Source organism: Pteronotus mesoamericanus, unplaced genomic scaffold (genome assembly GCF_021234165.1).
Source record: "Pteronotus mesoamericanus isolate MK-2021 breed Mesoamerican mustached bat unplaced genomic scaffold, CSHL_Meso_final contig_179, whole genome shotgun sequence".
NCBI lineage: Eukaryota > Metazoa > Chordata > Mammalia > Chiroptera > Mormoopidae > Pteronotus > Pteronotus mesoamericanus.
Genome location: NW_026555075.1, coordinates 3,846,023 through 4,134,380, shown reverse-complemented (window position 1 = coordinate 4,134,380; position 288,358 = coordinate 3,846,023). Strand labels below are relative to the sequence as shown.

The 288,358-nt window shown below is 36.3% G+C and overlaps 1 protein-coding gene and 1 pseudogene across 1 annotated transcript; one reads left to right on the top strand and one right to left on the bottom strand.

Moving 5' to 3' along the window:
* Positions 1–56,624: 56,624 nt before the first annotated feature.
* TMEFF2 (transmembrane protein with EGF like and two follistatin like domains 2) lies at positions 56,625–280,941 on the bottom strand. Its single transcript, XM_054566708.1, has 10 exons — positions 280,416–280,941; positions 277,872–277,981; positions 269,728–269,857; positions 264,546–264,572; positions 160,182–160,278; positions 106,621–106,769; positions 105,692–105,751; positions 62,212–62,335; positions 60,258–60,416; positions 56,625–56,914 (listed from the first exon to the last, which is right to left on the bottom strand). The coding sequence occupies exons 1-10, from the start codon at positions 280,585–280,587 to the stop codon at positions 56,818–56,820; spliced, it is 1,125 nt and encodes a 374-aa protein (XP_054422683.1). The 5' UTR covers positions 280,588–280,941; the 3' UTR covers positions 56,625–56,817.
* LOC129065433 (nucleophosmin-like) lies at positions 222,581–242,847 on the top strand (annotated as a pseudogene).
* Positions 280,942–288,358: the final 7,417 nt, after the last annotated feature.

Here is a 288,358-nt window from a genome sequence, read left to right as displayed (position 1 = left end):
AACTAAAATGGGCTCCTTTCTTGTTTCTTCCTCCCATACTATTTCTGTTTGGCTCTTTAAGGTGCTTGGGTCTCTATGTTATCTCCCAAAACATCAAACTTAGTCGAGGTGTGTTGGATAGCCCTGCCTTTCTACTGCGGTCCAGTATTAACATTCACTATGCACATTCCACAACCCGGCACTGAGCTGAGCTCTGGGGATATCGAGATGAATGAGTCTCTTGTAGTTCAGTGAGGGTGTTAGACAAATTTCTGTGTTGATTTCATCTGCCCAGCTTGCATTCTTTCCAATAATTTTTGGGGGTCTTATTTTTACTTTGGGGAGACATTCCTCATAGATGCAGTTATGCTAGGATTGCTAATCAAGACCAAGGGATGGGTCCCAGACTAAGCTATGCCATTAAGACTTCCAAGGAGAAAGAATCTTGAGCAGAGGGACTGAAAGCCTGGAAATCTGACTAGGTCATTCAGCCTGATGGTGGTACCCCGAGATATCACTCATTTGTTCCTGTTACCACAACATCTGATGTTGCCCAGATTGGTGCCCTTTGTCAACCTTGGCTCCTCAGCATTTCCTTCCACTCCATAAACTGTCCCATATCCTTCCAATAATTTTCTTTCTAAATTACATAACAGTTGGTTCTTGCTGCTTTGTTACCTGTGAACTACAACCCCGTAGAAACAGGTGAAATGCCATAATTCAGAACAGCAAATTTTCCAGAAAATGTAATGCGAAGTATTGATTTGATTTTTAAGACATGTTTTTAAGTTTGCTGACGGAAGAGCACATGTGATGATTACAGCAGGTTCAGCTTTTCCATCTGATAACACTTACTGTAGTTTTTGAACTAGTGGCTTCAGTACAACATAGACTTGCTTGCTGGCTTTCTTATTTTAGCGTTTATTATGTTACTCTCTAGTGAGTGATACGGTTTTGTAAAAGTCAAGTTTGATTCTTATAGTATTTTGTGGTAGCAGGAAACAAGTAAAAAAGTTTAGGTAGTAAATAACTACACCTCATGAGAAACTAACATTCATTTAAAAATCTCTCTAATTATGATTTTAGCTGTGAACACTTTCAAACTTTGTAAATGGAAATCACCTTTTTCAGAACCTCTAAAAAAACTTTTACAGAATTTGAAAATGAAAAATGTTGTCATGACTAGCCAACAAAAACAAGTCACACAGAAAAATGCACATTTGACTTCAGTGAAGTTAGATGGTTGTCTTTGTAAGTGTTGTCAAACAATTATGATAGCTTGTTTATTTATTTATTTATTTATTTATTTTTAGACAGAGGGGAAGGGAGGGAGAAAAACAGGGAGAGAAATATCAATGTCTGGTTGCCTCTCATGTGCCCCGTGCGTGGGACCTGGCCTGCTACCCAGGCGTGTGCCCATGGTTTGCAGGCCAGTGCTCAATCCATTGACCACACCAGCCAGGGCTTAAACAAATATGTTTTTAAAAAATCTTTTACTCTTGACAATTTTAAATGCACAGATAATAGAAAAAATACTAGAATGAATCTCCATGTACTTATTACTTTGCTTCAGCAAGTATTAACTCATGGCCAACTTTATCTCCGTATTCCTCACTGAGGTAAGGAAGTATCCCTTTCTGATTATTTTGGAGCAAATCTCAGCCTTCCTATCACTTCATCTGCAAATATTCTAGAATGTAGCTATAAAACACGATTTCTCTTTCTTTTTTTCAAACATGCGACAGTATAATGATCACATCTAAAAAGAAGTTAATGATCATTCCTCTTCAGTGTCGATATTTAGTCAGTATCCTTGTTTCCTGTATCTTCTTTTGCGGGAGAGGCCTTAGGGCCCCCAGGTCAAATCCTTTTAACCCCAACTGATTTCAGCTTCAGTTTTACGTGAGTTTAAGTTTAAGTCCCATGTCTCTCTGCACCAGAAGAGACAGCACACTATTGGGTGCACAATGTATGCCCAAAGAGGGAGTCACACAAGCCAGGGGAAACATTTAAGTAATAGGGGGCAAGAGCCTGTGGAGTGAATTTTGACCTCCTTTCCCAGAAGAAGACAATTATTGGCAGCCTGCCAAGTGTGTCTCAGTGGTACAGGCAGAATCAGCCCTGCAGGAAGGCAACCTCCCTAATGCACCTTAATGTTGGCTTTTTGTCCTTCCTAGTAACTCTTTTCCTGGTCCTGCAATTCTATTTCCGGGAGTTACAGCTCACGTTCTTGGGGAATGCAAACTAGGATGCTCTAGTGACATTGCAGGGTAGGGCAAAAGCAGGTTTACAGTTATTCGTATGGAAAGTAATACAATAATTAATAAATAATAATATAAGAATAAACTGTGTTTTGCATACTCACAAGTGTAAACCCACTGTTGCCCCACCTTGTATATTTATTGATGTGTCTCTTAATTCCCTTTTTAAAAACTGTGACAAAATACTCATGACAAAGTTCGCTATCCTAACCCTTTTTAAGTATACGGTTTAGTGATATTAAGTACAGTCATATTGTACAACCATCTCCAACTATCCACCTCCAAAACTCTTCATTTTGCATAACTGAAACTCTGTATTCATTAAACAATAACCTCCCCATTCCTCCTTCTTCCCAGGTCCTGGTAACCACAATTCTACTTTTGGTTTCTGAATTCCACTACTCTAGGAACTTTATATAAGTCGATCATCCAATATTTCTCTTTTTGTAACTGGCTTATTACACTGTGCATAACGTTGTCAAGTTTCATCCATGCTAGTCAGTATGGGCCAGAGCTTCTCTCCTCTTTAAGACTGAACACTATTCCATTGTTCGAATATGCTACATTTCGTTTATTCATTCATCCTTTAATGGACACTTGAACTGTCTTTGCCTTTTGGCTGTTGTGAATAATACTGTATGACTATGGGTGTACAAATAATCTCTTTGAGATCTTGCCTTCAATTCCTTTAGGTATGTGCCCCAAAGCAGAATTGCTGGATCAGGCAGTCATTCCCTTTTATATTGTCATCAACAGTGCACAGCGTTCTGGTTCACTTTTTCCACATCTTTACCACTACTTGTTATTTTCTGTTTATTTTTTAACATAGCCATTCTAACAGGTGTGCTTTATTTCTCTTCTAATGAAGAAAATCCTCATCTATCTTTCTGTCTCTATCTATGTCTTCTTCTCTCCGTTTTTAAAAGAAAGAAGATGTCCAGATTTTCCATAATCAGCGTTCTTCTGATTGCATGCTTATACTGCCAATTTACAATGCAAGACTTATGAAAACTCATTAGTGCCAAATTTGAATGAGAGATGTCAGAATGTATGTTTAAAACATAACTTCTTGAGGAAGAGGCTGATTTCAGGTCTGGGACAGGAAATACACAAGATGAGCATGGAGATCTTCTCATACTTGAAAACAAAGTTACTGTCAAAGACTACTGAAATCATTTCAAAAGGACTCAGGGGTCAACATGAGCAGGTTGACCCTAGTTAAGATGAACCAACTTGTGCACAAATAAAGATAATCGTTCTTATGGATTAAAACATAAATATATTTAAAGACACTAAAATAAATTAGAAAGAAAAATTCATTAGTTACCTTTGGATGATTCTATGGATCTAATTCGTTATTTTGAAAGCTGGTGAGTAAATTGATAGAATCAAACTTCGCTTCTGCTTTTTCCTATACTAACTGTACCGGAGGTAATCAAATTATTGATGGTATGGTTCCTCTTTATAAGTATTCCAGTTAATACATGAAAAAATCTTGCAGTAGCATTTGCAGCTCCTAATTACCTGATGGAGCTGGGCATGGAGCTTGAGTGCTTGCTCCCACCAGGGAGTCACGATGACCAGCCATGGTGTGCTGCCCGAGGGGAGTTCAAAGAAACACTTCTGAAGCAGTCTTGCCAAAAAAGAAAACCTGAATCTCATCAATCCTTTAGATTTACCTTCCAATTTATAAGAAATATGGGTCAAAAAGAACAATTATGCTTTGTACATAATTACCTTCAGAAAAAGTAATAGACATTGAGACGGTGAATAAATTATTGCTTCAAGTAAGCCTAGACTTTTCCAGAAATTTCACACAAAAGCACATAAGTGTTTACCTAGTTCAGATTTTTGTTTTAGGAAGAGGTTAATCTTAGTGGCAAAAGAGACTTTTTAGAAGAGGTTGGCACTTAACATGATGTCTGTTATTTCTCCTAACGTCTTATCTTCTTATCTGGCTTTTGGAATGAGATGAAAGAAAATTGTGAGCACTCTGCAACACTTTGTGCTTGGTTTTAGTAATCTCAATTTGATTCAGATATTTGAAATGTTTTTCTCTCTGGAAAAGGGAGAAGAAAGAGGGTGACTCCAATAAGGGGCCAAAAGGGAGAGGGGCAGTTAAATTGGGTTCTGTAGTGTTCAGTTTCCTGACTACAAAAATAATCCAGTCAATAATCTTGTCTTCTGACCTTTGTAGTCTGAAATCTTTGTTCCCTATCTGTTGAATGCACACATCTCTCACTGAATAGTGAAAATCTGAAAATTTTGAAATGCCAACTTAAAAGTTATTTGCTTTGCTTAAAAACCAAGAAAGAATTCTAAGAGTTCTCCCCAATGTCAAGTCCAGGAATGTTTGGATATTATTCACTTTAATGATTAATACAGAATTCTTTTTGTATGAGACTAAGCTGCAAACTGCAAGATGCCACATAATGAATCCTCACTTGAAGGCAAGTTATTTATTGCTTGTTTCAAATCTGTTCATGACTAATACTTACTGCTACAGATTTATTGTGTGGTGCCAGTTTATCCCTTCAAACATTTAACAATTATTTATGAAATATCTATTGAACACCAGCTATGTGCCAGGTATTGTACTGGGTCATGGAACTATAGCAACGAACAAGATCTACACATTCTCTCCTCTCCAGGGGGTTACAGTTTGGTGGATTTTCCAGGAAAGCACATGCCAAGATGGAATTAAAAGTACAGAGATTTATTGGAGAAAATACCTATGAAGGATCATGCAGAAGGGAGTCGGAGTAGATCATGATGTAAGTCTGACAGTGTTGCAAGAAGAGAGGAAGGAAGGAAGGAGGATTGGGTAGAACAACTTAAGTCTAGAGTGTAGCTCTGAGAAACTCTTAGCTAGGCTGCTGAGAAGCCCTAAGCAAAAATTGCTCATTGCACACTGGCCACAAATGGCACAGATCTAATACCTCTGCTGTTCTTAGTCATAGACTCAGAGCAGCCATGGCAAAATATGACCTTGGTGTGAATGGCGTGGTGAATCCAATAGGTGTGGGAGCTGGAGGCTGTCGGCAAATTACACAGGTTCTTTCTTGAAAGGCGATCTAATAGGTGCAATGTCATGGCGTTGGAAAAGCCAAGCGGGGTAGTGCAAACACTGAACAAATGGATACGAGTGTAGGTAAAGCATGTTACAATGGTTACCTTGTGGGCTATTTGATGGTATTATAGCAGGGGAAGTTTATCTGCATTCATTCTCTTTCCCCTGTTCTGCTCTGTGTCCTAGGGAACAACGTCACCTAGTTTCCCTTTTCCCTTCAGGTAAGTTCAACCAGTGGGAGGCACTGTATAAACCTACTGGTTTGTACAGAGATTGGAAGGTGGAGAGGAGGGCAATTCAGTGTATTTTCCCCATTTTCTGTTTGCCTCCTCTAGTCTCTCCAGCAAAGTTGCGTCGCTCTGGGTTTCCTGCTCCTATCAGAAAGTTCTTCACTTTGCGGCCCTGCCTTCCTCGGAGCAGCCATGGTCTCTGGGGCACTGCTTGTTGCCATTGTCCTTTCACTCTATAGAGATAATAGTAACTTCCTACTGTTATGAATTTCTGGCCTCCTTGTACCCTATTTATTTTCAGAACATTTTCATCACCTTTGTGAATGATTCTTCCATTAAATCCCCTCTGTCAGAAGTACCTAGAGAGCTCTCATTTCCTAGTTACAGATATCCTGACTGGCAGACCTAGTTTGGAAGATGTCACAGGGAAGATTTTCCTAATGGAGTGACATGCAAGCTAACACCCGAGAGACGAGTAGGAGCTACCCAAAACGGGTTGGTTGCAGTACTGTCATTGGTACAGTACCTTTTATTTTAGGTAATTTGTTAGTTTTCAGATAGCATAATGGCTAAAAGTACAGACTCTGGAGCTGAAATGCTTTGGGTGCAAATCATAGCATCTGCTACTTTTTAGAGATGTCGCTTCAGGCAGTTTACTAAGTTTCTTGTCCTTCTGTGTGTGTGTGTGTGTGTGTGTGTGTGTCTGTGTGTGTGTGCCTGTGTGTTTTGTAAGATAATAATAATATCACCCTCAATGGAAGCTATGCAAAGGAAATAAGTTAACATGTATAGACAACTTAGTGTCTGATATTCTTCTTCTACATATGCATGACAAGTCTTTGCAGAAGCTTTCCTATGCTAATGTGCACTCTGAGCCTTCAGAGGGAGAATATTGTATATAGGGGTAGGTGACCTTTATTTTCATCTACAATCTAATGCTTCAGGGAAAAAGTCTGAGGTAGCTTAAATTCTTTTGTTACTTATTCTAGGTCACTTTTTTTTTCCTGCGTGGTTACTTGTGGGTTTCTTTCTCCTCCTAGAAATCCAATAATTTAATTAGGATATGTTAGCGTGTTGGGCACTTTTAATAAGTTTTGATTGACATAGAGGTATGTTCTATCATTTTGCAGGCTTATTCATGTCTTCAGGAGAGGGTGGTTTCTTCTATATTATATAATTAATGCATTTTTCTGTTATATTATATAGTCTGGGGGAAGCCAGTGTTTTCCTTTTAATTTACAAATTGACCTAATGGGTTGACTTGACATTTTACCCTACAAAGCATCAGGCCATTATAAACAAGGTAGCTGGTTATGGTACATACCATCCAAAGAAAGGCCAAGATCATTCTCCCTTTATCTGGGATACTTTATTGCCCTCTCTGAAGGAGACGGGCTCTGTCCAGCTGCTGGCAGGTGTGGGGTCACTTGGAATCTGCTCGTTCAGTAAGGAAGCCGCACTTGCTCTCATGGCCTTTCATCTATCCTCTGCCTCTGCCCACCCATCTCTCTTTTGTTAGCTCTTCTTCATTTGGAGCAGTCTAGGGTTTCATTTACAACCAATACTAGGTTTTGTTCACTGATTGATGTAGTTCTGGGCTGTGGCCAATAAACAGCTACACATATCTGTATGTCATATGGCAAAGACATTTGGGGGTTGATTTGCTCACACTAGAGATCCAATCGTTCCTGTCTGTGGCTGCACCTGGAAGTACAAGCTCTGGAGTGGCCACAAAGGAACATCTTGGGAAGGAGGGTCACAGTCCAGGAGCGCTGAGCTTTATGGCAATGGCATGGCGATGAAGGGCATGGACTCTGGAGAAAGATAAACTAGGAGCACATCTCTGTTCTTCTCTTCCCCTAACTGTGCTCTTTGACTAATTACCTAAACCTTCTTAGCTTTAGATTATTAATCAGTAAAATGGTTTTAAAAATAATATTTTTTTCATACGGTCATGGGTGATTATTAAACTAGATAATGCTTTGCATGTGGAAATGTTAAATATACCTAAGTTATTATTGTCATCATTATTATTACTGGCCAAAATCTAAATCAGTATCATATATTTTAATGCTGTAACCTTCTTATTTCTATGTAATAAATACACTTATTCTCTTTGAAGATGAAGAATTTGGCTCCCGAGGGAAACAACCCACAGTCTGGGTAGGAAGATCATTGGGCTGGACATTTGAGCTAGCATTCTGTTTTTAGCAAAAATAAACTGGAGGAGAATGCTGGAAGCTTCAAGTTTTATTTCTTAAATGGCTTTGGATCGGAGTATTCTATTTTCTCCTCAAGGAAGATCAATTATCCAGATGTCAGATCTGCTGCTTGCTCTTCTGTTCTATCCTTTATCTCTGACTTTTCATTTCTTTTTTATTTACCTTTTATTTCTGAAAGCATGTGCCAAATCTCTCTTCACATTCCAGATTTAATGTTCCACAAGGTCAATTTAGTTCTTTACAGCTTAGAGTGATATTTTAAATGACATTCATGGCATTATTAGTTGCCCTACATGCTTTATTTTTTCCCTAATGCAATCACTCCTTTTCAAAAATATCTTCCTATATCTTATCTTTTATCTTAAATATTACAAAAACAATGTTCTACAATGTTTGAATGTTTGTTTCAGGGAACAAATCTTTGTAAAAATATACTCTTCCAGCTTTATCATGTTATCTTTATTTTCTTGCCAAAACTTTATTTTCTTGCCAAAACTTAACACTGTTTGTGTATACTTATCTTTGATAGAAGGCAGGTCTATTTTGATCTATTTGAACAAAAATTAAGATGGTTTGTTCTCCATGGGTCTGTATATTGCTTAGCTTGACATTTTTCATTCCTCCTTTTATGTCTTATGATGAAAAGAGGAGATAATATAAATTCATATTAATAGTTGGGTTATTAGGGAGGGAGAGACAAATTAGGGCATGGATAGTCCCTCAAGGAGACAGAACTTTAGACCCCTGCTTTCTATATCTGATTTTCCCTGTGACCCACTGTTGTTTTAGGTACATGATATCACTTGCCTGTTGTATGTCTGCCAATCCCAGCAAATGTCCTTTTGTTTTATGAAAATATTTCTGAGTCAGAGTGTGTGCATCAGTTGGTGAGACACTAGCTAAGCCTAACTCTGCTCTCTTCTGTGTGGCCTCATGTTTCCTCTGCTTGGTGTTGGTGCTTCTGCTTTGGAATATTTTTCATGAAGCACCTAAACTAACTCTAAGACAAGGAGTTCCTATTTTTCCCACAATTCTTTTCTTCCTTACTTCTTGTCTTCCTTCTTTCCTCCCTCCTCTTCTCTTTCTCTCTCTTTTTCTCTTTTCAGTATTTTCCCATTCAATTCAGAAAAGTGTTCCGTCACATTGGGTAGAGGGTGGGGATCCATTAGCAGGAAACTGGGGCCAGCTAAAAATCTCTGCCTCTCTTTCTTCCTGATATCGTTTGCTCCCATGGCACTGAGGCAATGGTGCATGGGGTCCAAGTAGAGATGTCCTCTGTCCCTTGTCTCACATTCTTATAACTCTTCATGGTTGGGTGAGGACACTTGGCTGAGTGGAGGCCGAAAGTCGTGTTCTTGCTGACTGAGCTGTGTGCACTGGAGCCTGCCTGCTTCCACCCACAAGAAGAGGCATTACCTAAAAATTATTATAAATACATTGTTTATTTGGCCAGGCTGGAGACCTGAGTCCTGAGAGGCAAAAGTGTATTTATTTCTAATTTGCAAGAAAGTTTAGCATGGGTTGTTTTATCAGTGGCCCTTGTGACATGAGGTGAGTTTGTGAGCTGTTTCTTTGGCAAGGAAATCACCAGATAGCTCTTGATGATCTGCTTCACTCTTGTTCTGTCTGGACTTTCTCTAGGAGAAATTTTTTGACAGACTTTGCTTATTTCTCAGCTGGGATGAAAAAAGGAGTTCTGACCCACTTTTCTGTTCTCATATGTCTGAGAATTCTTTACTTTGTTTTTAAAAAATGTATTAGTTAAAAAACTTACATAAATAAATGAATACACGAATAAGTAATTAAAGTACTAGTGAATTATCTTTCTCCCATCCCTCTCCCCCAGTTTGCTGAGCTCTTATTGCCCTGCCATAGGTAACTGCTGTTAATAGTTATGTTTCCTCCCATAATTTTTTATGCATATCCAAGCAAATACACAAATTCTTTTTTATTTCCTTATTTTTATAATTTAAAAGAATTAATTTATTCATTTTTAGAGAGAGTGGAAGGGAGGGAGAAAGAGAGGGAGAGAAACATCAATGTGAGAGAGAAACATAGATCAGTTGCCTCCCATATGCCCCCAAGTGGGGATCTGGCCTGTAACCCAGGCATGTGCCCTGACCAGGGTTCACACCAGTGAACTTCGGGTTCGCAGAGCGATGCCTAATCCATTGAGCTGCACTAGTCAGGGCTCCCTATATATGTATTTCTTTAAATAAAAAGGATATATCCTGTGGCCTACATTTGAATTTTTGCTTTCATCTAATAATGTCTTCAAGGATTTTTTAAATCTGGACACAATGGTTTCTCATTCTTTTATCTAGTTGCACAATATTTATTGTATGGATAATTTATTTAACCAGTCTCCTATAGATAAACATTGGGGATGTTTCCAATCTTTTGTTCTTATAAATAATGCTATAATGAAGAATCATGTAAGTTATTTATTTTGCATATGGGAAAGTATGTCTATAAGATAAATACCCACAAGCAGAAGAACAGTGTCAAGTGTTTTTTGAACTTGTAATGTTGATAGATATTACCAATTTAGTATCCCAAAAATTTCAACAGTTGATATTCCTACTAATTAAGTTTTAAAATGTTTCTTTCCTGCTACAGTCTTGCTAGACTAGAGTATTATGAAGCTCTGAGATTTTATCCATGCTGAAAGGTAAGAAAGGGCATTACAGTGTCATTTTAATTTGCATTTCTCTTAACTGTAAGGGAGATTGAGTATCTTTTCATAGGGTTATGAACGATTTTTATTTCGCTTTCTGTGAGGTATGTTTATATCTTTTTTCTCTTGGGTTATTACTTTTATTTAGTTAAATCAATTTTTAGGAGCATTTTATATATTAATGTAGTTCTTTCTCTATTATATGAGCTGTAAATACTATTTTTTTTTTTGTTATCAGTTGGGGTTTTCCTTTTTCCTCTTTGGCCTTGTTTTTATTTTATTTTACCAGGTAGAAATCTTCTTTTTGATTTAATAAAAATTATCAATCTTGTTTTATTTATGGCTTTTGGATTTTGAATTATATTTTGAAACAAATCTTTAAAACTAAGTTTATTAAGAAATTCTCCCATAATTTTCTCCTATGAGTTAATTATTTGTATATAAATCCTTGATTGATTGGAATTTGTCTTGTTATAATGTATAAGGTATAAGTGATGAATATAATTTTTTTCTAGATAGCTACCCACTCCAAAGAGGAATACGATAGCAAGTCCCACTGTTACCACCTCTATTCACTCTTATTCTGGAAGTAATAATCCATGCATTTAGAGTAAAAAAATAGACAACAGAGGTATAAAAGTTTTAAAGACAGTTTTTTAAGAAAATCAGTTTTTATAGGTGATATGATTATATATGTGAAGAACCCAAGAGAATAAATTAAAAAAATACAAAAAAAGATATTAAATAAGGTAATGCAGTAAAAATGTAATACATATAAATCAATAGTGTTCATATACAAATAACAAACAATTTAAGACCTAATATAACTTTTTAAATCCCACACATGATAGCAGCATAAAAAAATAAAATACCTAAGAATATACTCAATAAAGGATGTGCATGACTTTATTTAAAAAGTTTAGAGCACTTTTATTAAAAGCACCAGAAAACTGCTGAATGAATTGAAAGATACTGTATTTTGCATACTACAGTATCTGAAAAAAGTATAATGCATACTTTTTTCCCAAATTTTTGAGCAAAATATTTGGGTAGTACCTGAAATACCTTGTGTCTGTTCTTGTGCTTTGTAACTATTTGCTACATAAAATTTCTTGTACCATAATATGTTCAAAAGGAATTGCTAAAATTCCTTTATCATATAAAAAACAAATATCGAAATATAAATGAACAAAAAATTGAATCAAAAAATTAAAATGAGAGTTTCTTCCCCTGAAAGTTTGGGCCAAAAACATGGGTGTGCATCAAACATGACAGGGGCAGTAATGATCGATAAGGATAGTACGCTAATAAAACATTTCCATGCCAATAAAAAGATCGATAGTGTATTTTAAAAAAATACATATTGATGTAAAAGGATACTTGGCAAAACAAATACGAATAGCTAGTAAAATTCTGAAAAAGAACACTGAAGGGAGACCAGCACTACCAGATACTAAACCTAGTATAAAACCATAATGTTTTTAACTTTACTTTTATTGTTGACATTATTACGACTGTCCCCCCTTCCCCCTCCCCGCTTGCCCTCCTCCACTGAGCCCACACCTCCCCTTCCCCCAGGCCATCGCGACACTGTTGTCCACTTCTGTGGAACCTCAGAATTTCAGGCAGTTCGTTATCAGTGCATAAACAGACCAGAGGATTAAATAGGAAGTTCAGAAACAGACTCTAAAATATAATGGACATTTTGTACATGATAAGGGTACAGTCTCAGCCTAGTGGGGAAAAGATAGTGTTGGAGCAATTCGTTTATTTTAAACCGCAACTTATGAATCATCTGATAAACATAGTAAAAATTATAAAATACGTCACAAGAGCCCCAAGTCCTGGAAAAGCTAATGAGGTTGAAGGTGGACTTTGGGTTCTAACTTAACGCACAACATCAGCAAAGAAAGAGCAAAAGATAAAGCCAAAATAAATATGCAAAATTATGCAAGTTGCCAAATTCCTTCTAGAGCCATCAGGACAGAATTTTTATGTACTGTGTTTCCATTCCCCAGTGTATAGATATATGGAAGGGGAGAGGAATTAGACTTTTTACAAAGGCATAGCAGAGTACTTCTAACTTCTAGGCCTCATTGGTAAAAACTGCTTTAAAAAACCCACTGTGCTTATTGGGGGAACAAGGTGGTATTCTTGAATAATTTTTAAAATACCCGTTTCACTTAGTGGCAGGGGTGTCCCACCTTTTTAGTGTCTTTGGGCCACACTGGAAGAAGAAAAGTTGTCTTCGGCTACACATTAAATACACTGAGACATGTAATCTCACTCACCCCCCCCCCCCCCCACACACACACATCTCATAATGTTTTAGGTGGATTTATGATTTTGTGTTGGGCTGCATTCATAGCCATTCTGAACTGCACGCGGCCCGCAGGCCACAGTTTGGACACCCTTGGAAAGAAAACTTTATAGGACAATAAGATAACTGCCCCTTATCGTCTTACAGATAATTTTGCTTTATTCTAATACTAGCATGGAAAAGACACGTAGGCCATTAACAGTCCACCAGCCGGTAGGATATGAGGGAAGGCAAGCTGTGTGCAGTGTTCATTGCTTTCATTAGCGCTCAGGAATTCTTAGGGAAATAGTTTGGCTTAGCGAAGCTGCTCCAGGTTTCTCATCTCCAGGTGTTCTTATTCTAGGCTTCTTGCTTTATTGCCTTGCTTACCTAACTTCACTTTCAACCATTTCCTAGGTTAAATTTGAATAAAATTTCTTCAGGTCTTTCTGAGATATTGGGCAAGATAGCAGTGTTGCGGAGATTAACTAATTCAGGGTCTCAAAGTCATTTGATTCAGGGTGCAGTATAAATGCAAAGCAGGATGCACCGTAAAGCAAAATGCTAATTATTGTAGGCAATGCAGATGCTACTTTTAAAGGTACCAGATGTGTATTGCCTCTCAGTATCATGAGCTGGCTCCTAGAAAAGAACATGAGCCATGTGAATGGTATAAACTGAGTAAAACAAATCACTAGGAAGAATAAAAACCACCAAGGAAGCAGAGCTACAATTATCCCCAGAAAAATTAGAATGCCACTTCCTGGAAGACAGCCAGGTGGAACGGGCAACAAAATATCTGGTAAAACACGGTATCCAAGAAAAAATTGTTAACACTGATGAATTAAGCTTTTGCTTGTTTTCTTTGTATTTTGTTGTGCGGTTTAATAAGGGGTTGGAATACCACTTAGAAGATTTGGACACAATTCAATCTAAGTTATGAGAATTTTTCAAGATAACTTTTTTTTTCTAGTGCAGGCTCGAGATTTCATAGCAAAACTGTATAATTAGTTTATAATGGATTTATTATATGCTGTGAAATCGAGGTAAACACATAAGTTTCATGGAGACACTGAATTGCTCACAACTATCCATAGGACTAAGTTGGTCTTTTAAATTATCTGTATCACATATCCCAAAATGTTTATGTCCAGTAAGAACACATTGATTGAGGCCAACAGATTAGAGGAAATAGAAAAGTAGGTGCATGCTGACTATTCGGGTAAGTACAGTCGTTCCAATTAGACGTGAGAATATCCCTGGAGCTATATCAAAGGAGACCTAGTAAGCTGCATAATTTTTGTTTCTTAGAAAGGAGGAAGCATATCAATTCTTTGAAAGAAGTAGTTTTAACACTTGATTCTGAATGAAATTTAATACATGGGATCTAGCAATATAATGTATGTTTTTGATGACAGTTTTATAAAAATAAAGAAGAAACTTAAAATATAAATTTGACTCAGTTCTGAAAATCATAAAATCCTATTATAGAATATGGGAGATAAAAAAATCTATAACTTCACAAATATTTAGTGCTGGACCCTTTTATCTTGTGAAAGAATTGTCTATACAGCTGTTGCAGAGTTCCCAAAGTCCAATATAAATACAGAAATAGACAAAAACAAAGGCTCTGGAATGTTTAAAAAATCCATCCTCTGTAGAAATATTTATGATTTTCAGCTAAAAAGGAGCTTTAAAGTATGATAACTTTAAAAAATATTACTTCTATAACTTCATTCCATCTAACATAATTCCATCCATGATATTTAATATTTGAACTCTCTCTTCAAAAATAAAACAACCCTGGGTGTGCATCAAGTCCTGTGAGTGAATTGGCATTGTCAGGGACTGAACTGAGCTACCCACACAGATGGTCAGTGAGGGTGGCAATGAAGAGGAATAATCTCTTCAAACCTCTCCTATATCCTCCCTCTCGCTCTCATCAGATAACCTTGCCCCCTGTTTCAGAGGAAATAGAAACTGTTACTTAGAAATAGCCTTCACTCCTTGTTCTGCCCCTATCAAGTGTCTGCCTTTCATACTGGCTCCTTCCCTCTGTTAAAAGATAAGCTGAGGCATAGTAAACATTTTAAGAGTTTATTTGAACAAAAATCAATTTGAATTTGGCAGTACCAAACCGGAAGTGGTTAGAAGCATTCCACAAACAGGAGTTGCGGAGAGACTTTTACAGAGAAAAGGCAGTAGCAAAGCCAGGCAATTATTGATTAGTTATAGTTTAAAGCCTAGTGGGCTGTTTGTAATTGGTTGTCCTTGGGTTTTGTAAGTCTCAAGGGATTTTGTAACCTTGAGACATTTACAAGCTTCGGTTTTGTTTTGCTTGCGTAGGCCACCATGGCTTTACAGTCACTTCAGTCTAATGGCCTCCTTGTTTAGTTAATTTACCACCTTCTGTCATCTGGGCCGAAGGATCCCTCTCTACCTGAAATCTCAATCCTGCTTTCTTTGGGATCTCTCTTTGTTCCTCTGCATGGGTCTTTGTGTTCACATCTTTGAGAAAAGCCATAGTTACAAAAGTGATGATGAAGATAATGACAACTGTACTCTTCTGCCCAATTTCCTTTTTCCCTTCCCCATCATACCTCCTAATGTTTGCATCCTGCATCTCCTTTTGCACCTCCCACCTTCCTTCAGTTTGCTGCTGACTGGCGTCTCCCTCCACTCTGCTTGAAAACAGCATTTGCCAAAGATGTGCATCCTGCGGAGACTCCAGAACCTTCTGGTCTCGCACCAGCATCAGACCTCTCCTCCCTTCTTGACACTTTGTTCTGAGACATGTTGTTCTTTGGAGGTCCCACTGCTCTGATACTTGTTCCTGGCATCCTTTGGGTTTCTGTTCTGCCAATTTCTTACATGTTGATTCTCTTCCCACCTTCTATTAATTTCACTCAGCACACTTGCTGTGGGGGATCTTATCCACTCCTATGGTTTTAATTATTATTTCTCTCTTGAACTTCAGATTTTCACATCCAGCTGCCAACTGGACATCACATGCTGGATTAACATAAGACCCCTTCACTACAGCATGTCCAGGCCTGAACTCCTATCTTATCTCCTAACTTGCTCCTTCTGCATGCCCTGCATTACCATTCACTCAGGAATGTGGGCATCATCCTCAACTTCCCCGTCTCTGCCAACCCTACCTCCAGCCGTCACCAAATTCTGTTGACTCTGCCTCCTAACTAACTCTCAAACTTATGCTGTGGTCTCCAGCTTTCCTGCTACTATTTTGGAACCAAACAACTACTACCTCCCACCTAGATCACTGCTGTTACCTCCTTGTCTCCCTGCCCCAGGCCTTGTTCCTCCCTCACTTGTTCTCCACAGCCAGAGAGCCTCCATACACAGCAAATCAGTTTCTATTATTTCCATGCTTAAAAACCTTCAAAGACTCTTCATTCCTCTCATGAAGAAGTTAAAACTCTTTGATATGGCTCATAAAACTCTTCATAATTTCATTTTAATTTTCCTCTTTGGCCTCTTTTTTTTTAAGTATAAAATTTTTTAAGTCACAGGGAGTTTACTTCACTTCCCCAACATATGTGCACAAAATCCATAAATAGGAGCGCAGACTTTGGGACCAAGACTACAGGGTCCAAATTCTTTTATCACTTAATAATATTATGACCTCAAACAAGTTATTTAACTTCTTTGTCTCAGTTTCTCCATCTTTAAAATGGGATGATAATAGGCTTACTGTGGGGGGTAAATGTGTCAATGGGGGTAAAACACTCAGAATAATGCAGGAGCATAATTAGCATTCAATAAACAATACCTCCTATGTTACCACTGGCCCTAAACACTGAATGGACTGTATTTACCCTACATTTGAGATTCAAAACAAAAACAATTCTAAATTGTAAAGTATATTTAGATAATAAGTGAGCCTAACAAAGGTGTGGGTTTTTTTTTCAATTATTGCTACTTCGATCTTTTTTTGAAATACTATATTGAAAAATAAGTGAAATTTTGTTGCTCTTGCTTTGTTGGAGATTGGCCCTGTGCTTAATCTGGGTTTCTGACCCAATGCATTCTTTTCCCTCTCCCCCCTCCTTTCTTTTTTAAAGCAAATCTTATTCCTCATGTGGATCTCCAGTTACATGTTAGTTCTTCCCCCATCCCCTTTTTTTCCAGAGAGAGATAGAGGACGGGAGAAACAGAGAAACTTTGATGTGTTGTGCCACTCATTTATACATTCATTGGTTGATTCTTGGCGCAATTTTGGCATATCAGGATGATGCTCTAACCAACTTAACTACACAGCAAGGGCTCATGTTAGCTCTTCTTAAAGACTGCCTCTGACCTGGGATCTGAGCTGGTCCTTTTCTTGTGCATTTCATTACATGCTGCAGCCCCCTAACTTGGCGCCTGCCATTCTGTGTGAGAACTTCCTCTTTGTTCGTCCTATCTGTCATAGCTGTGAAGGCAGGTGTAGCATTGCTATCCCCCATGTCTGGCAGAGTGTGTGCTTAGTAAATCAGTGGCCCAAACCTCATTTTTCTTTAGGCATCATCTCACTAGAACAGAGATAACTCTGTGTAAGGGTAAATTCATTTATTTAAAAAATACAATTTGTTTATTTTGACATTAAGGCGGCTCTGCTTTAAATACCACTCATACCCAAAGAATTACTAACTTGATCTTTGCTGTTTACAGATTCAAATAACAAAAATGAGGTAACATTTTCTAAGGGTGAGTGCTTGAAAACATTTTCTAAGGGTGAGTGAATTGTGATAGGGTTTCCTCTGTGCTGGGTGGGAGAACCAGGCATGAAGGCATTGCTCTTGAATCTGTTGTATTAAGCCTATCCCAAGATCCTTAATGATGGGACTCTCAATCCTAGGCTGACAGGTACAGAAAAAATTTCTGGCTAGAGTCTCTGAAATCAGGGTCTAGGGGCAATTATCTGTTTCCTTGCATACAAGCAGCTCCTGTGTTTCAGACTGGAAGGTCGCCAGGTGGCCCCTGATTCCCTGCTTGACAGTTAGGTGCTGAGATTTCATCACTCTATTATAAATTATTCCACAAACATTCATAGATTCTTCCTAGTAGGTTTATATTAGTACCTGCAGAGGCATAATGTGATACACAAAGACAAAGACAAGGTTCTGCCCTGCAGAAATATAATCCAGATGTCACATGTGCTGTTCTTAAGAATCTCTACTTGACACCTTAAAGGAAACACAGTACCTGCTCCTGGAGTCTTGCAAATATCCAGGGAGTTTGGCTTTATCTCCTCCTCTTAGGCTCTGCTTTCTTACTGATGATAGATTCTGGTTGTGTATTTTCTGTGTCATGGCTCTTCCTTTGTCTCTGCCCTGGTGTAGGGGCAGAAAAGTAATTTTCCTCCCACCTTATTAATCCCTGGTTGGGCTAATAACAAGAGAGAGATTAATAAGAGAAAATAGATTATTACATATGTATATAAGGGGATCCCTAAGAATATGAAACTCAAGGACATATTGGGCAGGTTGAGGCTTATATGCCACCTGGAGCTAAGGGGAAGTAAGGTAGAGGATGTGTAGTTTAGGAGTCCAAAGGGCAGAAGGCAATTCACACAGGGAGAAGGAAAAGCAAATGTTTGGTAAAACAAAATTGTTTGCGGGCCATATTTAACAATGGGACACACAGAGAGAACTTTGATCAAATGGGCCTTGTCTGGGTTTTCCTTTGTCTATCACACAGTAATTTATATTAAATTATAGTTATCTCTGATGGTAGCTCACTTCCTAGGCAGGTACCCTATCTGCATTCTTCTTTAAGCAGTTAGAGGGAAGGTTCAAGGTTTTTTCAGAGTCTTTTGTTGTAAATAATAAGCTTACAATAATCAATATCCCTGAAATATTTGTGATAGGCAGTTAGGCATGAGCAGAGTAGGAACAATAGGACAAGTATGGAATGTCAACAGAGCAGAAAGCCTGGGTACCCAGCAATGGGAAAAACTGGAGAAACAAGGACTTCATGCCCAGGGTGGCCTTTTCTCTCCTGGCCTATCACTGGTCATGTGGTAGACCCCCTTAGAGAAGGAACAATGGGGCAGAAGAATTGCCTCATAGAATGATCATGCAAGTCCTTGCATAAGCACTCCCTTAAGCATTAAGTCTTCAGGATAATGAAGCTCTGATCAGCATCAAATTATCTTAGGAACAAAGCCTCAGGTCTGTTGGCCACAGAGACAGAATTTGGTCAAACTAGAGATGATATTTAGGTCTCAGCTGTCTTTCGGCTCCAGAACCAGAAAAGCAGCAAAGCCAGATGGACTTGATCAGGAAATGCAGGAGTTGGAAAATTTTAGTTTTAGGTAACAGTTAATAAGCTTAGTAATGAATGCATGCAAAAAATTATTGTTTCAAGAACTGAAAATATTACCCGCCCTGACTCTAGGAGACCACAAGCAATTCTTGACCTTGGTGCCCCAGGGGCACTTCAAGCAATCAAGATGGTATTCCAGGGAGAGACATCCCACTTCCCCCAGAACACAGGTAAAGAATCATTGTCAACAGGTGAAAGGAAGCTAGGGAAATTGCCAGACTGCAACTCTTATCTGATTAACACTGTTCCTGAGTTCCAAATCCCTTACCTATACTTATGTCCTGAATTCCAAACCCCTTACCTATACTCTTTTTCTCCTTATAAAAAAGGCTGGCTTGAAATGGAATGTAAGATGGTCTTTTAGGGTATATAACCCACTACCTTCTCAGATCACCAGCTATCTGAAAAAAAGTGCCCATAAAGAGTCAATCCCTGTCTCTGCTTATTGATTTTGGTGGTGACCAGCAGCATGAATGTCAACTTTTCCGGTTTCATATTGACACCATGGCTACATCAGGACCAGGTGCTATAACTAATGACCCCTTCCCCTGGCCCTGACCAATCAGTGGAGACCACAGAAAAACACACCTGGAAAGCTGATGAATATTCTATTGAGATCCTCCTCTGAAATCCCCACCTTTAAAAAGCCTCTTGATGCAACATGAAGGACCCAGCTCTCTCTTCATCTCTTCCTCGCCCCCTCTCCCTCCCTCTCTCTCTTTCTTTCTATCTCGCTCTTTGTCTTCGCACCTTTTTCCTTTAGGTGTGTCTCTTTGCCTTTCTTCTTTTTGCCTCTGTAACTTGTTTCCTGAGCCCATGCAGCTCAGCTAGCTCATTTCCTCCATGGCTCACTTATTCCACCTCTGTAGCTTTCTAAATAAACTTCTGTTGTATTTGAGTCTTGGCTCTAAATTCTTTCTTAGCCAAACTCAAGTACTGAGGTTTCAGGGCCATTGCTGCAAAGTCAAATCGCTGGTAACATTCTGGTGCCATTGTACCACTCACATATTCCCTGGTAGCAAACTCTGCCCCTGCTCCCTGGCATCAACCCAGACATAGGACACTCTTCTCCATGATTCTTTCCCTCATATTCCTAAAGTATCATTCTGGGAAGCAGCTGTGTATGGCAGGATTGTACTGAGAAAATAGGTAAGAGGGAGAGAAGTAAAATGGTGTTCCGTAGTCGTCAGATAGTCCAAAATGGAATATTGGCCTCTTAAAAAAAATCCTTTAGTCATTTCTTCCAACCTAAGTTCTAGATGTCTGCTATTTTTGTTGGCTCCCTCTCTCTTTTCTCTCTGTGCTGCCTTTCAGCCACTCCAAAAAGAAAAATAATATTTTCTCATACTTGTTTACGCTGAACGATCCAGCTCTCCATCTCCTACCCAGAACCTGCTTGGGCTTCCTCCACTTGGCTGTCATTCATCACCAAGGCACTGACTACTCCGTGTCCGATCCATTCTCCTTTCTCCCTGATTATGTGCTTTCTATCACTGCCACCACCCGCACCCCTGCTCCTCAGAATGCACAAGTGGATATGCCCATTTTTGGTTAAAATGATATTTCTTCCATTTTCCTTACAGAAGTCTGGAAGGAAGAAAAAACTTGGAAGCAGAAGAGCTTATTTATTGAATGCTTTATTTCAACACTTAAACGACGAGGGCCAAGTCTTATTCATCATTGTATTTCTATCCCCTCTACACAGAGGAGGCATCCAACATGTATTTATTGCACGAATGAATTTACAGAGTCTGGGAGAGCTGCACTGGAGTTAAATGTGTTCATCTTTTCTTTAAATAGCTCAGCATCTCCTAATGTTCCTATTATCTCATATGTGCTGTATTCAAGTATATTCAGGGCACTATTAATTTGAAAACAGGTATCGTCCTCTGGCTTGCATTCTTTTCACAGCATTCTCATGGACGTCTAAGGCAAAACAGTGAGGATCTGGCAAAAGGTTTTGATTTTGCAGACTGTGTTGTTATTCTCTTCAGGGGCCCTGGCTGCCAATATCCCTGAGATAGAATGAACTTTTGACTCTGGGCACGGCACAAAGCCTCCAGCTGTTCCCTGCAGGAATGAAGAGCTTGGATGGGGTTAAGGACGGTGGTGGCTTTGCTAATGCTTTAAGGCAGTTTCACCTATATCCACGTCAGTGCTCATGTCTGCGCCTGAGAAGCACCGCAGACCAGCCAAAGATCAGGCTTGTTTTGAATGTGCCATCCAGGATTCCTGGGCATCCAGCTATTGGGATCAATGTGTGTCAATTGTATTTTTCTTTACTTAAGCTCCAGCAGCTTTGCCACCAGCAGTTGCCTCTTGTGTGTTTTTTAAGCGTTGTGTCCTTGAAAGCCGTTTCATCTCTTACATATCCTGTTTTTTCCCCCCTCAGGAGAAAGGATCTCACAAAACCATTTTAACTTAACAAAATTATTAACCTGGGCTGAATAGCTTTACATTTGAATAGGGCATTTCCTTACTTCCAAAGTAGCTTTTCAATGAGAAAACTGACGGTGATGTAGCTGTTGACCTTAAAGATGAAATACTTGCCCTTCTGTGCTGTGTACTTTCTCAGGAGAAAATTGTGTTGTTTTCCTGGTCCTTTGGTGAAATACTGTGGTTCCTCACCTAGGTAGAGCACTGGATCTTCGATCAACAACATCACAGGTTTTCTTTCTTTCATCACCCACGGCCTGCATTTTGTTTGGAAGCCAGGACAACAGAGCTGCTGGTGCTGTTTGAGCAGATTTCTTTGTTCTCTTCTCATTTTGAAAACCATAAAAATTCCTACTCAATAAAAAAATAACAGTTGAGCTTCAGTTTACTATTGGTATTGTGACTCCAGCAGTGAGCGCTGCAGCAGGCTCTGGAGGAAGCTTTTAGGAGATTCCATAATTTCTTCCTGACCCCAGCTGGTGATCAGTTTATGTCCTGAAGCTTGCCGATGAATAGCCCTTATAATTCCCATCCTAGTGTGGGTGCATTCTGGCTTGCCCTTATCTAAAAGGAAAATCTGACAGTGTTTTGAAATGTTATTCCTTTGTAAGCAGGTAGAGAAACACCTTAGATTAATAGCCTCTTATTTGCTAAAAAGAGAAAGCATTTTGTATGTCACATTAGAATGCTCTTCAATAACTCTAACCCATTAGGGTGTTTATGATCCACTTATGATTTTCTGCTCTCACCTTCCCTTTAATATATTAATAACTTAATCATTCTATGATTCTTTTATTCTTTCCACGTATTCTTTTATTCAACAAACATATATTAAGCATCTTTTATATAAAGACACAACGTAAGATTATTGATCTTGTCCTCCAAAAAAAAAAAGAAAAAGCAAAAGAACACACAAAAAAATAAGTTGCTGACATCAATGGGAAAGCTGATAGGGAAAATAATGAAATGTGTCCAATACAGGGTAGTTAAAAATACCTTTATGTTGCATGTTTTTAATTTTTTTCTTACAATTTCCAAAGTACTTCCACTTAGGTTGTCTGAGGTATATACCACTGTGTGTTCATGTGGAGTTGGGATTAGAATCCAGATCTTGTGTCTCTTTCCTCTTGGTAATTAAGGCTTTGCCATTTTTCTGTCAACTGTATTGTACTTATCATTAAAATTATGCTTAAAAGATATATTTGTTTTTCTGAAGATTTTGTCAAAAATGCATAAAATGGATTTTATTTCACCATAATCATTCCCCCATGTCATTGAAGTTGTTCATTATAGTGTTTCTTTCCATGCCTGTTAATTTCGCTCATCCCAAGACCATTTGGAAAAGAGGGCATTATTGTAATTAGAATGTTCATCGAGAAGTGTGGATGCCAGACTGCATTTCTGGCAGGGATGGCAGCAGGAGACAAACAAAACATTCTAAAAGGTACCAGGAACTACCACTAAAATATGTGCAAAGAGAAAAGAATTCCCTTTGTAAGAAGCTATAGTTAATTTACTTTTAAGAAGGGACACAACAGTCTGGAGCAGATTGTACTGGTCTTTTAATCCACAAAGGGGAAAAATAAAATTATATCTCCCAAATAAACTTTACTCTCAATTATGATCTCTATAATCTCTTCCAGCTCTAAAATTCTATGATTCCAATTATATTCTCTGTGAATGTGTGTCACAACTTCTCTAACGAAAAGGTATCACATGGCTCTAGGTAAAGTGAAGATATGAAAACAACTGGTTAACATGACAGATAGAGAAAGCAAAGCCACATAATTCTTTATTTTTTCTTTTTTTCCCTGGGTTATGTGACTCAGTTCACTTTGCGTTCTGTAAGTACAATCTGAGAGAAGACCCACTTTGATGAGTCTGTGCTGGCAGAGACAAAATGATGTATTATCAACAACAAACTATTCCATACTGGGAGGGAGGATGGACATATTTGGGTCACCTAAATTAACTGTCACATTTAGAGTGTGGTTTTTTTGGTAAAGCATTTTCATATTGTTATCATCTTGGTATAATAACAACCCTGTGATATGGGCAATGTGATAATCAACATGTCCTACACCAGAGGTCCTAAATTAGTTTTCTTCCTCAAAATACCTGAGTGACACAATGTACTCAAATCAGTGATATTGCTCAGGATGGTGGTGGTTCTCCACAGGAGGGCTCTTCCATTCTCTCCAGGATGCATATTGGAAATCTGAAGACGGGCTTCACTCCACAGTGAATTCGATTTTTATCTATCAACCAAAAAACAAAACAAAACAAAACAAAAAAACTCCTCTCAGCCTCTTCCAGGTGTAAATTATTATTTCTAACTGAATGACCATCTTTATTTATCTAGAAGTCCTATAGGTGCGAGTTGAAGAAAATTGAGGAAGTCACCAGGACTTCTTCACCACCACAGTGAAGGGGTTAGGAGAGAGGAACAGTGGGGAAGCCTCTCTGTCCGACTAATTTCTACCTCAGTGGCTTGGGTGGACAGACCATGTGATGGCACCCAGCAGAGAACCTCTTTAAAGAACATTGAGGTTAATCAGCTGTGTAAGTTATGTCTCCCTGTTATTTGAATTTGTTTACTAACTTGTTAGGATATTTATTTTTCATTTATAGGAAAGAATCATAACCACATGCCTTTTTTTTGTGCATGTGGTATGTTTCAGAAAATGATCTTCCACACAAACCTGGCTATCTTACTTTTGAAGAAAGAGAATACTGGCAAACCTTATGAATGTTAACTAACATTTATTTATTGATTAAGGTATTTGAGTTAGTAGTTTGTTTACACAGGGGCAAGATATGAGTAATAACTCACATAGGACATAGGATTTGGACAGTCTAGAGAATGGGCAGAATGTGGCAAGAAGAAATTTATAGTTGGGATAGTAGTGCATTCTAAACAAAAGTGGTTTTTTAAAAAAGTACGTAATTTGTTCAGCATTAGGAAGGGATGTTGAGTGGCTGGAATATCAGAATAAATATGGAAAGAGGGAAAATTGGAGTAACAGGCTCTGGCCACATCACAATGACATGTTAGTGCCAGATTAACCACTCTTGATATAGAAGCATGATAGTTTTTGAGTAGGGGCATGTCACAAAGCTAACCTTGTACCAATATATGTAACACAAAACGGTTAGGAGACTCTTACAATGCTCCAGGTAAAAGTTTAAGGGCAGAGATTGGAATAACAGCAAGAGCCTACCCTGAGGTAGGAAACATGAGATAAATGGAGGTAGAGCCACAAGGTTTGGAACTGAATGGATATAACTTTGGGGTACAGTAAACAGAGTTAGGAATGAATTGAAGTTTGTTTGTTAGGTATATAGACTATATTTTCCCATTGGAATAATATTACAGTGGTTATGTTCCCAGTTTTATTTGTAAAATACAATTCAATTCACAGCGTCACTCCTAATTCAGAAAAGCATAGTAGGATGGCATTTGGGGATGAATTCAAGAGACCTGAGAAAGCTAATCAACAAAGTTTGTATCAAATTGGGTGTTGGAGGCAAGAAGAAGTGAAGATGATTCCAAGGTTTGAACTGGGTGAATCAACAGATAATGATGCTATGCTGTTCTTAGAAATGGGAACATAGAGGAGTTTTGGACAAGTGGAATTTTAGTTGTTGGCTGTGTGTCTAAGTATGTTGTTTGCCAGCTCTGTGTGCATCACTAGTGCCCTCCAAAAGGCCAAAGACAGGTTGGGCCTAGAGTTTATATAAATAACTGGGTTTTAGAGAGAGGTTGATAATCATTTCCATATAGAGGAGATAGTTGAAAATGCAGAAGTAAATGGAGCACCATTGATAAAAAGTAAGTATAAAAAGGAGAGAGAAGGGGTAGGGCAAATCTTTGGAGAAAATGTACACGAGGCATGCCTGATAAACCTCCCATGTAGGTTTTATTATATTCAAGAATCAAAAATCAAAAGCATACCACTGAAATATACAGCTTCTTGGGAATCACAACATTATGTGTGTGTGTGTGTGTGTGTGTGTGTGTGTGTGGTCAAATATATGCTGGTTCTCACTTTTTAAAACAAGCAGAGCCAAGATGACATGATCTGAACACATTCTCAGTTGTCAGCCCTGGTGTGGTGTTTATTTTCAGCTGGGTAATGTTTTCTCTTGTGAAGATCAAAGAAAACTAAAGCTTCTAGGTATCTGTATGTAGAGTAACCCTCCTGGTTTGTAACATGCATGCTTCCCAGTTTGTGTAGCCAGCGACCTCCAATTTGATTCAGAAGAAGTGGTGTTCACTGCAGAATGAGAAATGATTCATTTCTGCTTCAACTTTAGCCTGGAGCCAGTTCCTACCTAAAGAATTTCCTGGTAAGCCTCGTTATATGCAGAGGCTTAGAGGCTTGAACTTCCAGAAAGTGCTTTCTTAATCAATCATTTCACCCAGGTCCCATCCTGACAGAGCCAAGAGCCCTGACGGGGAAGTGCTAAAGGCTTATCTGTTTGCGACCAACCTCTTATGGGACTTGACCACTCTTGGGGCTTCCGTGGCCCTGCTGAGTTCTTTGCCTTGGACCCTTTTCCTTTCTCCCCCTAGTGTGTTGAGTGTAAAGACTAATTGTTGAAAGCCACAGAAGTTATCGTGATTCCTGACAGAGATTCTGAAACACCTCACTTAATTCTTGCTCCCTTACAGGGCTCTGACAATCTCTCTGTCTGGCTTCTATCCTTTTCCAGCTTTATGTCTTTTCCCAGCCCCCTTCCCAGCCCCCGCCCTACCTTTTGACAGCCTATTTAGTACTCTGCTTCCCTGAGCGGAGAGAGTTGCTCAGCAGAGTATCATGCTGTAATGGAAACTGGGTCCCCCGGGTGCCCACTGCCTGTCCCTGAAAGCTTTTTCATCCTGTCCCTTGTTACCCCAGAGAATAATTACTTCAAAGACCAGTCCCAGTGCCTGGCATTTCAGTTTATCTCATTACCTCCGTTTTTTGCCAAGCCCGCGAGTGGTGCCAGAAATCAAATCAGGGTTGCTGGCTGTATTGCCTGCCTAGCATGTTCAGCCTCTCCACTGCCCGACACTCTAATGTTCCCTGATTGCAATCCCTGTCATCATCTTCTTTGAATTAGCTGTGCCTCCTGAAATGGCATAATGGCCATGCAGTGCTGGAGTGCTGATGTGGAGTCCTGTTTTAACTGTCTGTCAAAGCCCAGGCTAATGAATTCTATTAGCATATCAGCTTGCCAGCTTGGGGAGCCCAGGAGGAGCCGGGCAGCCAAACGCAGTTGGCAAAGCACAGCCTCAGTGCTTCAGAGGCTCCTTGGCAATGGTGGCACCAGAGACTCCAGTAATGTAAATGTGCAGACATGGGAATGTATGCACAGTTAGAAAGGTTATTTGTTATCATGTACTCGAGCAGGAGGAAATGGGATGAGAGATGACATTTTTTGACTGTGGGGCCTACCTCAGGCATTTTAAAGAATAAGAGAGCCTTGAGAGTGCCCCAAGGCTCTCATAATCTCATCTTATATTCTTTCTGGAAATTAGAATGTAAGGAAACAAGGTTGTTCTCCACATGGCTTCTAAAAAAAGATGGCTTGAGATACTCATCTGATATTAATTTTATTTTAACCGTGATGACCAGTGATTGACATCATTGCTTTAATGACTGGGCACCATTCTTAAGGCTGCCCATCGAGGGTAGATGATAGCATAATGGCCAAGACACCCCCTTCTTAACCCTTCATGGAAATTCAGCTCCCTGCGATAGCAAAATACGCAATCATTAATAACGAGAAAAGTGCATTTTTCCAGCAAACAAAGACTTGAAGTGGATATATATTCATCGCTGACTTTATATTAGTGTTTAGGATAAACTTACTGTAAGTGCTGGTACAGGGTTGCTAAGCAACCAGTGGTGATTGTTATGCCTGATATTCAACTCTTAAAGGTGCTTAATGGGTGTAATCTTCAATTTTGTTAGAGATTCATTTTAAAATGTGAAACTTGAAAGTTTTTGTTGAAAATTTTAAAATATTGCAACATAGTATTAACACTAAAAGTGTGACAGACACTGAATTCCAGAAAGTTTTCTTAAAACTGCATTAACTTGTGGTTGGAACTAAATTATTCTGCCCACCAAAAAAACTTTTGAATAAATTAACAAATTAATTAGCATTAACCTCAAAGACTTTGTGAAAGCCTTCATAGCTGTGGGTAAAGGTTTGCAGACATAGCAAATGTAATTATAAGGGCAGCAGATTCAAGTTCAGTCTTTGTTTTTGCCAATTGTCCCTTGTTTTAAATATGATCACTTTTCAATCTTTACTGTCAACAGAAGAAATACATGGAGGAACTTTGACTTACTGCATTAAATGCAGCACTGAAATTCTAGTATTTATTTTGGAAAGACAACCCACAATAGTCAAACATACGTTTTTTTTGTTTGTTTGTTTGTTTTTTACTATAAGAGCGTGGTGTTTGCAATTCTTCATGATATTTTTGTTTTCTTTCATTTGCTTACTTTTTTGTTAAAGTATTATTTATCTGTTTCTTCTTTTTTAAAAGTAAATACAGTGTGCCTCTTTTTATGGCAAATACAGTCGACCAGTTGTTTATTTGACCCTTTGGAAATTGAAAGAGTGCGGTGAGATGAAGTTAAATAGGTCATTAGCTATTGTAGACACTATTAGTTATGTACTTAACAGCAAATTCTGTTTGCGTTTCCCCATCCCCTAATTTCTTGCTGAGAATGCTGATTTTGTTGATGTTCTTAGAGGAATCTAAGAGCCTTCCTAGCCCCTCAGCAAGGTGATTTTTGACTAGTTTAAGGCTGAGTCAATCACAATAAATCCAGTCCCCTTGACTGCCATTGGCTTAGGAGCAGGCATGCGATGCAATTATGGCCAAAGAAATACGAAGAAAAATTGAGAAAGTGATTTGTCCTAATTCCCAAACTGGCATGTGGATATTGTGTGATCATGTGATGTTTGAAACAACTGCACCAAATGATAACCACAAAGGAGACAAACAAATGAAAACCTGAAGATGGAAGATAAAAAAGATGTAATTGTTGAGCCACTGAATTAGTCAACCCTGGAACTTTGAGCTTCTCCTTATGTGAGATAATACATTTTCCTTATTGTTTAGGCAATAAGCTTTCCATTTCTTGTAGTTAAATCATCGTAACTAATGTTACCTGGCATTATTTTATTTTTAGGTAGGATGAGGAAAAATGTTTATGATTTCTTAGATGTCTTATTCTCTCAGTTCATTAAAATTGCAGACAATGCACAATATTTTTCTTTGCTTCAGTTGGTTGTCTCTCTATGGTATATGCTTCCACATTTACCTTCAATGTAGCAATCAGATGAACCGATTGATTGTTTTGTTCATCAATCGTTTGTAGGCAAACCTCTCTGCCAGGAACAGTTATAAATACAACACAATCCCTATAATCAAAGGATATTAAAAAAGACGAAATCGTAATGTATTTTTTGGTGTACACTAAGAACACATCTTTGAGTGGAGAAGATGAGGATGATACATAGGAATAAGGGAAGCAAGAAAGAATTTCATTTGTGTTTTCAGCAGTAAAGCCCTGTTAATAATTACATTTCCATAAAAATACATTGGTTCTCTCAGTGTCAGTTTTTCTTGGAAGTGTCTGCAAGGAAGGCAAGCGCAGGTTACAATGGAGAACACCTAGAGTTCGGTCATGTAACATGCTGTTTATGACCAGGAATGACAGCACTAGATGACATGGAGTGATAAACAGAGCTTCAGTTTGGACTAAAACTGCACAACTCAGGAAACCTGAACAGATTCATCTTGGTAAATGGCTCCCAATCAGAGGAGGGATGAATGATATATACACTTAGAAGACAGAGGCTCTTATTATTGTTCACTTTTCATTGCAACCACACCAAATTATTCACAAATATTGTACTAAGCTATTTCACAAATACTAAGCTGTTCTTAAGTACTAAGTTATTCTATGCTCTACAACTCACACACGCCCTCTGTTCCTTGTTTGCTGGCCAAATTTTATTGATTCTTCAAAGATATCTCAACCACTAATACTGAGATCATTACCTCCTGTGAACCTGTAAGCCTATTCTGTTACTTGCATCTTATACAGTATTATGCTATTCAGACTTTTTGGCAATGACTGGTTTCTGTGTTCTTTCTCCTCATCAGCTTGGAGTTTCTTTGAGGAAGGATCCATGGTTTGTCCGTCATTTTAAATAAAAGTTTGTTTTTTTTTCTCTTTGTATCTTCAATACCTAAAACAGTGCCAGGCATGTAGTAGGTAGCCTTTATAGGCTGTTATCATGGTCTTAAGTGGAAGAAATGCTGCGAATGTCTTGTCAAGAATGAAAGAAATTAAGCTTTACAGTTACATAAGTAATGTGCTCACTCCCCTTTAAGGCAGCATCAGACTACATGTACCAATCTAGACTTCATACCAACAAATATGTTGAACCAACTCACTTCAGTACATATTATTGATTTATAATTATCTGTACCATTTATTTCTCTCTTTTACTAAGTGTTAATCGGGACTTTTAGGCATTGAGAGTGCTTTGTAATGAAACAAAGAGGAAAGATGAAACTCAAAAAAGTCATTATTATCCTTAGCAATACGAGGGGAAAAGTGAAGTTAAACTTCAGAGCTAATGTGGGAGGTTTCGATTGCCTTTGAGGTTTCATTTTTTATTTCCCCCCGGCCCTACTAATTGAGATAATACATAAGTGAGATCTGGGTTTATTGGTAGATATAATTGGATGGGCCCCAAGGAACTTCACTTTATTTTGTAATTAGGAGCTCACGGAATAGTTAACTCAACTTGACCACTGCCTTCATTCCCACTCTTCCTGGGATGACCCCAGTGGAATCTATCTTTAGCAGTCTCTTTGGGTCTTTGCTAAACAGCACAGTTAGGCCTGAAAGAGCTGTGAAATGAATAAGAGAATATTGATGCCCCACTATTTAATTGCCTTCTAAATCCATGGTAAATTTTTTAGTGATTTTAAACTCTGAAAGAATAGCAGACTCATTGATTTCTATAATTCATTTATTTAGGGATTTCTATTATCAACTGAATTTGATTGATGGCTTCATGACAAATAGCTGTGTGCTCAGCATATACTAGCACTCTGTAAGCTCGCTCAGCCATAAACAATGTGTGATATAATTCGCAGGTCCTTTTGCTGAGTCTGTATTTTGCTATTTAGGGAAGAACTGATTGAGATTCCTTAAGTGAAAGAGGTTGAGTGAAATTCCACTTAGTTCCCTTGGTGAGGGAAAATCCACCATGATATTTGTATGTGGAACCTGAGAATTCTCAAAGTCCTATTTTGAGATTCTGTGGCATTTACTCCAAAATGTCAAGCCCTCTCTCATGATCCAGAACACAGCAGAGTCACTTGACAAAGCCGGTGGCATGCTGTGTGTGTGCTGTGATAGCTGCCTCCATCTCTAAGTCTGCTTCACTCAGACATAAGCGATGGCAGGTAGTGATGTCTTCATCGAAAATTAAAGCAGAGCCACATAAATCTTTTTAGTCTTTTTCTTATCAAAGACTTTGATTCACATTACGTAAGATTCCAGTCCTGAAAACTTGATTGCCAGGGAGCTATTATTACTGACTATATATTTCTTCCAGATCATAGAAAAAGACATTTGTTAATGCCTATTTTAAAATACTCTAATGCTTTTCCTGATTATAAATCAATTAATTTGTGTTAAAAACACTGGAAAATAAAAAAATATCAAAAAAAGTAATTAAAATTACCAATCGAACCCCTAACCAGGGATCACCATTGTCAATTTTTAGTTAATTAACTCTTCACCAAAGGAACTAAGTGGAATTTCACTCAATTTCCTTTTTAACTAATTCTTCCTTTTTAGCTAATTTAGTTAAATGAATAATTTTCTTCTTAGGACACTAAGCAGACATAGTTTATTATTAGAAAAGGGTTAACGTTGGTCATAATGTTGAAATTTTTCTATTTAGCTAACATCTGCCGGGTAGTGTAGAGCGTGGGGCTGGAAGTTGAGTCAGGTACACTGGCAAGTTGGACAAGTGCCTGACTGCACCGAGTACCAGACATCCCTCACCTTCTGTGAGGTGAGACATGAAACCATTACCATCGTGTGCTGCCAGAGAATTGAAAGTTTCATTTTAATCCCATTTTTGGCTTTATAACTTATAAATTCACGAAGTTTCAGCTATCTAAAAATAAGGTGAAGCTATGAACAGCAATTAAGAAACTATGCTTTCTTTTAGGTAATATAACCTGAAAATAGTTACTCTTGAAATGTGATGATTTGTTGATTTTTAAGTACTGGTTATGATAGGATTAGAAACTATTGCAATGATTTTAGAGCAAGATCAAATAAGTAAATATCTTTATGGACAATATTCCTATTTTCACCTAATCTCTATTTTACAGTAGTTTCCCTGAGTGTCATATAACTTATTTTTGGTTATTAGATAAAATGAGTTAACCATTTCACACAGTTTCTTGGGATTTGAAAGACATGCAATGAGTAACATGTTGAAATAAGCATCCCTTATAAGAATATTATCCTATTATTCTTATAAGATAATAAAGAGCAAAGAGCTTAGCCAACTAATGTTTATGAAATTACTACAGCTTTTAGGAAAAAAAACTAAAGAAAATAATTTACATACTAATTTTCTAATCATTGGTGAATAAACTCTGTATGAAAATAATATAACAATTCATAATATAAATGTTTGGGACTTTTAATGGGCACTTTTTGTCACACAAAATTGTACTATACTATAGTTTTATATTTAGTAAATTTATGATTTATGATATTGAATACTGAAATATTTGTATCATTATAATTAATTTTTAATTATAATAAAGGAAAAAGTGACACCAAATAAATCAAAGATGAAGTTAACTCAATAAAACTGGTATAATTTTCTATGTAGCTTGCTACTGTTCCAATTCTGAGAGAAGCACCAGAAGATACAGCAGTAAATTTTTTTGCCTTTCTTAGTTTCTTCCCCTCCTCCTCCTCCTTTTTGTCCTCTCTCTTCTCCCCTACCCCTCCTCTTCCTCCTTCTTTTATTTTTAAATGTAGATTTGCTTTCTAAATGTCCATTAGTGATGCTCAGTAAATTAGACATAATTTTTACTAAAGTTTCCTTCAATCCCATTGTATTTATACTTTTAACCCTTTCTGCGGGGAGGGTACCATTTTTTTTACGTGTGCTCTCACTGTATAGTATCTTACTAATTGCATTTGTTTAAGAACTAAAGCTTTAATATTCCAAGGAGTGGCCCTTAATTCTACAAACCGGTGAATGAAGCCATAATCAGTCTTTTTATATTCTTTTTTCCCAATAAACAGCGATCCTGTGATATTACTCAAGCTTTGCAATTCTAAGTTAAAAAGTTTTAACTGTTGGAGTCTATTTTGATAGTCTTCTTAACTCCTTTACTGATTCTAGATGTTGTTTGCTAGGCTCCATTTAGACTAGCTGTACTGTCACCGAGATGTGGCGACCAGAGAAGCAAATACCTTGCTGCCTCAGATACATCTAGTCTTGGAAACGTTTTATATCTGAAAGACTTTTCCAGGAGTCTTCAGCACTGTGTTCTCCAGCCATAGAGGCAAAATAAGCTGATTTTAGGAGGAATCGTTAAAAGTTCTTTCCAAACATCTTCTTAGAATTTTAGTAATGAGACCTCATATCTTATACATATATTTCTATATTACTGTTTTCTAAAGTTAATCTTTTAATGTGCATTAAAGACTGTATGTACCACTTTTCTTTCTACTGAGGCAGACCTGGAGGGGATTTGGGGGCATGACATGAGTTTCATATCCTCTACAAACTTGCCCTCTCCATTTAGTCCTTTTTTTTTTTTAAAGATGCTGTATAAAACTGGCTCTATCAGGGATACCACTGTTAGCACTTTATCATCCAGAGAAATTCCATTTTTCTTTCCCTTTTTTCTTTGTCTCTAGGAGGATTCCTTGCTTGGGAGGAACACCCATTTTAACTGAAAAATCCACTGCATGTGTTTGTGTGTGTATAAAATGTTAGTGTAGAAATTTGTCAGTGTTTTTAAAAAAAATCTAAATAAATAGTACTCATTGATTTCCTTTTGGACACATGTTCATATATTTCTATGTTCTCTCCTTGACTAATTTTTACTTTTATTATGGGGATTTTCAAACACACAAAAGTAAAAAGAAAAGAAACCACTGTGCCATTTTATCAATGGTCTGCTTTCTTTCTTGTTATATCTATCCTGTTTCCTAACTTTTTTCTTTTTGACTATTTTCATGAAATCATCAAATATTATAAATTTAATTCACAAATAGATTTATAACAATAAGCACTAAAAACCCCCACTGTTTTGAGAATGTTTTTAGTATCTGTTTTGAGCCTCTCAAAACATTTAAAAAAATGACTCTCATAGATTATTAGCCAAGACTCCTCCCCATATAAACCATACTCTCCTAGGCACTGCATTTTTAATGTTTATGTAGATGCCATTACCTTTCAAATTTAGAAATAAGACTGAGAGACTTTTCTTTCCAGAATCTCCTCTGGAGTTCTTGCGAGTGTGAGTCACGCTGGCAAGCTGCCATTCTTCTCCAGTCGCTGTGGCTAATAACAACAGGTGATACATTTTGTCCAGCAGTTCCATATTTCACCCCTGAGTTCTGTTGGAAGTCTTAGGTGGATACTGTCTGGTCCTGGTGATTTATTTACATTAGTTTGTCATTTTGGTCTAGGAAAACCTTGTGTGGAAGCTGTTCTAATACCTCTGACTTGTCTGCTTTAAAGCAAGATGGTGAGACTCTAAATCTTCTATAGTAAAGACTAAAGCAAATAATTAATTGGTTCTCCCTTCTATTACTTACTCACCCCTGAGTGACCTTTGAATTTTCTAGCTGGCTCCCTGACCTTGTTTTACTTAAGCTGTTTTGCATTTTTGCATTGGAGCCCCTTGTGAGGTGCCCTACCAATTTCTTCATGGACCACTTGTTTTTAGTTTGCCTCTGACTTACTCTAGATTCCTTTTCTTTGAGAGTAACAAGTTTTACATTTAAAAAATCTGTATGGCCCTTTTATGTTACAAGTTTGGCATGAGTGGATTTTGATTAAACGCTGTCTGTTTTGAATGGTGTTCACATTTTTCCTGGCTTCCAACAAGGTGCTTGAACATGGTATTTGTTTATTTTCAGAACTATTCCTATTGAAACATGTACCTTTTTATCCCCTTTCCTTGCAAGAACTGCAAAACCACAGGATGGAATTTGAGGCTTTCCCCATCCCACTTGAATGTCTGAGTCATAAGTGCGATTGCTGTTAAAGGGTGCTTCTTCCACAAGATACTTGGGCTTCATTTCACAATCCACTCCTAAGAATCACGTGTTTCCTTGTCTGATTGGGGAAAGAACTGTCTAACTTTTTTCCTGCAGCCACAGACCTGCCTGGCCACCCTTCTCTTAGGCGGCTGTTAATACTAGCTTTTCCAATCTTTCATTTAAATGACTGTACAGTGGAGGGAGGTATTTAGGTATTTGTTTAGAATTTAGGTGGAGCCAATTTGACATTTATCATTTATGTGTGGTATTTAACAACATGCATAGTATGCTAAGATAATTAGGATTTGACCTTACACACTGTTTCGATGATAGACAGTGACGGTGTCTGGTAGAAATGTACTGTGAGTTACATGTGGAGCTTAAAGTTTTCTGGTAACCATATTTTAAAAATAAAAAATGGTAGATGAAGTTAATTCAAATAATATATTTTATTTAGCCCAAATAACCACATATAATTATTTCAACATATAATCAAAATACACATTATTGAGATATTTAAAATATTTCATACTTAAGTTTTGAACTCCTAGGTGTACTTTACACTCATAACACATTTCAATTTGAACTAACTATGTTTCAAGTATGCAGTAGCCAGATGTATCTACCGTGTTGGATAGTCTAGACTTATATAGGGGCCTCCTTAGAAAACAGTAATTTAATGCTCTATAAGCCATTCAGAATTTACCTACATATATTTAATTTAGTTTTGTTTTTTACTGACATCTGTGGCAGCATATCAGTATAGCAAACTCTAAAGGAGCCATTTTACTTGACAAAAAGAAAGTTGATGAATATAACTAACTGTATTACTCTAATATACTTGGTATCTTTCTTCTAATTAAAGTAAGATTATTTTACAACTTATGAAATGAAGATCTGGCATAATAGACTCAGAATGTGATGAAAATGTTTTCATTAAGTGCTAAGATACCCTGCAAGGCATGGCATTTTATCTCAAGTCTCTAATAACATTAATATACCCTTTTAATCTCTGAAGCATTTTAGACTTAATGGGAACTCCTTAAAGAACAACAGAATGGTAAGACTTGCAAGGTTAGCTTAACATGAAAGTACTCACAGTACTTCCTGAATCTGGGTTAGGGCAAAATTCTTCATGGGTGGAATGCACAAATACAGTTTTGTTTATTCTGGGACAAGACTCAAAAGCCACGCATAGAGGTGGGTGTAAAAGGGAGGAAGTTTGGGGTTAATGGTGTTTTCCAGTAATTGACCTTGGCTACAGTTATAGGAGGGGGAATCCCCTGAAAAAACAGAATTATCTTCTGGAAGGCAGGCTCCTTGTAGTACAGGGTTCCCCGACTACGTGGGTGTTCTAGGAACCCATATGTATCAGTGCACCAGCTGGCATGGTAGTGAGAGGCTGTGTTTGGCTTCAGTGAATGTTTTTTGAAGACTCAGAATGTTTGCCCAGTTCATGATGGGTGATTTATGAGTGTACCCGCCCGCACCGTACTGAGTGGTCAGCAGTTTTTGATAAAAAATGGTGTGACCCTCATGCCCCACCCTCCTTATTCACCCAATCTTGCCCCAAGTGACTTTTTTTGTTTCCCTGGATAAAAAAAGTTCTCAAAGGGAAACATTTTGCTGATGTGGAAGAGGTGAAAAAAAAATGGCAGAAGCACTAAAATGATGAGTTCAAAAACTGTTTCGAGCAGTGGAAAAGATGTCTTGATAGGCGTATGGCCTCAAGGGGAGAATACTTGGAAGGCAACTGAAATTTAAACATGTGAGAATAAATGCATACTTTTTAATAAGTAAATTCCATTTTGGGGGAGGAGTCCCCCTTGTAGCAGGTGACTTGGCTGCCATTCCTCCTAGGGGATGATGGCTGTGTGTGCATAGTTGGGAACTCAGAACAAATGATTTGGGAATTTTACTATTCCCACCTTACAAAACAATTTGTGGGAAAACTGCAGTTAACTAATTCTCCTCTTTCTTTCACGTCATTTATTGCACATGTATGCTTATTTGTTGCTTTCCCCTCACAGATGAGCTATGCAGAGATAGTAAATATTTTAGTATTTGTATTGCTGCAAGGCTCATCTTCCATTCAACTTACAGAAAGCACTATGGGGGAGCGGGTTTTCACTGAGTGTTTTATGTAATTTTTCATGTGATGTTAAATAGACAGAGCAAGAATCTACTGAGGGTCAGGGGAGCTAAATTCTAATTCTCCCTTTACTAATAGTTACTACCTACTTTGGGTGACTCTGTGTTTACTTTCTCATATCTTATTTTTATAACTATTCTAATGGAACAGTTTATAGCTCATTAGAGGAAAGTTGGCAAATGGTATTCTCAGGAAATGTATTTTCTAGACATTATGACACCACTGTACTGTAACGTTTTGACCTGTAACTTTAGATCTATAAGAAACATTTAGTGAACAGCCTGTATTCCCTTGAGAACTTCCATTTTACTAGATTCAATTTTCAAAGGAATTAGGTGAGAGTTCCATGATAATGAAGCTGACATCTAATTGTATGAAATGAGACAGGAGCGTTGGAGGAGAGTAGCATGAAGCCCATTGCTTACGCCACTTGCACTGTGGGTCTATAGCATTAGTGAATGGACATGGAGCCAGCTGTGTGAGCTCACCTGTACCATCGGAGAGCCTTCTTTCGTACACCACGGTAAAGTCAAATGGCTGCATTTTTAACAAGTGCTCTGGATAACATCAGTAACACGAGGCCTCACTTTGGGAAATATTGCCAAGGTCAGCAGAAAGACTATGAGATTTCCTTGTCTTGTCTCCTTGGTTCTAGCAGCTGACTAGCGTGAAGAGTTTTAGTTTTTGTCTTGCTATCTTTCAACTCCTCTGGTTATTGACATTGACCTTCTGACTCTATGACTTCTTGTTCTCTTTGTGTGTGTGTGTGTGTGTCTCTGAGGGAATGAGAATTCACTCTTTTTTCAATGGCCTTTTAACTCACTGTGGAGCGCTTGGCCTCTGGCCCAGCTCCTGACCACATCTCTGTCTTGTGTTTTGCCCCCCACCTGAGTCCCTGAGTTTCACTTTACCCTTGGCTAGCACCCTGGTCAGTTCAATACTCATCTCTCATTCAATTTAACCAGCTCCACGTTAGCATTCTTTGCCCACTCCATCATCCTTGAAACCTACACAGCCGTGGAAAGCCTGTCGCCCTCAGGGTGAGCTTGGGTAAAACAGATAGGTCAGTTGTGCTAACCACAGGCTTTTTAAAGAAGCCTAGTGTTTGAGGCTGTGGAAGAACAAAAAGAGGAAGCAGTGCATGGAGATCACAGTGTCTCATATAAACACTTCTGCTGAGAACATAATGAAGGTTAAATTGGGCCTGACACACAGCAAAGGCAACAGGGCTGCAGGTCGTAAGGGAAGTTGTTTGATAACGTCATTCTAAAAGCAACCAAATCCATAGGGTTGGTGCCAGTAAAAAGATGCTATTTGGGGCTCATTTTCCAAACACTTTAGATAGAAGCCGTTTCTTCGCAAAATGGCCTCCCCCACCCTGCCCCCTCATTTGACTAGCATTTAGAACACTCTTCCTCAGCTACCACTGAGCTTCATAGGACTTACTATCAAAATGCTCAGAAATGCAGACTGAGGGTTGCTCACGCTCATGTCGACTTTCTTTCCTTCCTCGAGGTTTTTTTTTTTTTTTTGCTTTTTTGACCTTGTGGCTGGCTTATCTTTCCACTCATTGCAAGCCTGCAGGTCAAAAGTAATGCCTTCTGGGCTACGGGATGGCTTGGTAATATGACTGGGTTCACAAGAATTAGGAGGTATTTTTGTGTTTATTCAGTCAATAACTGACTGGTTTAAATTCTGGGTTTACTTCAATTTCTACAAAATTTTCAAGGTGTGGACAGGTAGATGCCCTTCATCAGACTCACCTGCAGGTGATTATTAAATATTTAAATTCTCAGGTCCACTGTTGATTAACTGGATCTGAATTTTGGGATTTGGAGATCTGGACTTTTTATCAAAACAACTACTTCAGATGATTCTCGTGCACAAGACACAGTGAGATCCATTGTGCTAGCTGCCGAATTTCCTCATTTTTATCATTTAAAATACCTACGAGACAACATGAAGCAAAGGACAATAACATTTATACACATTCTTTTGGCATAACTTCATGAGACTATTCTACACTTTTAAGCAAATGTACAGTGTTCCCATTTGTGTGCCTAATGATTTACATTAAACAAAAGCCATTCAGTGCCTGCAGAGGTATGTTAAAGGCTTCCTCACTCCTGTAACTGTGCTGCCCTTATTTGCCAAGAGCATGATTAGGGTGTTATAGCTTCCTTCTTCTCAGGCAGTCAGTCATTCACTGGGTAAACAGACATTACTGAAAGTAAAAGGATGGACATGTAATTAAAAAGGTAAGTTATATCTTCCTTTTTTATAATATTAGAAAGCCTCTCCAGGTAGCCTTTCTACTTACAGTGCCCTGACCAAGGTGTGATGACAGCGCACATCACTGAATCAACGTGCGACAACTGCATAATCCATTTTAAAGCTGAACTCAAGCTGAAATTCATAAGTAATCATAATAAAAGGCCAAATTTGAACTTTTATAATTATGTACATGTATAGCTTTATGGGTTTTCAGAGTGGCTTGTGCACATTAGATGTGAATTAGAGACCATATGGGTAGGTTTTCTGAACTTTAAATGGTAGTTTTAGACCATGTTGAGATGAGCCCTTAGTGCTTGGTAGGGAGCTATGACCCCAATGGGTAGGATAAGTCAGAGGAGAATGACTGGAGGCAGGGAGACCTTTTGGGAAGATGTAGTGGTCTGTTGGGCTGTGGGCCTTACTCTTCTCTTCTGAAATCTGTATCTCTCTCTATTTTTTACCATATAATATTACCGACCCCCAGCTTAGTGGTCCAGGGAAGAAGAGCTGACCCGAGCTGAATATATTAGATTATCTCTCAAGAACATGGAATTTGGGGTTGGGAGACTTGAGAAGGGAAGTTGGTGGACAAGAGCTGGATTCTGTTGGAGCTCGAGAAAGAGGCTCAACAAACTTCTGCTGCTGACTCCATGGGTTCCTGACTTGCCTAGTCTTTGTGTTAAACCTTTTCTTGAATTTATGAAATTTAAGGTATTTGACCTCTTGCAATTACAGGATCTGGTTAAGAAGTCTTTAAGGCTGTGAACTAAGCACAGAGACCTTGCCTAGGATCCAGAGAAGCTGCAGGGGAAGACCCAGGGGAAGGTGGAGCACATGCAGACCTGGCCCCTGTCTCATGCAGCTGGGTGAGCTAGCAAATCAGCAATGATGTGTGTGTGTGCTACCAAATGATGCTGTTTCTTTTTCATACCCAACTTTTCTATGAGATTCACAGAATCCAGAACCAATTCTGACAACACATCCTTAAGATTCTTTTTTGTTGGAACCGCTCTCAGAATCAAAGTCTAAGTTGTCTATTGTTGCATAATACAGTACCCTAAAATTTGGTCAACTCATAGTTTCTGTGGTCAAGAATCTAGGAGCTGCTTACCTGGAAAGTTCTGGCTCAGGGTCTCTCAAAAGGCTACAATCTAGTGCTGGCTGGGACTGCAGTCATCTGAAGGATCAATTGGGGCAGCATCCACATCCTACCTCATTCTTGTGGCAACTGGAAGGCCTCAGTTCCTTGTTACATGGGCCTTTCCACAGGATGGTTGTTTATTTCCAGAGACAGTGGTCCAAGAATAGATGAAGGAGATCAAGTATTCGAATAGAAGCCTTCTTTTTGAATAACTTAATCTTGGAAGTGACATCTCATTACTTTTTCCATAGTCTTTTCATTAGAAGTCAATAAATCTAGTGAATATTCAAGGGGAGGGGATTATACAAGGGTATAAATACCAGGAGGTAGGATCACGAGGGCTATTTGAGCCTTCCCATCACAGCTTAAGATTAATTATTTGTTTTTCTTAGTGATAACTTGAACTATTTCATTGTGTAAAACCAAGTAAATTATCCTTAATATGATGGTATTGCAATGGTTTAAACAAGAGTTTGGGGTTTTTCAGTGATAAGGGGAAGAGACAGACTAATACACATAAATAGTATGTGTATTACTATTACTATTACTATATGCAGTAATACAATATTAGAAAGTTAGTATTGATAATCTTGGCAGTATTGAGCACTGGGTAAGAGCTGGAAAAATGAGTTTGTATTTTGGTCATTGCATTTACTAGATATAAGAACTGGGGCAAGATCTAAACCAATTTAAGTCATAGTTTCCTCACCTATCAAAGGGTACCTACCATAATATGTTGTTGAGAGGATGTTATGCACGTGTATCTGTCAGGGTCCCAGTAGGGAATAGGTGACTCACTTAAGTCAGGTGACTGAGAAGAACTTAATAAAGGGAATGGTCACAGAGGTGTGGGCAGGGTTAAAGCAAAGAACGAGATGGTGAAATGGAATAGTCAGCCTCCTTAGGCCTGGAGGGACAGGGAGAGGAACCAGTAGCTGCAGGAGATGGCTGCTGGCTAGAATTTTTTAAACAGAGACACAGCCAAACTTCTGTGACGGGGCTCGGAGGGAATAATACCCTGGCCTCATTTTTCTCCTTCCCACCCATTTGCTCGTATATGTAAATTGAACCCATCCAGGAGTCAAAGTGCAAGGGACCCTGAAGACATAGTCCAGAGTAGTCAGCCTCCCGTGGCACAGGGAACGGCACAGAACAGGGCGAAGATACATGCAGAATGGCTCGGAGGGGCAAATGAAAATTATTCAGCATAGAATGTAAGGTGCTTAACGCCAGTTATGTCAAAGAGTAAGCACGCAGTTAACATTTATTATTATAATTATTATCATCTTCTAAGAGGGTGTATGAGTGGAGGTAACCCCCAGTGAGAATGTGTATGTGGGAAGGGTAGAGAGACTTCAAAGAAACTTCATTTTTCTACCCATGAAGATGAGATCTGGCTATTCCACCAACAGGAAATACAGGCAGAGTGGAACTTATTGAATTGTTTAGCATTACTTACCTAGCTCAAGGTAGGAGAACAATCTCATTCACTTCAATACTCTATCCATGGGCCCATTAAGAGTTCTCCTCTTCATTTTCTTATCATTTTGGAATGACAGAAAGCTGCCTACATGGCGTATTTTAACAAGTCCCCACATATGCCTTCAACTCTACCTTTGAGAATCAGTTTTGCTGGGCACGGCATGTTGCTCCAGCAAAGCTCTTCTCTCCAACTTTCCTCCCACCCAGCTGCCTGCTTCTCTCAGTTCAAATAGCTGTGAAAGGTGCCACTCCCACGTAATTCCGCGCAGAGTATTCTGGGGTTTCCTAAGCAGCAGGTTAGCAACCAGCAACAGATGGAGAAGCTGTGTACTACTGAGGAGAGGCTGCACGGAGAGGTAGGCAAGGAGGCAAGGAGCCAAGTGGGCGGTCTGGGAGATGGAGGGCCAACAAGCAGAGAGGGATCTTGTTGCCAAAATAAAAAGATTGCCACGAAGTCGCAGATTTCACAGTCGCACGTTCCCCCCTCCCCCGTGTCTCCACAGCCCACCTCCGAATTCAGCAAACCTCATTTACCCATTTTTCTTGGGTAGTAATGTACCATCTTTGTCCCCAAGTCTGATATTTGCTCTAAGGCTGAACTTCAACAACTCTGTTGTGCCTTTAAGGAACAAATCAACATGGTGCAGATGGTATTTCAAACATATTTGTTTCTGTGTCATCTGCTCTGAATATAAATATCAATTCAGTAACTTCACTGTTGTAAGTGATAAGTTGAAACATCATCAGTTGTTTTTTTAGTTAAATGACAGTAACAAAATGAAAATCACCATTAAAAAGGCTATATTTGCATATTTTTATGCTGTCAAAGAACATGGCACTAATGTAGCATAAGGAAAATTCTTAAACAGAAACATTACAGTTTTCAAAATCTGAAGAAGATAAAAAAATAAATGCTGAAATTTCATTTGTAAAAAGAAACGGAACAGTTACTCTAGTGGCAGAATAATAATAGTACTTTCCAGTGACATTTTTAATAGCACATTAATTCAAAATTGTAACTTTGAGAAGAAATGATTCCATCTACATAAACACTAAATGCATTTTAAATGCTTGGTATTATCATAACGACTAGAAATTGAATTAATAATGTAAATAGTTAAAATCTGATGTAACTTTCTTGAATCTTCTGTATCTACATGCATTATTTCTCATTTCTATTGCTCTCATCCTGAACTTCATTTGTTGTTCTAATTTTTCAAAGATCAGAATAATTTTTTAAATTTCGAAAGTGTTTCACTTTTGCAAGTTACCTTCAAAAAACATCTGCAGTAATTTTGGACCAACCAAGCACTCGAACAGCTGTCGGGCCTGATTGGTCAAACACACGCGCGGACATGCATACAATCATGCTGCCAGTAATTGTCTTGCTACACTGCGTTATTTTACTATATTTCACCACCAAGATGGCTGAACTAAATATTACTGTTTCAAATCTGAATGAACGAGAGAAAAGGACATCTTTTCAATCTAAGTTATAACATCTGAGCAACATTTCATAAAACTGAAACCTCTGTAACTCAAGGGAAAAGGTTTCTAATCTCTTCCTGATGAAGACTTTAAAAGTACTACAATGGGTCTTGGTAAAAGAGATTTCTTACAGAGAGTTCTCCATTTCTCTTCTTCTCTTTCAAGTATTCATTGGTCAGCAATTCTAGTCCTGCTGATTGTAGCACCTTTAACAATACCTGGGGCAACAGGCAGTCTTGGTTTCAATAAGCATGTAGTATTGAGAACTTCATAGACTCATAGTCAAACTTAGAAGAATTTGAATGTCTGATGTATGTATGCGTGTGTGTGTGTGTGTGTATGTGTTTCTAGGGTAACTCACTGGGGGTGAGCATTTTCCCCTGGAAATGTAAACATGATTCAGAACCTTAAGCAATATGCCTTGTTTCGGCACTTCTATCATTATACAAGTCCTCAGATTTCTTTGTTTCTTAGACTATATCCTACCTTAAAAAGTGAGTAAGACATGCAACTGATTCTGCAAAACAGCATAAAGTAAGGCAGATTGTGCTTCACCCAGGGTTCGCCTTCACTGCCAAAACACCCTGCTGCCAAAATGCCAGTGTGGCGTAGTCCTTGGCCGTGATAACTGTAGCCATCTCAGTGCCCAGATGAGACTTTTTAAAATCTGTGCAAAACAACCACCTTCCCAAAGCTGATATTTGTGCTCTCAGTAGTGGGTCTCATCACCCCTTCCCCCAGTCAGCCTCAAACCCAAATCTCAAGAATGGTACCAAGAATGGAAACAACAGGCATATGCTAAACCATACATTTTCACAACCAATTAGATATTTCTTCTGAGAGTTTCATTGTTATTCATCTGAAAACTATAGTGATATATTTCTTTTTCCAAAAAGAATTGGTGTGTGTAATTCATAGACAGCTTGGCTTCATAGATCTCCTTGCAATTTGGTTTTAGAGCAAGTCTCCTCTCAGAGATTAAAAGTGTATTGCTAACATTTTCCTTTGGTTCCCATGCACTCATTGTGAAGGTCCTTGCAATTGGTAAACCCCTTTATAGTTATCTAAGGCTGTCCTTGCGCTGAATTTGTAGCTCCTAATATAGTTCCGTCCCCATTGCCTCTTCCTGGAATAGTTCATTGGGCCCAGGGCAGATTCGAGCGGACCCAATTCAGATAACAAATACAACACAATTAAAACCTCACTGGACCTCCAGTTTACTTTCTTACACCAAAGAAGGGAAAAGTAATCAAATTTAAATAATAAATGTGCAAACACCTAATAGTAATGTATGCAATTAAGAACAGTTCAATCCCCTGTACCATCTTATAGATTTTTCTCCCTAACACATTTTGAGTCTGACAGACTCGGGGCTGTGCCTCTACCTTCTAATCATTTTTATTAACCGTTAACTACACAGGTCCTTTTTATTTGAAAATTTTAAAGAGTCAGGGACTGCAATATAATAGATCCTTAGAATTAGGTCATTTAAAATGTTTTTGCCTCAACTCTTCCATATGACAAAGCTTGGCAGGTGAAATCCAAACTCTCCTTACCATTGAGGACTCTCTGTTTGCCTTTGCTGGTGACAATTTATTCAGAATACATCTCTATCATTTATGGCTGACCTCATGGAAAGCAAGGTTCATTTTACAGTTTCTACCTCAGTAGCTTTGGAAGTGCTGTTCTTCAGTAGCTAACATTTTTCTTTTTTACTTGCATCCCAGCACATGAATGGCTAATGATAGTGTCAGGGCCTGCGTCTTGAACAAATGAAATCAGACTAGGTGCCCCTTGGTCCTTTACTCTTGCCTAGATTAGTGTTTGAGTTTTATCTTGCATATCAGTTCACCTTTTGGCCATTCTGATCTCTGTCATGCAGAGCCCCTTAAAAAGTTCCCCATTTTTGAGAAAAGGTTAGAAATCAGTAATATTAATAAGAAATAAAAGAAAGGTAGGTTTCCACCCTGACTATTCAAAAGGGGTATGTATGCCGTTTGAAGATTTCAATGATGACTTAGCTTTCACTCATTTTTCTATTTGGCAGTTAAGGTAGTCACAATGTGTCTCTCTTTTGCAGCTTTGTACTAGGTACTAAAAGGACAATATGAGAGACAAGAGAAAGGGAACAGCTTTTACAAGTGAATCTTAGCCTTCCTGTGCCTTTCAGAAGCAACAAATCATTTTTAATCCGACGACTCCTAATTAAAATGATTGAGAGATAAAATGCACCCAATAAGTGTCCAACGCAGATGAGCTAAAAAGCCTGGTGGGTTGCAAAAGGCATTTAATGCTTCTAAACCTTTCTGAAAGTGGATGCCCTTGAAAGCTCTCGGAGCAATGAGTTAAAGATCTCAGCTGGGGGGTGGCTGGCAAGTGGTAATCACTGTAATTTATAGCACACCAGCTCCATACTACCCTTTGGCCCACCAGGGTGCTGCCTGGAAGCTAGCATGGCTTATGGAGAGTTGGAAGAAAGGAAGGGGAAAGGAAAAAAGACTCCAAGACCCTTTTAGCAGCCTCTACACTGTCCACTTACATTTCTGGGGCCTCTTTCAGAGACTAGTAACTTTCAAACCATGTCTTATTCAACTTCTGATTTATGCCATAATGGCACAGTTACGCTTCTGACTTACACAGCTAGTTATTCTAGAAAGGTTGGCAGAAGCTCAGAGATGACTTTAATTTCATTCATTCATTCATTCATTCAGCAAGTATTAGTGAAGCACCTGAAATGCTCTAAGAACTGTTCTAAACACGGGGTCACATAAGCAAGACAGGTTTCTTAATCTCATGAAACTTAACATTCTTTAGGATAGAAGGGCCAGAGACAAAAAAGAGACAGGAAAACAATTAAACATAAACATGATCAAGATAAAATCTGATATGATATCACTTATATTGAATAAAAATATTAAGTTGTCTTGTTTAACACTTTCTCCTGACACCTGTACTTTAGGTAAAAAGAGCTATATGGATAGCTGAGTTCATTAACGTTGGGAGGATGCGGAGGAGGGGAGAGAGGAAAAAAGGTAACAACTCAAAGGAGCATTTTTATAATATGTTGGAACAGGTATTCTGATGTGGGTCATCAGTTGTCTCTGAGGATAAGTTCCACAGCAAAATCTCAAAATAATTGGAGCAATGGCGGCATCATTACAACGAGTACTCAGCTGGCCAGCAGGCAAGCTTGCAAAATGTGTGGTTTCTGACATACTAGTATAAAACAAAAAGTAAGGGAAACAGCATGATACCGGGGAGCAGAATGGATTTTGGTTTGATCTGGGTTCAATCTTTGTGGCTTATCGTAGCTCTGTGACCCTCACCAAGTTGTTTGCAGCTTTACAAGTTACTTTCCAGTCAGATGATCCAGAAACAAACAAACAAACAAACCCAACAACTTATAATAATATGTCTCATAGGCTCATTGTAAGAAATAAGTAAAATAGTATTAATAAAATGTCCAGAACAATATCTCTCTTATAAAAGAGGAATTGGAAATCAATGTGTCGATTGTGTTTTTATCCTTAGCCATAAATTGTAATTCATGTATTGTACACCATACAGCATCACAATAAATCAACAAGCCATAATATCAATTGTTAAAATCCTCAGACATAGCTAGAAAGAAAAGGTCAGTCCTTTAAGGCCAGTTTTATTCTATTACCTTCAGGTAAAATAAATGTTTTGTTTTAATATAAAATTTTTTGATTTTGTATATTCAGGATCAAATCTGACATAGTGTTCCTTTGAGTATGGTCACTACACTACTTATAGCTTTTGAGGCTTTTGAAACTGTCAGGCAACTTAATGAAGGACCAAAGGAGGGAAAATTCAAGGTTGATTCATAGCATCGGGTACAATATGAAGCAACTGGTGCCAGGGAGATGGTACCTTGAGAACAGAGATACCATGATATCAAAGAAGGAAAAAGAAATCTACAACTTAATCCCTCTAATGCCTCAGATCCTGACAGGAAAATTTCTAGTGAGGAAGAGAAAGAAGCAAAATGTAGAGGGCTGGACAAACCTTGTCCCAAACTGTCAGCTGACTGCTTACTACCTCCGGCCTTTCCAGAGATGCCTCAGAAAATCTTGCCCGCAGAGGACCACAGGGACTTAAAGAAGGTTTTTTCAGTCTGTGTTTTGCTGATGAATAAACAGACCGGGATTCTGATGGAAAATTATTCTGCAGAGTATACCTTGTGCTTCTAAATAGTAAATGCGATTTGTGGGTAATGACTTTTCATGGAAGTTCGTGGTGTGATATAGGTGCCTAATACATTAGGCATCGCGTTTAAGGGCATTGCTAAAGAAATTAACTAAGGACCTGGGTTAGAAATGTATTCCTCTATTTTTATATTTTCTGAAAATAAGATCCAATTTGCTTAATTTCCTTTTCTTCCAGATTCAGCCTGCTCTGCATATAAGGTCTTGCCCTTCCATGACTTTCCCTAGGCACTCGCAGGTCATCTTGTGTATCTTTCCCCCTCTCAAGCATTTTCTTATGGCCTCTGGCTCTTCCATAAACTAGTGAAAAGGGGGTTCACTGTTTGGCAAAAGGAAATTTCCATCTTTTGTGGTTTGCCAGTGAGGTGAGCATTTGGTTCCCTTGAGGTAATTTTGTGCAGCTTTTCAGAGAAACATTTTCATGGCCCCACTGAACTGGTAATGATGAAACTTCAATCCCTGTTGCCTTCAATCATTTACTTATTATGCCAGTTCAATGACTTTTCTTCAACTCCAGTTTTCTGGCACCAGGTCTGGCAGAAGCTGGGGGGAAAAATACAAAACAAAACAAAACAAAACAAAACGCTCTTGGTGCAGGTTGCAGGGAACTTGACTTTTAATTCCCTGTTAATGTGCAATCTGAAGTCTTATTCAGAGAAAAAATTGTGTTTATGTTTGTGGTAAAAAGGACTGCAGGAAAGTGACAGATGTAGGATGAGAGAGGAGGCAGCCTTTAATCATTTTGTTGTCCAAGGAGCTTTGGATCGCCCTTTGAGCAAAGCATTTTCCTTGCTGCTTCTGGAAAACAAGGGACTCATTCTCTCGCCCTTTGCTGATTCCTTACCCAGATGGTTGAACTCCATACTGTATGCAATGCTTCTGAACCCAAGATCCTTGCTACAAAGCACTCAACTTTATACATTCACACTGCAGAGCAACTGGATGGATCCCTTTGCTCTAAGGAGAGAAAGGCTCTGGTGACTCGGTTTGCAGGCAATCCTGACAGAAGGGAAGAAAAATGTGCGATTGGGCCAGATCTATTTCATAGAGAGGCTAAGTGTTAAAGCACATACTGTTTACAAAGTAAAAGCCCTTTCTTCTTAATTCCTGCATGACTGAAATTAAGCAGGAGAGTTAATTTTATGTAAATCATGCATTACTCTAATTGGGTGCAAGTGAACATTCATGTACATCTTATTTGAAAGAGAAATATAATGTTATTATGTGGATGCTGGTGCAGTGAAGTCTCAGCCCTCTGGGGATACGTCGGCAACGTCACTGGCTGTTCACAGGCTTTGGGTCTATGAGCTTGATTACAAGTCCCTCTCGGCGTCCGCAGCCTGTGAGGAAGTGAGCCGCAGGCCTTCGGAAAGGCTGAGAGGCGGAACACTGAGACTTCCATTCGCATGTCTTTCTTAACCTCCACTTACAGAGCAGTCATTTTTCTCTTTTTACTCATCTTTTCAAACCTAAACAATACTTTCCAATGGCTGGCTCTGCGTGGCAGTTCTGACCCGTATTTCCCCAGGCAGACCACAGATGGATTTGTCTTCTGTAAGCAGGGCCTCGTGTGCTTCCTTTTTTGGTATGTCTTTTCTGATGCTGCTCAGGGCTGCTTTCAGACCTCAGGGTTTTGTTTTCCAAGCGCAGCCAGATCAGGTGCCATCCAGCAGCCTGCATTGATGATTGCCACAAGGCCGGCGCCACAGCCGGGGAGGGAGGTTAGCCTCTAGGTGGAGAGGGTGAGCTGTTCCGTTACTGTCCATCTAGAGAGCAGATCTAGTGCATTGGAACAAGGCTGTCCTGCAGAATATAAAGAATCTAATCTGCATATCTTAAGGTCAAGAATTGGAGGAAGAAAATACGCACATGACAAAACTTTTACTTTAAACACATTCCCCTTCTCACCCGGAGGCCTGAAACATCATTTCTGGAGTTGTGCCTTGGCCTCATTCTGCCCAGCTTGCCACACCAGCTCCTTGCTTACCAACCCCGCGCACCCCGCACGTTGGCCTTCTGAGGCTTCAGGGCAAGGGGCCCTCCCAGGCTGCCACCTTCCTGCTCTCTGTTTCTCGCTGCCATTCTGTATTCCAGCAGTTCTGCTTATGTGTTTCTTCTTCAAGGACTCTTTGAATGAACCATCTCTTACATTTCTCTTTCCGTAATCGCTCCTCTCCTCCCAATCCAAGTGTTTGCTGCCTTTATCCGTCCCACCTTCCCAGCGCCTTTGATCTCTCACTCTTTCTGGCTCCCTTTCTTCTCTCCCCATCCTTCATATTGTCATTTCTCACCTGGAGGGTCTTACTTGAGATGCCATTGTCCAGAGATTATGAGTGTGAATTGATGAAGTAGCTTCTAGCTAAGAATTATGCTTTTCAAGTAAGTAGTGAGGAGGTAAGTGTGTTTCCCTAGTGGCCATAGTGTTTTCTCTTCATCTTTGGTCTTTAAGAGACTCCTGGAAGTGCCACACTTGAAAGCCTGCTCGAAGAATGGATGGACTTCACTAGAAGACTTCGTCCAACAAAATTCAATGCCCTTTTGTAGTAGTTAGAGTTAAAGACAAAACCGCAGGCCCCAAAACGGTATCATTTTGTTAAAGCCCATGATACCAAACCTAGATTTAATACCTGACCTAACTGTTGCTTCAACTTACCCAGAAACATAGTTTTAAACAGTATGGAATTTTCTGGTCATGCACCAGCAAGGTATTTTGTCACATGGGTCCTCTCCAGCCCCCATAAAAAGAGGAGGCAATTTGCATGATAAAACCCCTGCGGCCTGTCATGCCACCCCCAACCCCGCACCCCCGCAAAAAATGTCCTGGTCTAAAAATAATCTTTTCTTTACACAACTCCTGGAACGCCCTTGTAGTTGGTAGATGGGGCGCTGCTTGATTCATGAATTGCTTAATAAAGCCAATTAGATCTTCAAATTTACTCCATTAAATTTTGTTCTTTAACATTAGCTTCCGCTCAGGTGATGGGTAGTAGCTATTCCTGTATGTTATTTTTAAGTAATACAATATCAAATTATTTTTTAATTATATAATTTTATATTGTGTTCAAGTTTGAAAGTTGGTTCAGATATTTTTGAATATAATCAAATGATACATTTTTGATAAATAAAAGTAAAAATAAGTACATTTCTTAACATTGTTGTTATTGTTATTCAATGTGATACTAGTTATACTAACCGGGTCCAAATTGAACGACTCCACTAATATCGATGAATGGCTTTAACTTACACCATGCAAAGCAGGGAAGGAGAGTGGTTTAAAAGCTCTGAGACTAGAAGGGCCCCCTACAAGTAGTATGGGAAATGATAGAAAATTATTGATATGGAAGAATGCAAGATAAAGATGCAAACATAATTTAGAGAACTTCAGTTCAACTCTAAGAAGCTTCACTGATTCCTAAGAGGGATTGAAATTTATGCAAGAACCATATAGGTACATATGTGTAGTTTAATAAATTATGCTTAAATGACTGTGAAATTTTGTAGCTCATTCTTTAGTGAAGATTCAGTTTATTAAAAATTATTTTATTGCCATATAAAAACAGGAAAATATATTCATAGAAATTATTTCAAAGGATATACACAAACTCCATGGTGTTTATCTCTTAGTAGTGAGATTATTTTATATTTCTGGCTTCTTTATACTTTCTAATTTTACTAGTTTAACAAGTGTTGTTTATGCAATATGTTTATGAATAATTTGCTGTACAATGTTGACAGTTTGGGACATTACTCTGTTTTGCTTTCATAGCTGGACTCATAAAAAGGCCTTTGTTTTCAAGGTCTACCAAGGTCCATGGAGGAGAATTAAATTGCAGTGTGGCAGAGGAAGGCCATAACGGAAGATGGACGCTTCACGCGGTGAAGGAAAAAAGTGGTAAGGATCTTGAGAAGTGGGGGAAGTCTAGTAAGGGGAGAAATCCCCATAGAGGAAGGGCATAGAGTCCCTCAAAACACACCCTTCAGAATGGGTTGACCTTGTGAGTCCTAGGAACTGCTGACTTAGGAGATCACTGTGGCCCAGCCTTGTGTGCAGGCAGTGCCTCTGATGCCTCAGGAAGACTGGTAGGTTTAGCTATGGCAATGAAATCAGTAGAGGAAGAAAACCAGGACTTGGTCCTATCCCCTCTCTCTCCTCCCCCGTGGAAACTGATTTTGGACTTCTCACTAACTTTAAATTAGGTTCGTGTGCAGAATTAAATTTGGTTTAGAAAACATAAAGGAACACATTATTTTTTCACTTCTTACCTGATGCAAGAGAAATAATGCAAATTAATTAAAAAGTTAAAAGTAAGCAAAAAAAACTAAGCTAAAACAATTTATTTAATGTTACTGGAGATAGATATCAATTAGCGCAACATTCCCAGAGTAGGTGTATCAGTAAAGTACATTTTTATCCAGAGTGAGGCTGGAAGGAGACCTAAATATGACTGGGTAGGCTGTACCTTCCTGATGCTGAGTTCAAAAGGCCATACTTGTTTGTATATTTATGCGTTGGTTATAAAAACTAATAGCATTATTTTATATGATCCTTCATTTGTTACATGATATGATGGTTCATATAAAGATATCAGTTAATTCAATGAAAAGGTTTCTTTCTGTTATTGATTTCCAGGTGATGAATTACATAAGTGAAATGTCTACTATAATTGAGTAACAGTAATAGCTGTTACTAACAGTAACAGGTGCTGCAAGACTTTGCAGATGGGAAGTACCATTTGAAGATAAGCATTAGTAGAGGGTCTAAAATGACTTTGAGATAAACTCTGTCATATTCTGATAGTCTGCACTGACTTCTCAAAGATTCATGAAAGTAAAGAATTTCGTCCTGCAAAGCTGCTGCAATGTTGACTCACTCATCCTGTGCCTAGAAATACACGAAAGATTTAAGCGTGTGTGCTTTAGTAAGGCAGGCCTCTTTGAAATGAAAGAAGTCTTTCTCTTGTTCAAATATGATACCAGCAGACTCACTTGAAAAAAAAAATGAGAGAAGCTGTATTGTTTCTTAACTCTGTATTGCCTTACTTTCCCAGAACCAGCTCTCTTGTCTCTAAAGGTATGAGACACCCCTTTGAATAAATGTGATTAATGGGTCCTTCTAACTATGACCACATGATTCCATTATGCTTTATTTAACTGCTGAAATGTAGCTTATTTTTATTTACTTTTACAAAAAATTACATATGTTATGTCCCTAAAATATAATTTTCATACATTAAAAGTTTATTATGTGCATACTATTGTGCTAAGCCCAACATGGATTGTCTTGTTTATTTCTCATAACAGCCATAGTGGGCATGGAAGCCATGTTTCTCTCCACTTTAAATACAAGGTGTAAAGAAATTAGGCATCCTGTCCAAAGTTGAATAGTTGGTAAAGTGAAGCCTAGACTGGAGCCCGTTTCTGTTCTGCTTCAGAGGCCAAGGTCTAAATACTACAGTCTCCCTGGAGGGACCCCACCCCCGGTAACCCTCCCGTCGCCCTGGGTCACCTCATTCCATTTTTAATTCTTTGAATAGAACTTAACAACTTTCTAGTTTTTTTGTTGTTACTGTTTATTTTTTATTTCATCCTCACTTCCACCTCCTCTGCTAGAATATGAACGTAAGAGCAGAGACCTGTAATTCACTTCAGTGCTCCATGCAGCACCCAGAAGTGTCTGGAACAGTGTAGGCACCCAGTAAAGGTTTGCTGAATGCATGGAAACAACTGGCAAGGCAAGGGTTTTCTGCCTTCTTCTTGCTCCCAGGCTAAGGGAAAGACAGACTTGCACGGGAAATTAAGAAATAACACAGAAAGTACCATAGCAGAATTCAGAAGACTGCCAAGGGTCAGGGAGGATTCACGGATGAGCTGGTTCCTGTTCCAGGTATTGTGGAGAGAAGAATGGCACGAAGAGAACATGAGGAGTGGGTAAAATCTCCGAAGCAAGTAGTGAGGGTTTGTGTGGAGAACGAAGCCACCCTGTGGATCTCACTGTGAGGAAGCACTCCTACCCAGCCTGGAGGTTCCGTCTGGAGGGTCCCTGTTCTCATAGCCTTTGTACATTCTTTACAGTTTTTTATTTCTCTCTCAGTGTTCCCCCATAGGCTATGAGTTCTTTGATACAAGGGACCAAAATGATCTGATGGTGAGTTCATTTCAGACAGGGACTCTGGCTTACTTTTCTTTGTCCTCTCATAGATTAGCACAGTGCTGGTCATTGGTTGTCCTCAGTAATGTGTGATGTACAATGAATCAATGGATGAATTATTGAATGGGTGAGTAAATAACATGGCTTACTGGCAATTTATTTAGAAAGAGTTTTGAATTTAAATTGTGGACAGCAAATATGGTGAATGTGGTCTTAGGCAATTATAATAACTGTATAGTGCCTGGGTTTGAATAGTTCAAATTAAAGAGATAGAAGTCATAAGAAAATTGAGCCCTGAGATGTGAAATGACATGCTCATAGTTCCACGGCAAATCTGGGGTCAAAGCAGGACTTGGATTTAGAGACTACAGCTCTTAGTTAAATTTGTTTTCTATAAACTTGATTATATGCGGTCCTGGTCCGATCACAGCTGTGGTAATCTGTGCAATTCGGAATTCAATGCTTAAAGAAAGAAATTGACAGGTAGAGTTTGCCCAAGGAAGGATGATGCAGATGCTATGGGGATGTGGAAACCATATAACATGAAGATCAGACGAGGACAGTACAGATGTTTCATCTGCAGAAGGAAATATACTTGCAAAGGGACTGTGGAGTGAGGGGAAAAGCATGGTATCTTCCCCAGTATTTTTAGATACATAATTCACTATTTCTTTGCTCCAGAGAGATAAACTAGGATCAATGGGTAGATGTCATAGAGAAATAAATTTTAACTAAATATGAAAAAAATTGGTCTCAAAATTAGAATTGTCCAAGAATGGAATTTCCAAATTCGTATGTGAGGGCTATCTGGCTGTGACATCTGTCACCTCATGGATCACCGGGGTTGATCTGGCTGATCTAGTTGGCTAGGCAGATGTCCCCACCCTCCCTCACTGATACATGTGCATCCCTCCTGGAGCTGTGTGCTCAGTCAAAGAGGACAACCTTCCCAACTAGAGGAGAGGACTGGTCTTTGGTCAAGGGTAAATGAGTAGCTGTGCTCTCCACTAGAACCTCCAAACAAGCTCTCAAATAGAGGTGAGATGATTATCCGTCTGGACTAGATTGTGTGTTCCTTTATAGTAGAGATTATGTTTCGTTTCTGTTTCCGTAGGACCTCCCGGTATATAGTACATGCTCACTTAAGATTTGTTATTATATCTTTTAAAAGGGATTTGTTCATGAAGTGGGTAATCATGGAGATGAACAGAAATGTATTATATTATTAACTCCAAGGACTTTTTCAACACTCAGGTTTATAATGTTTTGATAAAAATTCATACAAAGTAATGTATCAATATTTAACAAAGCAAGTCAATTTCATACATACAAGTAAAAGTCAGTCAAATTGTTGTTTCTTTTAAGCTCTTTAAGCCCTGTGAGGTTGCATTTTTGTTTTTCCTTTAGGAGGATGATTTGTTTGCCACAATTCCTATCTTACAAAAGAGATCAGAGCTAGTTACATTTCTGCACCTGTTACCCAAACCAAAAAACCATGCAGAAGTTTAAATGGAGTTTGTTTTGTACAAGAAGCACAGAACCGATTTATGGAAATGCCTGAATGATGGTTATGCCAATAGATTTACACTTTTCAAATTGATGATAACCTAGAAAAACAGATTTTTCACAGCATCCTAAATCCTATTTAGATTGTCACCTTTCAATGTTTTGCCAAATATGTTAAATATCACTTAAGGAACCTTGTTTTTCATTGAATATTTTGTATTCAGAATGTGATTTGATACTTTTTTTTTTTTGACAGAAGAGTATCTCCTCTTTTAGTTCGTGCACAGGTAACTTGAAGGAGACAAGAAAGCTTTATTTAGATTTACTACATTAGCAACAGAAAGCTATGAAGAACTAAATAATACAAAGGCAATTATTTGCTTTGTTATTTTAATCTTTTTCTTTGAGAATTTTGTTAATTTTTTCCCAAAATAGTCCTTCCTATTTGTATGTTCAAAAACCCATCAACTTCCTACTAAGCTCTTTCCGATGCTATGGGATTCACTTTCTTTCTTATTTCATCATATAAATATGCTTAAAGCATATTTCTCTGTTTTATAAAATATTATCATCATCTTAGTTCCATTTCAAATAATGATGCTGCATTAATCATAAGGCTATTCATGAGATATTTAGTTGTGATTAAAACTTCTTTTTAAAGAACTATACGCTATAAATATAGTAAAGTGCTTCAAAGAATTCATGATTTTGGTGTTTTATATTTAATGATGTTATTAACATTTTCCTGTAGTTGTTAATTCCACTCACCTAAATAGAACAGATTTTGTGCTCTGTATATTCCTAATATTTAACTTATTCAGGACCCTTTGGATATATGCCTTTAAGTGGGAGATTATAAGATGCTTTGCAAATAAAAACCAGTATCTTCTTTCTTTCTCTGTTATGAGTTATAAAACATGCTTCCTTCCCTTCTTCTTTGATTTAATTTATATGACAGAGATTTTTCTGCTCTGGGGATGAAAATAGAGGACCAAGGAAGAAAGTTGATGAAATAGAGGTAATTCAAAGATCTGAAATATTTTATCCTTATTTGATATAAAGTAAATTATTATTTTTTCTTTTCCAATAACCATCATTTCCCTTGATCTTGGAATCACTCAAAACCTTGCCACTGAGCCCTGTATAAACTAATGCTCTGTTTCAAGATGTGGTGACAGATGAAAACCTGGTACCTGTAGAGATTGTACTAGCTTGATTATATTTACAGTTATGAGATACCGCAAATTTAAGAATGCAATTTTTTCTCATTACTGAGTATTTATTATATATAACAAATACATGGGAAAGAAAAAACTATATTGTGTGATATAAATAGTTTATTTACATTACAGAAAAACATCAAGACAATGTATACTATTTCAAATATATCCATACATAATCAAATATAGCTGTAGTACATGTTTTCATTGGTGTAGATTACCACAAATGCAAGGCAACATGTGTAGATCTCTTGTCTTATTCTTTTGTCTATAATACTGTATTGTGTAGTCCAAGCTTTCGGTAGTTCGGCCACTGTGCAACATGCTCCCTCAGATTAACCTCGTGGATGCTCTTGTTGTGTTGTCTGAACTGTAGTGTCCTGTATTTTGCTTCTGTCTGTGAATTCTGTTGCTTCTGGGGCATTTCCTAGAAGGTTGGAAAGTTTACAAATCTTAGTCCAGTGCTATCACCTAAAGTTTGGTCCTAGAATCACAGAGTGAAGTTATGGATTAAGCACGTTATTAAGATAGTTCAGATAAAAGAATTTATTAGTAGTATAGCCAAGTTGCAGTCATCTTCAAGCTTCTGTTGAGGAGAATTGAATAGAGGCGAAAGTTGAAGAGGATACATTTATCTAGTTCTCAACATTTACTTATTACAGCACAAAGAATGACTAAGCATAATGCAATCAAGCAAATTGTGATCCCATCTAATCTCACTTTCAAGGTCTTCAACAATTTTATATCTTAAATTTCCTAAGGGTGAATGTTATATTGACATTTCAATGCTACAAGTTTAAATCCCATAAAACCAGAGAATGAGCCAACTGTTAATATCTGATATATAATGGAAAGACATATTTTTGTTCAGCCTAATATCATTTTTTGCATTAATATTATAAGCTAAGGACATAAATTGGTGCCAATTAATTAGCTTCCATAAAAAGCTAATATTCAGTCAAATTACCTGAAAAGCTGTGATCTAGTATCTCTTGTTTTATAATAAAAGAATGCTTTGATGATGCAAATAAGAACAACATAAAATTCATAAAAATCCTATCATAATAAGCTGTGGGGTATCAGAGAGTATATAAATAAAATATGTAGTATACATATACATGTGTTTTCTTGGAGGGGAGAGAGGGTAGATTTATTAAAATGAACATGAAACTGGAAGTGACATTTTTAGCAACTGGGAGCTACAGAAAAAGAGGTTGAAAAGCCATCTTTTCAACAGGGCAACTCTTTTTATGTCTCCAGGTTTTTTGTTGTTTTTTCTTTTTAAAATAATACATGTTGTATTTAGGAAGAAGACAGATGCTTGACTAAAATAGTAAAAACAAGGGGAAGAAGTTAGAAAAAAATGTGGGATAAGGAGAAAAGGAAGCAAAAAGTAGAAGAGAGAAGAGATTAAAAATATTGAAAAAAGTGAGAGGATCTCTACTTGGTGCAATTTTTAAAGTCTTTTAGCAACTAGATATTTTGGAATAGACCTTGGTAGACACATGTGTCCTGGTCACCAAGAAGGAAGGGTTTTGGTAGTGGAGAATGGCCAAGTTGGAAAGTCTGGCTTTCGAGGTGAATGTTTTCAAGTGATCGAAATGAAGCCGCCGTGGGAACAGTATAGTTTATTGACTAGTTGGACCCTTGGAAAGACTTTGGAAGGCTTAGATGTCCTAAGATAGATTTATATAATGCATTGCGGTACTGCTAATTCAGTTCACAAGCTATTACTCTTCCTCAAAAGTAAATAGAAGATAGGTTTTGTTTGTTTTAACATGGGTAATGATAATGACCATATGCTTTGTAAAAATGGCTTGCTCTAGTTTGGAACTTGATTGAGCCTGCCTAGATCATTGCAATATACAACATCATGACCAGCCAGGGGTCAGTATGAGCAGTGGTTAGGTGCACAGGCTCTCTCAGTAGGCAGCCCTCTTTTTCTATCCTTATTGTTCATCTGGGTACACTTAGCCATTTGTTAACTTCTCATACCTCAGAGTCCCTACCTTGAAAATGGGTTCAATTGTACCTTCCTCAAAATGCTATTAAACATATGTGTCTGTACGTGTGTATACATAGATAGGATATATACATATAATATATACAGACAGAATTCCTGGTGGGGTTAGCACCGTATATATTCCAGTTGTTTTTATGGTGTATGGGAATAGCACTGCTATTAATAACAGACTTGAAAACATCTGCTATTTAAAGTTTTGCATTTTTGTCAATACGTGAAGTAGCAAATTCAATTGTTATGAGATTAGAGCTACTAAATATAAATTTTGTTTTTCATATTCTGATATTGCTTATATATTAGAAAGCTCAAAACTTTCAGTGTAATATGGCACCGTTTCCTATGTTTTAGATTCTTTTCCATCTTTTCTTTTATACTCAGTGTTTTTGGTTTCTTGAGTCATCTTTATGTTTCCCAGAATCTATTTTAATATAATCCACTGACTCACTTGGCATCTAAATGTGTGAGTCTAGTTGATGAACTCCACGTGGGGTAGAGCAGCACAAAACTCCAGTCAATGATCTTCCCTTAAGCCTTTAGGCTGGGCAAGGATTTATGAACCATATTTTGTCTTTTTCAAGAGCAAACGCCACATGTGTCCTCAAAGAAGATAGTGCAGTACAGAGACTGAGATGCATTATGGCCTTTGTTTTCTAAAGATATGATACTTTCTTTTACTTTCTTCCCTTCTGAAAATAATTTTTTGGGAACCATTCTGATTTACCGTAGAGCTGGGCAAATGAATGAAAGTCTAAATGCCTTGTGAATTTGGCGAAAACCTTGAAAACTTACTTAGAACTTTTTCCTCAAGGAGAGTAAACACAGAGCAGAAAGACTACCTTCAATAATGTTTCAGGTTAGAAGAGACATAAACAATATACATATGGGTTAGAATCTAATTCTTGGTTACCATGAATTTACACACTAATAAAGTTAAGCAGGTACCTGGCCTCACACCTTTACTCCAAGCCCCGTGTTAGACATCACTAATTTATCATGTTTTTTTCCCTACTGAAGCCGGATGAAATCTCTTTATCTTTCTCAAACTATCTGGGAAACAACTGCCATTTAATTGTTCTGGAGGTTTGAGATTAAAACCTTGTTTGGATATTTGCTGCACGTTTCCGTGTATCAGAAGTTTACACGTACTATGACATAATTTTTCTCAGTGTAACTATTTGAATTTTATGGTTAAGCTCTTTTGTTAACTTAAGATAAAAATGTATTTTTTGTTTATATCAAATATGTTAAAAATGATTACATCTAAGAGTTATACTAGGAAATGTAAGTGCCATAAATCAGAGATATAATTGAACACTCTTCTAGGCCTTGTTTAAAATCTATTTTAACCTCATTCAACATACTGACCTGGATAAGTAAGGAAACACTGGCCATTTAAATAGTCTGTTAAAAGTTTAAAGCAAGACTGACTTTTTATAGTTGAAAGAGAAGAGTATACTTAAACAAAGACTGGTATTACACATTAGAGGGGGGAAAAAGACCTTTGCTAAGAAAGTAAATAATCCTCATCATAATGCAAAAGTTAAAAAAACTGATTTGTAGTACTCCATCATGAAAATCAATATCTTTCCATTGGGCTATTCAGATGCTGTTATGATGAAGAAACAGGACTCAAGGGAATGGCTGGCTGCAGAGCCCGTTAAAAGACTTGTAAGTAGAGTGATCTGATTAAGACAAGGAGGAACAACATATCCCTTTATTTGGGTGGCCGCTGAGCACAATTACTGACCTTGTGATGCAGAGGACCACCACACAGATGACAGCAATCTGAATCGTTCCAATCACGGCTGCAATTAAGACGTATTGAAATCGTACAGGGCCGGGCACAACATACAGTACACTGTAGTCCTTTTTTTCACAGTGTTGTCCAGTATAACCAGCATCACACCTGGAAGAAATTATAATGTCTAGTTACCTGAAGTTATTGGACTCATTTTTACTATTGGCCTTTAAGCATTTATCTTCATCATGAAAGTAGGGCTTTTTGTTTCCTTCTCCAAAAAAAAAAAAGAAAGAAAGAAAAAAATGCTACTTCATAGATATTAGATCTCCACTACTTATTTAAAAAAAAAATCTCTTTGTATTTTTAGTTTCAAAAATATGCAGCTCCTTTTTGTACGTACCATAAGAGAATTTGATAATTGTTCATTCTATATCTACTTTTCAAATGAGCTTTATGTTTTACTTAACGTGTTCTTTCATTAGCCTAAGTCAATATGATTAACTGAAAAAAAGAAAGGGTTTCTTTCTGATGACATGGGTATAAAAAATAAACCTATTTTATTTATTGATTTATTCACTTACTTATTTTTGGATATAGCATTCTCTACGCTATTGTTAGAATACATGTTGAAGAATGTTAAGGCCAGAGGTACAATAAGAATAATTTCTTTAATTTGTTGGTCATAACGTTGTCTGCTTATGTTAGAGAGTTACATTTCAGCAGGAAAAAAATAATATGATGCAGGCGATGTAGTTTTGCAAAGCAAGCCTATGTGCTATTCATCTAAGAATGAATGCTGCGTCTCACTCAATACTCATCAGAAAGCTCAGGTAGACAATCTGCGTATTAAAATTAGCATCTCACAATGAAACAAGAAAACAGCTCACATAAAAACAATGCCAATGGGGATCAATTTGCCATTGACTTTGCACCACTATTTTAGTATTTTGCTTTGAATTTCTCCTAACTGCGTCCTGGGATCTTCCCTGTCTGCATCAGACGGGTTTAATAATGGCAAATCTGCTGAGGATGACAGGTCAGCAGGAGCAACCTCTCAGTATGTTCACTTTGCCTGGCTTCACTGGAAGGCAGGTGCTAGTGCATTCAGTGAAGGGAAACATGAAAGGAAGACAGTTCTTGAGAAGCGGGGGTTGGGGAGGAGAAGAGGGTAAGAGAGGGAAAAGGAGAGAGAAAGAGGGAGAGAAACTCCGTTCACTGTATAGCAAAATACAACCTATTTCATCATATGTCACTTGTATATTCCTTTAATAAAAATACATCTATTTTTTCACTTTGGCTTTACCACATTTGAAATAATTATGTTCTCTTCATAAATATTTAGCAGATATGTACATTTATTAACTAAATCCAGACAAGCAATTTCTTTGTGTCTCAAGTGAGTTTGAATCTGTGGAGGTATAGCTTATTACCTCATTATACATACAAGGTTTGTGAATAGCAGACCCACAGAAAAAGAATGTGTGCCTAGCAAAACCAAGATTGATGATGTTTATTCTAAGACCCAAAGGACTATGGAAAAGTTGGCCTCCTAAAAGTAATTGTGTCATCTGTTGTACAGCAAGCGTTCACCCATTCACTTGTCTGAGGAATATTTATAATTAAGCACCTGATATGTGCCAAGTGCTGGTCTGTATCTATGGTAAGGAGGGCGAACAAAACAGAGGAGCCTGTGTCTTTAAGTAGCTTTTAATGCCCAAAGTACAATTTAAAATGATACCAAATAGATACGTATACTGATGTGATAGTGCTTGGGTGTGCCAGCACATACATTCACGCTTTCCTAGTGGGTGCGTGCCGGTGCACGTGTGTAGGAGAGGCCAAGAAAAGTTCGCTACTGATCACCCATTCAAGCAGAATGGCATCCAATTCTCAGTAAACATCCAGCATTTAGTTCCTACATATTTTGTACATTTCAAAAGTTAAAGAGTGGAAACATTACCTGCAAGATGGCTCCTGCATATTGATAGAATGCTCGCACTTGCCGTGCATGCAGAAGCCGTTGTAATGTTCTGGACAAGGTATGTGGTGTTCTCTGGCACTTTCTTCCAATTTGTTAGCATTCTCTGTGAAGACAGATAAAAGCAAGCACCTCTGTAAATACTTCCTTAACCCAGTAAGATCAACTAGTACATTAAGAAGCAAAGTTACAGTAGGTGAAAATATTTAAAAGGGCAGGAACTAAAAGGCTATACTTCAGAAGAGAGAGGGAGAATTGAAAGACAGACATCTTCACAATTGTGTTTAGAGATGGAACTATAAAATTACCCAGTATTTTCATGCTTTTATGCAATTTCTTACATTTTTAACAGCCAGTAATGTGTCTATGAGTTGTCAGATAGCCTTAATTTTTCTTGTGTAGAGACTGTACATTGATCATGAAATAATTCAAGAAGAAATATTCTGTTTTTTGAACATCAAAGTCTAGCTTAATGTCCTCATGAAAATTGCTGTAATACCTTGATACTTTCTCAATGTGGACACTTAAAAGTTAAAATATGACTGCATTCAATTGTTAAACAGATGTTTTCCAAAACACAATGCAAATTTCAACAAAAGTATTCTTTTAGGCTTTTTTATCTACTGTGAATGTGAATTTTATTAGTACCCATACATTTTTAATTACCAAAATAAAGCTATTGAAACAGCAAATGTTACTTCAGAATCATTTATGTAGATACTAACACAGTGCATGCTGAATGCTGTAAGTGTATTTTAATGCATAATATTTGGCCTATGTTATGAATGTTATGTAAAACTTAAACTTATGATAAAGAAAAAAATTTGTGTTTTAAAATGAACCTTTACCTTTGTCATTGACAAGTTTTATTTGTTTTCTCATATTTATGTAGGTATATCAAAATATTGTTTCTGACTTTTGTTAGTCCAAACACTTTTGCTTCATATTTGTAATGTCATCTCTGAGCAGTCTTTTGATTCTTTATATGTTCATTTTATAATGTAAAGTTTTGTCTATTTGAATCTTTTCTATAGACTGAGATCTGATATACTTCAAAATTCTTGTCCAAACACATGAGCAATATAATGTTCTTGACATCAATCTAAAGCTATCCTTCAACACCACAGTAATTGGTCAGCAGTGATGGATTATTAAGAATGAATTACTATTCTTATGAAACAAATTATTTCTTTTTATTTTCACATAGAGGCATACTTTTTTATTATAGTATTTCCCTTATCATTTTACTGACAGTCATGGATGATGAGTGTAATCATCAGGAGAAAAAAAAACATACCTTTATTATTAGTGAATCAGAAAAATGTATTATTTACATTTAAGCAGTGCTATAAAATACCTATATATTTTAATATCTAGGTGTCATCTGCAAAATATTAGTTTGGAATAAATTGTTAAATACATTAAGTGCTTTCTTATGTTGGAATTTTTACATATATTGGTATGATGGGTAATATTTCAAATTAAATATGCAAGTTAATAAAGGATGTCCAATAAGTCTGCTGGAGAGACTGGAGATGGCATTTAAATTATTCATTTGTTCTCTGTCTGTGACTCTTTACCTATGTAGATGATCTTTTGCTTGCATTATAATATTTCTACTATAATAATTGCCATTAAACAGGTTCACTCAAGCTCTTCCATGAAAAGTACTAAACATATGCAGAATTTTCTGGTTTGGTTTCTTCAATTCTTCCAAACTATTTTAGAATTTTGCATCATGGTGTTTTGGATAACAAATTGCACCTACAGTAAGCAAACACCAAAACTGAAACGGGTTAGTGTTGAGCGAAATGTCCAAAATGGGGGTACGTGACCAAAATTGAAGTAGGGCACCCATGGCATTTAAATGCACCTTGAGATGGCTTGTGGTCATTCACGAAACCATGGAGAAGGCCAGGCTCATTCTGCGCCACAGCCGGGGGCAATAAACTGGGGTGGTCAAACCATGCACCTGCTGTTTTAAAAGCAGCCTTCGCAGTGGGGGTTGCTGGCTCTACTGCTCATGTAATGAACCAGCACTGATTTTCACTCTTATTTCTGGATCTTTTCCCCATAACAAACTATTAGATACTGCTATTTAGTGTTTGTTAGTAACCCCTCAGTGCTTCTGCACACCTGCATGCAGAACTTTCTGTGATTTTCCTACGTTTCAGTTATACAATGTGATTTTAGTCACAGTATTTTTTTTATTAGGGCTATTTTTCTTTCTGTCAGTTGCAAAAGAAGATCAAGAATTTTCTTGAACTCAGAATCATTTTTTAGGCTATTTTATTTTTAACTTTGTCCCTCATCCCATACTGTTTGTTTCTGGTTTTGTACCATATTCATGGTTATAAATTGAAGATCAAGAGCAAAAATAAGAGCTTGAGTGAACCTGTTGCCTAAGTGTGGTAAAAGCTGGATGTTTTCTATAAAGTTCATTACTCAGACAGTATGATCACCTGGGAGAGGCAAGCATTTCCACATAAAATCTGTTAATTAGTTTACACCATTCCTTATGAGCTTGGAGTGCTCTATTTGTGGGATACTGTCAACTAGGAAAGGAGAGAGATTGAAAATAAATGAGTAGAAGAAATGATTCCTAGACAGGAAAATGAGGAATCATCAATATATGTCAACAAATTTATAGTCAATCCAACCAAGAATACCAGTTGATTGAAAACCTGAATATATAACCACTTCTAGTAATGCAATAGACATATTTTAGAAATGAAATTTAAGTATATTAAGAAAAGTACAGGCACAGAAATCCAATATTGCAACCAAATATGTGTATGGACCATAGTATTTGTAATCCTGATGTTTACACAAGGTATTCAAGCAATATAAGAACATTTAAAGATTAAAAATTATATAAGTGATAACTTTGGAAGTCTATGGTATCTGTCCTCCATTTAAAAAGAGATTTAATGTAAGGGTCATGCTCTTCTAAGAGAGAGAGAGAGAGAACGGTAGAAACTCTTCCAGTCTTTGTTGAAAATCTTTGACTAGTTTTCTGTTTAAATGTTCACAAATGGTTTGTTCTAAAAGAAATCCAGATGTTTTTAAGAAACAATTTCTAGTTTAATTTGAGTTACTTCAGCAGAGCTGATAGGGCTGCATGCTTATTGCTAGTCAACACTCCAGATAATAATTAGAGAGTCTGGGTGCTCCAAAGCATAGCTATACGCATGGTTTCTGTCCTTGTGCTTTCAGGGGAAAGAGACAGGGGAGCCAGCAACACAGAGAATGGCCTTACTTTACCACAAGTCAGGGAAGGTGAGGGCAGAAAGGCGGAGAGCCAGGCACAGAATTTTAGAGACTACGTCAATACAGCCAAGGGCAGGTTGTATAGGTAGGTGTGTATGTTTACTGTTACCCTGGCTTTTTTCTCCCCAAAAAGCAAAAAATAAGATGTCATTCAGAGAGTCTATCAAAGCAACTCCTTATAGATCAAAGTACAGCTACGACAGTGTGAAGCTGGACTAACCCTATCCATAGATATGAAGAAAGAACGTTTCCCTTTGGACAAGGGTTCCAGCTAGGCGAAAGAAGCTTCTGAAGGTCTAGTCAAATTATATATTCAAGCATTCTCAGGGGGCCCTGAGAAGCCAGCTTGAACTGGTAACCCCAGCTGCAGAGATGGATGCCCTAGACCATCGGTATCTGATGCTATTAAACCATTTCTTTTGTTCTCATCCTCTGCCCTCTAGACAATCTTAAAATAAAATGACTTCTATGTGGCCTACATATTGGGACTGGCTTTCGCAGGACCATCGGAATATCTTATCGGTTTGACAGTCATTTATTTATTTATTTTTTGTGAATTAATTAGTCCTTAATTTCTGTGCAATTTTTGGATGCAAGTCAGCTTCTTAGCCCACTCAGTTCTGAGGTTTTGTAAAATGAAATTTCCGCACCTATAGGCCAGCGGACTGGACCCTACCCGTGGTGTACTGCCATGTGGGGAGCCTTTTGAAGGCTGTTTAGATGCTATTTTCCTGGATATATCTCCAGTTAGCTTTATTCCAGCCTCTTTTTGGAATATATACAAATCTCTTGGGCCACTGATTCTGCAGTAGGGGTCTGATTTCTGTGTGAGAATTACAGAGTAAGTTGGAAGGACCTTAAACTGGAAGTGACATTAGAATTTAGCAGAGGTTTTAGGGAAACAGATTTCTACTGCACATGTTTAAGCAACTAGAGATGTTCAATAGGGGAATGAATTGATAGTGAAGAAGTAGGTTTCTGGTGGAGTTGAAAAGGAACTGTGTTGTTATTTCTCAGGGATGTTATATAGAGTGTTACTGTGTGATTAGATTATTTCAGACCTCCAGATTCTTTGAACTCTAAGAGTAATATTTATTTCTATTACTAATACCTATGTTAAGTTACTAATAAATATTTACTAATATTTATTATAAATTAGTATTTTGTATATTCTTGGAAAAAAGTGGAGAAATGGTATGTTATTTAGGCATAGTAAACAAAGGAAGTCACTTTGCCTTAATTAGGAAAGCATTTTATTTTTTCAAAGGGTATAAAATATCTTAAATATTGATTATGTCTGAAATTCAGACATTCTTGCATAAAGTGATCTTCATTATGTATTGCCTTCCTAGTGGGGAACAATATGTGGATCTAAATTTGATTTTTAACATGATGCTTTATTTAACATTGCAAATTATCTTGAAAAGCCCATGCAAATGAGTAGTACAGTTTGGTTTATTATCTTTTCAACTATCTTTCCTGTGGGCACACAAAATGTGCCACAATTTTCCAGAAAACCAAATTTTAAAATTTGAATGTATTTATATAATGCTATTATTTTCATGTTTAACAACAGTACAATAAAACTAAAATATTTGTATGAGGGGGAACCTAAAAAGCCCTAGAATTTATTTATTAAAAAAATTGTGTATTTGTTCTTACATGTTTAAACTTCAGTCACCTTCAAAGCACTCTCCATTTGATGCAATACACCTATCGAGACATTTTTTCACTGCTCAGAACAGATTTTGAACTTGTCGATTTTGGTGCCTTTTAGGGCTTCTGCTGTTTTTTGTTTCACCTCTTCCACATTGGCAAAATGTCTCCCTTTAAGGACATTTTTTTTATCCGGGGAAACAAAAAAAAAAAACACTCAGGGTGAGACTGGGTGAACAGGGAGGGTGGGGCACGAGGATCATGTGTTTTTGGTTAAAAACAGCTGAACACTCAGTGAGGTGTGGGCAGGTGCACTTGTAAATCACCCATGATGAAATGGGCTAAGTGTTGATAGTATCTTAAAAAAGAATTCACTGAAGCCCAATGCAGCCTCTCACAACGCCAGCTGGTACACAGATACGGGAGGCTTCCTAGAACACTCACCTAGTGGGGGAAGCCTGCACTACAAGGGGCCTGCTATTTGTTTTTTTTGGGAGGGGCAGGGTCCTCCCTTGTATACCTGCGCACCTGTTGTGATTACTTGATTTTACCCTATTCCTATTTACTGCCATATCCCCAAAGCAATTTGAAAATAATTTTATTTAACCAACTAGAAACAGAAAAACTATCTTTCTTTCTATTATATTTATATTGTGCCTGGGACAGAAACTAATTTTGAATTTAGAAGTAAAGCCATGATTGTCCGTGGTGTTGATTAGAATTGGTTTCCGAAAAGACATATAATTCTTGTTATTTCTTCCTCTTATCTTATCAGGTATAAACATATGAGGTGGCAGTAAAACCTCATATCGAGTTTGAATTTCAATCGAAGTTTTTTAAAGACCAGAAAAGCGTTCCTATTGAACGGGTTCCGAATGGAATGCTACATGAGTTCTTGCAAGTTAACAAATTCCACAGTAGCCTCACCTGCTGTCATAGTTTCTTCAAGGCACAGAGGAGTGGATGACAAGAGTTTCTCCTGTGTTAAGCCTCTAGGACAGACACTCAAATGAGAGTGCTAGAAAAAAGTGACAACCTAGTGTCACTTGGAGACATGAAGGCATTTAAGGACATGCTTGAAAGTTTTGTAAAAAGCAGGGACCCAATCACAACGTTCTTAGTTATTCAATCTCTGTTAAAGATTTAGAAGAATAACTTCAAACAGAGACCAAGTCCTTTAAATTCAACATATCTTCTGCTAATGGAACATTATCTTTTTCTTAGTAGAAGTCATTTAATTAAAACTCTGTGACTCAAAACTTTGCTAATTAGGCATTGGTATGGGTTGGGAGCAGGATGGAAGGGGGGAGAGAGGGATTTTTTCTTACCCCATTATTGATCAGGCAGTAATATAAAATGTGAAATGTGATTATCCATATCACTACTTGCACATATAAATATTATTATTGAATACAAAATGAAAATAAAGTGGAAGAAAACTAATTTTCATATAACTACATTCTCAAGCAAGGACTTAATGACATTATTCAAGAACTGCTGGAATTTAAATTAAAAAAAGTGCCAGTATCTGAAATAGACATAGTAATTTGGGGACTGGAGTGATTGAAATGCAACAATACTGGATGATTATTTGCTTGGGCTTTTATTACCTCAGTTTCTACTGGTAATATATTTACATAGATAAAAACTGAGAAATCTGTGAAATCTTGTGAGAGAAGCTTATATATAACATTTTAACTCATGATATCAAAATAAAATTATTATAATTCAAGAATTTGGCATAACAAGGCTCATACAGATTTAGTTAGCATTCTAGACCCCTGAGGAAAAAAACGTTCTCTTTGTGTTTATTATTAAGTGCAAAATAGGAAGATCTTTAGTTGTTTGCTCTATCCTCTGCCTTAGAAATGCCCTGCCTGGCTTCAGATGGCAGAGCCCTCAAAAGAGCTATGAGAGCAGGCTACTGGGAGAAACTGTACTTTGCCTCTAATGGTCCTTTTCAAACTTCGCCATTCAGTCAAGAGCCTATTAACTCTCAGCAAGTGGGTAACTCCTATAGGTTTAGAGAATTTAGCTTGAAGACCTTTTAAAACTATAGTATTTTATGGAACTTTAGATGTCTTTGACAAAACTTTGTAAATATCAGGCCTTGGAAAGAGGAAGGGATCTACGGTTCATTAGCCTCTCGGGAGTCCAGAGCTGGAGTTGCCTTAAGCTTATCTGGGGCAATTTGCTTCACTCTTCCCACTGAGCTTTTGCTGCAGCACCACTTCTCACTGGCAGGCTGCTCTTAGGAGACAAAGTTTACTATAAACCTTACTGAAAGAAAAACATTATGAGAAGGCATTTCATGCCAAGAATATTTCCCTCTCCTTCTTTCTTTTGTATGGAACCAAATTTATGCATTTCCGACCAAATGTATTTGATTAGTAGCTAATCTGGGCGTTCTTTCTTAGTGAGCTTCCTTGGTGGCAATGCTGAAAATAACAACCCAAGTGACAGAGGGTTCAGTTTTGCTGAGTCAAACTATTGTTCTCTTGATAGACTGCATAGGCAAAAATGAATAAATAGTTAAGATACACCTTTTCAAGGACAATTTGTCTTTCTCTGTGACCCTGGAGTTTACTAGCAGGCAGAGGTTGAGGGGGATTTAGGTTGGAGCGCTCACTGAAACACAGCAGAAATAAAGGTTTTAATAACACAGATAAGACAAAATAACTGGCTTTCAGTAATTTGTTATATGTATATTTCTTGAGTACCTACTACGTGTCTGGCACTGTGCTACATATTGCATATAACATGCTCTATCTATTGGTTGTCTCCCCATGATTTTGCTTGTTGCTTTCTAAACACAGTCAGGAAAACATTCTCAAGACAGGATGATAAAGATATCTACAACTTGAGAATCTACAACATGCCCTGTATTGTTTTAACACTTAACACAACAAAAATGTATTCTTTATGACAACCCTTCAAGGGAGATTCATAAAAATCCCACTTTGTATAAATGAGGAAACTGAAGCTGAAATAGGTTTCATTACTTATCTTAGACATCTGCACATTTGATAAGCAGAACTGGGGTCAAAGCCAAGGTTTGCTCAGGGTAACATGCAGACCATGTGGTTAGGAAGTTATTAAAACGTAAGAAAACATCTGGCCTCTATATCTTATTTATTGTTAGCCCTTTATGACTCTTGACTTTTTATTCCACCTGGATCCTATTATGTTCTGAAAACCAATTCTTTTCTTTTTTCTTCCTTCTACCCCTGGAGAGATAGCTTGTCTAAGGCCAAGGCATCATGAATCCCAACTCCTCCATCTGGCTCAAGGGCTCTCTCCACCAATTGTACCCTCTTTCTCCTGTATCTTCAACTCTCCTCACTCTTTGCACCTTGCCATCAGCATTTAACATTTTTGAGCGTGTTCCTTCCATTCACTCTTTACCACATCACCTTCTGGTCAACCTTCAGAGAAACTGCAAAGACTAAGGTCAAGCAACAACATCTTTGTTGCTAAAATGAGTAGTTTTTCTTAGACCTTAACTTTCCCAGTCTCTCAGTAATTTGATACATTTAACCACTTCCTCCTTGTGAAGCTTTCCCTTCCTGGGCTTTCATATCTCCTGCCTCTTGTTTTTCAAGTTGTTCCTTCATAGTCTATTTTGTAGGCTCCTCTTTTGCAACTGATTCTCTAAGTGTTGGTGCTTCTCTAAAAGTTCTTCTCTTTTTATACTTTAAACATTCTCCTTGAGAGAGGTTATATTCACTCAAGGCTTCCATTGTCACCTAAATGCCTCTGATTATAAATTCTGATTAGCCAACCTAGATTACCTTTTTATAGGTGATCACACTTTCATAGCGTTCATATCTATTAAAGTGCCTAGTGTCTCATAGGGACCTCAAACTCATCAAATCTTCTCTGAGATCCTTTTCCTTCTTATCTCAGGGATACTCACCCACTCTTGACCCGACCAGAAATATTGGTTTCACTTTCAAATTCCAATTAAGTAAGTCAAGTCCTATGATTTCTGGTTGGGTTCTGATATTTCTTAAGTATCTACCAATTTTTTTTCCATTTATAGTGCTACTCTCTTAGATTGGACCATCACTATTTCTTAACTAGTCTCCAATCTCTCCCCCTCCAAATCAATTTTCCACATTAGAACCACAGAGATGTTTCTAGAAGAAAAATACGAGAACATCATGATCCACTTACAAAGCCCCCCAAAACAATTTTTGCTATTCCTATTACTCCTCCAATGAATTACATTTTAACATTACTTGGAAGGCCATCCAGAATCTGGTCCCAGCGGCTTTATTCTCACCCCTTATAATTCTTTTGCATCGGCCTACACTCATGGGAAATTTGTCCATCCTCTGAGATTTGCCATATATGATTCCCTTTGTCTGGAATGCCCATCTCCCCAACTCTTAGTCATCATCAGGTCTCATTGTTGACACCACCTCCCCTATGACGTGTCTGTAATGCTCTCCTATGCCTACTCAGTGTGGGCTCACTGTACCTCTTACCTAAAACCACTTCTATCTCCTAGCACTTTTTAGCACCAATTTTCTTGTCATCGTTTACTTGTCTGTGCGAGATATTAGTTTAGAAACTCCTCTTCAACGGCAAGTGTTGTAGCTGCATTAGGTGTTATTTTTTTTACTGTTGCAGCCTCTGTATCTAACACAGACCATAGCACAGAAAAGGCAATGAACACAGAGTATTTTAAGTAAATGAATGTTTCCCTGAGTTTCCCTACAGACACGGTTGCCCAGCATGGAGAAGCTGCCAAAACAATATTCAGAAGTTATATCGGTAGAAAAAAAGATCTTCATACTGTGTTGTGGGAATGACTTTTTGTAGCGTGAGGGTGGCATCAGAGAGTGACTGAGGGGACAGTGAGAAGTGCCTAATGAGACAAAGTGTCCTACATGAGTATGAGATGTGTACTTACAGACCCTTGAGGAATGGCCCCAAGAGAAAGGGATGTGGTTCCTTCCCACATTTATGGCTAATCATGGAGCAAATAGAAAAATGAATAGATGATTGAGTTTTAAAAATAATATTCTCTCTGTTACCCAAGGAGGTGTGTTTATAAAAGAAATAATTTATAGTCACTTTCATTTTAAGATTGAAGAACATGGAAATTTAGTTCATCTAGGGGGAAAAACAAGTATCTGCATGCATGTCATGCCAAAAAAAAAATCACACTGGAACCAATTCTGAATTCATGGATTCTAACTTGACCATTCATACTGTGTCTACAGTATTATACAGAAGTAAGAAGCATTGGTTTAACATTTTTTAGGACAACAAGGAAAGTAGCTCTTAATAAAAACAAAGGCAACAAATAAAACACACCACACGCAAGTGAACTTCAATGCAGAAACTGAGATTATGAATAAATAAAACATTTTCCTTGTTGTCTGCTTCTGAATACAACCATGCATTTATTCTTATACTGAAAAATTATAAGTGATAAGCACCAAAACTATAAATACAGATACACTTGATGATATTGCAATGGCTGAAGCTAGTGATCACCTTGGTTTTTTACAAGAGCACTCTAAAAAGAATTGGAGAGCTTTTACAGTTTTTTAAAACTAAGGAACAAAGAGATAGCTTTTACTTTTCAACAGACTTTCAGGAGCAGAGTCTCAAAAGTGCTTGAGAAAAGACACCAGCAGTAATGTAAAATTCTCTATGGAAACGGCTTAAAACCGGACTTCTCTTCTGGAGAAAATAAAGGGAAGTAGTACATAAGCTCCATAAAATTTTTGGTAAAAGCACGTCCAAGAGCTAGAAATTTTATATAATATTTATGTGGAATATTTAAATTTAATGTTTAATTCTAAACATTAATAGCCTGCCTAGCCTTGAAATTGTTGAGGGCCACAATGGGGGATATTATGCAATGCTAGATGCCTGAACAAATTTATAGACACAGAAATTTAGGATTTGTATATTACAGAGTATTAGAAGACATGCTTGATGTTCTGATGCATTCACAGAAGTGTGTGTGTATATACCTATGTGAGTTTTGTATAAACATCATTCTATGATGATCTCTTAGAAATGGCAAAATTTACTGAGATACAGAAATGGGTTAGCATCCTAAAATTTTTCTTTTAAAGGCAATGCTTCTTGTTCTAGTGCAGACTCACCTTAGGTGCTTGTCAAAAATAGATTTCCAGGATTTGGTCCTGATCAATTAAATCAGAATCACCAGCTGAGGAAGGGCCTGAAGTGTGCCTTTATAAAAAGTACCTCAGGCGACTCCGATACTAAGATAATTTGGATCGTGTTACCCCTGACTCCACCACGTCAAGTCTCCTCATCTCTGTCTCTGGCTGTCTAATGCTGGGTTTTCCTGCTCCCTGGATCCTGCTTCCTTCCCCTGGTAACTACCCGAGCGCTGCTCCACCTTTCTGATCCCAGTTCTATCTCAGCTCCTTCTCTGTGAAGGCTGATCTCAGCCAGTTTGTCCAGAAGTGTGTGAGCAATGGTTTGCCCAGCGCTACCTTTTCCAGACCCACCCTGAGTATGAGGAGAAGTCAGCAGGGGTCTTCAGCTATCAAGCCTTCCTTGATCTTGCTTGTCAGCCTGAACGATTCACTTCATTTTAAAATGTCTTTGCCTCTTTTGAGAGCACAACACTAAAAAAAATAAGCTGCGCGTCTGTAACAAACACTAACATCTGTGAGAGACCTCTAAATGTCGAATCACAGGTATATTAAGACTAACTTTTGCAAATCTCCAGGCTTCACTAATGGCTTTGTTAGATATCTAGAAGAATAGCAACAAGAGCTCACTTTGTGAAAGCAAATGAAGCATTCCCTTGGATAGAGGAACAAACAGCACAGCTGAGAAAAGATGTAGATTATGCCAATAATTATCCCTGGTTCCATTTCCAAGTGAGAGTAAAAAAGCGTTGATCTATTGGTGATATCCTTACAAGTCCAACTTGTTTGTGGAACAGATAAAGTCATGAGAGAAGCAATGGAGGCAGGGAAGATAGAGGGAAATAAATGGAAGCAAAATCACCATTTGTGGTGGTGTGACAACTGGGAGAAAGGATGCTGCAACAGATAAAAGGTGTTGACAGCACAACAGAAGGGACAGCAGGAGAGGGACATACCTTCCCTCCCTGTCATGGGGCAGTACAAACAGCCACCTGTGCTTCTTTATTGCAGGTTTTAAGAACGATGGCCGTTTCCCAAGGGTTTCCCAAGCGGAAGCTTTGCTTCTTTGGAGCAAGCATGGACAAAGGCATTCTACAGTCAAGTAAGTTTGGCAAAGACTCGATCAAACCGAGTTATGTGGGTTTCTTTACTGCTTGTTTTCTGAGTCCTTAAAAGGCTAACCTGTATTGTACAATGCCAAGAAAGAACACACATTATGGACCCTTCCTAAACTCACTTGTTTAGGGAATCTCCCTGTCCTTTTTAGGAAGATTTTGTGAAGCTATCCAAATAGACTCTCTTCTGGGAAACACTGAAATATACCCTGACATCTCCAAATTTTTTACACCGCCACACACATAGAAAATGATATTTTATTTTAGATAAAAGGCAGAGACAACCACTATCTAACCAAACCATCTGAAGACTAAGGTGGATCAATGAGTTAACACACTTGTTATTTATTTAGATTATACAAGAAAGCTTTGCACTAGACCCTCCTTTCTCTTAGGGAAGAGACTGTATATTTACTATAACACCTACAGGGTATAGGAGGGGAACTAATGCAAAATAAGTGTTTAATAAATAGCATTAATGAATAGTATAGGCATAGGCAATATTTTTAATACAAGGTACAAGTTCTCTGTACCTTGGTATGTTGTCTTTCCAAAAACTAATGCCTGTCAGTTGTTTGCATCAAAGAGCCAGCTGCACTTCAGTGATACATCCTTAAAGCACATATGATCCCTACCTTAAGCGGTAAGGTAAGGTACAATGGCAGAGAACTCCCCTGTCCTCAATAGAATGTGTATAATCAGCATGACAGAACTAGATGTGCAAATATAAATCATATTTGCTATGTACTTCGGTCTTCAGTGAAAAGGAAAGGGTGGAAGGCAAAAATGCGTGGCTAATGGTAGAAGGCAAGGCAGATATCTATAAATGACATGGAAGTGCAAGTACAGGCAACTGATCGGTTGATGGGTTTGCACGTTTCTCCTATATGATGTCATGGCCCACCAAGGCAGTTAGAGAATTTATAGTGTAGATCAAGATTAATTTACAAATTTGGAGTACTGCCATAAGTTGGTACCTGACTGAGTTAATATATGTGACTCTTCTCAAAAGGGTTATGAGCTGTACCATCTCTTCTAATATACAGTAATAAGCTACAATAGTTTTAAGGAACAAGTGTAGTTTATTGTGTTGTGAGTGCTTCAGAAGACTGAGGTGACATTTTAAATTATCATTCTAGATAAAATCACAATAAAAAAGCCATAGAGCCAGCCTTAAGACAGAACTTTGTAGTTTTTACTAGGAAGTAATTTCTAAATGCAGCATAGCCTCTGAACAGTTCAACAGTGTGAAAAAGTTATTCTGCTTTGATGACATTTCTCAAATATATCTTGGTACATGTTTGTGAATCAAGTATCTTTGTGTTTAAGCAGAATAAGACTCTTATTGACGCTGGTATTAATTCTTAAAATAAAACTTATAACGATGCGATTTTTATTATAGAATCTATATGGTTTCTCCATCTGACCTGCTATTACAGAGACATGATAATACCAATAAACAAGTCTTTTGCATGCCCAGTATTATATGTTTTTTAAAAACTCTCTCTGAACCTTCTGTCTAAGTGATTATTTGGTAAAATAATAACTAAATATTTTATTGGTTATGGTGCTGGGTATGAAGTGTTCCCCCAAATCTCATGCTTACGTGGAACCTCAGAATGTAGCTTTATTTAAAAGTAAGTAATTAGTTCAGATGATGTTACCAGATTACAGTGGGCCCTAAACCCAATGACTAGTGTTCTTATATGAAGGCCATATGAAGACACCCAGGAGAAGCTCACGTGATGATGAAACAGAGATTACAGGGCCACAGGGGCTACCAGACGCTGGAAGACACAAGGGAGAGTTTTCTGTTTAAGTTTTTGTAGGGAGTGTGGTCCTGCCAACAGCTTAACTTCAGAATTTTTTAACATCTGAAACTGTAAAATAATAAATACCCATTGTTTTAAGTCACTCATTTTGTGGTAATTTGTTATGGCAACCTTAGCAAACTAATACAGTTATCAGTTAGCAACCAAACTCTTACTTTGATGACATATACTTTTTAGTAGTCAATATGAAATCAATGAAAATGATCTGATATATTGGTTTTAGCTAGTATGGACCTGGCCAGTCTTGGTTTATGTTTATTTTCCCAGCATAATTATGAATAGTGCTTCCTTTCACTTTTAAAAGTTGGGTGAAAAATTTTGTGATCACTAGTTAAAGCTTAAGTTGAAATATTTGTAGTTCATTGCATTTGCAAAACAAAATTATGTTTTGCAGGTGCCAAAGTGTCAGTGAATGCTAATAAGCACAGTAAAGAAGAATTTTTAAGAAGACAGAAAAACTGTATAAAAGGGTCTACATTTGCTTCTGATATATTAATTCATCTTATAAAAAGAGCAGTCATATTACCTTGCTCATTTTGTCATACAACAAATAATGCTGCATTTTATCTTTATGAGAAGGAAGCAAATGACCAAGAAGCAAAACGACATCAATGACCTTTGCAACAAAAAGTTTCCAGGTGGCATCAGGGAGATGAGCTCCCACATTATCTGCATTTTCCGAATCCTAAAACTGATGTTCTTATGGGACCCTGGCTCATTCAAAAAATGCTAGAGTGTATTTAGCATCTTTGGCGTAAGAACGATGGAGGTTTAGAGTTCTCCATTAGGAAAATTTGAACATTAAATGTCATACTTGAAGTATTACCCTTCAGTTAAGAGCTAATTTTTTAAATTTAGGACAACTCATCCCCTCCAGGTATTCTATATAGCTCTGGAGTCACTCTTTTTTTCCCCCCTCTCAGTTTTGAACCATTGATTTGCTTCTGGCACTTCCTTAATTTTTAGTCAGTGATAACTCGGAGTGTAAAAAAACTGCTCTAAAAAGAGTTATGGATGAGGTGTGGGGTCTTAACACTTTCCACTTGGATGGCTGAAATTACTTATTAACTAAATGGTACTTTGTGGTGTTAGTTTACCTTTTAACAGATCAAACATACTCCTAGTATATAATTTACACTTTTCAAGTACATGGTTAACCACTCAAGAAATCAATAAGGGTTATAAAACATGTACAAATTTGAATTTGGAGAGAGTCAAACATCTATTTTATCCATTAGAAAAAAAAACAGCTGACATTTAGAATTGGGACTTACAGGAGACCATTTACTTTGAATAGAAAAAGCACAAAATGGCTCAGTCCAGAGATGGGAATGGAGTATGAAACAGATAATTCACACAAAGGCCCTCACTTTCGTTGTAATGAATACTGTTATTAGCAACTTACAACTTTTAACTTTTGACCTTTGGATCTAGAGACAAGAAGAAACATATTTCCCCTTGTGAGTTTTTAAAATTTACTAGAACTCAGTCTTACCTATACCGAATTAATTTATCAAGTTTTTCATTCACTTAAACTAATGACTATATTCAAAATAACCTATGCACCCCTATGTTCATAGTAAGGTTATTTATGATAGCCAAAGGCTAGAAACAGCCTAAGTGCCCATACGTAAATGAGTGAATCAAAAAGCTGGGGTACTTTTACACAATGGAATACTACACAGCAGAAAGAAAGAAGAAATTCCTACCTTTCATGGCAGCATGGATGGAACAGGAGTATTATGCTAAGTGAAATAACCCAGGCAGTGAAAGACAAATACCATATGGTCTTACCTATAAGTGTGACCTAATCAACAAAACAAACAAAGGAGCAAAAAAGAACCAAAGACATGGAAATAAAGAACTGACAAGGACAAGAGGGGAGGAGTGGGGAGAGAGAGGGATAATGGGGGAAAAGGAGGGGAACATGTACAAAAGGCTCATGGACAAGGACAATGGGGAGGGAATTGTCTTTGGGAGAGGGGGTTGGAAGGGGCAGAGGAGAGCAATGGCGGGGGGAAATGGGGACAATTGTAACTGAACAACAACAACAAAATAATTAATGACTATAATGACTAATTTCCTCCTATGTGGCAAATATTATAGGTAAGGGTATACAGTGGTGAATCAAAGTTTCTCTCCTCAGGTCCTACATATTAGAAAGTGAGATGGGCAATATATAAAACCAAAAACAAACAAAAAACTTAACCTCCAAATTGAAGCAAAGAATTTTTTCTCTCCTTTTGAAGAAAAATTATCACAAGAAAATATGAGTTATTTAAAGATAAGAAGTTTGTACGTTTGCTCTTCTCAATTTCCATTAAATAACATAGGTTCTATTTTGGTCAAAAGATTATTAAATTATATTATTATTTTACTTAATGTTTTACATTTTCAAAGTTTTTTTGGTAGATATTATTTTATTTGAGGCTACAAAACTCCTAAACATTAGGTCTAAGTTTAAGTATGTATGTGTGTAGTTTTTCTTGATATATTAAGAGGTAAAGACCAGAAATATTCAATTATTACTTATTGTCAAACAGTGGATTAAAGGCAGGAAGCTAGCTTCAGAAACCATATATCCTCATTTAAAAAAATAAACTTTTTATTTTAAAAAAGTGGAGGTTTTTACAAAAGTTACAAAGATAGTACAGAAAATTCTCATAGACCCACACCAGCTTTTTCTGTGTGTTCTTTTTAACCTGATGTTTTCTTCACTATTTTTCAATGGTAAAGAATTGTCTTAGAGTTGTACGTATAGAGAGAGGGGGAAAATGAAAGAAGCAGTCATCTGGATAATTCCAGGCCAGAAAACAATTTTGTCTGAAAGATGTAGATAATTGAGACAGAAATGCTTTTTTTTTTTTTTTTTTTTTTGCCTGGAGAGATCCCTATGATTGCTTTCTTCCTCCACCTGTGTTTGTTGGTACGGTTATAACCATAGGTGTTTCACTTAAAAATAGGAAATGGTGTATCGTTCAATGTGAAGAATGTGAGTTTTTTGAGAGGACTAAATTGCTTAGTTTTCTAGATTTTCTTTCTTAAAAATAAAACATATTGGGTATTTTTCATCATAAGAGCAATTCACATTGATTTAAGAATAGTACACAATAAAGAGAGTAAGAGAAGGACAGAAAGTCTTTATTGCTACAACCAAAGGAAACTGCTATCAACGTTTAATTTATTGACTTCCAGTATTTTTACTACGTGCATTGTTTGGGCTTGTTTACCTATATTGGGCCATGCACAACGCATTTCTTTTTAAGCTTCATATCAGTGTGCCTAAGAGGTGATCTCAAATAGCAGGACAGTTAAATTGTTTAGCAATGTACAATTAAAGTAAGACACTTAATATTCTGGAGACAAAGTATAGCCATTGAAAGTCCACATCTTATTTATTTGGGCCTGTGGTTGGTGGTGCAGGGACAAGAATTTAATATATATTTCATAGAAGAGACATTGGTACAAACTTTCAAAAATTAATACAGTACTATATATAAAGAACCTGAAAAGCAGATAAAGACTTATAAATAAGTCAATTGCAACATACTTTAGAAAAATAAGAAATGAGAAATTACTCAGATTTTTAGCAATAGTACAGTACAGTTAGGTGAATTATAGTATAACCAAGTGATGAAATATTTAACTAAAATTATGAAGAACTTTGAGGATGTAGAAAAATGGGTAGGCTACTAAAATATATAATGTGTGCAAAATAGAAAAACCTGGAAGGAAATTCACCAAAATTTTGACAGTTATAATGACAATGATTATCTCTAGGTAGTAGAAATGATTTTCTATAATAAATGTGTATTATTTTTATCAGAAAAAACATATACACTAATTGAAAGGTAAAGGTTAGCATGTGGTTCTTCTCTTTTTAGGGGGTCATTTGGGATCCTAAAAAAGAATGGCCAGGTCTTTGAATTTAAAATTTTACTATTATTTGATCATTTTACATTGGGTACATTTAAAACTTTTTATCACTTATTAACACTCTTTTCTAGTAAAATGTAAAATTTCACTTCCCTGAGCTTATTAAAACCCTAATAGTCATCATCATCTTCATGTCCTCACACTGTTTTTAGGAAAGAGATTCTCCAGTTCTCAGGCCTGACTGAGTGTATCTCTTTGCTGCAGGAGCTGCCCAATCTTTCCTGTCATAGTCAGCAGTACCAGGGATTGCCTGATTGCTTTTGCGAGTCAAAACTCCTTTCATATTTCTATTTTTTGATGGTCTTGGGTCACTGGAGGCAACTTCTAACATGTCCTGAGTGTGGCTAGACGTGACAACACTGTCCTTTCAGAGCTCTGCAGTCTTATACGCACATAACGCAGGGATCTTTGTGTGAGACTTGGGGCAATGAATCTTCCACACAAATTAAAGAAGTTCAGTTTATACAGAGAAGATGGAGTATGCCTAGCAGAGGAACAGCTTTGCGGAGTCTTTAGATCCCATTTGTCTTTCTGCTAAACAAAGTTGGACCCGTAGCCCTTTATCATCTTTTCGAAGAAATTAGGAGCAAAATGTGAGCATGAAGTGCTTTAGGCACAATCATTTCTCTCTTCTCTGAGTATCTCTCTGTGTTCTCCAAAGGGTATTGAACATAAGGCATGTTATTCTCATAATTAATGTTATAGGAGTCAAATAGTTTTCGTAATCAACAGTGAATGTTTGCTGACATTGAAAATAATTCCATTTCTCCTACCAGGGAAGAGTTGTGTTTCACTGGGTTCAAAATTCTCCATCTACCAGTTGTGGGACTTAAAACTAGTCATATAACCCTCTGTGGATCAGTTTCCTCATATGTAAAATGGGAGTAATAACAGTATTGGCATCACAGGATTAGAGTGAGAAATCAATGAAAATATCCATATAAAACATTTTGAATAACAGCTAGCAAATAATTAGTTCTTAGTGACTGTTTTAGTTATTGTCATCACATGCCCTTATAGTCATGTTTTTAAAGAAATCTAAAGGAACTGAACAAAAATGAAGCGATACACCAAGAAATAAATGTTCTCTGTGTCTTTCCCATTATCTTTGCTTTCATTTTCATGGGAATGCATATCTGTGGAGAAATGCTCTGGCTCACATGTACAAGCCATTGTTCCGCATAGGGAAAACACAGACTTCGGAACAGAGAGAGCCAAGCTCCAATCTTAGTGTGGCCTTTTAATATTGTTACTGGTCTTTTGGCAAGTTACTTCACTCCACAAGGCTCCTGTTTCCTCATTGAAAAAGAAGGAACTAGAAGAGCAAACAGACAAATACAATGCTACATAGTGGCTGGGTAAAGACAGGGGCAAAGAACACACGGAATTTATGCTGAACCCCAGGGTGAGGGTAGGGAGCAAATGCCTTCCATTTCCTCATCTTCGAAATGGTTGAAATAATGGAGCTACCTGTTATCACTTGTGAGGCAATAAGATCACAGGTTCGGAAGCTTGACTGTCTGGGTTCAGTTCTGTTTCCTCCCAACTCTGTAACTACAGCCAAGTTATTTAACCTTTATACATGCCTGTAAAACATTGATAACAATGTCTGGCACACAGCAAGTACTCAATAAATTAAGCCTATTTTAAACTTACATGTCTAACAAGTAAATTTGATTTTAAATGCAAAAAAGCATTTATTTAACACAGTGCTTGGCACACAGTAATTGCTCAAAGAGTAAAGAAAATTATAATCTTCATCATTCCCAATGTGAAAGATATGTAAGCTGAAACCTGAAGAGTGAATAAGAATTAGACAAGTGAAAGGTGAATAAGAGTATTCCGTGTTGGAACAAGATGTACAACAGCTGAGATGGGCGATAGAGCGTGGCCTGGAAAGGAACAGTCAGCTCCTGGAACAGAGCGAGTAAAGGGAATGAGGGCAGAGGGCACAGAGGAAAGAGTGCGGTGCATACAAAGCAGCTACTGTGCCATCCTGCAGTAGAGTGGGCTCTCACTAATGGGCACATGCCAATACGTGTAGTGCTCGCGCTCATGGAGAGGCTGTCGCTCCAGCAGGATCACCGCCGCGCTTGCCTTACCCAGCCTTTGAGGTGGGGTCCTTGCTGGCCCTTTGTAGAGGGCATTCAGACACATTCAAGAGGAGATTCTTGCAGGAGCCCTGGGTAGCTAAGGAGCCCTCAGTTGAGACTAAGCAGAAAGATTATGGGGTCAGCAAGGGCACACTTCATGTTGACGATTTACAAAGGTGACAAAAGCCATGATGTCTCTATCTCTAACAACAAAAAAACCCTCTCTTTTATGAAGTCTTATAAAAGAAATGGAGTCCTCTCTTGGCACCAAAATATATACCAGGTTTAGGTCATTTCTCAAACTCAACACAATACTGAAAGTATAATTTGAATCACTTATTAATAACAACAAATCTCATAACTTGAAATGTATTCTTATCATTTAGATGCAAGAGTTGCTGACCCAATAGGGTCTATTCTGATGGAAACAAGTTTGTTACACTAAGATAACATCCATATTTCTTTTTTAAAAATAGCTTCATATTTGATGGAATGATGAGATTCTGTAATACACTGGGGAAAAAAACCCCATGCATGGTATTTATTCATTGTGGCAGTATTTCATAATTGCTCTACTTCTCTTTGTTATTAATAATAGAAGATTGTGAATAAAAACATTCTAATATCCACCAGATGTTCAGAAAAACATAAATATCTCCACATGTCAGCACATTTTAGCAAAAAGTCAACAAAATTTTCTCTACTTCTTTTCCCTGTTTTAATTTTCTGAACATTTTTTTGGATATATTTTTAATCCTCACTAGGGGTTTGCTTTGGTTCCTTTAATATCTAATATAAGAGACTCACTGTATAGTTTCAAATGTAGCCAACATGCATCTTGGTACCTTTTCCTCTATTACTTTCTATATCAGGAGGCAGGCTGGTGTAATCGAAAGAGATCAGCTCTGTGGTCAAAAAGACATCAGTTTACAAATATTCTTAGCTACTTAATAGCTAGGTAACCTTAGAGAAATTGCTTCAACTTTCTGAGCCTAATTTTTTTTATCCTTACAATGGTAATAATAATTCTTTCATTGAAGGATCATATTGAAGAGAATCACTAATAAACTGCCAAGTGTTCAGGCATATTTAATAAAAAGTAGCAATTACATTACCTGTCTAAAGACCATTCTGATTTCTTGGTTTCCTTTGACTTTTGGATTTTTCATTTTTCTTCCCCACTGATACACCTTAAGCTTATTAAAATTTCTCCTTTTGTAAAATTCTAGTGTTTCCTTTCAGTTATCATTCTGGAGGCTTACTCTTTAGCCCCAGCTCCCTTGTAAGTATGCTGTGCAAGGATGAGGGAGGCTTTGTCCTGTGTCTTAATACCTGAGACAAAGTTGTGGTGTAGGCCCTACCTGACAGGGTGCAGACAGCTCCTCCTGTCACGGAAACACAACATCCACAGGGACTCCATGAAATGACCAGTAAAAATTGCATAAAAAATTATTTAATTTTTTCCCCTGTGTAAATTCCAAAGTCTCAACTTGGAAAGGAGCAAATGGCCTGTTGTAAAAATAACACCTGGGCACCTAGTCCCCAGGCATAGGCTGCGTACTCAGGTGAGGCTAATGAACTCCTCCAGAAGCGAGGAACACCATAACGATGTGGAAAAAAATTGCATGTAGAATGGTGCTTTGGTCTCCAGAAAGGACAATACATTTAATAGAGAGGACTTATTTATCCCCATCTGGTAGTTTACATTCTATGCTTTAGCAGAAGAATTCTCCCAAAGTGACCATTTGTACCAAAGCAATGGAACAAATATGAAGTAAAAGGTAAAAATTAAAACTTTTTTGCTGTGATTACAAAGGCCTTGCAGCACAGTTTGATATGAGGTATTGTGATCCCTCCAACTTTGTTCTTTTTTCTCAGGATTTCTGAGGCTGTTTGGGGTCCTTACTTTCATTATTCTCAGATGATATGATATTGTATGTAGAAAACCCTAAAGACTCCACCAAAAAAGCTACTAGAGCTAATAAATGGATTCGGTAAAGTCGCAGGATACAAAATTAACATTCAGAAATCAGTGGCATTTCTATACACCGATAATGAACTATCAGAAAGAGAAACTAAGAAAGTAATTCCATTTACTGTATCAACAGAGAAAGATACTTAGGAATAAATTTAACCAAGGAGATAAAAGACCTGTACTTGGAAAACTATAGGACATTGAAGAAATAAACTGAGGAAGACACAAATAAATGGAAGCATATTCTGTGCTCACGCATTGGAAGAATTATTATCATTAAATGTCTATACTACCCAAACCAATCTATAGATTCAATGTAATTCTTTTAAAAATACCAATGGCATATTTCACAGACCTTGAACAATTTTTCTTCCAGTCCTTAAAACCTCATCTAAAAAATAATTCTGACATAGAGGTTAAACGTAGAAGACATCGTGAGGGCCTTGGTTTCCATGTCAATAGAGGGAAACAAATATGTGATAGAAAGTTTTTTTCTTTTTTCTTTTTTTTAAAAATCTGTGAATCCCTTTTCTTCTAGATGGTGCATTTCTATTACCATTAAATTATGGTGTGGTTTGATTTCATTTTGGTTTGCATTTCAACCAGGTGGTCTTTGACCTGGAGTGCCACAACTGTGTTAAGAAGTAGTGAAAATGTGTTCTTCCATGTCTGACTCACTGCTACTTTATCAGTTTATTTTGATATAGAAATTAGCTAATGCTACACAGTCTCCCTTCCCTGAAATTCAGAAAGCAGCTTATTTATATATAGAGGTAGCTATATGACATTTCCAAATGCCACACATTTGCATATGAAGGTTTCTTTTTTCCCCTTTCAGTAAACAGTTTCTGCTATTACTTCCAAAGCAATGTTTAGAATTATATTTTCTATATAGATCTGCCCTTACAATGTTTTTAAAATGCCCAGTAGAGATAAAATATGAAACCCTCAAACTGAAATCTATTTTTTAGGGATACACACACACACACACACACACACAGTGGGGCAAAAGTAGGTTCACAGTTCATATAGAAATAATACAATAATTAATAAATAATGAAGCAAGGATAAACTCTTTTACTTACTCACAGCTATAAACCTATTTATCCCCTATCTGTATGTATGCATATGTGTATATAATCTTAGCACCTTCTGTTTCTGTGGCTTTGCACTAAAACTTCTTTAAAATAATAAAAATATTATTATGGCCAAATTTTCTCAGGGAGAAAACAAAAGTAACATTAATGTGTTATGGAGTTTCCTTTAGAAAATTCATATAGTTTGGTTTCTACATACATACCAGAATTGTTCATTCAACAAATAATTACTGAGTGTGTACTATATGCCAAGGCATTTTTTTTCCAGGCACTGTATTTATAGTGGGGACCAAGACAAATCCCCTGTCCTCATGAAGGTTGTATTATAACAAAAGAAGGCTAAATAAAAGGTAAAAGTATAAATACATAGAGAGAATTCTGTGCTCATTTAATACTGAAGAAAACCAAACATAGTATTGGCAGAGAGAATGCATGGACTGCGATGGACATTAAGTAAAATGATCAAGCAGACTTTTTCTGGCACGGTGTGAAGGGTCCCACCAGGGGAAGGAAGAATGATGTACATCTTTAAGAGCACAGAAGAGGCCAGGGCAAACAGTGAGCACCAGACAGAACTGTATATAAAACTTACTTTATGCAAAAATAAGTTTTGCAACAGGAAGGGCATTTTAAAATTTCACTCTGAAAATGAAATGACCATGTATTTGATATTAGAGCTTTAAGAAAAATGAAGTAAGAAGGAAAGAAACAAAAGAGAGAAGCTACTGACTGTTTCCACAATTTCCAATTGCTTCCAGGGCCTCATGTAATCATGTCCCCCAGGGAATTATTTTTGGTGGATTTTGCTTTTCCCTCTACCTGTGCTCCCTGACAACCCTAACTCAGTCACTCTTTGAGGGTTACAGCAATGTTTCCATCCTGACTTCTCTCCAGACCTCTAGCTACCACATGTTCATTTCTGTGTTGATGTCCTCCAACAAAAGAGGTAAAAAAGCTGACTCAGTCTTTTGCTCCCAAATTTGCTCTTCCTCATACTGCTTTCTTTGTCTTAGAGAATGGAACTGTCATTCACCCAGGCAGCCAAGCAAGAGACCTGCACATTTTCCTTGACGCTCCCCTTCTCTTGGCATTTATATTTGTTCAATTAGCAAATACAGTAACCTTTAGCTCCTAAATCCACCCCAAATTTCTTTCTTCCTCTCTGCTGCCACAACCACCAACAACATTCATGATTTATTGTTTTCTGTTTGGTTAATACCATGTTCTCTTAACTCATTCTGCCATGTGTTCCTTCCCTCTTTAGCTTATTCTTGACATTGATGCCAGGGTTCATTTGTTTAAAATAAAAAATAATCTCAATTATGATAACTCCATGACCCCCTATTGAGCAGAGGGTAGATTTCAACTTCCCCTGCACATGGGGAAAGCAGCTGGTTGAGGCTCCACATCACCCTGCCTGTTTTAGCCCATTTTTCCCCTTTCCCATGCCGTGCTTCCGTCGTCCCGAACTATTTGCCATTCCCTAAAAATGTCTGCCCATCACAGCCTCTTTGCTTTTTCAAATGCTGTTCCCTGTGTTTATGATGCTATTTTCTCTACCAGGTACACTCAGTGCAAGCACCAACTTCCCTAACACCAGACTTTCCTTGTTGCCAGTCATCGTTACTGCGTCAGCTTGAATTTCTGCTCTGTTACATAACCATCCCTTGAGGCAGGATAGAAAGAAGTTATGGACAATCCCAACAAGTGGCAGAAGTTGAAGTGGGCACCACTTCATAAGCCACTAGGTCCTCTCACCAGAGCCACCACCTCCATGCATGATCCGAAGGAAACAGTTTACGGCAGGAAACTCCTACGGTAGTCACAGAAGTCAACAGCAACAAAGACTGGCTAAAGCCAGATCAAATTAAGGTGGAGGAAAAATTGACCAGAGACAGACCCCAAAGCTCATTATACCATCATTACAATGAAAACTAACACCACAAGTAGAAGGGGGCCAGAAGGGGGCAAACACTATGAGGCTTTTGGAACTGACCTTATTGGAGAAAAGACCCCTTCCCAACCAGAAGGTGGAAACAGAATTTGGCACCACAAAGTTCAACAACTGAAAACACATAAAGTCCCCCGGAACTGACTAACTGCAGCACACAATTCACTTCGCCCGCATCCACTCGGAGGTGCACTTACGCTTCTTTCACAGCGGCGCTCTGGGAGACTTGCGGCCAGTGAGGCCGCGGACCGGCAACCAGTCCTGTGCTAAACCGCTGATCCTGTCTCCAGGAACCCGTGTCTTGGCCTCTTTCTACCTAAATAAAACTTGCTTTTTCTTTCACTTAAACTCATTCTTGGATTTTTTCCTGTATCAATCAAGGGCCTGGAGGTCCTGGCCCATGCAGGGCCATGGCTAGGCCTCCAACACAGAACCAGTCTGCGACACACAGAGCTATATTTTCCTCATTTCCAGAGAGGACTTGTTATGCCTCCTCTCGGGGAGATTATCAGATAGGACAGCAGGTTTGTTTTTAATGAATGACACAAAATGAAAATAAATCTGTTTGTTTTACTATTTTCTATTATTTTATTTTTACTTCAGTACTTTTACTGACTTATTTTCTATTTACTGTAAAAAAGTATTTGAATAAGTATTAATTTATTTTTTAAAGTATGTTTTATTGATTATGCTGTTACAGTTGTCCCAATTTTTTCCCCTTTGGTCCCCTCCAACTCGTACCGTCTTCCCTTCAGCACTCCCCTCTTCCCCCTCCCCCCAGTTCATGTCCATGAGTCGTGCATATAAGTTCTTTGGCTTCTCCATTTCCTATACTACTCTTAACATCCGTCTGTCTATTTTGTACCTGCCAATTATACTTCTTATTCCCTGAACCTTTTCCCCCTCTCTCCCCCTTTTTATTTTCCTGCTGCTAACCCTCCATGTGACCTCCATATCTATGAATCTGTTCCTGTTTTAGTTGTTTAGTTTGTTTTTATAGATTCAGTTGTTGATAGTTGTGAGTTTGTTGTCATTTTACTGTTCATACTTTTGATCTTCTTCTTTTTCTTAAATAAGTTCCTTTAACATTTCTTATAATAAGGGCGTGGTAATGATGAACTTCTGTAGCTTTACCTTGTCAGGGGAGCACTTTATTTGCCCTTCAATTCTAAATGATGGCTTTGCTGGACAGAGTAATCTAGGTTGTAGGTGCTGGCTTTTCATCACTTTGAATACTTCTTGCCAGTCCCTTCTTGCTTGCAAGGTTTCCTTTGAGAAATCAGTGGACAGTTTTATGGGGACTCCTTTATAGGTAACGATCTGCTTTTAAAATTTTCTCTTTATCTTTAACCTTTGACCTTTTAATTATGGTGTGTCTTGGTGTGGTCCCCTTTGTGTCCAACTTGTTTGGGACTCTCTGTGCTTCCTGGACTTGTTTGTCTATTCCCTTTGCTAAATTAGGGAAGTTTTCTTTCATTATTTTTTTTCAAATAAGTTTTCAATTTCTTGCTCTTCCTGTTCTCCTTATTGCATCCTTATGAGTTAGATGTTGGCATATTTGGAGATGTCCCAGAATCTTCTTATTCTTTCATTTTTTTGAATTCTTGTTGTTTCATTCTGTACTGATTGACCGTATATTTCTTCCTTATGTTCCAAATTATTGATTTGAATCTCAGCTTCCTTCCTTTCACTGTTGGTTCCCTGTGGATTTTTCTTTATTTCACTGAGTGTCGCCTTCATTTCTTCCCTTATACATTTGCTGTACTCAATGAGATTTCTGAGCATCCTTATCACCAGTGTTTTGAACTCTGCATCTGATTAGTTGGCTGTCTCTGTTTTGTTTAGTTTCTGGAGTTTTGATCTGTTCTTTCATTTGGGCCATATTTGTCTGTTTTCTCAATTTGGCAGCCTACCTGTGTTTGCTTCTGTATTGGGTAGAGCTGCTTTGACTCCCTGTTTTGGTGTACCTTTCACCTCGTAAGGGGTGGAGGCTTAGGTATTAGCCAGGGTGGGCCAAGCTGCTTCGTTGCCTTGTGGCACTGTATGTAGGGGAGAAGTGGGAGAGGGAACAATGCTGGTTGCTCAGTTCTTACCCTATTTCCAGTCACTTCCCCCACTTCCCATATATGATTGGTGCCTACCCTGCTGCTGAATCCCAGAGTGGGTCAGTCTGTGTACATTCGAGGGACATGTGTGTCTTTTAAACAGGCTCTCCTGAGAGACTGGCAGTTTCTTTTGATGCCCCAACCCCCACCAGTTTTTATAGCCAGAAGTTAAGAGGCTTTATTTTCCTGGTGTTGGAACCCTGGGCTGCATGGTCTGGCCTAGAGCTGGGATGGCTTGCTCCCCAGGTGTCCTTCCTGGTGTTTATCCACCACATGAGAATGTTGGACCTTCTGTTACACTGGCCGCCGCCTTGCTGCCACCACCTCAAGACTATCACACTGCATCCTCTCTGCTCCAGCTCCCTGTCTCTGTTGCTCCTATGCATCCGGATGAATATTTCTTCTTTAAATTCTTGGTTGTCGGACTTTCATACAGTTCAATTTTCTGGCAGTTCTGATTGTATTTTGTTTTGAGATTAGTTGTGATGTGATACTTCTTATGGTTGTGCGAGGAGGTGAAGTGTGTCTACCTATACCTCCATCTTAGCTGGAAGTCCTTAATAAGTATCACTTAAGATTAAGAGTTCTTGTTTGAGTAACATGACTCTCTGAATTTAATTTGAGAGGCTTTGGTGTCGTTTGTCTCTGAACTTGCTTATTTCTAAAAAGTCAAAACCAATATTACCAGCATCAGTGAAAAATTGATCCACCCTCATTAGTTTATTCATTAAAATTCTGAACCCCAATAACTAAGTAATCACAGTCTCCCTAAGGCTCTGCATTTTCCTCATGAGTAAATTTTGTGGGTCTCAGGTTGCTTTGCTCCTTTGAGGTCCTTGGATATGACCAGCCTAAGAACCAGAGCCGTTTACTTCAAGGGTGTCACAGTTAAACTCATATTACTCAATAGTGTCTGAAAATGACTAGCACTTTTCTAGGCTTAGAATTTATCATTTAGATGAGCTTAGGCAACAATGTTGACTACAGCAAAAAGGATTTTATTTTTTTGCAAAAAGGATTTTGAAGAGATACTTTCTTAATTTGTTAATAATTTTCAGGGTTTTAACGTACTTATACAAATTCTGGGGAATGCCATTGGACTCAGAATGAGTACTTTAGCCTGTGACTTTACAATCCAACACTGTATAGAGTAATGGATGAGGTTATTATCTGGAGCAGGCATTGAGATCATCTATCCAAGATCAATGATTTACAGGCAAGAAAATAAAGGCTCAAATGCAAGGCCTAACGCAAGTCTCCCTGTGGACTAGTGCACGGCAATGACTAGATTCAAGGGTGCATTAAATCCCAATTCTGAGATTTTCCTGTGTGGAAATGCCTTCTATAAGGGAGGCATTTCCCAGGGAAATGCCACAGCAAAGATAGTATAGCCCATTTCAGAGGTGTTACCAGATGATAAGGGAAACAGGGGAAAAAAAGAAAAGGTGGCAAAGAGTTTCACTAGTTTTAAAAATTACATTAGATGTAAAATAAAAATGTTGAAATGATTTGAGATGAGTGAAAAATCTGAATGGCTGCCAGCTAGTTTTAGGAATTATGACTTTTATACTAAGAATAATGAATGAGATGTACCATCATATTACTTAAAATTATGATGTTAAATCATATTTTCCAACAAAATTTCTATTTAATTTTTAATTTTCATACAACGCACTATTCCTAAGCATTTGAGTTTTAAAAGTTTTATGGGAATACCTTTTCTTTAACCTCTAATTTTTAAGAGTTTGTTTTATGTCTAAGGTGTGTTTTTAATCGCTTTTGACCATTTCCCAAGAGAGAAATATTGGATTTTACAATGAAAATCACCAGAAACCAGGATTCATTTACCAGAAATTAGATTGAAGTGGACCTTGCAGTAGACACAGGAAACCCAAACAGCTGCATTTTCCATTAAACATGAGGGTACATCAAGCATAATAATTTCTTGGTAAGAACTCTGGCGTATAGTCGGATTCTGCTGCCTCTTCCATGTTTGACAATTTCAAAAACATCCTATACCCTAAAGATCTAAAAACACAATGCAAAAGGAGAATGACCAAGAAAAGACATTGGTAGATCAGGGTACTATGACAAATTGTATGAACTGACAGGCAGGTGATGAATAATTTTAACATGACCCTAAAAATAGTGAAAGGATGTTTGCACATTGCCACTGCTCTAAAGGCAGATGGATATGCATGACCTGAGTTTTTAGACAGGTGTCAGGAATATTGATAGTTGGTATGGGAATGATCATTTTCTTGGCACTGTTGCAGTAGACAGTTTGCATGATTAATGATGCTTCTTAGTCTTTTTTTTTTTCTCCTAAGGGCAGAAAGGGATATGAACCTTTGTCACCCCGAGGAATGTAAGCATTCTGCTTGAAGGGTAAGACAGAAAAGTTTTATTCACCTGAAAGCACCATTTTCTTTTGGTGGGGGAAGTAGTAAAATATACGAGCGATCTCGACACTTGAGATGGTAGTGCTTGGTATGATGATAACAACATGATTCTTATTAACAGAGTTCTACCCCAGGGCACAGGAGTCTTGCACAGATCTGAAGTGTGGAGCGCAGTCAGCCTGGGTTGTGGCAAAGGTGAATATCAACTGTGGCTTTGGGATGGACCTCATCATGTACAGTGTTCGAGTAAATATTAAGAACTGCTCATAAGAAACAGTACAAGACCAAGGCAGGAAGTAAGAGGTGAGATCATTTTCCTAATGTTTATATCCATGCCAGGTATTCAGAGACAACTTTCTGATTCAAATCAATTCAATATTGTTTCTAAATGCTGAATCTAGTGAGAAAGGGCTTTTCTTTTCCAGGAATAATATTCTTTGCTCAGGTTTTTAAAATGTCACATAGAGCAGTGAATCAACTATGCTATTTCAAGGTTCAAAATTAAATACAAAATCTAATAATAGTTGGTAGATGTATTCTACCAAACGCTGAGTAGTCCATCTACTAACAATATTAGGGTAAATAAAAGTAAATATAAACTATGAAGGTAAACAACAGAAGTCTCTTTTCTTTCTTTTTAAAGAAATAAAAGACAACCATGAAAATCACATCACATCTCACAAAGGGCTTTCATTTTCAAAACATGTAAAAAAGACAGAAAAGATATAATTTTCATTTTAAAGATTCTCAGAGAAGTTAGGAAGCTTTCAAGATTATATAGCATTTTTAAGTTGAGCAGCTAGTTTTAGAATTTAGGTCTTTTGATAAACCATCTAGTGTGTTTTCCACAAAAATCAAAACATTTCAGTAGGGAATTAATGAACCATACACAGAATGCCAGTCAATAAATGGATTATAGATACTTGTATGTTATTTCATTTGTCTATACCAGAAAGATTTACTTCATTTTTTTCTTTTAATGACTAACTTTTGGCATAAAACTAGTATAGATTAAAAAAAAAATGTCTCGCCTTTCAGAGATAATCTATTTCCAAAAAGATCACAAGTCTTTCAAAAGTTAATCCCAACCTCAGTTTATTTACCAACTCCTCCTTCTTTGATATTTCTTTCATTCTAGAAAAAAGGCAAATGATACATATACTGTATGAATAGGTAGTAGAATCCAAGACAAAAAAACAGTGTTGCTGTGAAAGTTATTTATTTGTTTCAATACTAAAGTAATTACTGTAGCAAAGACTTGCTCATTTATCATTTCCTGCTGCCTTTGCTATTTTTTCGAGTTGTCTTTTTAAACAAATATCCTTATTGTCCTTGTTACAAAACCAATAACTTTATTTAACTAGGTACTGACAGCAAACCGATGCAGGAAGGTTTATTCTGTCCCTAAGAGGACCTGTGCCTGGGTGCCACTAAACAGTGTCGCATGTAGGTGTCCTTCCCTCATGAACGTGGCAAGGTAGAGCTGAGCACTAACTTGACAGTTAAGAGACATCTTCAGGCTCCCCCTCTGTTTGAACTAGGAAAGTGTTCTTAACTTCTAGAGTTCTAATGCCATATCAAGCATTTTTTTTTTCATGAGAAATAGAATTTCAGTCTTAAGAATTGTTGTTGAATACTTTAATAGGATTTGGCCTGTTGGTTTTAAATATATTCCTATGAACCGAGGTTTACAAAGATTTAGACTGTGGAAGTGCTAGATAATAAAAAGAACCTTTGAAATGGTTGCTGTTGTCTCCTCAAAGAACATTATTAAAGACCTTTCAAACAGGCAGTGTTTGGTTCAGCAATTTAGTCAAAATGTGTAAGGATGAGCTAATATGAACAAAAAGATGACACAGCTTTGAACAGAAGCAACGCAGGGTCCCATGTTGTGAGGATGCTAGTTAGGAATGCTGAATAAGAGGCCCAGTTATGAATATGAGACTTTCCTCAATAGCTTATGATAAGGAAGTATAATAAACTCCTTTTTAGCTGGATTGATTTTTATCACTCTGAGATGCTTCTTCAGAAACAGATATTCCTTCTTATTTGTGCAACCTTAACGCATATTTCTCTGTATGGAACAACTGTCATTTTTTAAAAAGTGTGTGTGTTTTAAGCAGTATGATGGAAAAAAAGAAAAATTTGGACTAAGATAATGATCTTCTGTCTGGGACTGTATCTCCTTTGAGGGCACCGGAGAACTTAGAAATGATTAAGGAGCCTTCCTCTGGACTTTGTTGTCCCTCCTAATTTCTGGATCCCATGTGATATGCACTTTCCCATAATTTCTAACACCTTAAAGCAAGATTTCCAAACCTTGAAATTATTGGCATTTTGGCTGAATAATTCTTTGTTGTGAGGCCCTGCCCTGTGCAGTGTAGGGTGTTTAGCGGAATCGCTGGCCTTCACCTAAGAGCGGCATCCCTTCTCCCGTAGAAAATAAAAAGTGTCTTCAGTTATGGTCAAATGTTGCCCCAGTTGAGAATCTCTATCATAGATGATGCTCAACCACTTTCCCTTAAGTTCGTGATTTCTGAAATAAAGCTATATTCTTGGTCATAGAATTCTAAATCCAGAAAAGCATCTTTATACTCAAATCTTATTTTCAAATTTTGCTGATGAGAAAACTTAGGTTCTGAGAGACTAAACATCTATCTATTTAAGTTCTGATGAACTAGTTTAGAATGAAATGGGTCTAAGTCAAAAGTTTCTATGTTCTTATACCAAGCTCTTCTTCTACAAAATGCTATTTATAAGACATTTGCTCTGAAATTCAAATGAAATTAAGAAATAATTATGACCAGTCATATCATATGAGAAAAGCCTTGTAAAGAATTCAAAAACAATAGATAACACATATAATTTCTAGTTGATTTTGGAATGAACTAAGTGATCCTATTCCAGTGGTATTATTTTTCTGATATTATAATGATGATGTTGATAATCATGATTATAATAAATATAACAATGGCTTTCTTAGAATAACATTATGATTAGCTGTGTTTCTAAGTACATACAAATTCATGGCTAAAGTGAACAGCTAAGAAGCATGCTAAATTGCAGAAAGCAGCTAGCTTGAATGTTAGAATACTATAGTCCTGATAGTCTACCTAGATAAAAGTGTGAGTCAGTGGTCCTGTGTTGTTGTTTACATGGTATTATGCTTACTATTAATTGTTCCCCATATAGAAGATAATGTGGAAACTTTATTAAAACTACCTTACAGCTAAGTTCCTCTGGACTACCTGTTGGTTCTTCCTCATGCTCCCATACCTACATTTCACTGAAAATCAGAAATAGGCCTGGCTGGTGTGATTGAGTGGGCTGGAGTGTCATCCCACACACCAAAAGAATGGGAGTTTGATTTCTCTTCAGGGCACATACTTAGGTTGCAGGTTCGATCCCTCATCAGGGTGCGTATGGGAGACAACCGATTGATGTTTCTCTCTCTCTCTTCCCCTTCCTCTCTCCCTCAAATCAATAAACATTTAAAAAAATCAGAAACAAAGTCACATGTGCCAATTTTGGGAAGGGTGAGTGGCTACAGGTGTGGGGACAGGAGGAGGATTTGTTCAGAGATTATTTCAAGCAACTGGAAATCTTCAACTTCCCTTGGGCTCTTTAAGTAACAGAAAAATAAAGAGGAAAAAACCCAGTGGTGCAAGGTTTGTAGAATAATTGTGACAGTACATGAACAGTCAATCTGCAGAAGGGAATTTGGACGTGTACTGCCTGACAAAACACTAATTGCTTGTTGGTTTAAACTCTGTAGACTAATAACATGATCTTTCTGGAATACCTAATTTCTGGAGGAAAAATGGAGCTTGTTTTGGGATTCATTTTCTAGATGATTTTAAAAATTTTCTTTAATCTTCTTTTTAGTTAAAAAGACATTTATTTTTATTACCTCATTAATTTTTTTTTTTTTTTTACTGAAATACTCTTGCAAGGGAGTTTTCTGATATATGATATAAACAGATTTGAATCTTAAAAAATGTGAAAGGAGATTAAAAGCAGTGGATTTTTTTATTGGCCTGGTCTATATTTTACAGAAATATTGTGTAATACTATCCAACATTGTTAATGCATTTACAATTCTCTGCAGAACTCTCTATCTCATACTATGTCATATAATTAATAAACTCATTCTGTTTATGTTTTATGAAATGAAACATCAACAATATCACCATAAAGGACAGTTATCAGCATAAATGCTAAGAATTAACTGAGGGCATCCCAAAATATTAAACTTGCTTTCTAATCTTTATTCATTTTTCTTCATTATTGTTCAAACCCTTTTTGGATTATATATTAAAGACCGGCTTTCAAAGTTAACGTAGTGTAAAAACTTCTGCAGTTTCCATGATGTTAAAAAGACCCACCCACCCCAGTATTACTGATACTGGTGTTCTTACTTACACTGTCATTTCTTGAAGGCTGTTGAATGAGGTCCCAGAGGAATGCAGAAGCAAGGAGGGTCGAGATGCCCTGTGCTTTTCCAGACTACTAGAATGCCTTAAAGTCATCAAATAGCTCTGGGAGTGCAGATATAGCCTGCAGAGTGCCTGAACTCTACGCGAACTAGATTTAATACTATATCTAGTAAAATGAGTAAATTGGACAAGAACTACCCCTAAATGGAATCTCAACAAAGGAGAGTCAGTCACACAGGCCAGTGGGGTTAGTGTAACCTCTGACCATGGAAAAGGAGGTCCTGGCCAAAGGCACTTAGTTATCTAGACTAGTTTGGGGGCAGGAGTACCCCTAATGTGTGGACATTTGCATCAGGCTCTCTGAGCTTGATGCTTTAAATATATAAAGAATATATGCTCTATTCTGCCTCACTAAGTGAAGTGACCTCAGTATAAGTGGGCTTCTCAGAGAATTCAACTGTAAGAAGAGGATGAACTGGTCGAAGGACCCCAAGTCATCTAGGTAACTCTTTTTCATTGCGAATCAATACACAGACATTGAATGTGGATAACTGAGTTCATCACAGATCGACGGTTCACTGTTGGTGTGTTAAAAATTTAGACTGAGTCTACAAGTCCAATAACTTATAAATTGAGTCAATATCTACTTTTCACCTTGTCCTGTCCCAGTTGTCCATTGCCACTGAATCATCATATTCATATTGTGCTGTCCTTGTTGATTCTCTGCCCTTGACTAAACCTCTCTGCTCCCAAATTTCAGCTACTTCCCAAAGCTCACCTGGAACTATGCTCCATTATCAGCAAATTCCCCTATGTTTTTAGATGTTTCACTGAAATTGTCATCTCTCTTCTTGCATTCCGAAGCACGCGCTTTCCCTGGGAATACCAAATCCCTTCAACCTTCTGACAGGGTGGCCATGTTTTTTCCAACCCTTCTCCCCTGTATCTCAGGGCTCAGGTGTGGGAATGGGTGCTGTTCCTCCCTGGTCCTCATTGCTATTCTGATGTTCCTGGATCACCATGTCCCTCAGGCCTTAGCACTGATTTCCATACATTGCTATACTTGGAGTTTGGTTCATAAATTAGGTTTCTGTTGATTACATTTGAGTTCACACTAAAGATATGATCATTTTCCTTGTGTTCATGAACAAATGGAAACTAGAGGAAACAAGCTATGACCCATGAAACAAGTAACAGTGCCTAGAAATGCAATTTCTCTGATAGATTTTAGTTTCACAAATATTTTTAAATATTTTTAGTTGATTGTTTGTACACAGTCTCAAATCATCAAGAAGTGAGAAATGAATGTTTAATGTGCTCGATAATGTGGGTTCATATGTTTGGGGCATGTCAGATTCACTAAGAAAAGCAGCAAATTAAACTGGTCTGAATATTTTGGTTTTTGGAAACTGCTTGAATTTTATTTATTAGTTTTATGGAAAACAATGTGCTGAGAAATTATACAGAGCATATGGACATACACTTATTTTTCTTTCAATTTTACACATTCTACTCGGGGTAAAAAAAGTAAATTAAGGTAAAGAATTATGTCACTTTCATATGCGATTGGATATTTGAGCTCAAACAAGTTTTCCTCTTTGCTTCCTATGCTTAGTACACTTGTGCTTTTCCTTGATGATCAGTTTTTGTTGAAAACATTTGCTCTGACCTTGATGCTTTGCCTCTTTAAAGTTTGCGTTGATTGATGATGTGTAAACATGAACCTTTCTGAGTGAAAAAAATATTTTTCATAAACAGAAATAAATTCTTATATACCACATTCCTGTTACCTTTGCCTGACCCATCCCCATAAACACATGGTCACCCATTATATAGGTTTCTATTAAGTGATGAATATATAGGTCCTTTAAACATGTTCCTTGGAGTATAAATGACTAACTTAGAGTTCAAATAGAAAATAAATATAACTAATATCATGCTCTTGCAGTTCTTCAAATGTCCTATCTTCTCATTAAACTTCTATTTGAATCTCATGTTGTAATACTATGGTGATCATATTATTTTAAAGTGATCAAAAGATACCATACATAAAATTATGTTGACTGGAAGAAAACTAAAAATTAACCATGTGAGCATTTAGACATTTCAATGTGCTGAAGACTTGTAAATGGCAGGCACTCAATGAATATTTCTTTATAATGAATTAAAAAGTCAAAGTCTCTTGCAACAAATTGTTATGTGACTTGAATAGGAAAAAAATAAACTCCTTATAATTGAATGAGTTCATAAAGTTTTATACACACACATGCACACACACTCTGAACATATAAACAGATCATATACAATATAATCTATTATATTTCCCATAAAAATAAATTTTAAATTGTCAGACCAAAAGGAAAATAATAACAATAGCTAGCTTACTAGTAGCTTGCTAATGCCTTCCATAATGTCTTTTAATTCAGACTTCAAACCTATGGAAGCAGGCTTAACTCTGTTGAACAGATGAAGAAAGTGAGGCTCAGAAAGTTCAAAAATTGACTCAAGGTTAAATAATCAATAAAAGCATGGCCAGTGTTTAAACTCAACCTTATCTGATTTTTAGTGGGTTTAACAATGGACTGCCACACCTTTATGGAAGAGAAAGGCAACACCTCAAGGAGAACAATTTCTTTCAGAGATCAATTCAAATGGGAGAAAGTGCACATAAATGATGCAGGATACATTTATGAACTGCAGCACGTAACACAAAGTTTTCCAGAGTGTCTACCAGGGCCCAAGGCAACTCCTCAGTAGAAAACCTTCATCTGTATTGCAAATACTATTTCTGTGTTTATCTATAACCATGAACATAACATAATATTACAGATGAGTGGCCACATGATTTTATAGGGAAAACAATGAAAGCACAGAAGTTCAAGAGACCAGGAAAAATTGTGAGTTAGAGTTCATAGAAAGCTTTATGAATTTTGCAGCACTCTAATGTAATCCCAGAGGGGAAAATACTTGAATTGAGACACTTTCCTTCAGAAATCTTGACATCTTAATTCATTTCCTGAGCTTAAATATTCTAGGCTAGTCTGGTGGCACTGTAATAGCCTGGGCAAACATTTTTATTTATTTCACTGTTGATACCAATATTTGTGCTACAAGCTGCTGCCTGCATTTGCTGCTATTTATTTATTTCCTACAGATCAAATTATTGGCCTCTATATAACATGTTTTCCGGGGAGGTGTTCCTTGTGCTCATGAGCAAATGGAAAAAGCCTCCATTTAAAATACATATTTTTGCCACATGACTGAATTAACTCATGTTATAAATATGATATGTAACCACTTGATATTCATGCCTGCGTATGTATAGTGAAAGAGCAATAAACGCATATAATAGATAAATCAAGCAAGTTCCTTATTTGCATGGGTGGGTGGTCAATATATCAAAATATTGCACACAGTTCTAGGTCTACCACTTAGCTTCTTTTAGCCTCTTTTTTATTTTCTCTAGTATTTCCAATTCTGTTTTATTAGGTTGATATTAGAGTGAATAAGGTTATGTGAAAGGATTTTTATAAAACTGCTAAGTATCACACACATTTTCTATTAATGTGGGATTTACTTGTTAGTACATACTGTTCTCTTTGGCTTCTCTTGTGTATGTAGGAAAATAGAAACCAGAACAGGATAATTTTTAAACCAAACAACATAGCACTTTTAGGATGCTCATAAGATACAGACATAAATTCAAAGAGAAGAGTACCTCTTTGAGGCATCTCATAGCAATGTAAACATCACGGTGAAATTTTTGAGTCTGAACTCCCAAGGTACAGAGTGAGTCCCGAAACCCTTATGCGTGTTAGGTAGAGACACTTCTTCCCTGATCTCTCACTGTTCACACTTTGTTGGAATATGGAATTAGCAATGACGGTTTGAACCTTAGTTCTATCACATATGCTTTTTATTTAATCTCCCTGAACCTCAATTTCTCGCCTGTCAAATGCATATAATATCTCCCTCATATTTCTGTTGTCAAGACTGAAGGAGACAATATATGTAAAAAGCCTTTGTGAATTGCAGTGGTTTCTCAGAGAACAAGTTATTGTGACAATTCACTTAGACTATCTAGATACCCTTTCAAGGTGTCAGTTTCCTCCTAATGTGGAAAATTGGGTTGATGGAATAATAATCAGATAGATAGAATTTGGTTTAAATGTGTATTTCTGATTGCGTTCTTCCATATTTCAGACCTTAATTTAATATTTAAATTATTGCTTAAAGATAAGGAAGAGGTTTCTAAAGAGAACATTTCCTAAAAATTAATCCTCCTAAATGTTACAAGAAACGATGAACGGCCACAGTGTAATGAGCAACGAGCAGACATACGGACTCCCTGCACGCCTGTACCTAGACCCGGAGCTAGGAAGACCTGGTTCCTTCCCGAGGCTGGGGATGACTCAGAGCTTGCTTTTCTCATTGGCAGCTAGTAAAAACAGGAATTCTTTTTCCCAAATATGTACTATAATCTAAAATAATTTTTATCTTTGCTTAGGCTTTCTGATTGTCCTGTCATCCAGTTCTTGTTGAACCTGGTACATCTTCCTCATGTATGAGGAAGATAAGGTCTCCCTCACAGCCATTTGCCTCAGTGTTCTTTCTTATTTATTTATTATTTCCAATTGGGAAATATATATATACATGTAACTCATTACTTTAGTCTGCCATAGAAATACTATCACAGAGTTATATATATTGTAAAGCTATGTTCTAAAATATTATCAAAAATTGATTTGAACACCTCCAGCCATACAAAAAGCTTCTTGACATATTTTATAAAAATCACTGTTGGAAATATTATCCATTCCGACTTTGTTTTCCAGCGATGCCTCATAAAAAGATCTATGCTAAATATTTCCCTTAGAATTTAGAACTAAACAAGCTTTGTTTTTGGTCTCTGAACTGATTATTTATTTTTATCAGACAATGAAAACCTGTTTCATTTTAGTGGAGACCTAGGTTGATGTGTTCACCTTTGTGAGGCCCAGGTCAGTGCAGTGCATGTAACAGGAATTCTGTATTTTCTGAATAAATTGATTCAACCATAATTTCCCTTTTTACACTGGTTGCAAGAAAGCTTAGGGTTAAATGCAGTTACTGTAATAGTCTATGTTGAGATATATTTATTTCCCTCAACAGTTCTGTTTTTATGTTTTTAGCTCCCTTTTAAACTAATTGAATATGTTTTAATTATAATCCACTGAAAATCCTTTTGAAAACAGGTATAGAATGTTATAAAAGAAAATACATTTTATTTTCTAGATGATAAAAAATAAAATAACTTAACTTTATTTTTATCTGACAATTTATGAGATTAAGTGCATTTGCACTGAAAAAATATGTTGCCACATTTCTAAAGCATGACCAGACTTTTAGACGGAAAAACAACACAATCAGAAAATACATCTACTAGATGATGAAAAACAAAATAGTTGAACTTTGCTTTTTTTTGTTATAAGACATGAGGAGGCATATTCAAGATACATAAAATATTTGCTATTTTGAAACTTCCAGAAATAAAATTTAATATTAAAAACGAAAATCCCTGAAGGCCCTAGCCTTGTGGTTTTATAAAATTGTGTCCTTTAAACCTTTCTGCAAGTGAAGAGAAAGACCTAAATCTAAGCCCAAATTTTAGACAGATAAGGAGAGAATAACATTTAGTAGCCTGTTTAGCTTATCATGCAGGGATCCTGTCACTGTGCCATGAGACAACAAGATCCAAAGCTCTTGATTCAGGACTTGCTCATACCTTGAATTTCATTAAAGGAGAGAGGGCAGAAAAGAGACCAAGTCAAACTGAACCAGGAAGTCACTCTGAAAAGGATGACCTGGCACATTCCTGTTTTCCTGGTGTCGACTGCAGTTACAGGGCTGAGAGGATCATGAAGTCACAGCCTCCCTTATTTAGTTTTCGTTGTTGTTTGTTTGTTTGTTTGTGTAAATCAGCCCCTGCTAGTCCCTAATGCAGTCTCTTTTCAAATGGTGTTAAAAATGAGAGGCTATTTAAGAGCTAGGTTTTCTTTAAAGTATATTTCCATTTTTGTAATCAGAAATGCGCTTTCTTGTACTAATAGCTTTAAGGTAGGCTCAAAGGAAAAGAATTGTGTGCGGGGTGTAGCTCCAAGTTTTAAACGTCTGGTATTAATGACATATAAGGAAAAAATGAGAGTGTGTTAAGATCAGTACTTCCCTCTGGTGGGAGAGTTCATGAATGTTTTGTCTAACAAGGGAAGTGACTGACATTAAATTAGCTGTGAGCACACAGCAAACTTCTAGGAAAGTGAGTCACAGAGTTCCTGTTTTCTCTCCTTTGGGAGTTCTGAGCATGTGAAACAGAAATTAAGAGGACTTGTTGTTCTGTCAGTGCTTTCTCAGTTAACCTCCAGAGTAGTCTTTTTTATTTATTTTTTTTAACTGATGGGTTGTAAAATCATGGTCACTTATTTGGTTCTTATGTAGCTTATTCTAGGTTCTAGTAAAAATTATTAAGAAAAAGTGAGCACTCACATATTAAATAGAAGCATAAAGGAAAAAAAGAAATTGAGAGCACATGACATACTGAGTCTCTAGTTGGCTCCTTTCAACTTTTCCAAAGTTTATGTTTCAAAATTCAGGAAAATGCAAATAGTGTTGGAAACTTGGAAATGCTGAGGAACATGACTATTATTTTAATCATGTCTGAAAAGGGTCATGCATTGTATTTTAATAAGATCATCAAGAAAGATAAAGACACCTAAATTAAATTCAAGGAAAATTGTTAAGTATGCAATCAATGTTTAATTAGGAATTGTAAGCTTCGATTGACATTATCTTCATTCCTATCTTAAATTTAGATTTCCACTATTATGTGTCTTTAACTTTACTTTTATCTTAAAAGGTTTTCTTTTGGATTTACTACATAAATCTGATGTCAAACTAGAAGACTTTGAAAATAGTTTTCATTTGCATGTATTTAAACACAAATTCTCTTTCATTTTCATGTTTAATAAAGTGATAAGATAGAAAATAATGCCAATTAAAAGCACTGACACTGATGATCTGAGATTGTTTGAAAACAAATTCAAGTACGAATTTTTTTGGAACAAAAATCTAACTCCCCAAAACGCACATATTTGCATAGTGATTGCGATCAGCGTGAAGAGTTTATTGTTTCAGGGACAATATTCTCAGGAAGAGGTTTGAGTTTCCTATGAGTCCAATGATTGATAGTTCAATGGAGAAATATTCATAGAATGTTAAATTTTTGAAGGTTTTTTTTTCCCCTCAAATGAATTATTTTGCAAAATGGGTATTAAAGTACTTTAAGCACAGTTAGTAAGGTACTCCTTGAATGGAAATAAAATCCTTATGAAATCTAGAAATATTTTAGGCCACAGTAAAGTTAAGTGTGCCAGGTAGTGGCTTGTCACACTGTCAAGATACAGTTATTGGCCCTGACTGGTGCAGCTCAATGGGTTGCATGTCATTCTGCACACGGAAGAGTTGCTGGTTCGATTCCCTGTTAGGGAACAAGCCTAGGGGTGCGAGAGGCAAGCAATTGATGTTTCTCTCACACATCCACATTATTCTCCCTCTCTTGCTCTCTCCCTTTCCCTCTCTCTAAAAATAAATAAAATATTTTAAAAAGATACAGTTATTGCATGTAATAAAACTGTAGAAATTAAATTTGATTTCACATAAAATATAAATATGTATTATTAGTTTTAGAACTTAATTTTCTATTATCTTTTATCACTTTTAATATTTTCTTGTAGATCAGCATATTCTAAAGTGCATTCTTGGGAACATTAGTACTGTAAAGCTTGCCACACACAAAAAAATGTGTTACTCATCAAATAAGATTGATAAAAGCTATGTATTATGAAGATATATTCATAATTATTTCAGGTTTGATAATGACATTGTAAGATTGTTTAAAAAAGGGCTGATCTTTTAAAGATGCAGTTTAAAATATTTGTGAATGAAATGATGTAATTTCTGGCATTCATTTCCACATATTTTGAAAGCAGGGAAAAAAAGGCTAAGGGTAAGAAAAAGGATAAGTTAGCCACGGGTTGATGTTACTGAGTTTGAGTGATGAGTACATGTAGGTTCATTATACTATGTAGCCTACATTTGGGTGTTTTGGTGATGGTTAGAAATTCTCCACAATAATAAATTTATTTGTTTATCTGTGTTCTTCCCAAAAGTATTGAACATAAACTATTCTTTTCAAGGAACACTTAGTAATATCGCTCCTGGACATTTTGGGAATAACTATATGATAGTAGAACTAATGTTTTTCCATGTATCATTGCCCATGATATTCTAGGCTTCTATCACATGAAAAGTCTTACTTACATGTAGAAAAACATTAAGATAACAATGAAAATATTTTAAAAAATCCCTTTATTATTTCCTTTATAAATTCCTTTATACATTCCTTTATAAATTCTAAGGGGGCTGAAGTACCCATAAGTAAAACATCTGAATGACTAATATTTTTCAGTTTCATCAAGATTTACTTTGTATATAAATAGAACATGAGAAATATTGTTAAAAGAAATGCAATTTTAAAAAGAATGATTGGTAGCCCATATTTTGAAAGATAAGAAGCAATTATTTTCAATTGAGTATTAGCCATAAATGTAGTTACAAATGCTTAATAGCTCAATGGTAAACTCTGTTAAAAAACACCAAACAGCATATTGTAGTCAACCTCAATGATTGTATTTTTATATTTTTTATCCTAAATTTTGCATACAATTCAAACATCTGTTAAAATCCCATTTGTATACCTATAAATTATTTCACATTCTAGGAAAATTATATTATGTAGAAATATTCCTCAAAATAATATCCTATAATTTCTAAATAAAATTTACAGTTTTGTATAAAATTCTTTGAAATTTTGCATGTGTAAGAAAATGCATTTTACTTTCTAAGTAAATTAAAGAAATTTCTTATTTTTTAAAATAAATTATACATACCTTTTTAACTTTCCATCTAAGTAAAGACAGCCTGTATTACTATTTATAGCTGTCTTTTCATTCCAGCTTTTTTAGAGACTAGAAAACATTTTTATTGTTGACTGTTATAAAAATTCAAGCAAGAACCTTTGCATTTATTACGATATACTGACAAAAAATGCATTAATTTCCATTGATGCCCATTAATTTGATAAATGTTTTGTCATTTGTACCATTTGCACTGTCAAAACAAGTTAATTATATCTTACTGACATTTTTGACAATTGCTTTAACTCCAGCAAAAAAAGTGTGTCTTACTTGCTTTAAAAGATTCACTCTTGCCTATGGAAAGACTGAACGAAGCAAGAGACTTTGAACATGTCAGAAGTCTTGCACGGCTCAACTCATGATCAACGGTAAACAATGAATCCTCAGAACTATTTTATAGAAGGGCTCATATTTTGTAGTAGAAAAATACTATGTACCTGCATAATCTGTTCTTGCATAATGTCCATCTTCAGATTTAGTAGTTGTAGTTGTGTTATCTGTGTTAAAAATTAACAATAAAGATTGATTGTTTCTTAATATATAATATCAAAATTATATTCTCCCCAACATTATTTTCATTGCCATTAAGGAATTTTAACAACTATACTTCTAAGCAATCTTTATAGAAAGGCAGATTTACAATGTCAATTTTAGCTTGACAGTGAATAATAGAATGATACTAGTTTTCTAAAGTTTAAGAGAAGGAGAAGTAAATTAAAGAAATTTCTAAGGGGGCTGAAGTACCCATAAGTAAAACATCTGAATGACTAATATTTTTCAGTTTCATCAAGATTTACTTTGTATATAAATAGAACATGAATTTATAATAGAACTTAGAATTTCATTGTAAAATATTTTATCGTAATTATAACTACGATAAGCTGGATAAAAATTAACAAGTCAAAAATCAACAAAATCTTTCTGAACAAGAAACAGAGTAGAACATTCTCATATATCCTGCTTTAAAAAATGTATTTGAAATATTTTTATTGAATCGATACATAAAAATGGAGTGATTGAATTCCAAGACTGTCTACTAAATCTGTAGGTTTTTTCTAAGATGAATTTGATTTTCTTTTTTTCCCCTCTGCAACGAAAGAGCCTGTTGTCTTCCGAATATTAGCTTCTGTGTTCATGGCATTGTGCAGATACAGTCCCATTATATAGAAAATGATATGGACCATTGCTGATAAGCCCTCCAGCTCCTATAATCAAAACGAATGCTACAGTAGACTCTACTATCCATTATAAATCAGAACTGCCTTTCAGAAATGAAACAGCTGCCTAATAAGAAGTTATCTTCGCTTTTCATTTCTACACAAAGACTAAAAACATTCTTTGAAATGCATTTTAGTAGGAACATTACCTTGACATCGACCCAACGACATGACTTCAATTTTCTCCTGTTTCTGACACGACGCTTCTTTGATTTGACACGCATTATCATAAGATTTCCCATCAGAAGCACAGAGGGGATTGAAGTTGGTTTGAGAACAATCAATGTTGCACACACACCTAAAGAAAGAGAAATAAAAATATGATATCAATAGTGTTGTTACCACATTACAAATAAAACACAAAGTGGAAGAATTGCTAGGTTGGCAAAATGCAAGTTGGCAAAACTGAATTGTTTCCTTCAATTTCTACCTGATGTAAAAAGATACACAGAACTGATGATTCAATGACTGAAAAATGGGTAAAAGATAAAAACGGAAAACTCAGAAAATAATCATCAGTTAGTTTCTGCCACTGGAACTTTTAAAGCACGTACATGCAAAGCATGTACATGAACTCCCATGCTGACAGCTGCAGAATCAGAATAGGCTGAAGTAGCCATGAAGCTCTGCTTTACACTCTTCTGAAATGAAATCTTACTTTGTTTGTTTTTTCTCAGGATATTTGAATGGAGAAAGCCTGAGGAAAATGATGTAGATGATATTTAACAGAAAGCAAACAAGGAGACTTTGGAACGTAATCAGAAGTTAAAGTTCCTCAGCATAAACAAGGATGCACATAAAATGTGCTGAACCAGAATCTCCAATGGCCCTTAACATTTTGGGGGACCACCAAACCCTTTGACAATCAAATGAAAGTTATGAATCTCTCCTCATAAATATACATATTCATATAAACAACTGCATACTATTTTAGGGGTTTCGGGAGTCCCTTGAAACCTAGTCCATGGCCTCTTTCCCAGATACATTGCTCTTTTTCTACTTCAATTTTAAATAATAAATTAATTATCATTCACGATTTTAGTATGTTTTTTAGTATAAATGAAAAGTTGGTGAGTTAATGAGAATTAGGTCACATGAATTAGAAATATTAGATATTTTAAGCAAACTTTTAATGATCTTTTCTATGTTCTTATAATTCTGTGTTTTACAATATATTTTGTTACTCAGAATATTGTGTTGTCTACAAATATTTACTGCCATAGACTATAAACTCATATTTTATATTTTTATTAGTAATTATATTGTATTTCTAAATAGATTATATATTTCTTAAAGTGGTGAAGCACACATTTTACTTCTGTATATCTTCCTTAGAGCCAAGCATGTACTATAGTAATAACAATAACCAGCAGGATACTACTCGCTGGGTTCTGAACAAGCATGACTTTTTTTAATCATCACCAATGACAAACCAATGATATTATATAAGGTCAGAGAGCTAGTAAGTTGTGGAATGAGGACCCCCTGGAGATGTGCCAAAATAAAATACAATCTCTTTCTTCTTATAATGAAATGCGTGTTAGAATGTTCTGGAAAACTTAAAATATACTGATTCATATGCAGGTTTTGGGGCTCTGGTAAATCTGGAGGAAAAGCCTAGAATTCTGTGTTCTCAAGTAGTCAGCTGGCATCAGCCTCACTTCTTGGGACTCACTAATCTGTTTGCTGATTGAATGAGAAAGGGTTTGTCTGCACACCAGGTCTTAGAGCACAGTCCCCTAGGCCATTTGTCTCAGAATTAGCGAAATCTCTGTTAAAAAGTCTGGCAGAAAATAGGCTCATGTACCTTTTTTTTTTGTTGGTAAGAGAACTGCTTTAGGAGCCCTTGGTATTTTTACTTTCACCTATTTAGGAACAGCTAGCTAGAACAGATGGTAACCTAGAAGATTTAAATGCTTAAGTGATCGAGGAGTGGTGTTCCTACTTTGGCCGTGATGTTGCCATGTGAGGACAGCTATTGCGATCATGACACTGCTACCTGGGCTGATTCTTGGCATCCGAAAAATCTGAGATCAGGAGCTGCCTACATTTCACAGAGCTTTTGGTCTTACTCACAGTGGATCTAAGGAAGTGACTTTGTAGATCAGGCTCGTTTTCCTTAACCACTTGTAGTAAATAAAGAGGGGAAGGGACTGACGTTTTTAAAAAAGTGTTTCCATTTACCTTCAAGACAGTTTAGGTTTTGGCTGTTATGTTGGCCCCGAGGGGCCATCTCCATGAAAGACACTGAAACAACGACCAGTGAGTAGCAGCAGAACAGAGAGAAAGGTGTGTTCTCGCTTCTATCATTAGCTTGTGTAAGATATCAAGGGCTTGCAGGTAGCTGAACATTAAACCCCCAAAATTTCAGAGACATACACTATACATATTCTTGACAAAAAAATGACTGGTAGTTCAAAAATCCATTTGGTATCATTACAAAATGATAAAATAAGAATAGAGATGGAAAGAGAAAATTTGGTTCAAATGTTTCAGTGAAACATTCACTTGATTAAGCCATAGCACCAAAGGAACACAATTGTTCAGGCCACCTTACTCCTGGCAACATACTCCTTTTCCAATTTTATATATATAAATATATATAAAATAAATATATATGAAAATATATAAAATAAATATATATATATTTTTAGTTTGATCTGATTTTAGTTTCACATATTTTCTACTGCTGGCATCTTCTTCCCTTTCATTTTCTAGCACTGCTCACTCAGGGCCTCCTTACATGTTTGTTTTGCCTTTGGAATTTCCTGACTCTTGTTGCCTCAAATAAACTCTTTAGGGAGTGGCTAAGAAAAAAGTATAGATACATTTGGCATTTTTCTTCTCATCTCAAAAGGAGGACCTCAATTCCTTGAGGCAAGAGTAAGGTAGAGTCATGCCTCATAAAAGCATGGATAATTTATCTTTTTCTCTGCTGTATACTATCATTGCATCTCCCTCTTTCCTCCTTCTTCGATGGTCCTGCATATATTAAATAAATGCAAGAGTACAGTAAAAATTATTTGCTTATGAATTTTATCAACTATAGGAAATTGGAAGTCTATGGAGAATAATTTTCTTTTTTTGAATAAGGGGAAGGAGTTTCAACAATTTGCAGAAAGGGCTTGAAAGCTATATATCTTGGGAAAAGGCATATGCTGTGACTGGTTTACCAAGGACCTACCATTTCCATGTTTATGTTAGACCAATGGACTCTGATTGTATGATCACTATTTACTGTAATTTTTGTATCTAAGTTTAAGCTTAATTAGTTATAAAACCAAGCAGGATTCTAGACACATTTTCTGAAACTCTTAGCTCATCCTGATCTCTCTTGGTAGTGGCTAAATAATTTTTGGTGTTCCCTGACCCACATACTACCTTGCATACACTAAACTTTCAGTAACTGCATGGTCAATAGAAGAATAGATAAAATAAATGAATATAGTAATATTATTCTATATTCTTAAAGAAAGGATAAAATTAATATGAACTATTATTACTATACTGCCATAAAAGTAGCCATAGGATGGCTAAATAATTTTCTTGATAAATGTTAAGTGTCCTCATTGAGATCAAATAAATATTCAATTGAATATGAAGATATTGATAATATTAGCTTACTTAAGGATAGTGCCTCCCCCCGCCCCTGCTAAATGCTTTATATGTTATTACTCCTTTCACCCTTCTGTCTGTATGAGGCAGCTACAATTACTATCTCCATCTAACAGATAAGAAAATTGAGTCTTGGAGAAGTCACACAAATTGTATGGGAAGAACCCAGTTTCAAATACAAGTAGTGTGATGCTAGAGCTTGCACTCTTCTATGTATTGCTCAGTATAAGAAAAAGTAAGACAGACCAAAATTCTTACTATTAACTAATTAGAGGAATATCTGAATGAATAAGATGTGAAAAAAAGATTATGTCTACTCTTGGAAAATTTATTATAATGTTATAAATTTAAATCACATTGACTTTTAGTCTCTATCTTCCCAAACAAATGATCTAGGCTTTTTTGTGTGTGTTACAGTAATAGATCAGTGAATATTCATTGAAAGATATTCTGAGCTAATGCCTGGTGTTAGAATGAATAACTAATCTGACAACTTAAGGCATCAATTGTTTAGAATATTTTATCCTTCACAAAACTCTATATAAAGTTGGCTTTACATAAAAACACACATTTAGACAGATCACACTTGCACAAAAACACACACCAAAATTGACTCTACTGAAATGACAAAATTGGAAAGTCTTAGCATTAAATCTTTCCAAGACTTGGCTTAGGAACTTTTAAAGAGTCTGGAATTTTTAGAAATCCATATTCATGGGCAGAGGGTTTGTGTGTTTATATGAATGAATGAATTTGTGTACGTGTGTGGAAAGTAGACTCTGTGGTGGCACTTACTGCATTGTTAATGTGCCTACTTACTAGTTTATATCTTTACTGTTCTTCATCCTTCTCACCATTGAATTCCTGGTACCTAGTACTGGGCCTCATAGCAAGTTTTCAATAAAGGCTTGTTGAATTAATTACTGAAAGAATGACAGGATGGGTTGGTGGGAGTTAAACTTGGTCATTGTTCTAGGCATTAACACCCAAGAGAGAGGACCAGTCATATGTTCATATAAACTCTCACCTAACTTTGTGTTACTTGGCACATGGACTCTCTAAGGAAGAAGGAGGCCCTTAAAGAACTAAGGTTCACCTTCCTCCTTTTATTTGTGTCTACACAAAGGAAAGAGCACTAGCCCTTAGTGTCTTCAATGGCATTGAAATCCAATTGTGAAAAGAAGTTTGCCAGGCTATTACTTAAACTTTAAGGTATTTGGGTGCAGTGTTGGGGAACCAACATGATTTAAACATGTCAATGGCTTAATTTATTGCTACTTCAAACTACTGAAAAATAATAATGCTTGATAAAAAGGTGACAGAATTATCATATAGTGTGATGGTGAGATTACAGGTCACCCTGGGTTAATTATGTAAATGAAGCCAGGGTTTTGTTGTTTCTTTTTTTCTCTACAGAAATGAAAGGCAGACATTTTTTACAACAGAAACTATCCCTTCTTCGCTGCCTTTGGCAAATAATTGCATTATTATTCATTCTGAGAGGAGTAACTAGTTAATTACAGCATGTCACAAGTATTTTACGTGAGCCAGGGATTTGTTAGGCTGAGGACTGCATGGATGGCTTTAGGGGTTTTGGGGGTTTTATTTTTGCATTTTCTTTTCTTTTTTTCCCCCAGCCTATCTCAGTCTTTTGACATTTTGGCACTGCGATTACATAGATTTCTTTTCTTCTAAACTATGAAGAAAAAGAATAGCCTTACTTGAAAATATTAATTTTAGGGGTCTCTATGTGGAAATACAACTCTCTAAAAATCCTTCAAAGAAAATTAACACTGACTGAAAACAGCTTTCTAAATGGTAAGAAAGAAAAGAAGCATTTAATAATTTTAAAAGAACACTTGGTGGAGTGAAAAACCTAAATTATAGGAAGTAAAAGGCGGTGTCTAAGACAATTCACATACATTTATAATTATCTCATGAATATTTTTGAGGGGGTGGGGCTCGGTGTAATTTAGCTCCCTGCTTCTCTTAAAATGGCTCTTTCTAGGATGTTCTGCAATGAGTGGAGCAAGCCTTTCCTGTGTATTTAGGAAGGCCTCACCCCCTGCCAGAGTGTGAGGATGCTGGCGCTGCCAGGCAGCAAATTACTTAGTCATGTGTCTGGTTTGTGGCTGCCCTCTAATTCCAGTAGATTTTGTTCTGTCTATCAAACATGCCTGTCACATATTCCTCTCCCAAGGTCCTTGACTGGGTGTCCATTCTTAATTTTGACCATACAACATTTCTAATCAGTTTCAAAGCACTCAGTTGCACTGCAGGGAGGTTGGCTTTCTGGCTTGTTTGGGGCCTTGAGTGGTTTGTTCTCCTTGAGCTTGTCTCCGTGGTATTAGGAAGACCGCTTCTGGCCTGGCCAGTATGTGAGACCAGAGCTGCTGTCTGTGTTCTCCATCAGAGCTGTAAAGGATGAGCTGCATTGTATTAATGACAGTAAAAACAGTGTGTACCTTTCATTCAAGACTCTTGTGAAAATTTAAGCCCATTTATTTATTAACTCTCATATCTCTTTTTGATGGAACTTGATTATAAGTATTTTAACTGTAAAGTAACTACAATCCAAGAAAAACTGTGAGTTGTGAGGGAAAAAATGAGATGTGAAAATCCACTGAAATCTTAAAACATCTTTACAAAGCATGTAAGAGCATTGACTGAGAGGTAAGACTAATAAGTTTACCATATTGTTTCTCAGGTAACATATGTGAATTTGGGTCTCTCTATATATTTGATAAGGGCAATTCCTTTAGTTTTGGAACCTAGGAGAAACAACACTCTCCTCCAGACATATTACCCGGGACTGCAGGCAGATTTTCCAAGAGGGATCGGCTTTATCTTTTATCTGGACAAAATTTAGTTGTCATTAATATCTATTTCTTTATAAGCAGGTAAAGCAAGAAGTTGGCCTATTAAACAGAAAGTTCTTGGGAATAGTGGAGAAAAGCCTAAGACAACAAATAGACACACAATGGTGTCTATATGAAGGGGAACTGAGTTGAGAAACCCTTCCTCTGAGTGGTACCTGAATTTTCAAAATCAGAATCACATGCTGAACAGTGAAAACAATTCCTGGGCAAGATACTGATGGTCATATATTGAAATAATGTCTAATATAATAATAAAGGTAAATGGAATATGACTAGAGCTTGGATTTTGGTATCAGACCTCTGTGTACCAAAGGCTTGATCACATTCTAGCTGTATGGCCTGGGACTCGTTACTTAACTTCCCCAAGCCTGTGAAAAAGGAGAATACTAACGCAGGATTGCAGGGATTATATGAAATAATGCACATAAATTGCTTAGCAAATTTTCTGAGAAGTTGTAATTACCTGATAAACATTGATCGTTAGTAACTTTTGGCTTAATGGTTTCCAGCCCGGGATGCAGATCCAGGCTTCTGTGGAATAGTTCCACCTTGGGCCCCACCCAGCAGCTCTCACTCAGGAGCCCCGTTGTGAGGCCGAGGTGACTGCAGTTGTCAAAGGTGCTTCAAGGGATTCTGGTGTGCAGGGCTGGTGAGTTGTAATTGTAGTCAATACTTTCTCATCCTCTAAGACTAAGAGATTTTCCAAATTTATTGTGTGTAAGATATACCATATACATGGGAGATTCCGATGCAATAGGTCTGGAGTAGGACTCAGAAATCGGCATTTTAAGCAAGCTCCATGGCTCTTTCTGAGGCAGATAGCTTGCATAGCCTATAGAGAAATCTCAGCTGTTTTGGCTCCAGCCACACCCTTTCCTCTCTCCTTCACTCCATTATAAGGAGTTTAATGTTCTTGTTTAACGTACATGCTTGAGTGACATGCACTAAAATGCTTTCCTCCACATGCTACAGGTGATATCTGTGTGGTAACATGGACGGGTGATTAAATGCACTGATTCAAAAACATTAGTGGTAGGGCAGGGGGCCGAACTGACTCACCACGTAACACTGAAATAGAGGGGTGAGAAGGGAGAGGAAACTGTGGAGGGACTCCCCTGCGCCAGGCACTTAGCTCCTCTGCAAGACTCTCAGGGCTATGCATACAAAGTGGGGAGAAAAAGGTGAGGAGGCTTTAACAGAATCCTGGAGAAGAGATGACGTGGGGGAACGTGTGGAGGCAGACGGCGGACCGGGTGCCGGCCGACCGCGACTAGACCCGTCTGATTGGAATCAGCTCCTCTCATTATACGTGGCAGAATACAACATTCTAGACAAATTATAAAGGGCCTCGACTCCAGTCCAAGGACGGCCTTTATCTTCGAGGCAATGGGGAGTCCTGAAAGCTTTTTGAGCACTGGGTGATGAGACGGTCAACACGATGAAAGGGGCGCTTTAGGAAGATGAAGCTCGCAGTGGAGGGCGGGCAGAGGGACTAGTCACCTGGCTCTTGCCATCACCTAGGGGACTAGCAAGTAAAGCCCAGGAGAGAGGCATTCATGCTAAGAAAGAGAAGGCGGAATCAATAAGGCTTAGTGACTTGATACTTAGGGCATATTAAAGCCAACTACTAAGGCAAAAATGTCGCTATCATGCGCTTCCTGCTCTACCCTTTCCTGCTTTTTTCCTGATTTGTGTTGTGTTCCAAATCTGAAAATGATGAGAAGAGCAGGCAGGCTCAGGGAGGCAGCTGTATCTGGGACTCAGGAAGGCATGCTTTCCTCTCCTGCTCAAAATAATTTTCTTTCTTTGCTACCGAGACGGAGGCAAACAGGGTTCTATCCTGATGTCATGGAAGCACACTTTAACTGCAGTTTAGAGAGAACTATCCCTTGTATTGATGCATACCCTGCCTGCTTCCCAGATTGATCTGAGATGACTGGCAGCAGATACTTTTAATGCCCACCGCCTTAGAGAACAAACAAGGCTCCCTCCAAGGCAGCCCCTCCTCAGTATACGCGATACAGTTGAAGCAGGATTTTTGACTAGTAATCCATTTTCATGTATCATGGTTGCATTTTTTTTCAGGATTTTTTCTTCCTTTTTGAAGCAGCTGCATTTACATCTTAAAATAATCAAAGTAAACAATTCTTCATCCTCATATACATTTTTAAAAGTATCTTGAAGCAAAAAACCCTCATTAGCATCATGTGTACGCTCTTGCTCATTAAGCTGGAAAGCATTTTCAATAACCAAGGGTGACTATGTGATTACTAAGAAGTATGGTCGCTCTGACTAGATGGGTCTTAATACACAACAAAGTCAGAGAGCATGAAAAACAATACAAGGAAATTTTAGGGGGAAATCACATTTGAATAATGTGAGCCACTAAATTCTCACTCTTTCCTTCTGTCACAGTCATAGGCAGGGTTTCTGTACATTCCTTTGGGCCCAGCTGCAGGGTTGCCCCACCCACCTCAGCCAGCCAGGCACCTTCGAGTTCATATTTTACAAACTGGCCCTCTGGTATGCGTTCACTTGACAAAGGACTTTTAGGAGTAAACATGTATAAACATCATTGCGGTCTAGATTTTCCACAAAGCTGCAATTTACCATCACACCCTTGGATTTTATCCATAAGATATAAGGGACAGTAGATGAAAAATTGCTCCACATTGTGGAAAAATTGCTAGTTTGAAAATATTGTCCATTACATTATTCAGGTGGTTTTGATTTGCTTGTTTAATTTTATTTATTTTTCTATATAGACATTCATGATAATTCTCTTCAGAGAAAAAAGGTAGTCTCACTTCAAGATCTGGCATATCTCCTTTATTTGGATATTGTCAGCTTAAGGCAATTTAATATGTTTTTCTTTATTCCTTGGCTCTCAGAGAGCTTGGAGATAAGCAGTAAGTGAATGTGTGTGTGTGTGTGTGTGTGTGTGTGTGTGTGTCTGTGGCGAGTGAATGATGGGTGTGGTCCATGGGAACAACAAAATATCTGCTCAAGTTTTAATCAGTTTTATTGCTCTTATATAAAGGTAGGAAAATAAGATAACATTTGTATACTTGTAACATTTCCTTATGAAATTAATGTTCAGTGTTTTTGTGACATGCTTTTTCCAGACTGATGTCAACAAAAATTTATACTGTTGGATCTGGGCATAAAAATAAAGCACTGAAGTTGTACCAAATATTGTCCTTTTATGATTACATAAAACTTTATGTTTTACTTATTAATTTTAGGGTTAACTTAATTTAAATTTGCATTTAAAATAATATCTTACATATTAAAACATGCTATTATAAATTTTATTATTGGAATAACATTTCCTAAGAAACATAACAAAAAAGAATATGATGAAATGTTTGTATTTGTTAAAACTAGGTGGTAGATGCACAAGTGTTATATCATCTTTGATAGTTTCAAAATAAAATTAAAAATAAAAAATATTAGATTTGACAATTTGCTTCAAATGATTATATTACCAAGCTAGATAAATATATTTTGCATCAATTTTGATCTGGATAATTAATTTCTAAATTAATTAAACCAAATTTGAAAAAAATATGTACACAGAGAAATTCCAGTGGAATAAAATGTTTCTTCATAAATAACTATTTAAGATTGAGTTTATGTCTGTATGAAAATGACTTTCAAGCAAAGTTTATTATATGAACGGAATCTTCTCTTTCTCTCTCTTCCTCTTACTTGTTCATCCACTGAAATGTTAAACTTGCAAACACATGGTGGCATTTCATTTACTGGCCCAAAGCAACGCTGACTTCCTGCAGGGTTGCTGGTGTGTTCTGATTGCTCTGAAACATGGCTATATGGCAGTATCGTCAGCCAGAAGTAGTCGTGAGCTATTCGAAAACCCTTGGGACAGAGGTCTTTACATAGAAATGTTGGAACATTTTGCCTTGACATAAGCGTGTTTCAGAGCATTCTCAAAAATATTAAGCTTTAAAAGGTAAGAAGGGAAAGGGTGCCTGCCTGCCTGCCTGCCTGTTGTGAGCTCCTGGGAGGTCCCTGGAGGGCTGCAGCGATGACTGGCAGGGGCCCTTTTTCCTCCAGCCCTAAGCACATGCATTTTCATTTATCGTGGATTTCATTTAATTTAGTTTAATTCCATAAGCACCAAATACCTATTTGGGTTAAACATTAGAGACACCAAGATAGCCCATGTGATCTCAGCTGGCCACAGAGATCACAATGAAATGAGGAAAACAAGCATCCATAAAACAGCATCATCAGAGATGGGCTCTGTTGGCACGGACAGTGTGCTTTGAGAGCAGTGAGGGGGGATAAAGGCTTCTACCTGCAAAGTCTAGAAAGGATTCACAAAGGATGTGATGCATGGACTAGCACTTTAAGGAGGAACAGAATTCTTACAGGTGGTTTCCGTGGTGACTTGTACCAAGAGATTTCTGAATCCTTTACTCCACTGAAGAGACCTCCCCAAACAATATCATTTCTTATTCTCTTTCCCCTGTTGACTTCTCTCCTGTGTGTTCGTTCATAAAATACTAATAACTCAAAACTCTTGTCTCGTGTTTCATGTTAGAAATGATATCATACATGTCCTGTTTGGGACTCAGAGCCACAGAGGCCCCTGGAAGTCAGGCAAGCCATTGACAGAACCCTGGGCCAGGAGTCAGGACTCGGGGCTGGTTTGGGAACTCTCCTTCTCCGGCCGCTAAACCTCTGGAAGGATAAGCTGCCCCAATAAGATGTCTAAGGCAGTCAGCTCTAAATTCCTGACATTTTGTTTCCTTTGACTCATGTTACTAATTATTTCTATTTATCCAGCACATCCTTGTCTTCCTACCAACCTTACAGTTTTTGTTGCACCTTCTCTGCTAAAGCCCCTACCCTAAATGAGTTTGGCAAGCTCCTCAGCCCTCTGTGACCCTTAGGCACAGTGCTTTGCACACAGTAGATATTTTACATTTAACAGTTGAATGAATGAATGGATGAATGAGAGTTGTGCTTGATTTTTCAACATTCCCTTAATGTCCTTCTAATCACTGAACTACTCATTGATTCCCAACTATCCAGGGCTCCAATTATGCTCTTTGTAATCTGAGAATGCTTCCTTCCTGGGGCTGATGCTCCCTCTACTTCTACTAGGTTGCCTGTTGTTTCATCCTCTGTAGCCCTTCTCACTGGTTTTTCATTCTGTCCTGTGCCACCTCTCTCTAGAATTTAGTGGGAAGAACACGGACCTATAGAGCTTGTAATTAGGGCCTCAGCCCATTATCTGTACCTAACACATGCTCATTGAATGAATGACAGACCTTAGTTAAAACCCACATTTTGAATGTTAGCTTGACGCATCTATAAAATGTAGAAAATAACTCCTACCTCAAAAGGTCATCTGAGGGTGTAAATAAAGAATAAATGGAAACAACTTCAAGTAATATTTGATGTGCAAGTTCTCGTTTCCCTTGCTCATTGAGTTTATTCTTCGTCTTATGGTAAATTGGTCTTGTCCATTCCAGGTTGGGCATAACTATATTACATTTCTACCCTCACCTAATTGACCAACTACAAATAAGCTCTGACTTAATGTAGATAAAAGAACTATTTGTCATGTACAATTATCTAAAATCTATAAACAGTTTTTTTCCCATGTTTGAGAGTACAAGAAGACTAATGACTTCTTCAATTTTTTTTGGATAAGAAAGAAAGAAATTGTTAACAGATAATGTCTTCAGTGTATTCTACTTTAAAGATGAGATATTTGGCATTGCCATATAAATTTTACTTTATTTTATTTTGTATAACTTTCAAACTATAAAAAATTATTATTTATCTGATTTTGCAGAAATATTACAAATTCTTGTAAAATCTGAGAATATCATTGTACTGAAAAATATAAAAAAATAGGTTTGTTTCACTCCTACATTTTTCCTAGTTCTTGTTATCTTTGTCCTTCACCTCTTCATGTTTCTTTCTTCTTTTACTACCTTTTATCTGTCCAAATATTTAAGTCAATATAAAATCAAAGTACATAGAAAAAAATTTCTCTGCTGTATATGGAGCTTTACCACCTTGCATGGAAGCTTACTATTTAGAAAATAGAAAGAATGAAGGTTTTGATGTAGAAAAAATTAATATAGAATATAAAAATGATATAAATGTATTTATATGCAGAGACAATATAAATTAAATGAGAGAGAAACCTATTTGCACTTTCAAACACAGTAAAAACAAACTGAATTTATAGATTTTAGATAAGTGTCCACAGCAACATGCATAAAGTCACTCTGGATTCTTTTTGTTCTCATTTAATTTTTCATGCTAGAGTTATTTGTTAATGGTGCTATTCTTTTTATTTTAATTAAAATGTCTACATTTCTATCCTTAAGCATGGCTGTGCAAAATGGTCCTGCTCTTGGCCTCATCTCAGAAGGCTTTTTCAGCTGCATAATCAAACGTGAACTTTTAGCCATAGTAAGTGACCATTACAGGAACACAATATGTTTTTTAAAAGAGTGTTCTGAATTACTTGTAAAAGAAAAAATTATTTTAATGAAACCATTAAGCTATTGTCTATAACAAATACTAGATTTTACCATAAATTATTACCTGAACCTTGGCAATATTTTTATTATTTAACTTTCTTGTGACTATATATTATATATAGTGCATATGAGGAATTTGATTTATTCTCACCAATACTAATCATCTATTTCATTAATTATCAGTCTTCTATCTTAAGCAAGCTAAATTATAATTTCTTTGAATTCAAAACAATATTTCTTAGCATATCTTTTTTTAAAGTAAATACCTTTAAGTGCCACACTATAAATGAGCACATAAAAAATAAGTAAATTCTGTTTAAATAAATCAGCCTATAGTTGATTACAATCTAAAAGTCATTGGGTAAAAACTTTTGTTTGTGCCTCTGAATAGCATGTATTCCATACCTTTCTGATGCATAAATGCTCTACCAAGAAGTTGTCAGGCAGGCAGACTTGTGGCTTGCTGAGGTCACTTCCATACACATATCAAGGCACCAATGGGACCAATGCCAAAAAACCATACAGGATGCTCTCATTACTCATCCAGATATTGTATCAGGCAGAGCTCCTTCAGCGTGAGCTTGGAATTTAAGCTCATATTTTTCCCTGAGAAAATTCTAGACCTAAATGCATGGCTGGTCTGTTCTGTAATTTGAGATTTTTCTAATATTAAAAATTACTTTTTAAACATGAAGTTCTAATCAAAAGTAACAATATAATTACAGTTACAGGGTGGGGCAAAAGCAGATTTACAGTTGCTTGTATGGAAACTAATACAACAATTAATAAATAATAACATAAGAATAAACATTGTGTTTTGCATACGCACATCTATAAACCTACTTTTACCACAAACATGTATATTTTTACCTAGGAAGAATTGGGGTGGCTTTATCTTTCTATTCATACTCACAGAGCGGAGAGTATTCTGGATCATGAGAGGCTGAAAATATTGTACTGAGGAAAAATTTGGAATGACAAGATATAGAAAAATTCATAAAAGTATATACAATTTAAAAATTCTTACAGATGAGAGAAAAGTTAGAGGCTAATTGAGAATTAGGACACTAAAATGCTAGGAATCAAAAATCACCTAAAGGTAAATACACACACACACACACACACACACACACACACGTATGTATCTATAAATCACCAGGGAAATGAAAGAGCCCCTGAATTATTATCCCTGTCCCGATTCTTCCTCTAGAGTCAGCTAGGGTGATGCTTTTAAAATGCAAACAAGACCAAATCATTCCCTTCCTCAAAACCCAGCAAAGGCTTCCTATGGATCTCAGAATAAAATCTGTGGTTCTTAGGAGAGTACTGAGCTTTTTTAACTGCTTTCCGGACACACCATATATGCCTCCGCCACCAGGGCTTTTCACTTGCTATTTCCTCTGCTTGGAGTGTTCTTACATCAAATATTTTCATGGCTCAAAGATGACCTTTCCAGAGAAGCCTTCCCTGAAGACCCTATCAAAATCAACACATGTCCATCTCTGCATACTGACATTATATTACATACTTAATTTTTAACTTTAAAAATTTTTTAAATTGATTTTAAGAGGGAAGAGGAGGAGGAGAGGGGAGAGAGAGAGAGAGACTGATTTGTTGTTCCACTTATTTATGCATTTACTGGTTGATTCTTATATGTTCCCTGACCGAGGATCAAATCTGCAATGTTGGTGTATGGAGATGACACTCTAGCCAACTTAGCTACCTGGCCAGGGACATGCTTGATTTTTAAATCGTCTGTTTTCTCCACTTCAGTATATGCTGAATGTAGAAAGTGATCTTGTTTGTTTTGTTCACTGTTGTAATCTTCATGCCTAAAGCAGTATCTGGCACATAACAGGCACTCAATAAATATTTGCTGAATGAGTAAATAAATGAATAGATTCCTGACCTAAAATATGCTTATTTCAGTGACCTACACAAGGTTTTGAATTACATGGCTAATTAAATAAATTCATATTATTTTGCATCAATTATCAATCAAAGTTTTCGTTCTTACATACAATAAATATTCATTTTTTGTTCAATGCTTAGCTTATAGTAGATGTGTAGTAAATATTGACTAAATAGAGTGCTCACCACGTGTAAGTTATTAAGACATTTTGATATTTAACTACAAAAGCATGGGCAAAATTCTCTGTTAGATGGACTAGGTTATTTTATTATTTATTTATTTAAGTAACAACAAGATTCTGTTTATTTATTTACTTAGAGAAAGAGGAAGAGAGGGCAAAGAGAGGCAGAGAAACATCAATAGTTATCCCTTGCATGTGCCCCTACTAGGGATTGAACCCACAATCCAGGCATGTGCCCTGAGCTGGAATCCAACTGGCAACCTTTGGCTTTGTGGGATGATGCCCAACAAACTGAGCAACACAGGTCAGGTCTGGACTAGGTTATTTTAAACATGATGATGGATTTCATGTTTCAAGGATCAGCCCTCGATAAGCAGTGTGAATCATAAAAGTTCACAGAGCTTGATGCCCCTAGGTTACATGCAGCGCATATAATTAACCTTTTCATTAACAATATACATTTTTCTCATTAAAAACCATATTACATTATTCTCAAGATCCAGTATTCTGCCAAGCAAAATAAGTCAGACATAAAACATCAAAAACCGTATGATTTCACTCATATGTGAGATATAAAACTGAAAGCAAAAAATGAACAACGAAGAAAAACAAACAAAAAACATCATAGACACAGACAACAGTAAGTGGTTACCAGAGGGAAGGGGGTGGTAAGGTAGTAAAGGGTAAAGGGCGTCAAATATATGGTGACAGAAGAAGATTTGACTTTGGGTGTGGGCACACAATGTGATATACAGATGATGTAAAAGGGGGATCCCCCCAAAACTGGAATTATCTTTTGGAGGGTGGGCCCCTTGTAATAGGGACTTCTGCTAGGTATGTTCTAGGAAGCCATCTGTATCAGTGTACCAGCTGGCGTTGTTGTGAGAGGCTGCATTCGGCTTCAGTGAATTTTTTTCTGAAGACACTTTCAATGCCTTTGCCCGTTTCATCATGGGTGATCACAAGTGTACCTGCTCTCACTGCACTGTGTGTTCAACAGTTTCTGACCAAAAGTGCCATAACCTTTGCTCCCCACCCTCCCTATTCACCTGATCTCACCTGAGCAACTTTTTTATCCAGATGAAAAAAGTCCTCAAGGGGAAACATTTTGCTGACGTGGAAGAGGTGAAACAAAAAAAACAACAGAAGCCTTAAAAGGCATCAAAGTCCAGAAGTTCAAAAACTGTTTTGAGAGTGAAAAAAAAAAAAATCTCAGTAGGTGTATTGCGTCAGGTAGAGAGTGCTTTGAAGGTGACTGAAGTTTAAACATGTAAGAATAAACACACACTTTTTTATAAGTAAATTTTGGTTGTTTTTGGGTACCCCTTTTGTATTATCAAAGTGTACACTAGAAACCTATATAATTTTATTAACCAATGTTACCCCAAAATGTAATTTAAAATAAGTAAACAAATAAACATATAATTTCACTTTTTTTTTCATTGTGATGTTCAAAATGGTTTAGACTCCCCATCAGTCAGAATCTTCTTATTCTGAGCTAAAACTCAATCAGCCTTGTTTCTTTTAATGATTATCAAATTTGTGCCAACCTTTGTCATTGCTATCCTTAACATCACTTATCCTTCAAAGTATGAGTCAGTGTTTACTGCAGAGGTAGAAAATGATTGAAGGTTACTGTCTGTTGTAAGCCTTTGCCAATCAAGCAGTTTCTTCATCTTTAGGCAATTTAGTATGTGTCTAATTTAAGAAATTTGATCATTTAATCATTCTGATCTGACTTCCAATTATACTTGTATCAACAGATCTATTTCATTTTAAAGATGGAGCAGCAGCTACTGACAACTAAATAAACTTGGGCCTGTACTGGCTGAAAGTGCTTTCTGCGGGTTCAAAAATTTAAACACAAGGGGAAAATGTATATTGACTTGTTGCTTACATTATATGAAGTTATTACTAAATCATGAATTGAAATTAGAAGTCATGTTAAATATTACATAAATATTTTGGAGTGAAAGATTTTGCATTTTTGGATTGGAGACTACTAGGCACAGGATATGTTATGCAGTGAACATGGCTAATAAGGCAAGCAAATTCAGAGACGATAATATCTCCTTCTGCTTAACAAGATTTATCAGGCAAAGATGCTCTTTTTTTATTTCTGATGCATATGCTATGCCTGGGCTGATAGCATGCTGGCATGGTGGTGGTTAGTTTGTGTCACGGATTGCATTATATGTTGCTATATAAAATTTTATTTACAAAAATGATTTATAGAAATAAAATCTAAAAACCATAGCTGTGAGACTTCCAATCAAGATGGTGGCATAGGCAGACATGGCTCGCCTCTTCACACAGCCACATCAAAATTACAACTAAAATACAGAACCATCACTCAGAGCCACCAGAAATTGAGTTGAATGGAAGTCTGACAACTATGGAATTAAAGAAACTGGTAGGAGGGGTGCAGATGCAGAACGGGCTGGTTTGTCACCCACATGTCATGGATAAAAGTTCTGGAGGGATATCTCAGGAGTGAGGAGTTCCAACCCCACACCAGGCCCCCCAGCTCAGGGTTCCAGTGCCAGGAAAGAAAGCCCCCATAAATGTTGGCTACAAAAACCAGCAGGGATTGAGTCAGTGGAGGAAACTTCTGGAGCCCCAAGCAGTTCCTTTTAAAGAACGCACACGTGGACTCACCTGCTCAGATTCATTCCCTCTGAGCCCCAGCACGAGTGTAACAGCTTGCACGCACCAGTGGTATGCAGGGAGAAACTGAAGTGTCTGGCATCAAGGCGTCCCTTTTCTAAACCCTGCCCTCACAGAGCCAGCAAGCTGGTGCCATATCTGAAACTCCATCAAACTGGCTAACACTGTTTGACTCACATTGGAGATCCCCAGAGACTCCACCCCACCCAATTTATGGGCCCACCCAAGATGCTTTTTCATATAATGGCTGGTCTTGGCTCATGTTTTACAACTTCCTAAATCCTGTCAAATAAGCAACAGCTGGCTCCAGTGAGTCCCAGGGACAACTTCAGGAGGTCCAGCATTTGCATCATCAGGGTGTCAGGAGGAGAAGAGAAAGAGCAAGAAATTGGAAATCCTTTTGAAAACATAATGAAAGAAAACTTCCTTAATTTGTTGAAGAAAATGGACATGCAAGTCCAGGAAGCACAGGTAGTTCCAAACAGGATGGGTACAAAGAGGCCCATCCCAAAACACATCATGATTAAAATGCCAAAGGTTAAATATAAAGAGAGAATCTTAAAAGCAGCAAAAGAAAAGAAGTTAGTTACCTACAAGGGAGTTCCCATAAAATTATCAGCTGGTTTCTCAAAAAGAAATTTAGCAGGCTAGAAGGGATTAACAGGAAATATTCAAAGTCATGAAAAGCAAGGACCTACAGCCAAGATTGCTCTGCCCAGCAAAGCTATCATTTAGAATTGAAGGGCAGATAAAGAGCTTCCCAGGAAAGATATAAACTAAAGGAGTTCATCATTGTCAAACCATTATAATATGAAATGTTTGAGGGACTTATTTAAGAAAAAGAAGATCAAAACTAACAAAATGGCAATAAATGCAGATCTATCAACAATTGAATCTGAAAAACAAACAAGCAAACAAGAATAGAGACAAAATCATGGATACAGAGAGCGTTTTGATGGTTTCCAGATGGGACAGTGGAGTAGGGGAAAGGGTTAAAAGGCGAGGGGATTGAGAAGTATAAATAGGTAGTTACAGAATAGCCGTGGGGATGTACAGTACAGTATCAGAAATGGAGCAGCCAAAGACCTTACATGCATGACCCATGGACATGAACAATGGTGGGGGGATTGCCTGAGGGAGTGGAGGGTGCTGGGTGGAGGGGGGGACAAAGGGGAAAAATCAGGACAACTGTAATAGCATAATCAATAAAATTAAAAAAGAAATGTAGTATAAGCTGAGAGTTTCCATCAGTAATGAAAATAAAAAATGAGAATCGAGGCGTGTCCCAAACAATGCACCTTACGGTTGACCCTGGGTGGTTTAGCATGCTTACTGCCCACACCCTCACAAATATAATTTATCAACTATTAGTAAAAGCCCCAAACTGTGCTTTTGTATAAAAATAGCTGATTAAAGCCAAATAAATAAAATAAACAAAATAAAGTTATAGCTGTGATTTGTCATTGGAATATTTTCGTTGAGAGAGGGAACCTTCCCATGGCTGAATGGCCCTGTGGAGGCTGTCACAAAAGCCTCGTCTGCCAGGATGGCCGGGCCTGGAGTGGTTACAGGGTTTTAGATCCTAATTCTGAATTTGTTTCTATTTGGCTATATATTCTGTATTACGTGTGTCCCTTCAAAAAACTTATGATTAAAAACTGAAGTTGTGGCTATCTTGCACAATTTATAGTCTATTATTTCCAAAGGCTGAAGGATAATTATCTTTTAGATAATGTTTTAAATAGCAGAAAGCACAAACCTACTTAATATGCTTTGGAAGACTGTTATTTGAACAATCTACACTAAATAAAGGAGGTATTATATTTTCAAAGAACAATATATATGCAGGAGACAATGGTGAGCACTTAATAAGTAACTTATTAATTATATGGGATGATTTTCATTTCCATTCAACGGAGTCTAATTAACTAGTGAATACATATCTACCTTTGCTTGTTAACAATTCATAATTAGATTAGATTGGTCAAGGGTCGTTTGCTCTTAGAATCTTTTTGAACACTGCAGTTTGATAATGGTAACCCAAAACTCTTTGGTAACTATTTGCATAAGGCACTCAATTAAGTAACCAATATCATATTAATTCCATGCCTCGTCAAGTGAAACATGAACTAAGAAACACTAATAATCCCACCTGGCTTCAGACCCTGCTGCCCACTGGTGAACTGTAGCTAGGGGGCCCCTGAGGCCATCCCCCGGCCTCTCACACTTTCATACGTGTTCCTTTACTAGCTGGTTATTAGATGTTCAATGAAATTGGATATATCTCCATTTCAGCCAATGAGTAAGATTCAGAATCTAAAAGGTGCTTCCCTCAACTGGAAGGAGAAAAAAGAAACTAAATTCTATTTCTTTTAACTTTCCATCTTCTGACTAATAATAAAACAGCATGGAGAACTTTATGCGAAGGAAATAAGCCAGTCAGAGAAAGGCAATTACCATACGACTTCACTCATATGTAGAATATAATGAACAAACTGAACTAACAAACAAAACAGAGACATATTTGTAGACAGACAGCCGTCTGATAGTTCCTGGGGTGGGGGTCAAGGGCTGAAGGGATTGAACAAGAAAAAAAAAAAGAGAGAGAGAGCGCAAACCATGGACACAGACAACAGGGCGATGGTTGTATGGAAGGCTGGAGGTGGAAGAAGGTATGGGGGGATAAGTAGTAATGGAAAAATGCAATATAAAATGTGCAAAACCAGCATGACAGAAAGTGGTAAATGAAAAATTACAAATGGCAGAATTTCAGTGTCCTCATGTATTTAGACATTTACTCAATAGATCTGTGCTGAACATCTAACATGTGGCAGCACTATTTTTGGATACAGAGGTGAATATGGCAATACCTAAAGTTAAAAGAAAGGACACAGAATCAATCTTAGTGTTGTTTTGGAGGCGTAGGCAAGGGTGAGAGCATACCTGAGGTTGGGTGTGGTGGGGTGTCAAGGCTCCTAAGAGGAGTAATGCAAGCTGAAAAGGACTTGGTAAGGCACAGAAATGGGAGACAAATCTTCAAACCACAGGGAAGAGCTTGTGCCTGAGCACAGAGGCATGAAGCCTTTTTCCAAGGAGCTGCCAATGACTTACTTGGTAGACGGGGTGGTCCCTGTGTGGCAGGAAAGAAGTAGAGTAAGGCTGAGGAGGTGGGTAAGGCCGGATCACAAGGTAAGATGTGTGACCTGCTAAGGACTTTGAACTTTCCGGGGAAGGCTGGGGGAGCTTTGAAGAATGGAAGCAAAGAATAATGGGGATGGATTGGAGAGACTGGGCCTGGAAGCAGAGAGACCAGTTCAAAGGCCATGAATCAATATAGAAATGATGAGGCCTGAGTGATCTGATTACACCAGTGAGTAGTGTGCACTTTAGATGACCATTCTCTTCATTTTCTGTGTTAGAACTTTTTCCTGTTTTATCTTTTATGTCTCTGGCTATCCTCCTCACCCTGTTTAGTATCTCTCTTTTTTTTCCCTCATACTCTACAGGTTGGTGTTCTTCGAGCTCAGTCCTAGTTTCTCCTTTTTTCTCCCTTTACAGTATTTGTCTAGGCAATCTCTTCTATTCACAGCCTTCCAGGTTAAAATTTATTTTTTTTCAGCACAGAATCCACTATAACCCAACCACTGGAATCTAACTGCCTACCTGACATACCTACTTGGGTGTCTCATAAACACTGTAACTTTAAAAGTTAAACTCGTTCTTTTCCCAGAAATTTACTTCTACTTCATTTTTCCCACCTCGGTATTTGGCACCTTCATCAACCAAATGGGCAAGCCAGAAACCTAAGAGGTTTCTGGGTTTCTGAGGTGTCTGAGGTCTGATACTTTCTCTGTCTTACCTCCAATTTTTCATCAAATCTGCTCCTCATTTTTCTCACTGATGCCTGAGGCAACAAGTTTATTTGAGATAAAAAAACTTCTGGCTTGTTGACAGAGTGAGAGCAAGGAACTAAGGGGCACTTGGGGCAGGGGGATTTCTACCATTTGATTCTATGAGGATGATGAGCTCTGTAAAAACGCAAGACCTGTGAGAAGCAGTTTTAGTTTCTCTGAACCTCAAATTTCTATTGTCTGTCAATAAACAGATATTCTTTCTAATTGGTAAAGTCATTTGAGATAGCCAGAAAAAAAATCCTGTATAATTGTATGAGACGTTTTATTTAGCAAAAAGTTAGAAGTGGTTATCCTTATGATACCTAGTTTCTTTTTACCCTTACACATTAAGATAGCATAAATATCCACTTCTTGATTCTCCTTCCTCCTTAGTTTTGTAAACATTTTTCTCTTATTCATACTGGTCTTTGAGTATTTAATCTGCTGCACTTGTCTTTCTTCCTCTCATTTTATTTTGTCCAGTCATTATTTTAAAGAGGATTTGATTCACTTTGTCCTATTGAATTGACATCTTGCAGTCTGGCAATGCCAGATGGGATAGGCTGGGAATGGTGTTAGATCTTTTATTCCTTTCTCCCTCTCACCCTTCTCCAGGCAAATCCTCTGATAATTTCTCTGTGAAACTTTGATTTAATATATTTTTATGTGGTAAAAGTGTAATTGTTTGAACACTTCAAAGTGATAAATTTGGAAAAAAATCATAACTCGCAAAATTACAGTTTTTCCATAAATTTAGACAAATTGATACTTTGTGGTATTTTTCAGGGTAGCAAAATTAACTTTCCTACACATATGACATGGCTGGAATACACTCAGATCTTATTCTTAATTCACTGCATGTATGTGATTAAACCAATTTATTCTAACCACAAAGACAGCAATATGTTTGCACAATATTTTTAGTTTCTATTACACACATTCGCACAACATCTACTGTAATGTTTAGTATTTATTTAGAAGCAAAACATTCTTGGAAATAATTTTCTTGAAGAAAAAAACTGGTGAAATTTTATGCTAATATTTCTTTATTATTAGAAGTCTTAAAGCATAAAAGGTATTAATAAATTACTGAGCACATCTTCATGAGAATCATTCTTGATAAGCTTTAGGAGTATTTTTTTCTCCTAGATACTTTATACAGAATTTGTCTTTTCAGCTCACAGTGCCCTCAAATGTATAAATAAATTGGCACTCTAATCTAACTTTGGCTAAAAAATTTAAATAATAAATAAAAGCACATTGCACACCAGGAAATTAACTTTGACTATTCTGAGATTAAGGAAGGAAAAAGAGAACTCTACCATAATGGGTACACATTAAAAAAATAATGTTAGTGTAAAAATAGCTTTGAAAGTTTGTTTTCAGATTGCTTCCTTCCTTTGAAATGATGATTATAACATGCACAAGATATTGCATTTATATTGTCTTTTTTCTCTTCAGGATCCTTGTATTTTGCATTGGTTTTTCACAATGATATATATACCATTGCATTTTCTTAAACTAAGAATAAAAGGCATTGAGAAGTTTCTGGATGGTGATTCAATAAGACAGACGAGGTTAGTCAAACAATTAAAATAATACATAAACTATGCTCAAAATGATCAGAACATTACATGCAAAACTGGTTTTGCACAATAAGGGTGATTTCAAATGTCTTCAGGTTTCATAATATGAAGAAATTTAGTGTAATTATACTATTTTTATTTGCTCAAACAGAGAAAGTATTTCTCTTTCGCAAATATGTCTGAGTGATACACCCTAAAATAGTAGGTTTCATACTATGCTTCTAGGAAACAAGTCTGTTGAGAGCTCAACCAAGATGTTCTGCTACAAAAATAAAATAATAACAGCTTTTTGTTCCAATTCCCTGAGAAAAATAGATAAGAAATTTTCCTGATGTGTTAGTTTTTCTCCCCCATCCCCTTTTTTAGTTTCATTCGTTTTTCAATTTGACTGCTAGCATGTGCTGCTGTAAGATGACAAAATGAATTAACTAAGAGCACATAAGAGACGAACGTTGTACATGTTAATTCTTAAATATAGTTATGAATAATTTTTATGTGTAGATACTCGCATACATACAAAAGCAGTCATATTTTGGCATATGAGTGTCTTCCTAGTTCTTTCAATTCAATTAAAATGTAGTTATTTCAGAGAAATCTGCAAACAATTTTATAATGTTCACGTGCTTGTGCGCTTAAGAATGACTGAGAACCATTGAATTAAAATGCTAAATTTATTTGCCAGCTCTTATTTTTTAAGTAGAAACTGTAAACCAGAGATTTTCAGCTATATATTAAGTATGATGATTATACTTTACATTGTTTGAGTTCAAGACTTCTTTAGAAAATAGCAAAGAAAATACGAACAAGTTAGTATACACATTAGCCCTTGTCTGTGCTGGGAAAGTTATTTTCAAAGAGCTTTATGTTCAGTGATACATACTATTAATGGCTGCACATCTAATCTAACTTGAGACCTTGGATGATCTCTAGTTTGTATTCCATAAAAAATTTTTAATAAGATTTCAACAACAACAAAAAAATAAAAGCGTCCCATTTCACCTTTGCTTCTCCTTAAAGAGTCAGAGTATCGGTTATAACGTAACCTTCATTTGACTTGTCTGTGCTTTCAACAGAATATTGAACTGTATGCTAACACTTTAAGGGCAAAGTAAATGTTTTGTTTTCCTTTTTGACTTTTGTTTTATTTTAAAGTGACCTCTCAAATGTGTAATACCCAATGATACTTTATCTATTAAATAGTGTTTTTCAGCATTTGTTTTTATTATTTTCTAATTATTTTGAATACTGGAAAAAGTCCTTTAAAAAACTTGAAAATACATATTCCTCATTTCCACACTTCTCCACACTCCTTTAAGAAAGGCTGCATCTTTCCAAATACAAGTGTTTTATTTCTTTTTAAATTATCACACTAATGCTACTCTGGGGTTGGAACAGTTGCTTACTCAACTCCCTTTTATTTTAGCAGTCACTTTTCCTAGGACTAATCACAGGAAAAATAGGCTGAGGCAGGATGTCAAAGGAAGAAAAAGGAATTCTGATTATTGAAGTTTCCAGGATTCTCCACTCTTTAAAGAAGTGTAGACATTAAGAAAGGAAACAATATTATTTTAAGAGAAAGAGAAATGAGAGTATATAAGAGAAGCTGAAAAATAAAAAAGGTGAAAAATTTTGGGGAATCAGAGAACTACCATTTTCAAAGCGGACTCAGCAGTTCTTATCCTCCATTAGTCAGTCAGCAAACATACCACAAATCCTTTTTCGCTACAGTGTTTCTCAAAGTCTGGCCTACAAAGAGGATTGGAGGAGGACCTCCTGAAAGTCTGCCCCAAATAAGCAGAGTTATGGAGAGTCAGTTCCTTTCCTGGTGACTTTCTGGACCCAGTGGAAGTGAAAGAATAAGGTACGGGAACACCAAAGAGCTCAGGTAGTTTGTCTGGAGGATATAAATATTTTAGGAAATTAAAAAAATATCGCTTATCATGCAGAAGATGAAGCTGAATTTGTCGCTTGTTTATTACCAGTAGACATTCTGAATTGTTAGAATCTTGGTGCGAAGAGCTTCTCAACAGATCTCAGATGACATCCAGAGGAAGAGCGGAGCACTAGTATCGTACAAATAAACGTTTATATTGCAAACAAAGATCATACAAATTGATTTATACTGTATATTCCTTTTTTTGTTGTTTTTTTAGAAAAGGAAGATTTAATTAGTGGTATCTTTATCTTGCCTGTATATGCCATTGATTTTAATTAACAGAGGATGAAGCTGCTTGTTTTTTCCCCTTACAATTTAGTATTTAACTTACACATTAAGTTAATTGATTTAGGGAGGATAGAAACAAAAGCAAAACAAATGTATATTTCAGAGTATTTATAATGTCTGCGGTAAATTTCCTGACTGAAACTGGAAACAAATCACATGGAGAAAAGCATGGCAGGAGCTGGGGTCAAAGAGGCAGTTACCCCAGAGGGCCGGGAGTTCTGTTAAGAAACAAGGCTCAGGTAACCTAAAGCCGGTCATTTAGGTATCAATTTTGTGGTGAGCCGGAGCCCCCGACTGAGAGAACTATAGTATACCAGAGGCCAATTTAAAGGATGACTGTGGCTGGGCTTGAAATAAAGAGAAGGGACAGAAACATAAAGTTTAATAGGTGAAGATTCAATACCATAACTAAGAGTGACAAAATGTAAGCAGAAGTGTGGAGTATGTAAAACTGCCCTGGAAACATCTTAATACAGGGTCCAGAAGAAGTAACATCTGGTGAGTTAGAAGTGTGGCTGGTAGGGTAATAATATAGGTGTAATAATTTATAGCTTTAATTTGAACATTTCACCTAAAATGTCATATGGTATGCTTCAGTGTGATACTGTTATATTATAGAATTACATGCTTAGGTTTTTGTAATAAAAAATTTTGTAATAAAAAAGGGGTATTTGTGCTGGACCCTGTATATGGTAAGATTAAGTCATGGAGAAGCATTTCAACAGAAAAAGAGCAGTGGCAGATGAGGGTGTGGAAAGCGTAAAAACATTTTAAAAATATGAGTGAGCCAGAGAGGACAGATGTCTTCAAATATAAAAACGGAACTAATAAAGGTACTAAATCCTTAGCTCATACCTTAGTTTTCTCATCATTCAGTTGCTATTGTTTCACTGTTTTCCGGAATTAAGATTTGCAGAGGGGAAATCTGAAGCCATTCTTATTTTAGTTCTTTGTAGGTATAGAAACCGGAACTACATTTCCCACCAACCCCATTCCTGCATGGTTTTGGGCCACAAGAGAATTAGCTGGAAGTAAAGCAGCAGGGCCACGCTAACTCTGAACGTCCATCCAGGGCAACAAGCACAGCTGCAGGCCACACTGATTGTTGCTGATCAGTTGGTACCTTATTTCATAGTTGTGAGGCAGCAGGTTGGCATGCAGCATCCCAAGCTGCCACCAGGTTTCCTCTATCAGCCTCTGTGAATACTGAACTGGGGAGGGACGTGTGTGCAGCTCAACATTGTAGGGGTCAATTTCAGCAGGTCAGTGCATCACTGAGTTTGGAGGCTGTGAGAATCAGATGTATGTTCCACTTGGTCCCTGAGAGTTCCGGTCGGTCCTAGCTATCTTCTTTGTGTCATAGCCAGCTCTCCTTCCTGACTGCTGGCCCTGTTGACTGGTAGTGACATCAGACGCAGAGGCAGGGGTCTTTCACATGTTTCTTCAGCGGCTCCCACAAATGTGGGATGGCCCTATCCCTGAACAAAACCCTCGCTCGTTCTGCCACGTTCACAGTGGTGTTCAGTCCTTGACTGAACTTTTTTTGAGAGAATAGGTAACTTGTCTTTTTTCTACCCCAGTGTTTGCCAGCTTTTTTCCCCCTCTATCTTTATGAGTAAAAAATATTTTCTAGGATGTCTTAAGATGGGCATCTATTCACTAATTCATTGATTTTTCCTGGGAATTTTTTAAATTTTATTCTGTCCTTAGGGTTTTTTTCTTTTTTTATTGTTTACAGCCAAGAAAGTAGTTTTTGATGATCTCTTTAGTATCGGTTGTTTATCAATAGTAATGATCTTTATTGGATGTATACTACTTGCTAGGAGCTAAATGTTTTAGATACATTATATTCCTTATCTCATTAAGATAACCTTATGGGGTAGGTATCTCCCGATGAGCATATTAAGTATTATGTTGGATTTCCCTATATTAAAAAGTAAGAGAGAATGTTGGGGAGTTTTTTGGGTTGGTTTGTTGGCTTGCTTATTCACCTTTGAATAAGTCTTGACTTACCTAAACCTAGTCTGCCAATATGTAAGGTGTATGAATTATTTTATTCCCTTTTTTTGGTCTTCCTATTTCTTTTTTCACATCTATATCTGAGTGATGGGTTGACAGCCACATTTTCCAGCTCAGTGTCCAGTGGCTAGACTTTCATTTAAAATGGGTTCTCTCATCTTTCTTCTAAAAGACTTTGGAAAGATTGAGTACACAAAAATTGACAGTCATAGATATGCTCAGCATCCACAGCACTCTCTATATCCCCCACCTCTTCTGCCTGTAGCATTTTTTTCTTACCTAACTATACCAATACCAGGTACTTTACTTCTTGCTTAGTTATATCCTAGGAACTCTAGCTTCTACCTGCACTTTGAGGAAGAGAGGTAGTAATGGGAAAAAAGCGGGAGAGGGGAGGGCAATGAGAGTATTCTGGCTTTCTCCAAAAGCAGCTTCGACAGGAAAGACTGCCCAGTTTTCTCACTGGTTGGCCCAAATATTTTTCAAAACAGGCTCACGGTAGGTTGAGCAGCTACATTCTTTGTTATTGCAGGCAAAAAATTGGTGGGTGTAGACTGCATTTTTAAATAGTTTTATTGGCCCTGTAGTTAGCAAATATCTGCAGGTTTAGGTAATTTTTAAATATTTGTTTATCTATCAATCATTATCTATCTATATTTCCAGTTGTTACTTTAATAGGGAAAAGTTTCATTAAGTTAGCTAGCCAGACAGAATATTAAACTGGGAGATCTTTCTCTCCACCACATCTGTAATCGTCTTTTTAATGACGTTTCTGTTATCCCTAAATTACCTGAATTTGGGACAGACTGTATTTACCAGAGGGAGGTTTAGCCTCACTGATTCAAAGTGATTAAAAAGCATGTTAAAGAAAGATTAACAGTCAGTAGAGTCTTTCCTGTGATATCCTGTGAAAGAACACTGCAGGGGGGAAAGCTCTGTGACCACAGCATGGCCACCGCACAGGACACTTCATGACAGCCAAACCGCTCTCGCGCGTGTGTTTATTCCTGCTGCAGCACAATAGTCCCACATTTTTTATTCACGGGATAATTTTGAATGTACTTCCCATACCTGAGGGTTTTCTATAGTTGATTTATCATAAACACTAAAATGGAATTACATTTTATGAATACCTCCTGCTCTTTAATTTGCTACAAGTTGCATTAAGTTGATACACAATGTATTCAAGTCAACATATTTCAATTTAAATATAGCATAAGATTATAGTTTGCAAAAAAATTCATGAGTGCCCTTTAATATTTTTAAAAATTAAAAAAATTATAATGGGCTCTTGTCTTTTCATGAGTGAAATCAAAGAAAACCTGAGACATTTATCAAATTACAGGGTGTGTTTTTCTATGTTAGTGCTGTATACCACAGGACTGTCAGGCATGTAGAGAACATTGGTAGTTCTTAAATGGAATTTAAAACAGTTATTCTTACAATAAAATTTCAAAATTTGAGTTAGAATTTACCCATTGTAAATAGTGCAGAGCAGGCCTATGTTCTCCTATTGAAGATGTGCATTTTGAAGTCTACACTCGCAGAGTATAGAGCCAGTGTGTCATACGAGTTTTTCCACATTTAGGTGAGGAAGACAGATGCCAGAGTTTTACTTTGTGTAAGCACTCAATTTAGAGCCTATGCTCAGCTTTATTTTCCAGTTGTCCAATGGCTCTTGCAGAAACATTTCAATTCAGTATCTACTTCTATGTTGGTGTCCACTGAGAGGCTGTAGCATAAAAGTAAACATGGGGGGGACTCTGAGAAGAATAATGTTGCCATCTTTTTATGCAGCAGAGTTTTCTAAATTAAATTCATTGCATGGATAATTTCCTATAACCACAGGTGGCCAGAGCTGGCTGGCTGACCAGGAGAAAATTAGTGAGAAGCAGAGAGGGCCTGAACATAGAGAGAAGAAATGAGGGGTACTGTTGCCTAATGCGAGATAAACAGGCTAATGTTCAGATGAAGGAGGTGATCAGAAGTTTACTCAGGACTAAATTACTTATCTGGAGAAAATGTATTGGCAGTTAATGAAAAACATAGATGTCAATCTCTATCCGACACCGCATCACTGACTGAGAGACTACCTGTGATTGTTTTGCTTAAATGAAGCCCTCTTTTCTAGGATTGTTAATGGTGGTTCAATTTCAATTTAAAGCATTCTATTGAGTTTTTGAATTACTGAGCAGGGGATGATGAGGAATGGGACTACAATTAAGTGTGAGGTTACTGGTTTAGTTGGTGCTCAGTAAGGTCTTAACTGAGGAAGAAATCCAACATACAAGGATGTCTTTCATTGTCATATAGGTTTTTTTGTTGGAAAAAAAAAAACAATCACAACAGTCTGAATGAGGAAGACCTGGAAAACAGCACAGTTCAAATCCAAGAAGTCAGTGAAACTCTCACTTAGGCACAGTTAAAAGGGTAGAAGTGTTTTTCTGTGTAAGGAAAAGCAGTATTTCCGCTTTATATTATCATGGGGTGTAAAATTCAGTTCTTGAGTTTTCCATGGGAAGAGATCTGAAGATGTGCCATAGTAATAGAAAACTCTGGGAGCAATGTACTGATCTTTGGCATATGTCTTTTTAAAATGGGAGATTCAGAAATGCATAAACAGACTCCTAGTGCCTCCCTCCTCTCTGTGTGTGGGGTAGTCTCCAGGGAAGCAGGATCTGTGGTGAGTGCTGGCTCGAGGGGTGCCATCCACAGTCAGGAGGTAGAATGTCTGAATGCAGCGCACCGGTGCAACGCAACTCCTTTTGTAGCTTTGTACAAAGAGAAAAATACATACTTGACTGAACTATTTAACCAACACATTTATTTCTAAACTGCAGGGTTGAATTGTTGCTGGGTTATTCATATATTCTTGCATGAAACATGAAAAAGACACTGCATTTATCCCTAACATGCTGGTAAGAAATTGGTGAAGAAATAAAAAATATATTGCTTGTGAACTTCTGCTCCTCCCCCACCTCGGGACTCTGCGGCTCTGGCTTTTGCTCCGTGCAAAGTATCATAAATCTCAGACAATAAATTCCATTCCTTTCTTGGTCTCACATTAGCCAATAGGGACTCTGTTGTAAGTAAATAGGCCACCAGGAGGACATCGGCTGCTTCGCTGCCAGAACTTCCCTGGAGTTGCTGGTTAGGGTACAGAGTGCTTTGTTTAGTTTAGGCATGGTGGGAGGAGGGAGAGCTGAAGTGTGAAGACAAAGGTGAAGGAAGGCATTACCCCACTGCGGCTGAGTATGGGCACTTCGCTGCTGTAATAGATGACTATGTGTCAATGCACATTAATATTTGATGTGCATCATCATATTATCCTTTATGTGCACTTTCTCAATATTCTGAAGCAGCAAGGCTGCTCTAGACAAGTATTTATATGGCCAAGTACAGTGGCTTTTAGTTGGTGAAATTAGCACACATCCTGTCCTTACAACGTCAAAAGGGATGGTTCTGTTTATACTGAATAAACAGGCAGAGCCTGGGTTCAGTCTTATTTTTAAAACACTGTATTATCTTGAATGCATAAACAAGACAGACAAAACACTTTTTCTTAAATGGCACACAGGTGCATTTTGTATTCTGCTCCTTGGAAACAAAGCCCTAGCCGCTGTCATTATTTGAAAAAAAAACCAACAAAAAACCCTTGAAACAGATCTGGAAGTGAAAGCTTATGCATTGTGGGATAGACCGGTGAAGAAAACTGAAGAAAATGCTTAGATCTACAAGGCCTCTGCTCATTTTTATTTTCTTCTTTTCTAAAAATCCAGTACAAGCTCTGAGAAGCATTATTTGCTCACACAATGCCTGACCACATGTGCAAACTATTATAAGGGCGTAGTTCCCCTGCCATTTTGATTTGGTCCAAAATAAAAATGTAAATGCCAACAGAAGCGTTGCTACAGATATGCGCCAGCTGCCCCTGGTATCATTAATTCTCTTTCCAAGTAAGGAGGTTACTTCTACAATTGAGTAAATGGAGCACTAACAGCCTGAGAAGAAACCCGTTCCATCTAAATGAGCACTTGCTTAGAGCACAGGAAGAAGGCAGCGGCCTCCTAGGAAGCCCGAATGACCGAGGAACTCTATTACATTAATTGTTTTTCTACTGTTACTTCCCTGGATTAGCCAACCATTTGTACTAAAAATTATGCCTTAGTAGGAAAGAGAAAGAACAACCTGTAGTTCTTTTTCCTTCCAGTCCTTCCTTACCAGTATACCGAAGGTAGAGGGGGTTGGCAGACTGTATGAATATTGAGAAATGAAAGAAAAATGTTGAAATAGTTTTGGGCAGCAGTTTCCACTATTCTAATAAAAATGAAATATATATGCACTATGAATTACAAAATACAATTGTGTAATTTTAGCATTTCTGTAGACAAATTAAATGTTCTTTTATTTGCATTTAAACCTAGCTTTACAGAATATAAAAATTAGCAGTAAAATTCCTACTAATAATTAAAAAGGTTCATCTTTTCCTATTCAGAATGACATTGCAAATAAAAATCACCATGACAACTCAAGAAAGAGAAACTAACAGAAGAAAGGAAAAAAAGCCTTTAATAGAACTTTTTTCATGTTTTTTTAAACTAGAGACTTCACGTTTGCCTTTTACATTGGCTCCCACAAACAGCAGACCATGATGATGAAATGTCACTTTTAGATTAGGTTAAAAAACATTCTATCTTCAATAAATCTCTCTCTCCCTGCCTCCCTCACTCCCTCAACCTGAACTCTTTTTCTGACAGTAGAGGTAGAGAGCAAGCCACCGTCCCGAGACTTTGGCTAAGAGCCAAAAAGGACCTGTGTCTTGTCAACAGCCACCTCAACGAGCCTGGAGGTGATTTCCCCAGTTGAGCCTTGGAATGAGGGCAGCTGTAGATGAGACCCAGACTGCAGGCTGGGGATGGGCCCTGACTCAGAAGCACATGGTTAAGCTACATCCAGATTCCTGGGCCACACAAGCCGTGAGGTAATAAATATCATGTTAAGCTGACACATTTTGGGATAATTTGCTCTGTGGCAATAGAATACTAATGCATTGGGATTCAGGAGAATAACAGTTTACGACTGAGGTCTCCAGGAGATCCTCTGACATTGTTTTTGATGGCACTTAGTGATGAAGCGTATGGCATTGCAGGAAAAGGAGGCTGTGTGATCCAACTAGGGCGCCCCGTCTCAAAACTTGAATCTCGTGACTCCATTCCTAATCTCATAAATATATTGAGGACCTCAAAGAGCTTCTATTTATGTGCATTATATCTATTGATATTGATCTATTGACAGAGAACATTAAACTGAGGCATTTAATAATGTCAACGTATTAACTCATTTCAAACCAATAATATATGTATTACACATTGACATTAACATATTTTCATAAAAATTAATATATTTTCTAAAAATAAATTTAGTGAGAAGAATGGCAATGTGTACATTTTTGAAAATTCTTTTAATGCTTGCCTTAATAGAAGAAAACTAGATTTTAATACCTGCTTCTGAATTGAAGCTGTTGAATAACACATATCAAGTAGCCTCTGGACAACTCTACTATGCATTTGTGTAAGAATGAGGATGAAAAAGGCAAATAATATTTTAGTCCCTGGACCAAACATTGAGAACAACTCATCAAAGGCAGGGGATAGGGAAGTTCAGAGCACATGTTGGCTAAAGCATGATGCACAAGGAAAAATCCCAGGAAGGCAGATCTCAGAAGGCTTTAATACCATACTCAATAGTAGTTTTAGAAGGTTTGGCAGAAATTATTTGTTGTCAGTCGAAAAGCCATTCCTTCTCTACTCACTTGCTAAAGAATTCATGATTCTGTTCAGATATTGAAAGCTTGTGTGTTGAGCGGGTGCATGTTGGTCTTCTTTTCCATGATTTTTACAAGTACAAATATGTGACATAACCACGGTCATAAAAAGAAGTCTGCTGTTGCAAGTGGTGTTGGCAAGGTCTAAGTTTTCAGTGAGACATAGGCTTGCTCCTTTCTGCCCTTGGGTGCTGTGCTGTAAGAATATGATGTATTGCTGTACACCCTATACATGCTTGTTATAACCACCCTGATCCAATAATGAGAAGGCCAAGGGAATCTGAATGAGCTGACCAAGAGTCTAGATACTTTTGAGCCACTGGACTGTTGAAGAGTTTTGAAATACGAATTAACGAACTGGTTAGTGTCTATGAAGAGTGAACTGACTGTCGTGGATCGGCCTTTGTGGTACCAGCAAGGGGGTTATTAAAGTAGTCCAAGTAAAGGTAATTTGAGTCTGAAATACACTGGTATCAACAAACACACAGAAAAGAATAGAATAGATATGAAAGAATTGTGGAAGTAAAATTGGTAGGACTTGGCAGCTCAGTAGATGAGTATTAGTGTTAATAGACAGGGGGATGGAAGGGAAGCATCAGCAATGACATAATCAGTTGCCTGCTTGGGGGATTCAAAGAACAGTGGTGCCTCAGACACTGTAGATGTAATAGGTTTGGGAGGGAAGATGATGGATTAAATTTGGACATATGCAGTGAATGACACACCTAAAATACATGGTACATGGTTAGTGCTCAAAAAATGTATGTGGTCTTACATTTGTAACCCATAGGATTTGCTTCTTCATATCCTTCACCCTTTTACTAAAATGTTGCTTTCTCAGGAAAGCTGGTTTCAATCGCCCTTACTCACCTTTGCTCAATTCATCTTAAGTCCTATGCTATTTTTATGCTATTTTTAAACCTAAGTGTTTATCTACTATATGCTACATAAGTGTTTATTTGTTATGTTTTCCTAATAAAAAGTAAAATAAAAAATAAGACTTCATCTGTTTTGTTCATTTCTGCAACTGTAGCACCTGGACCAATGCCTCACACTTAGTAAATACTCAATATATATGTATAAATAAATCCTCAGAGCATGAAAGTCAGAGCTGCAAAATTATTTGTCAATCATATGTCTAAAGGTAGTAATTGAAGCTTCAGAACTAGATGAATGTATTATAACTGGATACTGAACTCAAAGAGATAGCATCAGATATTTATTAACAAGGGTTTCCCTAAGCATGCTATATACATCTTAGCTTTTAACACTTATAAAAATGCTGTGGGTAGATAGTTATCTCTCCTCCTTTTCAGGTAGAGAAGCTGTGGTTCAGAGAGTTAGGTAACTCAACTAAAGTTGCAAAGTTAGTGAGAGAGGTGGGCTTTAATAAAAAAGACCAAAATAAGTTCTTGGGCAGATCGTTAATAGACATTTTATCTAACAGACAAAATTTTAAATTCTGTTCTATAATGGTATGTAGTTTTCCAGGGAAATGATCCCGAGTTTTCCTTGCATTTTGAACTTGTAAAATGTAGAAGTAATCCCTTCTTAAAATTTTAAGAAAAGTAATTCCTGACTTTGAAATCAGAAGGACATTCAGATAACAATGCATACATATAAATGTCTCTTAAACTGTCTTAATAAAGTGATAGCAAAGATTGATCAAACAAATAAACAGTTAACAATAAAATCAGTTGGCCTGTTGAAAAAACAAAGCCTTTTTAGCCCTGTTGATTTTTTCCCTGGAACTGGAGTGACATGAACTGGAAGACCTTATAAAATATAACACTAGCAGTGTAGGAAAGATTATACTTTCTTAAAGTCAGGTGTTGGTCGTGAGTTAAAGTTGCATGACTTAGAAGGTCAGTCATGACATCTTTTCCCTTTAATGCTGAGAGATGTTCTCCACAAAGAAAATGACCGCACATATTTCACTTAAAACAGGCTTGGCCTAAGGATGATTTTCCTCATTCTATGAAAAAGCAAGTTATCAGCGAAGATAAGGGTTCCTTTGGTTTTGAGACACATTTTTACATTTCATTCATGGACATGAGATAGAAAAACAAGATGAAAATGAATTTTTTATTGGGCATTCAAATTAACAAGTGTCATGACTTCCCCATTAGTTTGTATAAATCCTAGAAATGACTTTTAAACGAGAATGTGTTATTATGTTGAGGAAAAGAGGGAAGTGTATAACCTTGTGCAGACCATTTAACTTCTCTCTGCTTTACATTTACAAGCAGTAATGCAAAGAGACAGGATTATACGATCTCCAAGGTCCCATCCAGATGGATTTAACACACTATGATTATTTGAGAGGCAATTTAATGCAGCAGTAAGGAGCCTGGGCTCTGGAACCAGACTGCCTCCATTTAGATCCTGCTTCACTTCACTTATTATTAGCCACATGATATGACATAAGGTACCCTGTAACCCTTTAAGCCTCAGTTTACAGTTTGGCAAAACGAGAATTATAAGACTCTTAGGGACCTTTTGAGTATTAAACATAATCATTGTTGGAAACTAACTGGCATTAGATTTAGTAAAAACCCAATAAACGATATTGTGAACAAGTGCTACTTACTTTATTTTTAAGTTATACTCTTTTTTTCCCTTTAACAACAACAACAACAACAAATGTCCTAAGAATTCAGGATGGCATGGCTTTTTTTGTTTGTTTGTTTTTGCTCTCTTTAATCTATTTACTCTATTCTCTCTCTTTATCTATTTATAGATACTCTTTATCTATTTATAGACACTCTTTAATCTATTATCTGCCTACACTATTATTCAAAGTATAAAAAAATAAGTGAAAGCATTAATTTCATTTATAAAATTCCAAACAATTGATTTGATTGTCTTCACTCCCTTCCGCACCCCCACCTCAGTAGAATTAGTGTTAAGATTCAAGGCCTATTAAATTGGATGCTTTGGAGGCTTATGAAGAATTTCTGAGATAAGCTAGGGCACCATTCCGGAGGTTACCGATAATGAGAGAATGAGTGATATTCTTCCAAATCATAATCTGAACAATAAATTATCACGACATACACAAAGAGAAACACTTTTGAGATATTTTTAAGGAACTCAACTAAGTTAAATAAGCTACTCAACTCAATTAATAAGACAACTAAGGTTAATGATAATAGTTATTATGTATCTTCCTAACACTATCATTTCCTAGATGTCCAAATTCTCTTTACATGGGTGAGAACACGGAGACTCAGGAAGTTAAGAACCTGGCCTGAGGCTGCACAAGAGTAAGTGACAGCACCAAAATTTAAGCTCAGGCAGTTTGACTTCAGCATTTGAGCTCTTAATTAGACTGCTCTTTAGCACAGGAGCGCTTTGTTTATCTCTATGCTCTCTGAAAAGACCAAGCTGCCTCATTATATAAATCCTAATCCATATGTTCATCTGTCTATTCATCTATCCATCCATCCACCCACCCACCCACCCATCCTTTCACTCATCAAAGCATCCTTTGTCTATTAAAATATAATAGTTGGGATTTGAACTCTTGGTTTGTAGCCAAGAGTCAGTGAGAAAGATTTGTTAAACTTACTTTGATATAAAGTGATTGTCGTGTATCTGTGATATAGGTGCAGCTCAATGGCAAATTGAGTATTTTCCTGGGAGGGGTCTTTTTTTAGGCAGTGAGAATTCTCATCTTGTGAAAGAAATTTCCTAACAGGGTGAGTTTTACTAGTTTCTCTTTTCTCCTTTAGAAAGGCAAGTTTTCCTTTTTTAAAGCATGATTTTGAGTTTCAAAAATAATAAGAATAGATTGTTTCCCATTTAAAGTTCATGAAGATTCTTAGAATTCCATTTAAAATATTAAAAGTACTATCTCAAATATAGTTTTAAGTATAATTCCTTAAATTTGAAATTAGGTCACTACAAATAGCGAAAAATTGAGCTAAAAAAGATATTCATTTCTTTTCCCTTTCACCCTCCTCTTCACCTTTTATGGGAAAACAATTCACTGATACTTTGCACATTGTAGGAACAAAAATGGATTTACCTCAGTTTTGTTCTGTTCTTTTTAGTAGCCTCTATATTGGTAGGCCTTATATGAAAAATCAATTTCTGCTTTATTCTTGTAAGCTTGGATTTATCTTCCTAAATATATCCTTCTTGTCAGAAGCCAATCAAGCACTTTGTTCTCCCCATTTATAAATCGTTGCCCTACTTTATGCTTTTGGTTCTGATTAACGGGTGCTTTTCTTTCTTTTGTCATAGCAGTGCAGTGGTGGAGATCTGGAAGCACCACTAACTTCCTGATCCTCAGGCAAGTTGGCCTAATTCATGTGAGCTGGGGGAGGGGGCAGGGAGCACAACCGCCAGCCAGCCACGGAGTCCACAGTCTCCCAAAGGGAGACGGCTTATCCTGCGTTCCCCTGGGTGGAGCACGGGTGGAGGAGGGAACACACTTGTGGTTAAGTGACCAGGGTCACCCCACAGCAAGGGTTTTGTGAAGAATCTTAGTCCACTTAGGCTTCTACAACAAAAATACTATAAGTTGGGTGGCTTATAAACAAAAATTTATTTCTCATTGTTCTGGAGGCTGGGGAGTCCAAGATGATGGACCAGCAGATTTGATATCTAGTCAGGGCCTGCTTCCACATAGATGGCTATCTTTTTGCTACAATGTCACGCGGTGGAAGGGGCATGCTAGCTCTCAGGGGTCTCTTTTGTAAGGACCCTAATCGCATTCATGAAGACTCCATCCTTGTGATATAATCACAAGATGACTTCCTAATACTATTTCCTTAGGGGTTATGTTTCAACATATGAATTTGGGAGGGTACACAAACATTCAGACCATAGCAGTCAGTATCATTTACCAAATTTGTGTCTCTGCTTTCTTTAATGACCCTCTATTTCCTCACTGTCTCCTATCTCAGGAGTCAATCTCACTCCACATTTACCTTTTCTGATTGACATTGAGTGCATTAGTCAGGGTAAGATGTTATGCTGCAATAATAAACAACCTTAACATCTCAGTAACTTAAAACAACAAAGGTCTATTTTTTTGTTTATGTCATCCGTCCCTCAAGAACCCAGGATGATGAAGCAGTCACCTAACTTGCTGGCTGCTGGTTGCTATGCCAGAGAGAGGAAAGAACTCTGCAGGCTCTCACTGGCAATAAAAACTCAGTCAAAGTCTTGAACCAGACACATGAGCTTCCCCAACCTCAAGGGAACCAGGAAGTACAATCCTGTAACAGTCCTATTTCCCTTACTCCAGAGGTGGGAAATCAGAAATATTCAGTGAGCAGCAGGATGGTGATTTTATCTTTTAATTAAACAAGTGGAGGATAGCAAGTCCTTATGTTTTTCTCTTCTTGGGTTGATTTCTCATCTCTTGCCTCTTAATTAATATATCCTGATATCTTTCTATTTCCCATTACTTAGTGTGTCTTTTCTTTGCAATGTCACATTATTTTGAGTAAATATTTTGTGTCCTTTTCCCCAGCAGTCTAACTTTTGGGTATCTAGTGTCTATTTTTATTCCTCAGCCCCACATCCATTTCCTTTATTAGATATCTCTGAACTCCTGCAGCTCTTTCTGTCTGTACCACTCAAGTTAACCTTTAATTACTTGCCTACTGGGCATTCCACTTGGTTCTGCCTTTTATCAGCTGAAGCAGAACATAACTTTTCCTCACCACCTCCCTCCCTTACTGCAAATTAACTCTATCTCGTGATCCCTATTTCCAAAGTTGTTCCATTATTCTTCCCAGCACTCAGCATCAAAATCTTCCCTTCTCTTTGCCTCTTTTTCTAATCTCTTCCTTCTCATAATTGAGCAGCTACCAAACTCTTTCCCATGCACCCATGCTGCTCATGGGGATCAACAGACATAGCGCAAGTCAAAAGCTCATTACAGACTCCAAATACAAAGAGATAGTGCTCTCTATTTTTTAATTCATTTTTATTCCTTCCTTCATTTATTTATTCATCATTCATTTATTCATGTACTTAATCAAGACCTACGTGCTTTCTTGAAACTGTGCTTGTCCTGAGGGAGCCACAAATTAAATATAACTTTTTGCTCTCCAGGAGGTTCCATCCCAGTTGAGAAAAATCACACATGCACACTTCCAGGAAACTAAGTACTAATATGATTGAAACAAGGGAAAATGCTGTGGGACGTGGGAGAAGGAGGCAGCGATGATGATCTGAAGTGGTCTGGTAGGGCTTCTAGAGGGAGTGAGGGTGGGGATGACTAAATCATGGTACTTCCATAGGAGGGTATCTCAGCATACTTAGAATAAAATCAACACTCTTCATTAAGGCCTACTAGAACCTTCATGACCAGGCCCCTTTGCAATTTCATGTAAGACTTCTTCCTTATTCTCCGGCCTCCAGCTATGCTAACCTTCTGTCAGTTCCTTCAGCTCACCCAGCTCATCCGCCTTCCGTGCCTTTGAACCACAGGTTCTCTTTGCTCAGAATTCTGTTCCAACAGATCTTTGTGATGCTGGCTTTTTCTTCCTATTTCACTCAAATGACAATCTGCAGAGATACATTCCCTAAATACCCAATCTTAGATAGCACCTCCCTCTCCTAGGACCCTGAGAATTTGGTACTTCTCTGTTATAACATAGTGTTACTTACCACAACTAATATATTTGACAGCTTGGCTACAGGTACTTTTTCAATTCTTCAGGTACCATTCACATTCTTGCTCATAAGCTATTCTTTTATCTGAAAGAGAATCTCTTTAACTACCTTAATTCTACTTTAACATCTACCCTCTAGCATTATGCAATGAAAAGAGCAGGGACCTTAGAATTATCTTAGAAAAATCTGAGGTTGAATTCAAGAACTGCCCCTACCTATCAACATACATTTTGTATGTTATTTATCTCCTTGAAACTTAGTTTCTTCCTTCGTATAAATGGAGGAAAATAATACCTAACCCACCGAACATTGCACAGGATTAAATGAGCTGGTGCGCTGGATTTCCATAGATGATGCATTTGACTTACATGCTAATTAAACATATGTTTCTTTCTTTGTTTCCCCAAGGAAACTTCTTTCCTTTCTCTACACCTGCAACTCTTCTGAGTCTTGCAAGTTCTCCACTGGGCCCCAAATTTTCTGGAGCACAGTGCTTACAAAATTGCTGAGAGTGTGACCTCTGAATCCAAATTGATTTTGACCCTTAACAGCTAAGTAAACTTAGAGAAGTTACCTAACACTTTTGTGCCTCAATTTCATCAGACTTAAAACTAAAATAGTAGTAGTACCTAACTTGTGTGTTTTTATGAGATTAAATTAATAAATGCAAAGCTCTTAGGGGAGTGCAGGACACAAAGTTAATTCTCACTATTGCTGAGTTGTTATTCTAAAATTATTCTCTCCAACCTGTCAAACCTAATCATCCTGCTCATGATGACACTGCCCTTCTCTGTACTCAAGATACTTGTTGTGCCTATTGTCATTGCCTTCCTTCCTGTTAAAAAGAAAGACTTCCTAATTAGTAACTTTGCAGGCCACAGTTTTTAATATCCACCAACCCTTCTAGCCATTGTTATAAGCAGGAGAATTAAACTAAATTACATTTTTAAAAAATGCAGGGTTACTGCCCTTGTGCACTCTATTTTATTACCATGTGTTGTTTGGTCCCTACTACTAACATTTCTTCCCTTTCTAATTCAAACAAAATGGAAACAAACTCATAGATAGAGAGAGCAAATTGGTGGTCACCAAGTGGGAGGAAGGTTGGAGGGATGGGTAAAGGGGTGAAAGGGATTAAGAAGTGCTAATTATCAGTTATTAAAATAGTCATAGGGATGTAAAATAGAGTATAAGAAATATGGTTAATATTGTTTTAATATCTATGTTTGGTATTTATGGGTTAAGCAAAGCCTTCTTAGATATGGCAACAAAAACACAAGTAACAAATGAAGAGACTGGCAAATTGGAATCCATCAAAATTAAAACTTTTATGTCTTAAAAAGTACCCTCCTACAAATGAAAAGGCATCTCTACAGGATGGAGAAACTATTTAAATAGCATATATATTTGGTAAGAGGCCTATATCTATAATACATTATTAAAAAACTCTTACAACTCAAACACGGGTAAATAACTCAATTAAAAATGGGCAAAAGATCTAAGTTGATATTTCTCCTGAGAGGATATGTGAATGAACAATAGGTATATGAAAAGAGACTCAACATCATTAGCCATCTGGAAAGTGCAAATCAAAACCACAATTAGATGCTACTTTATACATACTTGGAATACAATACTCAAAAAACGTAGGAATGAATAACAAGTATGGGCAAGGATGTGGGGAAATTTGCATCCTCACACACTGCTGGTGGAAATATAAAATGAGGCAGCCACTTTGGAAAGCAGTTTGCAGATCCTCAAAGTTAATTAGATCATAAGGTTACCATTTGACTCAGCAATTCGACATTTAGAAACATACCCTAGTTAAACAAAAACATACGCCCAGATTAAAACCTGTACACACATACACAAATTTGTATACAGATGTTCACTACATTATTCATCATTGCCAAAATTGGAAACAACCCAAATGTTCATCAACTGATAAATGAATAAACAAAATGTAGTATATGTATACAATGGAATATTTTCCATCAAACAAAAAAACAAAATACTGATGGATGCTACAATATAGATGAACTTTGAAAACACCACGCTAAGTGAAAGAAGGCAGGCACAAAGGACCAAATACTGAACAATTCCATTTGTATGAAATGTGAGAATAGAAAAATCTATGGAGATGTCAAGTAGACTAGCTGCTACTTAGGGATGGGGAAGGGAAACCTGGGGGCTGCTAATGCTACAAGTTTCTTCTTGGAGTGATGAAAATATCATAAAATTGATTGTGTTTATGGTTGCAAAACTTGATAAATATATTTAAAAAAATTGAATACTTTAAATCAGTGAGTTTGATGTGAATTATAATATGACTGTAGATCTATCTATCCATGTAATCTATTTAAAAGAACAGGGGCCAAGGGAAATGATGTGATTTCCTACAAGATAAGAGCCAGATCTTCTCTCTCTCTCTCTCTTTCTCTTTCTCTTTCTATCTCTTTCTTTCTTTCACTCTCTTTCTCTGTATCTCTTTCTCTCTCTCTCAAATCTCAATCTCTTTTTGGTAGCTTTGATGAGACAGTGGCACCTGTTACTTGACCCTTCTTTGTTGCATGAAGATCACACTTCAGTTTTCAGGGCCTTCCTATATTTACCTGTAAAATGAGGATAACATTAGCTCCCTTTACCTGCCTTACCTACATTATAGACATATTAGAGAACTACAGACAGGAGAAGGAGTCTGAGAGGTATAAGGTTTTTAATATAGTAGAAGGTTTCCTGTTCCTCTGGCAGTCCCATCATGCCATGCACAAAGGAGGCATACTTTAACATAAATGCAAAAAGACAACCGTTAAACAACTTATGAATTCATGTATAAAACATTCCATAATATATCTCCTAAGCACATAAAACGTTACCCCAAAATGTCAGACATAGATATATTGTTTTATTTTATACAAAGCTTCTTCCCCTTCCTGCCCCTGCAATCTGACTGTCCAATGTTGCTGTAATGCAAACAGCTTTGTTGCATTTTCTTCTCGAATCAACAAATTTGCTAGAGAAGAAAACAGATACTCAATTCAATTAAATATACATCTGTTAAATATATTAATTTTATTTCATTGTCATAATTGTTAATTTGATGATATATATGAATGTCTTAAAGTACCACATTAATGATATCTATGTATATTACAGAAATAGTACAACATTATATTTTGCTAATGTGGACCTAATATTTTATCTCATTTCTTACTTTTGTTTTTTCCCCAATTGTTATGCACGTCTCCCTGATATATATCTTTTAATATTTGCTGATTTTAGGCACTTATGGCAAGTTGGGATCTAGCATTACTTTTATTACCCTGGATAATGCTATTTCGATTGTAGAAAGCTCATTTTAGGGTGAGCTCAGAGAACAGGGGAAACTGCTATGTCAAAGCCACAGACAAGACTGCAATGAATAAAAAGAAGCTCTTGTAAACAACCTTTAGAAGATCAGCTATCCCCAGGGCATCTTACTGATCTCTTAAGTTTCATTCATAGCTTAATGATAAAAGAACGAATGGACCCAATTTAATTTTGCATTGGGGAGACTAGAAAAAGCAGATATTTGTTTTATTTTATTTTTTCTTTTTACTAAAAAAGCATATTTTTCCAGTAGTATTGAGATTTCAAGAGGATGTTGTGTATAATACTATAATTTGTTTAATCACTTATTAGATGTTACACATCCTGGTTGTTAGGGAGATGTTTATGGAATAGACTGATGTGGGCTGCCGAGGGTGGCTTACTGATTTGTTGTTTAGATGTACCAACACATACAATATATTGCTATTTGGAAGTAAACCACTGACCAGAAACAGTTTCTACCCAATTTAAAACACCTTGGGGAGGACAGTTCTGGGTAAATAATGCTTATATCTCAGAAAGCTATTTATTATGAATGCTCTGGATACAGACAATGGAAGTGTTTTCCATATACATGCTGCTAGTCTCTTGGAGTTAACCAAGACAAATGTCTAGTGTGAAGTTAGAGAGGACTTAGATTTTGGTAAATTTTTTAGATCACAAATGTGAGGACATATTAGACTCACTAGAAATATGTACATACATACTCACATATGCACACACATATGTATACATATATGGAAGGAAAATATACAGTGGTCATCTTGGAATAATGGGATGACATTTTAATAGAGTTTTTATATTTCTAATGATTCCAAATTCCTATGTTAAACATGTACAACTTTTATAATCAGAGAAGCCATAACAAATTCCATTCTAGTATAACCATAAAAAAACATGGACTGGGAAATAGGAAGCTTGACATCCTATTTTAAAGTGCTAAATAAAAAGATACAACATTGGCCTTAAGATAGGGATTAAAACCCACTGGCATATGGGTGATATTTATTTGCCATTTAATTTGGTGATTCTGCCTTCTTTCTATATATCTCATAATTTCTAATTTTTGCATTTTTTATACAGCACCCTTTGCTACTTAGAAAGGGGAATGTAGCCCATTAACTAGTCCCAAAGGTAGTAAAGAATGAATCTCACCTTGTTTAGCAAATGGCCTACTGAGAGCAGTGCTCTTGCACTTCTGGGCTCCTCAGTGCTCTGCCTCTTGCACACCCCTTACAAATGTTGTGATAATGACACACTAGTATTACAGGTAGGAGGTGTGGTATAACTGCCAGTCTTTAAAAGCTGTGTCATATGTGTCTTTTAAGGACAAAAATCTGAAAGCTCTCACTGGTTATAATATATAAATAATGTTCACCCTTGTCCATTGTCAGGGTTGCTATTGCCATTTCAAAACAAGGAAATTGAAGTTGAGGCAGCTCAAAATAACCAGATTTTGGTGAAGATATATCTGTTCTCTGCAACCTCATGGCTAATAACCTTTTCAATCTAATTGGCCTACATGTAGCTGTAACAGGATATTTCCATAGATGATAATTCAGTATCTCTTAAAGAAACCAAAAACCAAATAATCTTCAAAGAAATAAGGTCTATTTACATAATGGGAAAGACTATACATTAAGGGTATCATAGACAGTACAAATGAAAGTGGTTAATTTCATCATAAAGTGGCACTTTAAGTGTTTGTTTTTATATCCTGCTTCAACAAATAAAGTGAGTTCCTAAATGAATATATCTAACATGTTAAATATTCAGCTTATTATACATGTATACAAAACCTTAGCTCTTCCACTTAACTGTTTGGCTTTGTCAGCTGCTTACTCTCCCTGTGCCTCAGTTACATTTTTTTCTAAAATGGGAATTATTAGAACTTCACAGGATTTTTGGGAGGATTCAATGGCCTCATGAATATAAACATTAAAATGGGTCCTACCACATGAGAAACATATGCTTTTGTAAGTTTTCTCATATTTTATTAACTACAATAAGATTTATATTTTTTATCTCTGAGACTGAAAACTTACATTGGGATGCTGGAACAGGGAGCATGTGTCCCCTAATTCTAAGGGACAGGGATGTCTTACTCAGAACATACTAGAAACTGAGACTCAGAAAACCCCAGAGGAAATCGAGAGGAGTTTGGCGAGTGAGCACCAGAAAAGTCAGTCTACAGTAAGATTCTAAAAAGCAAGTAAACCAAAACGGCTATCATTAATAAATCAACAAACACGTGCTGGTGAAGATGTGGAGAACAGGGAACCCTAGTGCACTGTTGGTGGGAATACTGATTGGTGCAGCCGCTGTGGAAAACAGTATGAAGTGTCCTCAAAACATTTAAAATGGAACTGCTTTTGGGATCAGGGTGATGCTGGCCTCATAGAAGGAGTCTGGGAGTCTTCCCTCCTCTTGGATTTTTTGGAATAGTCTGAGAAGGACAGGGGTTAGCTCTTCCTTAAATGTTTTGTAAAATTCTCCTGGGAAACCGTCTGGCCCTGGGCTTTTGTGTGCTGGGAGTTTCTTGATTACTGCTTCAATTTCCCCAGCTGTTATCGGTCTGTTCAAGCTTTCTGTTTCTTCCTCCTTCAGCGATTCCCCTGCTGGGACTATACCCTGAGAACACCAAAATGCCAATACAAAAGAACCTATGCACCCCAATGTTCATAGCAGCACAATTGACAATAGCCAAGTGTTGGAAGCAACCTAAATGCCCATCAGTAGATGACTGGATCAAAAAATTATGGTACATATACACAATGGAATGCTACGCAGCAGAAAGAAAAAAAGAAGTACTAAACTTTGCGACAGCATGGATGGAACTGGAGAGCATCATGCTAAGCGAAATAAGCCAGGGGGCGAAAGACAAATACCATATGATCTCACCTATAAGCGGAACCTAACCAACAATGCAAAGAAGCAAGGAAAATATGACCAGCAACACTGAAAGGAAAAGAAATCAACAGAGACAAGAGGGAAGGGGGGGGGGCAGGGAAAGGGAAGGGAAGGGGAAAGTCAAGGAACATATAGCAAGGACTCATGGACAAAACCAAAGGGGAAGAGCTGAGGGAGGGAAGGTGGGAGGGGGCAAGGGAAAGAGGTGGGGGGAAGGCAGAGACAAATGTATTTAAAAAGTAAATAAATTAATTAAAAAAATAAAATAAAATAATAAAATGGAACTGCCTTTTGATCCAGTGATTCCACTCCTGGGGATATGCTGTAAGAATCACAAAACACCATTTCAAAAGAACTTAACACCCCTATGTTCATAGCAGTGTTACTTATAATAGTCAAGATTTGGAAACAGCTTAAATATCCATGAGTAGATGAGTAGATAAAAAAGTTGTGATACATTTATACAATGGAGTACTATGCAGCAGAAAAAAAGAAGGAATTTCTGCCTTCTGTGACAGCATGGATGGGACTAAAGACTATTATTCTAAGTGAGAGAAGTCAGTTGGTGAAAGGCAGATGTTATGTGATCTCACAGATAAGAGGAATCTAGTAAACAAAATAAACTAATGAGCAAAATAGAGCCAGAGGCATGGAAACATGGATCAGACTGACAGCAGTAAGAGGGGAAGAGGGAGGTAGGAACTGACTAAAAGAAGGTGAAGGGATAAGTCAGAGAACATACCAGAAGGACCCATGGACATGGACAATGGTGTGGGGATTGACCATGGAAGTGGGCGGCAGGCTTGTTGGAGAGGGGTGAAGGGGAAAAATGGGACATCCGTAACAGCGTAAATAATAAAACATCAAAAATGAAAAAAAAGCAAGTAAAAAGAGAAGTAACAAAAACAGATAAGTGGTAGAAATACAATCTGTACTTTGGAGTTTTGTTTTTTCTCTTCTGCCAGTATATTGTATTTCATTTTTATATAAAATGGAAATTACATGATTCATGCTCCATGAGCTGAATAAAAATTACAGAAACAGATAAAACATGTTAATGATTACAATACTTTATTCCTGTATTTCTTGGTACTCTACGGCAGATCTATGTTTGTATTTAATCACATTTTAATTAAGTTTCATTAATTACTGTGTGATAACACTGTTGAGGCATAGTCTTTGAGAAAAATTCAAAAACTCTTCAGAACGTAGATGAAAATACAATTCATTCTGAAGGAGCCCAGTATCACAGTAGACCAGAAGTAAGCTTTGGTTTTAAGGACCATGGTTCATTTTCAAATTTCAGGTTCATTTTTTAAGTTTTATGTTTCACAAAGCATAAGCCTGCTTTTTTTGGAACACAGGTTAGTCTTTTTGTTTGTTTGTTTGTTTGTTTGTTTGAATTGCCTACTATACAATTCAAGAGGCACTGCTATTCTTTTACCTTTCTAAGTAGCAATTAAAGTGTTTAAATTCAGTTTATAGATTTTACTCTTTACTGGTAGCCATTGTCAGAGGGAAGTTTTGGTCACAGACATGGCATTTTTCAGTGCAGATCATTGTATAGACCCTGTTACAGAAGATACTGGTCTTATTTAACTATAGTTGTGCTTCTAAATTTTATTTCATTGTGTAAAAATTTTAAAAAAGTACAAATTATTTTAAGGTAGGTGAATGAATGCATAAGAGAAGGAAATAACAAAATCAAAATCAAACTTTTACATTTGGACATAGATTTACTAAAAATGTCAATATTTTCCCCTTGAAATCATGGGAATGGAAAGATGTGTATTTCCCCAATTCACGAGCTGTATATTTTCCTCTGTCTCCACAAAAGTTTTCTGGAAAATAGAAACATTGAAGGAAAGAGAAATGGGTGGGGTTCTCTTCAGACCCCACCCATTTACAGGAACAGGGACTAATGTATGTAGCGATTTTCAGCAGTGAGAGCATCGTCTTTATGGCGTGGGAGAAAAGGCAATTCCTGGGAGGCAGTACCTCAACTATAGGAATCTTGGCACTGAAAAAGTGTTCTCCTGAAGCCTTACATCCAACAAAAACCCTTGGATTTTCTAGATGAGACCTATTTTCTGCTTTGTTTGTTTGTTTTGTGTTCTGTTTTTCATTCTCTCCATGAGTAAACTCATGGTAGAAACTAGTCCTCATTGTGGTAACCCCATTTACAGTTCTAAAGCAAGAGAGCAAAGAAAATCAACAAGAGGGAACCACCCTGTGGGAAGACCAAATAAACTCTTAGTTCACAAAAGTTTGTGACTCATCAGCATCCTCTTCTTTAGATATCCCATACAACTCCGAGTGATCTTTTTACTTAATAGAATCCAGTTGGAACCTTTCCAACTGCAACACAATCTTTTTGTTCAATCATCAGCCAATAGTAGTTTTAAAAGAAATCACTTTCTATGTTTTCCTCAGAGGTGCCTTCATTTTCCCTATCAAACTCATAATCCAAATGTACTCAAGTCAGCAGGACCTAATGCCTAATGTTCTAATATGTATGGTGAAATCTAGTGCAAGGATCATCCACAGCCATTGCCTGGCTTCAAATATTCATGATTCTCCACAGTCCACAATGCATTAAAGGTGGGAATGATGCCAGCAACACACAGTCTTCCTAGCGACAAGGAGCCTTCTCAGATCATGGGAGCATGATGTTAAAGACTTCAGACTAAACTGTCTTTGTAAGAGATACTCCCAAAAGGAATGCCAAATCCCACACCCTGTTTCAGATATGGAACGTCAATGAAATAAAGAAAAAAATAGATTCTCATTCATTTACTCTTCTCAGCTCACTTTACTGATACTACTTTGTCTCTCTCCTTTCTCGCCATTGCAGTCTGAAAAGGATGCTATGCGTTAAAACTAGAAAACATTATTAATGCTTCAAAAATAAAATGACTACTGAGGAATTAATAGCATTTAAGCCAATATGATTTTGCTAATGGAGCCTGAATGGCATATAGAGAATAATACAAGGGCACAGTTAGAATGGAAGTAAGAGCTATAAGATCTATATGTAAGAAGCAAATACATACAATAATTGAAGTTGTCCCTTTATGTCATTTGTCACCCAGGCACATCTGCTCTTACACCTGTGCTCCTTTTCTTGATCTATCCTGACACCTTGGAAATGTTAGGCATGCAGCCAATTTCACACCCAGCCATTCTGATGATCAGACCAAGCTACTGACTTCCTTATTCTCACATTAAATCAAGCATCAACCCCAGGGCTCTGAACTACTTCTGACTGACAGGACTAACAGAAAGTTCTAGGCTAATTACTTTTTAGGATTAGTTCCCAGCACAAAGTGGTACTACTGACCTACTTCAGACTTACTGAAATAATTTATCTGGTAACATAATTAAGAGAACATAAAGCTGTTTCTAAAACCAACCAAGTATTGGAAATATTTGTTGAAATCATAAGTTGGTATTCCCAGTGCCATCAGATGGGGCTTTATTACTTTGCAATGAGTCAAGTTTATTATGTTTGACTTATCAGCCGTTCTTTTACTTTATAAATTATATTTGACAGGATGTATTTGAGAGTCTCTTTGATGCATGGCTGTATTCGTTTTGACTTTTTTCAGTCTAGATATAAAGAGAAACAATCTTTTAAGCCCTTCTTTTCATTTTGTCTTAACCCTGCCCCTAAACAGGACACGCATCCCTTTGCACAGCTATTCCAATTATTTTTGAAGTCTATCCTAAATAAAGGGATGCTCGGATTAGAGCGTGGCTGCATATGTGGTATGGACCGCTTACCATATGGACTTTTAATTCTCTATTTTGAAAGCTTAATTCTTTCTGACATTTAGGTAAGTATCCATAACTGAATAATTTTTTATGGTCTTTCTTTACTACTGAGAATACTTGACCATTTTCTGATTTCCACTCCCTTAATGTTCTCCATAAGAAGAAAAAGACAAGAAAAAAAACCTTGGAATAAAATTATGGAACATAAGTGAGAGGGTTATATGAGTTTATAAGTCACATGTTTTTCTCAAAAGAAAGGCATTAAAATGTTAGGAAAACATTAGTACATGGTTTATCAATGCCATTGTCTAATTAGTATTTTTTCTCCTTTTCCTCCACCTTCCTTACTCCTCTCCCTTTTATTTACTTTGTCTTTCCCATGTCCAGTGAGACTTGCTTCTTAACACAAAAAATCATCTAGATAACCATGAAAACAAGGTCAGTTTATTGTGTATTGGCTTCTTGATTCTAACAAAGATTTATCATCACCTAGAAAGTACCTGAGCACCTTTGAAAAACTAGACTAAATCCTTGCAGTGAAATGGAAGATATTAATTTCTTAGGCCAGGGTTAAAGAAAGATCAGGAGTTAATTTTTCAGCTTTGTGTGAAAATTGCAGATACAATAACAACATTATTTCTAAGTAGTATTTCTTCACATCTTGTTATTCATATTGCAAGGTTGAGGAAATGTATATGCATAAAATTGTAGTTTGGTGTCAGAGAAGAAAAATAATACAAAACACTGAGTTGTATTCTTTGCTGCCACACAACATATGCAATGTTTTATGTTTGCAAGAGGACCTGGCTTTGGTTTCACCCAAAATCAATGGCACATCAAAGCTCTCTTGAATCAGCTGATGGTATGAGTCAGATCACTACCCTATTGCTTCCTGTCTTACTTTATAGTGTCTTTAATTCCATGCCTATTTAATTTCATTTATTGCTTTTTTTCTGTGTCCTTTAAGTCTTTCCAATTTGCCCTTCATGGCTATAACTAAATATAGTATGTTAACATCCAAAGGTATTTATGTAAATGAAAATCAATATGCTTATCATTTCAGCACCATTCCTCATTGCTTACATTGGACATTTTAAGTATATTTTATTTAAATGCTAAGAACTTTTCATTCCTGCCTGGAAAGTATAACGATCTTCCTGGCTCCTTGCCCCCTGCAGCCCTCTAATCTTCACAGCTATAGCCACTTAGCCCCATCTGGAGGTTCAGCCTTATTCTGCATTTTGGAACTAATCTTGTCTCTAAACTGGAGGTGTACAAGATATCCTTAGCCAGAAGCTAACTGATTCAACATCTAGTCAGTCTTGCTGCATTCTGACCTTGTAATTTATTTCTGAGATCCAGGTGCTTGTCCCAGCCCCTGGTAACCAAGGCTTGGCTTTCTGAGCCAGTTCTGGCAAGTATTTCTCCATCTCTCCTGCATCAGTCCCTGACTACTTCTAATTGGTATCTCATTCCTCACTGACTGGGGTTCTACCTTGGCTTTCTCTCTGTTTCCTTTATGATTCAGTTTCTTTTTCAAACTCCAGTTGCCATGGCTGTTGAATCTGCCTGGCTCCACTGGCCTAGCGCCTATCTCCTTGTACTGTCTGCCTGCACACCATAGACCTGACCTTTTGCTAGGAGACCAGGAGTGACACAGACTGTCTGGACATTTTCCTTGTCTGCTGAAGGCATCGCCCTTGTCCACAGCTCTGTTCTAACCCTGCAGGTCTTGAGTCACTGAATCTAAGCTGCCTGCAATCTGGCCATCTCATTCCAGATGTGACAGGAAAAAAATGTTATTTGAACTACATCTTTGGTTGAACTGTTATGCTAACCTCTTCTAGGTCCTTTTGCCTCGTTTCTCCATCTTGGCTCTGCCGCTTAAATGCTTTAAAACTCAGTGCCCTCTTTGTAAAGTGAGATCACAACGAAATATACTCCTAGGCTTATTTCGAAGATAAATGGGAAAAGCTGCATACAAATGGACTAACCCTAAAGTAAGCAATTAGTAACATTTACCGGATATTATTATCTCACTTCTTAAATATTTGCACCTGTAAAGTGGAACTATGTTACTTAAAGATGACCAGTAATGACATGAGAAACTAAAGGAAAAATGTGAATTTTTTATAAGTGAAATAATTGACAGCAAGATATTTAACAGCTTTAAAAATAATGTTGAACTATAGAAGTTTTAAAAGTACATTTTCTGTAAAGGTGTCCTAATATACAGAACCCTAAAGCATTTAGGGAGGAGAAAGCTTCTTTAAGTCAGTCATTTATTTTAGAGCAGTATTTTGTGATCATTTGGGGAATTTGATATAAGCAAAATTCTAAGTCTCACTTTTCTGAAATCACTCATTAATTTACCCCAAGAACCCCAGTTTGCTCAGCTGGAATGCTCGACTTAGTTTGTACTTGAAAATATTTTAAGGGCAGATTGTTTCACTCTTGCCAAAATTACGTTGCCTTAATTTTTTTTCTTCTTGTCTCTTAGATGAATTGTCCCTTCCCCCCACACAAGTTTGATCAAAAGGATTACCTTGTTTAAATTAACATGTAATTCACATATAAGACTGTATAAATTTAGGATGCAGAACATGTTGATTTGATGCATTTATATATTGCAATATGATTACCATCACGATGTTAGCTAATGCCTCCATCAGGTCATATACCACTCCTTCTGGTGGTGAGAACATTGAAGATTTACTCAGCCAGTTTGATCAAAATAAGTGTTAAGAGCTCTAGGCAAGCACAGTCTGCATTTTAAAGGAAACAAAGGACACCATACCTGAAAGATATGGATAAAAGCCAGTGAGTGAGAGAGGAAGAAGGAAGAGGGGAGAGGGGAGAGAAAGGGAGTGGGAGGGAGATGAAGAGGGGGGAGAGAGAAAGAGAGGGGAGGAGGAGGGGGAGCAGAGGGGGAGGAAGAGGGAGGGGGAGGGGGAGGAAGAGGGGAGAGGGCAGGAAGAAGAGAGGAAGAAAGAGGGAGTGAGGGAGAGAAAGAGGGAGACAGAGAGAGAGCCTCATCCTACTATCATGCCACAAAGACCTCTGAATTCTGGGTCATTCACTTTGGGTATGATCAAGGCTGGACCGAACAAATGTCCATGCCCTAGAAGACTAATATTTTGGGACTTATTCAAATTGATAAATATTATTCATAATTTGTTCAGCTTATCTATACAGGAGAAGCTGAGTATCGCTTGGGTGAAGGGAAAAGCTGAGCCTAGAGGGTGGCTCAGAGATCACTCTTTGCTTTCCCATATTCCCAGCTCAGCTACAGGCATGCATAGGCATACCCTTAAATAAAATCTCTGGTTGCCCAGATCCACCATCTTCGAAAGCTGATCAGCAAGTGTCCATTGTTTCTTGACCATGATTTTTGAGAGACGTTCTGGTAAATATTCTCTCTATCTCTTAACATTGACAGTATTCGGGAGCCTCAGTGATATCTTTTTATATCTTGCCAAATGAAGCGGGGCAGCCAGGCAGCTGCTTGGCTGGCCCAACTCTTAATTCAGTTTCAGAAATTCCTTGCTGTTATTATAGTCTCATTTCTCCCCCTTAGGAACTAGGTAAGAAAAATAAATGCTGAGAATGTCTTCTTTAGAAAATGATTAAAGAAGTAAAAAGAAATTAATTATCATTATTTTGTTTAAAAGAATAAATACAAGCACATTACCAGACGTCTTCGGCATCTTCGTCACATTCTGCACCGAACTGGCAAATATCACAGGTGGATGTCTCCTTCTGACTGGTTTCTCCTGAGCCTTCATGGACTGTAGGACAGAAAAGGAAACAAACATAATTCAGGTAAGTGTGCGTGATATCAACAACTCTAGGACTATATTAAAGCTGCTACTTTTCCAATGGACCTATTCGCTATTAAGGCTTCATAAGAATGTCATCCTCAACTCCTCTCTTCTCTAAATTTAAGGACAACTCTAACAATAATATGCCAACCATTGGTATGTAGTGGACATTTCAGCTTTTACAAGCAAAATAAAACTAATGAGAGTTTACTGGATTTATCAAAATTGTTCAGCTAATAAATAAACCAAGTGAAAGTTATTTATGAAAAGAGATTTAGATTAATGTCTAATTTATTTTAAAAATACCTAGCATTTTCTCATTTCTAAATTATAGATTTTTTTCATTCACAAGATTTTATACATAATTTAAAAAACTTATATGGTTGGCCTTAACTTATTAGATATATCTTTTCTCCCCCTTAAGATGTTAAGTACTTATAAGAAAGAAAATGTTGATTATCTTTTTAGAAAACAGATTTCAGTTAGTTTGTACAGTAAGTTCTTGAATCTTACATAAATATGTCATAGAGCCCATTACAGCGATTTCTGAGAATTATGAACATATATCAATTAAAAAATATATGGTCATTGATGATGATTATTGATATTAGTCTTCTTTTCTCCTCAAAAATTACAATTATAACAATATACAATGTGTAACCTAATTATAAAATTAACTTCTCAAAATCAGGACATGATAGTGAAAATCAAGAAAAACTTTCTAGCATTTTGAGTCCAAATAATAAAAATCTCAGCAACACTTTTGCGGTGATGAATTATTGTTTATCCAATTAAAAAAAACTATTGAAAGCAAAAATCGTTTTCTTCGTAAATGAAAAATTGCAACAACCTAACTACTGCATAGATAATTTTATTCCATGAACAGATCATACATTTAGAAACAAATGTTTAAATCAAGATCTTTAAAAAGTGCACTTCTGCTAAAGGTCATGTATTTTTAATAGAAACAGAGTGTAAGCAATCAAGTATGGCATTAACTCCTATCTCTATGAACCTTAATAAAATAAAATTTTAACAAAGACATAATTTATTAACATGCACCCTGAACCTAACAAATCCAACCTTACTTATTTTCTTTTAATAAGCTATCTTCTCATTGTTTTTTCTTTGTTTACAAATAAGAGTTTTAAAAATTTACAAAAGCGAAGGTCTTTATTCCTTGATTTTATTTTATTTACTGCTGTGCAGATAAATGGTTTAATTTTTTTAAAAAAGGACAAGAAGACATCTCTGTAAGTACTCTATTTTATAGTTTTTCCAGGAAAGGTCCATTTATTTTTTTCAAAGCATTTTTTCCCCCTGTACTTGACTATTTGCACTTATATTTAAAAAGTTATGAATTAAACAGATTAACTTGAATTGCAAAAGTATTCGTGATAGGGTTTTATATGTGCAAGTCTTAAAAAAGAAAGAGTTCTCCCCAGAAAGAAAGGATTTTGAACTCTGATAAGATAGACAGCACTTATTATCCTATTACTTTAATACAGGCAAGACCATTAGAGTGGACCATGGGGATAAGAAGGAAGCTGGGGTCTCACCTCAGGGGAGACTGAACAGCTGAGGTTTGTTTCTTTATTACTTTCTTATTATTAATGCAACACAGAAGCTGCTAATGGGAGAGAGCCTTTTAGTGTTAGCAAGATTAGCGGCTTCCAGACTAAAACTTCCCATCACTCAGGAAACGCACTAACGCGCAATGGGAAGGTCCTTAATGAACAGTTACAGTCACTTAGGGGCAGCCCCGTTTTCTTTAGCAGTTGAGATCCTTGGTTAGGGATCTACTGGAAGTAACCCAGGGGATAAATTGTGCTAACTCACAATTATATACAATAGTATATACACAATATTAACTACATTATATATGATAATACATTAATCAAAATAATATATAATAGTGGTATTTATTATAAGAATTTACATATAGCATATATAATAGTTAAATATAGTACATATTACATGTACACACTATGATATATACACTATACTATAATATATTACCTAAGTATTATCATAATGAATTTAGGAAGTGCTCCCACTTTATGAGAGTTTGGTTATGACAGTATTATTATTTTGTTTCTTCATAAAAGCTATTTAAATTTTCAATTTTATTGATTTCTGCCATTATTTATTATTTCCTTTGTGTTATACACACAGGTTTTAATTTGTTATTTTTATAGTTTCTGAAAGTGGAAGAAGTACTTGATTTTATGCCTTTCTTATTTTCTAATATTTATAGTTAAATCCATACATTTCCTTATAAAGGCTTTTTTAGCTGTATCCCACAAATATATTGTGCTGTTATGTATTTTTGTTTTATATATATATAAAACACACATACACACACACTAGTAATATCTTTCAAGATTTTTTTCTCTAACCCATGGATTATTTCGTGAGTGTGTTTTTTAACTTCCAAATATTTGAGGGTCTTTCAAAGTATATTATTTTATTCATTTTAATTTAACTATCATGATTAGAGAATATATTGTTTAAATCTTTTGAAATTTACTGGAACTTGTTTTATGACTGAGAATATGGTCTACTTCCTTGAATAATTCATGTGCATGTGAGAAGTTGTAACTTCGTGTGGGGAGTAATTCCCTATAAATGTTACTTAGTTTAAGTAGATGGTTAGTATTGTTCACATGATCCATAACTGTACTGATTTTTAAATTGTCCTATTACCGAGAAAGAAGTGTTAAAATCTCTGTTAGTTACAGTAAAATTGTTTCCTGTTCTCTTTTGTTTTTTCTTGTATTTGGGAGCTTTGATAATGGGTGTAGAAACATTTAGTAGTCTTACACCTTCTTAAATAAATGACCCTTTCCTCATTATAAGATGAACCCTTTTAATCTCTAGTAATACTGTCATCTTGAGTCTACTTTGTTCTGATATTCATAGAGCCACATCAGCCTTCTTTTCCTTATTATTTCTATTCTTTTACACCCAACCTGTTTGTTAACATATTTAAAGTGTGTTTCTTGACAGACTCAAAGATACAGGGTCCAGAGTAATGGTGGCCAGAAGGGAGGGGCGTGAGGGGCTGGGTGAAAAAGGCGAAAGGATGACGAAATACAAATTAGTAGTCACAGAATAATCATGAGGATACGCACACGCAGATGTATATAAAACAGCATAGGAAATACAGTCAAAAATATTGCCATAACTATGTATGGTGCCAGGTGGGTACAGGAAATTTTAAGGGAACACTTTGTAAAGTATATAATTATAACTGAAAAATAAAAAAAGATAAAGTGTGCTTCTTGGAAACATGTAGTTGGAGCTTGCTTTTTAGATTCAGTCTGAATATGTCTGCGTTTGTTAAGGCATTTAGTCCATTTACTTTAAGGTGATTAATTTTGGGGTTTTTCTTCTGTTGCTATTTTGGTGATTGTTTTAGAATTACAATATGCATCTTTAAATTATCTTAATCTATTACTTAATGAACAATTTAAGAACTTTGTGAAAATATATTTACAGTCCACTCTTTGCATTCTTACTGTCATGTATCATACTTCTATGTTTGCTGCAGAATTCATGTTCTTTTATAAAATTAGTTTTATTTAAACAGCTATCTCATTCTGTGTTCATTTCAAAGGCAAAAGCCAGAGAGTTCAGTGTTAATGAAGACTCCAGCCTGCTACTGTTAAGTGAGCATTTGACTTCTGACATGCATTCGTTTTAACTTTTTAAGACTTACCTATAGTCTCACATTGCCCATGGAAGACACTATTGATATATGACATTTATAGTAGATTGCATTATTTTTTCCAATTATTTTTCCACCCTCTCCAATAAAAGAATTATATGTTCCTTTCTATAGTCACATAACTTGAGTTCCATGATATCACTTGGTCTTATGACTTGCTTTTGCCATTGAAATGGGAGTAGAAGTTGAGAAGCTATATAAAAAAGGGAAGGGAAGGGGAAAGTCAAGGAACATATAGCAAGGACTCATGGACAAAACCAAAGGGAAAGAGCTGAGGGAGGGAAGGTGGGAGGGGGCAAGGGTAAGAGGTGGGGGGGAGGCAGAGACAAATGTATTTAAAAAGTAAATAAAAAAAAAACCATCATGTGGATTTCTTGCTCTGCCCCTCTGCATTAAAAACAAATAAACAAACAAAAACACACACACATGCACACAAACAAAGCAGATTCTAGAGTAGGAGCTGTTTTTTCAGCCAGATCCAGAATGAGAAGATACATGGTACAGAGCCACCGTTGACCCTAGCTGTAGGAGCAAGAATTTTTTTGCCACTGATCCTGTAAGCCTCTGAGGTTCTGAAGTCATTTGTAACTATGGCTTACCTACTTAAAGGTGCCTAATAAGACACAGATTAATGTTATCAATAAATTCTAAGAAAACATACTTTCAAGTCATTTTCACATCTCAGCTTTTGGTTGCACCATTTTTCTACACAACCCTAGATGTTCTTTTAATTTTCTCCAAATCTTCCTTAAAATTTTTACCATTTCTTTTCTATACCAGCATATATTCTGCAATGTTTAAGGCATGTTTCTTCTATTATATTTTCATTTTTTCCTCAACAGAACACTGCCTTTTCCTGCCTATACATGGTTTTCATTTTTTCCTCCATGTGGCTCTCATACATCTCTTTGACAGATATAAAAGGTTGCCATTCAAATTAAGGAAGCATAAACATCAAACCCACTGAAAAACATAAATGAATAAAAATCTCCACACGTACCAAGACTGAAATAAAGTAGGCAGTCCTTGAAATTATCTGATTTTATCAACAAAGACAATGAGATTTCTAAGCTTAAATATGACCCATAAACACTGTTCTATACTCATTTTAAGTTGAGAAAAAACATTTACACAAATTTTATGTAGGCCTTCATCTGGATTTTTTTCAATATTTAGGAAACAATTTTCTCTTTCTATTTTAGAGTCAATGCCAATCGAGAACTCAGTGTTTTTTTCTTACATCAGTAGAATGACAAATTAATTCTTGGTAGACTTCTAATTTTTCCATTTTACTTATATAGATACGAGGACTTATCAGGGATAACATTCAATTATCTGTTGTTATTAAAATTATTTTGATAACAAAATTATAATAAACAGCAATTTTTCTTTTTAAATAGCTTGCACAAATTACTGTTTCATTATCACCAAAAGCTGAATTTTGAGTTCATCTTTCAATAAAGAAAAAATTCCACCTAAAGAATAGAAAGAAAATTTCAGATCAAAACTTTTCATTCCATTCTTTATGGATTTTGCCTTTTGTTTACCAGTTTTACCTTTTATGTGCTCCTCTGGCACATAAGTTGAACCTAAATGATGAGACCTGCTGACAGTTCCTAGAGGTTCATATAACTCTAGGCTGTTGTTTTTGAGCTTTGGTCATGTTTTCTTTTACATTTGCCAACATTTCCCTAGAAATACTAATATGACTTTAAAGAGAAATAAGAATAAAAATATTTTATTCATATTATAATGTGACAATATTTGAATAATAATTACACTGTTGTGTCATATTATTGAAATGCTGAAACAAGATACTTAGCATTTTAGTCTGTTACTTACAAAACAGATTTATTCTATATATGTATCAGGACCACAATGCAGTAACATGTGTTCAGATTTTAGGGAGGAAATCCATTATCTTTGTTTTTTTAATTAAAAAAACTACAAATCCACTGTTAATTTTCAGTTTTTAAGTGACTTAAAAGCTAAAAACTAAAGATAGGCTAAAATTATGTGTACACATAATGACTTAAAAGTCAAAAAACCACCTGAAAAGTCTTAAGAACCAAATTTCAAGACTGAGAAAATGTAATTTTATATTAAACATTCAAAAGAAAAAATCATCACAGAAAATTTAATTTTTCATAATTAAGCTAGTTTGCTAAAGCTCAAGAGTTTCTTTATAAATCACATGTAATTTATCTTCTATGCAACTAAAAATAATGTAAGAGATTGATACAATGCTACTATTTTGAGGCACAATTCTATTGTCATTTAAGTCTGACTGATTCACTCAGTTCTACCTCAGTTAGAACTGAAGATCCTCAGTTGATGAGAAAAAAGAGAAAGAAGGAAGGAAGGAGGAAAGGAAGGAAACAAGAAAGAAAAGGCTTATTCAGTTTGGTATCATGCATTGCAGAATTCCTCAGAGCAAGTTCCTGTGCCAGATTCACAAAACTCTGTCATATCAATCATGTGGTAATTATAAAAAATACTTTTATTATTCTCAGGATAGTTAATTTGAATTATTTTATGTAAATTTATAGAAATAATTTACTTTTCCTTATAAATGCCTGAAGGATAAAACATGTAATTTTTATTGGTAAGTTATAAACACTGGCTTGGGCTACATGGGATACTATAAAGCATGGTGAAGACCAAATTTCTGTGAGAGGAGACTGAGGAAAGACTGTGCGTTAGTAGGTGGAGAGAATAAATGTAGGTAGCACTTTTGCATAAATGTTCTGATGAGAACAGAGAATCAGGCATTAACTGGATGGGGATACAGATATTTTTATGAAAGGATAGAGTTGAGGCTTCATTTTCTGCTGAGAGAAATGAGGGAGCACAGAGGAACAAATTTATGCCAGAGAACAAGGGGATAATGACAGAAGCAATGGGCGTACCTACAGGTGTAGTAATTGTTCTTAGTGGTAGGAACACATCTTCTACTCTCCGTGAGATTGCAGAGTATGTGGGTACAGATGGAGGAGGAAGGTGACACCGGAAAGAGAGGATGAAATAGATCTCTGGTTATATTTTTTGCCTTTATTGTATTGGTACTTAATTAAGAAGGGCATGATCATTTGAGAGAAATGTGATAAAAAGAGAGATGTGAAATGCTGCAGGAGAGTGAACGTGAGTGAAGAAAGATCAAAGCTTTCTCAGCCTTGTTAGGCTAATTTATTGCTTTCCAATTTTGTGCTTAATTCTTCTAATTAGTGCATCTTTGATACATAAAGATATGTCTTCATTAACTTTCACTTTTGTATGTTTTTCGTAGACGACTTCTGGTATTGAGAACGTAAAGGAATTTTGTGACGTAGAAAGCTTTGTTTGAGTCATGACATAAAGACTAAATTGCCAGCAGAGTTAACTCCAACCTGCTGAATGTCAGTTAAACAAGAATCACTGTGCAATCTGGTAATGTCAGATATGTCATTTTTTATTTCCTAAATATTTTTCCATCCCATCACTACGGTACACATTTAGCCTAAACTTGTACTACCTGATCTGTGCACTTGCAAACTTGCCTATTTTAAATATATCTCTCATATGTCTTATTGAAATGCAAATCTGATTATAAATTTAAAATGGAAAATGACATAAATTCTAAAGGCAGTAACATGGTAGACACAGTTCAGGCCTACTGCTAGGAGAGCTGAATTTGGGTTGCCCAGACTCTTTCTTCATCTGCAGATCTCTTACTTGTAAAATGAGATGCCTGTCCTGCTTAGCTCCCAGGCTGTGCTGAAGATTAAGCAGGAGGATGTGTGAAAGTGCTTTGCACCTTCTAAATTGCTCTGCCACCCTAAGTAAGGTGTTGACATGAAGAAAGTGTTAAAGTTGAAATAAAGTCATTGTCTTATTCCAAGTAAGAAGGTTTTTTGAAGGAAGTCCAAGGCTGAGCATCACAAATGTGAATTGTTGGCTCTTGTGAGTAGCTTATAATGATACTGAAGCTTTGGTGGGAGCAGAGAAATGGGAATCACAAAACAACATAACAAAACAGACACATAAAAATATTGAGGAAATTATAGAAGAAATCTTGCATACACACACATACCCCCCCCCAAAGAAAACTCACTTGTTTTTTTTAATATTAATTTGTAAAGGACTGAGGAAAGAGCAGGTAAGACATGGACCAGAAGTCTCTGAGAGGTATCCTCAGAAACTGACCAGAGCTTTCAGCTCTTTAATCTAGTTAGTCCTTGGAATAAAAATGCTAAAGTAGTACTTTCTTATTAATGAAGATAAAAATGAAGTAAGGACTTTATCTTTTTTTTTTCCTACTTGCCTGCTAGGAGCATTGGTTTTCACTGTAAGCCTGAAGATATTCCATCTAACTTCCAAGTCCAACAGAGACTTAAAAATGAAATTTATAAAGGTCAAAGATTGTATAAATATATAACTTATTGACATAAATAGGCCAATGAAATGAAAGAACAGCAGCAATAATGAAGCCAATTTTAAGGTGTCACAACACTTTGTAAAATTGATAGTTGTAGAAATAATTTTTCTGAATTACCTGTAATATTTTCCAGTCTAATTTTGCTATTGAAGGTCCAGTCTCTAAATTTTGGAATCACAATAACTAAAATAAAAGGAAGAATGCCAGGGCTGGAATCTCCTATTTGCGGTAAGTTTCAGGGTGGTGCTAGATCTAGCCACATTCTTTCCTCCAAAACTCTGTATCTCATATTGAGAGACCTTACTTCATCTCACAATTCCCTTTCTGCCTATTGGCTCCAGTTGGTTTGGTGGCTCTTGTGATTCTTTTTTCCAGTTTACTGCTGTCTTTCAAACTGGGGCTTCAAACCTGTTAAGCTGTTGTGCAGAGCCTAGCGTTCCTGAAGAAAGCTCTTGTGATGCTGCATCTTGGAATCTGCCCCCACTAGCAGCTGAGTGAGGCGGGCCCCACTGTCCTCGGTTTCACTCCCTCCCAGAAAAAGTGCTCTCACATGCGTTATTTCAAATCAAAATAAACAAAAGAAAACAAGGCCTGAAAATGTACCCTCAATAGTGTACATATAGAAAGGTCAGAATTATCCATTTTGAAGTGTGAAAGAAGACATGAACATCTGCAAAGTAGGATAAAACCCCACAAAACAAAATCCACAAAATGACCTAAGAAAGCTGAAGTGCTGGAATAGGTTAGAAATTGGATCCAAGCTAATCAATATGTCTACTTACAGAACCATTAGTTCAGTCTAAAACTGTAAAGTGGAAAGAATGAATAATTATGGAAAAGATAGCTAGATTTTTAAAAACTGCATGGATTTTAAAGAAAATTTTATCACCATTGGATTGCCAGGCTATCCAGAGATAAATGGAAAGAGATAATTTTTAAAAAATTAATAATGCTCTATTTGGAATTTTGTAATGAGACCAATTTTCTAAACTTTAGATTTTTAAATGCAAACCACTTTCATTTATAGTCTCATCAGGATTCATGCATCTTTTATTTTTAAACACCTTACACCTGAGTTGTAAGATAACTGAAACTGAATCAATTCCCTGTTTTTGCAGATTTGGGAAAAAAATCTTCAAGTTTTAGGGAGACTTGATATTAGCCTAAACCATGAAGATTTAGGTTTAACATGAGCTATAGCTTATTACTCTGTTTAATGTTTGTTTTAAAAATTATAATATTGAAGGACATATATGCTAAACTTATCAGGCATAAAATATGATTTAACTTTGTGCATAAACAAAAACATATTGTTAAATACAATAAACCCAAGAAATATTTTAAAAGATCAAAATATTTGTATTATTCTAACATCGTGAGTTACACTGATAAAAATTAATAACAAAATTCAGAAAACATTTTTGTAGAGTTTTGTTGTTCATTTAATTGTCACTGAAGCATTTCTGATGACTATAAAATATTGGTTAATAAGGAAATTTGAATGATATTTTAAAAATACAAATAATGATTATGACAGAACCCTGTTTAGTTCAAAGGTTTCCTATAACCTTCAGGATAAGAATCCACAGTCCCTTATCACTGTGTTCACTTTTATGGCTGGTCCCCAACCTATCTCTCCACCTTCATCTCTTGCATCCCCGCATGCTCCGTATGCTCATGCTGTACTTGTGACTTAGCTGGGGATTTATACATGCTGTTTCCACTGGCTAGAGCAGAATGTCTCCTCCCCACCTCTATGGATGATTCTGACTCTAACTTGAAGACTCAGCTGAAGCATCATACTATTCAGGAAGGATGTCCTTATCTTCCTTTTACCTTAATCCTCAGGCTGTGTTGGGCTCTTGGTTTGTGTCCCCACACATTTTTAGAATGCATCTCATTGCGAAGGCTGGGTTACTTTCTTGATTCTCCCATTATTCTGGGAAATGTTTAAGGTCAACTTATATGTCTCATTTGCTTTTATATCCATCTTTAGCTTGGGAGGTGACAGAAAATAGTGGTCAGAAAGGGGAGTTTTGTATTGTAGCAGTTCTAGGTAATAGTAAGGTTTCCGGATAGCTAAACTGAAGTTGAAAAGACTGAGAAACTATGGGGCAAGTGTTGAGAAGAAATATCAGGTATATCCTGTGGTTGTCAGTAATGTTGTACATTAAAATGTCCAGGCACAGAGCAAGATTGCCTTTGCTGTACTCCCTGTGATTGAACAGGCTATGTAACTTAGTTCTGGCTAATGAGTTGTTGTTGAGTGGAAGTGACATGGATCTTTTCAGGCTAGAGGATTTAGTTGCTGGTTGGAGACCTCCCCTGCTATTGAAGGGTGATTTAGAGGGAGAGTACCCTTAGGATGCTATGGCAGGGAGATAGAAAAACATTGATCAGATGTGGCATGTAATTTGGAGAGAGAACTGACGAGTTTTACTGATGGATTTGGTCCAGATATAAAGTCAATGTTCAAGATAGCTACTCCATCTGTCTGGGTCACTGAGTGACTGCCTCCACCTACCGTCTTGCCCAGCCAACCTGCAGTGAATATATAGTGAGAATGAACATTGGCTATTTTAAGCCACTAAGTTTAGGGGCACATTTGTTACTATTGCATTACCTTGCATAACCTAGCATAACCTGAATATGTCAGAGATGACCTTAAGAGGCATGGATTCAATTTGTTCTACTGTGTTGATTTCCCTAGCAAATCCCAAGTACGTGACTACTGATGGTTACCCTAGAATAGGATATACGAAAGTAAGTCGAATGCTGAGTCATTGAGAAAAATGGCAGTAGGCAGTACTGGAGGTTTGGCAGCTTAAACCTAAAGTATGAGGAAAGGGTGGTATAAGCAAATAGCATGAATTTTGAAAAGAATCAATTTAGTGAGTGATAATGATAGACTGCATTAATGGTAGTTTAAAAATGACAGTGTGAAGAAAGAAGTGAATGACCTTACATGAGAAAGTGAAGTAGAAGTAGATTAGGTCTGAAGAGGTATTGTTGTCACTGGGGAGAAGACAGAAGGAAATCGTTGAAACATTTAAGACAATTTAACTTTACCTACTCTTTCACTAGAGCTAATATGGACAGTAACTATCATAAAAGTGCAAGAATATACAAGGTCTTGTATCCTTACATAGGCCCAATTTTATTTTCTTAGAGCACACAAGAAACATTTCCTAATACTTACTGGTATTTTAAAAATTATGTTCACATGCATGCTTTTAATGCCTGAAAGCACTTTGACACAAAGGTCCGACTGTGGCTGATTTGGGATATCCCAAATGGAAAATAGGAATGTGTTTTGAGATTCCTATCTCAAAACACATTCTGCTTCCTCCCCAAATTCATTCACACAGCATTCTGTACCATTGTCTTCATTTTTCTCCTATGTTGCTGAGGTTTCTTCATGCATATTTGTATTTTTAGATCAGATAAAATGAATAGAAGTTCTTTCTCTAAAAAATATGTAATGTGATTCAAATAAAATGTTAATGAAATAAAATATTGAAAGCTTTGCAAAATATTGATATGCAGCAACTAATTTTGTCTCTATATGCAATTGCTTTTTCTTTGTGTTTCTGAAGCACTGTTCTTATGGAATTATGTAGCTGTACAAGCACTGGTACTGGCAGAATTTTTAAGTGGAAGAGAATGGAGGTGGGGATATTTAATTGGACTAAACACAAACTCTTTCAAAATATGCCTAAATATGAGGTAGTACATAGGGACCAATAATATCTTTGCTGCATTTTTAAGAAAAAAAAAACACCTCCATATAAAAATACTTTTCACCAACATCAATACAGGTATCAAAATGAAGAGGCCTCTTCCTAGGGTGTTAAACTCCATGTTAAACCCCCAAAACATGGGTTGTCTTTCATGAGAGTTTCATTCCTCCTCTGCTCCCATACTACCTCATAACAGGTCAAAGGGGAAGGTTGTTATACACATTCCTTTGTTTAAAAAGGGATTTAAAAACAATGACAACAACAAAACATGTACCTTAGGTTTACTCCTAAGAGGGTCAGAGAGCTGAGGCAGTGATTTTTTTGGGTCCTGAGGGGCTAGTACAAAGACACAGAAAATATTCAGGTGAAGAATTTCTAAATGGGAAAGATGTGTTTTAGAGACAGCTTTTATTATGTATGAGCCACACCTGGCAGAGTTGCAGGGCAAGGTGAGTACATATGCTATAAACAAAATGAATCTCCTTAGCAAAAGCTGCTGTCTACTGAGAGAGGTGTGTGGGTGAGATATAACAGCCAAGAGCGTCGCTTTCATGGTGTATGTTTTTAAAAGCAGGTTTCCAATCAATTTTAGTGCAGCTGGGAAGATTTCAACTTATTTTTTTCAAGACAAATTACTTGGATTTAAGTCCTATTTAAAAAGCCCAAGAACTTCAGTAAAATTGAGAAGCCAGTTGTAGTTCCGTTGCACAGAAATGTACATAAAAAAAACCCTGGAAGATTGTTTACTGCATCTGTTAAATAATACAATATCGATATCTATGATTACTCCCGAGATCAAATTAAGAACATTCCTCATTTGTTGGTTTGTCTCCAAGGAAAATATAGGAAAACAAATGCTAATGAAAAGATTAATGGACTTCTCAATGCATAATACATTAACCACTCCCTTCAGCCTTTGAGAAACAAAATAAAAATTAGGTGTTGTTTAGCATAGTCTTGGTAAATACTGTGTGGTTTTGAGGTCCTTGTCAGTATAAATTTGATTTAAGTCTATGAATCTTTTCTGAATATTCCTATAGCTATCTAGATAGAAATATCATATGTAAAAATGTTTTTATTCCAGAACACATAAAACTTCTAGTGGTAAAGGAAGATTTAGATAACTCTGAAAGTTTCTTATCATCTGGCAACATGTCTCTTTGGTGGGTTCAGTGCTTGAAAGGGTCTTCTGAGATCACTGATCAGGTAAATCAAACTGTGGGCTGGTGAAAAGAGTGGGAACCTATAGCAATCTCATGTCTTTGCTTTCAGACTTCAAATTTTTCTTCTTATAAGCCAACAGAGAAGTTAGTGAGGTTGCTCCAAACCCATCAGCCCACCTTAAGTTTCTGCTACTGGTCCTGAGAAGGTCTGACTCACCTAAGCACAGACTGTGTTTAGTATTAACATTTGAAACCACATGTTACAAAAACCTGATATGTTGAGGAAAAGGTGGTGGGGAGAAGGCTGGAAATGTGCTGAGTTTTGTCTCTAAATTTTTTTGAGGAATTTTTTTACAACATGAAACAATCCACTTTAGTGACATTATCTTTATTCTATAAATCTTTATTGAATTATGATGAAATTAAATTTATTTTATATATCTTTTTTGCTTAATATCTGACTAAAAGCAATATTTTAAATTTCTACTATAAAAATAAAGTCTTTCAAAGATTATAAATCAAATGTTCTAAGAAGTGTGTTGTCCAATAGGGTAGCCACTTGTAGCTGTTTGAAATTGCATTAATTAAAACTAAATAGAATTAAAAATCCAGTCTCTTAGTTACACTAGCTACACTTCAAGAAATTAATAGCAACATGTGGCTAGTGATTACTGTATTACACAGGGTAAATAAAAAAACATTTTCATCAACATAGAAATTTCTCTTGGATAGCACTGCCCTGGAAAGATTTAGCTCAAATACAGCATATAATAATATTCAGAATTCAATCTTCCCAATTCAGTACTTTTGTTTAAGAGTCTCTACACCTATAGAAAATAAGAGATGGTATGACTGCCATTTTTATCTTTCTACGAGGTGGAGGAAACATCATGATACAAACATATATGGTATGACTATGTGTATCCTTTGGTATATTCTGTCTCTTGATTTATAATGAAACACAACAGAAATTCTTAAAAAGCCTTGCATTCTTACTCTATCTCAAGTGGTCAAAATATGGCTATCTTCTAACTTAGTCTCTAAACATTCTGATAAGAAATATCACATAAGAATTACTGTGACTGAAGCTCAACAGAGTACATGTACAGAACTAGGCACAGAAGAGTGAATATGTTTTTTAGTGAACACTTTTTGTTCTCTGTCCAAGGCTTTGGCTACTACACTTGCAATTCTGTTTATAGTTTGGGTTAGTGTGCCAGTCCCATACATTGAGATAATTATTGTGCTTAGAGCACAGCACAGATATATACATACTGCTTAGTGTATACACTTGTAAAAATGTGTTCTTTTCATGGGGGCCTATTTCTCCCATGTATATACTTAGCCATGCGAGTTTAAACCGAATCAACATAGGAGGCTTGAAGAGTATATAATTTGTAACAGAACAGACCTGATTTTTGGTGGCTAAAAATTTTCTAGAAAGGAATTATCTTCCTTACTGATACCAACAGGCCTCTCATTACCAGAAGTTTAAGGAGGGAGATTAATGCCAAACAAAGGCATATAGAGACTTAATTCTGTGTCTCATCTAGAGGCAGTGATAAGCTGTGGATCTGCTACTACCTTGATATTTTGGAGATAAATGGATGTCTGAATAAACAGAAGCCTTGAGTCTCTGCAGCTGTCACTAACATATTTCATCCTAATTGCAAAGTGTTTATTTTAAACACTAGAATACACGCTGAAAAAGCTATCCTCAGCTGGTGAAAAGGAGATTTTCTATTGCTGACTTTTCCAGATTAATTCAAATACTGTGGGAGATACTAAGGATGCCATTTTATTCTTTATACTTTTGATTTTGTATTCTGGACATAAGTTAAGGAAGGAAAGAAGGAAGGGAAGATGAAAGAAATGGCCTCTCTGGTTTCTCTGTGGGTTAGAACTGCCCTATTTTGCTTTGTGTCCTAGTATCCACATATTAATTGGCTCACAAAGAGGCACTTAGGGAATGTTTGTTGAATAAATGAAGGAAGAGATTTTGGCTGAGAAAAGACAAAGGGTTATTTTTAAATGTAATCTTTATAGTTACAATGTTTCTTTACTCTTTTTTATTCTATTTTTATTCTTTTTTATTCTATTTTTCTTTGTATTCTATTTTTATTCTTTTTTTTATTCTATTGCTTTGTTATATTTGAGGAACTAATAGGTATAGCTGTCCCTCCCACCCTCCTTCCTTTCTATCTCTCCCTAATTCTTTTTCTTCCTTTCATATTATCAAGGAGTTTTAGATTAATCAGTCATATTCCTGATATTTGGGAGTTTGCACTATACAAACATTTTCTTTAAATCTTTATTTATCTAAAAGCATAATGACAGTAAGGAATCAAGATGAAACTAGATATTAGTTTTTTTATTCAATGATATAAACCAATTTCTCTAGCATATTAATTCATTTTACTGACATTTACTGAACATCAACTATCTGGTACTAATTGAGATAAAGTTGTGAGCTAAATAAAGTCCCTGTCATCATGAAGATCAGAATATTATGAGGAAACACTTTTAAACATTTTTAATAACTTAAGGTTGCATGCTCTCTCTTTTACAAATTAGCAAGTTCATTTACTTATTTAGTCCAATTCATTCCCCCTACCCCACTTACCATCACCTTATTAAGAATTATTAAAGAGGAGTGAACTTGAAGGAACTGATTTTGCGTAACTGGACATTGATATTGTGGAACCTGGGCTCTGGGGTCCCACCGCAGAAGGTGAAGTGGCATGTGGGCAAGCGTGGAGCAGGCAGTGAGATAAAAGGTCTACACAGCAAGTGCCTAGGTGTATAATTAGGGTGAGAGTGAAGAACAAACTCCAGGCTTAGTCTTCTGACCACACACTACCTCTTACAATTCCCCAAATAGGGCAATCTGAGCTTCAGGTTGACCCTTTTCCTACTCTTTGCATTTCATTTTCTTTCTCAGAGAAATCTGGCTTCAGAAAGTGATATCCAAATGATAATGTGTCATTGTGCTGATGAGTAGGGTTACAATGCTTGAGACAGATAGATATAAGCAAGAAAGGCAGCTAGATGGCAGATCAAAGGCATTTGCTGACCAGAAGGTGGAAAATAGCAGTTGGGAGTTTTAGCAAATGCACTTAAGACTCTAGAGGAGCTTCTCAGGCATTTATTAGAAGCTATTTCAAACCCTTAGGGTTATGGAAGATTTTGTGAAAAGCGCCTCTTAACTGACCAACTGTCAATTAGCAAAGGAGAAAATGCCTCAAGTACTCCATTATCATGATGATCAAATAAACGGGCTTTGATTACTATAATAATGGTAGTATAATTTATAAAAAACCTCTGGTTTTAGATATGAAAGAATTTATAACTGGTGATCATCTGTAAAATCTACTGTGAAAAACTACAAGTATAATGGCCCAATGATGTCAATTATTTTTCTTCCTCCAACTCTTCAGGTGATCAAATATAATGAGAAATAATAATCATTAAGGTTTGATCATGCTAATCTAATTTTCTAGATGGCTTATTAACCTTCCAAGGATGTTTTTCTTCTACTTCTCGATCATGAGATCAGGCAATAATTAGGGCAAGAGTGAGGAATGTCAATTATATAATGATATGTGAGCGTACACAGGCAGGTATGAATATTTAGGCTTATGTTTTCAAGTTTGATTACATTCATGTACACACATGTAAGCACAACCTTCTGATTTCTTATAAAAAAAAGAGATTTAATAAAACATCTGTTTCAAATTGTGATTTAAAAATTTTTCCTAAGCTAATCCGGTCCCAAGTGCATCAACTTCAGAAATATACAGCAGCAAAAAGTAGAGTCTCCATTAAACAGTTACACAAAAACTTCTCTCACCTCAACATGTACTGGACTGAAGTCCATTAGGAGAAGCAATGATCTCCAAATATGACTAAATGTAAACACTCTTAAGAAGAGAAATGAATGATTATTCCAAAGGTTTGTTTATTTTAGAAAGACAGTGGCATTATTGGAAATCTTACCCTTTGTGACTGTGTGGATGGACCTGGAGAACATTATGCTGAGTGAAATAAGCCAGTCTTAGAAAGACAAATACCATATGATTTCACTCATATGTGGAATGTAATGAACAATTTGACAAAGAAAATAGAAACAGACTCAGACAGGGGACAGCCTGAGAGCTGCCAGAGGAGGGGGGGTTAAAAGGGTATAAAAGGTGATGAGATTAAACAAAACCCCAAAAAACTCACAGACACAGACAACAGCGTGATAATTACCAAAGCAGAGAGGAATGAGGTTGGGGAGATAGAAGAAGGTATAGGGGGGCATAAATAGATATGGAAGGAAATTTGACTTGGGGTGGTAAACACAATAAACTATACAGGTGATATACTACTTATATGCCTGAAACCCAAATAATTTTATTAACCAATGTCACCTTAATAAATTCAAGTAAAAAATAAAACTAAAAAAATATGAGTGCCGGGATCATTAGGATGTGTTTAACACCAGGTGAAGTCTAGACAAGTCAATGCCTTTGTACAATCTCTCGGAGACTTTGTTTCATCATCTGCAAAGGGAGATGACAACACTCATTATTGTGATGTTCCAAGACTGGGTGCAACATATGGAAAAATAGTGACATTTACTAGGACCCTAAATAACTGGTAGAAATTATTATTCTTTAGTTTTCTGTATTGTGAGCTATTTCTTCACTGAATTCATTTATTGAATCTAGACAAAAATATTTATATGTGAACCTAATCTCTTGTGTTCCCTTTCCTCTGAATTGATTTCAGTTGTTGGACTTGAACAGCAATGGAGAGAGAAAATTTTTACCTTGGGCCTTAGAAATACACTGCAGAGGTGTTTTTGGTGTGAATCGGGAACATTCCCAATTTAACCCTGCTGCTTCTCTGTAACTATAGTACAGATTATGCGTGGTGACTTTTCTGGGGCCTTCATTGACTCTTTCTCAATTTTTCACTGAATCTCACTTCATACTCTATGTATTGTCAAGTTATAAATAAAAAAGTGAATCACAAATTTGACAACAAAGTGGAATCTATAACTAACTATATTCTGGTCTGGAAAAAAGGAAAAAAATATAAATATTGGTCAAAATCAGAGTAGGTATGACACTACCTGCTTTGACACTGTCTTCTTGACAGGTTTGGCAGGATCCATCCGGTCGTTGGCCGAATACTCCTTGTATTCTCTTTCTACTAATGGGATATGTACTAATGTTCCCTAAATCCACTCTCCCTTTATTACTTAATATGGCACCTGCGGAGGTACCCATCTCAGGACCTCATTTCAAGAATCAACTTGCCATTTAACTGCAGTGAGCTGGGAGTCTCCCACTGTTAGCAACTTGAAGGTTGACCTCAGCTTTCAAGCCCAGGCTATGTTCTCTTTGTGCAACCGCAACCAAAGAATGAGCGTGGTGGGACATTGAGGGTCTGGCAGTTCTGGCCCCATGTGGAAGAATCCCCTAATGAGCAACATTGGCCCTGGAGATGTGTGCAGATTTGACCTAATTTGCCAGATTTATATCTTTGCTTGAGGTTTGTTCTGCCCAATATTGCTTCCCATCCTCTTTCCTTTCACAGGCATCAGATCTGCTTCACAGTTTGAAGACTTTCCCAGCCCAGTTTGGCTTCCTCTGTATTTTCTCTTTCACTCTCCCAATAAACAAACTGTTTGCACTCTAAATTTGTCTCAGTGACTTCTTCCCACAGCACCAAACTGACATATACAGTAACAGAGTTTTAGAAGGCTATGTGATCAATCCCTCCACCTGAGCCAAAAGGAAAAAGGAGTCCTGGACATAGACAACAGTGATTGTGGGGATGAGGGGGATATAAGGGGAGTAAATGGTAATGGAAAAAAATAAACTTTCATAAACAAACAAGAAGAAGGAGGAGGAGGAAGAGAAGAAGGAGAAGAAGAGGAGGAAGAGGAGGAAGAAGAGGAAGAAAGAGAGGGTGGCGATGTAGAAATTTCCTTAGAGACTTAATTTGCCAGCTCATCTTGTGCCTAGATGTGGCTGTATGGCTAAGTGCTTGACAGTGGAATATGACTCAAAGTGATGTGTACAATTACTGCTTTGCTTCCTTGAGAGGAAATTGCTCGCTTTCTACTTCCATTGTTTTCTTGTTCCTGAAAGTTGGTACATTGATGTGGCCTTGACAAAGCTTCTAATGTGCAGGAAATTCTCTTAAAGAAGGGCTTAGTAAACTATAGCCCACAGGTAAAAGCCAGCCTTTGGTCTATGTTGTATGATTTGTAAGCTAAGAATGAATTTTACATTTGTAAAACATTGTTAAAAGATAAAAATGGGCAGAATATGTGACAGAAACCATATGTGGCCCACCATATATCTAAAAGCTAACTTGCTTGCCAAATTCTCTTCTGTTTCTCATTACACATACTGCTTTGCAAAATATTTAATCAAATAGTTGTGATCTTATAAGCAAATCTTAATAAATGACTACCTTTTGTATATTTATTTGTGCTGCTGAATAACCTATTTTTTAAAATTAGTATTCACTCATTGAGATATTTAGAAAGAGGGCATTGGAATGCTGTAACAACAGAAAATTTTTGTTGTGACAGTGAAAAAAAAAATCTTGTGATGGGTATTTTCAGATGCAATACTATGGCCTATCCAAAACATATTTAAATAACTGAAAAGTAAAGTGATACTCTTTGTTTTTCTAGCAACATCTTAGCGCATAGCTTATTAGTTTACCACAAATCTTAAGAAAATGTAGTATGCTTTATAATTTAGTCTTGAAGCTTTCTCTAAAAAAAAATGTAATTGCAAAGAACCTTGTCTACTTTAATACAAAGGCTGGAAATGCAAGGCATGAAAATATATTTCACTCTTAGTCTGAGGTTTCATCTAATTAATAAATTTCAAGACATGAGATGGAAATAATTTCTTTCTAGACATATTAATTCTAATTTAAGAAAGATAAAACAACCAGTCTGATGATGTGCCAATTTATAAAACTTATATACCTGAAATTTAATTTCTCCTAAATTAACTGTGATAAATATTGGGTTTTCCTTTCCAAAGAATTAGAGAATCACAACTATTACAAAAAAAAATGCCAATGGTGAGGAGACAACACAAAATTTATGTCAGTGACAAAAAAATTCCAGTGCTTTTAAATTAATTCAGTTGTTTTGTTTGCCTACTATGGAAATGTTATAAGAGAAAATATAATGGAATAAATATTAAAGTCTTCCATGTGATCTTTAAATCTATACTTTTTAGTGGGTAAGAATCAATGATGAGGTGTCATAAGTTGTTAACCTATTTTACTTGTTTTGAAGTTTCCTTTGGGAGGGCATTTCATGATGAACACATTAATAAATGCATCTTTTTTTCCTTGCATTAAAATGTACTCAGGAATGAAGTTTTCTTAATCAAAAAATTTGAAAATCTTTTGTCTTTACTTTTTACTGCTCTGCCCTTACCTATAGCAAACACTTCTACTCAAGTCGAGTGTGCTTTCCTGCTGAAACTCCATGTGGTTTAGGGTTCTCAGAGCACAGCGGTCCAAACAGCACTATAGTTAAACAGGCAGTTAACATTCTAGGACCTATTGGTTATCTTCCTCCCATAATTTTCTAAAGCAATTGCCCAGCTTTCAATGCTACTAAAAACAAAGGAACTTAGTAACATCACTGAAACTCTGGTAATATTTTATCACTCTTTATCATTTTTTAAACTTTATATCATTTTTCTCATAAAGTTATTGCAACTGTGTTCCTTGTACCACATGTGAGGACAAACTTTTTCCTATATATTCAGTTTGGTAATTACCTATACTCTGGAATAAATTTTTATTAAAAATTTTGCCTACTGACTAGGATTCTATAGACAAAGGACTTTCCTTGGTAAATTGAGATCACTTTTACTCTGTCAGGTCTTCATTTTGGAGTACTTCCCCAAATTGTTTCTCCCTAAAAACCAATTTTTATTACATGGTTTATTTTTATCTGTAAAATGTTTTCAAATAAAGAACATAGAAGACAGTAAAAGATGTCAAAGTGCTAAACAGAACATTGTTACTTTATCAGTTATGTTTCCTACATTTTGGAACATGTCTGCGCTAGCAAGATGCTTAGGCATTTTTAGGGGAAAAGCTGTTTTAAATTCGAAAGTGGTAGGAAAAAACTCTGTACACATTGGTTGCCGCATGTATTTAGACAGCTCCCAAATGCGTATCACAGTACTTCTCTAGACACCACCAGAACCCCGTGCCAAAATGAAATAAAATAAAATAAAATTCAGTGCATTTATCTTTTCTTGAATGCTCTAATTATACTTTTACCTTCAAGACTTGGTTCACTTTTTATTCACTTCTCTGAAATGTCCATTTCCATTTCTAAACTTCTAAGATCTATTTTGACTCAGGTTTCAACTTAAGCAATTAGGTAACCAGATGGTGTTGCAGGCAAAGGGAGGGCTTAGGAAAGGGAACTAAATTTCATTCAGGACTTTTTTATATCAGGCCCTGGTGCCAGGAGTTTCAGAAATGCTCTTAATACTACCATCGCTAGAACCATTGTACCACTGAGTTGTGTCTACCTAGAGATAAACCCTGGAGTAGGTAGTTATATGTACTGCCTAACTTAGTACTCAAAATAACTCCACAGAGAAGGTATTATAATGTCCACATATACATGTGGGATCAGACAAGTCTGCTTAAAGGCACACAGCTAACAGTGGTAAAAATGGGATTTGCAAGCAAGTCCATCGGAATCCTAAAGTTAGCCTCTCCTTAGTGTCCCTCATTGTCTCTTGTGCCTCTGCTCTGATCTGGAAGGTTCATTTTTTGTTCTCCCATTATTTATATCTCATCTGAACACCTACATCATTACTGGGTGATGGCACTTTCCCTTCCTTACATCATAGATGTATGCTTGTATCATTAAATGTATGCTTTGTTTCACAACCAGATGACAACTTTCTGGAGAGAGGAGATGACATTTATTACCCAAATAATGGCAATTCTGATACTTTGCACATAGTGGATGCTTAATAAATAATTTTGCTGCGGATAACTGTTAACCTTGGCATATGTATGAAGGAAAAGTGAATGTTCTTTATATTAAGAAGAAGGAGGAGGATGAAGGGGAGTGGGGGAGGAAGAAGAGTGCAGAGAGGATCCTTTTATTGAAAGAGAAGGGAAAAAAACACAGTCACATTTTCTAATTTCTCTCCTCTTTATTTCACCTTTCTACGTCTTGACTGCCATCTTGAACATACTTAGATGTTGAATTTTTATTTCTTATGATATTATTTTTATACTGGGACCTATATATATGGTTACTCTGTATTTTAATTTTCCATCTAAACAGAAAATGAGATCCTACCAAAAAAGGAAGTTGATGCTATGTAGATATGATGATAGAAAGAAATGTGTGAAAGAGTGGGTGTCAAGCATAGGTTGATCTTTTTTAAAAAATTAGTTTTACATTAACTTCTAATCCAGAGGGGATTTATTAGATTGCTGCGACTGAATTACAGGCACTTTTTAGTTTTTTTGCTTTACCTACTGCTAAAAAACGCAATTGTAGCTATTCTTAACCTAAATGCCACTTGGTTTTCTTTTAAATATTTTAAACCAAAAACTGGAATCAAAGTCCTTTTAAGATGAACCAGCCTCCAATACAACTAAAGGTTTAACTTCTTTTCTTGTCTCCTTCTCAGAAATGAAATCTGTATTCAGGATGTAACACTTCTTCTGAAGTGCTTGGAGAATCAGAGAAAATGGCCCATTTTCATTTTAATGAATCATGCTGGAGAATAAATTTACATGATGTTAATACTGAGACCTGGAAGATGGTACGGTATAATGCTCATAATAACGGATTTAGGAACCATGACAGTTCTGGGGTATGAATTCTGGTAAGCCACTCACGTGTGACTTTGGATGAGTTAGTTGAGCTCACAGTTCCTCAATAAAGTGAGATGGAGTGCTTAGGGAAGGCAGCACATTGCTGAAAACCAACTCTGTGAGGCCAAAGTGAGATAAACAAGGCACTGGAGCTATACTTCCCTTACGCACCCCAGAATTTTCTGCGCATAAAACAGCACCACCTAGTCAGGCATCACTCACTGTAGGTTCGTTAATTGAAACTGACTGCTGCTGAAAGGCTTTCCTCAGAAAAAAGAAAGGACGTAACCCTATCTCAGGCAGCCATATGAGGAGGTAAACTGGGAAGACACAGACCTAAAATCGGTGTGTCTGGCTCTATCTGTCCCTCGGCTGCACAATGTTCAGCAGTTTATATCTAATAACCATATTAAAGAGAGCTATGAAGGGGAAATCCATATCTATGGAGATAGAGGGTGAACACATAGAAGAATATAGAAAGAAAAAAAAGGCAAGGAGGTAATTTCAAAATTCAACAAAGCTGGATCACAAAAGTCTAGCATGCAAGTGTACAAATTTGACCACAAAACTCTTAAGAGATGACATTTACTGTTCTCTCACAGCATTTGCTCATCATGCAATGAGCACTCCAGAGAGCTCTGCATTTCAAAAGATTTATTCATATGGACAGGATCAGTTTCCCAAATGTGACCCAGGGACACTTAAAATGGTTATTGTGATCTTCAGTAGACTGTTTCATCTTTTAGTTTATCAGTTCCCTTATTGGGAAATGGAGGCTATCAAATTCCACAGGCTATGGTATGGTTAAGATCAAAGTTGTTAATATATGACAAATGAAATTTGTTATTTTGGTTAAACCTGCATCTTTGGCCAATTTGAATCATCAATGATATCAGAAAATAAAAGGAATTATTTAACAAGTAACTGGATTTAGAATTCATTGACGGCTCTCTACAACTAAGACTATTTAAGCTTTTGGTATATTCAATTATTTGTTGGCTTTTTTGTTTGTTTGTTTTTTTGTTTTGACCTTCATAATTGTTATGCAATGTCAGTGAACCACCACAAAAGCTATTTAGAAGTTTTTAAAGAGTATATTTAAATAGTGCATTTAAAGTTTGTTTTCCTTTCAAAAGCATACATGAATAAAAGTAATGGCAATTTTCCTGTAATTTATCCTGGTTTCTTTCAGAGAAAAATAGCCTTCTAATAAGGTTTAATCTCAAATCAAAGTTTATACAGACTTACTTCAAATCAATGATTATGAAAATTTCTTACGGTCTGGTTGCCCATAAAATATTCTTATTGCAATTGCTATCTTTTTAATAATACATGCTCTATAGTATGTTTCACATTTGTAACACTGTGAAAAAAGAAAATGTCTGTTAGCTGAGAGATGAGGTGGTGTTCATGGCTTATAAATTTGGGTTATAAAAAATGTTCACAGCAATGATCAAACTTTATAATCTGTCTATCTATATATTATGGTAGGTACCAAGCTAATAGAGTATTAGACAAATCTCCTACTAAGGGACAAGCAATCTTAAGTTCACACGTCTTTTATTCCTTGTAGAATATAATTCCTATTGTATTTGGTCCACATGAAAGCTCTAGAGACACTTGCCTTGAAATGTTTTTATTTTGTTAGCATATAGTGCATTAATTTATTACCTAGCTGTATTCATGGCAGGAAAATATATAGAAATCAATTTTCTCTTTTAATGTGACATGTGTATAATAAAAATTAGGCATCATTTGCTAGATTGGACTTGGGAAGAAAATAATCCATATATACATTTTCTTGATATTAAACAAAATTTCACACAATACATAAAGGTAAATTATCAATGTGGAAGCTAATAGATAAATATTTATACCCTACTCTGTGTAAGAACTGTAGGAAAAATAAGATCCAACCAATTCATAAATGAACAGGGCTTTGCTTGTTTGTTCATTGGGAAAAACTATACTGTAATTCATTTATCTATTTCCTAACTTTGGAAAATATTTAATCCTGCTATAGAGGCCCTAAGAAAGTATATACGATATCTTGAGAGAAAAGAGCCTGTAATTCCATGCAATGTGACAGGGTTATGGAAGTTGTTAGGTAGAGAAAAGAGAATATCCAGGTTCAAAAAAGGAGAGAAATCTAAGGAATAAACACTGGGCCCAAAGTGTGTGGATTCTCCTTCCATAGTGTCCTGAGTCCTGGCACCAACAGAATGAAAAGCCACCTTAGGGGCAATACTGTAGCTCCAGAATTTACCTGAGGGGCGAGAGTTTAGTGACAGCTCATCAAATCTTTGTTTGTTTAATAAACCTAAGGCAGAGTGCCAAATTGGTTAAATGTACCATGTCTGTGCTCACTCAAGCATGTTGCCACAGTGAAATTAAAGAAGAAATGGAAAGGGAGCTGATCTGTTATAACTAGATTCAATGCAAGAGATTAAAGTTTCTATTAGAAACTTTTCTGTATTTAACATACGGTATGTGTGATACCAGAATATGACATTTCTGAGGAAGTACTTCCTGACAGACTCAGATCCCTGTTTTATGTTTGTTGATGTTCTCTGTTAGTATCTTTATTAATAAAACCATATTTTAATCTTTCATTTTCTCTATTGCATATTTCAACTGTATGTTTGATTGCAAAAGAAAAAGTAACTTATTTACTAAACTAAAAACAAATTTATTTAAAAAGAAGTAAGTGCTGGGAGGAAATACTTTAGTCCAATCAGTTCTTTACCTTGAGCCAAACACTGATTTAGAAAAGACACACTTTTTCCTGTGTGGCTCATATCCCTGTAGATTCCTGATTCACCAAAGAACTACAGTGTCTCAATATTGGATTTTTCAGCCTGCAGCTCAACAATGAGAAAATGGTTTCCTTGTAGAGGCTCTGGGAGGTGAAATAGGTGTCAGACTTCAGGATTTCCATCACTTCCAGAAACTATTAGCTCAAAGCAAATAAGATCCGCGCCGCCCCCCCGCTCGCCCCCGCCAAACACATCTGCAGAGGCTAGATTGTACTCATAGGTTAAGGAGGGACTGAATCTGTGAAGGGAGACTGAAAGGGCAGTGGGGAAAGGGAGGCTCCCACTTTTTTTGTAACACTACTTACAGGGCCTGTCTGTCTGCCAGCCTCAGAAACATGTGGTCAATAAATGTTTTAAATTTACATTTTGGGGATGACATGGGTTAATAGGATCACACAGGTGGCAAGTGTACATTTCTATGATACATGATCTGTATACTGCACTGTGTGCCCACCGCCCAAGGTCAAGTCATCTTCCTTCACTATGTACTTGACCCCCTTTACCCTTTACTACCTCCCACCCCCTTTCCCTCTGGTAACCACGATATCGTTGTCTGTGTCTATGAATTTCAGTATTACATCACACAGGTGAGTGAAATAATGTGGTTCTTAGCTTTTTCTGACATATTTTGCTTAGCATAATATTCTCAAGGTCCATCCATGTTGTCACAAATGGCAGTATTTCATCTTTTCTTATGGCCGAGTAGTATTCCATAGATATATGTACCACATCTTCTTTATCCAATCCTCTATCAAAGGACACTTTTACTGGTGGAGTTCCTGCATTTTTTCCAGATCACCACTGGATGCAGAATTAATAAAGAGGGTCTCATCCCAGGTGCAGTGAGTGACAATTGTGTCAGAGCAAGTTTACCCTGATGACATTACTGGTGGTGGCAGCATTAGCTGCTTTGAATAAAACAACAGATATGTAGGATATCGCACACAATTGAATCAATTATGCTGATATTTTCTGAAATATTCATGTGTCCTTTGCTTCTAGGTAAACCCAAGGTCTCAATTTATTTCTTACTCATACTTCATGCTTTCCCACATTTCAGTCTTTTAACTCATGTGATTGCTTTTGCATAAAACTAACTTTCTTCTGCCATCTCTGAATGCCCAAGACCCATCACACACATTTCAAATACCACCTTCAAAATATCTTTTGTGCTTAGCTATGTCTTTTTTTCTTGAAGTAAGTTTTTCTCTTCAGAACTCTGGAGCCCTCTTCCCTGAATTTGGGCTCTCAATCATGTTCACCTTGGCTGTAGAGTTTTGTGGCTGTGTCATCTCATAATTCTCAACTAACACTTTGAGGGCAGGATCTGTGTCTAATTTATATTTGTATCCCTTAAGGCTAGGAGGTACTCAGCAGATATTTAACACACACACACACACACACACATGCGCACACACACACTGAAATAGTGACAGTTGGGGATTGAATTAGCTAATTGCTCCAATTCTTCACTGAATTTAGGGTATCAAGACAAAACTCTTGTTCCCTGGACTCTAGCGCAGTCTTTCCTAACCTCCTTTATTTTTTTCTCCCTTTCTATCCTTCTAGACTCAGGTGAAGCCTTTCTGCCCACCCCCATTCATCCATTCTTCCTCCTGCTTGACCTAGTTACTTTGATAGACAAACTAGGTCAATAGTCTGGGGGCTAACAGCCCCAGGCTTTTTTCTCCCAAAGGTAAAGCTGACTGAATATTGGTCTGTAGGGGTAAAGGAATCTTGCTCTTGAGTTTCCTTTACAACTCTGAAGAGTATCAGATCTTAAAGAAATGACCTTCTCTTCCCAGTGAGTCTTAAAGTCAGAACTTCCAGGTTAAAATCCTTAGAGTCTTCTTAGACAACCCCTTTGCCTTTCTCCATATCCAGGTAACCCTAAATATTTTTCCCAAGAACAGCATCTGTGATCTGGCTCCACCTCGGTGTTCCTGAAGCTACCACCCTACACTGAGCCTGCATGTACCCACTGGGCCTGTATTCCTCTCAGGCCACATGCTATATGGCACAGCATAGGCTGGCTTTAAGTCCAACTTATTCTGCTTCTAAGCTTTGTGACTTTATGGAACTTATCTTAAGTTTTTGTTTCCTTATCTGCAAAATGGGGATGATAATGTCTACTTCACTAAAAGTATTAAACAAAGAAAGGCATGTAAATCAGGTGGCACAATGCTTAGAACATAGTAACCTTTATGCTTAAGAAATGGTCTCACCTGTTTCCTACATAATCACATTGTTTTCTTCTTCTATGCATTGTTTTCCCCATCTAAGTTGCTTTTCTTTCTTTTTTTCTTAATTAAATTTTCATCCACCAGTTGAGTGTCAAATTGTCTCATACAATTTTATCTCTACTAATCTGCTTTTCTTTTCTATAAACATCACTTATTTTCTATAGCACACAAATTCAAAATAGTATGTATTATCTTGTATTCTTTCATGTTTTCTTAAATAAACTTGACTATCAGGTCTTTAAGGGCAGGCTCATGTTTATGGTCAAGTGTTTGACATGGGTTTAGGCTAGTGATGGCGCATAAAAAGTAAACAGTAAACATCTATTAGCTCAACAAGTAAAAGAAATGCCAAAAGAAATGCCAAAAGAAAAAAAATAATTGTGCATTTTTTAGGGAACAACTCCGCGTTTTCTCAGAATTGCTTATTACTCTTCTGGCTTGCTAACTTTAAGTGTGACAAAAATGCACTAGCCCATTCATAAAGTTCTCTGGCATCATGACATGTCTTTAATCTTCTGTAGTTAAATATCATCACAGCCAAATGCAGTGATATAATAAAAAACAATGTATTATCATAATAAGTTGCCAGGAGTACAATCAGTCAAAATGGCAGTTCTCTGACACCTTGCCATTCCCAGGCTCTCTCTCTACAATGTGTGATATAAGCTAATTTACATGCTTTCTATATAAAGAGGAATCAAAGAAGTCTGATAATTGATGTAGAAACACCAGGAATAGCTTTAAAAATGAGAGCATCACATTTGCACATTACCTCCAGGATGCAACTCAAACATCGGCATTTGTGTATTAATTTATTATAGTATTAATCAATTCTGAAAATGACCTACCTCCAGAGTCCAAGTACCATACGTAGTTGAACATCCAAACCAGTGTAAGAAATTGAATAGAGAAGTATGATAGTCCAGGAGTCTCATTAGTTATACACGAATTTTTTATAGATTTCATCGCTCTGACAAGAAGGTATTCATTTACATTTTAAAACTGGCAAGACACTACCAATTTCATGGTTCTATTCCTGTCACTAAGCTTGCCACAAACTCTAATGCTCCGTTACTGGGTTGTAAGTATTACACGTGGGAGATGGTGAGCACAGCATCTGTCTCACACTCAAGCTGCATGCTCTTTTGCCTCCAGTCCTTTGGACGTTGTTGTCAACTCCGGCTCCCAGGGCTCCCAGTCTAAGTGGTATCACACCTGCTGCAAGGCTGAGGGATTCTCTGCAGCCAGCTCATGGCGATACTTGGGGTAGGTTCCCGTGTGTCTAGCTGTTTAATGCTTTGATGGTTGTTTAATGGCTCCTCTCAAATACCTATTCCTGAATGACAGTTATAAATCCCAGCCTAAACAAAAGTAACATGGAAGCAGACTGTCAGAGAAACCATGGAGACTGTCAGGACAGTGAAGTAATTACTGAACAGCTAACGGCTAAGCTCGACGCCCTCCTCCCCTGCCCTATCCCTGCACCTCCACACCCTCAGGTCGCCTACTAAATTAGTAGCTGCATGAAAAAAAGGACAGAGTATTAGCTTTCTCAAGGAGACAAAAAATATTTACTTCTATGATGGTCTGCATTTGAGTAAGAAGTTTAGTCATGTATTTAAAATTAAAATCTTATTTTAACAGCTAAACACAAAGAGCAAACGCTTGGAAAGTGGACTATCTCTGTAACATTTGCTGGGATTGTTTTTCATGCTGTAGTTGGCACTCTGGTTTTATTATGTCACTTTATGGGCAATAATATTAGATTTTTTCTAATATAATTTATCTGAAGGAAAATATTAATTTGAAGGTTATTACCACAGTACTGAATTTCGATGGCTTCTCCAATTCATTAAATCCATAAACTGTCATGCACACTTCATGCCAAAGTGTCCAAAAACTGGGGAAATAAAAAATGAAGATAAAATTTATAAAGTCCTGTGTCAACTATGTCCCAAAACTGCTCTGGATATTACTGCCTCTTCAGAATAATTTATTTTTTATGACAGTGTGACTACTTCCTTTTAAAAGTTAATTTCTTCTTTCATCAGAAACTTAAACATTGGAAGTCCAGGTACTTGTTCAGGATTTGAACCTTCAATTTTCAGCTCTTTCTCTCATTAAAGCTCCATTAAAGGAAATCATATTCCCAGACGCTTGATTAGCTATTTTTGGTAATGACAACTCCTGTTGAATTCTATGATGCTTTCTCCTATTTCTGATTGAATCAGTGTGAACAGAAGAGAATCATGATGAATTTGACTTTGTTACTTATAAATTCCCTCCATATTCTCCTTCATTTATTTTCAAATATGTAGGATTCTGTATATTTATTTTCTAACATATGACTATTTTATATTACCATGCTGTAATTTATATTCACCAAATGTGTAGTATTCAAAGGATAATTGATATATTATCTGGAATTTTGTGTGTGTATGTGTATGTGTTTATGGTGTTGGCATGCCCGTCGCAGTTTTTATCTTGTTTTGAAGCTATTTGTTGGTGAAGAGAATGCTACTCTGATAGAACAATTTTTATACTTGAAAAGCGGAGCCTTTTCTTAAATCAATGTATATTTTATTAGAGATCAATCCTAAAATGTTCTGATTTTATATGTACCTAAACCCTTTAAATATATCCTATGATTTTAACGCATGATTAAGAAAGTATTTGGAAACATTTTTCTTCCCTTCCTTTAACTGTTAGGTTCATCCTTGAGAATTATTATACATTCTATTTTTGTCTTAATTTGCAAAGGGCATGGTAATCAATAATAACTTTAAAATAATGTGGAATAATTAGTTTTTCTTGCATGCTCATAATTTGTGCTGACATCATTTGGTATTAGTTCATGTATATATTGGAAGGGAAAAATTAAGCTACCAATAATAAAGTTTCATACTTACTGTTACCAACAGGATTTTTTTTTGCTTTAAATAAAGATTTTTTGAAAATTTATAGTTGAATATCCCACTAGCAACAGAAATGGATGTACCTTCTCCAGGAACCAAGTGACTTTCCAAACATAATGACTCTCTTTAAAAAATAGAGTGAGTCCACATATTGCTTTGAGTTCTACCAGATTAAATAATACTTACGCCTATTTCAAAAGTGAGACTAGGTTGCTTGTCATATTATAGCAGCTCGTGGTAAATTCACTTGTGTAAGGAAGAGTTTTCACATTTATACCTGTACAATACTTAATCACAAAAGCTGAATTTAAACGTCAGGGTTGAACTCTCCTCAAATGCAAATGGTTCCCTACAACCATTGATGATCTCCCATGATAATTATCTTCCTCGCCACTCTTTTCTTGTTTTCATTATGTCCTGAGTAGATTTGCTATTATTTTCTTACTCTCCCTTTACCTAAATTTTTTCCATGTGATTCTGAGACATCTTTTATTTTCTAGCTGATTGGAAAGTCCCCTTAAACTTCTCCCTTCAGATTCTACATAGGTGGGAGATTGGAAGGTAACTTGGGTGGAGGGACCTAGATGAAGTCATCGAAGGTAAAAGCTTTGAGGCTGAGTGTCTGGCCTAACAATATTTTACAATTAAAATCCTAAAGAACAGTAGAATTGATTATCTACAGTTTATTAACTCGTTGCTTATTTTGCCACTGACCCAAAACCCTCAATGATCAACTATAACTTTTAATTAATAGCATAAAGAGGAATATAATTCTATTTCTTTCAGTGCCATATTTATTGGAGACCATGAAAAAATTTTTTAAATATAAATGAAGTGAAAATTGACCCCAATTAAGGACAGAAATGGGTGGAAATATACCTTTCCAGCTAGATAGTTGCTTTTCCTCTATGTTCCTGGGTATCACCGTAGGTATAAAGCATGGTAGTGAGTCCTAAAGGAAGTTTGGAAATAGCAACATCATAGACTTCAGTGAAGGAAAAATACAGTTATCCTTTTTACTTTAAAAGGAAATTCTATACTTTTTTTAAAAAATGCCAAAATAGGTCTCATACTGCTATAATTTCATTTTCAAGGCAATATTAAAATGATAAAGTTATGGGGAAACTCAATAAACTGGGCATTTTTCCTGTAGCAAAAGAAATACTATAGAAAAAAATTGTTTAAAACAAAAACTACATCAAAGACAAACAACAACAATAACAACACAATAGAGATATGGAGAATCTTGTCCCTAATTCACTAAAAGGGCAAAGACCAAGAGACTTTTCATGATACTGAGGATAAGCTAAAGGCAAAGCTAGATATTATCAGAGCATTCAATCCAGGGCTTCTAACTCAAGCCTGGTGCTTCCAGCACTCTGGGAATAAAAGTCTTCTGTAAATGACTTTAAACATAGTGTAAGTAAATAATAAACCATCAAAATCTTTAGAAACCACAACAAATAAGTGAAATCTATAGAAGATAAATATGCTTCATAGTTTCTGACATAATCCATAATTTGAGGTTAAGTCATAGTCGTAGGTCATATGACTAACTTTAACGCTGCTCTGACATTCAACATGGTTTAGTCTTCTGTTCTCCCCCTATAAACTGTAAAGAGGCTTTCATTAGGAGTGGTGGTGTGGTATTTGGAGATACTTCTCCACAAAACACAGAAAATGGAATTTGGGTGGGTGTTCCACTGCTCTGAGAGAGGAGGCAGTTGATACCACTTAACTTTCCCTTTTACTTAGGCTGTGAGTTGGTTGTCTATTAACAATGAAATCAATGAAGTAGTAATTGGGCTTGATTCATTCCAAAGCACAGTTGGAACTTTACAGAAAGAGGTTCTTAACTACAACCACTTACTGAAATGAAAAATTTTATATATATATATGTAGATAAATCATTAATATAAAACTAAGAAATGTGACTGTATTTATTAAACAAGTTAATTTTTAATGGTTTAAGGAGTACTAGTCTAATAGCTTTTTTTTAATGTCACTTAGAAATTAGATACTCATTGTGCATATGAGAAATTGTTCCTTGCATGACTGGTTTCTTTCAAATTAATCCTCTATATAAACTTAACTCAGTTTGCAAATGTACTCATTATTTTGAAAATTATAAAAAATATTTTAAAATTTAAATATATCTTTTAAAGTATTCTAGAAGACACAAATATATTCTTGCATCCATTTTTAGTATAATTTCTTATTTGCATATGTAAATATTGCATTTAATAAGGAATTCTTGGATTTGTATGTGCTCTAAATTTTGCAGACATAATAATTATAGGTACACCCACTTAAACAATTTAAGAAAATCATGTCAACTTTACCTTATGGGTTTATTTTAAAAATATTGCCTATGAATTTCTCCATGCAAGAAGCTCCCTTAACTGTTCATTTCAAGACCACTTGCTATACTGGGCACAACACACTTTACAAAGAATTGCAAGTAAAGGCACCTCACAATAGAATTAGGTGGATTTAATTGTAACTCTACCTTGTTTCTTAATTCTTGTATCATATCATTTTATCTACTCAGCCAAAGCTTGTAAACAGCATATATTCTCTAACATTGTCCCTTTTGAGCTATCCTAACAGAATATAATGTTAGCTTGGATAGCAATCACCTGTCAATTTAGACAATAATTCACTCAAACATTTCAAATAGATTTTAAGATACAGCAGCCACCTTCAATTGACCTACCATATACTGTTCTCTCTGAGAAATAAGTATTGACTGCTCATTTTTAATCTAACCAAAATAGAATAAATCTTCATTGCAATATTAAGAGCTGTCTTTTGTTCTGTAGTGGAGAAGGAATAAGACAACGATAGGTCATCATGTCTCGATTGTACTTGATTGGGTGTTTTTGACCTCCATTATTAATATTAATTATTTTTAATGAATTATGCAAATCGCTAAGTGAAAAGTATATATTCACATTTAGAGCTTACATTAGCCTAAAAATCTTTTAAAAGACATGAAGAAGATGCAAGGCTGGATTGCTTGGTACATTAGATATGCTACCACGTTTACCATAGTGGTAAGAATAGTCTCTGTTTAAACAGAAGCTTAGAGAAAAGTGAAGATGAAGAAAAGTCACAAGCATTTGACTAATGACAATTACATGTGTCTCAGTTAACCACAAATAGGGTGAAATGCATATAATTCTGTGCTTTCTATTTAGTAGCATACATCGTCATTGGGTAGTGTTTTAGGATAGAAAGTGGTCCCCCAAATAATAATCTCCTACTTGAATTTAAACACAACATCACAGTACAAGAAAACACTGACATTCTTTAAAAAACATGGACAAAACCAAAGGGGAAGAGCTGAGGGAGGGAAAGAGGGAGGGGGCAAGGGAAAGTGGTGGGGGGGGAGGCAGAGACAAATGTATTTAAAAAGTAAATAAGTTAAAAAAAAACAGTAAAAAAATAAAAATAAAAAAATAAAAAACAAAGTGACTTTTTATCCAGTGAGAATTACCAAAGGTCATATTCTACTGAGCAAACTCTCAATCCAAATCTTATTTGAATGGAACCCTGAACTCCCTGTGTGATACAACTTTTTCCTATTTTATTTATGTGTAATTTTTAAACATTTTTGTCAATATAAACTCAATGTTTTCAAATGGAATCATTTGCTTGCCACTCAGAATTAAAGTAATGTGGTGCAAAAATTCTTCTCACCTGACAAGGCAAATTCTACTGTGACACTAGGCAAAGTGATAACACAGTCAGGTCTTCAAGGAAAGACTTCGAGTTTCTCTGTAGCTGATTCCTGGTTTGACAGGAGAGTTTTGGGAACAAGGGAGAACAGAAGTTCTCCTGCATTTTCCAATTTTGTGTAGAGTAGGATAACTGACCCAAAGGTAGGAGCAGTCTGCTGCTCTTCTCTCAATTAAATGATAAAAGTAAAGTCAGAAAAATAAACATAAATAAGCTAAATTGCCAGTTCAATAAAACTGCAATTCCTGAAGATTTTTTCTTCTGGGTAAATGGCAATGCTAAGAAGGACAAGCAGAATAAACTCTAAAAAAATGTTTTCTGACAACTGATCATCATAATTCATTACCTGTACCTGAGTGAATATTGTAAACAAAACTTTAGAGTAAGTATTGAGGAAGACATGGTAAAAAATTGTTTACTTTTCTTATTCAAAATGAATTGATTTAAATTTTTTGGAGTATTTCCATTATAAAAACCAGGCATAAAATTGTGTTTAATAAAGAGTTGGTGTTTTTAAAAATAGATGTTTTATATTTTTGAAATTCCCAGCTAGTCAGCTTTTCAAAACAACATTAACACTTGGTTAATATTCTCAAATATTAATAAGTGCATTCACAGGGCATATATACTGAGAACTCAGGGAAAAATCAGTATATATCTTTCTTATTTTTCTTTTCCTTCTTCCATATTTTTCAGTTGTAAGTTCTTTAATCTTTATAGCAAATGTGTTATTTTTCCTTCTCCTATAAATGAGACCTGATATCCTTGAGTAATGTTCATAGTTAAATTGCATTTTTTAGTAGTCAGAAGCCTGCTTTATGTGTGTGTGTGTGTGTGTGTGTGTGTGTGTGTGTGTGTGTGTAACATCTAGTTACGATTTACCCCTTGAAGATAAAGTCCATGAACTAATTCCTTGGGAAGCTTGGAACATGAGGGACTCTGACACTTTCACATCCATATTTTTATTCAAACTAGGTATTTTTACGTGCATATTTCCTGTTACTATTGTGTTTCAAACATTCTTGAATTGGTAATGCTTTGTTTTCCTAAAGCCTTGAACTCACACCAAAATGAGTTTCCTTATTCACAATTATGTAAGCATGATTTAAATTGTCCCAATTATCTGATGGTTCCAGATGGCACACATACAGGGCCCTGCAACCAGGAGAGATTGGCTTCAGTTTTTTAACAACTATATCAAATTAATTACTGGCAGTTTCAAAGGCTGTTTAAGCAAAAAAGGGGTTTCCTACTCAATTTGGCATGTAGAATCGAATCATATGCCTCAAACTATGCTCTTAAGGAACAGATTTAGGCACTAAAAGCACAAAGACATGTATGTTCATTTTGAGGTTTATTTTTCCCAACTTATATAAGTATATCTAATCCCATCTATTCCCTCTACATCTAAGGAGTACGTGTCACAAAAATATTTAATGAGTTGTTAAAGACCACATTGGCAAGTACAAATCAAGCTAGGATAAAGTCTATTACCTTGCCTGTTCATTCCCACTATACATGATACCAACTAAATCGCTTGTATTCTACCTTAGGAGTAACAGTATATTTTGGTTCAATAGTGCTTCTGAATAAACATGATTTAACTAATGAAAAATATGAGGACCACTTTGAGTTTTTCAAACCACTTTTATTATCATTACTCAAGTGTATTACAGATATATACACCAGTCTATGTCATAGTCAGAAGTCATTGGTAAATGCTCATAGAGAGGAAATTGTTAGCCTAATAATGGATTATGGTCCAGGTCACATATTTATTGTGAGAGTCAGTAATTGTCTTAAAGTAGCCAAAAAGAAAATTTAAATTAAATCAACCTCTTCATATCTTATACCAAGGGACCAGCCTTCCTGAATTTAATTCAATTAAACAAATATATATAGAGAGAGAGAGAGAAAGAGAGAGTGCCTAAAGACTGTTTTTACATAAAATGCATGCCATGCACATTTCAAGGTAATTACTTGATTGGCTTGGAGGTTGAAAAATCTGTTCTTGTGCATGTTTGTTGGAATAGTGGCCTATTGAAAACCTTAGCCTAGAAATGCCTGACTCACCCCTAGACTTCCAGGAGAGTCTGATTCCAGCTATTTTCCAACAATCCTTAGTTATGTTACTCTGACTATTAAGCATAAAACAAGAACACTACTAATTTTTTTCTTGAGTTACGATGTTTGTGGCATTTGTTAGCTATTTTCAATGTGTATTTTGCTATGGCCTCTTTTCTCCATCTAAATAAAGATTCACTTTTGTACCTAATTTTATATGCTAACTTTTAAAATGAGACCTCAGAATCTTATGGGCTTGGTTCCTACTTTAGATGTTATTATTTTACAGAGAAACCAAAACAAAACACTGAGAAGTTTTGCAGAGCTGGGAAGTGGGAGAGCCAGGTTAGAAACCCCTGTGTTGTTTCAAATGTGCATGTGCTGAATCACTCCATGATGCTGCTTCCTAGGTCAGTACTCAGGCTACAACAAATGTCTGGGGATGCTGCCCGCTGTCTTCTCGCTTAGAAATCTATTCCAACATGAGAATGCACTCTTTCCTAACTAAATATTAGTCAACCTAAAGAAATCTGGAAAGGATTAAATGGTAATGAAAAAAATACAATAAAATTTAAAAAAAAAATCTGAAGACAAAACTCAGGTCTATGAAAACTAGTGTTATGTCAACCTTAGGCAAGGCACATGTTCTGGAATTCCAAAGTTCTCTACATGAGTTTCCCTATTAGTAAAATGGAAATGATGATTCTAAGTTGTTGGAGAAATAAATGAGATTCTACATATAAAGCATACAGTATAGTACCACCACAAAGAAAGGCTCAATAAATGTAATTTTCTTTAACATTAGGGCAACTGACCTAAAATATTATTAGAAGGAACTGGAGTGTTAAATAATAGCATGTCAGGGAGATATGTATAAAACACAGAACACACAAATTGTTGAGGCTCATGTAGTAAGAAACCATTATCCCATAAAAAATAAAAACAAAATTAAAGCCTCCATTTCCTCATCTTCTGGCTTTTAGTTAGCCATTTTGCAAGAGTTAGTCCAGGAATTATGGTCACGCTTACGAGCTTATCACCAGTATACAGATCATGTATTCTTCTGTTAAAACCAGTTAGTGGCATTCTATGTTACAATTAATAGCAAAGTCCTCCCCAGGGTGTTATAGAATCTACAGACTGTGTCCTGACCCCAACCCCATCTTCCATGTTTCCCTTGCTCTTCGTTCCACTGCAGCTATACCAGCCTTTTAATCCTTCTGATAAGGCCTAGAATGCTCTGCTCCCATATACCTCCATGACTCTCTCTCCCTCAGCTCTTTAATGTTTTTATTTTAACGTTACCTTTCCATAAGGCTTTTCTTAACTATCCTATTGGAAATTGCAACCTCTAGCTTATTCCTAAAATTAAGCTCATTTTTCTCTATGAGCATTCTGTGGTGTGAGAGATTGCAACTGGGCCTACCTTAGATTTCCCCTAAACCCTAGCCTCCTTTCTGTACCTAACCAATGAGAACAGAGATATCTTACTAATTCAGAAGCATGACTGGTTTCCAGAAACTAAAAAATTGAATTTTATTCTTCTATTAGTCATATTTATTTCCCTATAACAATTTCTCATTGAACATGGTCTTTCGGGAGAGCATCTTTTCCTGAAACTCTGTTTTCTGATTGTGACTCCTGATCCCAAGGGATTCCTTTTCTGTACATCAGTATCCACAAATACATAAAATTGTTGCCCGCAGTTCCATTCTCTATGCCCATTTTCCAGTTCCAACTGACCGCTCATAAGTACATTCACCAATGACAAGATTATTAGATTTTCTCCCATATCCTGTTCCACTTAGGCTTGGATCTTGGCCAGCGTATTGACCTTTTTGTTTTGGATTCACCTACAGACATGTGTCCTAATTATTCCTCAGAATAATTGCTGTTTGTCTTGCTTCGATTATAGAACTGCAGCAATCTTCTAGTTCTTTTAGGATTCAGATCTATCCTTTGAACTTTGTCTGGTTCTTTTTACCAATTATATATTAACAAAACACTAGTTTTGATTCAGTATCTAATCTTAATGATATAGAAGCTTTTAAGGAGGTAGGTAGGTCTGCTTTCAACTCTTCAAGTAAAACATCTAGTAGAGTGTTATATACATCATAAATCATTTTGCATGTTGAATAAGGCAGTCAGTCTGCTAACATTTAGAGTTGGATTCCAGGGTTCTTTTGGTGAAAGTCAAATCAATGGTTAAGTCATAACAGAGCGAAGAAATAAGATAAATTCAAACCTTTATATTATAAACAGAGCTGCCGTAGCTTTGAGGTGAGAACATGCATGTTATTTGAGGAAAGAGCTGAGGGGGAAACAAAAAGACAGTGGTAGGCGATAAAATCAGAGATGTAGCAGAGGTTAGATAATCATATTGCTGTGAAGTTCATTATAAAACCTTTGACTTTTACTCTGAATGAAATGGAAAGCTATTGGGAGTTTCAAGTACAGTAACACATCCTGACGTTTATTTATAAATGATCGTTCTGGTTGCTCTGTTGGAAAAAGACTATAGGAAAGCAACTGCTAAAACAAGGGAAACATTAAGAGACTACCTTAATCAGAGAGAGAGAGAGAAAAAAAAGAGAGAGAGGGAGGGAAGGAGGTAGAGAGGGAGAGAAAAAGGGAAGAGAAGAGAGAGAAGAAAGAGGAAGAGAGAGTGAGAATGACAGTGATTTGGGTAAGGGTGGTAGCAGTAGGCGTTTGTGAGTACACTGGGTGTATTTCACAGGTAGCTTTTCACAACATTTACTTATGAATAAGATGTGTAGTTTGAGAGGAAAGAAGTTGTTCAGAGTTTTTGGCAAGACCCCAAAGATTTTGGCATGGACATCTGAAGAATGCTGTTAGACACATCAATTGGGAGAATAATGTGGGTACTTTTGGGGGTAGAGTATCAAAATAATTTCCAGTTAGGTTAGTTTTCTTTGAGTGAACACATAAGCTACCTATATCAGAGATTTTATCTTAATGTCTTGTAGGTCAAATACTTATAACCTTGCAAACTCATTATGCTGTGTACTTTAGCCGAGTCTTTTAACTCATACTGCAATAAAACACCATTAAAATGGTAATAAAAAACAGAAAGCGGTTATTGGCAAACACTTTATTGCAAAAACTTGACAATTTTAAATCTCTTCTGTTCATATTATATTCATTGTGGATAATTTAACTGAATAAGTTAATATAAATTATTCAACTGCAAATGATTTAAAAACAAACAGCATATTTCATTTCATCATTTTTTTTCTTAGGGCCTTTCATTAAAATTCAGCCATTCTGCAATTAATTGTGACAATTTTCTGGCCAATACACTCATTTCCTATCATATTCAAAGAAAATTATTTGCATTTTAAAAATCTTACTCTACATGTAGTTTATTGAACATTTCAAGTCTTGACAGTTTAATTCTATATTTGTGTTTCAAAGGCAGTTCTTTTCATCTTACCTGTCTTATTTCTTTAAGTTAGTTATAGGTTAAATTATAACCTTGACTGTTATCTCATGGTAAGTCAAGACAAGAAAAATATATGAATATTGTGAAGAGATTTGACCGGGAAACTTTTCATTTATTGAAAAGGCTGCTTTTGGATTTTCGCACATGAATTATTACCAGAATCCTTTAAATATTCATATGAAGTCTAATTAATGTTTTAATGTCGAGCAACACACTCTTTTCATTTGACTTATTCCAAAATGACACCATTTTTTTTTTTTACCAAATTGTTTCCATGTTAATAAGATAGAGAGGTTGACTACATACGTATTTCATTAAGTACTCAAGTGAACATAAAGTTTACTGTTTCTGTGTGTCCTCCCCTTAAATAGTATAACCCATTCTACAATAAATAAAACCACTTACTGAACATATATATCAAATAATAAACCTGTATTTCATGCAGTTTTCCAAATATTTTAGGTAAAAATAATTACAGCTATATTTTGTGGAGATCTCTAATTGGTAGGCAATGGGCAATGCACTTTACATGCCCTCTCTCACCCAGCCCTCACCACCACCCTTCAGGAGAGATACCCTCTTTGTGTGGCCCAACATCACACAATGGTAAGTGGCAGGTAACAGTTTAGGCATTGTAACTCCAGAGCTGGAATACTAAAAGGCAATGGCACGCTTCTTTACGTCAGCTGGCATTTCTGAACTTGCAATATTGAGTCACCACATACTACAGGCCCTTAGTGTGTCATGATACTGGTAACTCCAAAACATGTATTTTCAGATATGTATAAAATATAAGATAGAAAAGAATCTAAGTTATTCATCCTTAATCCAACTGTTTTCTCTTTAGTTAGGACCCCATCTAATATCTTTTTAAATCCTCATCTGAGGATATGTTTATTGTTTTTTGTTTGTTTGTTTGTTTTTAGAGAGGAAGGGAGAAAGATAGAGAGAGGGAGAGAAACATCTATGTGAGAAAGAAACATTGATCAGTTGTCTCCTGAATATGTCCTGACCGGGAATCAAACCCGCAACCTAGGTATGTTCCCCTACTGGGGATTAAACCTGCAACCATTCTGGGTGTATGGGATGATGCTCCAACTAACAGAGCCACCTGGCCAGGGCTCATCTAATGTCTTCAAGCAGAAAAGAATTGTGATATATCCGAATTCTGAGGAATACTTAAGAAAATGCATTTTGAGTCAGAAACAGGGTGGTTAAGGAAGTCTCTATTAGGCACTCTAAAACACTACTGCTGCCAGTAGAGATTGGCAAAATAAAAAATATCTGAGGGACAAGCTATGAAATGTATATAAATAGCTTTGACATTATATATGTCTTGAGTAGGACAATTCTATTTCTAGGAATTTATCCCAAGAAACAAAAATGAGCATACAGATTAAATCATGTGGATGAAGTTAAAGTGGTTTAGATATGGTGAAAACTTAGTATTTTTTTATATAACCCCAAGAATAGGGGTTATATAAAAAAAAGAGTGCCAGGCATTTAAAAAAATAATGTTTGAGAATTGTATTTATTGATGTAGAAATAAAGTCATGACAAACTTATTAGGAAAACATAAACTACAGAAAAATATATGAACTCTGCTCCCTTTGGGAGGTTAAAAATGTACCTTGGTATATTGGGGATTTATCTTTGGTAACACAGGTAAAATTAGTTTTATTGTTGTGGGTTTGTTTATTTCATACAATAAATATGACTTGTCAATAAAACCAAAAGATCATCTTAAGAAAGTCACCATTTCATGTTTCTCTGTGTCCTGAAACCCTAACATTACTTAGCTTGTATCATTTTCAAAAGAGTTCCATGCTTTACTAATTTTTTTACTTAATAAAGAATAAATTATACTCTCTAAAAATGATCTTTTATAATCTACACTTGAGGTTGAGCATTCTATTTAATTCAAAATAACAATGTTTTAGGTACTCTTCACCTGGTTGGCACTTTTTTTGGAGGGGTGTTTTGGGAAACTTCAAGATAAAGGATATATAGCCCCAACCCATAGGGAGCTCAGAAACAGAAGAAGAAATAAGACACATAATACTCAACTATAATTCCAGACAAAATGTAAGAAGTATGTCAAAAGTTGTAAAACGTCTAATAGTCACAGGGAGGTGAAAATTACATCCATTCAGTGTCCAATAGATATTTAATGGAGATGAAGGCCTTTGGCTTTAAAACTGGATTTGAAGAATGGGTTGGGCTTTCACAGATGAAATCAAGGGCTTAGGCATTTCCAATGGGTGGGAATCACACACACACACACACACACACACACACACACATACACTCTTCGGAAAGAATAGAGCAAATAATATGGCTTGTTTCATGCATTGAGTTATTTGATAAACAACAGTAAACAGGAAAGGGAGTTGTAACAAGATCCCACTTTCCAAAAAAAACCCCCCAAAAACTAAGGTGTTTGCAATTTATAACTTATTTATTGGTAAGATATCAAAAGCTTTTGATTAGAGAAATGACATTATCTATGTTAAAGTATAAATTATATTAATGTTAAACATGTAAGATCAATGGTAAATACACAGGATTAAAGGATTGTTAATTTAAATATAGATTCACATACACATCAGTTGGAGGATATACTTATTGATTTGAGAGAGAGATGAGAGAGAGAAACATCAATTGGTTGGTTGCCTCCCATACATGACTTAACCCAGGATCAAACCCTTAACCTAGGTATGTTCCCTCGCTGGGGATGGAACCCGCAAATTTTTGGCCTATGGGATGAAACTCCAACCAACTGAGCCACCTGACCAGGACCTAAATGTTTTTTTATTTCAACTAGAACACACAGGAAATTCTCTTTTCTCTTTTACTAGTGACTTTTTAAAAAAAGATTCTTAAATTTATTTAAATCAATGTTTTAAATCTTAACATAAATATTAGTGTAAATACTTATCCTAGATGCAACAAACTGTGGAAAATTAAAACTGTAATTAAGAAAAGGCAGCTTTTTAAAGGCAGAAGTGCTTAATTTGTGTATGTGTGTGTATGTGTGTGTGTATATATATACACACACACACACACACATATATATATATACACACTGATAAAACTGTATATCAAAACAAGGATCAAAATTTTTTGTGGACTTGGAAATGTGCATTTCTGACAAAATATTAGTTCTATGTTTATAAACTGAAGTCTGTTATTTTCCCAAATACAATAATTCAAGTGACTTTTATGCCAGTATAAAAGTATATGTTGCAGTAAGACTGTTAAGACTTAACATTTCCCTATCACAATAAAATTTTGTCAATATATCAGTCGTGTTGCACAGTCAAGGACCCACAAGGCAAGAAGGGAAATGAAGAGATCATCCTGTTCATCTTCCATTTATTATATTGTTCACCTTCCATTTGACTTATATCTCTCTCTAATTCTTCACAAAGGTAGAAACCAAGTGACTTTTTTTTTAAAAAAATTAAAACATAATTTCTGTTGAATAATGTTATTATGAATATCTGTTATAAACTAAGTTCATCATTTTTGTTTTTCTGAAATTGAGAAAAAAAGAAGCAAATAGTTAGCCAGTCATCCAATGTATTGATAAATTATCTTAGCTAGTTCAAACAGGTCAACCTTCTAAATTCCTTTTCCTAGCTGGCAGTTAACTACTCATTTCCAACAATAGGTTACTACTAATCTAGCCAGCAAGCTCAAAAAGAGCATTTTTGGTCATATGGAGCTTAAATACAACAGCAAACAAAGCGGTTAAATCAGAGCAATGTTTTGATTACAAGAACAATTTGAACTACATGCCATACTCATATGGGTTATTAGTATAATCCACCTCTATGAAGGACAGGACTTTATTTAAACATACAAGTAAAAATTTTTTTGTAATAAAAATGAATGCTAGCATTCTCTAGACTAAAAGATTTTTTTAGAACATTGTATTATGGCTTATAACTTTTATTTTTAAATTCTTTAGTAATCTTTGTTAATCCTTTGCAACAAATCCTCTATGTTAATACTAAATTATTAAGTATTAAACTAATATCATCCATGAACGGATAGTAATGAAAAGAATTCTTGGACATTATAAGTGGGAATGTAAAACGGTATAGCTGCTGTGAAATATAGTTGGGTAATTCCTCAAAAAGTTAACCAGAAGTATTATATGACCCAATGATTCTACTCTGGTGTAGACTGGAAAGAGCTGAAAGCAGACACTCTAACACATACTTGAATGCCAATGTTCATTGCATCATGGTTCTCAGAAGTCAAATGGTAGAAACAATCCAAATGTTCATCAACTGATAAATGAATAAATGTGTTGTGATATATACATACAGATAGAATATTATTCAGCTATACAAAAGCAATAAAGTTCTGATACATGCTACAACACGATGAACCTTGGAAAACATTATGTCATGTGATATAAGCCAGACATAAAAAGTTAGATGCTATATGATTTCAGTTACATGAAATATAGGCAAGTTTACACAGACAGAAAGTATACTAGAGTTTACCAATGGGAAATTGTTATTAGAGAGCAGAGTTTCTATTTAGTGTGATGAAAAAGTTTTGGAAATAGGAAGTGGTGTTGTACTATATTGTGAATGTAATGAATGCCACTGAATAGCACACTTGATATGAGAGTCTATGTACTATATTCTTCTCTGTGGGTCCTAGATTGTGCTTTTAAAAAATCAGTGAGTCATATTAGTTAATTTACATACAATCTACTATACAGGTTAAATTCTTATAATCCTTTTCTGCTATATTGATACATTGCTGATTGCCACTTATTATCCATTTCCCAAAGGTATTTTATTTTCTTCAGTACACTCATCCTCATGGCATTTATTTCTAACCACTTCCAGGGCATGTCAAATTGCTAACCAGTAATAAATGGTTGAGTTTTGAGGATGGCTCTTAACTTAATGGACACTTTCTTAATGATATCTCTATTACAGATGATGAAGAAGAGAAGAGGTGGGTGGCTTCAAAGCAGACCGTGAGTGCCAGTGCCAGGTCAATGCTACCTGAGCTAGACTGCGTATGGTGGGGGGTCTGAGGGAGGGGCAGACACCATCATGGCTTCTAGGTTTCTGGCTTGCAAAATAGAACTGAAATAGGAAACTCTGGAAAACCACATTGTAATGTGTGCAATATGTATATGACACTATGGGAAGATAATTAATTTGGCTTTGGACATATTAAATTGTTGGTGCTTTTAAAGCATTTTTGTGTTTTACCCAATGGCCATGTTGCGGTGTAGGCAGTTACATTTCCAAGTTCAAACCTCAGGGAATTCTGTACTAGAGACATAAATTAAAAATCCATTAGCATATGAGTCATGTTAAACTCATAGGTATGGGTGATACGACTTAAGCGGAAACTTTACAATAAGAGACAGAGATGAAAAGGAAAAAAAGGAGGAGAGAGAGAAGAGAATCGGTGACTACCCATTGAGGATGCTAATACTTCAGGCTTAAATGAGGAACAAGAGCCAGCAAGAGAGACAGAGCAGTTGCTGTCAGAGCCATAACAAGAAATTAGGCCAAGCTAGTTATGGATACTTAAGAAACAGAGGATTTTCAAAGACTAAGAGATCAATGAACTCACCTTTTTTAAAGCAAACTGAGGATTAAATAAATGTCCATTTGATTTCATTACTCAGAAATCCTTGGTAAATCTATAGAGGGCTGTTTATGTGACAAGATGCAGTAGGAAACCAAACTGAGGTGGGTTGAGTGGTGACTAAGAAGTGAAGTAGAAGAGTTAGAGAGTGTAGGCTATTCTAAATAAGGGGAAAAATTAATTGGTATCTAAATGTGGAGAGAGACTTTTGTTGTTGTTTTGAGCTGGTATTCTTCATCTTTAGAATAAATATCTGACTATACTTTTATTCTTCTTACTGTCTAAACAACCTTTGCTTGCTTCTTCCTACCTCCTCCAGGATATATAGTATTTATTAAGTATTTACTATATGTTAAGTTGTTATAAACATAGAATTTTAAAATTTGTTGCAACTTGTGGATATCCCTTTGAATTAATTTCTCATTCATTGCATGTTTTTCTAACATAGCTAAATCAATTCTTTTTAAGATGCTTCGTCTATTACTCTGCACAAATATATAGCTTTTTTGGGATAACAAATGAAAATATATTTTCCACATATTTCTTGTGTTTTAACTTGCTTTCATTCATACTGAAGCTTGTATAAAATCACTTAAAATTGATATTATCATTTATTAAAGGTATTTGTTCATTTCAAAATGTTTAGGCTTATGCACTAATGAAAAAATACTGACATTTTAGCAAATGTTAGAGATATTATTTCAATTTTTATTATTCTTAATAAAAGAATCACTATTTCTATCAGTGATTGCTAGTAATAAAAAGATTAATAACTGGGCAGTTTGAATAGGCAAAGAACCATGATATTGTTCAGGTAAATTACAATATTCTATAGACAAGATGAATTTTTAAAAATATATTTTTGAATGTCTTAGATATTATATAACACATCCAAAATGAAAGAACAAACAAAATTCCAGAAAAAGAACTCAACAAAATGGAGGTAAGCAATCTATTAGATGCAGAGTTCAAAACACTCATTATAAGGATGCTCAATGAACTTACTGAGAACCTCAACAGCATAAAAAAGGACCAGTTAGAAATGAAGAAAGTACTGGTTGCAATGAAGAATACAATACAGGGAATCAACAGCAGAGTCAATGAAGTGGGTGATCGAATTAAAAATTTGGAAGTTAAGGAAGCAGAAAACAGGCAATCAGAATAGCAAAAAGAAGAAAGAATCCAAAAAATGGGGATAGTATAAACAGCCTCTGGGACAACTTCAAACATACCAATATTTGCCTCTTGGGGGTACCAGGAGAAGAGAAAGAGCAAGAAATTGGAATTTTTTTTTAAATGAATGAAAACTTCCCTAATTTGGTGAAGGAAAGAGAGTCCCAAACAAGACTAACTCAAGAGAAACTCTGCAGGACAGAAAGGATTAGCAAGACATATTTGAAGTCATAAAAAGCATGGCCCTACAACAAAAACTATCATTTAGATTTGAAAGACAGAAAGAGAGCTGCCCAGAAAAGGCTATAAAAGTTCATCACCACCAAACCAGTATTATATGAAATGTTAAATGGTCTTTAAGAAGAAGAAGATAAAATAGCAAAATATGAATAATAAAATGTCAATAAATACATATCTATCAATAGTTTAATCTAAAAATAAAATAAATGAACAAGCAGAACAGAAACAGACTCTTGGATAAAGAAAACATTTTGGTGGTGGGGGGAAGGCAGAGACAAATGTATTTGAAAAAATAAAGAAAATAAATTAAAATAAAAAGAAAAGAAACCAACAGAATGAATAGGAAAGGAAGGAGGGGGTTGGGGTGGAAGGAAAGAGAAGGGTACAGTTAAGGAACATGTATAAAGAACTGATGGACAAAGCCAAAGTGGGAAAGGACTGAGGGAGAGAGGGGGGAGGAGGGCAGGGGAAGGTGATGGTGGGAAAATGGAAACAAATGTATTTGAACAACAAAAACAAATTGAAAAACAAAATAAATTAACTAATTAAAAAAATAAAAATATAAAAAAACTAAAAAAAAAAAGAAAAAGAAAACATTTTGATAGTTGCCAAATGGGAGAGGGGTTGGGGGATAGGTGAAAAAAGTGAAAGAATTGAGAAATATAAATTGGTTGTTACAGAATAGTCACGGGGGTGTAAAATGCAGCATAGGGAATATAGTCAATGTTCTAATAACTATGAATGGTGTCAGATAGGAACAAGATTTATCTGCATGACCACTTAGCAAGCTATATAATATCTAATACTTGGATGTACACCTGAAAATACTACAATAATGCATGTCAACTATAATTAAATAAAAGTGATTTAAAAATAAAAACTAAATATTTAATCTCTGAAAAAAACAAACTTATAAACATGATACCCGCTCTAAAATTGTGATTTTAGTATAAGCATTTGCTCAAATGTAGATGACATTAATAGTAGCTAAGAATTGCTGAGTACTCAGTATATACCCCAAGCACTTCACTTTATTGTGTTACAACCTTCTAATGAGGTATGTACAATTATTATTTACAGTTCATCTCCATTACACTACAGCAGTTGAAATTTGGAGAAGGGCACATCACTGACAAGCAGTAGAGCAAGGATTTGAACTTTGATCTGTCCAAGCAACTTAAAGGTTGGATCTTAATCTCTCTACAACCATAAGTGATCTAGAGCTTCTGTTTAGAATTACTCTTCTTCCTGAACACAATATTGAATCAAGCCTAAAAAGTGTGTGTGTGTGTTTTTGTCTCTGTGTGTGTGATAGCCCTTAACCATTACTAAATTTGTTGTATTCATTAAAAAACAAAAACTCCAAAACAAATATCAAACGAACAGCCCAGAATGTGGAGAACACGAATATAATCCTAATTCAGAGAGTTATATTGCCTATTCATGTAATATTATGTATTTTTGTAGAAGATAATTGTACTTCCTTTATCATATTTAATCTTGATCTTAAAAATATATTTGGAGTGAATAAAAGTTAAAAATATAATGATATATGTAAGCTAATTTAATAAACACATTTAATATAGTAAATTACAAAACATGCCTGATGGACTTCTGAATGCTATTCAGTAGGCAAAACGAAGGTAAATGAATCAATCAATTCAATGAATATACAGGGTGGGACAAAAGTAGGTTTACAGTTGTAAGTACGCAAAACAGAGGTTATAATTGTATTATTATTTACTAATTATTGTATTATTTTCCATATGAACGACTGTAAACCTTCTTTTGTCACATCTTGTACAGCTCAGTTACTACATTTTACTAATAGAATATTATATGTTGATATTAGTCATTGGCTATAACCATGAAGAAAATAATTTTGTACTTTTGGTTGTTGATATTAACAATTTTGATAAAACAGTTACATAGTTTTATTAAAAATGTGACTAATTATATCCAAAAAGGTATTCCTTGGGAGCTCGCCTGAATCTGTGAGACTGATCTTTCATAAATCGTTTAATATAAATTAAGCCTATTGCCAGTTTCATGATGTAAGAAATCTCACTTGATCAAGTTTCTTAAAAATGCTAAATCTCAGTGTAGCATGTTACTTATGATTGCTGATAAAAACCTGTAAACCTTTTAAGCAAGAGATCAAATATCTATGCTTCAATAGTCATTCAGAACAATGATATTTTATTTCTATAGTTATTTAAAATTTATTTTCGAGATATATAATCATCTCAATGGTAAGTAAACTCAAAATTATTTAATATTAAATTGATATATACTTACATAAGCATGTCGAAAAGAAATTTAAATTACCGGTGATAGGTTAACCACTAAGCAGAAGTGAAAATTCTTGAAAAGGAGGGATATGGCAATTTATTTAAAGAAAGCCAAAGATAGAAACAGAATATTAAAAAGGGAAAAATAATAAGTTAAAAGTGTTTAAGTAAATGGAAGTTTCTTTATTTCTATTGACAAAATATAGAATTGAAATAAAACTAATCTACTTGAAAATAGTTTTTATTATTTTATGATTGACAATTTAAAAATAATGAACATTTTCAACTTGTAAACTCAGAGATGTTCTCATCGAAATGGAAGTGTTTGTACCAAGAATTTTAGAATAGAGATCATATCACAATGGATGTATATGGCAACAGATGCCTCCTGTCCTCTTCAAATGACTACCTCTAGTCACTACCAGTTTTTGGACAAGTTCTTTGATGACTGTGTTTCTAGCAGGCAGCCACTTTGTGGTGACAGCTTTGGGGAAAGGCATTAACTACTCCACTATAATAGCTCTAAGAGAATTGAAGTTTCAACACAGAAAATTGCTTTGTCTTTAAGCGATATATGCAAGTCAAAGTAAAACAAAACACCTTTCCTCTTCCTCCAATTCTGAAGAGCCCTCCACACGCGTTCAGAAATGCCTCTATATGAGGAGAGGCACATGGTGAACAGTGAAGAGATACTTGCTAAGTTTAATTATGTAACTTGTTTCAGGAACTGAGAGCTTATTCAGCACACCTGAATGTGAAGGCTGTCTTCAGCTTTTAAAAACTTTATAACAATTTACTACTTAAAAGAGATAAATTCCCTGCAAAGTAGGTTTCTTTATAGAGTAGATTTAAAATGTTTATAAAGTACATCTGATCTAGACCTGAGTTGTTCAGATATGAAAATTCTTTATTTATTTCCACTTTTTTTTTGCTTCACATACAGTTTTTATAACCCTTAACCTTCATGATAATTCTCAGAAAATAATTCAAATACATTTTTAAGAATATACAAATATATACTTTATATATTTTGCCAGGATTATTTAGGAAATATGTAAACATGCTATGTGACAATATAACTTCTAAATTGGTGAAAATGTCTACACTTTATGCCCAGATTTATAAAATATGCTACCTGTTTTCTGAATATTTAATCTCCGTGTCTGGTTCTACAGCAGAGGTTAGCAAACTTTTTCTGTATAGTGCCAGACTAAATATTTTAGGATCTTGGGCCAGGAGGCAAAATCAAAGAAAATGTATAGGTACTTATATGACAACAGAGTATTTAAATTTCTACAATTATTTCATTGATGAAATTGAAAACATAATAAAACTTGAATACAGTTTTGTGTAATACAGCTCTACTAGTGAAAAAATGTAATTCTTTTTTGGGAGGGGATAGTATTTGCTTAGTCGAGGCCCTAAGCTAATGTTTTCTATGATCAAAATTAATTGCAAATGTTCTGCTGCAATATGATTTCATATATTACTTCTTTGAATGTGTCTTTTCATCAAGGTAGGTAATGCCAAATACTGATATAAATGCATGAGCACATGGTTTTAATTGAGCATATTCATTGCTTAAAAGTAATTTATAATTCTACTTTATCATTTTGATATTTGCGTTTAGCTTGTCTTTAAATTTTAGATTAATGACTTCCAATTGAAGGTTAGGTGGAAGCTCCTCAATTGCACATTAAACGAATTTTGAAATATGCAAATTTCCTTTATACTTGCATCAAGGCCTGAAAAGTGCTGTGGGACTGTAGTTTGAGCTCAGAAAATATATCTTTTGCAGATTTGTGTGAGAATGCAGATCTTATTTCTTGTTTTGTCTTTACCTGGCGTGTCTAAAGCAGCTTGACATTACTTGAGATTCAAACATCTGTTGTTCTCAAATTTACGGTAGTGTAAGTTTCATATATGGACACTGTTTGCCTTGTTTTCAGTTGACTTTATTAAGCAATATTATTAACTTTGTAGCAAAAACTAATTTCTAAGGCCACCTTGGCTTAAATCACAGTGCTGAGGGATCAAGTTGGCCCTGGTGTTGTAAGTTACAAGGGATACCAAAGGCAATTATTTAAATTGCTCCACAGTAATATTTAGTGTTTTTTATCTGCCTTGAGAAGTTATAGAGGGTCCTTATAGTGTCTGTTCATTCACTCATGGCTTTCTTGAGGAACAATTTCTCAAGATCCTATGTTATTTGAATTCTACCAGGTATCAGGGAACTAAAACCAGTGAAGGAAAAAACTAGTCAACAGGTAATTCCATTATACTATAGTAAGTGCTAAAAATAAATATGTAAATATGCTATAGGAACAAAGAGGATAAAAACAACTAACTGTTATTTATCAAATGTGGTAATTTGAAAAGAAACACCAGATGAGAAGATACTTGGTCTTGATCATAAAGCACTTACAGTAGTTCGTTAGGACAAGAACTCAGGTAAGAAAATTCTGGACAAAGAGACCACTTTATAGAGGGCTGGAGGCATGGAAAGCTCACCCTGCGTCCAGAGAATGACAGCCAGCCAAAGCAAAGCTGGAGGGAGGAGGGGAAGGAGGTGGCTAAAGGAGGTGACTGGAGGTAAAGAGAAGGGCTACAATGAGGTGGTCTTTGGAACCAGGGCTTCACAAGCTTTAAGGTGCAGACAAATCACCGGGACAATCTGGTGAACAAAATGCAACTTCCTTTCGACTGAGTTGGCGGGGCCTCCATTCTGCATTTCTAATAAGGTCCCAGGTGGCGGTGGTGCTGCTGGGTGGAAGACCACACATAAATAGCCAGATTCTACCCAGCTCTAAAAGTTAGCCCTCTTCCCTCTTCTGGCAGTCAATTCAATGTTATTGACATTTTAAGCAGAGAAGTAACACAACCCAGTTTTGGGGTCTCAAAGATAAAGCCATAGCAATAAGGAGTATAGGATCCATATAAGAAAGAATGAGGAGAGGGGAGAGCCGCTGAGAGGAACTTGTTCAGGAGAGAAATGCTCAGAGCCTACGATAAGCAATGATAATGATGATAACATTTTAAAAAACATTCAACAGGTAAATATGCAAATTGTGTGGAAATACTGCATAAGGAGAGTGAAGTGGCAACAGCTCTCTTCTCTAAAAAATATGCACCAGCCAGCCATAATAAAATCTGGCCCTTTTCCATGCACACCCCTGTACTCTCCAGTGAAAAAGCAAAAACAGAATTTGATTTCCTTAGTGCTAAAAAAAGTACTTAGTAACAGGACTCATTCCAACAGGAAATATATAAGAGAAATATTTTGGCATATAATAGCTAACCTCCACTCTGCAAAAACTGATGTCAGAGGAATTTAGACTCTGCCAATGTAAAAGCTTTATTTTAAGGTTCCAGAAAAAAAGTCAGATGGTAAGTTTTGTGGATTTTCTTAAGAATGGGGTAGGCATTTCTTCTTTTGGAGTGGCGTAGGCCTGCCAAAGACTATGAATTTTATGGTCTTTTTAAATCCAGTTCATGGTAATGAAATGTATGGCTTCTGTAGTGCTCAATAGGAAATGAAATCAACTGTATTTATGAAATTAACTATATGCAGCTGCTTGGTCCAAAAACTAATTTAGATAAACTTTACAGAATGAATATGCATATAAATACTGCACAGAAATGAAACTATACTTTATATGCCTTTCAAAAGAATAATATCAGGTAACAATAGATTGATAAAACTTTGTGCTTGCCATAGTCAAGGTGATTTAATCATATATAAATACAGGAAAAACATAGCAGAATGGCAAAATGTAAAATGAGGATATAAGAATCAGCCTGGAATCCAGAGGTGAAATTAAGCAATGTGACGTATATTATTTTAAGATGTATATGAAATAACAAGGCACAAATATTGGGCTCTGAGCTTTATAGCAGCCATGTATCAGATAAAGCTATTTATCCATTATTCCATGTGAATGTTGAAACAACTCTTTTATACCAAATGGAAGAAAAATGAGTAATTCACCACATAGTTGCACTGTAAAATTATATTACACTTCAACCTTGGGCAAGTTACTTGTAGCTCATTCTTGATGTGCTATGACTGGTGTCTTATAGTTCCTCTTAAGATTTGTTCTTTAATGTATTCACTGAGGCAAATTTGTGACATCTGGAAGCATCTATATTTTACATTTATTTATCTTGTGCTGAACTTTTGATGTGATGTGTCAATTTGATTTTTTTCTTATTTGTTTTGATAAACTTACAGTTTTTTTCTAGAGTCAAATACTGAGGTAATTTCTCAGGATTTTAAAAAATTAAAATTGAGTGAATCATGGGATATCAACAACACAGTAAATCTCTGCAGTTTAAAAATACAATTTATAATGTGTGCACAGAATTGGCTTTCCTAGTGTAGTCTGTAATGACAGGCAAAGATTACATAGAGAATCCACATGATCAGTCTATGGAGAACAACTGGGAGATGTATTAAAACTACTATTAGAAAATAACAGTTTAAAATTGACCTTGCTACGTTGGTACTGATTTTCTACTACCCCACTACAAGGGAATCCTTAATGTAAGGTTTCGGAGTCTATATCAATTGCTATTCTCAACTAAAACTTATTCTCTTAAAATCAATATTCCCGTTTATAAACTAGTTCTCTGAGTTATTACAAAACATGATGATGTTTTGAACAAGCTAATGGTCAAAAGAATGTTAATCGATTTTCCTACTTGGAAACAAATTGTGCAGATAGCTGCCTTTTATTCAATACTGAGTTGGTTCATTTGTAGACTGATTTAATTTTGATTCAGAAGGATTATGAGAAATAAGAAAATGTTTGAATTTTCAAGTCATTCCTTTCTGTTGTGACATTTTGTTCTTTTATTCCATCATCTCCATTAGTTTGCCAACTGGCACTGACAGGAGTGTAAAACTACTGCAAATTGTTATTTCAGCGGTACTCTGCCTGCCAAAAACAGATCAGCTGCTCCTCTAAATGTACCTTTCACTCTTTCCTAGCTGCAGCACTCTGAGCCTACACTGCTGCGGGGTTATAAATCTCCGCCAGCAGCATTTGAATTTAATCACCTGACTTCCACCACTTTAAGATAAACATGCATGAATGCAATCATTATGAAAATGAATGTCTCCTCTGCAAATTGGTGGGGTGCGGGGTACAGGACCACAGGCGCGAGCACTCACACTCTTTTCTTTTTATGGCTTCATTTGAACTGATTTATCCATCTCTTTCTCATCTCCCCTGTCTCAGCAGTATAAACTGCATCACCTTTCCTTAACCCAAGAATGCAGTCAAGCTTTTCCCTGTTGAAGACCTTCTAATGGGGCTCTGTGGGTCACCTGACAGGGCTGGCTGAAGTGATGAATGCCGCACTTTCTTCTGTGGATCTTGATGCTTTGCACCGTCTCTGGGTCAAATTAAGACTTTGGAGAATAATATCCGGATCCCCTACACAGTTGTGAAACTGTCAGGATCTTTTGGATGGATAAGATCAGCAAGTATTTCAGATTTATTCAACCAACCACAGAGAAGCAGGCTGAACACATAAAAATTTTCAGATGACACAAATAATCAGTTAGAAAATGGGTTTCTTGGCTGATACTTGGCAAATGGAATTTAAACATGTAAGGACAGAAGAGTCGTTCATGTTGATCATAAACTAAGAAGGAACACAGATGCATCTCACACTTTGTTACGAGTCCTGGGGGCCTCCTTATTTATCATCTGTCCTCACTGTCCAATGAGCCCATCCCTTTTGAAAACTAGATATTAATCACTCTAGAACTGTTTTGCTTCTTGCAAATAGTGTGTTTTTATTTTTATTAATATTTCTTACTTATATGTCAAGAATGAACTCTTTCTCACTGGCTAACATATTGGCCTTATATCCTCTGAAAAGCTGTTATGACCGAACTTCTCCTAAGAGAGATACTAATTAACTGGAAAAGCATACCATGAAGGACCAATTACCATTCCTTATCACAAATGACATCACTTGAATGAAATTGTATAGCACACAACTATCCTTTTTTAAGTGTTTTCATTAGGAAGGATAAAGATTTGTCAATCAGTAGGTCTCAAAGGTTTGAAAAATTTCCCTCCTTGTTTCCAGTCTGAATATTATTTTAAACTAGAAGTCAGATCTTAAAATTTATGTTGTAAAGAGGAGACTGGCAAGTAAGTAAAATAGATAAAAATAGTCTCAAGCTAATATATAACAAGGAAAATCCATCCATGAATTAAAAAATATATTCTCCACAGCTCTAATAGAAAAATATACTTCAAAAATTTTAAAACAATTACTATAGAAACAAGTGTATTGTAATCTATTTTATATTGTATCAAATTTCTATTAGACACCTTTTTAAAGGATTAATTTTTAAAGTCACCAAGAACACCCTTCAATTTAAAGTATGCTAACAATTTCATTTAAATTCAGAGAAAAAGTAAAATATTTTAGATAAAATTAGTTTAATACAATTTTGTTTTAAAAGGATACCAATAAACATGGACATATCTACCAAAATCCAGAGAGAAATGGAAAAATTCAGTCAAATATTCAGATATTTGAAAAAGAGGCAATACTCTCCCTCCAAACAAACAAAAGAAGGCAAGGTTATTTGTAAACATTTTCTGAAACATTTTTTATGCTCATTCATTACATCTAGTTGAATATTACTTCATACATAAAATAAGTCTCTAATGTGTTGTGCTAATTAATTAGGTGAAGGGGGAAAAAGCAGGATCTAAATAACTTGCCATTCTTTTTCTATGGAAATGTTCCCAATTGTGAAATACATTGGCCAAGTCTATATGAGAGGTTGGGTCACAAAGTCCTAAAATTATTCAGGTATCTCAAACACATTCAATTATTGGGGAAAAAACACTGTCTGACATATTTCAGAAAAAAAAGCATCAGGATTTGTACGAGAACAATGAAAGGTGGTGACTAAAACTGCGAGGCCCAAACTGAAGATATGACTGCATGGCACAGCTCGGTGCACTCTAGATAATGCCATGCTAATTACATTTGAGATCAAGGAAAAGACAGAGTTGCAAGTAATATGGAGAGAAAATAACTAATACCCACTAAATGACGTGGTATTTTATACTCAGGACCTTGGTGTCTTCTCCTCACAGTCCTGGTAGGGAAACTGAGGCTCAGAGAGGCTGGGTAGCTTCTCTGGAGCAGTGAACCCAGTTTGGTTAGACTCCAAAACCTGCCCTCTTTCATTATGTGGAACTACCTCCTGACTACAAAGAAACATTTGCTTTGGCAGCTTTGAAAGATTATCCTCTCTTCCCACGTTAGGCAGTTCATTCATTCATTTTCCTACTGTACTTATTTATTTATTTGTATTACATTTAGGGATAATTCTTGTTTGGGGTTTTTGAATTTTGTTGTTTCACTAAATAACTTAGCACCACTGTATTTAGTTATGTGCTGTGTAGTGAAGCGTTCTTACTCTGACAGTTAGAACACTAAGTCCATGAATGAGATTATTAGCACCAAGCGGCTTCCCTGCACCAGGCTTCTGATAGCTCCTCCCTCAGTCTAGGGGGACTCCGGCACACTGAGGGCACCTGGATGGCCCTGGACCATTTGGAAATGATTCTTTCAGCAATGAGAAAACAAAATTTCCCAGACCTTGTTATTCATCAAGGTGCAATTTTGTAAATGCTTTCAGAAAGTCGCATACTGACTAACAATATAGCACATTATAGAGGCTTCATTAAATATCACAAGCCACCTCATTCACAGCTATTATCTATGTGAAATATTGTTGAATATTTTCTCTACTGTGTATAAGTGCTGCCCCTGTGCCTTCTCTCCTACCCCTTTCTTTCCTAAGTCCAAAATGTCAAAATTATTCATTGGGAGAACAGTTGTGAAATCAACAATGCAGGGTTTTTTTTTTGTTGTTGTTGTTTAAACTAGATTAGAAGTCCCTCTATGTATTTTGGAGAATCAATGACTTGCTGGCATGGAACAAATATTTGGGGCAAATGTTGAAACATTGTGCTAAGGCAGCGCAAGAACAGAGTTGACTGTGTCTAAAGTCAGATATGGAGCAACACTAAAATTTTGTAATTTTAATTAGCTTTACATTAATTAAAAAGCCAAAGCTGTTCAATTTAAGCCCTAAATATACAATTCAAAAAAATTTGGGGTATTTTAAGTAATGGTCTCTTTATATTTTTATGTTATTCTTCCTTCTAATAGAGAGTTTGAGCTTATCAGAAATCCTTAAAACTACAACAACAACAAAAAAAGACCCAACAGAACTTAAACTTTTGCATCCTTCAACTCTTAATTTTAGGAATGATGTCATGTGTACATACTCTTTGGCAACCCACTGATTTACAGTTTTGAAATACATAGGTCTGGGCTATTTTGTAGTATTAGCGCAAAGTTACACAATTCCACGGTGTGGAATAGTGATGTGATTTGTATTTCTAACCTTGATTTGGCACTGTAACCTTAAATTTCAGATCATTGCAATTTTCAGTCTTTTATTTAGGTTTAGCCTTTCACATTAATTAAACTGAAGTCCAAATAAACTGTATCTATCACAAATGATTTTTTTAATTTGCCAATTTATATAAGCCCATTTTCCAAAAGTAAAAAAACACTGTTTTTATTCAATGTCTATATATATATATTTCATTTCTCTAAACCACTTAATTAAAAAAAAATTTAAGAACTGACATACGAAGTGGCAACTCAGCATTAGCATAATATAATATTCTTAGTTTTAACTTAGATTACTAACAAATATTCTAATAAATCACTTTAACTTTCAAATTTATTTTTAATATCACCTATTGTAAACATGCTCAAATTGTTTTTTCTTTATAAAGTCTTGTCCAATCAGATAATATTCTGATAAGAGAAAGAATATGCTAAAAATGAATACTTGAATTTGCAGATAGAAAATGAACTTCCAAACACGTTAACTGTTGCAGCCTTATCTCAGTGAAAGAGTAGACAAAAAGCATATATTTTAATTCTTTGCAACTCACTTTTAATAAGAAAGAAAGCGCTGGGATAGTCAGCATTGGTAAGGCTGCAAGAATTTGAGTACGCCAGAAGCTTATCAGGTACAACACGCTAATTTTTTTCTAATAGTGTAATGAAGTCTGAAGCTTTCAGAGAGATGTGACTCTGATAATAAGCCTATTTAAAACATTAAGAAAACCTTGATTATGGTGGCTCAGCAGCTTCCAGATGCTAAAGGAGAAAGCAATTTCGTCATAGGAGGTTGTTGCTCACAGAAGATGCATTTCCATTCCAAGGCCGCAGCAGCACATTTCGGCAGCTCCCAGGAGGTAGTGGAACTCTCTAGTGTGTGGACCAGACGACGCATTCTGGGTGAATTGTGAATCTGAATTTGGTATGTATTGCCATAATATGTGTTTCAATAGCCACAGATTTCCTCTGGGACATTCCTGGGTGCCCCAAGTGGGTGTTTTGAGCACAGAGTATTCTTAACATGTTCTGGCCTGGGGCTCCTAAATTAGTATTTTAGCTCTGGTGCTAGTTTTTATTTCTATGTACCGAGGTGGGCCATGGCTGAATAAACCATGAGGAATCCTGGGATCCTCATTCAGGCTTTAGAATTGGCGCCTTGATAGTTCCCTAACAGTATATTCTGGACCAATTTTTTTTTTTGAATACCAATTCTTTCATTAGGATACCTCTGGTCATCTTGAAAATATAATCCAGTGGAGAATTTGTAAAAGAAGAAAATGAAATATCCTGACCTTTTTTCCCAGCATATTAAAAAAATATATGGAAAGAAATAGTATTATTCTCAGATAAGACTAGTATCCTTCTGGTCACTCAATAGGTGGTTCTTGGGTTATCCAAAGAAAAAGGATACTTTTAGAAGAAAGTATTTTAATACTTTAGTTTTTGTCACTTTAAAATATCCCCCATGCAAGACTTAGAAGGCCTTACATTTGTTCTTACATTTCAGTTTTAAGATGCATCCTGATTTCAAAATTGTTAGAAAATGTTGTAACATAGAATTAAGGAAATATGATATTTATAATTAATACTTTGTCTATATCTTTGACTGTTGTGGTTCAGTGGGTTGGTCATCGTCCTGCAGACTGAAAGATCTCTGGTTCAATTCCCAGTCAGGGCACATGTCTGAATTGTGGGCCAGGCCCCCATTTGGGGGGTTCAAGAGGCAACAGATCCATGTTTCTCTCACACATCATGTTTCTCTCCCTCTTTTTCTTCCTCTCTTTCTCCTCTCTAAAAATAAATAAATAAATCTCAAAAAAAAAAGATTTTGCCTATACTGCTCCAGAATTGCACAGTCTGAGGACTTAACCTTAATGTGCTCATTTGTGTGAATGTAGATCTTTTTAATATGATTCTAGGAATAGCTGGAAAGACTATATAATCTATATTGTTGCACAAAATAAAGCAGACCTTTAATTTTAGTTGTATAATTACCATACTCATACTGATTCATTTTTTAAGAGTAAGAGCTCCTTTATTTACATTTTCATAGCTCTTTAAAAAAACTACATTAACATTAAAATATTACATATGATGTTAACATAGGTCACTTGGAAACTGCATGGATTTCTCTAAATATGCAACAGATACAAAATATTTATAGGTGACTTAGATTTTGTTGCATTGATGTGAAATCTTAAAAAGTAAAATCATCCATTAATACTATTATTACTACTTTTCATTATTTCAGTGTAAATATTAACAACTTTAATTTGTCAAGGAAAAAAGAAAAATTAAAAATAATACTGCATTTTTTCAAGATTGAGGGTATAAAACAATTTAAATTCAATAAATATAAAACTTTGAATTAAAACTTTTCCTCAAATTTCATGCTATGCCACTCTTTGTTGGGTTTCTTCTTTTTGTGTGTTTTGCTTATATTTTAATTTTAAAATAATGCAACCTCCACAATTTTAGGTTTACACTAAATTTTTAAAGAGTTTTCACATAATATTTTAAGAAGAGCATTTTTTCATTTTTTTTCAAAATAAATAGGAATCTACGAGTTAAACTCAGTGTTTCATGACCTGTTAAATCAGTAGTTATTATAATCCATCCTTAATTGGGTTAGCTATAATTACAATTAAATGCCTCCTTGGATCATAAAAGGTTAAATACAAGTAACTTCCCATTTAAAGACTTAAATATGAGTTGATCCTGACAAGAAAGAAAAAATACTTCATTCTAAAGTTAACTGCTAAGGCTTTTCCCCTATTTTCATGAAGCTGGCTTTCTTATCTTTTGCTTTTTTGATTCATAAAACCTCTCAACTCTACAATATACTGTCCAAATACATGTTATCTTTTTCAAGTAAGTTTTATAATATATAAGTTTTATGACTACCACCTGTATGTAAGTATGGAATAAAATAATTTTCTTATATTCAACAGGCTACATTTCCACTTAAGTTGAGTTTGTGATAGTGGTATAACTGACTAGAGGAAAAAGAAAGACTGAAGGCCTTCCTGGCCAACTCATTCTTCACGAACTTCCTTTCTTTTCTTGTTTCCCTCCCTTCACATCCTCCTCACATCTCTCCCTCCCTTTCTCTCTTCTCCACCTTCGCTCTGCACCACATTGTTTTTCTCTCACACGCATACATACATACACATATTTCTGTCATTTTTTAACACCAAGTTTTTTTTAAATTAATATTTTCCACCTGTTTCCATTTGGAGACAAATCATCCAAAGGTAATAATTAACTTCAAACTTAAAAAAAACCCCATTATTTTGAAGCATCTTTTCATCAAAAAGGTAATGCATTATTGTGTTGAATCACTAAGTTTGAATAATTTGGTAGCAAAAGTCTGCATTTCCTGTTTAGGCACTATGTAGTTAGCTACTGAATTTGAGAAAAATTTTTAAAGGGGAATAAAGGAAAGAAAAAAATGCATAAAAGAAATAATGAATTGTTGTAGTGTGTTGTTTACTTCAATTCCACAAATATTGTTAAAGATGAAACATGCATCTGAAATCCTTTCTTAGTAGGGGTATATGGTAAGTCCCCAATCCTATACTTAGAAAGCAATATGTAATTAGGAACATAAAGTACAACATTTTATGCTGTATTCGTGTTCACCAGAGAGAGAATAAGATATGACACATAAACAGATTACATGTAAAGGAATTCATAATGGTGGGGTAACGCAGAGATGTGAAGTAAGGATTATAAGAAGAAATGAAGGTAAATGGCATGCCAAGAGGGAGGCAGAGCATGAACAAAGGTCTGGGGCCGAGACTGTCTCAGGAAAAACACGTAGCCCCATTGAAATAAAGTGTGGGGTATAAAGAAGGGGGCCATAAAATGAAAACTCTGAAGAGGGTGGCTTAAGTGATGTCATTGAGTATCTCAAATGTCAGTCTGAGGAGTTCAAAATCAACAAAGGTTTTCCAACGAGGAATTGCCATAATTAGAGTTGTGTTTTAGGTTAATTCATAGATGAAGAGATCAGAGTGAAGAGACTCAGGGAGTAGGGAGAGCAGGTATAAAAGGTCATTGTTATGGTCCAAGCAAGAGCAATAGTTCTCAGGAGGAAACAATCCTGAATGACTCAGACTACACTGAGCCTGATGGGTAACATATTTTTGAAAACATCAGAAATTTAACATTAGAAATGTAATTATCTTACAGGTATCGGGATATTTATTAGAATACAACGGTCTGTGGTATAGAAGACTCCTTGTTCAAAAGAAACAAATCAGTTTTCCCTGATGTGATTCCATCCTGCATGTCTGTTCTGGGGAATAGTAGCCACGTAAGTATCTCGGTCTGCTTTCTCTCCCACCTAAGTGCACGCCACCACCCCGTGGAAGATTCGGTGGCCATGGACATGAGCCCCTTGAGGCTCCAGAACTATGTTTTTGATAATGAACTAAAGGGCAACAAAGTTATTACTTTAAGATGGATAATGATGAAAATGAGCACCAACTGTCTTTAAGAACAGTCAGTTTCAGGTTGGCACAAAGAATAAATTGCATTTTTTTGAAGCACAGGCAATGAATTATGAAGGAAGTCCAATTAAAGTAACACTGGCAACTTTGAAAATGCCTGTACAGCTAATGGTTTCCTTTGGGGCTTTATAATAACACCATCTGTGGTCCTAGATCTAAATGTGGCTCAGGACCCATGCATATTAGTGGACAACACTTAATAGCTGTGGAGGAAGATGCAGAGTCAAAAGATGAAGATGAGGAGGATGTGAAACTCTTTAAGTATATCCGGAAAGCATTCTGACCTTGGTAGCAAATTTCCACAGAAAAAAGAAGTAAAAAATTTGCTGCTGAGGAAGAAGATGATGATGATCTTGATAATGATGATAATGATTTTGATGATGAGGAAACTGAAGAAAAAGCTCCAGTAAAGAAATCTGTAAGAGATATTTCAGACAAAAAGTTCACAGAAAACAACCTCAAATGGAAAAAGACTTAAAACCATTTATACCAAGATCTAAAGGTTAAGAGTCTTTCAAAAAAAAAAGGAAAACATTCCTAAAACACCAAAAAGATCTGGTTCTGTACAATATATTAAAGCAAAAAAAAAAAAAAGAAAGAAAAGAAAAAGAAAAAAAAGAAAAAAGAAAAAAGAAAAAGAAAGAAAAAGAAAGAAAAAGAAAACAAGTATAGAAAAAGCACAATGCAAACTCTGGGAGCTACTGGTAAATTAAGCCCAAAGGTAGGAGAAGAGGAAAAGAAGAGACAAAGTCTGTGCATAGTATTATTAACAATCCAGACTGAGTCTTCTATTTTAATCTCTGTCCCGTTTCCTGATTTGCTACCTACCCATGCTCCTTTCTGGATGGAAGAAATCTTACTCTTTGTCTCCTAAAGCACTTTTCTTTTGACTTCTGTAATTCAGCGAACCTTGTATTTTGCTTTCTATATGTGCATTTGCCTCACCTCTCTGACCACGTTTTAAAACACCTTTGTATCTTCCTAGCTGCTCATAAAATTTGAGTGAATGAAAAAAAAATGAAAGGAAGGAAGGAAGGGGAAGGAAGGAAGGTAGGAATGAAAAGAAAGAAAAAAGAAAAGGAAGGAAGGGAGGGAGGGAGGAAGAGAGGGAATGAGAAAGAGAAAGGGAGAAAGAAAAAAAAGTAAAGGCAGGAACATTTTACTACTATCTAGTAAGAGGATGTAGGTTTTGCTTACATATTTCTGGTGTTAATAGACAATATCTGAGCCAACATAAGGGGCTAAGGGATAATACTCTGCATTGCTTTCCAGCCAGAAGATATGGGGGACGTTTTACAGTAGTTGTTTTCAAAATTTAGTGCCAGGACAGTCACCGCAAGGGCTTACTGCAACACAGGCTGCCGAGACCCACCTCCAGAGCTTCTGATAACTGTAGGTCTGGCTGAGGTTCAGAATTCACATTTTTAATAAATAATTATGACATGGATGTTGTATTACACAAATCACACTGGTGTTAAAAGAGGCAACTTATAGGAAATTCAACCACCTAGACAATTACTAGAAAGCTGTTTTTTCCAATAAAGAACATCTGAAAATTGTGCTGTCTTGCTGAAACAGCATTTCTTGGGTCAAAAATAAAACAATGAAGGGAGTTTCTGTTCCTGATTTTACTTTTACTAGCAAAGAGGAACTTATCCCTGAATCAGAAATAATGGAAACTTTCAGAGAAAGCATCCATGACATTTTAGCAGTAAAGGCTACTAAAGCATACCCAAGTTTTTAAGAAATTATATCAAAAAAACAATTTGATATGCCCTCTGGGGGTTCCATGGCCAGAAAATATAAAGAAGGTGGAGGGTAAAAATTGAAAATCTGATAATACAATCACAAATGATACTGATGAGAAAAGTAAAAAATCGGTATCCAAGGAAACCAGTGTGGTTGCTTAGGGCTGTCTTCTGATGAGTTCCTATTTAAATGAAATGTACAAAAAATGAAGAGAAGAACACATAATCAAATATAAATACAAAAGGGAATCAACAATCTTTAAGAATAGGACCAAGAGGCTGAAATGTCTGATATTTCTTACCTACTTGTATATATGGTCACTACAAAGTTCTCTTTTAAATGTGCATAAAATATGTTTAATATAATATAAATACTATATAAGAGTAAAAAGAGTTTTTTATATGATGCATACAATCACTGCTTGGGGAAAATGATATACTGTTAAATGTGATAAAATGGTGGTTTGCTTCCATTTCTCTCCACTGGGAGAATTATCTTCACATTAGGAAAGATGGCATCATAAAGAGGGAATTGAAGCACAAAATAAAAGCAAAGATTATGAAAGCATTTAGCCTCTTTAAATGAATGCTCAAGTTCAGACACATATAAATTATATTTGAAAGGTTATGAAACAAATCATTCTGGGTAACCACTAAGGAATGATAGTGAATAGAGGAAATCTTATAAGATTAAACATGAGCAAATAACCCAATTTTCAAAAATGGATAAATGCAAAAGTACAGAATCCATAGAGTTGTCAGACAATTACTAACTTTGCAAAATTTCATAAAGCATTGTCAAAGTATTAGTTTGGAACCTCTAGTAAGAGGAAAATAAATAAACCCAATAAATTAGTAAGCAAACAACACCAAGTGTGCACTCAGACTTAAGACACACCAAGCCAGTGTCATATTTTGTAAGATTTCTGTAATACAAGACAATGAAATTTCATGATGCTCTTGTAGCTATGACAAAGAATGTACAACAAATGATAGAACATTTAGGTGAATTTGAAGCTACAGAAGAGCTCTGCCTTAGGGATTTTTAATTATGAATCAGGAGAATGAACTCCAGATAGGTACCTTCTCTCCTTGGCTCTGTTCCATTCAGTTTAACAGTTTCTCTATCAGTGCCTAAGCTGAAAATTAAATGGTGTCCTTATCAAATATATGATTGGCTTAAAGCTGGGAAAACTACTATCTTTGACACCAGAAACAAGATATAAATTGATCGTGACAGGATGAATGGATGAGGCAGACCCAACATAGTGAAATTTAACTGAGATAATGGATGAAACAATGCCAACATAATGAAATTTAACTGGGATAAATGAAAAAATCTTAGATATTTGTAGGAATAGTAATTATACATGTTGAAGAGAAATTTTTTCTTGGCATCAATTCATGTGACAGTGATTTGAGAACTTGAGTCAACTACACATTTACTGAGATAAAATATGTGAAAGGGTTTGTGGGGCCTGGCAGATAGTGGTCACTCACTCAATAGTTGTGTTTTGCTGAAGTTCGCTATAAGCCAAACACAGGATTTGGCTGCTAAAGTTGTAGACTGCATTGCAGGAGTATCAATCTCCCACTGAGGAAGATATTTCCATTGCACCTGGACTGGTCAGATCAGATCATTAGCAGAGCATTTTGCCAGGTCAGTTCTGGTTTCTTCCTTAAAAGAAGCAAATCGGTAAAATGAGCAACATTTAAAAAGAGGCTGACCAAAATGGTGTTATATTAGGAGAACAGGGTGAGGGGGTGATGGATGGGTAATGTTTAATAGGAGAAGAGAATGACTAGGCTAAGCACTATATTAACATTTAACAGGTTGCCATGGAGAAGAGGGAAATTTTTAATATTTAACATGAAAGGCTGAGAGCAAGATGGAAAATATTTTAGCTCAAAATCAGAAAGAACTTTATAATAATTTCAATTTTCCAACAACAAAAAAGTACTATGTCATGAAGTAATGAGATTTCACATGTAGAGTCTGGGCAGTAGGGGAGGTGTAGACAGGATTACTGAATCATGTAAGAGCTGATCTTAATGGTTCTTGTAGTTTCTACCAAGCCAATTTAATTAATATTTGTTGAGCATTTATTATGTGGAAGCACACATTTTTGTGTGTGTGTGGGGGGGGTGGCATACAAAAGTAAATGGGATAAAGACATTATCCTAAACACACCTGTGATTTTGTGATAGAGCTGAGGCATTTATTTCATTAATTTTAAGGCTATAATATTTACGGATGTGATTTAAGCTCACACAGTGCTCTGGAAGAGAAAAGGGGAAGTGATGTAGAAATACTTCACTGAACTGGGCCCCAAGGATGTATACACTTGTTTATAAGATATAATTGATGAAGGAAAGAGGTAGTACAATGATTCCATGATGGGAAATTGAAGCAAAGATACTAGCCTGGGAAAGAAGCTTCACAGAAAGTTGTTTGTTTGAATAAAGCGTGATGATAGAGAGGGAACAATGAAAAACAGGCTAAGGGAGGGCCTTGAAAGCTGCTCCCTGTCTTCCAGAGGTGGGATGAATCTATTGCACATGTTGAAGTATGGAATTACCATGATCGTAATTTTGTTTTCATAATTGGCGTGAGCAGATAAGTTGGGTATAATAGGTGCATTTGCGGAAAAAGTGGCAAAATTGAGGCAACTAAGGATATTTTTATTTGCTATCATCTAATCTCCAGAACACTAATGAGCCCCTTTACATAAAATATCTCTTTCAGTTATCACAGATTTATATGAGCAAAAGTAAGTGAAATAAATGCTATAAAGTCAAGTGTATGTTTTTATACTGTGATAAATATACACCAGAAAAAGCTGTAACTTTCAGGTGATAGAGTTATCCCAGGAAACATAAGGAAGGTATCCATTAAAATACTTTTGAAAGGCTCTCATTGGTGGCTCAGAGGAGGAAAGGAAGAATTTCATGTGTGTTTGCATAGTATCTAGGATAAAAATATTTTATCTAGGATACCATATAAGAATGTATTACTGTTTGTAATTTTTTAAAAAGATTTTATTTATTTATTTTTATAGAGAGGGGAAGGAAGGGAGAAAGAGTGGGAAAGAAACATCAATGTGTGGTTGTCTCTTGAGCACCACCCACTGGGGACCTGGCCCACAACCCAGGCATATGCCCAGACTGGGAATCGAACCAGCGACCCTTTGGTTTGCAGGCCAACACTCAATCGACTGAGCCACACCAGCCAGGGCTATAGTTTGTATATTTTAACCATTATATAAATGTTAGTTATCATGTGTTTATGACATGCAGATTGAAAATGTGAACCATAGAAATGATGAACTTAATCTGGCATACGGAAACAAGTTTGGTGAATGTATTACTTCTCAGTGGAGTAAATGCGGTACCTTTTGGTTTGAAGATCATATATATTTTCCTTACTCCAAAGGCATGAAGGAGTGGGTGTACCTTAATTTGTATCTCAAAGACAGGGGTTCCTTGCTGTTTTTTTACGCAAAAATTCTGTCTGAAGATTGACAAATGATGAGAAAGCAATTAATAAATTGTCTGGAGCCTATTTAAATTTCTGTTGTGAACCAAAACAATTGTTAAGTCTAAAAATAATCCATGGTCTGGAATACAAGAACTGGTAGGATTTATTAGACATGCACTTGGGATGTAGTGGACTTCTGAAGGACAGACATATCTATAGACTGAAGGAGTTGCTATTTATTAGAAGGCACAACTGATAAACACAGTGGACAACTTCATATTCATAAACCTGTGCCTAAGAAAATGCACAGGTTTATGAATATGAATTCCAACCAACAAATTCCCTAATTGATCGTATTTTAACCTACTCATTAAGGACAAGTCTACATGAAGACCTTTAAGGAAGTCAAAAACTACTTACTGACAGTAGTTCTTCTGTGGCCCACTAGATGATTTCAATGTCTAAATTACTTGCCTACATTTAAAAATTAAGAGGTTTTGTATAAAAACCTGTATCTTCACCCTCTTGTGAAAAATCAGATCTAGTGTGTGTGGATACGAATTCACACAGGACAGCAATCAGAGGACTTAACTTATCCATTTAGACAAGGCATGAATTCTTTATTTTACCATAGACCTGACCAACATCTGTTACTCCTTTATTTTTTTTAAACACCTATATCATTCACATATTCTATATCATTCACTTATTTGCCTGATTTGTTTCTCTAATCTTTTTTTTAAAGATTTTATTTATTTCTTGAGAGAGAGGAAGGTAAGGAGAAAGAGAGGGAAAAATGAATGTGTTGTTGCCTCTCATGCGCCCCCTATTTGGGACCTGGCCCGCAATCCAGGTCCCAATTAAAGTCAAGGCATGTGCCTTGACTGGGAATCAAACATGAGACCCTTTGGTTCACAGGCAGGCACTTAATCACCTGAGCCAAACCAACAAGGGCTGTTTCTCTAATCTAATCCAAATCTGTTTTTTCTTTAACTTAAAGTTAGCATCAAAGCTGGGCATTTGAAAGCTGCTCAAATTCCACCCTGAAAGTGTGGTCTACTGCTCAGCATTATAGCCATTTTTTATACATGAGATAATATTTAGTGTATGTGGCTATTACACTTTCTATGATTTTTTGTTCCTATTAAAGAGTTCAAAAAGTAACAAAAACCAGCCTTCTATTTTTATAAACATACTTATTTGTGTATTTATTTATGCAAAACCATATGAGAAAATTAAAGTCATCAGTGAGTAACTCAACTTTATTGCATTTGCTGAGGACTTCAATTGATGAGATTTGCCTAATTTACATATATTGCAAATTTGGTATTCATTTTTTAAAATATCACGGATGGCTAGACATTCGTATAATAAATAGGCTTTAACCTTGCATCAGTTGAACTTCAAGAAAAATTAATTTTATTCATTATATCCTGATTTATTTCTTTCTGTAACTTAAGTATCTCCAGGACAACCACAATATTTTGCAAATTTCTGAGTAGTAGAAGCACCTTCTGGTACTTTTCTCTGAATTTATCAAGTGGCTTCTTAGAAGAATATAAGACCTATCATCTCTTCTTAGTGATATTCTTTAATAGTCACCTTTACTTTAGAAAGAAAGATCATATGTGCATTACAGATGTTTATTTTGCTTGACTTTGTACTTCATAATGTCCTGTTCTTAGGTCAGTCTGTATTCCATTAAAATACTCATTACTTATGTGTTTACACAAGCACTTACCTTAAAAATAAACCTACATGTATTTCTGGATTATTTTGAAAACTCAGTGATTATCAGAATACTTATAAAATTATAAATCTTGATTTATCCATTAGGAAAAACATATAATTTGAGGAGGGGTTTCTTCTCAAGTACTCTAAGGAGAACAAGGAAAACTCTCATTCATACGAGCTTATATTCTTTCCCAAATTGTCACCAACATCATCACCTCATTTTCTGATGTCATTGTTAAATATAACATGGGGAAATTTTCCCTCCTTTTGATGCATTTTAAGAAAGATTAGTATAAAATTCGTTTTTCCTAATTGTCAACGGCATGGTGCTGAAGAATTGGTAAGTGGATTTATTGGATGTTTTAAAATTTTGAGTCTACACTTTTCCATCCTTTCACTCTCATTTCAATCCTTCTGTTTTCTCTGACTATCCCATTCTTTGTCCAGTAATGGTGTAAGAGAGATAGGAACCACTTTCAGCTCTTTTAGTTTACCTGTCTCTCCTCCAACAGCATTTTTACTGAATTGTTTTCCATACTTCTTTTAACTTGATTGCATCTTTTATTTTATAAAAAATTATAAAACTGGCTAAATTAATGTATTTGTGTTGTGTGTGTGCATGTATTTCAAGGCTGAACTGATAATACTTTGTTTCCGTCTTGTTCCAGAGTGAAAGTAAATGACAAAAGGATAAATAACATTTAAATGTAGTAAGGATAAATGAAGAATTGTTTCGCTTTCATTTAGTTTTTTTTCAGTTACCTTACTGAGAGAGAAAATAATGCTCCAAACATGCTAATAAGTAGGTGGTTTAACATCTGTAGTTTCACTGTTCATGTTTCATATTCATTTGTGGGATTATTTCTAATTTGACTTCATGGATGTCAGCTCTTCTGATGTAATGATTACAGTAATTAAAGGCCAAATGATGACTAATTTACAATTTGGGAGTTCTCAGGAATTTTCCAAAAATACAAATTTGAGAGATTTGTAATGAATATTATTATGAGTTAACATACTTGAAAGAAATGGATATAATTTTCTGAAATGTTTTCTCTTTCTGAAGGGAAAAATCACATAAGCATTTTTAATAGAATAAAACTCATTTTTTAAAGATGTGAAGTATATGCTATATAGTGCTAGGCACAGTACATAGAACATTAAATTATTTAATATTTAATTATTTAATGTTAATAATGAGAAATTTGATTTTGTCTCTTTTTTGAAAGTGGATTACATTGTTGAATTTTAAGCCAACATTTTTCATTATAAAATACATATTTATTTATGTATGCTTCTGGTCATGTATTTTATAAAATACTGACTGGTATCTATGATCATTGTATATAAAAACCTTTAAATATATATGCATTTCATTTTACCATGAAATGTTAAGCTGAAAAGAGAAAGCAAAGAGGATAATATGGTAATACACAGTGCCAGTATTAGGATTATTTTTAAAAAATAAGATATTTGTTTTTATGTGATCTTGATAATAGCACTTCTAAAAATGTGTATTATTCTCAGAATCAGAGTGATTCAATTAATAAAGCCTAAGCATTTTTAAAGTAGTATGTCTACCATATGGTAAAAAGGACAAAACACTCATCTTAACCTTTTGGGAATGTCTTCTGTATAATTAAAAACAAAAATAAGTGAGTTTCTGCATAAGAGAGAAGAGCGTAGTGACTAAGGTCATAGATTCTAGACACGGTTTGCACAAGTTCAAATCTTGACTTGGCCACTTACTGGATGTGCTATTTTGGAAAAGTTACTTCATTTCTCTGTACCTCAGTTCTCATCTATACACTTTAGGGTTGTCACAATTATTACATGTTTTATTTTACCTATAGAATTTAAATAGAATTTAGAATAGACAGCAGGATATAGCAAGTATCATATAAATTGTTCGTATTATGTCAGTGTGACACTTCTAGAAGCCGCAGTCCTTTATAAGAGAGAAGAAGAAATCTCAAAGCAGCTTCTCAGTTGCTTGAGTAAATTGGTTTACTAAAAAGTCCGCACATTCCAATGGTAGCAGGTGAATGAAACCAAGCATGCTTACTTCTGCTGTTAGCATCAGGAGGCATCTACAAGAATGAGTTCATGCAGGCAAAGATATAAAAATAGGCCGTAAAGAATTTTAACAAAAGTGTAAGCATCACACGACAAAATAACCAAAATCTTGCCATCATGCAAGGTGCCGTCCTCATATAGCAACTGTAAGAAATTTTAAAATCTTTATAGTCAGAAAAAATAGATTATTCTCAGAAGAAAGTAGGCTACTGGCAAGTAAAAATATTGTGGAAAAATGACTAACAGAAACTCCAGGTTTAGTTTTTAAAGAGTTCCTCTGGCATGTTTTTGACATTGATCTAGATTATGACACAACAAGGGATGGGTGTGGAAGGAGAAAGGGATCTGAGAACTAGAGAGATTAATGGCCTAAAAAAGTATTTTAATTAATTTCCTACATTGACTTTCTTTAATTGATAATTATATTAGATTTGTAGAGTGTGATGGCAGCATTTTCCCTACAGCCCGATTTGCAAGCTTTTCCCCTGAGTGTCTGCTTAGTCATCTGCTTAGTTATGTGGACTGCTACAGTCCTGATTCATTGAGAAAATATGAATATCCTATCTTCTGAATTTGTAAGCTTTATAAAGCCCCATAGCAACAGCCTGTAATTTGTGTGTGTCTGTATGTGTAAATTATTTTCCAATTTCACATTTTCTGGCAACTCCTTCAAATCTAAAAAAGAAATCTTCCTTATTCTGTGTTGAGTTTACTGGTAAGAATATTATTATCTTGATACTACTTCTCAAGAGTATTGTTAGAACATGTCACTTACGGTTAATGAGCTAGACACAAAGAGTTATATTTGACAGAGGCATGAAACACTGGCATCTATCTGTCCAACAGTGGGGGCTTTCACTCCCTGTTATTTAATACTCTGTAGATATATTATTTGTGTGTAATTTCATGTGTTCAAATTTTTCTCATCTTGCATTGTGTAAAGTGTACAAAATCTGAACAGTATAAAAACACTGCTGATACTGCTTGTAATTATAATGTGTAAATATTTTCTAATCAGGTGTATTGATTTATGGGGCAAGAGGGCTATACAGGTTTTTTTAAGTGACCCCTTTTGTATTGCAGTTTCAACAGCCATCAAATTTAAAACCACTTTGATACATTTTTATTTAGCAGTTCTAATTAAAAAAAGTCTCTATTTTTAATTGTCTTTCTCCATTAGAGAAAAATACTTCATGTCTCTTTAAAAGTTTGGGTTCTTACAGTTATGACTCTGGTAGATGTCATCAGTTCAGGTCATATTCCAGCCCATATTTCCATTCAGGTTCTCATAACAATTTTGTCATTCTCTTTTAGCACAAGAAGTCTATGTTTTTTCTCCCAAATCAAGAATTACGCTATCTCTTGAGTCCCCTTGCTTTGTCTCCATCCTGCGGCTGCTGCCCACCCAGTGAATGGGATGGTAGCCGGGGAGAAAATGTGCATTGCACAGAGAATGTTAGACCACTTTTGAGATTTGGCAAACAAAGCTTCCACTGAGTGGTAGTGTGTTTGGCAACATTACTGTGCAAAAAATCACCTTGTCTAATTTTCTGGATATGGATTACACTATTGCAAGCTGAAATTTAAGGTACTTGAGTTAGTGCTTTTGTGTGTAACTGCCTTTTCTAAACCATTTTTCTCTTTATCAGAAAATACAATTCTATTAGTTATGTTAAATGAAGAGGCTCTCCATGCACAAAATGCATGTATGTAGCAGTACAGTAACAAACAACATTTATACATTTTCTGTCTATATCCCGGTGGCAGTGGTGCTTTTGTCACCTTTTGGAAGGTTGGTATTTTGTTTTTGTTTTGAGGTACAAGTAACAGCTGTCTTTTGAATTCACAAAGATCTCCCCAGATGTAAAAAAAAAAAAAAAAAAAAAAAGCATGCTGTTTTCCAGGCTGAGTTGGAATATTTGCATTTTTATTTGTCAAGGCAAATAATAGTTGGTGGGGACTGGCCAGTAATATAATGTGTGGAGTCTGTAAACCAAGAATAATTTTTAGATTTTAAAAAGTAAAAATTTAAAAGGTGACCCTTTAACAAGTGACGGAGTTTGAGAATCAGGGGAAGACTGTCCTGATTTGCCTCTAAGGAGGCACGACCGGGGTATAGGTGGCTGGGCATGCAAAGTACAACCTGTGGCTCCTGCTGGCTCATTAGCAGGTTGGGTGCACCTCGTTATCTGTGCGTTTGTTCCCCCTGGGCAGTCCTGCCAGCCGGTTAATCCACCCGCTCCTAAGCGGTTTACAAGTACATGAAGGTTTTCTTTTTCTTTCCTTTTTTTAAAAGATTTTATACTATATCTTGTTTAAAGTCCTATGAATATATGTGTATGTGTGTTATTAAAATGGCATTTTCTCAGTTAAAAATCTCTTCCAAGAAAAAAGTACTAGCTAGAGAAACTTGCATAAAAGTACCCAATGGCAAATTAATGACTTGGTCATTACCCCGGAACTATTTCCTTATTTACAGGCTAGTGAAAGCTAAGCAATGTTGGTGTAATTACAATAAAGAAAACATAAGCATTTTAGTTTTAATTTTCAAGGCCTCATATGCAGTTTTTATTTTTAACCAGAGTAACATTTTAGGAGGCATCATTAAGGAACTACGGGTATATAAAAAGATCACAATTGGACTCCACTTTAGGTTGCTGCTTTTTGGCAGACGCCCTTCACTTTTAATATGGCTTCAAGACTTTCCATTCCAGTATTATTGGTATCAGTAGCCACAGAAAGAAGCAGGAACTCTTGTAAATATATTAAAAATATAAATGGGTATCTAATAGTTACTGCAATGTCTAATTTGCAGTGGGTCTACACATATTAAGATATACACTGTGGGCTAGAAGGAGCATAAAGTAGTTTAAAAGGCTTATAATGACAAATATTGCACTTCAATTATCTTCCCTCACGTTTTATTTTCAACAAACAATAAAGAAAATTAATATCCAATTGTGCAAGATCTTGATTCAATTTCATCTATCTCTTCCCATCTCATTATAACCAACCCCAACCACTTGATTGGGGTCCAGTGGAAGCATATTCTTTACTTCCTACACCACAGCCATTAGTTACTGGATGGTATGACTTTTCAAGCAGTAAGCAGTTTGCTTTTTTTTTGCCTTACATCCCCAAGGTACAAATAAATAGATACAGTACTGTATTAATGCCTGTTTTACAAAACTGCTTCAGTTGTGATATACATTTTTAATATTATAAACTGACTGCATTATGAAAAAAAATTCCAGAACGAATAAGCTCATAAAAATTCATTGGTAATGCCTGTTCCTCAATTAAGAAAAGTCTGTCTATCGAGCTTGGGAGAATTACTTGTCACGAGTAGAAAGCTCCGTCCTGTTTCTCACAATCACTGCAACTAAGGCTTACATTTAGGTCGCATAGAGTTATCAACTTTAGCTATATTTCCAATGGCAAGTCACACTGACCTTTTTGCTCTTTTCACCAGCAACAAAAAGAAAAAAGGCTGATTTTTAAGATTCTATTACTATTCCATTTGGAAAAGCAGCAGTGTCATTTGCCCAAATACAACACGCCTTCTGAAGACAAGGTGCTAGATCTGAAAGGCTTCAGAGTTCCCACTATAAAAAAAGTGTCACAGAAGGGGAAGGCGAGGTTATCAGAAATTATAATCATTTACTAGATTGACAGTCCATGAATAAACTTGAGATTCCCATTCTTCTGGCTTTCTGTTTCCCTGCCTTGTCCTTCTTCCCACACTTGACATGTTATCGCCGATGGAAGAACAGTCTGAAGTACTGAATCCCCGGCCTGTGATCCCTTTGTCCACGTAAAGCTGTGTGGTAAGTCACTGACTATCTGGAAAGCCTTTGGAAAAAACAATATACTCTTCATTATTATTGAAGAGGGCTACTGCGAGTGATCTAAGGAAGTCCATGTGGCCAAAAGACACATTATAAATTAGTTTTGTTCCAAAGTATTACAGAGTACAAATCTGGCACAAAATTAACCTGGTCGGCAGGAGAGTGTGGACTACAAAGGCACCTGCTGGCTGCCTCTGAAACAAAAGCACTGCCTTTGTCTAGACTTTATTTATTATCCGTTTTTGGCATAACTAGTCATTATTGATGAAAGCCAAAATATAGCAGCCTTCTGTAACAGATTACCTCAAAAGAAGACAAATTCTAGAGTGGATGCTTTTTGAAAATTTTAAGCAAATGTATTTCTAGACTATCTTCTGTGTCCACGGGTCCCTAAGTCCCACAGCCTTTCCAGCTTTTTAGAATGACAAGAAAAACTACAAAGGGAGGAGAGAAGGAACAAAAGAATGTAATATTTTTTTTCCTATTTCCCTCAGTCACAACCCACAAATCACTCTCTGACTACAATGTTCAGGACCTTAATTCTGCCTTCAAATCCTGTTCATCGTCTAACAGGTTTTAGGGGATTGGGAGGTCCCGTGGTTTCTGTGCAGGACCCTAGGAAGAAGAGAGCTGTGTCCCTCAGGATGACATTCAGCAAAAGCTGCGCCAAAAGCACTTGTTAGTCTGATGAGTGTATTTCGGCTTCACATCAACATTTTTTTTCTTCTTTGCAATTTAATTTGTACAAAAAGCAAGCAGTGCTCTTCTGCTTCCAAAAATATGTACGAGTGGGTGTGTGTATACAAGGGCGACAGAGATGAGCATAGTGAGGGGAAAGGAAGGAAGAATTGAAGAAAAAGCTCAAATTAGCTTTGTTCTATCTTTTAAGCTTCATTTGCGCTTTTTCTTTATTAGAGAGCTGTGCTTATTGAAGTCTCTTCTGGGAGATTTTTAATATTTAAAGAAATGGAGCTTTGAACTAAGAAGATGGGAAGGAAATATTAGAGGCACATTGAATCTAAAAACTGCTTTAGATATGAAGTTCAGAGTAAGAGTTTAGTTGATGAAGTTCTTTCTATATTTGCATCACGCAATGGACTCAAAATTAGTGCTCATGGTGGTAATTGTAATAGTTACACTACCATCCCCTGAAGCACAGTAAATAACTTTGATGAGATGTGTTGTAGTCACACATTTCAATGAGGGAAGGATGTTATAATAAGTATACCTTATGTTTAGTATTATATACTTGTATATAATTTTTTGGTGAAGAAGGTGAGTAAACTCTTGATCCAATGAGCAAAATATTATATAACTTCATGGCTAATGGCTAATTTTCAACTAGAATAAATTAATATTTGAGTGCCTTCATTAAGTTCTACTTCTACCTAGTGATGACTGGTCCAGAAGGTCTATCATAGAACAATCCCATTTAAATCTTTGGAGTCCAATTTCCTTTTTGTCATACATTATGTATAGCTGATATTTATAAGGTGTATTTGTAATTTTTGAGATGTATCTTGTTCATATACATATGGTTGAAGAATTAAAAGTTAGTGATCAAATGGACAGACAATATTCTCATTTTTATTTTTAAAATCTATGTTTTTTCTCAATGGAAACTCAGTTAATGAACCTTGTTTTTAAAATACATACAAATAAGAACAGTGACATCTAAGAATAGTTATTATTGACAATAATATGTAGGCACACATTGACCAAGATAGTAAACAGAGTACCCTGGTGTCATTCATGCTCCTAAAAATAAGGACCAATGTAGGAAGTCTCAGATGCCTTAATGAATCTTTGATTCCACCCATAGAAAAACCCACACCTGCTCAGTCCAATACTGTCCAGTTAAAGGCTCTTTACAGTGTTTAACAAACTAACCTAAGTAACAGAAACTAAAATTATCCTTTGTTACATCCCATACTGCATAATCACTGCACAGTGATACACAGAACAGATGTACCCTTCCTTCTCTGCTACACTCTCATTCTCTTCTGATCAGGGTCATTTGTCTCACACTCAGGCCATTGAAAGTGCTCCCTAGGCACATGCTCCATGGAACAAGCAGTGGATGCCTAGCAGTTGCCTTTTGTATTAGTCCTATTATAACCTCCTGGCGAACAAGCAGAGATGGGGGGGCGCGAACCTCCCTCAGCCTCTCCTTTGTCTTCAGGTACAAGTCCTGTCACTACTCCATAGCTCTCGAGAAAAGGCTTGGTTTAGTACACGTTTACATTTTCACTCTCTTTAGAAAGTTCAGGATGAAGTGGGTCATGCCACATGATTTTCTCTGAGTTTTTCTGCCCTAGAGTTGACTTGTTATTTAAATTAAGAGTACAGGCATCAGACGTTTTATAAAAGTTCTGCAGATGATTCTATGTCCAGCAACATTTGAAAACCACTGACCGAAGGAACATTTTAAGATATTCACTGTGATCGTTGTATGGAGAGTTATTTTGAGAAATGAAGCATTCTATCTTCACTTGTTAATTGTGAGATATCTGAAACCTGAGTATAGGAACAAATATGCTTATTAAGAAACTATAGGGGAAAATAGAGAAAAGTAAGGTTTTTTGAGTGTGTATGTGTGAAAATGAGAAACAGATGAGTAGAGTTTGGGGGTAAATTTCAAAGACTAGTCCTCTAAGCTAGAGGCATAAGCAGGAACTAAAGACTCGATTGTTCTCAGATAAACCTTTCTCTGACACATGGACATGCCACGCCTTAGGAATGATCATGACATGGCCTCCATATTCTCCCAACATCTGCTGAGGGGCTTTCGTGACTAGTGTTTACAAAGCCTGCCCTTTGGGGTGGCAGGGACAGGTGGCAGCACCAGTGGTTTGACACCGGGCCCCTGGCAGGCCTGCATCTGGCTTCCTGAGCTATATGACCAAAGAGAGTTGGCCCTGAGAGCAGGAAAAAAATGGTAAATATTCCTTGTTGCCTAAAGGTCATTGTTCAGGAATCTTGTGAGTCATATCCTTAGGGGCTTCTAGAGTGAAAGGGAAAGATTTGCTCAGGGAGGAAGAAGGCTGGAGGTCCCATAATAGCAATTAGGGGGTGGTAATCCAGAGAAACATGTGTTACCCGCAAAAGAATAATTCAGTCATGCATAATCAAGAACTGAGTGCACTAGGACTGCTGCCAATTTTTATCTCATGCATAACTCAGTAATCCATATTGCCTGGCCCAGGACAACGCTGGGGTGACAGTGAGTGACTCTGAAGAACTGTCTTTTGTACTGTTACATGCTAAAGCTAAGGTTTGCATTAAGATAGGATATTGGGGCATGGGCTATCTTCGCCTCCATATCTATACCATTTTTAAAGGACTAAATAAAGCACTGGAATCAGAGATCTCCCTCCAACTTGTTTTAGAGGCACTAAGGTATTTGGTACCATGGTTGCTGTAATTATTGCTAACCTCATGGAAGGTAGTAAAGCAAGAAAGAGACCAAGACATCATATACTACAATAAGGTCATGCAAAAAAGATTTGATGCTACTGTAGAATAAGTGGCCTCAGGGAGTAGAATCACTTCTCCACTGCCAAATCTCTGATTTGGGGTTGTTATAAAAACTGCCAATGATAACATCTATGAGGGTAGCTAGCATGGTGCCCACGCACAGAGGATGGTCACTAAATATTTATTTTAATATGTTAGAGTATATTATAAGTAAAATTGAAAATTATTTAATAAACTCAGAATCATATGATCCATTAATGATACCTATTTATTTAACTAATAATTGTATTTGTTTAATATGTACAAAAGAACTATGTGGAAATAATCTACAGACCACTAATATGAAATCACTGACAAATGCTGAAAATTATTTCTCAGTATTATCATAAGCAAAGACAGCTAGGCTTGAAATACAGTTAGTGAAAATCTCATTTCAGTAACTAATTAGTATGCACAGTAAGAATGAACTGGTCATATATAAGTTTCCATTAGAACCCTAAACTTTAGAATTTTATGCATAAAAGTATTAATTTTATGTCTCATGTAAACTGTGTGACTATGTTAACTTTAAGAAATTACTTCAATAGTCAGGAGAGAGCTTACATTTAAGTATTTGAATTGTTACTTGGCAATATTATAAGTCTAAAAATTAGTTTACTTCCTCAGTAGATATATTAGATTTTTATTAAAGAAATACATTTTACATAGGAGAAAAAGGTAATGACTAAGCCAAGTTATATTGTCATATAATTCTTAATAGTAACACATAAATAATTTGAATGCATTTTATATAGTACAATATACCTGGATAATGGTATTTAAAAAAAAATTATGGACTTTCACAGATGTTTTTGCATATAACTCCCCACTACATTTTTCCTGGTACACATTCATTTCATATCTGCCGATGTATTGATGCATAGCCAGTTCTCCTACTTGCCTAGTTGCTGATACATCGTCACTTCCTGCAGACTCACTGATGCAAGCTAATGGTCAGATGCCAGTGTCAACTTTACCCTGTCCATGGAAGACCAACAACTATTGAGCAGGCTGACCATCATGCATTTTGCCAACCATGTGACATTCTAATTAGACCATTTAAAATCGACATTCTGAATACAGATCATAACTCCAGATAGCTAATATCTGTTGATTCATGATTCTCCTATTTCCTGGGGGAGAAATCAACACCAGTGGTATGAAAAATGCATACTATAGACAGTGTATAGTGTTTATTCTCTGTTTTGAAAGATGCTGATCTGCCACAGATGCTGATGTACATTCCAGTGCTTGACATACTGTATGCTTGAATGGGGTGAAAGTGCTGATACTACTGAAATATGCATGAGGTGGTGGATGTCTACTCGGGAACACACCAGAACTGCTGGCACTGGTTCCATCAGTAAATAAACACAAAAGAGCTTTTTTTGTTTTTAGATACACTTTTATCAAAACCAGCTTATATTCGTTCATGGCGGTGGGGAGGGTGAATGTTTGTATCCTAAATTTGAAAGCAGAAGAAATTAAATGCAATGTTAATTCCATTAACCAGTTTTTTGTTTTAATCCTCATCCAGGGACATGGTTAGTGATTTTAGAAAGAGGGAAAGGGAGGGAGAAAGAGAGAATGAGAGACATCAATGTGAGCAACATCATTTGGTTGCCTTTTGCATATGCCCTGACCAGGGACTGAATGCACAAACCAGTCATGTGCTCTGACAGGGAATGAAACCACCGACCCTTTGGTTTGTGGGATGGTGCCCAATCAACTGAGCCACACTGGCTAGGGCCCATTAACCAGTTTTTGATTGAGGATATGGTTACTTTTGAAAATGGGGAAGGTTTTCTGTGTGCTCGCAAGTGCTCTCTTGGATTTCTTTAATTAGAAGAATCAAAATACCTGACTTGACAGTGTTATATTTCAGTACAGTGGAACCTTCATTCTCGAACTTACTTCATCCTGGAAAAATGTTCCGGGAGCAACTTGTTCGAACCCAAATCCCTTCTGTTTGTTGCCTGAGAGACATGTGACTGATCATACAGGTATCAGCATGAAAAGATTGTTGGGTAGAGATGCGAAGTTTCGTTAGACAACGGAGACATTTTTTTCTGTGAACAATTTGGTCAAGAACCAAACTGTTTGAGAACCAAGATGGTCAAGAACTGAGGTTTGACTGTATGTAGAATCCAGGTTTGTGATTTGTGTCAACCAGAAATGTGAGGTGTACGTGGAGGCAGAGGGTGTTACCAAGTAATATATAACCCTGTGTCGACTGTCTCTGATGGACAGGGCAGGGTGGTTATTGCTCTGTGTGAGAAAGAGATGGCATGGGTCTCATTGAGAGAATGGCTTGAGTACACAAAAACATACTGATAACATGAGCACACCACTTTCCACATTAGCACAAGAAGCATGCTAATTTAAATCTCTGATTAGATATGACGGATATTTACTCCTCAAAATTTCACAGATTCAGAATAATAGAGTTTCTATTTAGAAATTACTTCAGCACCTGTGTCTCCTATGAGGGTCATAGACAGAACTTCAAATCAGCTTCAATAAATTGTATCATGTTATCATCTAGTTTATTTGTTTGGAAGCAATGAGTAAAGTAGCATCTTTTTCTATGCTCTCTGTATACTATATGTGCCTCCATATTACTGACAGCAATTATGTTCTTTGCTCTAATGTATCTGGAGACTGTCCAGGCATCTCCAAAGGGTGGCTCTGTTCATACTGCGCATCTGTAGTCTAAATGCAGGAGTACTCTCATGGCAGTGGGGACAGTGAAGCCACAATCTGCAGGCAGCTCTTCCCTCTCGTCTTTGGAAACTATCTTCCTCCACTCTGACAGGTCTCTGTAAAATTGCTTCTTGGGAAGAAAGGCTTTAGAGGTTTTTAAAAAATTTTCCTTCCAGAAAGACCATGAGATCTTTATGCAAAATTTTTCATACCCTTCCCAGAGACTTTAAGTTCAATGTCAATAATTCATGTAACAAAAGTGAAGTGTCCTTCTTGGCCAATATACCCCACTGGATGAAAACAATCAGATTTTGGTATTATACAAGATGCAACTCTTTGTTTTAAAACTTCTGCTTCCAGTGAAATCATTGAGACAATAATACCATATTTAAAATGGCATAAAGCTAGAGGCACCTGAAATATTAGCAAGTGTTTGACTTAGAGTCAATCAGGAGGAATAATTTTGTTTCATTAACCAAAATGACTGTTCTTGTCACTCTGACAAATCAACAGTGACTTGGGAGCAATGTCTGTGTAGGAAAGAATAAAGAGAAAATACGGGTTTTTAATGAAATAAGATAAAGATTGTGAAAATCTTATAAACAATTGGTTTACATAACTAATTCTGGAGCATCATTATTAAAACTAAGATGGCATGTAAGATTTTTATCAAACTTAGATTATTCAAGTTAGGCATCAATTTGGGTCCAGTGAAGCAGAGTTTGGAATCTATGGTTCCAGGTTACAGCTTCTCATTGAAGATGGGTGAGGGGCGGCTCATCAGTATTTCTGGAATTCCCAGATTGTTTTTTCTCTCTGAAATCAGTTTACAACCTCCTGAGGCACTTGCCAGCGCTGCCCAGCAGCTGTCCAAGCAGCAACGACAACAGCTGGGGCAGTACAGCTACTGCTATGACACAGAGGGCTGCCAGGACCCATGAAATGGCTCCATAAGTAGAGGTCTGACTGTTTTTTTCATTACTTGTCAAAATAAAAAAGATGAAGTGTAACAGTTGCTCCTATTGTATCTAAGATTTTCAGATATTTCTGTTTGCAATATCAGAAAGAAATTGGAACAGGAGTCAGTCAGAGACCAAAGCTGTTAATTATCACTCATTATGTTATATGATTTATAGCATATGGTGCATTGCTTTTGAACATTAAAAAAACATTAAAATACATGGGAAAGTTTGGAATAAAGAAGATAACAGAAGCTTCAACACCATTTACTCTTAAACTTTCTTTCATTCAACAAATATCTGCTGAACACTTACCCTGAGCCAGACCTTTAGGTTGGCGCTGAGGTTACAGTTATGAAAGAATGAGACAAAAATCATTGCCCTCTTGGAGCTTACCTCAATGTTTTTATTTAACCCATCAATTCGATAGTTTCTTCAAGATCAATAAATGATCCTATCCAACATGCTAAAAACGAGCAACATTTCATGACTATACCTATGGGCCTGGCCCTACCCTAGATACTATACACATACATTGTACATAGGCCCATTGATCCTCCCAGCAACCCTATGACCAGCAACTATTTTACAGATGAGAAAATGAAGGTGCAGAGCATGGAATTCATTCAAGTTCCACAGTTAGAAAGTGGAAACATCAGAATTTAAATCCACAGGTTCTGGCTACAGAGCCTTGTCCTTAACCCCTCCCACCTACTGCCTCCCATGGTAACAAACATTCTGCAATGTTATTGATAGGCATTCCTGATTATTTTGTTTCCTGTGATTTAAAAATGAAACATGTTGGTATTTTGTTTTTAAAGAACAATTTTCTGTTTATAAACCGGGTATACAACCGGTAACAAATCCTACATATGCCAGAAATATGCAGACCATGAGAGTACTTAAAAATAAATACAGAAATCACAGTTCTCAAATCTGAATCTGAATTTGGCGGTTATAAATAATCACACTTAAAGTGTTCTCTCACCTCTAAGCCAGCTTATACCATATCTACAGAATGAAATATCATTTATTTTGGAGTGTGCAGAATCTTGAGGCCATGCAAAAGGACCGCTGGGATTAGCAGTCCAAAACCTTCATTTTAGAGAGGAGGAACTGAGGTTGAGAAAGGTTTCCTAAGATTACACCTGAAAGCCTCATCTTAGAGACTTTACAAAATTCCCATTTGTTCTTTAACCCAATTTGAAGATTAATGGTCCAACATGCAGTTTGTATAGAAAGCTAAAGATAAGATCGCCATGAAAATTCTCTTCCCAGCACCTTCCAGGATGTTTAAGATGAATATTTTGATTTAGGGAAATCAATGTCAACATTTCCTATCTGATATTTTGGGACTGTTTAATGAAGGATTTAAATATTCCTCAGAACAGAGGAATATTTACCCATCCAAATATGGTATCGCTAAAGCCTCACTAAGGGAAAGTGGCAACACAGTGCAGGCTGTTAATCTTGCCATCAAGCAGATCTATGTTTGAATCTTGGTTTTGTCTCTTAGCAACCTGGAGGTCTTGGGCACATGTTTTTCTCTGAGCTTTAGTTTTACCGTCTATAAAGTGGGAGGATGAATCTCTACTACTTAGGTTGTTCTATAAGTTAAAGAGGAAAATGCATTTTAATTATTAAAACAATAAAAATGCAGCAAAAAAAAAAAAGTGAGTCTCAGTACCCTCTGTGGTTTTCTTAATCATTTTGACTGAAAGGAGAAATAATTAGCTTACAAGAAGAAATCACTTTGACACTTCATGTTGCATTTGTAGGCTTATTTATAACATTTGTTCCTGTACTAAATATCTCAAATTTTAGTAATAGTGTTCCAGAGCAGCTCACTAGAACTTTCTTCCAGACTATGGCAAAAAGGAGAGAAAAATGTTCGACAATATGAAGTCTTTTTAAGCTTAAGAAAATCTTTCATTGTCTGGCTTAAAATAACATTTTTAGCATCCTGTGCACCCTTTCTCTCCTTGCATTTTATATTCTAGTCATACCAAACCATCTGTTGTTCCCTAAAAATGCCATGCTGTTCCACACTTCTATGTATTTACATTGCCATTTCCTCTGTCTCAAATGGCCCTTTCTTTTTTGTTCACTTGCCAAACTCTCACCTGTCCTCTTGCACTGGTGGTGAGCTCCTTCGAGGCAGGATCCACGCCTCCCTGGCGCAGTGCCTGGAACCTTGAGTGTATGAGTACCATGCAAGTGTTTGTTACATGAATGAATGAGGCAGGTGATCAAGCAGGGCAATATCATTTTTCTTTAAATTAGATTTCACAGCAGTGTAAGGGAATTTATTTGTGCAGTTGTATGTTGGCTCTCTAAGAAAGACTGAAACCAGAGTTAGAAAATCTTTGACTGATGGATTTTTGTTTAACTGTGATTACAGTTTCATGAAGGATCAAATTTGAAGGACAACCCTTATTTGGATATATGTTTTAAAGATTACACCTCTAATATATTATGTGTCAGGCAGTTTATAAATCTAGATTTATTATTTTCAATGTGAAAACAAGACAGCTCTGTTACTAGCCAAGCATTTTAGCCATCATTAAAGTGGGTTACAAGGCACACACCTGGAGCTTATCAATATATTTTCAAAACAATACCACATGATACTCAGTGGAAGATAATATATTTGAAATTTATCTTAAAACACTTATCAGAATATCACAAGTCATAAAAATCATCTATGGTTATGTTGATGAGACTGCAAATTGTTCATTCTCCCTATCTTTTTCTTTCTACTACAATTCCGTGACACTAGAATTTATTACTCCATGCTTTTAGTACATCTGGAACCAGTGAGATTCAAAACCCAGCCTTTAAAGTATGAATCTTCTCCAAGGGCTAGAAAAACAACTAAACTACTCATAAAGTGATCAGTTGAAACCAGGAATAAACATAACTGTGCATAATCCATTTGTCAATAGGAAATGCTTAGTTTGTGAAATTAAAAAGAAAGCAGATTGGAAAATAATAAAAATGGCAACTTAGTCAAAATCTAAACTATTCTTTAAAGTTTAACTCATATCATATCTCCTTTCTGAGGTTCTCCCTACCTACCATCTGATCAATCTTCCTTTCTGAGTAACTACAGATCAGGCCTTTGGTCTGATTATTTCACACACACATGTTGTCATTCTCCTAAAGGACTATGATGAGCACCTCCTCAAGAAGAAATTATTTTATAAAGATTCTTTCCTGGCCCTCCTGTGCTGTAAACAAAGCAGAATATTCGGTGACTCTTATTTGTTAACAAATGCCAAATTGGGAATTGTAACCAAGATAATTGAGATTGTTTCATGTTGTTATTATTTACAGTCAAGGAAAATTCTAAGACAAGAGTGTATTCAAGAAGGAAGATAGTGGACAGTATTGAGAGGAGAGTAAAGACAGAAGAATAGTATCCAGAACTAATTTTTCTTTTGAAAAACAGACTGTCCCCAACTCCCTAGTTAGTCTGCTGCTGAGCATAGATGAGCTACAGTGACCAAATTGGTACATGAAAATATGGTCCCTTTAGTTCATCATGACTCATCTTTATGATGAAGCTGTGATTCTGGGACTCAAATGGGCTAGTTTTGCTACTCTCACGACACCAAAATGAATAACACAAAACTTAATTTTTAATGACTTCATATTCAGTTAACTGTTACTGTAGAGCTCTACCTCGGTATGGACCCAACATCTAATAAAACTTAATAATGCAAAGAACTGTCATAGCAATCCCTTTGAACAAGGCCTACTCTAACTACTTGGTATTGAACGTTCGTAGACCTGGTTCAAGGAAATTCTCTAGGCTATTAAAAAGCCTTTCCCCATCTTTCAATATGTCCTACATCACTGCCCTGGTCTGCTAAACTGCCATGTTAACAGGATTATTGTCTGTTTTATTCCTTTCTATATTCCCAGGACAAGTACCTGATACATAAAATGTTGAATTAATGCATGAGTTATTTAACATATCAGTTCTTTGGAAAGCTAGAAGTCCAAATCAAGACCTTGAACTTTGGTTTTGTCTGAGATTGAAGCTCATGGTAAAAAGTAATAGGGCCAGTGAGAATTACAGAGTCATCATTTCTTTTAGTGACAGCTTAGACAGACATTATCGTTTCCAGGGGCTTAGAATTCCAAGGATACTTCCCACTGTGATATTACTGCACAGGAACAGAGAACCTTGTTGGACCAGCCTTCTAAAATGTTGAGAGCCTTAGACCTCTGAGGTGGAACAAGTGTATGTGCATGTGTAGGGGAGGAGGGTTAGGGGGCAGAAGCTCAACGTGAGTAGACAAGAGAACACTCAATAGGCTTCACAAGGAACCTCATTTCAAATGTACTCTCAAACCCGAAATGAGTCTCTGGTGAATCCTATTAATGGGGTATGCCACCATTTGGTTTGACTCAAATGCTGTGTACTCTGTTGAATACATTCATGTCATGCCTGTATTATAATATCTAGTGATAGAGACATAAGATGCCGCACTTTAAAAAAAATTGTGGGAAAGTCCATTAACTCTTTTAGAAGACCTGGCTTTTGACAGAACTCTTAACTAAAAAGTTGCTTGGGAGAAAAAAGTAAAATTAAAAATATTTAGTAAGAAAATAACCAGTATTACAACAATCTCCCTATAGAACCACAAAACAACAACAACAGGAAGCAACAGATCCAACTGAAAAGTGGGTCAAAGATCTAAATGCTAAAACCCATGGCCAAGGACAGAGACTAGTTTTTATAGCCCCTGCGTTTTCACAATTTAGGGGACCTTATTTAAAGAGGGGAAAAAACACTTCAAATACACAATTATGTATAGAGGATGCAAGGGCCTGTGCAAAGCGAGGGGCCTGGAAGTTGCAGCTCCACGCATTACAGTCTCTGCGTATCGCCCGGTCCAGTCCATCCATGCGGGACCGACAATGTTTATAGAACTGCTTTTTCAGGTATATCCGAGACAGGAAAAATAAGACACATGGAAAAAGAAATGTGGCAAGAACAGGAAAAGAAACCACCGTAGCAGCAATGATACCGTAGTTATTAGGCACTGAACAATAAGCAGTAGTAATGCTGACAGTAGAAAAAAAGTCTATTTCGAAGAGAGAAAGGAGAAAAAGCTTCATCTCGTGGGAACTAAAGAGCTATTTAAATCTGAGAATCCAGTCCAGGGTCATCACTCTGTCATGCTAAAGGCTTATCAACCATAGGACAGCTAATTTGTTGCTAGAAAATTGCTAGAAAATTGTGGAGCTCACCCTGTGGAAACCGAATAAACGCCTGGGAACATTTTACCAGGCCCCTTCCTCTTCCCATTTCTCCTCGCATTTCTCTCTGCTCCTCCCTACTACCCTGTCACGTCCACACCGGTGTCTCCACACAGATATAGCCCATCAAATAGCACATTTGTTTGGATGAGAATGATATGACAGAAGTGATTTCATAAGTAAAGCCCCTCCAAATTGCAGACATTGTGCACTTTCAAATTTGTTACATGTATTTGTCAACTGGCTTCAGTCAGAAATGATTTGAAAGTCAAACATTCCAACAAGGCCAGTTTTGAAACAACTGTGTCTTTTTCTTCTATGAAGAAAACATGTTTTAGAAGCATCCTGTTCCTAACATAATAAGGGTTGAGTTGCTTAGGTCATGAGGCTGTTGTTCATAGAAACCAGTCCTGTTCACCTTTTGTTAATTTTTGGTCTCTCTCTCGTTGCCGGCTATTAAATAGGTGTTTAATAAATTGTAAGAAATGAGCATTTCTTGTAAACACAAATGCTGGGGGAATATACAAGTACATTCAGCATGATGAGGTGCTTAATGCCCACATATCTGAGATTAAAAAATGACAGAGAATATTTTGAAGGGTGCTGACAACTCAAAGGAGAGCCGTAACAACCCCGAAGAGATAATGGAGTGGCAGGAGAAGGAGCCCTGAGTCTTTATTTTGGTCAAAATTAGCCAATCATGATCGTGGCACCTACGAGATGACACTTGAAACCAATTTAGTGAGAAAGGCAAATGGCCCCTAAACAACCTTAAGAGGTATTTATGAGAAAATAAAAGTTTAAGAGTGCAAGGAGTATTCATTCAACCCAATGTCCACTGCCACTCACATCTGCACCTGCCATGTTTATATGGACCTAGAGTCATAAAACAGACAAACAAAACCCTTTAAAATCAAGTGCTGTGTCTGTTATTTATGGAGGAAGATAAGTTGATAATACACACCAGGAAAGAAATCTTTTAACATTTCTTAAAGCCTCCCCATTTCAGCTGTCTGAAATATTCAACCACAGCAATACAGACTCATGAACCAAAGCCACCAAAAACACTTACTGTTGCTGAGATTTACAACTTTAGGAAGTGTTTACTTTTCCACTGGAGGAAATAACTTTTATTCCAAACCATAATCTCCTTCGCTTTCCAGTTGAAATAGCTCCACCCTAACTACACAAGTTTATACTAGTCACAACCCATGAAATAGGCATGATATGAGCTCCCCCTACTGGTGCAACATTTTTCCCACTTCATGAACCCAGTTAGGGATTGCGACTGTGAGTAGTAGGATAGAACTGAATTTTGATTTAGGGTTAACACAGAGAAAAAGCTAAAAAAGCTTTACAAATTGAATAGCAACCCCAAACTAAACAGAAAAACAACTCTGCTTACTCTAAAATAACCACTAAAGTGTTAGTGAAAAGAATATGTCAAAGACATATTTACAGATTATTTTTTACCATTACCAAATATGATACTTTTAATTAAAAATTGCTAATTCAATGTAAGTATATACCACTGGAAGTTGTACATTAATCTTCATTCAGTTTTCAGTTTCTCATGTAGCTGAAAATTTACTATCTTAGACTTACAAATATTTGATGGCACCGTTGAACTCACCACCCAAGTTTGGACAGGCAGAGTGAACTTAATGGCTATCACTCTCAGGATGCTCTGGTGTCCTCATCTGCATTTAGACATATCAACGGGTAGATTTTAATTATAATGGTACTAATATAGCTTTCTAATAGCACGTGTGGAATTTCTCTAACAGAACATGGGAAAAGCTACACGTTGTAGAGCAATAAAATATAGTAGCATCATGGAGGTTGAACAGAACCTGCTGAGGGCCTTGGGATTTTTGTACTTGAAAGTGACTCCCCCTACATTGATATGTGAAGTGGGGAACCAAATATGGAAGCCATAAGTTTTATATTTCAACACTCTCAAATTAGTTGTTTCCAAGAAGAAAATCCAACATGAGAATCAATGGCAAGTACAGGTAAAGTGCAACTGCGGGACGTTCACACTACCAAGTAGAGCTGCTATAAAGGTGTTGCTGGTGATAAGCTGTTACAGAAAAAATACAATGAAAAAAATAGAACTCCTACTCTTTGAGTCAGCAGAAGGGAGCTGTTTCATGATATCTGCTATATTAGTAATGCTGCAATTTGATTATATGGGATTCTGTTATCACAATCTGTTACATATCCTATGTAGCATATAAATACATAAAGCCATTTAAAGGCCAAAGTATAGAGCTGTCTATTTTTTGTGTTTTACCTTTTACTACCACACCAGTGATGACGCTTAAGTGGTATAAATTTAAAATGGTAAATGAAAAACAAAAACATCAATACAGGCAGGCTTTATTGAAAAGTCACTGGTTGAAAATCCCAAAAGCATACCAATCTGCTTTTCTCTTGAAGTCTGAGAAAATTGCCTTAGATGAATACAACAGGCTCGATGCATGGGCTTTGGCTTTTTAAAATCATGCTTTTCATAAAATATTTTCATATCTTAAAAGTAAACCTATGTATTCATTCATGATGAATGTGTATGGAGAATTCAAGCAATGCAAAGTGACAATACTGTTATCATTTTTCCTTCCTCTTTCCAGATCCTTATTTATATTGGCAAGCAACATTTTTGTTTGCACCAATGTCAATATGAAGTGAATGAAAAGTAACATGAGGAGACATGGACCATGAGTACATCTGTCTCTTTCTCACTCTCTTTGTTGCCACCATCCTAGCCTGGTCGGGGTCATCCTCACTGGTTCTACTATAATAATTCTTTTCACTCGTTTCTTTGCTTCTTTTCTTGTTTCATCTGTAATTCATTTGCCACAAACTGGCCACAGAAGTCTTCTAAAAATATTAACCAGATTATATTACTTCCCTTCTAAGACTTCCCATGACATGATGAGTAAAATCCAAATTCCATACCCCTTGTCCACTCTCTTTTTCTACCTTCTTCCTGTTCAATCACTGTGCTCACTCACCTGCTTTCTGTTCCGGGATCTCAATGACGTCTCCCACAGGCCGCTGGCATGGGCTCCTCTCCTTGCTCTGAATGCCCTGACTCTTGGTCTTGGTGTCCCTTTCTTTTTCATGACTCCAGCATCCCAGGCAAATCTCATCCTCCCCACAAAACCCTGTCCCTTTTTTTTTATGTCACCCTATTTTACTTTAAGAAAAAAAATTATCACCCTCTCAGATGTTCTGGCTTATTTATTTTCTTGGTATGTCTTTTTCTTCCCTTTAGAATTAAGTTTCATGTGATAAGATTTTGTTTTTCCTGTATCTCAAGCATCTAAAACATGGCTGGGACAAAGTATAGTAATACTATGTCATGTTATCAATATCAAGAGACCTCGTATAGCATGGGGATAAGCACTATAATATCCATAAATATTAGAGGAAGAAATATTCTGAGTTAAAACAACAACAACAAACATGTGTATGTGTGTGAGGGCACATGCACAGACAGGGGACTGGTACAGCCAGTCTTATCACACAAAACAAACAGCACAGATGTTTCTTTGATTAGTGAAAAATTCCCATGTAAGAGCCACACTTTCCTTTTAATCACAATTAGTAAGTTCTTAACATATTTTAATATGAAAGATTATAGTTTTTATTTTAAATCCCTGACTTTAAAATACATGGTGGACTACACATGAAACATGGAGAGAAGGGGAACTCTGGAGCCCCAGGGAGCTGGGCTTAAATCCTGACTATGCCACTGAAGTACATGGTCATGGGCAAGTAACTTAGCCTTTGTGACTTTTATTCTCTTCATTGGAAAATGGAGATGATACGTCTTTCTTGAAGAGTTATAGCAAGTTTTTATTATATAGTTATAAAATATCATACATATAGTAGGTACTCATTATAAATGTCTTAATTAGAAACAGTAAAATTAGTCTTCAGAGTGTTACACTGGGCTTATCAATTATTGGGGAAGATAAACTGTATGAACATTAAGTGATTCATGTAAATATACATATGTAAATGAGCAAGCAGTGCTGTGCCTTTATCAGTGTTTCTATAGTTGCTCAGTTTAAAAGAAGCATACCTAAAAGTAATGCACTATGTGAAACACCTTCCCATCTATTCTTTTTCATTTGCAGTAACCTCAGGGAGTATTATGCAGCTACTGCATTTTTCTTTTGCTTGGCCTTGTCCTAGAGGTACAAAAATTAGAAACTTTGTCAAAAGGAGTGCTCCCTCAGCATTATCAGTAAATACTGTGTGCTAAAAATGTCAGAAATAGTATTTTTTAATTCTCAGATACTTAGAGCTAAAAACCACTTAGGAAAAGTTAGAAAAATCTCTCTGAATTTAGAAAAATTTAAGTTTTGTTGAAACAAATGCATTATTCGGTGTAACAGGATCTTTTTCATAAATTCATTCAGCCAACTCTATGGTATCCATGCAAATGACCTTTGCTTTCTATGATCATTTGCAGGTGTATGGAGAGGCACCTGTCTTAGTCTGCAATGCAGTGGCAGGTATAGGATCTGCTCAACCAGATCAAGCCTTTAACTGCTGGTTAAGAAAATAAATGGTTGAGTGGAACTAAGAGCCTCTGGATCTCAATCTTTTCCCCTTTGCAGACATTGAAAATGTTTGTGTTCCATTCTATCAATCTTTACCCCTTATCAGATTCTCCCCTCTCCTCTTGGGTATTGTTGTTGCAACAGAGAGAGGGGTGAGGGGAGAGCTCCATGGATACCTATGTTATATAATGGCAGCCTCAAAACTCTTTACTCATTGTTTAAGTTTACACATACTGCTCAACGTACAGTCAACACTTATTCAGAATTATACAATAGCAAATACCAAATGAATTTATAATATAGATTTTTTTTAAAGACTTCCCGTATAGTATCTTACCTTCCTGTAGAAATTCCCAAATGATGTACATTAAGACAGGTAAATATTTGTGAAAGAGACTGAGAAAGGAGAGTGATTTCAAAATAATGAAACATATTTCTATATGGAAATTATTTTACACTTCCAGCTCGAGGTTCAGCAGTCTAAGGTTCAGGAGGAGGCTCAAGCAGTTATAACTGGTAGACCACTCCTCTGATCTCCGTGCGCCCCGCAGCACAGGGCACTAGAGAGAAGACGACGAGAAGAGTTGCAGGGGCCAGGAGACAGACGGATAGGACTGGAGCAGTTTCCCAAGGTGTGCACCATAGATTATTAATTTTTTTTTGATATTTCATAGCTTTGTTTAAAAAGTGTTTCATGGTCAAGTGTTGTTTCAAAACACCGTTTAAACAAAAGGTAACATGTTTCTCTACTGTAACACTTCTCAGTTTTCAGTACATGACTAAGGTACTAAAGTACTAAGGGGACCGATCATTCTAGGTTGAGGAATTTCCTGGGTTGCAAGGCTTTCAGTGCTAAGCATTGGAAAAAGAGGCCTGGGCAGGTTGGAACAAGTTGCCATCCTATTCACGACTCTTCAAAAGGGGTCAAAATATGCAGCATTTCTCAATCTCACTTAACTGGATATCCCCTGTTTTAATACAAAGCACTTGAGCCATTTAAGTTCCACAGAACACAGTTTCAAAAGCGATGAGGCAGAGGAAGATTGTCAGGTCTCCTACTCAGCACCATGAAACATTAATTTCAATCTTTGTCTTGTCTAGCAAGAACGAAACCTATTTTTTTTACTAATGAAATATCCTCTGGCTACATTAAATGCTATTTTAAATAGGTGAGAAAAAAATGTGGGGTAGTTAGAAGAAAATCTACAGCTGGAACACTTTTGCCCTGGATTTTCTCCTCAAAGCATATATGTGTTTGTGGTATAGAAACAACTGAGGAAAGAAATGCATTAAATGAGTATATATTATATGTATTGACATGGAAAGAAACATTAGGAGGTGAGACATAATACAAAACAACACAGCTGACCCAAACCTGAAGCTATTTTAAATTCCATCATCTTTGTTGCTTGATTGAACACTGTAGCTCTTTTTTTCCCCCAAATGTTGAACACCACTACTTTCGCTTTTCTTCTGCTGACATTTTGCATTGAGAAGTCCTGTTTTCTCTCACTAGACTATTCTATAGTCTTCCCTTAAACTCGTTTTTATCCCCCAGAAGCATCATTTTATATCTGAGCACTGCATTCCCTTATCGCTCCAGTGTCACCTGTGGATGAGGGGAAATAGATGAGACAGAAATACATGGGGAGGAGGGGTGTGATTGGGGTGGGGGTAAGAGCTGTGACTCAGGGCCTGTGAAAGCAATAGAAAAATCACTCTGTAGATTTCTTGAGGGATGACATGTCTTATGGAATTTCTGAAGTCTGCTCTCGGTAAGTCAAGGGCCATAGACAGAGGTCACTGGGAAGCAGGTGAGTGGCCTCCATGTTCACATACGCATCAATTAATTGCCATGATAGGAGCTGACATCACTGCCTTGCAAATTCATTCATCCATTCCTTAATTTCAGGAACATCTTATCCAACACCTACTACATGCCAAGCAGAGTTCTATGAAATTCTGCTGGTTTTATCTTTACTTTTGGTCTGATGACAGTGAAGTGACTCACTCTAAAATCATTTCCTCTCTGCACCCCTATGTTCATAGCAGTATTATTTACAATAGCCAAGTGCTGGAAAGAGCCTAAATGCACATCGGTAAATAAGTGGACCCCAAAACTGTGGTACCTTTACACAATGGAATACTACATAGCAGATAGAAAGAAGGAGCTCCTACGTTTTACAACAGCATGGATGGAGCTGGAGAGCATTATACTAAGTGAAATAAGCAAGGCAGTTCCATATGATCTCCCTTATAAGTGGAACCTAATCAACAAAACAAACAAACAAGCAAAAAAGAACAAGAGACATGGAAATAAAGAACAAACTGACAGTGACCAGAGGGGAGGGGATCATGGCAGAAAGACGGGGAAGGGTCAAGTCAGAGAACATGGCCAAAGGACCCATGGACAAGGACAAAGGGGTGGGGATTGTCATTGAGAATGGGGGTTGAACGGGGCAGGGAAGAGCAATGGCAGGAATAATTGGGACAACTGTAACTCAACAATAATAAAAAAAGTCATTTCCTCTAGACTCTCCATGGTGTCACATGCAAGCTCCATTTTTCTCTCCCATGTACCATTGTATATTATACCAAGGTAAAAGCTGAAGCTCACAGAGTTTTACTCTCTTAACCCATTAAATTAAGAAACCTCCTGTATGTAAAGAACTAATATCCAGTGTTTTATTTTCCAAGTACTATTCTTTAGTGTCTAAAGTACATTTTATGTGGGGTAATCATTATAATTCCTTGAAAACTCAAAAAAAAAAAAAGACAGGCTTTTTCTCACTAGTGCAGTGTCAAATTAAATGAAGGCATCAAATGGATTTCCAAATGATTCTATTTTCTGGCCAAAGTCATTTGGTATTTTCATAAGTAATTGGATGTGAAATAAAGTAGTCACATAAGGTAAAATTACCTCAATTACCTACAAACTAACCAGAATCCTAAAATAACTTCATTTTTTTTTTCTTTGCCTACCATTCTTAGGAGCATGAGGTAAATCACAAATGAACACATTGATTTACTAGACTCAGATGCCATGCACTGCAAAAATAGACTGTCTTTTATCTTAAAAATGATGGGCAGCCACTGTTAGGTTGTAAACAGGGGAATGATATGCTCAGGTAAGTATTTTATACAAATCATTCATACCGTGCAAGTAAGAAAAAAATTAGGGCAAGAATAGAAGTAGAGAGATTAGTTAGGAAGCTCTTTTTCGGTGTTATACAAGAGATGACTAGGGATTGATCCAGGGGAGTGGTGGAGGGTCTGGAGATAGAGATCTGAGAACTGTTCACCATAGAAAATCCTTAGAGTGTGCTGATTTATAAGATTGGACTGGCTTTATAACTCTGCCACACTCTGTTTCAAAGTAGAGCGTGGCATTAGAGAGCTCTCTCTTCATGAGAGGCCAAGGGAGATTCCTGAACCAAGGCCTGAACATTGTTGGATAGCACGGACCGCAAAGCTGTGGGAGCATGAGCGCTGGGGTATAACCATTTAATACTATCCCACTATTTAAAATGCAGTCTAATAGCTCTACCATGAACTCCCCTTTTTCTCTAAACTACCAGCTGTGTTTCACTTTCATTATATTTAAAAATAACACCTGCTTTCAAAGATAACCACATTCAAGCTGCTATTATGGTCGTCTTTTGAGTGAGTAAAATCCTCAACATTGTAACCTCTCCAAACTTCAAGGACTGGATCTCAAACTGCATCTTCACGCTCAGAGGGTTCAGGAAGGATGACGCTATAGAGCTCAGCATATCTTTTCACCAAGTTCCCACCACTATCACTTACATCGATGTGTCAGGAATTCTACTTGCCAAAGGTCATGTTTTCCTATTAGCGCTACAATCTCTGGAGTGGGCCGTCAGGATATGTGAACTGACTCTTGCCCTAATTCAATGCTTACAAGATCATGCAAGATTTCTTAATTTAGATAGGACCAGATAGGTGTAGAAAACATCAGTTTTGTGCAGATGTCGTCATAGAAATGGCCTCTCTCTTTAACTGATTCTACTAATAATGATCATTCTGTTTGTGATCTTCACCAAAAGAAACTAATGTTGGAAGAGCCACCCAATTAGCCAAAATGTAGGACTTAGGAACAAGAAAAGCAGCTGGAAAATGAGAGAAAATGGAGGAAAGATTAGGTTTATAAGAAATATTATTTAATTAGGAACGGATCCAATTTAAATGATCCATCTGCAGAACAGGTTCTTGGAAGCATCAGTCCAACCTTATCTAAAATCGAGTTCATTCTCCTTTTATTCTTCTCAGAGAGAGAGCCACATGGAATACAAAGCTAAAAGATTTTTCAGAACAACTTTATTAACTGATGATAACTGGAATAATTCTTTTGGTTTGACTCATTGAGCCAGGATGCTAACATTATTTAAACATATTGTTTTCCATTTATTCCTGGATTTTTTTTCAATCCCAAAGTTCTAACAAGTATGTAATTTACCAGAGAAAATGAAATTGCTCTTTGTTAAGTACACATTGAAAATCACGTGCTACAATATGGATTGTGTATTTAGTACAGTAAAAAAGCTATATTTTCAAATCCAAATTTGAAACAAATTAAATACAATTTGGCATGCGTTACGGCATACAAAGAGATTCCTATGTATTAAATACTGTCTGGAAACAAGTGAAATTTTCTGCTTACTTAAAAATATCAAAACAGGAGAAGGACATCTTAAATAAAACCTCATATGCAAAAACACCTTAAGAGAAAAAAATGGACTTGACTGCAGTGAAGTCTAGGATATCTATTCAGTAAAGAATCATAGACAATGTCCCTCAGATGGATGGCAGACTGAAATATGTAAGATGCCAAGGAATACTGTAGAGAATATACCCAGAAGCTCCTCAACATGAATGGCAACCTAACAAAAGAAACTTTGTTTTTTTTTAATTGTAACAGTTTTCTCCACTTCCTTCACCACCTAACACAGTGCATTCTCAACACAAAGGCCAGAGAGATCTTGTACATCTGTCAGACCACGGCACCTTCCTCTGCTCCAGGTCCTGGATGGCTCCCAGCTCACTCACAGAAAAAGCCACACCCATGCTGGAGGGTCTGAAAGGACATCCTCAAATCCCACCCTCATCTCTGAGAACCCTCTTACATTAACCTAATTAACATCCCTAATCTTGGAACACCCCAGTTATGCACCTCCTCTAGAGGTTTTGCGGTCCTGGAATGTTCTTTCCTCGCTTTTCTGCAAGGCTTGCTCCTTCGTTTCTTCTAATCTCTGCCCAGGCCTTCCTGAGCACCCCAAACAAACTAGAAGCCCCACCTCTCCTTCCCTTACCCTGCTTTTTCCCTCCTACGTACGTTTCCCTCCTCTCATTACCATCGGATAGTCTATTTTTTCCTTGTTTATTTCTTTACTGTTTGGGTCACTTTACAAGAAACAGGCTCTACCACAGCAGGTATTTTGCTTGTTTTATTGCTTCTTTTAAATTTTATAGAATGTAGAGGATGCCATGAGACAATGTCCACATTTCCCCTTGTCAGCTGCTGGGAGTGGTGCACACAGACACCTCCCAACTGAGTCCCTCTTCAGGTCCAGTTTGCAGCTAAGACAGCCATCCGGCCCAAGGTGACAGTCCCCTTTTGCAGTTGCCCACATCATTGGTGGGGTGTAAAGACCCAGCCCCATTATCCCAATTCAATGTAACTCACAAGGACCATCCCATCTTGAGAGCTCCAGGCGGGCCTGCTGTGACTCTTTTCAACTACACCAGTTCAACTTTCCCTCTGCCCAGTCCTCTTGTCTTCCCTTCCACAAGTGCTGATTCTGAGGGTACCACTCAATACCTTCAAATGCACAAATCTCATCTTCAAAGACTGTACTCTGGGAAACCCTGCCAGGATCTCAGATGAAGAAACTAAAACCAGAGGGCCTGAATAACCTGTCCATGGTTATCCTACTAGTAAGTGGTGGAGCTAGTAAACCCACAGAGTTTAGCTCTAGAGCCTGTTTTTAACCACTACTTTTTTGCTGCTAAACACATAACCGTACTTTTCCTCCCTCAATAATTTAAAGTACATTAAATACCTTGGAGCAAATACTTATCCAAGAAAATGAATGAGGTTATGCGTGGAGAATGAAGGGGGAAATGAAAACAAGAGACTAGATAGCAATCATCATGTGCTATGGACTGAGGAGTATGTTAACAGACAACAACAAAAACCCAGGGGGGTTTGAGTTCTATGTTGAATAGAACAGATGATTACAGAAACAAAAATGAGAGTGGGAAGGGAATAAGGAAATGGGATGACAAAATCTCATATGATTGTAGATAGGGTTTATCGTTTATATAAACCACAGAATATAGGGTTCAGTGTAGTTATTGCAAGAAAGCTACTACAAGAGGTAGGGTAGTCTTGCAGACGATAGTTTCCTTCCTCCTTGAAGTTCAAAGACTGGCTTAGTTACTCTATATACTGTTGTTGGGACTGTGGGTAAGATGTTCATTCTTTCTGATCATCATCCACACATCCAGAGGCTATTACTGTGATTAAATAAATGAATGTTATAATAGTGCTTTTTATAAACCATAGAATGTTTTAAAAATAATTATACATGAGTGTAAGCATCCTTTCAGACTTATCTAATTCATGCTCTCTTATCAAGCAGAACTGTAATAAAATCTTCCCCCTATTTTAAAAGAATCTCTCTCTAATAATCTCAAATGCCCTTAGCAAAAGTTTGCAATGATCAAAGCCCTAATGGAGATTCTTCCTTGTAAGTATACTGAATCCCTCATAGTGTGAATCCTTCCTGTATCTTCTCTTTTGGTTTTCTATGGAAGCAGTATGCCTACCTTTGCAGTTTTAAAAATAATTATTTGCTGTTTTAAAAATTTTAACATCATTTCTTATTTCTTATCTACTTATATAAGCACAGTTCCTCCAATATCAACACTGAGATTTCGCTTCTTTACAAGGTGCAGAGCTAGCTGTCTCCGTTAAATACTGAAAACTGTAATTGGATTCATAGATTTCTTATTATTATCTCAGCATCGATACTTTAAACCATAAATGGTAAAAATCATTAATTAAAAGATTCAAAGTTGTAATTAAGCTCTTCAGAGAAATTATACAATCAGAGTAACTGGGACTAAAGAGCAAAGGTAATACAAATTCTTTTAATTTCATTTTTAATTTTTTGGAGTTCAAAGTTCTTTACATTAGTTTCTTATAATCATCTTTACTATAAGTAGATACTACTCTCTTTTACTGATAATATAAATGAACTCCAAGTGTGATTGAGAGTAAAAATCAAACATGCATCCTTCAAGCCAATTAAAATCTTGAATACAAATCTCCTGATTGGAAGTCCAAAGCCATGTCTGTCAGCACATGATTGCATTTCTTTTCCTAGACGTGGTTTTGAAACCCATATGGATGATTCAGACCAAAGTTGGTAGCATCCATTTCATATTTCCAAGCAGTCTTCTCCAGAAATTCAGGCTACTATCACTGTCTACTGGAAGAAAAGTGATTTTTATTTTTAAGATGGTGGCCACATGAAAAAACAAAGCACAACCATGTTGATAACAGAGGTCCCTTTCTCCTTTTTTATGTTCCATTATTCTCACTTTGTTTCTCTCCTTCAGTTTTGGTTTTGTAGTTTTACAATTTCATTATCCGTTACGTTTCCCATTTATTATACTTCTATTTCATTGCTGTTTTAATATTGTTTTACTTTGAGGTAAAGAGAAAGCAAAATGGATTCCAACCTACGGAAAGCGGATAAGATTTCAGTTGAGGCTTAGATGGTTACAAACCCATCCGCAGGCAGAACAGCAGCCCAAAGGTGTGGAAGAGAAAAGCAGGGCTAGTTTCTGCCTGCCTCCCCATAGACTACCCTGGAAGAATCTCAGACCTTGCATAGGTGGTAGAATTGCTTTACTGAATCAGTATTTCAGCTGAAGCGGCTAACAATTGATGCCTGTCAGACTTTGGCTGTAATGTGAACTCAGTGGAGAAAATACATGCTGAGGTATATTATGTTTGCCAGAACTTGACCATGACAAAAAGGTGAAGAACGTATGAAGTGAGGTCAGGAAAGGAAGTAAATATGGTAGCATGGAACAAAAGAAATTACTTAGCCTTATATGTTTTATGAAATGAATATTTAGTTCTTTGCTATTTATAATACATTTAACATTTTAATTCCACAGAGAATTGCTTTTCTTTTGATAATTAGAATTAGAACCATTGTGTGCTAAGAGGAGAATTTACATGTAATTCTTTGAGTGTGAAGAACTGTATCATATTCATCTTTAACAATACCAGAAATCTTGCCACAGTATGCAGGTTATATTAGACAAGTTCAATTTGACTCAATTCCTAAATATCATCAAATCCACATTAGAAACATAAGGAGTTTTTAAAAATGATTTTCAAGTTCTCAAACTTTGTAAAATGCTGTTTTTAGCAAACCACATAATCAAGAATGGCAGCCTAAGCTCTATAATTTGTTAAAATGTAAACATTTCTTGCTGTATCCAAGATGTATGTGAAGTAAATATCTTGATTATAAAGATCTGAGTAATACTAAATAAATAAAAATAACACAAAGCATATCATAATAAAACAAATAAAATAAAAACATATTATAACTGGTTTTCTACACCAAAGTTATCATAACAACAATTACCTGGATGATTAAAATAAAAACCAGGTTTTCTTTTTACAAATAATGGACATAAATTTAATTTAATGCCAGATATGTCTATTAATGTACATATCTGACACTAATCTATTAAAGAATTATCTTAAAATTTCATAATTATGTAAGTTGTATAAATAAGCTTAGTGCTTCATTTTACCTTAATTAAAACACACAAAATAAAAACATACCCATTTATCTATGCCATGTATCTTAGACATTTTATTTTAGATATTATCATAAAACTTCCCATTTGATGTTACTAAATTTCAATTGTAGATTCATTCCTCCAGACCTATAGCAAGATAATACATTTATCATTATTTTAATAATCAAAATGTCATTTTCATTTTATTGGACTGATTTTTTGTTTTTAGAAATCTAATCTGTCAAAAGTCTAATCAACTGAGAAATAATTTTAAAAGAGAATAATGAAAAATATTCCTAGACTTGTCTTTATGACTGAAAACTATGAGAGAAAAGCAGGGGTTAAAAATTATCCTTTTACCACCCACCCACACATAGATTTTGAGGAGGCTCCTTTCACACTTTTTCCTCCTGCAGTATTTGTTACTTAAGGATGTCTGTAGGTGGGTAAGATGTTATTATCCCTCCTACACGCACACTTTTTTTTGTATTTACATTAAATCTCCATGTATATAAGTGCTTGAAACACCAACCCCTTTCTTTCAACTACTTTCTGAAATTTGGACCACACATTATCACATGTTACCTTTCTATAGAATGCATATAGTTAATTATAGTTTATTCTGAATTTTTTCAACTTTCAGTCCATTCAGAAAAGTTATTTGTAGATAGTTGTTTTTCTAACTAAACATTTTTGTTTGAAAACTGAATTCCATAAACAGCATGTCTTAGATTCAAAAATAATAATACAAAATTATTCTTTGTATTGATTAATTTTCTTAAGGACTCACAGAGGATAAAATCACCGGGAAAAGCTACGATTTTTATGCAGTATTTATTTCTTCTCACTCTACAAATCACTTATATGAATGAACGCACATTTGTAGATCATGTTGGAGACATAGTAAACATGTTTTATCTAAATAAAGTTAACCTTTCAAATCATTTCATCTGAATAAATAGATCAACAGTTAGATTTGAAAACCTCCTATAAAATGTATACTAACAAGTTAATATACATTTTATGAAACCTTTATATTCCTTTTATATTGCAGTAAAAATATTCCCTCAAATGCAGTAAATGACAGTTATTCTCTTGAGCAAATAAGTTAAACTATTTTTTAAATCATCAGACCTAATCTACATTGCTAATGTAATACTCATTTATCTAAAAAATAAAGTAAAATCTAAAAAAGTAAAAATTGATGTACTTTAAAGTGACCTTAGATTTGGAGGTTTAATGATATAATTTATGATAGCCACACGTATAAGTGCCTTGCAAATAAATTTGTTCTCTTTATTTTTCAGATCAATGTACTCTGGTTGGGAATTTTAACTTTTGTTAAAATAAATGAAAAATATAATCATTAACCACAAAAATGCTTGCAAAGATGCCCTAATTATTAATTAAATATACACTATTGAAAATACATCCTACAGAGGTCATTTAGAAAAATCACTAGGTAGGATTGTTGGATTAACCAATCCCAAGTGATTCAACCACTTCTGGGTAATTCAAAGGAAGCTGATTCTGACTCCTCTGATACCTTGGAAACAGGAACTCCAACAGAATACAGAGGCAAGAACATCTTCTGTATAGCCGAGGTAGTGAGTTAAATATATTTTATGTATAACCCAGTGGATATGTGAAGTGAAATTGTGCGCGTCATTCTAGCTTCAGTTTTTAGGTTGCAGTTATTATCAAGTTATTAAGCTTTTTTGGCATCTTGTAAAATAAAAAAATAAAATAAAATAAAAAAATAAAGAAATTAAATCAGTACTTCAGAGCAAAGTAACACAAAGATATTTTTAAAAAATTATTTGGTTAAAATAAAACTATTCAGCCTCTAATTTAAAAAGTAGTTCATGCCACTAGGGTAAATATTCATTACAACTTTCAAAACAACTGTTTTAAAAACATATGCATAAAGGTGAAACTTTGTCCAACTTCAGTTAAAAAAAAAATCATTTGGAAAATTTATAATGAAGATTCAATCAATCAATAAAATCTTGTCATTAAGTACATCAAATTTTAAAAAATTCTGGCTCTTACACACTTATTAAACACACAATGAAATAAAGAAAACACATGCATCTCTAATTTTAGTAAAAAATAAATAGACTAATTTAATCTAAGAAGTAAAGATACCATCTTATTTTCATTGGTCTAAATTCTAAAAAAATTTTTTTTATTTTAGAGAGCGGAAAGAAGAGAGGGAGAGAAACGTCAACTGGCTGCCTTCTGCATACACCCCAACTGGGGACTGAACCTGCAACCAGGCATGTGCCCTCACCAGGAATCCAATTGGTAACCTTTTGGTTTGCTGAAAAATGCCCAATTAACTGACCCACACTGGGCCATTGGGTTCAGTTTTGTTCAGTTTTTTTCACTTTCATTTTATGAGCTCAATCTCCTTCAAATTATTAATTTAATAATTAAGACCCTGTTTACAAGGTAGTTATAAATGTGTTAATATTAATACTTGGTAATTGATAGTAATATTATTTAAAAAAAACTATTTAAATGATTTTCTCATGAGTTCTTTTGCCCTATCAAATATGTTCAAAATCTTCTATTAGAAAGTTTGACATGAATATCTACCCCAAGTATAATTCAGACACAAACAAATAAACAGTGAAGATTAGATACAGAATTCTTAAGTATATCAATTCATAAATATATCAAATAATTTGCATGATATATGCATTTACTTAACCAGGAGAATAATATTTTTTGTTTTAAAAAATATTTTGGTTAAAATAAAACTATTCAGCTTCTAATTTAAAAAGTAGTTCATGCCACTAGGGTAAATATTCATTACAACTTTCAAAACAACTGTTTTAAAAACATGTGCATAAAGGTGAATTCCTAAATGCAACTTGTGAATTCCTCTCACATATCTATAGAGGTGAATATATAAGTAAGTATCTACAAAAACTATCCATATGTAAGTCCTTAAATATATAAAAAGGCACCTCCTACCTCCATCTCCAGATCCGGATCCTGCATCTAGGAGAGAAAACAAAACAAAACAAAACAGAACTTTGTTTTTGCTTGAAAAACATCTTCAAAAATATTTATGGCTCTTTTTAGTTCATGTTTACTTTCTTCAATAAGATACTAGTATAATTGAGAAAACTTAATATTTAATCTGAAAATGTGTATTCATATTAATTTCATTTTGTTTCTTTTATTGTTGTTCAAGTATAATTTTCTCCATTCTACAGCATAACTTATAAATTTTATATTGCTTTCATACTTAAACTTTATGAAAGAAAAGATTATCTAGCTTTAAAGTAATTCCTAAACTTCACTATGTAAAGTCTTCCATATGTTTATTTTAGTCAGGACAAATTTAGTGCCATTAACAAAAATAATTGAAAATGAGATGCCTAAAATAATCAGTGAGATTTAGACATTAAACAATCCAAGGAAACAAATAAAGTCATAATTAAGGTTTATATTCTGGTAAATCACATATATACAATGAAAAAATAGTTTACCAATAAATATCTTTTTATATAATTGTTAATATGTTTCCAAATACCACAATTGTGGATGAGTCTATCTAATAGCAAGAGCATCTTTTGTTTTTGAAATCAGTAGGAGAGTGAAATTAACTTTCTCTTAAAATTGAATATACTGTAAATGATGCTTGCAATTAAAAAAAAATCCCTTCTGTGGTTTTCTTTCCCCATTTCTTCTCACTTCTCTCTCCTACATAATTACAACTGATCAGAGTTGTCTATTTCTGAGAACTCAGTTCCCAGAAACACCCAATTTTCTAATTGGAATCAACACCACTGAGTTTCCATCTGCTTCCACCTGTTAAGTGTAGACATCATCTTCTTTTTACCTCCCTACTTCTTTCCGTTCAAAGTACATTTGGTTACATATTTTTAATGTTAATTCTGGGAAATAAGATTATTACTAGTACTCTCTGATATGCCCCCAATTAACACTGAAATCTCAACCAGAGTTTAAGAACTATATCAAATGCTACTTCTAAAAATTTGCGTTTGATGTTTTAGTTCAACTAAAAATAAAACATTACTTCTACCTGTTTGCCAGCATGAGACTGTATTAAGAACCACTGCCTAGAAAGAGGCATAGTACAGAAAATCCACAGAAGGCTGACACATAGGGAAGAATAGATGCCTTCTCAGTGACCCCCTCGTTATGGTAGGCTTTAGCACTGCCATGAAAGAGCAGGAGTTTCAATTGTCAGCCTTGGTGGAAACTGATATTAACTAAATTCACAGGGTCTAACACTGTATAAAATCAGAATGCCAAGTCTTTAACTAACTGCTAATGTGACTAAGACTCATGTCTCTGGGCCACAATACCCTTTCCTTAAAGACAAACTAGTTGGTAAAACAATTTATAATTAAAAAAAAAACAAAGCCTTTTCTAATAAGTATAGAAAAAAAGAGTTTAATCATATGATCTGACAATTTATTGATAAAAAAAGGTTGACGCATTCATTTCCGTAGCAGAACAGTCTTGTCAACTAACCTGATAATCATAAGTCATGGTCCTATCACTTTTGGACAGGACAGTGCTTAAACGGTCAATATGTATCAAGTCTCCTTTAATATACCTTCACAACTAAAATTTTAACTTATTTTATTTAATTTGAAAGTTAATTCAATATCACAATAATCAAGTTATAATAACGGGTTATACTATTACAGCATTAATACATTCTACTTGTGCTTTAGTCAAAAGTGTGTAGTTTCTTACTCTTTTGTCACCAAGATGGTAAACTTTACAGCAAGGTCCATGCTTGTTCAGCTTCTTATACTTACATGCATAAAAGAGGAAATGCATAAAAACTTAAGGATTCCAAGCTGTAATCATTCGGACATTACTCATTGGATGACATAAGAAATGTCATTCAATCTTCCTACTTAGCTTATTCAGTCTATTGAATGGAAACAATAATGTGCATTCCGTTTGGGTTATTTTGAGGATTACTACACAATAGCATTTTTTAAAAGATTTTTTATTAACTTATTTTTAGAGAGGGGAAGGGAGGGAGAAAGGGAGAGAAATATCATGTGTGGTTGCATCTCACATGCCCCCTGCTGGGGACCTGGCCTGCAACCCAGGCCTGTGCCCTACACTGGGAATTGAACCAGCGACCCTTTGGTTTGCAAGCCAGTACTCAATCCATTGAGCCATACCCTTTAGGGCACAATAGCACTTCAAAAATCTTTATCACTGTGTCTGGAACATAATAATTAACAATCTGAATAAACGTCTTGCCTGTTCATCTATAGGTTTTCTAATAAATGTACACTGCTGGGGAAAATCAAGAAAATGACAGTAGAATTTCAATTTGTATTTCCCATGTATGTTTCCAAAAATTCATGCATTATGGTTCGTAAGACAATTTGCATTTGATTTGACACATATTGATTATTTAGAAAAGAAAGGAGGAATAAATTTTTAAAAATGGTCCGTTAGGTTCATGACATCATTATCAGATAGTGATGGAAAGCTTTAATGATTTGTCTACTATGAGATGAGTCTTGACAAACAAGAGATAAGCAGCTTACTAAAACCTTATTAGAGAGACAGAACCACACAAGGAAAGAAGTCATGTGGTTGGACTCGAATTTGGGTTCCTAGTCAATCCATTTCTTATAAGACAATCAAGTAAAATTGACAGTGAGGCTATTGACCAGATATCCCAGTAGAAAACCACTTTCTGTACAAAAAAAAATGATGTTTAAGTTCAATGAAATACGGTGTGGTCAAAGTAGGCTTACAGGTGGTCACATGATTAATATAATAGCTTGACTGACTCTGTGTTTTGCGTACTCACAACCATAAACCTATTTTTGGCCACCCGTGTATAATAAGTATGAAATAATACCTAAAGCCTTTTATTCCCAGAGATCACACCCTGCCACCTTACTCAGTGTCAAACAACATTTAAAAATAAATGGCAAATGTACAAAGAAAAAACTAACAATCTCTTTTAGATCAAAAGTTAGAACTCCAATTTACTTATAGTCACACCGAGTTAATCAAAGTTACTTTGGTACCTCTGTCATTATTTAGATCAAAAATCTTTTCAATTTACAAGTCAATGGAAGATGCACGCAGCAAAACTGGCTTACTAATTAAATCTTGAAGAAATCTAAGTCTGTGAATGAGCTAGGGATGGATTACTCAATTGTGATTGAATTTTCTACTTGGTTAGGTATTTATTTTTATAGTATAACCAACACATTCGGGGCTAGAATGGAAAGATTTGAATTAATCAGAAGAATGCAGACAAGAACTTCGAGAGCAAGAGAAAACAAGAGAGACTTTGCTACCAAATGCTGTTGGACATAATCATAACTTCATGACTGCTTCTTATGAGGACTGTCTTCTGATTCTCATTTGGCTACTCTCAGAGACAGATACCCTATATGATCCTGAACAAGCAAACCCTTTCCTTAGTCGTCTCTGGTATTTGCGTACATCATTCCTCATTTCTGGGAGTCAGAGGTTTCTTCTTCTTTTTTTCTATTCAATTTGTCCTAAAGTCTCATTTTATACTTTTTGTTAATTAGGTTTGGTACTTTGTTTTTTCAAAATTTGTGTTCTCTTTGCCCTTCTTTCTAGTTCCCCTGTCCTTACTAAGAGTAGCACGCTGGTCCTCCTCCTTTCCTACAGAGGAATATGGTCCAGAACTCTCACGTGTTGCTATTACTTTCATTCATTACTTCTCATTCACAAGTCAACAGCAATAATCTGCCTGCTCTGGCAAATAAGAAGTAAGTGGAGCACCAGTCCAACTTGCCTTCTGATCACCCTTCCAGAAGGACATTTGCAATGTGAGGCAAATAATCACGTAGGAGAAGAAACTACTTAAAAACTAAAACTGAAACCAGAAAGCCTGCATCACTGTCCATGAGTGGTGATGCTTTTCTCTTCCCCTAATTCTTAAAAACTTTGGTAGTTTCCAGTACACTTAGAATATTATCAATTACTACTAATCAATAGGCTTAAGATAATCTCTTAGAGAATGAGACTTTCTCATTGCTCATTTACCACCTTGCCCTAGTCAGTAGATGCATAACTTTTAACCTAATTCCTTAGAATAGAATAGGCAGAGACAAATGTATTTGAAAAAATAAATTAAAATAAAATTTAAAAAAAAGAATAGAAATACCTGTTATCTAAGAGGTAATTTTCAATAATTTTCAATAAAATAAACTTTTCCAAGCACTATTCTATATTTCTATTTTTGATATATTTAATATCATTATCATTTTTTCCTAAAAATGCTTATATCATCCAACCCTTTAGGAACTATGACTTTCCAAAAGGATGCATATTTGCCATTAAGGATAACTAATATGGGACACTAAAGTTTCTTTAATATATGTGATTTCAATGTCTCAAGGCTAACTTGAAAACTCAGCTTCATTTTAAAGCATTACTTCATCAAGTTAGACTCTGTTCCTCTTTTTCTTTCTTGCTTATAATGCTGTACAGCTTCGACAACAACTGTATACAAAAGGAAAACCTGAAAAGGTAGAGAGCACATAAAATCACTCTTCCTCCTCACTTTCTGTGTACCATTTTTTGTGCACTATTAACTAAAAAGCTTTGTGGGATCCAAGGCTGACTGTGTCAGAAATGACAGGTGTCCCTAGAAGTAATGTCCACCACCAATACAGTCTTCAAAATAATCTACTAAATGGAAAGAAAACCATTTTGTAGAGCTGCTATGGTTAGTCACATCGTGGCTTCCAAACCCACATCAGCAAAGCTACCCTCCAGCAGGCAGTGCTATTGTTCAAAATAAACAAAAAAAGCAAGTAAATATATTCATGCATAGACGAGTTCCTATGCATTTGACACCTGGGTGCCCAATCTAGATTTCTAATTATATTATTCAACTGCCTTCACTTCATTAAATAATATATGTATTAAAATTTACCAATATCTTTATGGTAGGTTTTCTCTTTCTTGCAGAAGGGATTTGACATGCAAAAAGACATAGAATAAGAATAATGCATACTTTGTAGAAAGGAATAAGATGTTTGTCTATCCAATATACAGTGTGAATTATTTATCTCTAGATAACAGAAAAAGCGAGAGACATAATTTTTGGATTCAGAATTCATTCAGAAGGTTTTAGGGAAGATCATGTACATACCTGTGGCACATGATCCTTCAGACACCACAAGTATCTCACTCTGCTGTTTGCAGGCGGCCTGCCGCAGGTAACACTCATTCTGGTAGCTCTCCCCATTGGAGCCACACACAGGCACGTAGTCATTGTTGCACTGAGAAACAGATATAAGCCTGTGGTTAGTACCAGAGTCTGCAGTCCTCTGACTTCTTGAACAAAAATAATCATTTACAACAGAAAGCACTTGTCTTCCTTTTCAGTGATCCTCATTGTATCCAATAAGTCTTTGACCTTGCAAGAGAATCATTCGAAGAAACACAAAAGCAATGTCAAGTCAGCCAACTAGTCATTTGATTCAGATAGGGAAAAAAAAAAAGCTTCTAAATTGATCTGGCAATTCCAACAAAGTGACCAGAGAAACGATATTAAAAAGAGATAGCAACAAATATATCAATATTATTTAATACTGTTTTTGGAAAAATAAAACATGTTACAATATTAAAGCTATTCAAAAATAGGCAATGCCTATCTGTGTTTGGAGAGCAAAAGTATATACCTGAAATGCCAGAGATTTCAGTTACTCTTTTTTTTAAAAAAAATATTTATTTATTTTTAGACAGAGGGGAAGGGAGGGAGAAAGAGTGGGAGAGAAACATCAATGTGTGGTTGCCTCTTGCATGTCCCTCACTGGGGACCTGGCCCACAACCCAGGCATGTGCCCTGATTGAGAATCAAACTGGTGACCCTTTGGTTCGCAGGCCAGGGCTCAATCCACTGAGCCACACCAGCCAGGGCTCAGTTACTCTTTAGCATGTTTTTTTTCTCTGTTGAATTTTAATCTTTATATATTTCTAAATATTTGGATCACTATTTAATTTTCCTTACATCATTAGATCATGGGATAATCATGTAGATACAGTGTAGAGAGAAACAGATTATGGAATACAGGGAAAAAAATTCAGCAACTACTGAACTACATAGAAACTTCACTGACTATTAAAAAGTATGACTACCAATATATTTCATAAAGAGAAAAGTTCATTTTAAAGAACAGTCATTGCAAAAATGTACACATTTTACAATGGAAAATAGAAAACTAAAAGGGTATAGTCATCATAATACAATCACAGTTTAAGGCATGAGATACTGGATTGCGTCCTATACCTGCTAATTATGCCAAGGATGTGATTGTCTCATGATTACTACTACACATGTTCTTCACTGTTTAACTATAACAAAAACAATGACAAAGATGATTATTTATAAATACTCACCTATGCCAGAAACTGAGTAAAGCAAATCATACATACACATGTATGTGAAAACACTTTGCTGTCTTCTACTTCTTATTAAAATGCTTGGATATTTAATGTATCATAAATGCATAACACTTTGTATTAAACCAATGATCTAGTGAGATGGCTTAAAAAGTTTTAATACATATGATAATAAACCTAAAATTCTATCATAAGTCAAATTAAACTCAAGCATTTATCCTGAGATTTCTATTTTACTCTATTTCCTTACAATATCTGTACTTTTCTCCTTCCCAATCAACCATCTTGTTCTTTGCCTTTATGTAATATAAGCTTAATCATCCTAACAATTTAAAATGGTATAAGCCAATGTTCTCTGAAATGAAAGTCATTTTATGAGCCTTACTTTGTATCAATTAATGAAAAACTTAAATATAGGGTTTCACTAGCCATGATATACTTTTCTCCCAATAGTAAATCCAAACTCTGTGACACTAATATTATGTTCACCATAATTGCTAGCATGGTGATTTAAATATTAAATCATATTCATTCAGAAATTAAATATTATTAAGATAATTTACATATTTAAAATATGGCATATTTTTATAAATCTTCTTTACTTCAACCATTTCTAATCTAGACATTCTGGAAGCCTTCCATACAACAATTCCTTTCTGCAGTTACTCTACTGGCTCCCATAGTCAGTCTGTCTACATGATTACATTTTTAAACAGTTTTGATTAGAACTTTTTGCTAATGAGGATTTTTTACTCAATAACTAATTCGCTTCTGATCAGGTGATAACATGTGTAGGGGCAGCTTTCCATATGTTTTCCAAATATATGTGCTTACATCTGAAAATTGATCAACCACAGGATTGAACATCTTCATCATTACTGAAGAAAAAAGGCAGTAGCAAAATGTCAGTGAAGAGCTGAATTTTCCATAAGCAGTACTAAGGAGACAACACTGCATAAATGGGGCTGGTGTTCCTGTCAGAACTATGGCCAGGTGGATGGATAGGGTGTTTGACAAAAATGATGTGTTCAGGACCAGAGACAGGAGAATATACGGAAGGTATACGAGAACTCATTAACACTACAATGGTATCTGAGCACATGTAGGAGAGACCATAAAGAAATAAACAGCTGGTAACATATTTATTATAGATGATAGATTTGTTAACTCTTTCAGTAGACAGAAGAGAATCATAGTCAGTGCAGATGCTTGGACTAGTTAGCTTCCTTATGCTGGGTTCCTAACATTCTTGTCACTGGTTACCTTTTAATCTCTGTCTCCAACTTTAGTCATAATACTTTGTGTGCTGATTATTTGTGTCCACATTTTCTTCTCTCTGGTTCCTAGAATTTCCCTATCTATCATTCTCATCTACTTCTGCAGATTACTCAGATGTAGTGAGTGGACTGGGAGTGAGGTGTGGGAGGTATTATCTCTGTCAAGAGTGCTAGTACACAATGCAGATATGCATCTTAAAATATGAAAGAAACTGATGAAGTGCTCATATGCCACTTCTGAGGGATGCAGCTAGCCAAATGTGAGCAATGCTAAAAACAGAGCTACTAAGTTCCATGCACAAGCCAAAAGGGAGGTTTGCGTGGAGCTGAAAAGAGCTCAACTGTAGATTGTCCACAAGATGGTTTTTACCCTTTAGTACCATGACTGGCACTCGTGAATATGAATAACACAGAGGAAGCACACTCTAAACCACTACGGCTCAGGGGTGGAAGTCTACTCCTAGGTTCTCCCACTTCTCTCACGGCCTTATCATAGGACGTTGTGTATATTACTCAACAATTAAATATTTAACAAGCTTATAGCTCAGTCTCCCCATTTGAAATGGTTAACTGAAGCATTTAGGAGGTTTGACAGAGTGGTGTTCTTAAAAACACTTTGCAATATTCATTTATTAAAAAAATAAAAATGATTTGCCTTTCATGATAGGCATTGTAACTAGGAGAGTCACTATCATCTAAAATTGACACTAAAATATGCATGTCTAAAATTAGAAAAATAAAGGAAAACTGGATAACCCTAGCATAAAAATAGGCTAAATAGTACATTAAAATATGTCAAGTTGTTTGAAATAGTTTTTGCTGGAAATCATGATACTACTCAGTTTCAGATAAAGAAACATACTAAGATGTTAAGTGACTTGCTAAAGGCTACATAGTTGGCTGGTAAGAGAAAAAACAAGACTCAGGCCCAGATGGTTAGGCCCATAAATGTATGTGTTGTACAAACTTCCTCTCAGGGAAAAAGTGATTCTATTTTTTTGTAAGATGTTTTAAAATCTTAAATTTATTTTACAAATATGTGTTTTTCAGAATGATTTTGTTCCAAAATGTCCACATTGCTTAAGAAAACAGCTACATGGCATACTGGCAGATGCAATGAATTGACACTCTAGAATAAATGGAATTCATTTTGCTACAAATTAACAAAAAATTTATGTGAGAAGTTTTTCATATGATTTATACTTGTTTGGTTAGTAAGAATTTTATTTAGCTGAGATTTCAGCATCAAGAAACTGTGCACAACTTATATTTTATATATTGTCCACACCTTCCACAGAGCCTGGCATGTAGAAAGTTCTCCACGGATGTTAAGTGAATTCTGCTATATTCCTAGTTGTCAAAGGTTTAGGAATAATGACTTAGAATACGGTTTGTTTCTTGTTCAAAAGAGAACAAGATAAAAAACCTGCGTACGTCCCAATCCTTTGATTATTCCATAGGTATCTTTTACTTCTCTGTGACTACATTTCCTCATATGGAAAAATTTTTATGGTTTTAAAAGAGCTGGCAGTCCTGTGACTAGGGTGAAAGGGACTCTGTAACTTCCAAGACTATAAACTAGATAATTAAAGGATACAGCTTCTACCTGGCTCTTTCTGTCTCTCTGGACGCTTGCCTGAAACCCAGCCACTGTGCTGTGAGGAAGCCCAAACTAGCCCACACAGTTAGATCCACATGGAAAAGGACCAAGGTTCCCAGCCGACAGTCAGGCATAAGAGAACCCTGAGATCAGTACAGAACCAAACCTTTGGTTCCCTGCCTCACCTCGGCTAATGCCACAGCGAGCAGAGATGAGCTGATACCATTAAGCCACGTCCAATTACAGATTCATGAGCAAAGTAATGTTCACTGTTTGTGTCACTAATTCTGGAAAATTTGTTAGGTGAAGTCCTAGGAAGTAGGAAAACTGCATATCGAAAGCATGGCTTATTAAATTAAAATATTTAATATTTGAATTAAGTAATACTCAAAATATATAAGGCTTCATCATATTTTTAAATTATAAAATAATTGATCATTATTTGATCAGTGCAATATATGAATAAGTACATGCTTGCCTGCCTGCCTTCCTTCCTTCCCTCTCTTCTCCTTTCATCTATCTGCCCATCCATCCATCTCTACATCCATCCATCCATCCATCTGTTCATCTATCATCCATCCACTGTCTCTAAATTTTCATACCAACGAATGATTTACCAGATTGACCAGCATATTGTTTGGTATACAGATAAAGATGCAAGATTCATGAAGTTGAAACCCATTTCTGAAACTCACATCATCACCTAAGAATTAGTTGAACTACTTTTGATATTTAAAGTTCTCCACAATAAATTTGTACTTTTGTAGTCATTACTGATGTTTTCATTTGCATATATAATGTCCTGGAAAAATATAGATTTGGTGTCAAAGGACCTCAGATCTTGCTTTAGAATCACCACTCAGTGGTTAAGTTATTTGTATTTACGGGTCTTAACTTCCTCATCTTTAAAAAGAGAAAATGATTATTTCATTCAGTTGTGAGAAGTAAATGAGATCCAGCAATCCCTCCTTAACCATGGTTTCAGTTACCTGCAGTTAACACCAGTTCAAAAATATTATATTGAAAATTCCCAAAATAAACAATTCATTACTTTTAAATATGTGCCTTTCTAAATAGCATGACAAAAATCTCATGGCAACCTGCTCTATGCCACCGGGAGCGGATCATCCCTTTGTCCAGCGGCTCCCTGCTGTACATGCTCCCTGCCCATGAGTCACTCAGTTGCTGTCTTGATTATCACATCAACTGTCGAGGTATCACAGTGCTTGTGTTCAAATCACTCTTATTTTCCTTAATAATGACCCTAAAGTGTAAGAGTAGTAATGCTAGCAATTTAGAGATGGCAAAGAGAAAAACGATAAAGTGCTTCCTTTAAGTGAAAAGGTAAATACAGCACAAAAAGATATTTTGTGTGTGAAAGAGAACACATTAACATAATTTGTATATATTGTTGTTAATCTCTTATTGTGCCTAATTTATAAAGTAAATTATCATAGGTATGTATATGTAGGAAAAGGCATAGTAACATATGGTTCAGTATTATCACTAGTTTCATTCCCATGAGGATATGAGGGACTACTGTAATACGTTTGAAGGGTAGAATACATTTATTTTAAATTATCATAAAGAGGTGAAGGCAACTATATGTTCACTTTAGTGTTTCAATGATAATCCAAATTGGAAAACATTATAGGTTATAAACATATATGCCCATTTCTCTTTAAAATTTCTCTCTCAGCCTAAAGATCATAGTGTGTATCTTATTTGAATGAAAGAATTATGACCTTATGTTTTTCAGAATAGCACACAAGAAAAAAGGTTTTCAGGACATCTCTCTTTTCTTCAGATACCAGGAATTAAAAAAAAATTAATTGAAAAGTATTGGAAAGCACTGACTCAAGGAACTCTTGACCAAAAAGAGTTTATCTATTATTCTTGGTACAACTTGTACATTTCCTTTGATCATCAACTTAATTCAGCCACTCTAGATTCCTGGTTTGTGCAGAGTCTAAATCTTCCACTAGGGAAATGTTTATTTTTCTCTTGATACACTGACAACAATTGTAAAGCACAAACTAATAGCAGCAGTAATCTAGTAACAAACTTAAAATGTTAGAGGCATTAGGAAGAGAAAATTTACATTTTAGTTTCTGATTCAAACTTGCCGTCATTGCCCCCTTGAAACTACTCCACTCAACAATTATTTAACTTGATGGCAAATTTAACTGGTTGACCAATGCATGAAAAAACAAATATATTTGTTGATAAAAGTTTGCTGATAAAAGTTTTACCAGAATCCTTTGTGGAACCTGAAAACTGAACACCATTTCTTTAATAAGAAAATTATACATTTCCTTTTAGTAATATGCATCCACTTACAAGTTTGTGAACTCCTTTTATTTTCTTTGCGAAATCTTATTAGTATTATGGCTCCCCATTTGAGGAACATTCTTTTTGATCGATTTTACATTGTTTATGAATTCACTTCTTATGTCTACCCTTGGTTATGAAAATAAGATACATTCATAGGAATCACACATTGAAAGCAGAAGAAACCCACAGAATCTTGTGGGCCGTTAATTAATGAATCACCCAACTATATTTTTCCTTTAGTTAACAGTTGGGGAAAGTATGAATTGGAGAGTTCTCATGTCCTACCTCTCTTGTTCAGTTCATTGAAAGACTCTAATTATATTGTCAATATAGCTGGAGGCTTTACAGGTTGGTGTCACATGCATATTAAATATGCAAGCATATGTTTGTAACACTATAGAACACTCTAAAACAGTACAGTATGGTCATAGCAGTACTTACCCACCAGGAGGTAGTATGCTTTACAAGCATTAGTTTTATTGTTTCTTTTAGAAATAAAAAAATACTGTCCAAGAAGCTTTTAGCTTATCTATAAGCCAGTCAAAGTACATTTAATTGTAAATTTTCTTACCTCTCTCATAGAAATATTTGATCTAAAATATTTAAATTTCATCAATAATCTAAATATTATACACTATAACAAATATTTAAATCTGAATTTGATTTTAACATTTTATTTGTTCTATATCATTTTAAATTTTTTTGATTTTGCTTACAATCTTGGAAAAGTTTTCCCTAATCCTACATATATAGTTCATTTATGCACAGAATTTTATGTTAGAATTCATGTATGTTTAAAGTAATTCAGTAACAAAGGTGAATATAAGGCATTACTATGATATCTATGATATTGGATGATATATACGATTATATAAACATTTTGAGAGAAATGATAGAAAGCAATAACATGGTAGAAAGCGTGGTAGAAAGCATTCTTTAGAAGATGACTATAATAATGACATTAAGTTTTATTTTTAATAGTTACTAGTTATATAGTTTTGATGATAACATTGCTACAACCTCTCTCTATTTTTATTTTTATTTATTTTTTAACATGAGCCAAAGTACATCTTTCTCAAGTTTATGCAATCACTTGTGGCTATTTGTGCTCTTTTGGATTTCTGGAAGATTCAGTTATAACTGAATATGGCACCTATGAAGCGTTGACACATATTAACAAATTCCGTGATTTCTAAAAGTAGCACAGTAGTTTTGAAGTCACATTAAGGAGTTCATTTAAAAACTTAACCAGATTGCTATGATACTAAAACCCAAGACAATTAAAAGGGAGCAATGTGATCAAAAAATGATAGTCCCAGTTAAAAAGAACAAAAGTACAAATCCACACTTCTTATCCACTGGTTATTGACTATTGTCCTTAGTAGTTGGCTTATAAAGTGCATGCTAAAAGAGACACAAAGACATAATTTTCCTTTGACATACTGAAGGAACAACCTGAACCTTTCTACCTCTATGGCATTTATAACTGTGGCATATGTACTTCTCCCAAAAAACTATGCCTTCTTGATATCAGTTGGCTCTCTCACAAGTACTTTGCTTGGTGCCAGCTTCCCTTTTAGCTTGCACAGCTATAAATTGCCAAGTGATGGGTTGTAAACGGAGATCCTTGCTTTGTAGTTTCATTAATGAATTAGAAGATGCAAATATCAGACTTCTTACCTTGAACTGACAGACGCAAGTCACAGTGTCTCCAATTCTTAAACATTCCCCATCAAATTTACAGGTGTTGGTGTCACAGAGGAAGAGATCATTTTCTCTGTCATCATAACCTCAAATTTAAAGAAAACAACCCAGTCATTTAAAAATGTCATAGACTTTAAGAAAGATAGTGATATCCTGAAACTTTAAAGAATTACTCCAAATTTTAAGTCTTACAATCACAGCTGTATTGCAAGGCCATTCTACTGATAACCTAAAAAAATCATGTTAAGTAATCAATATTGTGTTTTTTTCCCCACAGTTCCTTTCTAATCAATTCTCTTCTAATATCCTTTTTTTGATAGTGCTATTTTACTTTAGCTTGGGTTAATACTGGCAGTGCTGAATTAATGTTTAACACTTGCTTCCTAGCTTCCTTATTTTTTTTTTCATTAAGTGGACTATAGTTTATGACCCCCACACTCCACATTTTATTTACAAAACTGGTGATGGTCCCTGAATGCCATTTTACCATTTCTTTATTTTTAATCTTTCTTTTGCTTTATGGCTTGAAACAGCTTCTTATTTGGAATTTCTCCAGACAAAGAGGAAACAAAGCCCCAATAATAAAGATAAACAGGCACAGTGTTTTCTGTGATGGTCTGTCTGGCTCAAATGAAGATTGATCACCTCTAACTTAACAGGGATGGGGGTGTGGGGTGCTAGGTTCTTGACGATCAGCCTGGAAACCCAGTTTATTCTCTTTAGTTTCTGCAGATCTCTTTAAGATATCTGGCTAATAATGAATTTCTTCATTGCCAACTTCAATTTCACATTTAAGTTAGTTATTTCCTAAAACAATACTACAGGTAGGGATGAAGCAAACCAGTCATGTGGGCTACAAAGCTATCAACATTTCAAATAATTGATTTTGCAGGTTGTTTAATATTCTTTTGATAAAGTACTTAAAAAGTGATTAGGCACCTGCTAAGTGGAAATTTATCTTTCTGAAATAACATAATGCACATGTGAACCACAAGTAAGTTAAAGAAAACATGTTGAGTTTTATAAAAATGCCACATTTAGAAATTGTTAAAAACAGAACAAAGGCAATCTATTGACCCAAATCTAACAGGGTTGCAAAACTTATCTGGTATTTAAAAAGAACAAACTACAATGGTGCATAATATCACACTAACAACCCAGGACTACATATCCTTTCATCCTATAAGTTACAGTTGGTCATTACGTTTTCTCCAAAGTTACATACACTTCTGACATACATCCTTTGAAAGCCCCTTTATTTACAGTCAGATATAACTACAGAAGCATCGTATTTACAGAAGATGAAAAATCACATACACTCTTGCTAAAACTAGAACAGACCATACCTAGGGAACAATACCAAGGCGTGTTAATGGAGTTTAAAATGCCAGGGAAATCACACCACAATCCCTCCTGGTATACTAAGGGCTGTCATACTGAAATGCGGAGCCAGCTCAGAGTGCAGCAACTTCCATTCGCGGGCCCTATTTCATCAGGAGGCTTCAGCAAAGCAAAGCCTGCCAAGCTCTGGCATTCAGACTCTGAAGGAACCCAAGCGAGAAGGAAGAGCGCCTGATCCACTCCAAGGAAGACTGTTCAGAAATGGAGGAGTCAGCGCCCAACGGGGTGGGTTCCTCTCTCCACATGGTTGCCCCTGAGCCTGGCTGCCCTTGGTCATGCCCACCCCGGCCTGGGAGACCTAGGAATGATTCTTTCCTCAACTTCCCTCCACCACCTAGGAGCTTGCGGAGGCAAGAGAGAGGCATCTGTGGGCTGCCAAAACAATGTCTTTTGCAGCCAAGGAGAGAGAAGGGGGTGCGGGGGGGGGAGAGAGAGAGAGACAGAGGGGGAAAGAGAGAGGGAGAGAGAGAGAGAGAGAGAGAGAGAGGGGGAGAGAGAGAGAGAGGGAGAGAGGGAGAGAGAGAGAGAGGGAGAGAGGGAGAGAGAGAGATTGATTTTGAATCTCTTGAAACACAAGCTCCTTTAGAATCTGCATGACCCGGTCTTGAACGCAAGACTAGTGCACTTTTGCCAAGAACCAGTGTTTCCCCTGCAGTCACCATTTGATTTATTGCTTTCTCGGTCGTTCTTTCTCATAAAGTTATCTCTAGCTCATTCTAGCTAGACTTTTTATTTTCCTTTAATGATGTTTAAAGATTCTATTTTAGTGTTTCCCCAAGGATGATGCTCTCTTCAGTGAGTCCACAAAATTACCTTGTTTAGTATTTCTCAAAATCTTCGTCGTTCTAATTTAAGTGCAAGGATGCAAAGATTCCTACACCTGCACTTTCTGCGTCTCCCGCCCCCCTCCCCGACCTTTCCCGCGGCCCCCCGCCCCCCATTCCCTAGCGACCTGGAACAGTTCTCTGTTCCCCTCTGGGTGGAGGTCCGTTGTCTCCGCGCTTTGGGGCAGTAGGAGTTGAGGGGCTGGGAAGACGCGCTAGGGTAGTCTGGTCTGTGCTGGAAACTCGTGTTTTCTTTGCGGGGTTAAGCGTTCGGAGGCTGGGGTTCTGGACTTACCAGAGCAGTTCCAGCCGGTAGGTGTTTGGCAGTCACTTAAGGAGGTAGGGAAAGCCGCAAGCTTCACAGGGCGTGCTACGATGAGTAGCATGATGGGCAGCAGCAGCAGCCAGCAAAAGCCCTCGCAAAGTGTCCAGCTGCTGCACTGCCGCGGGGACTCCCACAGCACCATGACTAGTTCGCGCAACTCTGCAGCAGCAAACGGCTTCCGAAGAACACACTATCGCGGGGGCCCGACAGCGGGCTACTGAGCATCCCGCGGACGGCGGCAGCAGAAGCAGCGGCGGTGGCAGTGGCACCTAACGGCGAAGCAGCAGCCAAACCCGCGCATGATCTCGAGAGTTTCAGCAACATCCAGTGACCCGGCTCAGCTCCGGCAGCGAGAGGGTCGTCCGCGGAGAAGCTACGCCGGAGACGCGGAAAGCTCCTGCCATAAGGAAGGGGCTCTGGAAGCCGAGGGAGCAGGAGACCAGAGCCCAAGGACAGAGGAGAGGAGCCCTAGGAGGCAGGGTGGAGGAAAAGTCAAAACGCCCCGCAGCCAAGCAGCCGCCGCTCGCGTTCTGCTGCCCGCATCCCTCTGGCGTTTGGGAAGCAGCAGGTCCTTAGCCCGCCCGGGATCACGTGGAAAGAGGCAAACGCGCGCTGATTGGCGGAGCGGGATGCAGGTCCCGAGAGGGAGGGGTCGACTAGGAGGTGCAAGGAGGAGGCGACGGCGGATGCCACAGATGGGCTAGCTCGCCAGGCTCTGGCCCGAATGGGGCTAGAAGGGGAGGACTCAAGTGAAAAGCGCAAGCTTCTGGGTGGACGAATCTCACACCTGTAAAGAATACCACCTGCCCTTTCACTCTCTGCCCTCTACCGAGAGCTGTGTCCACTGTAGCGCCCCACTTCCGTGCGTGACCCCGGGTTGCGGCCGGGTGGCATCTCTCGTAGCTGGAGCTGGTGAGGGCTGAGGTGGTGGAGAAGCAGTAGGAGCAGGGCAGAGAGGGGAAAGCGGGCGCAGAGGAGAGGGCGTCCTGCTGGCGCCCGGCGCTCCAGCGTGCGGGAGCGCGCCGCCTGGCTGTCACCGGATACAGGCTGGGGATACGCTGCGGAGAGCCCGGGGACATTTCTCTAGGGAGTAGCAGGGAGCTGGGGAGGACGAAAGGCGGTGGTATGAGGACAGCGTTGGCTGGCCTGGAAGCTGCAGCAGTTCCCACAGGAGCCTGAGACCCTGAGGCTGCTCTCCGAGCTGGCTCGACCTGCCTCCCAGGCTCTCTCCTCTTCCTTTCCTCTCTCTTCTGCCCTCCCTGGCGCCCCCGCAGCCCCTACACGGCGCGAGGAACCGAAGATTTGGAGACCTCTCCCCATGCCACACTCATCTCTGGCCGGCAGCCTATTTGTGTTGCTACCTGGGAGGTGCGGGCAAATATGTTTAGAAGATCAGATTTGGTCGGGACAAGTGGTCAGAGAGAGGAAGGGAAGGCTCCTCTGCATCAGCAACGGGTGGGTTGCCGGGCACATTCTCCGGGAAGCGGCGCCTGAGAAGAACTGCTCGGCTGGACTGGCGGCGCGGGTAGTGGCCCTGGGAGCTTTACGCTGGTCTCTGCCGGGTCGCCAGTGACCTGGGCCGGGAGAGAAGGTCTAACTTGCCAGGAATGTTTCGCTCTGCGCTTTGCTTGCTTTCGCTCCTGCCGGCGAGGGGCAAACGGTGTAGCGGGACCCGCCTTCCGCCTGCTGCATTCGTCAAGCAGTTAGACACACTCTTTAGACTAAGGGTATTTTAATCCTTCGTAACGGGACCCGCAGCTTCCTGGGACACGGATGGAAAGGAACATCTTTCTCTCTTTACCCTGGTAGTTATTGCAGTGACATTGTTTTGGATGAGTTTTCTTTGCTAAGTGATTGTTCAGTGTTTAATGTGTGATCCTTCAGTGAGTGATTCAGGATTTTTTTTTTCTTCTGTCCCCGCAACCGCCCTCCCTACTCCACTCTCTCTCCTTCCCTTCCTCTTTCCCTTCTCTTTCTTTCCTCCCTTCCTTCCTCCCTCCCTCCCTTTGTTCCCTCTTTCCTTCCTGAAGCCCCAACTCCTCCCTTTTTTTCCTCTCTTTTTAAATTCACCTTTCTCTCTCTCCTGTGCCACCTGAATTTAGAAGAGCATTGTTTTGATAACATCTCACGGGCAATTTACGTCCATCACCAATCACTTAAAAGAGGCACCAATACACTTTGAAAACAGGGACTAGCATCCTTTGCAGGCTAAGGAAACCAGGAAAAAAACAAACAAACAAACAAAAAAACAAAATAAACCCCCCCCCCAAAACCTGTACTCTGTACCCGAGCTGTCCTTTTAAGTACTTTAATCTCTAACCTCCTCCCACTTCCTTGCATTTTAACTTCTCCTTTGAGAGATGTGATCATGCAGCACCTCAGTGTCTCAAAGAAATGGCATTTTTTTTTCGCATGTGAAACCCATTCCTTCATCTTACTTATCCGCCTCCGCCAGGGGATTGCCCCCACCCCACCCACGCCCACCTCCAAAGAATTCTGAATCTCAGTCTCTCTCACTCCTGACAATTAAGCAGCAGATCCCAGCATTCTAGTCGGTGGCATCTCGCTCCTCACCGACGAAGACTCCATTAAAACAGATCAATTTGACCAGACGTTAGAGGCATCAGAAAATCGGCTTCTAGACAGCGCAGCTAAATTCAAGGAAAAGAAATGCCCATTAGATAGAGCTGCCAGCCGACATTGCATGGGGCCGGGGGGCGGGGGCGGGGGGAAGAAGAGGAAGAAGGAATCAGAGATGTCTTTTGATGCTGCCCCCTTTCAGCAGAGATAGCAACATAAATATACACTTAATATACATCAAGGTTTAACAACTCTCCAGTCTGAGTGAGAGCATGTCGTTTTCCATAGCAAGGCTGGTGTGGTAACTAATCAGGCTTAAGAAAATAAGTCATGCTTGAAACTAAAGGCAAAGTCTTTAAAAGTGTTTATGCAGTAATTATGATAATGAAATAGGACCTGCTAGAATATTAGTGCTTGGCTCTATAAGTAGAATTTTACAGAACCTCTTAGCAGAGTAAAACTGTTATTGAATTCTCTCTTAAGTAAATTTTTGGCACACTTTCTAGCAATACGTACTCTTCCTAAGACATTTTGCCCAAAGTAACTTAAAACTCCAAAGGAGTTAATTACCAGTTGTGACTGGTTAACAAATGCAGTTGCTTCCACAGAGGTTCTTTAAATTATTAAACAGTTGGAAGCAAAGCATTTCCAACAGGAATGCTGTGATTTTGTTCAGCTTACTTTGTACTTAGTGTTATAGTGCCACCAAGAAAGAAATTCTGAAACTGGCAAGCACCACCAAGTGGCAGAAGAACATCATTCACCAAACAGACCATAATATTGTTGAACATGTAAATAAAATATATATACATTATTTAGCATCATCATTAGTACAAAGGAAGTAGACAGGCATTAAATTTTATAACAATGAAGATTAGATTAGTGATTGGACTAATACTTCAACTTTTCCCCTAACAGGGTTTAATCATATTACTTATTAGAATTAAATTTAAAACTAGGTCTACTAATTGTACTTTGCATTGGGTGTTTATATGATTAGTAGTAATACAATACCATCATATCATGAACTTGCAAAGTTGCTTTTTAAAAATTGTACACAATATTTGTTTTGACTATTCCTGAGTTAAAACAGTTTATTTAAAGCACACACACTCTAGAATTGACTCTGAGGAAGTAAAATAAAGTTGTAATATTATTAGGTAGCAATAACACGAATCATTTTCCAGAAAAGTTAAAAAATTTTTTTGCACATGCAAAGTGATTCATTAGGAAGTGGAACATAAAATGGTGACTTAGGCCTTGAGCTTCAGGTCCTCTGAAAATGAAAACTGTGACTGAGAACACATCTGCTCTGCCCATGCAGCCTCTTTGTCTGCCCTTAACATGGAGCACCAGTAAGACCCAAACTCCCAAATGCACCAAATCTCAACAATGAGCAATGAAATTTAGTGTGTCATACTTGAAATGAATATGAATTACTTGAGGGGTCTTTTAAAAAATAGATAGGAAAAATTCTAGATCTCATTACTAGGAATTCTAATTCAGAAGTCTGGGGTTAGCCCATGGAATCTATATTTTAAAATCATCTTTGAGAACTAAGACACTCTTATGTCACAAGTTAAAAAATATCTAGGTTCTTGCTCAGTTTTCACAGGACTTTTGGCAGAGAGTTTTTTAAGACAGGATGAGGGCTTATACTCAGTGTGCAGATGAACTGCTGTACACATCTGTCTATCTACCATTGAGAACTGAATTTTTGTGGGCGTACATTCACCAATATGAATTAAACTTCAAATTTGTCTGACTTACTACTTTTGTGACTGTAAAGTTTTCCTCATTTGGAAACTGTGGATAGTAATGACACCTACCTCCAAGGGTTTCTCTGAAGATTAATGGAAATATGATTTAATTTTGATGGCCTTGAGAAGAATGCCTACATAAATGAATGAATGAATATACAAATATGTATGTGTAGTTATACTGAAATATAATCAAAAGTAATTAAAGATATCAAGTTATTTGTCTATAATATTAAATATGTACATAATATGTTGATTACTGATAATGAAGTATAGTATTATTTTCATACCTAATCCAATATCATAACATTTTGTTCATTAATTTCTAGCCTATCTCAGATAGATGGATAGATATTCTTATGTCAGATAGGTAGGTAAGAAGGTAGGTAGATAGGCAGACAGATGGATAATAATGTTCCCAATATTTATTCCCTTAGTTTTATTTATAATTTGTTAATATTAAATGCTCATTATAATCTTGGTAATTAATAAATATATGAGAACATTAAGTGTTTAATTTGTAGATCAAATGTCATTGACAATGTTTCAGAGAAGTCATCTTCATTTCTGGTTGACTTTTTTAACTGGGTAATTAAATTGGCTATTTTTTCCAATTTTTGATGCACAAATAATCAGTAGTGATTTAAAGAAATAATTTTGTAATGTAAAAGTTTCCTTATGACTTATAAACTCCTGTACCCTTAATTATTTTTGATAGTTTATGTTTGGATTTATAATTTCAGTCCTGGAGAAATAATTTATTTCCTCTTAGGGCAGTGATTCCCAGTCATAATTAAATATTATAATCACCTGGGGAAATAAAAAATACTGATGCAAAGTCCCCATTCCACATTTGGAATCTCTGGAGGTGAGGCAGAGGCATCGGTATAGTTCTTAAAGTGTCCCTGGCAATTGTAAGGCATGCTCTTGGTGTTGATTGCCACTGCCAAGAGGAAAGTGAATGAGTGGCTGTTTCCTCATCATCTAAATTATCCAAGTTTCATCAGGTAAAAAGAGTGATTGTTTCACTTAAAACATTAAAAATAGACATCTCACAAAAGGTTCACTTTGATTAAGATATTTAACCAAAACAATATGCAACAGTTAACATTTGCCAATATTTTGGCATTTGATATTTAATTAAATCACAGCATTATCATAGGGCTTAGCTTAAACTTTTTTTCTCTTCTTTTTTGAATTTATTTTTAATATTTTATTGTTTATGCTATTACAGTTTGTTCCAATTTTCCACCTTATCTCCCCTCTGCCCAGACCGTTCCCCACGTCCATAAGTCAATCCCCACACTATTGTCCATGTCAATGAATCCTTCATATATATCCTTTGATTAACCCTTTCACCTTCGTTCAAAGAGTTCCCACCTCCCTCATCCCCTCTTATAACTGTCAGTCTATTCCATGATTCTCTGCCTCTGGTTCTGTTTTGCTCATTAGTTTATTTTGTTCATTAGATTCCTCTTATAAGTGAGATCATATGGTATGTGTCTTTCACCAACTGGCTTATTTCACTTAGCATAATAGTTTCCAGTTCTATCCATGTTGTTGCAAAAGGTAGGAATTCCTTCTTTTTTCTGCTGTATATTGTTCCATTGTGTAAGTGTACCACAGTTTTTAATCCACTCATCTACTGATGGCCATTTAGGCTATTTCCAACACTTGGCTATTGTAAATAATGCTGCTATGAATATAGTGGTGCATAATTTTTTTTTAAATTGTTGTTTCAGGATTCTTAGGTCATATACCCAGCAGTGGAATTGCTGGGTCAAAAGACATCTCCATTTTTAGTTTTTTAAGGAAATTCTATATGGTTTTCCACAGTGGCTGTACCAATCTGCATTCCCATCAACAGTGCACTAAGGTTCCCTTTTCTACAAATCCTCGCCAGCACTTGTTGTTTGTTGATTTATTAATGATAGCCATTTTGGCAGGTGTGAGGTGATATTTCATTGTAGTTTTAATTTGCATCCCTCTGATGGCTAGTGATGTTTAACATTTTTTTCCATAGAGAATTTTTTTTCTCCATCAGAACCAGACGCTTGGATCAGTTTGAGAAGAAATTTATTTCATGTTTGACTTTGGCTGCTCAGGGCTTCTATTAAACTAATTTAGAATTGGGCTACTCTCTGGCTTTTTGAAAAGTATTAGTAACAGTAGCTCTTATAATTTGTGTTATTAACATTTCACTTATTTCTTACTGTAAGCCTCAATCATTTTTCCTGTTATCTGTGACATTGAATTTTGTTTGTTTTTGTCCTCATGTTACTTGTCAGTGGTGTGACAGGTCACTCAAGAACTAATGTTCTCAACCATTTTGCTGCTCCTTCTATCCAAGTTTTTCTCTCTTCTCCCTCTTTCTACCCCCCTCTCCAAAAAAAAAAAAAAAAAAAAAAAGATGAAGAAGAAGAAGAAAGATATGGATGGGAAAAGCTTCTGTTAGAAGATAAATTTGAGAAGTGCTTCATATAGATACCCCTCAGCTCACTTGCAGCTTCACAATGCACATTTGCATTTTAAAGCTCTGAGGAGCTCCACAGTAAAATCAAACCAAAACCCATCAAACAAAACTAAACTCCTGTTTAACTTTATAGAACTCAGACTTTCCAATATTATTCGATCATGAAATCTCTTTTAGCAAGAAATTACTACAATAAGCTATGACAATGGATTTCCACATTGCATACCATTAGTAAAAACAGTTTAAAGGAATCAGGGTTTTTTTTTTTGTTTGTTTTTTTAAATTGTGTCCATACTAGATGGGAAAGCTGATCATTCTCTCTGACTTTTTCTCTTCACAGAAACACCTATAGAGCCAGCTCACAGCAGGGTAAATACTCCTCAACTTAATTTTCCTATGTGACTTTTCCTGTCATCATAAACATTTTGGGAAGATGATTACAATGTCAGCTCTACCACCTTCAACCTTAAAAATTGTCCTCAGTATTATTTTATGTAAGCACTGAATTAAATACCTTAATTTCTTTAACAGCAATAGTAACATAAGATAGATACAGATTGTGCCTGACAACACTACTTTCTGAAAAGCTGCATCTAACATTATTGAACATGCTAAAAATCTTTAAATAGAATAATTCCCAAGATTTTAAAGAGAATTTAATTGACTCCTGTATACCACTATACTCATCTCTTTGCTTTGCAACATAAATCTGGACCCTCAGTCACTCACTGGTTATTATTAGAGCTTCCAATATAATGACGAGGTGAAGTCACCAGACAGGCCAGGTATTTATGAGTACAGGAGTTAGAATTTTTATCCTGACACAAGCTGGGTGTCCCTGGACCTATTCCTTCTTTTCTCTGAGCCTTAGTTTTGTCTTGGCCAGACTTGCTTTTGTTACTTCAGTAATGAAGAAGCTTAGCCTGGTGTAAGGAGAATATGCTGTGCATCTCTGGGAGAAGAAGAAGGCAGGCTTCCGGAGGGATTGAAATCTATAAATACGAGGTCATCTGGAAGTTTAGGCAAACATTCATTTAATCTTCCTGTGGTATCATAATATTTTTTCTTTACTTTAGCTATTCCTACTGTTCTTCCTCCGA

Coding starts and splice junctions, on each gene's coding strand:
- TMEFF2 (XM_054566708.1), bottom strand. CDS start 280,587: ATGGTGCTGTGGGAGTCCCCGCGGCAGTGCAGCAGCTGGACACTTTGC. Junction 277,982..280,415: donor TACCGGCTGGAACTGCTCTG/GTAAGTCCAGAA, acceptor TTTAAATTTGAG/GTTATGATGACAGAGAAAAT. Junction 269,858..277,871: donor CTTGCGTCTGTCAGTTCAAG/GTAAGAAGTCTG, acceptor TCTGTTTCTCAG/TGCAACAATGACTACGTGCC.